A 221,880-nucleotide genomic window follows, 5' to 3' on the forward strand; every position below is an offset into this window, starting at 1 on the left:
ATCTGCACAAAATTTGACAGGGATGGTTTTCTAACTGATTTTCTGAAAGATTCCATCAAAATCTGTTCGGATTTAGATATAGCTCCCATATATATGTGTTGCCCAATTTGCACTTTAATGGCCGTAGTAATTACAATTTACAACCGATCAGCAGAAAATTTGGCACGCATTGTTTTATTACTGGTCTTAACATATCTGTAAGATTTCATTAAAATCGTTTCAGATTTGGATATAGCTCCCATATATATGTATTGCCCGATTTGCACTTTAATGGCACTTTAAATGTTACCAAGCACGTTTTTTATATAAATTAATTATTGTAATTTAGCATGTTTTATTTTTCTTTCTGAATTAGCAAATAACTCAAAATGAGTATGTAACATTTACCAGACGTCATGCTTTAAAAATTAAAGTTTCGATTTTTACGCAAAAATGTCTTTAAACTCTTAACAAGAAATCACAAATTCGACATCCTTTTTTTTAATAAATATCATTGCTTCAGTTAAGCAATTCACCACCACTTTGTGTTTTATGCATATTCAAAAATGTCCGTAAAACCTAGTTTGGAAAGTCCCAATGGATCATGACCCTATGTAGTTTAGTCGTTCAACTTTCACTGGTGTTAGTTTAGAGTTTTTTTTTCTTGAATCCTTTACCAGGAGGAAATCCTTTTGGCTTGTCCACTGCATATTTGTAGAGCGCATAGATGAATAAAGATACACTAAGCAATATCAAGGTGTTAGTTATCATTTTGTTCAATAGTTTCGAAGACCGAATGGGCGAACGTCTTATTTCAATGCACTGTTATCGCCACGACTTTCCATCACCGAATGAATTATGGCATATAAAATAATGAGGCTTTTGCTTTAACATATTATTGACGAACTCTAAATAATGTAATCGCCAATGCAGTGCACATGAATGTATGTAGGTGTAATGATGAAAAACGAATAAAAATTACATTAAATTCGGCTGGCCCGAAGTTCGTAAACTTCCTGCTAACCCTGAGCTTTGTGTATGGTAGTGGCCTCAAAACGATGCATTCTATATGAGATAATTACTTATTTGTTCGTTTTTGATCGGCTTATGGGCAACAAATGATACTTCCCCATTAAGACGTAGGGGATACAGTGACCAAATATTGATAAGAAACAAACGCAATTTCAACCAGTAAGGAAAGGCAAAAGTCGGGCGAAGACGACTTTATAATACCCTAAACCTACCCTACAATTATAAATACGGACAATAGATATATGCATATGGGGGTTATATCTAAATCTGAATTGACTTTCGTCGAACAGATTGTTTGAAAAAATTTGTTGCTACGACCACATAACCGCGAATCCGGCGATAAATATATATGGGAGCTATATCCAAAACTGAACCGATTTTTATGAAATCGTGCAGATAAGATCAGTAACAAAACAGTCCGTGCCACATTTTGTGCAGATCGGTTGAAAATTGCAGTTACTACGGCCATTTAAATGCAAATCGGGCGATACATATATATGGGAGCTACATCTAAATCTGAACCAATTTTTACCAAAATCAACAGCGTTCATCCTTGAACTAAAACTAGTGGCATATGCAAAATTTCGTGATGATTGGACAACAAATACGACCTGTACCTTGATTACAAGAATACATGGACTCACAGACGGACATGGCTAAATATACTTGTCAATGGCTCTAGCTCTTCTCCATCTTAGCGTTGCAAACAAATGCACAAACTTATAATATCTTGAGCCACGATGCAATGGTGGTGTAGGGTATAACAAGTAAAAAAGTGTTCAGTTCGGCCGTGCCGAACTTTGTATACCCACCACCATGGATAAATAAACCATCCTCTTTTATAACAACTCTATTACCATATCCATTGTTATATGCAAATTGGGGCTGGTCTGGATCATATTTGATGGAGGTCCCGAGAACTCTTATACAAGTCACTGTTTCAGTGAAATCGGGCAAAAATCCGTTTTTTATGAGATTAAGATCCTAAATTGACAAATATAACTAAATATAGTCTGATTTGGACAATGTGCTGGTCGGGTGACAGGAGGCTTAATACGAGTCACTATGTCAAATTCCAGCGTAATCGGGTTAGGTTAGATTGAAAAGTGGGTGCAGATATTAATCTGCCCCATGCCACTATAGACATACACCTAAAAACTAAAAAGTAACCTCGAAAAAGAAAATCTAAGTTAGGAATTCTGTGCTACTTACAAAATCCTTGTTTTCCTTACCACTCCCCTAAGTTGGTTCATGTCTGGTATCGTGTCCCCACCTAAGTACCGGTGTCTGTTAGCTGCGAAAGCCGGACAATGACAAAGGAAATGCTCCAATGTCCCATCATCTTACCCACATGCCTTATACATGCCATCGCTTGCCGCGCCGATTTTGTATAAGTGAGCTCGTAGTCCTATTTGTTCCGTTATGACACCAAAAGCTATACTGACCTCCTTCTTATTTCCTTTCAGAAATAGCCTCGTTTTCTTACGATCTGGATCCCTTCATAGGATTTTCGCCATCCTACCAACTGATTCGCTGTTTCACATCGTTTGTCGCCCATGCCCTTAAATTGGACGGCCGAAAGGCTTCGGGTTAAACAAGTTTATCGACAGCAGTTCTCTGGCCTTCACTGCCAACTCGTCTGCACTTTCATTCCCCCTTACTCCGTTATGGCCCGGCAACCAAACCATGTGGATTGTACCTTCCTCAGAGAAGGCGTTAATCTCCTTCTAACGCTCCAAGTAATATATGCGACTTTTATGGGTTTAAGACCCTTAATAGGCAGATCGGTCTCTATCTCTCATTTGAAATTTCCGCGAAATTGGGGAAAATTGCGGCTTTTATGGGCCTAGGACCCTAACTCTGTAGATCGTCCTCAACCATTTGGTGTAAAACAACGCACTATTTTAAAGTACAGCGAAATCGGATAATAATTGCGGCTTTTGTGGGCTTAAGACCCTTAGTCGGCAGATCGGTCTACATATCAGCTACATCTTTATATAGTCTGATCCGATCTTTGGTTCGGATGTTGGGAGACTTGGAGCAACTCCACATTTCAACTTTCAGCGAAATAGGGTGATAATTGCGGCTTTTATCGGCTTAAGACCCTAAATCGGCAAATCGGTCTATATGGCAGCTATATCCAAGTATAGTCCGATTTGGTCCATTGAAGAACTTAACCTGTGCAAAATTTCAGCTCATTATATCAATTTTCAAAGACTGTAGTGTGATTAAAATTGACGGACACACGGACGGACAGACAACAGGACGGACATCGTTAAATCGTCTTAGAATTTTATGACGATCAGAAATATATATACTTTGTAGGTTCGGAAATAGATACTTCGATTAATCTCCTTCTTACAGTGCAAGACTGTTCGTGACCTTACCGTCCTGGTTGTTATTGCCCTTATGGCAATTTTACTGTCGGTAAAGATGTTCACACTCGACGTCCTCGCGTTAGCACCACACCACTTCACGCATTCCGCGCTCGCCGTGATCTCCTCCTGCAGGACCGTATTATGGTCAGGCTGTCTAAAACAGATCTCAGTCCCTGGGTTGTCAATGTAAACCCCAGGCCCACTCTATCCTCTAGTTTTGATCCATCCGTGTAACATGATCTTCCAGATGGCAATACTAGGGTTCCGTCAATCCAAGACTATGCCGATGGCAGCAGTGCCTCCCACTCGACTTCAACGTTCATTTCAGGTATCCGAACAGAAACCTCTACCCTTCCTTACAGGTTTCCTATCGTCGCCTCGATTATACCGCGATGGTATAAGCTGCTCCCATCCTCAATCCATTCTCCCATCGCCTTAAGTCTCATAGCCGCTGTGGCTGCCTCACACTTAATCTGCATGTCAATGGGTCGGATATCTAGAATAGTCTCCAGTGCCCTAGTGGGCGTGGTCCTCATCGCTCCGCCTATGCCAAGACAACATGTTCTCTGAACCTGTTGTATGGTCCTTATGTTGCACTTTTTCTCCATAGCAGTCCACCAAACTACTTAGGCGCAAGTAAGTATTGGTCTAATCACGCATCTGTAAAGCCAGTGGACTATCCTAGGATTCAGGCCCCATTTCGAGCCTACGGCCCGTCTACATAGTATCCAACATCTGTGAGCCTTCTCAGTACGCTTCTGAATGTGACACTTCCAATTCAGTTTCCTGTCTAAGATCACACCTAAGTATTTGACCTTGTCAGATATCGAAATCATCTTATTGAGGAAACGTGGTGCGTTAAATTGCCCCACCTTCGTCTTCCTCGTGAATAGGCATATTTCAGTCTTCTCTGGGTTAACATTGAGACCTCTGTGTCTAGCTCAATCATATGCCATATGCAAGACCCTTTCGGCCCTTCTTCATAGCTCGTTCGGATCCTTACCCCTTAGAAGTATTATAACATTGCCTGTGTAGCAGACGGGTTCAAATCCCTCCTCAGTCAGCATTCGTAAAAGGTCATATATGGTGGTCACCCTCCCACTCCCAATCCCATTTGTTGCGACAGAATTCTTAAGGTAACCAAACAGTGCTTGGAAACTTTTTTCTAAGATTTTCTAACAGCGTTTCTATTTCTCTTAAGTTTTGTCACAAGGAACACATACCGTACTATTGAGACACCCCCCTGTTGTCCAGGAGTTTACATCGCCCACATCAGCCTTTTTACTTGCCATCAGTGTGTTTTTGTGCGGGAGTCAATGCGTTTTGTTCTCAACGTGACGGTTGAAAATAAGGCTTACGTTAGTTCAAATTGTGGTTTAGTATCTGTCGGAATATGAATTATTCCTTCCCGGGAGTGCCTTAGTTGACAAAAATTAAAAAAAAAATAAAATTGATACGTTTACGAAGTTTTGGTGTTAGAAAAAAAAGAAAAGTTATAAAATCATTAAAAGTTCCCTAGCATGTATATAGCATTGCCATCGAAACATTTGATAAAGCTTTTGTAAAAGGGACTCTAATCTGTAACAATATAGAAACATTCGGAAGTGATAGGGGTATACTAATTTCGTAATTTTGTTTGTAACACCTCAAAATATGCGTCTCAGATCCCATAAAGTAAATATAATCTTGATCGTCATGACATTTTAAGTTAAACTAGCCATGTCCGTCCGTCCGTCTGTCTGTCGAAAGCACGCTAAATTTCGAAGGAGTAGAGCTAGGCGCTTGAAATTTTTGCACAAATACTTTTTATTAGTGTAGGTCGGTTGAGATTGTAATGAGCCAAATCGGTCCATGTTTTGATATGGTTGCCTTATAAACCAATCTTGGGTCTTGACTTCTTGAGCCTTTAGAGGGGGCTTTTATCGCTTTGGAATTTGCATGTGGTGTTTTGGTATCACAGCCAATAACTGTGTTAAGTATGGTTTAAATCGGTTCATAACCTGATATAGCTGCCATACAAACCGATCTTGGGTCCTGATTTCTGCACGTGGTTTTTTGGTATTACTTCCAACAACTGTGCTTTACTTACTTTAATTGGCTGTAACAGAATATTTGTTCCACTAGCCGATGATCTTTCCATCGGGCTTTTGGACTTCCCGGTTTGCGTGTACCACCGTGTTTGCCTTCAAAAGACAACATAACCTAGCCAACGCAGCAACTGTGCTTAGTATGATTCAAACCGGTTCATAACCTGATATGCAAACGCAAATTTTGTCCATGAGTTTTGAATGAATTCCACTAAGGGAAAGGGGCAAACTTCTTATGCAGTCCGATTCAAATTTAAGCTCAATGATAAGGGGTCTCCTTTTTATAGCCAAATCCGAACGGCGTACCGCAGTGCGACACCTTTTTGAAGAGAAGTTTTACATGGCACAGTACCTCACAAATTTTGCCAGCATTAGGAGGGGAAAACCACCTCTGAAAATTTTTTCTGATGGTTTCGCCATGATTCGAACCCAGGCGTTCAGTGTCATAGGCGGACATGCTAACCTCTGCGCTAAGGTGGCCTCCGATATAGCTGGCTATAACCTGATATAGCTGCCATATAAACTGATCTTGGGTCTTGACTTCTTGAGCCTCTAGAGGGTGCAATTATCGTCCGTTTTGACTGAAATTTTGCACGTGTGTGTTTTGGTATCACTTCCAACAAATGTATGGTCGACATCGGTATACAACCTGGTATAGCTGCCATATAAACCGATCTTGGATCTTGACTTCTTGAGCCGCTAGAGGAAGCAATTCTTATCCGATTTGGCTAAAATTTTGCAAGAGGCGTTTTGTGTCCAACAACTGTGCTAAGTATGACGCAAATCGGTACATAACCTGATATAGCTGCCATATGAATCGATCTGGGTTTTTGACTTCTTGAGCCTCTAGAGGGCGTAATTCTCGTCCAATTTGGCACAAATTTTGTACCACGGCTTCTCCCATGACCTTCAACATACGTGTCCAATATGGTCTGAATCGATCTATAGCTTGATACAGCTCCCATATAAACCGATCCCTCGATTTTGCTTCTTGAGACCCGACAAATGCGATCACCCTTTTTTAATTGTAATTTAATTGAGAAACTTATTACTGTACAGTAATGCTTATTGCCCTGTATCATCATTAAGAAAATTATGTCGATAGGCTAGAAGGTGCGTGAAAGACTACCAAGCAGTGAGCAGAAAAGAACGAATAGGCGCAGCGCACCCGAACGACGACGCACGCTTAAAGCAATTTTCATTTTTGGTAGCATAACATAAACTAGATAATTACCTCAACTCCAACGTTGGTTGTCACAACAGCAAAGTTGCGGTTGGCAAAAAAATTGGTTGAGGCAACAAATCTGTTTTCTGGGTGCACCACTTGATCTTTCCATCGGGTTTTTGGTCGTCCCGGTTTGCGTGTATTACTGTGTTTGCCTTCAAAAAACTTCTTCGCTGAAACTTCTTCATCTATTCTGACAATATGACATAGCCAACCAAGCCGATGTATTTTGACACGTGTAACTATGCTATCATCGTCATACAGCTCATACAGTTCGTGGTTCATACGACACCGATGCAATTTGGTCCATAAATTTTATGAAGAATCTTTCTCTCAAATACCCCAAGAACTGCTTCGTCTGCCTTTACAAGTACCCATGCCCCGGAAACATATAATAACACGGGTAGTATCAGTGTCTTGTATGGTGTAATCTTCGTCTGTCGAGAGGTGACCTTGTTTCTAAACTGCTTACTCAATCCAAAGTAGCATCTGTTTGCCAGTATTATTCTTCGCTTTCAAAACTGGTATCATTCATTTCGTTAATGGCGATGCCGAGGTAGATAAAATTGCTGACTATTTCCCAACTTTCCCCATTTTTTTTTATCTGATTAGTAGTACAGGGCGTTTTTGGAGATGATACCATCCATTTCGTTTTATCTCGATTTACTGCCAGACCCTAAGGAGGCCATCGTAGCGCAAAGGTTAGCATGTCCGCCAATGACGCTGAACGCCTGGGTTCGAATCCTGGCGAGACTATCCGAAAAAATTTTCAGCGGTGATTTTCCCCTCCTAATGCTGGCAACATTTGTGAGGTACTATGCCATGTAAAACTTCTCTCCAATGAGGTGTCGCACTGCGGCACGCCGTTCGGACTGGGCTTTAAAAAGGAGGCCCCTTATCATTGAGCTTAAACTTGAATCGGACTGCACTCATTAATATGTGAGAAGTTTGCCCCTGTTCCTTAGTAAAATGTTCATGGGCAAAATTTGCAATTTTACTGCCAGACCCATTTTCACTGATTCACTTTCACTTTCGATTCTTTCAAAGCCTGCAGTTACTACTTCCGGTGACCGACCTATGATATCGATGTCGTCGGTATAGGCGAGTAGCATTTGTTGTTTGGTAAGTAGTGTGCCATATCTATTCACATCTGCATCTCGTATAATCTTCTGCAGCAGGATATTAAAGAGATCACACGATATGCAAGTTGTCTGCAACTGTCATCCTGCAGAGTCTTATTAATTTTGCAGGGATACCAAACACAGACATGGCTTGAAATACCTTTGAACGTAAAGGGGTATCGAAAGCGGCTTTGTAGTCAACAAATAGATGATGGGTGTTGATTTGTCCTTCTGGAGTCTTTTCCAGGATTTGGCGCAGTATGAATATCTGGTCTAGGGAGGATTTACCAGGTCCAATAGGGCCCAATTATCTCATTGACTTAAGGTTTTAATCTTACACACAGTACGCTCGAGAGTATCTTGTATGCGATGGGGAGGAGACTTATTCCTCTGTAGTTGGCACATTCCGTCTTACCTCCTTTTTTGTGTATGGGACATAGTATGCTGAGGTTTCAATCATCGGGTGTGCGTTCATCAAGCCAGATTGTGTAAAAAAGCTGATGCATACGCCTTATCAGAGTGTCGCCTCCGACCTTAAAAAGTTCAGCGGATAACCCGTTGGCTCTTGCTGCCTTGTTGTTCTTTAGTCGGGTCACTACTACTTGGACCTCATTCTGACTAGGAGGTAAACATTATATACCATCATCAGGGATTTGTTCTGCGGTTCCTCATTCGTCGGACATAGCATTTCGAAAAATATTCTTTCCATATCTTCAGCACGCTATCTGTGTTATTTACCAGATCTCCTTCTTTGTCTCTGCAGGAGGATGTGCCTGCATTAAAGGCATCGGTTTAATATTTAATTTTTTGGAATTTCGGGATTTCATTCTGACTTCTGTACATCTCAATGCGCTCACACTCACGTCTTTCGATTTCCTTTTTCTTTCTGTGGTATAGACGTTCCTCCTATCTTCCTTTTCTCTCGATACCTCTCTTTCATCTGGCGCGTTGTTACTAATTACAGGGTCGCTCTGTATGCTGCATTCTTGGCTTCAGTAGTATCGCCACACTCTTGGTCGTACCATTGGTGTCGTGAAGGACGCTTCCGGTACCTAAGTAGAGATTTCGCGGCATTTTCCATGGAGTGGGCAATGGTTTGCCACTGCGACATTATATCAACGGGACAAGGAGTGCTTCCACCAAGCAGTTGGGTTGATTGGAATATGCCGTAACCATCTGTCGTCTTTGCAGCTTTTCAATGTCTCTCTATGCTTAAACGGGTGCGAACTTTTGCTGCAACAAGGTAATAATCTGGATCTATATTCGCTCCACGGATCGAACGTACATCTTACACGCTGGATAAATGCCTTCCATGTGTCACAACGTGATCAATTTGTTTCCTCGTGTTTTGACCGGGTGACAACCATGTGGCTTTATGAATATTTTTATGTTTAAATCTGGTGCTGCTAACCAACATGTTTTTTCCGCGACGAAATCTATTAGCCTCAACCCATTATCGGGTGTTATCTCGTGGAGGCTGAACTTTCCGACTGTTGGACCAAAGATGTCTTCCTTCCCTATTTTCGCATTAATATCCCCCACAACGATTTTAAAACCATGGGCGAGGAAGCGGTTATATTCTCTTTTTAGGCGGTCGTCTGTCTTCCGTCGGAGCATGGGAACAAATAAGGCTGATATTGAAGAATTTGGCTTTTATGTAGATTTTGGCTAGCCTCTCATCCACCGGAGGAAAGCTTGAGACAAGGTGTTTCAGTCTCCGACTAACCATAAATTCGCAGCCAGCCAAATGTGACGCCATTCCCGGTCTATCGCACTTCTTGTAATATCTGTCTTGTACTTCTCCAATGCATCCGCCAACGCGTATACTGCAACTTCTCTGTAGAGAGTACGGACATTTCAGGTGCAGATCCATAAATCCTGGTTTCGTTTTTTCGTAAACGTAAGGTGGGTCCGTTTTTTACTATTCCTTTGTTTTTCAGAGTGATTCTCATAATTTCCGGGAGTGGGTTACTGGCTCATCGCCCCAACTGCATGAATTCTGTGGGACCGCACATATATCCCTCGTTGTCGCGACCCGCTTGCTCTAAGACTCGACACTCGCCTACAGCTGCCCCTAACCTGGGAACTCGCCTTGTCATCTCGAGTATTATTGGCACTCAATATTTAATTAAGAGACAGTGCCACCTGACCTGATTTGCAGCTTAGCTTTCAGCTAAGCTTCCAGTGATAACGATGGACACAATACAAGTCGGAGCGCAAAGTTCCAGCCCATGTGGTGCTCATAGTTATCCCGTGTCAGCCCTGTGTGAATGCAATATTATATTGTAAAAGCATGTGAAAGTGGGAGTAAGTGAAGAAACGATGTGTGTGTAAAGTCGTAAAGCTTCTTTCCAAAGAGGTGTCGCACTGCGGCACGCCGTTCGGACTCGGCTATAAAAAGTAGGCCCCTTATCATTGAGCTTAAACTTGAATCGGACTGCACTCATTGATATGTGAGAAGTTTGCCCTTGTTCCTTAGTGAAATGTTCATGGGCAAAAGTTGCATTTGATGTGTGTGAGAAAGTGTCACTATTTAAGAGAGGGTGTTTGTAGGTTCAGCCAATAGCTTAAGCTTGGCTGTGGCATGTGCGGCATTTTGCAATTTTGTTGTTGTTTGGATATATATTGCGAGCCTGCACAATAAGACCAGAGAAGATCTTATAATTACAGTATAGGTAGTAAGCAAAATTTAGTTGTTGGGTAATTGTCATCATTCTGCCAATAAAAGAAACAAATTGTTTGGCTGTACTATGCTCTCAATGAACGAAATATTTGATGGACAGTTTAGACAAGTTAGGGACAAGATGCAATTCTTTACATTATGAGATGGTCTCATATCTTTATCATGTAAAAAAATCAATTTCTTTTTGTTTGTAGTCCGTATAGACACAACAACAACGAAACCGATTTCCTTGAAATTTTCGGATTGAAAAACTAGGATATGTGGGAGGTCGCCCAAAGCGGACAAGTGGTATTTGGCGTTGTAAGCGGTAATGAGACGAAAAGCGTGATCATGGCAATATGGTGCTTCAAATGGAAGGTATAGCGTATCTGATATAGAAATATGACGTCAAGTGTCAAGTGCGTGGGGGTCATCCCAACCTCCTTAACACCCGACCTTATAAAGTGACACTCAAATGCTAAGGTTTTACAAGTAGAGTACCACCCTCATATCACAATTGGATTCAAGTTTCAGAGAGTCTTAATCTCAAAACGGCTTAGCTGAAAACAATCCAAATTATGTCATTATGGGGTCCAAAATCAAAATATTAGATAATAGAGAAAGAATATATTATTCAAATGTTGGGCCAAGTATCTCAAGGACCGCCAAACCTCCTCAAAGGGACATAGAGACTGTTTATGCTAATCTGGGTATCATATAAAAGGGTTTTAGGAGTAGGGTACGAACTCAAATTGAAGCATGAAACAAGATCACAAAAATTTCCTAACGGCTTCTTACTTTACACCAGAAATTGCCATAAAAAGTCAACTAATAAAGGGACCTATAATCCGATCATAACAATATTGGTCTTAAATTAAAGTCATTTAGAAGTAAGTGTATAAACATTTTGAGCTACGCCTACAAAAAAGAACATCTCAAGAGAATATGTAGCCTGATTAATTGAAACGTAGTTAATACCAGTAAGGAAGGGCCAAAGTCAGGCGGTGCCGACTGTATAATACCCTACACCTACCCTATAAATACAATGTGGGAGCTATATCCAATTCTGAACCATTTTTGATGGACCTCAGCGAGCAAGAATATTTTCAAACTGTAATAACTACGGTTGACAAATGACAACATTATTGCAAATTACCCAAAATCTGACAAACATATATATAGGAGCTATAAATAATACTGATCCGATTTCCATAAAATTGACCAGTAATGTCGAGAGTCATTAGATTAAATCCTTCCGGCAAAATTTCGAGAGAATCGGGCAACAAATGACCATTTTATTGCTGTATTACTGCAAATCGGACGAACATATGGGACATATGGGAGCTAATCTGAACCGATTTTTATGAAATTCACCTGTAATGTCGGAAGTCATAAGAAAATCGTTCCTGCAAAATTTTGAGAGAATCGGGCAACAAATGATAATTTTATTGCATTATTACTGCAAATCGGACGAACATATATATGGGAGCTATATCCAAATTGGAACCAATTTTTTTTCAATTTCAATAGGCTTCGTCTCTAGGCCGAAAGACATATTGCCCATACCAAGTTTGAAGACGATTGGATGCAAATTGCGGCATGTATTTTGTACCCAAATTAGCATGGACAGACGGACAGACGGACATAATCGACGGACTTAATCGAATCAGAAAGTGATTCTGTGTCGATCGGTATACTTATCAATGGGTCTTTCTCTCTTTCTTTTGGGTGTTACAAACTCATTCCCTAAGTTATAATACCCTGTACCACAGTAGTGGTGTAGGGTATAAATAGCATACAAATCTGGCATGGAAAGTGCCTGAGAGTATGAGATAATAGGACTATCGAGCGCAAATGCAAGGTATATGAGGATAGAGCGCGAATTCGTTAATTTACGATTTGCCATAAACAAATATAGGAATTTAGACCATGAAGAACTAATGAAGCCTTGAAAATATTTAGTCTTAAACCTAGCAGGAAAGAGTTTCAAGTTTTTAACTTTTACATAATATAATATCATTTCATTATATATATCTCTTTAAAAATTTAATAAAATTAAGTTCTGAAACTAAAAAAAAACAAGGGCCGAATCTTAGGAACCCACCATCATGAATTCTGCTAAAATGTATACAAAATAAATTTAGTTTTAGGGCATAATTTTATTCCACCTACAAAACTTCTGTCAAACCAGCAAAAATTAAAGCTTCTTGGAACCAAACAAGGATAATGGAGCGACCGCTTTATATGGGAGCTATATCAGGTTATAGACCATACTTGGCACAGTTGTTGGAAGTCATAACAGAACACTAGAAAATTTCAGTCAAACCGAACAAAAATTGCGGCTTATAAGAGTTTATGAAGTCAAATCGGGAGATCGGTTTATATGGGAGCTATTTTAGGTTATAGACCGATTCGGACCGTACTTGGCACAGTGTTGGAAGTCATAAAAAACCACTACATGCTCAATTTCAGCCAAATCGGACAAAAATTGTAAGGCTAAAGAATTCAAATTGGGAGATCGGTTTATGTGGGAGCTTTATCTTATAGACCGATTCGGACCGCATTTGGCACAGTTGTGGTCATAACGGAACACCACATGCATCCAAATCGAACAAAAATTGCGGCTTGTAAGGGCTCAAGTAGCCAAATCGGGAGATCGGTTTATATAGGAGCTATATCAGGTTATAGACAGATTTGGACCGCACTTGGCACAGTTATTGGAAGCCAGAACAGAACACTACGTACAAAATGTTAGCCAAATCGGACAAAAATTGCTGTTTATCGGGAGATCGGTTTATATGGGAGCTATATCAGGTTATGGACTGATTCGGACAGTACTTGGCACAGTTGTTGGAAGTCATAACGGAACACTATATGCTAAATTTCAGTCAAAATGGACTAAAATTGAGGCTTGTAAGGACTCAAGAAGTCAAATCGGGAGATCGGTTTATATGGGAGCTATATCAAGTTATAGACCAATTCAGACCGTACTTGGCACATGCAAAATTTCAGCCAAATCGAACAAAAATTGGGGGTTTTAAGGACTCAAGAAGTCAAATCGGGAGATCGGTTTATATGGGAGTTACATTAGGTTATCGACCGATTCGGACCGTACTTGGCACAGTTATTGAAAACCAGAACAGAACAAATCGGTCAGCCAAATCGGACAAAAATTGCGGTTTGTCGGGAGATCGGTTTATATGGGAGCTATATCATGTTAAAGACCGTACCTGGCACAGTTATTAGAAGCCATAACAGAACACAACATGCAAAATTCAGCCAAATCGAACAAAAATTGCGGCTTCCAGGGGCTTAAGAAGTCATATAGCTTTACGCGTTCGACAGCTATCGTGATTTCGACAGACGGACGGACACGGCAAGATCCACTCAGAACATCGAGACGATCAAGAATATATATAATTTATGGGCACTTAGACGAATATTTCGAAGCATTACAAACAGAATGACTAGATTAGTATACCCCAATCCTTTAGAAACAATTAGTTATATGAAAATGATTTCCTTTTATCCACTTTTTCCTTCTAAAACCACCAACAGTGAATTTAGTGCACCAGTAAGCGCTGAATGGCTTGAACTTTCTTTACAAAGCTGCTAAAAATTCAGCAAGATTTTTGCTGGGGAGTTAGATATAGCTCTCATATATGTGTATTGGTCGATTTTCACTTCAAGAGTCTTTCAAAATTGTTCACAGTTCTTCTTTTATCACTTGTATCACGTGTATGGGCTCAGATCCGATCTGATTTTGAATAATATTGCAATTATGTGGTCATTTTTTATGCAATCCCAAAGAAATTTGGCACATACTACTCTTTAATGGCTGATTCTATTGTTGCTAGTGTTTCTAGTTAAATTTATCACATGATTTGGCTAGACTTCCGATAAAGCATCAACAGTTTCTTTGTACATTTATTGGGCATGGGTGCGTATGTTAACTTTTCGGTAGTTATGCTATTGTCATACGTCATACGCCACCTTGTTCGTTTTTTTTAGATATACACAAATAATTTGCAAAAAAATTATTACTAATCAAATCGCTCTTTTTCTACTGGGCGATATTCCAGTATGGACATAACGCATTTCTGCCATATAAAATGAGGAACACATGGCGTGTCCTGATGAGGATTCTATTTTGAAACAATGCTAATTGCCATTTTAAAAAGTCCGAAATAGGTTCTAATATACATACATATGTATATTCAACATAAATATACCAAAAACTATTTTGGATCAAGCATACAGGCAACGCGAGCATTCCCTTTGGTGAGGTTGTCCAAAGTGCATGTGCAGGATCACCAAAAAAGTGATAACAAATTATAACCTTGGCTTACCAACCTTAAAATGAATTTCTTATCTCTTTTTCTCTTTGACATAAGACACGTTTTAAATGTTAAAGCTTCAATACGTATGTTTATTATTTTTTAATAATTCTAAATTGTACCATAGACAAAGAAAATCTAAAGACCCATAATACCATGTTCAAAAAAGCTCTAACAGATGGGAGAAATGACAATTTTTCAGTCGTTTATATGTGAGTGCGCAAGGATCTCAGGCGACATGGAAGGGAGAACTTTTGAGTTATTTTATGAACATTTGGGGTTTCAAACTCCATAGATTTCCTTTGTCTATGATTATACCTACAATAGTATCAAAGAGGGTATACATGACGCGTGTTTATACCCACCACAATAGGATACTAATCTAGACATTCCGTTTGTAACACCACCAAATATTGACGAAAGACCCTATAAAGTACATATATTCTTGATCGTCTCGACATTCTAAGTCGATCTAGACATGTCCGCCCGTCCATCTGTCCTAACTACGAAAGCGGTCGAACGGGTTAAGCTAACCGCTTGAAATTTTGCACAGATGCTCAATATTAATGTAGATCATTGGGGATTGAAAATGGTTCAGAGTTGGGTATAACTCCCATATAAAAATTTTAATACGATTTAGCTAAAAATTTGCACCTAATATTCTGTTATGACTTCCAATAACTGTGCCAAATATGGTCCAAATCGGTCTATAACCTGATAGAGCTCCCATATAAACCGATCTCCTGATTTGACACATTTACCCCTGGAAGCCGCAATTTTGGCCCGATTTAGCTAAAATTTTGCATATTTTGTTCTGTTATAACTTCCAATAACTGTGCTAAATACGGTCCAAATTGGTCTAAAACCTAATCGGTATAAAGCTCCCATATAAACCGATCTCCCAATTTGACATTTTTAGCGCCTGAAAGCCGTAATTTTTGTCCGATTAAGCTACAACTTTGCATATTGTGTTCTGTTATGACTTCCAACAACTATGCCAAAGACATTTTTAGCGCCTGAAAGCCGTAATTTTTGTCCGATTAAGCTAAAACTTTGCATATTGTGTTCTGTTATGACTTCCAACAACTATGCCAAGGACGGTCCAAATCGGTCTATAATCTTGTATAGCTCCCACATAAACCGATCTCCTGATTTAACTTCTTGAGCCCTTGCAAGTCGCAAATTTTCTCCGATTTGGCTTATATGTCGCTAGGGGCATACCCACAGATACCAGTATCCCTGGAATGTGTAGGTCTCGCAAGCTCATCCGCTTTACAATTTCCTGGGATATCTCCGTGGTCCGGCACCCAGAACAGGTGAATTTTGAACTGTTCAGCCATCTCGTTGAGAGATCTGCGACTTGCGAGTTGAGGGCGGTATTATATTGTAGGTCTGACAACTGCAGTATATACCCAATGCATGACACGCGGTCTAAACCCCTAACTTTTGCCAATGGCTCTCTTGCAGATGTAAAGTGCAAGAGTTGCCTTTCTTGGCCTTTCCAAAATGTTGGATTTGAAGTTCAATTTCTTGTCCAGCAAAACACCCAGGTATTTTGCGCTTTCTTCCTAAGGAGATAGGTTCCACTGTAGGCAACTTGTATCTCCTGCTGAAAAGAACTACTTCTGTCTTGCCAGGATTTATACCTAGACCACTTTCGGTAGCCCACTTCGGTGTTGCACGTAGAGCTTCCTGAAGTACATCTCTTAGAATGCTGGAAATATTTCCCCTAACCGTCATCAGCATACACGACCACTTTTACACCTTTTTCTTCCACAGACAATAATATATTGTTAATGGCTTTGTTTCAAAGTACAGGAGGCAGTACACCTCCTTGAGGTGTTCCTCTGTTGACCCATCTTTTTAGATCCACAGATCCCAAGCCTGCCGTAATGCATCTTTTGGTAAGTAAGTTATTAATAAACTTTCTTACCGTAGAGTTGACGCCTAGAAACTCCAACTCCTTCATGATTGACGTTGGTTTTACATTATTGAAAGCACCTTCAATGTCAATAAATGCTACCATTGATATTCCTTGACAGCGAGAGAACCCTCTATGTAGCCGACTAGGTCGTGAAGGGCTGTTTCAGTGATTTGCCTTTACTATATGCATGCTGCTGCCGCGACAGGCGATCTCCAGGGATCTTTGCCCTAAGATGTGTTTCTATCAATCTCTCAAGAGTCTTCAGCAAAAAAGACGGCAGACTAATAGGACGAAAATCTTTCGCCTTCGTTTGGTAGGGTTTTCCTACTATCGGAATGAAAATTACCTTCGTGTCCCTCCACCCCACAGATATATATGACATACTGATACAATCAGAGTATATCTCCCTAAGCTAGGGAACCAGTCTATCAGACACAGCTTGTAATTCAACCGGTGATACATCATCAGGGCCTGGAGACTTAAAGGAATCAAAACTTTTTATCGCCCAAAGGATTTTCGGTTTAGACACAATTTCCCTAATGGCCTCCGACGAATGCATACCAGTGATAACCTCTTCTGGCACCACGTTGTCCGTTGGGCAATTTCCCGGAAAATGTGTATCAACGAGTAGTTCTAGTGTTTCCTTACATGACTTTGACCATACATTCTCAGACTTCTGAATACACCCCACCGTAATAGGTCTGGAAGACAGAATCTTCCTTAGCCTAGAGGCCTCAGATGTATCCTCCACGAAGCTGCAGAATCCTACCCAGGATTTCTTCTGAGCCTTTCTCTGCTCGCCTTATATTTTCGTAGCTCAACCTTATAGATGTCCCAGTCGTGTAGTGCTCTTTAGCTCTGTTGAAGAGTTTTCTACAGTCCTTCCATAGACCAACCAGCTCTGGGGTCTACCATGGCGGTCGCTATTTGCCCTTTGGCTTGACACTATGACATGCTGACACAAGCGAGTCATTCAGGGCCTTTGTGATCCGCTTGACCATTATGTCTATATGCGCAGTTTCCACTTCCTTTTCTGGCCTAGAAGCGATAGACATGCAGAATTTGTGCTGAAATTTATCCCAATCCGACTTTCTTTTGTTTAGCTGAGGGACCACTTCTGCAGTATTTTCTCCACGGCTGTCAAATCACCCAACACTTCCCAGTCGCATATTCTTGTGTTTATACCTTCCGATACAAAGGTAATATCTAGTACCACCTGACTGTTCCTGTTAATAAAGATCGGTTTATCCCCTTTATTATATTCGATAAGCAACACACCCCTTTAGTTAACATCCAACCTTCCCCATATCTGGTGATGTGCATTGGCATCACTTCCTACAATGAGGCTCTTCTTCCCAACAGAAGCGGTTTCAACCAGCAACTTAGGGTGTGCAGCCGGCATCTCTGAATCGTGTGCCATATATGGGGGAGCCAACCAGTAATGAGACATGTTTATTTCAAGGCTGACTGCTACTTAATCTTCAGTGCTTAGCGACGGAAGAAGAAAAACATTTAGACAACTCTTTGCAAGAATACAGGCTTTGTGTCTCCCATTCCCCGTGTTCTTGAGTAGTTTAAATCCCGGTATTCTTAGTCAACAAACCATTCCTCCACACACTCATGGTCCCTGGATGAGAACCACGTCAAATCCCCCTGCTGTCAGAAGAACCTTTAGTGCCGCCGAAGCAGCCTTACAATGGTGGAGATTTATCTGTAATCAGTTTACATGGGGGCTATCTGAGCTTATAAACATATCGGAATCATATTTGGGACGGATATTGCAAGTCATAATACAAGTGTTTGTCCCAAATTTCAGCCAAATTTGGGTGAAAATTTAGCATACTAGGGCCATAAGAAGTCAAATCCGGAAGTTGATTGGGTTCCTACTGATTATTTATTTCCAAATTTCCTATCTCTAGAACTCATAAAAATCTAAAAGCTAGCCTGGAAGGAGATACCAACGCTGTAGTATCTTTGTTCATCCTAATCATCGAATTTTATTACTACCCTAAGTACACATACGCATACATGCAACACATTACGAGCACACATGCGATTTTATGCCATGATAAAAGGGATAGTCATACATATATCATACTCCACTATATAAAGGATCCTAAAAAAGTAAAAAGGCATTAAGTTCGGTCGGGCCGAACTTTGGATACCTACCACCTCGGGATTATATGTAAACCCCTTTTTGTGACAATACGGTGAAAATTGGATAACTTAAGCACCCAAATTCAGCATGGACATTGAGTGGTCTAATATATATAAGTCATTATTCAACTTTGTAGAGCAAAATATTGGTCTTTTTGGCAGCTAATATAAATCGATCTGAACTATATTAAGGTCGGATATCGGGAGGCTCAAAACAACTCACTGTATCAAATATCAGCGAAATCGGTTAATCAATAAAGCTTGTATGGGCTTCAGTCCCCTTATCGGATATATCTAAATATAGTCCGATCTGAACCATATTGAGGTGAGATGACGGGAGGCTAAAAATAACCCACTGTTTAAAATTTAAGCGAAATTGGGTAACAAATAAAGCTTTTATGGGCTTCAGACCCTTTATCGAGAGATCATTCTATATGGCAGCTATATCAAAATATAGTCCGATCTAAACTATATTCGGGTCAGATGTCGGGAGTCCTTAAACTACATATTTTTGACGGATGTCGGAAGACCTAAAACTACCCACTGTTTCAAATTTCAGTAAAATCGGATAAAAAATAAAGCTTTTATGGGCTTTATCGGCAGATCGGTCTATATAGCAGCTGTATCCAAATAAGGTCCGACTTGGCCCGTTGAAGATCATAACCAGCGTGCAACAGCGTGAGCCAAATTTCAGATCAATATCTCAATTTTTGCAGGCTGTAGAGTGATTACAACAGACGGACTGAGAGACACACATACATCGTTAAATCGTCTTAGAATTTTACGACGATGCGAAATATATATATACTTTGTAGGGTCGGAAATTGATATTTCGATGTGTTGCAAACGGAATGACTAAATTGATCCTACGGTGGTGGGTATAAAAATGTTTGGCCTGAGAACTTCAAACCCTTTTCGGGTTCTGCTCTAATGAGCTAATGTCGTCATTCTGACTTAGAAATCCTAACATATTTGGATATAACTGGACCTATGTATACCGATTTTCCGACCTTGGAATTTTATACCCTTCCTAATAAGTATTTTATTTTATTGTTTTAAGAATTTTACATCCCGCCTTAATCCCAGTAGTTAATCATTTAATTGTAAAGCACTACTTCATTTTAAGAAAGTTTTTCTTTCTAAGTTATTTAAACAGTAAGTAAGTATACCAAAGGGTGATTTTTTAGCTATTATCTTTTTGACAACACTGGTTTTGTTTCACTGTCAAACATCTTCAGTTTAGTCTAAAATTTAACCATGAATCGTCTTACAAACGAACAACACTTGCAAATTATTGAATTTTATTATCAAAATGCGTGCTCTGTTAATGTAAATGTCAATGTGTACGTAACTACGCAGATTTGTCGATTTTCGATCAGCCAGAAGCATTGCAAGAGCTACCAATGCATCCAGAAAAATTCACAGTTTGGTGCGGTTTATGGGCTGGTGGCATCATTGGACCGTACTTCTTCAAAGATTATGCGAATCGTAACGTAACTATGAATGTTGAGCGCTATCGTGAGATGATATCCAATTTTTTTTTGCCCATAATGCAAGAGCTTGACTTGCATGACATGTGGTTTCAACAAGACGGTGCCACATGCCACACAGCACGCTTAACTATGGACTTAAGCATGTTCGGTGAACATTTTATTTCACGATCGGGACCGGTCAATTGGTCGCCTATATTGTGCGATTTAACGCCTTTAGACTATTTTTTGGAGGGCTATGTTAAATCTCATGTCTATACAGACAAGCTTGCTTTAATTGACGCTTTGGAAGACAACATTGTAAGATTTATTCGGGAGATACCAGACGAAATCTTGGAAAGAGTATGCCAAAATTGGGCTCAGCGAATGGACCACATTTGCATGAAATAATCTTCAAACATTAAATTACACGGACCGTACTATCGATACAAATAAAGATTTCACGCATTTTTCAAGTTTTTTGTCTGTTAGGGCGAGATCATTAAATTTAAAATTTCTGTTTGTTTCTCTTTAGAGACGAACTCAATGTTCGGAGATGCAAATGGATTTCTCTAAATTTTATGTGTGTTTTTTTTTTGTAAAACTTCCCTATAGCTCTTAAAAAAACACCCTTTATTTGCGTTCTTTCATTCTTTCTTATCTTTTGTATGGTAAGTTACTAGTGCAAAAATAGTAAGTGATTAGTTTCAAGTGGAACTATCTCAATACCCTCTTTAGACTATTGCATTGAATTATTAGCATCTGAAGTATGTATAGGCTCTTCAATACAATGTTACTATGTATGTTTTGGCTGCCAACAATTTTCAAATTAAGTTTGAAATAAATAACAAAGAAACACTTTAAGATAAAACTTATTATAAAATCATTTCTTGATACTATGTATCAAGTGTCATGTTTTATGAATCTTAAAGTTTTAATTAAATTTTTTATAAAATTTAAATTTTGATCAAATTATAATTTTTTATGCCCTCCACCATAGGATGGGGGTATACTTGCAAATTATTGTCATTCCGTTTGTATATTAATCGGAAAGCAACACAATGTATATTCTTGATCCTTTTGACATTCTAAATCGATTTACCCATGCCCGTCCTTCTGCCGAAAACATGCTAGCTTTCGAAGGATTAAAGCTAGGCGCTTAAAATGTTTCAAAATTCTTCCCATTGGTGTAGGTCGTTTGGGATTGTGAATGGGCAACATCAGTCCATGTTTTCATATAGTCAACAGAATGCGTACTCTGTTAAGAAAGTTCATTCATACAAAATTGCCCCTCATATTTTATTATTGGCTTATATTGTTGCTGCTCATTTGTTTTATTTTGTTTTATTGACTCGGAATAAACACACATAATATTGGAAACATGCGTGGTGTTATGTTTCCAATATTAGCTGCATTTTCAACTTGTTCTGCAAGCATATTAAAAATATATTCGCTTATCTCTGCGAACAAGGCTCTTGGCCAGTGAGGCGGAGGCGCGATATTCAATTCTGGCCGCGATTTTTATAACACTTGATTTTGCCGTAGCAAAGCATTGCGTTGACGTTTCCGGTGTTTTATATCCTCTAAAGTTTCGTTGCTTATCCATGGTTTTTGGGATCGTCGAGCAATACCAATGATAGAGGTGGCCGCGCCGTACATGCTGCTACAATGTCGGCCCATGTATGGTTGTTATTTTGCAGCTTCTCCGTTAACGTTGCCTTGTTTCGGGGTCTTTTCGGTTTAAGAGGTTGAACTTTGTGCTTTTTGTCTGAGAGTGGCCAATTAGAGCATGTGGTCGCTATTGATGTCGGCTGCTCCACGTCTAGTTTTCACATCCATCAGCGAAGCCAGAAAGAGTTAGATGATCGATTTGATTACGGGTGTTTCCCAAGTATATTTATTATATATTTTTATGGGGAAATGTTGTGCCTCCAATAAAGAGCCGGTTTCTTGCGCAGAAATCAACCAATCTGTCGCTATTGTCATACCTGGTATCACCAGGTCCTTGCATTTCCATGATTGATTGTAGATTATTGTTGTTATTGCCCACCTTGGCATTTCAATCTTCCATAACAAGTTCAATGTCTTCTTTTGGTAGAGAGCGTGTCACTGAGTCGAGTTGAAAATAGAATTGATACTTTGTTTCGTCTTCATCGGGTTCGGTTGGCGTGTAGCATTGTACAATGGATATTTTACGGAATTTTCAATTTAATCTTGCCGTCATGATGCGTTCAGATATAATATTGTATGATAGAAGAGCTCGCTTTGCTTTCGGCGACAGTTAAAGACCGACCCCATTTATTCGGTGGAATTCATTGCCCGAAAAATGAAGTGGTAGCCACCTTGAAGATCCATAGTTTCGAATTTCGGTAAAGTCTCGATGCTTTTGAGAGAGAGATCTGACGTTCCATGTTCCAATCATAAAACGTGTTATGAATCCATAGGTCGTCATTGGAGGGTTGTCAGTTCCATTATTTCTTGTTGATTTTTCTGCAACATCGTGATCGGATTCGTATCCGTGCAAGCGGGAAACCACCTGCTGGTGCTAATTTTTTGGTTTCTGCGGTCATATCTGGTGAGTTTTCCTCAATCCGCCACCTGGGGAGGCGTCCGATGGGAGAAGGGTCATGGAACTCCGCACGGAGCTAATCACGATTAATTGGTTATTATTATATGTTATTGCATGATATAGATATGTTTAATCGAAACTCTTGAATGGAGCGAATATCAATAGTTTGCCAGATCTCCAGAGAAGACGATGTCCGCAATGACAGCACCTTGGTTCAAACGCAGCAACTCCATCTTAGTGACGTGTGGTCCTTGGTCACAATCGTGACATACATCTTGTACGTCTGCATCAATCCTTGTTCTGTAAGAATTGAGGCGGCTGCATCTTCTGGAACGTAATTGAGCCAGAACTACTCTGGTTTGTTGGGGGAGGTCAAATTCTTCATGTGTAACGGCAGGTAATCGTTCTCCAAGGACGACATACACCCGGTAGCTATTTACCGCATGATATACCGCTTGATCTAGAGGTTCTCTTGTGTAATGCCGAACCTCACGCTCTATATCATGTAGACCTATTTCAAGGCTTCTGGGCGGTGGATACCTATCCACAAGATGATGATTTGGATGATCTCTGCGATAACAGCCCAAATGGTATTGCTTAGACAGCATCTAGTTATGTCTTCGCACTGTCTCCTGGTGGAGTTACTCCACACGAGAACTGAGGAGACGGAAACTTACCACAGACTGGCGCTGCCTAATATACCACAGGTTTCTTTGTCTGCACCCCAAGAGCTGCCGGCAAGTGACTTGAGGACCTTTGTTTATTGAACAACCTGGCACATCTCTTCGGATCAGACGCGGTTATGTCGCCAAAAGTGACTGAGGTCTACTGGGGTTCGAGAGTGACATAACATTAGACCACAGATTGCCGAAACCGGTGGCTAAGTGACATTGCTCCAAGTGTTCCAGTCACAAATTCCGCTTATGTTATTGACTACCCTGTTTATATCCAGATTCAGCTCGCTGATTCTGGGGTTAGTGGGGTCCGTACAACGAATCCCCTCATGTTCGTCTTCAAGTACCACTGCCTGCACCGGGAAATTGGGCCGCACTTGGGAATATTTGACCGGCCGCTGCGTTAATGATGTCTAGGAATTTCCTCTCGGCATCCGTTCACTGAAGCGGCGATTGGTGTACTCTCTGAAGCCAGTCTAATCGGCTTTCTTCTGAATGATAAACGTCTTGCGCTCAGAGGTTATGAAGTCGGGTGGTCGGTGGATGGTGAGAATTATGGGGAGGTGGTCAGATTCCAAAGAAATGACGGCTTGCCAAGCTACGTCGCTCGGGAGATCAGTGGTGCAATGGTAATGTCTGGCGAGCTGCTACACCTCCTCGTAATCCTAGTAGGGGCATCCTCATTCACCGTGCAAAACGCGGAGCATTCAATCTGCTCTGCTAAATCTATGCCCCGCTGGTCGTTACCTATGGAAGAATGCCATGAAATGTGATGCGCATTAAAGTCCCCTAGAACCAGACGATCAATGCCAGATAGTAGCCCACTTATGACGGGCTTGTAAGCTTAGCCGTTAATTGGGACACAGCTACCAACAGGCGGTATGTACACGTTGTATAGCTCTATCTAGGCAGTACTGGACCTGACTGCTATCCGAATGCGCTCCATGTAGGTGTCACTAGCGCCAGGAGGAGGCAAGATGGGTTTATACCCATACTGCACGAAATGGTGTATCACGAAGGTCAATCCCCCACCTCCATTCCTTGAGCGATCCTTACGTAGCACATTGTATCCGTGACAACTGTGCAAGCTGCAGGTGTTGGTCAGCTTTGTCTCCTGCAACCAATATGTTCTTCCGACTCATAAAATCCACAATCTCGTTGATCTTGCCACAGAGAACGTTGCAATTCAATTGCAAAATTGATACACTTCCCAGCACTTGCAATATTGGGGCTGGGATGTTGAGCTCTTGCGTATGTTGCCGCACGAAAGAGGTTGGGGGTCACATAGTCCGACGACGACGACGCTTGTGACTCACTGCTGGCTATGTTCGCACAGCACCTTGCAACATATTCAGTGTAACCATACTCCCGTAGTGACGTAACGCCAGAGCAAGATCGGAAATGTAGCCACTCCATGCACCGATTACACCTCACCGACACCGACCGATAGTGGAGGCGGTTCTGGCAAAACAAACAGAACCAGGGTCCGGTGTTCTTTTCAATCCCGGCACGGACCAGAAGCTTGCGGAGAAGGCACTCCGGGACGTCCCTCTCCCATGACGAAAAAAGGACGAACACGCCGCTTGGGCGGCATCCCTTGCCAATGAATGATTCCATCGGATCAGTCCGGTGCATACAACCAACTGCCATGGGATTCCAATGTCTCGTCATCTCCCCCTAAGCACGATGTCACTTGACTGTCATACCTATTCTGTATAAGTTCCGCAGTCTGTAAAGGTACTAAAGACATACTGATATAGCCTCATCTTAACACGATGAGGATATTCTATAGAATTTTCGTTGTTCTGCAGACCGTTTCACAGTGCTCCATACGCGTTCTTTGCCCACGCTCTTAACTCGAACTGCATCGCCCCGAAAGGTTTCGAATTCGCCAAATTTTAAATTGTCCTATTTTTTCCATCTTTCTTGACCTTTTCTAGTGTTCAACATTTGAAATGAGGCCAAAAGTTGTTTTATGTCGCCAATTAAAATTATCTTTAAGTTTGAAACAAAAGGTGCCTGTTATCAGTCAAGATTTCTTAGCTCAGGAAACACTTCAGGCTGTTATTATATAATTCGGAATTTATTACTGCTATGTATTTGTATATGAGTTTCTGTACTTTTCAATGAATCTGTTAATCTTTCATCTTGAAAATAATTTTAACGGCTGTTGTTGAACTTTGTCCATTGTATTTATTTCTTTTCGCACAGATGTTTTAATTTACTTAAAACCTTTATCAATTTATGTCAAAAGGTTTCTTTTGACATGTGCAGACTTGAATTGTTGAGTGATAATACGTTATGTATTGTGGGCATTGGCTTTAGTATGGGGCGTTTAAAATGAATCAAACAAATATCACAGTCTAGGGACTAAATGTTATTTTTGAGCTTCTTTTTAGTGTGCATTCACCAAATGCTCTTTTTATAGGCTCAATACTCTACATCGGAAGATTGGTCTATATGGCAGCTATACCCAAATATAGTCCGATCTGGACGATATTCAACATAAAGGTTCAGAGGGGTACCGAAACTCGAAATAGGATGAAAAATGCTCCTTTTATAGGCTCATTACACAATATCGGTAGATAGGTATATATGGTAGCTATATCCAAATATAGTCCAATCTGTACCACATTTGACATGATTGGGTAGGAGTCTACTCGAACACATTGTGCCAAATTTCATAGAATTCGGGTAATAAATGGATTTTTTGTGGCCTTAGTACCCTATATCGGGAGATCGGGTGGTCGGTCTATGCGGCAGCTATATCCAAATATAGTCCGCTCTGAACCGCGCTTCACAGAAATGAATAGGGGTCTACCAGAACTTACTGTGTCAAATTTCATCGAAATCGGATGAAAAACTAAAGATTTTTGACTAAAGATCCAGCTTTTGGGTATAAATGGGTAAATACCCGGGTATTTACCCAATTTACCGGGTAAATAAATTTTGGGTATTTACCCATCGCCCATCTCCACTTATGGTGCTACCGAGATAGATAAAATTGCTGACTTTGGTAAAATTTTAGTTCTCCATTTTCGTTGCTGGTTCACGGGACGTTTTGAGCACGCATACCATAATTTTAATTTAATTTCCAGTTATTGTTTTCCATGAACGACCCGTAATATCGATGTTGCCGGTGCTCAATGGTGTGCTATGCCTATGCATACCTTTACTTTAATTGGCTATGACAGAATATTTGCCTACTAGCCGAACTTGGAAAAGATTTTCAAGCGCCTGGATTTTCTACATCCCATGTCCAATCTCTGACACCAAGTTTCGAGATGTGTTTCACCACTTGCCTTGCCATCATCCCGGTTTGCGTATACCACTGTGCTTGCCTTTAAGACTTCTTCGTTGGAGCTTCTTCATTCATTGTTACAACATGACCCAGCCAGTGCAACGTTTAACTATGCTAGCGTGGCGCAGAGGTTAGCATATCCGCCTATGACGCTAAACGCCTAGATTCAAATCCCAAGTGGTGTCATAGATGACACGCCGTTCGGACTCGGCATAAAAAAGGAGGCCCCTTAACATTGAGCTTCAACTTTAATCGGACTGCACTCATTGATATGAGAAAGTATCCCTTGTTCCTTTATGGAATGTTCATGGAAAATTTGGTATTGGTTAACTGTGCCAGCGCCGATATTCTTCAACAGGGCAAACTGGTCCACTGTTTGTCTTTCTGTCAAACACTCCAAACACTCCCTCGTCTGCTTTCACAAGTACTTATGCTTTAGAACCATATAACAACACGGGTAGTAACAGCGTATTGTATAATGTAATACTATTCTTGACTTTATTTCAAAACTGGTATCATTCATTTCGGTTACGATGGTGCGGAGATAGTTGTTGAATATCTCAAAGTTTTGGTTCCCCATTTTCTTTATCAAATGAATAGTGCCAACTCCCACATGATATCGATGTCGTCGACATAGACGAGTAACCTGTGTTTTCTTGTTAGTAGTGTGCCATACCATCTGCATCTCGTATAACTTTCTCCAGCAAGATATTAAGGAAATGACATAAAATGTCTAAAGCCTCTTCTGGTATTGCATGGTTCGGAAAGACTTTCCTATTCTTACAAAGGAACTTTCTCAATATTTTCCCAATGGTTTTGTAATACAAAGTCTATATCATATATTGAATCGTTTTTGTTGTCTATCACTTGTAAACTCTATCGATGGCTTCTTAAAATAGAGCTTAATTGTTCAAAAATCATTGCTTAATGCAATTACATTTGAAATATGTATATGAATAATAGTTTTTTTAGTCTTTTTTTATAACAGAAAACCACCTTCAGTTCATATTTTTCCCGCCTTGTTTTGACAAATTGCCAAACAGCGTTGCCAATTATTGTAGACAGATTGGCAACATTGCATGCAAATCTGGTAAATCTGGCAACTTTTTTGCTGGCAACAGCTGCGTTAGTAGCGAAGAAGAAGCAAATCTATCTGTTTTTGTGAATTGGCGCTGTAATTTTTGTATTTTTTTTTTGTTTCGAATGAATGTTTAAACAATTTATTTTATATCTTGGCAAGAACATGAGTACCACCAATAAGAAATCTAGAGAAACCTTGGCCAAGAAGTTAGCTGGGAAGAAAGTTCCTGTAAAACGAGAAGTAGTAAGTAGCTGAGGTCTCATATTATTGGCAAGAAGCATTTTACTTTCCAGGAGAGCTTAAAAGGAATACAACTGTTATTGCCTTCTAAGTGTCAAAAATAAAATCCAATGAGCAACAAAGTTGTTGTTGTAATAATGTGTTGTGCACTGAGGCAACAACCCTTGCCAATTAAGGACTTCATCGGGTCAATCCGGTACATACAACCAGCGGACATGGGATTGTTGTGCATTCACCCATCATAGGCACTCAGTATTTGTGCTAGAGCTGGTGCCGCACGGCCTCTTACTGAGACTTTCCGGACGGTACCGCTGATTGTCCGCGACAGCCTATGTAGCTACTCCGTATGGAGCATTTCACTATACGCAACATGTGGACGCGCCCGGCAGCTCGCAGCTAAGCTTCTCGTGACAGCAATGAATACCATACAGATCGGACCTTAATGTTTCAGCCGGTGTGAAGATTACAGCTATCCCGTCCTTGATGGACACCTATTGCAAATGATGAGAAAGGTTTGAATATAGTACCGGAGCTGTTCAACAGATACCAAGTAAATGCCATTCTTGGAGACCATGTCATAATTACATACACTATGACGGCTTTTTTGGGCTTTTGAGGGTTTTTGGAGCTATATATTCATTTGTAAAATTTTCTATATCCCATATTCTTTAAATATTTTAACTCACCTCATTTTTAAGTTTTGAATTTTATAAAATTATTTTATATTGTTTTTTAGGAACTTAAACCAGAACTCTTTTCTGAGGTAAAAAATAATAAGAAAACCAGACTAACAACTTCCGCTAAAAATACAGATCTCTCTGGAAAAGAAGATGTTGCCTTGAAGAAAGTTATAAAGAAATCAAAACGGGTGACCAAAACAACTGATATAGTAAATGATCTGAAAGAACCGCCTTTCGAAGTAGCATTAGATGCCAAAACTCTTTCAATCAAAACTGAAATTTCTGATACCGAACCATCGACTTCGTCTTCTATCAAACAAGAAAATAAAGCAACAAAAAAATCTAATAATACAAAAAAATTTATATCACAATACAACGACGACATCAAGAGCGAAGAAGTTAAACAGGAACCTGGAGAAGATAAATGGGAACCCCAAAATTGGAAACAAATATTAGAAAATATACGCATTATGCGATCGAAAGATAATGCACCTGTCGACACAATGGGCTGTCATAAATGTGCAGATGAAAATGCAGACGAAAAGGTGAGTTCGAGTAAATGGGTTAAATTGGGGCATCGTTATATATATTAAAAACATAGAATTGTGAGGTATATTGTTGAGCAAACAGTCTAGGTAGAAAAGTTTTACTTGGCCGGAAACTAAAAATTACTTTTTTCTATTTTTTTTTTCTCGTAGACCCAACGTTTCCATAAATTAGTTGCTCTTATGCTATCCAGCCAAACCAAAGATGAGACCACTTATCATGCAATGCTGCGTTTAAGAGAACATAGTCTAACGCCCAAGTCAATAAGCGAAATGAAATTAAATGTATTGGAAAATATACTGCATCCAGTGTCATTCTATAAGGTGAGACTAAAAAGAACTTAATTTCCAAAACATTTTCATATTTGCCTTTCATTTTCAGAATAAAGCCAAATACCTTCAACAAACTTCAAAAGTTCTAATTGATAAATACAATTCCGATATACCTGATAATATTAAGGAATTAGTTGCTTTGCCTGGAGTGGGACCAAAAATGGCTCATATTTGCATGGCCACAGCATGGCATCAAACCACTGGCATTGGTGTTGATGTTCATGTGCATCGCATTTGCAATCGTTTAAAATGGTTGCCACGTCCCACCAAAGAACCCGAACAAACTAGAGTTGCTTTGGAGCAATGGTTGTCTCGTGATCTCTGGAGAGAAGTTAATCATTTGTTAGTTGGTTTCGGTCAAACCACCTGTACACCTGTAAAACCTAAATGTTTAGAATGTTTAAATTGCAGCATTTGTCCAGAGGCACCAAAGGTAAACCCATCGAAGAAGTCCGAGAAGAAGACAGAAAATGTCCAAGTTTCGAGTCTCTGTGATAAGGCTACTTTCAAAAAGAAGAAAATGCATGTGTAGACTAAGGGTGATTGGAGGGATTACTAACTATATGTTCGATGAATTCGTTATTGTTTCGCACCATATATGTGATAAATAAAGATGTTATCTGTTTATCGTTGTAATTATATGAATGTACATGTTTAGCGACCGCAAAGTTTCTACCAAACAGTCTTGTGGGGAGTATAAAAGAATGGATCAGTAGGGCACCTATAGGCATATCATTTAAAACTGGCACCTTGAGTGAAATCGGGGAAAAAAACTCAAATGAGAATGGAGCAGGAACCCAAAAAGACATACTGGAGCCCCTACGACGAGCGTTGACAAAATAGATACGTACAATAAGCACCACATTTGATGGTAAGATGAGCTAGAATCGCCAGCGAACTTACTGGATGCAGCAGTTTTGCGAAAACTGCCAAGTACAAGAGCATGGTGAACTTGGCCAAGAAGTCATCATGGGTCGGTTGTGACGAGTTGATAGAGGGGGTGAACAAGTCTTGGCTTCTGACAGAATTTAGACCAGTTATAACTCTGAAACTCCCATGATTCAGACTTTGGTCCACTACTCTAGATGCTCAGACATGGCCAGCATTTCGATGTGTTTGGACGCGATCGATGTCTTCCAGATACAACACGGTGCTGTATCATCTACAAACGCTCTAGATCTACATGATCTAGAGCGTGAGGTTCAGCGCTACAAGAGAGAACCTCTAAATCAAGCGTTATATCAAGCAGGTCTAGACAACATTGATGCAGACACGGTAGCAGATGCCGTAAATGGCTACCGGGTGAATGAAGTCCTTGGAGAACGACCGCCTCCCATTGCACCTGAAGAAATTGACATCCCCCGGCATAAGATAAGCACCGTACTTGATGGTTAAATGGATCCTGTATCGTTAACGATCTTGCTGGCAAGAACTATGTTGAATAGTTTTAAGAAAACTGTCTTCTAACCTATTCAAGAGATATAAGCCAGTTTGGTGTAACGGAGAATTGAGGAGGGTTAGTTGGACTATACATAGTCCAACTAAGCCATAGTTGGGACCTGTATCATACAAAGTCCCTTAACAATTTCAAAGACAAGGTGAAATCCGCAAGAAGGCATCATGGGCCGGTTTTTACGTCGATAGATGGGGTAAACGAGTTCTAGGTTCCGAAGGGTGCCCTCGCCACTGCACACTATAGGAGAAGAGTGACTTTACTTGACATGGACATAGAGGGGGCTTGATGTTGTTATGGTAGCCACATATTTGCATGCGAAGGTGGCTATCTTCGATCGCGCCGGAACTCGACGGTTGTTGTTGTAGCAGCGTGTTTTACACTGAGGTGGCAACACTTGCCAATGAAGGACTCCATCAGGTCAATCCGGTACGTACAACAGCCTGCCATGGAATTGAACGGCGCCAATAACTCGTCTAGTCATATCGAGTATCGTATTAAAGCAACAGCCGATGCTACCCGACCTATCACTGAGACTCTCCACTAGATACCCCTAACTGCAGTAAAAGAAACCAACGGAGCATTCCCCTGCCCGCAACCGTGTTTGGTAGCTCCCAGCTGACTTTTCATGATAGCGATAAACGAAGCTCAAAGTTCCAACCTGAGTGGTCCTTATAGTTATCCCGTACCAGGATAGAATCGACTTCTAGTGTGGAACCAATATATCACACTCTGGTGGTTTTGGCCCATACGAAGCTGAACTCATCTCTAGTAGATTACTCAATTAGGAAAATTGCAACTAAGGGAAACCCGTAAGAAGGGATTTTATTATTTTCTAGAATGCTTGCAGTCTGCTAATGTCGACATCGTTCAGGCTGCTTTGAGAAGATGCTTAGTTGGGCGATGACCAATGGACCCATTCACTTGGATGGGGTGCAGCAGCCGCTCTTTTGAAACCCTGGAAAGGGAACTCCGAGAAGAAGAAGGAATGTCAAGAGAGTGCTGAATGATCTTTACTTCTTTGATAAAGGAAGTCATTTTTTCTCTGCTACTACATACCTCATTCAGGGTCCTTTGAAAAATATATATAGATGGCGGTCCTCAATAGGCTTTGCAAATCCTAGAAAGCCTGTGCTCTTTCTTTCTGAACTACCACTCTCTGGAGAAGCCAAGTACCTGGGCCTGAAGGAAAGAGGACCAAAAATGAACTGAATGTGCTCTACTCCTGTTGTACCACAATTGGAAAAAGCTGGGATATCTCTGTGGCCCGGCACCCAAAACGGGTGAGTTTTGAACTGTTCAACCATCTTGTTGAGAGATCTGCGACTGTCGAGAGCAGTTTTTGAATTCAGAAATATGTTCAGCAGAGATTAAATGGCTGCGTGGCTATTTGAGAAGATATGTATTCACCACTTTTTAATTGCGAGGATTTTCGATTGATACACAGTACAGTGATTGGGTAACTTTCTCGATATGGCCAGTTCTTGTTCTTCAGAATACACGCAAAGCCCACCAGGTCATCTAGTTTGGAATCTATTCCAATTGGTTCTATCAGGAATAGTGGTACGGTACTTTTTACCAAAAATCCACTCAGGCAATGTTAATCCACACTACCTGGAACATTGGGCATTGTATCAAGGATAACACAGTGTCCGTAGCCGTCGCATGACCAGAAAGAAAAATCCCTTAACCACACGGTATTGTTCACAGCAATTTTTCTAGCCTCAATACACTAAATTTGGTAGTAGGTGGACTTTTCAGTATACACCCAGTGCATCAATCCCATGGCAGCCGGTTGTACGTTACCGGATTGACCCGATAGAGTCCTTCATCGGCATGTGCTGCTACCTCTGTGTACAACACACCGTTACAACAGCAACACTAAATGCATGACACATGGTTTAAACCACCAACTCTTCCTGATGGCTCTCTTGAAGGTGTATAGGGCGTTGCCTCTTATTGCTGTCACGAGAAGCCTAGCTGCAAGCTACCGGGCGCGTCCACATGATGCGGATAGTGGAATCCTCCAAATAGTGGAATGGTCCATATGAAGTAGCTGCGACGGCAATCGCGGATAATCAGCGGTATCGAGCGGAGAGTCTCAGTGAGATGCGAGCGGCAACGGCTGAAAGGCGACAACAACAACAGGAGACTTCTCCGATTGGTTTTCCCTTCCCCTCTCTTTTGATTATACTGCCTTGCATTGCATTGTGGTGAAACTCTATCTGCCTTCTTCTTTCTAGTGTGACAAAAAGGTACCAAGGTCTACGAATAAAGCAGCTTGCGCCGGAAGTTCGTTTACGAGTGTGCTTTAACCTAACCTACAACAAACCAGAACAAATATCTTCTGTCGAATTTGGCGCAATTTCAGTCTGGTATTTACGATTGTCCACTTCATTCACTTAACTTATGGTATACATTTTAAGCATGAGTTTCCTATTTTCAAGAGGCCAACTGCCCACTTATATTAGGAGGGGTTTGTCAAAAACTAATATTCTGTATCCCTTTATTTTTTAGAGTCGAATAAATTTAAATTCTTGTTCAAAGTAACAAACCGTTGTCTTCGCAGTTACGTTACAATACGATAATGCCTATAACGACCCAAAAACCACAGTGTGAATCGCCTTCATACAATCAGCTGATCTTCATTTCGTTTTCTTGGTATTCGTTCATTGAGAAAAAGTAGCGACAAACAAAAATAAAATTTGCAAAGGGAACAACCCAAGTTTGTCTTCTTATACGTATAAAATGCCGCCTCCAGATCCTTTGCCAACTATGCCAGGTGAAAATTCCTTAAAAAGTTCTAGCTCAAATCAAGACAGTGAGAGTTATGTTAGGCGAACTCATGTTGCTGAAACAGCAACCAATGTATATGGCCCTAAAGTAGGCCGGTCTACACATTCCTATGATACTTCCTATCCAGAAACCTCAACATACGAAGGAAGAAGTGAATATCCCCATACATCATACAAATACAGATCATACAGCAGTCATTATTATTCGTATCCTCCACCGCCTTCAACTGCAGCCGCACCACCCCGTAGTTATAATTCATCCCAGGGTCATCGTTATCCTTCTTCTTCCAGAAATCGGGGTGACTACTATTCACGCAGCTCCTCATCTTCATATTCGACAGCAAGCCGCTACGATTCCCAAAGTCATTCCACAAGTGCTGCAACCGTTCCTCCCGGAATTGGTAAGGAGAAAAGGTCACGTTTACGCGATGAGCGTCCTCAAAAACCAGAGACTGAACGTGATCGTTTGCTAAGGATGTGGCGCTCAAACTATTGCGAGACCCCTGAAGAGATACAAAGAAAAATGGAGGAACTACTTGTATTGGATGAAAACAACCGTGAAGTGTGGATACGTTCATCTCCTGCTGATCCCTATTATCGTCGTACAAAACTTATACAAGAAGTTGAGAGCACTCCACGCCTCCAGATACTATGTCAGCTTTTCGAAGAGGAGTTATTGAAACGTTCCGATCGCATTAAGGAGAAATTGCCTCCGTACAAACCACCGCCGCGGCCAACTACTAGACGACGTGTTTGCAAACACAAGTCCGAGGGTTGTTCCTCCTCAGATTCCGACTCGTCCGATAATGAGGACTTCAAATTGGAGCAGGACAATTGTATGGAAGAACTGTCACGCAAGGTACAACATCCATATCGCATACATGCCGATTTGTGGCACAACGAAGCCGGAGAAATGAACGATGGTCCACTGTGTAGGTGTTCTCAGAAATCTCGAAGGGTTGGCATAAGACATGGCATTTATCCTGGTGAAAATTGCTACACCAAATGCGATCCCAATTCAAATAATGCCAGTAAATTGCATCATTATCGCATTACGATCTCGCCACCAACGAATTTTTTGACCAAAACTCCCACAATCATCAAACATGATGAACACGAGTTTCTGTTTGAAGGATTTTCGCTGTTCTCTCACTTTCCCTTGGGTGATTTGCCAACTTGCAAAGTTATACGTTTCAATATAGAATACACCATACTGTATGTGCCCGAAAAGATGCCGGAGAACTTTACAATCAGAGAATTGGATTTGTTTTGTAAGAAAATCATACATTGAAAATTATATGCCCCACTAATTGCCTTTATTGTCTTTTAGTTAAATACATGTTCCATGAACTGCTGGAGTTGGTGGACTTTTCCCTGTTGCCTAAATTGGATGAGTCGGGCGTTGAAAGCTGCCCGGCCTTTCACTTTCTACCACGATTTGTTCGGGACCTGCCCGACAATGGCAAAGAGGTCTTGGCTATGTGCGAGGTACTAAAATATCTACTCGACAATGCGGGACCGCTGGTGGACAAGCCACTTTTGAATAACTTGGAACGTACACCACAAACTGAGTGGCAAGATTATGTGGACAATTTCAAGGGAATGCTGGCTACTAAGCCGGGGTATAAGCCCAGCTCCATACGTGTAGACCAGCTGGATCGAAATGTTGCCGATTTGCCTGAATGCTATGACAAAGAGGATGGCCTATGTTATCCTGCCATCATACACTTTGGTATACGACCACCGCAGCTCAGCTATGCCGGGAATCCAGAATACCAAAAGGCCTGGAGGGAATATGTCAAATTTCGCCATTTAATGGCCAATATGTCAAAGCCATCGTTTAAGGATAAACGCAAATTGGAAGAAAAAGAGGCTCGATTGCAAGAAATGCGCACCCAGGGAAGAATGAAACGCAATGTTACAGTTGCTGTTAGCTCTAAGGGATATCACCGCACCGGAATAATGTGTGATATGGTACAGCATGGTATGCTGGTGCCCGTCTTAACAGGCCATCTAAGGTTTCACAGGTCGTTGGATCTTCTGCAGCAGAATATTGAATATAAATTTAAAAACAGGTCAGTAAAAGACTTTTTTATTTTCAAGCCTTTTTTGAAAACAATTTAAAAAATCTCCAGGTATTTGCTGCAATTGGCTTTGACTCATCCCTCCTATAAGGAAAACTATGGCACAAATCCTGATCACGCCCGAAATTCTCTTACCAACTGTGGCATACGCCAGCCTGAGTATGGTGATCGCAAAATCCATTATATGAACACCCGCAAAAGGGGCATCAATACTTTGATCAACATTATGTCCCGATTTGGCAAGGAGTACGAAACTATGTCCAATATAACGCATAACGAGCGTTTGGAATTCCTAGGCGATGCTGTGGTAGAGTTTCTTAGCTCCATACATTTGTTCTTCATGTTTCCCGAGCTGGAAGAAGGAGGATTGGCAACTTATCGCGCCGCCATTGTACAAAATCAGCATTTGGCTTTGCTTGCTAAAAAACTGCATCTGGAGGAATATATGCTCTATGCCCATGGTTCCGATTTGTGTCACGAACTTGAGCTAAAGCATGCTATGGCCAATTGTTTTGAAGCCCTTATGGGAGCTTTACTTTTGGATGGCGGCATCTCTGTGGCCGATGAAGTTTTTATGAATGCCTTGTTCATGGAGGACGACCAGCTTAGAGAAATTTGGAAAAAGTTACCAGGACATCCTTTGCAAGAGCAGGAACCCATGGGCGACAGAGATTGCATCTCATCGTATCCCATGCTGCAGGAACTGAATAAATTCGAGGACTCAATTGGCATTCAGTTCAAACACATAAGACTGTTGGCAAGAGCCTTTACTGATCGCTCCATTGGTTTTACCCATTTGACATTGGGCTCCAATCAACGTTTAGAATTCCTGGGAGATACTGTGCTTCAATTGATATGCTCAGAGTATTTGTATCGCCATTTCCCTGAGCATCATGAGGGACATTTGTCCTTGTTGCGTTCCTCTTTGGTTAACAATAGAACTCAAGCGGTGGTTTGTGATGATTTGGGCATGACGAAATATGCAATTTATTCAAATCCCAAGGCTGAATTGAAAACCAAAGATAGAGCAGATTTATTGGAAGCCTTTTTGGGAGCATTGTATGTCGACAAGGGTTTGCTGTATTGTGAACAATTCTGTCACGTTTGTCTATTTCCCCGTTTGCAAATGTTCATTATGAACCAGGATTGGAATGATCCAAAATCGAAATTACAACAATGCTGTCTCACATTACGTACAATGGACGGGGGAGAGCCCGACATTCCTCTTTACAAAGTAATTGAATCTTCGGGTCCCACCAACACCAGAGTCTATACTGTGGCGGTGTACTTTCGCAATAAGCGCTTAGCAACGGCCACTGGCTCATCTATACAACAGGCCGAAATGAATGCGGCCAAGCAAGCCTTGGAAAATTCCAGAGATCTGTTCCCCCAATTGGATCATCAAAAAAGAGTCATTGCGAAAAGCATTAAAAAACAGACGGGGCGTGAAATAAATCAAGATGCCGAACCTACGCCAAAGGAACAGAAGCAAAGGTATACCGATCTGATAGCAGATGAATCTCATTTACCAAAGCAGTATAGGGAGCGTGAAGATATTTCTAGCGATGAATTGCCAGAGGATGAAGATGATGAGCCTTCGCAAGAATTGCGAAGGAATATAAGCAAAACAAGCCAACTTTCAGGTAGGATATAAAATGGATTTGGTAATATTTTAATTCAAAAAAAAACTTTTTTTGTTCACAGATGATTCTGCAACTATGGACCGCGAGATGTCCATTGACATTACCCCGCCAAAACGATCCAGGCAGTCTCCTATAGACACAGTGGAAAGCAAAAAACCAAAAATATCTGAAACTCCTAAAGCAAATGTTAGCCTTCCTTGCGAAGATATCAGTAGCGACGAAGAAGATTTCCATAAATCGGATATTCAGGAAACGCCTCCCAAAGAAAATGAGGATAATTCAAAAAAACAAAGCGTTGTTGTCTTATCCGATCTTAAGGATTTAGTAGAAGATATATCATCTTCATCAGATTTAGAGCATGAACCTGGAGAAATATCCAATTAAATTGGGTACTTAACCATTGAACATTTACATTCTCTTAAGTATTTGTGAAATTTTCAAAATAAAATTTTATATGTTAACTATTTGTTAGACTTCTATAACAGTCCAGAATGGCGAGAAGGAAAATGCTCGAAAAGAATCCATGTACGGAAAGAAATGTTCACCCTCACCTACCGAAAGCTTTGCCCAGTCAGCCAATTTAGGCATCCAAATTCGTCCAGAATGACGCGAATTGAACTCAATTCAGACAAGAAAAATAAGTGTTCAACCATAATCCTGTGTCTTTTCTGTGCAATTGCGGAACAACGGTGCCGCCCGGCCTCTCACTGAGACTCTCTGCTCGATACCGTTGGCGACTGCCGTTGCAGCTACTCCGTATGGAGCATTCCACTATCCGCAACCTGTGGACGCGCCCGGTAGCTGCAGCTAAGCTTCTCGTCTTAGCAATAAACACCATACAAATTGTTCCAACCTGTGTGGTGCTCACAGCTATCCCGTACCGGTGTTCATCATAACGAAAGGCTCAGCTAGGAGCTACTAAGCGCGTCCGCAGGTTGCACCATTACAGGGTCTTGGTCACACATAAACTTCATGGCCTCATTCGCGCAGTTATTATAGAAAGCATGGTTTGGAATAAACATGGTAACTGTCTATTTTGCCACTTTTTTGCTTCGAAGAAACTAAAGTTATCCGCCATTAGCCCTTAAGGCACATTTTTCACCAAATGAACATCCTGGCACTGGATATGTATAAGCACCACATACGCTGGAATTTTGAGCTCCAATCCATGTGGTGTAGTATTGCGTATAGTTGAGTGCTCCGTTAATGGAATTGCTCTTATTTTCTAAAGATATCACAATTAGAAACAATAAAAACACTTACCATTGTCCAAATTTGTTTGATTTCCAAAACAACACTACACAAAGGACTAGATTTTTCTAATTTGAACGAATGCAACGATAGTTGCCATATTTGAAGTTTTTAGATGCTGCAACAGGTGCTATGACGATTATTTTTTGTAGACATTTTTATGTCGCTGCAACAACAATTTTATCTTCACAAATTTAATCTTTCGTTTTTCTTATATTTACAAACGAATTTGCTTTGTCGCTCCTTCTCTGATTAAATTTACCGTTAGTTTTTTTTTATAAAATCCTCCCCTTGGGTGAAGCCTCCATTAGTTATCGTTGAGTAAGTCAGACATATCTGAACGATTAATCTCAATGAGTTATCGTTGACTTATACACATATATCTGAACAATTAATCTCAATTTATAAACTTATGTTTGAAAGAGCTTCTGTTATCAACCGGTACAATTCGTAGTTCTTTCCGGCACGGAATAACATGGAGTACGCCAGAGAAACCTAATTATTTGAAAGGGCAATAAAAACAACCCGGACGGGATATCCAATCTTCATTCGCGGACAATCAGCGTTATCAAGTGGAGAGTCCGGGTGGCACCGGCTTTTACTTAAAATATTAATGCTTATGATGATCGATTTGACAAGGTTATTGGCGCCTTTAAATTACCAATGGCCATCATCACGCGGCGAACGGTCTTATTGGAAGGAGCTTGCTCACCTATAGGAGCTTGACGAGAATCGCCTCCTCCATGTGAAAATGTGGTTACAACAACAATAATAAAAACAAATGTTCCCCCAAATCCCAATTTTTGTTCATACAGTATACAGACCAGAGCATGAAGGCAACTGACTGGAGAGAAAAACAAACTTAAGGACTTCCCTCTCCAGATGCGTCACGTCTGGACCCTCCTCACCTCTCGGAAGTTTTTTCAAATAAATTAGTTTGTCTGGCGTACTCTGTAGGATCATAACACAGGTTTGAACTTTGAATATCTTTAAGTAACCAATGGTCATTATGTGCCCGAGTTTCTTTCGTTATTAAGAGGAAGGTATGAAGTTAAGAAAGAAAAATAGCATCAGCTAAATGGCCACTCCGAAAACCATAATAACATTTGTAGTTCTAAAACGTTCCCGAACTTCATAAATAAATTCAAAAATATTTGAATGTATAAGCTAAAAATGTCACCCTAATTTTAACTCCATAAACACGAATTTGAAGTCTTTTTTTATGGCAAGAGCTTGTTCACCTTCTAGAGGTTAATGCTCAGCATTAAGGGGAAGATCTTCCACCTAGCGAAAAGTAGTATTAAGTCTAGATTAGGCCAGATAGTCTTGCAATGCTCACAGCCCCCTCTTTGCAACCATCTATCATTCGCAGTCCTTCGGGCCTGGTCCTGAAAACTTAGCTTACATGTCGCTAGAGGCATACCCACTGATTCCAGTACCCCTGGAATGTGTAGGGTAGTTCCTAGTCTCGCAAGCGCGTACGCTATACAATTTCCTGGGATATCTTTGTGGCCCGGCACCCAGAATATGTGAATTTTTATGTGTTTTCTGTAAATGGAATATTCTCTCCTCCCAAAGAGACAGATGCCACTGTTGGCAACTTGTAACACCTGCTGAAAAGAACTACTTCTGTCGTGGTCGGATTAACACCCAGACCACTTTCGGCAGCCCACTTCGCTGTTGCACGTAGAGCTACCTGAAGTATATCTCTTAGAGTGCTGGGAAACTTTACCGCAATTGCCACGCCATCTGCATACGTGACCACCTTCCTCCAGAGACAATAATATATTGTTAATGGCTATATTCCAAAGTAGGGGGGACAGTACACCTTCTTGAGAAGTTCCTCTGCTGACCCATCTTTTTAGATCCACAGATCCCTAAACCCCGTTTACACTGCTCTTTAAATCTTGATTTAATGGCTCGATAATGTTTTTTCCCTTTATAAAATCAGCTGACGAGAGCCTTAAATCTGGATTTAACGAGCAGTATAAACCGGGTTCAAGCCTGTCGCAATGCATCTTTTAGTAAGTTTTTTATAAACTTTCTTACGGTGGAGGTGATGCCTAGAAATTCCAACTGCTTCATGATTGACGTCGGGTTTACATTATGGAAATCATCTTCAATATCAAGAAACGCTACTTATGTATATTCTTTGACAGTAAAAGAACCCTCTATAGAGCCGACTAGGTCGTGAAGGGCTGTTTCATACATACATATATTAATAGCTTAAATATATGCAAAAAATCAAGGCCAATACTCATATTATCTTGGCTGGCAAAACTTGATATCGATATGAACAAAGTCGAGATGTACTCTATTAAGTGCATTTTTGCCCAGTATTGAAATATTTTTTAAATTTTTTTTAATAAATTCCGCATCGAACTTTTGAACTACAAGTTGTAACGGTTCGTAAAAGAAGCTCCTGTGAATATAAGTTCACAAATTGAGATTTATCGTTCAGATATGTCTCACCCAGTTTTATATTGAACGAATGGAGGCTTCAGCCAAAGAGACTAGATAAGCGGACAAAAGACTAACGGCAAATTTCGTCAGACAAAAAGTAGCAAAAAACTAGGATTAAATTCGTTCAAATAAGAAAGATGGAAATAGGGAGAATATAATATTGTTTTGAAGCCCTATATTTGTATGTGAGGATTGCAATTATTGCCCCATGACTTTTTAACTAGCGACAAATGGCGTCTTGATCGGATAAATAAAAATCTGGCAACTTTGTTATTCATTCTAATAAGAAAAGTCGCGTCCTTTTGACTGCAGCAAAATATTTTTGCAAACAAAAAATTCGCAATTCTTGATAAATAAGTGTTCTATTGTCGCATTTCCAACAAATTCGGGCAATGGTAAGTGTTTAGAGTGCATAATTATAAAATATCTATGGAAATAAGAGCATTAAATAGTTGTGTATATAACAAATGTGAAATGTACCTCGTATGCATCTTGCTAAAATCATCATAAATGTGCAAAAATTATGAATTATACCTAAAGTTCATTCGATTAAAACCACTTGTTGCTATTGGTCCATATAAAAAATTGAAAGAGGCCACCTAAGTTGCAACATGAAACAGCCACCCAGCCAATAACCATAATAAGCAACTGTAGCGCATAGTTAAACAGGTGGGCGGCTGGGCTTAATCAGGCGTTGTTTATCTTCCCACTAAAGCTGGTGTTATTTGTGAAGCCTTTAATTAAGTAAAAATTCTCTACAAAGTAGAATTTTTCAGCGACTCGCTGATGGTACTCTATGACAAAAAAAGTTTTCTAATCTTTAAAAAAACTTAATTGAATCGGGCGGTATGAGAGAAGTCTTCCTGCTGTTTCGATGTCTATAGGATAACTATGAGCACCATTCAAGCAGGAACTTCGAGCTCCGGTATATGCGGTGATTATCGTTATCATAAGAAGCTTAACTGAAAGTCCACATATAGTGGATAGTGTTATGCTCCATATGGAGTAGTTGCAACTGCTGCTGCGGTCAATCAGCGGTATCGAGTGGAGCGTCTCAGTGATGGAGAGGGCGGCACAGACTCTTGCTTAAATAGTAAGTGCCTATGATACTCATTATGACAAGGCGTGCTATTGGTGTCTTTAAATAACTACTAGAGCGTGAACCAGTTGCGATCGAACCTATGAACAGGAACAACCTAGCCTATATCTATAGGAGCTTGATGAGGATCGCTAACTCCACATGGAATAATGTGGCTACTACAACAACACCATGAAAATGCAAGGTTACTAAAGATAAGGAATAACTATTTTCACTGGTTTCAACAAAGCAGGAGAAACACAATGGACATTTGATCCCTCAGTTGAACACTCTCACTAGCATTTGCCAGGCTACCTTCATTTGACTAACGTCGTGCTGATGATCGCGACACGGATGCATCCCTTAGCACCGATTTGTGTGCTATTCATTGTCGTCGCGAGAAACACATCTGAGAGCTACCACCACAAATTACGTAAACTGGAATGCTTCGTATACGTAGCAATGTATGTTGCAACTGCAATCGCGGACAATCAGCGATATCGAGAGGAGAGTGTAAGTGAGAGGGCAAGCGGCTCTTGCTTAAATACTGAGTGCCTGTGATACACGATATGACAAGGCGAGTTATTGGCGCCTTTAAAAAACCAATGGCAATCATGTTCCCTCGGCGATCAGTTGTATGGAGCTTGTTCACCTATAGGAGCTTGAAGAGGATCGCAAACTCAAAATACCAATCCGGCAATCCCATGGCAGCCGGTTGTATGTACCGGGTTGACCCGATGCAGTGCTTCATCGGCAAGGGCTGCCGCCACAGTGTACATTAGAATGCCACTACAACAACCAATGTGGTTACAACAATGACAAACAGCTTTGAACAGTTAATAAATTCCAAAAATTAAAGAAGCTCCAGGTTCATGTCTCCCTCAGTCTCAGGGGGATATTCAATGCGCCACGCATTGAATATAGGTGCGAATGCATGCGATCGAGTTTGGCTTTTAGCGCCTACTCTTAGCATTTAGAGCGCACAACACACTGGCCTAAGCCAGTGTTGTGCGCTCTAACTTTGGAACTGCCCTCCAACTTTGGAACTGCCTTCTTGCTCTCGAGATTACCACTGCCGCGATACCCTATAGCTTCTCCAACAATCTATGGAGGCCACAGCTGATCAGTTTCTAATGCCAGACCTGACATTCAAAGATGAGAATCCGCAAACTACCGCCGCATAACATTCAGTGTACTCCCCCCAGCCTAAGCCCAAAACTTTCAATCGTGGTGCAACAGGAGTAGATTGCAATTAGTCCACACTTGGTCCTCTTCTTGACATCTCATTTCTAACGTCTAAGGCAAGAATAAGGCTCAGTTACTTGGCTTTTCCGGAATGCGGCAACTTCACATCCAGGTGAATAGGACCAAATCAGTCTCTCTAGGGTTTGTCAAGTCCATTGGGAATCGCCATCTACTCATCTCTACGACTCCCCATTACTTGAAAAAGACCCGAGTAAGGGGGAGTCGTTCATACCGATCTCCCTTCTCTTACCAGTAGCCGAGACGCTTGAGAGACTACCCCCTCCGGGCCTCGTTGGAACATTTCCATTCGGCGAGGCATAAATTTCGAAGACTCCACAGCACAACAACAGTTTTGCATGCCATCATAGAACACATTTGTCGTGGCTTCATTGAGGCCAGGCCGTGTGATACGACAATTCTCATGGCAATAGACCTACCGAAAGCATTCGGCAAGGTGAGCCATACCAAAATATTTGAGGACATCGCCAACACGTCCCTCCAGCAAGGCCTGAAACGCTGGTCACGAATTATTTGTGGGGTCGCCAGTCGTTTTTGGAATTTTGAGTTAAGAAGGCAAAACCTCGTAGAGTGAAACAGGGAGTTCCCCAATGCAAAATTATAAATATCTCCGACGCTGTTTAACATCTACCTATCCTCCATTCCATCACCACCAGGCGGCATTGAGATCGTATCATATGCGGACGATTGTACGAGCATGGCATCAGGTCCCCCACGCATTGATGACATCTGCAATATGTTGAACATCTACCTTTAAGAACTTGCCTTTTATTCCGCTGCAAGAAATTTGGAGATATCTGCCACCAAATCTTCTTGGTGTGCTGACAAAGAAACCTTGTTGACAACGTACAAAGCAATTTGGCCGGTCTGTTTTAAGTTACGAAGCGCCAGTGTGGTTCCGCCAGCTTTGTGACACGCAGTGGATGATATACAGAAATGTCAGAATGCCGCCCTTTGAACTGCGACGGGCAGTTCTCATGTGGACCACCCCCATAAGGAGACAAAGATCCTAAACGAAGACATAACTACATGCAGCCCAAGCAATACCTTCTGGGCTGTTATCGCATCTTGTGGATAGGTATTTACCGCCCATAAGCCTTAAGGTAGATCTATATGATCTAAAGTGTGAGGTCCGGCGCAGGAAGAGAGAACCTCTAGATCAAGGGGCATATTCAGCAGGTCTAGACAACATTCACGCAGACACGGTAGCAGATGCGGTAAATAGCTTTTGGGTGACTGTAGTCCTTGAAGAACGACCGCCCCCATTGCACCTGAAGAAATTGACCTCCCCCGGCAAACATAGCTTTGTACGTGGTTAACAAAGTTTCTTTGTCAAGGCAAGTTTGTCGTCTTAGAGGTTCAACATATCAAAGATGTTACTAATAGGTGGTGGGCCCTATTCCTAAATCCCTTATCCCTAAATTTCACTAATGACTGGCGACCACACAGATAATTCGCGAATTAGCTTTTCAGGCCTGGCTGGAGGGATGTATTGGCGATGTCCACCAAATAGTTTGGCATGGCTGACCGAGACGAATGCCTTCGATAGGTCTAGCGCCACAAAGACGGCCCTATCACATGGCCTGGTCTGATTGACGCCAAGGCAAATGTGAGCGGTGATGGCATGCAAAGCAGTTGTTGTGCTATGCAGTCTTCGAAATCCATGTTGATGCTAGCGCGAATGGAAATGTTTCAACGAGGCTCGGGAGTAGTCCCTCAAGCGTCTTGGCTACTGGTGAGAATAGGGAGATCGGTCTGTACGACTCCCCCTTACTCGGATCCTCTCCATGTTTCGGTAGCGGGATCACTCTGCCAATCTGGCTTGGGTGACTTGACGCCACGGATGACGGACGGCTGCCGCGTTAATGATGTCTCGGAATTTCCTCTTGACAACTAGCACATCCAAGGGGGTGTCAGTTCACTGAAGCAGCGATTGGTGGTACTGTATGAAGCCGATCCAATCGGCCTTCTCCGGATTGATAAACGTTCGGCGCTAAGAGGTTATGAAGTAAGGTGGTCGGTCGATGGTGAGATGGTCCGACCACAAAGGGCTGACGGCTTGCCAGGATACGTCACTCAGGAGATCATGGGATGCAATGGAAATCTCTGGCAAGCTGCTGCACCTCCTCGTAGTCCTAGTTGGGACATCCTCATTCACCGTGCAAAACGTGGAGCCTTCAATCTGCTCTGTGAAAGCCATGCCACGCTGGTCGTTACCTAGGGGAGAATGCCCTGAAATGTCGTGCGCATCAAAGTCCCATAGAACCAGACGAATATGGCCAGATAGTAAACCATTTGTGTCGGGGTTTTAAGCTTGGCCATTAATTAGGACACAGTTACCAACCGGCGGTATATACACGTTGTATAGCTCTATCTCGGCAGTACCGGACCTTACTGCTATCCCCATGCACTCCATTTAGGGGTCACTACAGCCAGGCGCAAGCGAGAGGAGTCTATATTGCACGGAATGGTTCATCACGAATGTCAATCCCCCACCTCCATTCCTTGAGCGATCCTTAGAAGTCGAGTGGGTCACATAGTCCGACGACAAGGACGCAGAAGGCGGACCTGAATAAAATATGATCGAAACCAGCCCCTATTAAGATATAACTACATGTAAAATAGTGGAGTTGTAATAAAATAGGATGATTATTATATATCCTTGTTTAATTTGGTCCACATCGGTCAGATTCGGTTAAGGGTGCCATAAAGAAAGAACTTTCGATTTAAAGCCTTGGCCCTATAAAAATAGCATTTTTTATTCGATTTCGTTGAAATTTGACGCAGTGACTTTTGTTAGGCTTTTCGACATTAGAGTCCTTTATAGTTCAGATCGGTTTATATTTGGATACTTACTTTACTTACTTTAATTGGCTATGACAGAATATTTGTTCCACTAGCCGAACGTAGAATAGCGTTCCAAGCGCCTCGATCTTCTGCGCTCATTCTAAAATCTCTGACACCAAGTTTGGAGGTGTCTCCCACAACTTGATCTTTCCATCGTGCTTTTGTTCTTCCCGGTTTGCGTGTACCACAGTGTTTGCCTTCAAAAGACTTCTTTGCTGGAGCTTCTTTATCTATTCTGACAACATGACTTAGCCAACTCAGTCGTTGTATTTTGATGCGTGTAACTATGCTATCGTCGTCATACAGCTCGTGGTGCATACGTCGCCTATATTCTCCGTTAACGCAAACTTGTCCATATATTTTACGAAGAATCTTTCTCTCAAATACTCCAAGCACTGCCTCATCTGCTTTCACAAGTACCCATGCTTCAGAACCATATAACAGCACGCGTAGTATCAGTGTCTTGTAAAGCGTAGTCTTCGTCTGTCGAGAGGTGGCTTTGTTTCTAAACTGCTTACTTAGTCCAAAGTAGCATCTGTTTGCCAGTATTATTCTTCGCTTTATCTCAAAAATGGTGTCATTCGTTTCGGTTACGGCATTGCCGAGGTAGATAGAGTTACTGACTGTCTCAAAGTTGTGGTTCCCAACTTTCTCCATTTTCTTTAGTGCAAGGCTTTTTGGGAGTTGAAACCATCCATTTCGTCTTATCTCCATTTACTGCCAGACCCATTTTCACTGACTCTCTTTCGATTCTTTCAAAGGCTGCAGTTACTACTTCCGGTGACCGACCTATGATATCGATGTCGTCGGCATGGGCGAGTAGCATGTGTTCTCTTGTGGTCAGTGTGCCATATCTATTCACATCTGCATCTCGTATAATCTTCTCCAGGAGGATATTAAAGAAATCAAACGATAGGTTGTCTCCTTGTCTGAAGCCTCGTTTGGTATTAAATGGTTCGGAGAGATTATTTCCTATTCTTACTGAGGAACGCGTATCAGCAAGTGTCATCCTGCATAGTCTCCTTAATTTTGCAGGGATACCAAATTCAGACATGGCTTGAAATACCTTTGAACGTAAAGGAGTATCGATGTGGATATAGCAGCCAAAAAGACCAATATTTTGTTCTACAATATTGAACAGTGACTTATATGTATTAGACCATTCAATGTCCGTGCCGAATCCAATATTCACCGGATTGTGACGAAAGGAGGTTTACATATATACCCGAGGTGGTGGGTAACCAAAGTTCGGCCTGGCCGATCGTAATGCCTTTTTACTTGTTTCTTCTTTTTTGAAAATGAAAATATCTTTATTTAAATATATTTTGATTTTTGTTTTTATGAAATGGCACTTAAAAATATGATTAATACATGTTTAAATCAAAGTTTACATAAGGAGAATATAAAGAAATGATCATAATTAACAAACTAAACTATTTTAAATACAGTGTATAGTATATTGAATAAACCATACATATACATACATTTATATATCATATACATTTGTTTATTTATTTTCTTTGTATTCTGAACTCACACACTTCAACAAATTGCGTATAATAATATTCAGTAAAATTTGATTTTTTTTATGTACGAGTATGTATTGAATATACTATATGATAAAAATTGTTTAACTGCATTTTTTAAACACATTACTGCTATATTCGATATAACTAATTCTTTAAATATTATTGGGGATTATCGTTTCACTGTTACTGGCTTAGTAGTATGTATTTGCTTTATGTATATTTTAAAAATTTCTTCTTTGTTCATGCCATTTTTAATTCTTGGTTACTTTTGTATTGAAGAAATATATATATTTTTAATAATTTATAATAATATCAACTAATCTAATAATGTATTATAATACATTATGTTATATCTTGTAGTTACCAATTTGCAGTTAATGTTGTGCTATAGAAGAATATGGATTTTATTTGTAATCTTTTAAGAAATATCTAAAAGTTTGATTATGTTTGTTTCTTTATTAGGTTAGATTGTATTTTATTTAGTATTAATATGTTAGAAAGGTTTTTGAAGAAAGATAGTATATTTGAATAAAAAACAACAAAGATTATGTAAAGGTCAACAAACGTTAGTCTACTGTATAATTAGACGACTAATCAATGTTTTCAATTTTGTTTTTACTTTCAGTACATTTTTTGTTGTATAGAATGAAATTGGAAGAAGACATGAAGCCACGTTCAAATAATAATTTAAGAACTTAAGTTTGTTTTAAATTTCCAAGCGGATACGAATTCGATTTATATAAAACAAATTTGGGAAACTAACTCTTGTGAATTGAATATAACAAATATAAAAACAATCGTTTTGGAGAATTAAAAAATATTTTGGAATAACTGAAGTCCGTTTATGGGCCTATCGATATTGGTACGAATAATAAAAAAATTGTCATATGCAGAAACTATATTTGGTTAAGTGCAATGAAGTGGCGATCATGCTAATCGGTATTGTGTTATTAAAGAACTATGTATTTTGTTCACTAAACATTCTTCATCAGCGAATATTTCCTGTTCGGAGAATTCTCAAGAAATCTACGATTGGTATAAAATCGGTGCATGCGATATAAAATAACTATTTGTAGAACAATCTCTCGTTCGTTCGATACAATATTTTCGGTTAAGTGAAGTGAAGTCATCGGCTATCGGTATACGCACTATAAGCGAACTAATTAAGACATATAGTGGAACGCTCGTGTGATCGGAAAAATATGTTCGGTTATTCATCGGGTATCGGTATGCGCGCTATAAGCGAACTAGTTAAGACATATAGTGGAACGCTCGTGTGATCGGAAAAATATGTTCGGTTAAGTGAAATAAAGAGATTGTTTTTAAAGAGTATGTATTTTCTTCACTAAACAATATTCTTCAACGATGTATGTGCTATAAAAGAACTACAATATTTGTAGACCAAGCACTCGTTCGTTCGATACAATATTTTCGGTTAAGTGAAGTGAAGTCCTCGGATATCGCGAACTAACGGGTATAAGCGAACTAATTAGGACATATCTTCGAACGCTCGTGTGTTCGAAAAAATAAGTTCGGTTAAGTGAAGTAAAGAAATTGTTTCTAAAGAATATGCATTTTCTTCACTAAACAATATTCTTCATATATATATGTAAATCTACGATTGGTATAATATCAGTGTATGCGCTATAAAAGAACTATTTGTAGACTTAGCGCTCGTTCGTTCGGTACAATATTTTCGGTTAAGAGAAGTGAAGTCGTCGGGTATCGGTATACGCGTTGAAAGTCAGGACATAACGTAGAACGCTCGCGTGTTCGAAAAAATATGTTCGGTTAAGTGAAGTAAAGAAATTGTTTTTATCGGTATTTGTGTTATAAGCAAACTATTTCGGATATGAAACTTTCGGCGGTTCGGAAAAAGAATTTCGGTAAAGTAAAGTGAAATGGGCATTTCGGCAATTGCTTTATGAAAGAACACTATTTTAAATACATGAAACGTTCTTCCGTTACCAGAAACTTCTCAGAGATATATTTCATTGAAGCGTTAATTCGGAGTCTACATTTTAGGTAAGTGGAAATATTGTAATGATAAGATTAAAGATTTTTGTTGAATTTAAAAGGTTTTCAAAATGTATATGCAAGTATTTAAGGAGGTAATAACAAACGTTTCAACAGGGTGGTGGTAGTGATAACAAATTTCAAAGCAACCATGCTGGTTAAGCGATTCCAAATATAAGGCATTTACAATCTTTTATTCCTTTGTTATATTAATAGATTAAAATTATGGTGCTCAACAAACCGGCTTATTCATAAAACCGATTTTCGAGCTATTCGAAAAATGAGCTTCTTCAAAAAAACATTTTATGCTTTTGAGATTTTAGCAACTCCGGTTAAACTGGTTAATTCTTATGAAAGTAAAAACGATGGATGCAGTCAAAAGTCGACTAGCATATTCCCTTTTCAGTTTCTGAGACCAAATAGATTAAGGTCGAACAGATAAAATTTTAATGATATATTTTCTAAAGAAAACATGTAGCCAAAAGTTTCTGAAGAAAAAATTGTTTGTCTTCCAGAAAAAAAATTTTTTTCTGAAAAGACAAAATTTTGAATAATATTTTCTTCAATATAAAAATTGCAATCAACAATCTGCAATCTGGAGTTCGAGGCCAACAAAACAACTTCCAACAGATGCACAGAATCATGTGTACCATGGGAGTAGTGTAATTGTTGCAGAAAAATAAAATCTGCCATTACACGAAAGCACATGCATTGGGAAAAGTACAGGTAATAGACAGGTTTGTCGAGCGTGGCTAATGTGATGTTGCTAGCATAGAGCCGTTTCCCCAATATATACGATTCAAGTACAACGTACCAACGCGAAGCCATCTCACCTAATATGGTGGAATTGTCTTCTAACCAAAGACGCAACGCGTCCCATAGTCGTTGGAGTGCGTTGCTATCTCCGTCCTTCCTTTTCCATTTGCAAAGAAAATCTCCGATCATTGATCTCGTGTCTAAAGAGGAACAAACAACAACAACAACATAATTTAAAGGCAGAAACTGTTCTTCAGACAAATTAATGTGAACGTGTTCCAAAGAACTAATTTTTATATAATTTTCTCTAAAGAAAAAATTTGGTGGAAGAACCATTAATTGTTGGTCTTATTCAATGCAATTGAATTCGCTTAAGTGAAAAATTGCTTAACTGAAAATACCGCAGAACTGAAAAAGTTCTTACACCCCAAATTCCGTTTTTATATGAAACCGAAATCGCATAAGTGAAAAAGTTATTTCTATAGAAATCTATGAGCCTTTGGAAAAACGCATGTCATCAAGAAAATGTGCAAACATGTATTTTGATATATCGTCAATGATTGTCTCTGACTTTTAAACAGTTCTACTCAGCTTTGCTCTTTTTTAACTCAAGTTATTTCATACATGATTAGTACGTTGATAAGAAAATTCGCTTATACTTATGCTTATATCGCTTAACCGAAAACTAACTTCATTTATCCGAATTAGGCTAAACTGAAAATTACGGATAAGTGAAAACCAAGTGATGCATTTATCCGGTATCGACTGTATATAAATTCTTGACGAATCTACCTAAAAGACAGAATGTCTATATATTTTTTTCCACAAGAAAATATTTTAAAAAGAAAAAAATTCAATCAATTAAAAGTGATAATTATCACAAAATATGGATAAAAATGAACCATTAATAAGAAACCGGGTATTTTTTTTTCAAGAAACCGAAAACCCGATTTTCTAAACCGAACTGATCACTCTAATTAAAATATCTTGATTTCGATAGCAGAGAGCCAGCCTCACGGGAATTGGAACACAAATTTTTTAATTGATTCAATTAAAAAAAATTGTCCGTGTTTTTGAAATATCCAATTAATTTTTTAATTGGATCAATTAAAAATTTAAAATTAAATTTTTTGCGTAAAGCAACTTGGTTCACATATGTTAAGCTTTTGGAATACAAATTTGAGGTTTATATTTGGGTCCATTATCACGGTTGTCCGGTGAGAGTGAACCCATTTTGTTATGTCATTAATATATATATTTTGAGCATAAAGAATACCGAAAGAGGTGTTCACTTAAGTTTGTGCCAAATGTCATTATCTTTTCTATTTCTGTTTGCGCTGGATAAAAATTCTGCATTTAGACCATTTTGGTACGAATTCGTACCAGATTCTAAATTAAGCAGTTTAGGCTGATCAGAACATCAATCATTCCCCAGCGTGAAAAGGTGGCGACTTCGAGGTCTAATATCATTCCTAGTTTTACATCCGGAAGGCATGATCTCCTAATTCCATGTTTATATCTTTTTAACGTTGAGTGACATTGTTAGATTATTAATAAAAGATTCTAACTTAAGCAGTTTGGGCTGATCCGAACATTAATCAATTAATAATTATTGAAAAAGTGGCGACTTCGAGGCCTGATATCATTCCTTGTTTTGCATCCGGGAGGCCTGGTGTCCGAATTCCATGTTTATATTTTTTTTAACATTGAGTGAAATTGCCAGATTATTGCTTCCCTTTCTCCGTAGAAACATAGCCTTAAGAAGGACAGAATTAGTGCTTAATTATATCAGAAGCTCAATAGACACTCGCAGGTGCCATATATATTTTATGAGGTACTTCAGAAGGAATACCTAAAGAGGCATAAACTGTTAGAAGTTACAAGGTAGTCCTCTTGGAAGCTTCATTTAGTAGGTATATGGTCTTTCTATTAAAAGGCTTTGAAGCGCTGTTATCCTGCCTTATTTTAGCAGGCCCTACTAGTTTCCCCATTGGGTCACTACACCCCGCGTATCTCTTATACATAGAGATAACTGTTCAGAGTATTTAAGATTCCAAATTTTATTACTTTTGGCTAAAATATCAGACTGTAGAATCCAGCGCCACACTGATGCTTGTTAAACGTACCTTTGAAAAGAAACATAATGGTTGCAATCAAGTTGCATTTCATCAGCACATATAGTTTTGATTGTTATTTTTTTTTTCTAAGGGATGTGCGTTGCACAAATATGTCAAAATTGTAAGCACATTGGCTACCATAAAAAGTGATTGCAGAGACAATGATGATGTAAAATTAAGTGTAATATATAAACTTATAGCTCAAAAATGGTTTGGGTATCAATTTTTTTAACTAGAAAATCCTCAACCGGATACCGTGTACCTTTGAACGGAAAAGGTATGATTGAAAAGTCCTCTAACCAAAGACGAAACGCGTTCTATAGTGGTTGGTGTGTGTTGCGATCCCGGGCTTTCCTTTTCCATTTGCAAAGGAAATCTCCGATCATTGAGCTCGTCTCGAAGGATAAACAAACAAAAATTGTGAAATTTAATGATCTTTGCCCTAACAGGCAAAAAACTTGAAATGAGGAAGAGGTATTCGTTGGCGCTTCGTTCCTCACAGAGTTATGTAAACGTACCTAAATAATTTTAGAAGTAGTAGCAGAGACATTGATGATAAATGGCTCATAGTAAGTCTATTAATATCCATACAAAATTTCAAATGGATTTTGGGGGTTTGTTTAATTGTTGCACTGTGTTTTAACCTTAAACTGAATTCTTATCAGTTATGCATCATCATTGTCTCTGTAACAAATTTTAACATTAACAGAACACGAGTACTTAAACACTTAAAAGAATTAAGGCTCGTTTTTAAACACATGGACACTTGAATACAAAAGAAGATTTTTGCAAAATAGCGGGGAAATTTCTGCATCTGCTATACGCAAATCTTTTCAAAACTATCCCCAAGACGTTAATAGCAAAACTGAAGGTATTTTAAGTTGTTTCAAAAGTCTATTGCTGATATTTAAAGGGCGGTACTGGAATTATTGCATGTTGCTTAATGGTTGTGTAAGAATAAGGGCTTGTTGTTAACATTGATTAATCATTACTTTTACATTGTGAAATATTAGTTAAAATTTTCAGAGATAACAAAAACCTAGGAAATATAAGATAATACAAAACATCTGATAAACATGGGATACTGTAAGATGTAAGTAACACATCTTCAACTTCAAATTAAAAGGTTTTCTATACAATATCATTTGAATTCAAAATGAATTAAACAGGGTTTCAATCATAATATTATAATGTTACTGCAATTTTCTCTGTTTAGAAAGGACTTAAATCGTAAAAAAAACTATTTCACTATTGATCTTCAAAAGAATTGAATCCATTTATTGAAAAAGTATTCAAATGACAAATAGAAGATTTGTTAGATTCAGAAGATGTATTATCCAATATTTAAACTGATAAAACAAAAAACAAATACGCATAGACACCATTGTAGTAACAATAAGGTTCACTGATAACTACATACTTATTAATTGTTAATAACAATTGTGTTACAACACTTATATCTCACTTTCTTTAATACCATATACGAATAAAATATCCTTTCGTGTATTTGTTCGTTCGTTGCTTCGTTATTCATTTCACTAGAGATGAAGGGGGGGAAGTCCAAAAGAGAACCCATATCATCATTACCCAATTTAATCATTCCTTCAAAAATGTGATATTCGTATGCCAGGCTTTTTCTTGCGTGGCGGTTTCCTTATAGGAGTTCTGGGAGTTTCGAACTATAAATCCGTTATGGGTCCAGCAACACTCATTTTAACGGGTGAACTATGGGCCGTTGAGGATGCACTGTTTTGATGGTGCTGCTGCTGTTGATTTGTCCATTTATTTCTACCGGTAGCATGGGAGGATGTTGCTGTTGTTGTGCTACTTCCGGTACGTTTATTAGTTTTGTTAAGTCCACCACCACTGGTTACTCCACTAGTATGACTACTTTTGGTTCTACTATGAACGCCACCACCATCACCATTGGCCAAATGATGTTGTTGATGATGTGGTTTTCTATGTTGACTTTCTATATTGCTAGTAGTAGTGGTATTGGTGGAAGTTGAGGTGGTGGTGATATTGGTATTGGTGGTGGTAGCCATGGAGGATGGGGGATGAGTTGAATTTACTTGCAGAGTTTTAACCAATTTCTCAAGACTAAAATTGACAATAAAACAATACAAAACATATATTTTGTTGGTCAGTTAGAATAAGAAAACACGCACACATGTGGGGGAGATAGGGATAATACAATACGAGATATCATATTTCGATATGAGTATGGATATGTGTGGTATGAGCAACGTCCAGTTTTGGCATTAAAAAAAGTTGAAATTTTGATTTAGGAATTATACTGCCTAATGATGAATCTTTTTTAGTTTATAGACATTGAAAGAGTTATTATAGCCACAACTGGACTCTATTGATTTGGTAGTGGTGATGATGTATATGGTGGCGTTTGTAATTTGTAGTGGAGTGCATTGTGTTAAATTTGACAAGTGTAAGTAAGATTAATACTATTTTTAGTAGTTAAAAACAAAAATTGCGACACTAAACATAATACTAAATATCATATTTGAGTTCATATTGAAATGAGGTTCCAAAGACACTAATGATGCTGTAGGCATAACTCAGCTTTGAAAGTCTAAAATGTTTGAACTGAGTCAGCTGATATTAAAAGAATGTAATGGTTCTTACTTGAGCTATCGAAAGAGAATCATAGAAAATGGGTCTGGCAGTATATGGAGATAAAACAAAATGGATGGTATCAACTCCCAAAACGCCCTGTATAACCGATCAGACAAAGAAAATGGAGAAAGTTGGGAACCACAACTTTGAGATAGTCGGCAACTTTATGTACCTCGGCTACGAACAAATGTTCTGTCATAGCCATTAAGGTAAAGTAATGGTTCTAACTTGTTTGATAATTTGCCCAGAAGAAAGCTTTGTTTAGAGTGAAAGCCTCGGGCTATCTTTTGAGCACAGTTTGTTAAAATTTGACAGTCTAAGATGTTCCAACTGGGTCTGCTGGTTTTAACTAGTTTCATAATTTGTCTAGGAGAAAGCTTTGTTTAAGGTCAAAGCTTTGGACTATCTTCTGAGTACTACTACTACTAAATTTCCCATAAACATTCCACTAAGGAACAGGGATACTTCTCTCATTTCAATGAGTGCAGTCCGATTAAAGTTTAAGCTCAATGGTAAGGGGCCTCCTTTTTATGCTGAGTCCGAATGGAGCGCCGCATAGCGACACCACTTGGTAAGGAAGTTTTAACATGACAGGATACCTCACAAACGTAGCCAGCATTAGTAAGGGAAGCAAACATTTTTACGGAAAGTTATTTGTTTTTAGACACGGGTTGGTATTCTGTTCTGCTTATGGAATAGTCGATGAAATTTTTAATTGTTTCACGAGCGAAATTTGGTAGTAATAATGTTTTTTTAATTTCCATGCCAAAAGAAGTTTTTTTTTATCTGCACTTACTGTTTTATACCTCTTTCGCAAATAAAAAAAATAACAAAGAGAACAAGTAAAAGGGTGCTCCACCATGGATCTCATTTGTCTAATTCTTTCAATGACTTTCAAACATAAACGAGCTATATCAAGTTTTTTACCGATATGGATCGTACTTGTTATGGCTTTTAGAAATCATAGAAAAACCCCACCTCCAACATTTCAGACAAATCGAGTACTAATTGTGCCCTACAGAGGCGCAAAATTGGGAGATGGGTTTATATGGAAGCTATATCAGGTTAACAACCGTTCCAAGTATTGTCTAACCATACTTGGAAGTCATACCAAAATGACATATGCAAAATTTCAAACATATTGGATACGAGTTGGGCCCAAGAAGTCTAATCCGGAGATCCGTTTATATGGCGGCTATATCAGGTTATGACTGATTTAGACCATACTTGCACAGTTGTTGGAAGTCATACCAAAAAGATATGTGCAAAATTTCAGACAAATCGGATAATAATTGCACCTTCTTGAAGCTCAAGAAGTCCAGACGTAAGATCGGTTTATATGGAAACTATGTTAAAACATGGACCGATTTTGCCCAATCGTAACCGACCTTCACTAATAGAAAGTATTCGTGTGGACGGACATGGCTAGATCGATTGAAAATCGATCGAAAAAAAAACTAGTAAAATAATATGCTTTGATAATGAGTTAGAACTGAGATGTTATCGAGATCGTGTGCAAAATTGGAAGGCCCTAGGTTGTCCGGGCGCCCTTTGGTAGGCCCCTAAAGTTGGCTACCTCGGTATTTTGAAAAATTGTTCGGCTGCCAAATCTTAATTTATGGTCTGATTTTCAAACTTTTTTCACTGGATAGTGCCCTACAAAAAATCCGCTTGAGGTCTACAATATCTCGACTGGTTTCGGAGTTATACGACTTTAATTTTTTTGTGCAATTTTGACCGAGAACTGATTCGTATTTTGCAATTTGACATAAAATCAAACAGCTGCGATTTTATGTCAATGTCAAAATCCCATTTTCTTCGCTAAATGGTCATAAAATAATTAGAAAATGATTTTTTTGTTGTTGTAGAAACATAGTCGTATATTAAATTCATTTTTTTCTAATTTTTTTAAATATTAAAAAAAGAGACTAATGCATAAAAAAAGAATAATTTATTATAAATGCTCTTAATAATGAATATATGAAATTTCATTAAAATCGGACAAAGGTCGAGAATTAAAGGATTTAATTCGGTCGTTCCGAACATTGGATACCCACCACCATGAATATATTCATCATCCTATTTTATTACAACTGCACAACTATGTGCATAGTTATATCCAAATATGGGATGATCTGCATCATTTATGGTTCAGGTACCAATAAATCTCATAAAAGTCACGGTTTCAGCGAAATCGGGTTATAAATCCGTTTTTTATGTTAAACAGACCTTAAACTGGAAGAACGATCTATGTGGTAGCTATATCTAAATATGGTTCGATATGGATAAAATTTTACAACAACTCCCTGTTTAAAATTTCAGCGAAATCTGACAAAAAACGACTTTTAGCGGCTTCAAGACTCCAAATCACCAAATCGGTCTATATAGCAGCTATATCTAAAAATAGCTCGATCTGGACCATATTTGGATCGATCATTGGGAGTTTTAATACAATTCAGTATTAAAAATTTCATGGAAATCGGATTATAAATGCTCATTTTAGGGGATTTAGACCCCATGAAGCCACCGTAGCGCAGTGGTGAGTATTTCCGCTCATGACGCCGGATGCCAGGGTTCAAATCTCGGCGTGGACATCAGGAAATTTTTAGCGGTGGTTATCCCCGTATTAATGCTGCCTACATTTGTGAGGTTTTCTGCCATTTTTATATTTCTCTACCAACTGGTGTCGCTATGCGGCAAGCCGTTCAGATTCGGCATAAAAAAGGAGACCCCTTACCATTGAGCTTAAATTTTAATCGGACTGCACAAATTGATATGAGAAAAGTATCCCATGTTTCTTAATGTTATGTTCATGGGAAATTTCTAAATTTCAGCGAAATCTGGTAATAAATAAGGTTTCTATAGGCTTAAGACCCTTAATCGGCAGATCAGGCTATGTGACAGCTATATCAAAATATCGTCCGATCTGGAACATTTTCAGTTTGGGTGACGGGAGGCTTAATTTCGAAATCGGTTAATTAATGCAGCAGCTAAGAGCTTAAAACCCTAAAAGGACGGTCTATATGACAGCTATATCTAAATATGGTTCGATCTGTACCATAATCCTTTCGGATGACGGGAGGCGCAAAGTAATTCACTGTTTCAGATTTCAGTGAAATCGGGTAATTAATGCGGCTTTTATTGGCTCTCAAACTTAAATCGACAGATCTGTCTCTTTGGCAGCTATATCCAAATATGGTCCGATTAGGCCCGTTCAAAAACCTAACCTGTGTATTGAAGGTATACGGATCTGTGCAAAATTTGAGCTATATTTTATCTAAATTTTTGAAGGCTGTAGGGTGATTACAATTGACGGATGGCCAGCCGAAGTGAAAAAATCGAATATTAGGCGTGACGTTTATATTTTAGGGAAACTATTTTTTTTCTCAATTTTGATAATTTTTCACGAAAACGACTTGTCAGCATTGCATAGGCGATACTGACTGCTTTGAATAATGACCCAATATTTGAACTATTAATAGAACTTTCACCTGGACAAAATATCAAAAGGGTATTAAATGAATGGAAAAGTGTTGTAAAAATGATTACACTAATCAACATAACTGCAATAGGCTTTATTTAGTAAAACCACTCTCAAAAGAAACTTGATGGTATTTTTTTATGCAATTAAATTCGCTTAAGTGATATATCGCTTAACTGCAAATACTGCTTAACTGAAAATATGGTTTAAGTGAAATACCGCTTAGAGGAAAATATCCCTACATAGAAACGGTTTCTACATCCCAAATTTTTTTATATAAAACTAATTTTGCACAAGCGAAGAAGTTATCTACTTGGAAAACTATCTGATATTGAAAAAAATTCGCACCATAAATAAATTTTGCACAAACACATTTTTTCATTTCACTTATAGCAGTCTCTGATTTTTAAAGCGTGCCACTGAGCAATGCTTCCTATCAACTCAAGTACACAATTAATACGAAGACCTCAAAATGCACTTTCTTTAAGTCCTTTTCGCTTTACAGGGAATGAGTTTTGCTTATCCGAATTACGCTTAACTAAAAATTACGGATAAGTGAAACAAAATAAAAGCCCTTTTAGCGTTTCACTTATACGGTTTCGACTGTGACAGTTATCTGGAAGTACACAATCTTGTTTTTCTTAATGGGCAACACATTTTTTTGGCCAATTTAGTGAAATATATTTAAGGATATAATATTTCCTTCCTTTAGGAGTATCAAATTTTTCTGTTAATTATATTTTCTACATGTTTCTTTAATTTTTTGCTCAAACCTCATTGCATATGAACTCAAATAGATAATTAATTGTGCCCATACATCTACAGCTAAGCAATAAAACCAATTAAAATTTGTGCAACAAAACATTTTCCATTTGTGATGACTAAAAGCTAAGCCAATAATTATCTAAAAACTCAAGACTAGCTAACACATTGTCTTTGTATTCATTTGAAAGTGTTTGTGAAATGAGAAAAATGAAAACAAATCAAAAAACCTAAATGATAACTTAAAGACAAAAGTTTAGACCCACGCTATAATACGATCGTCCGCATCTTGGCGGGCAGCCACAGCGTCGTTTAACTCGCGTCGTAGATCATGTGAAGTGACATTGGTTATTACCGGCAACTCCGAAACTGCTGCATCATTTTCATCCGATGACAATTTCTTTGTGGTCTTTTCTTTTTTGCGTTTTGCTGCCGCCTCATCAGAAGCAGAGGAAATCAATGCAAAATTGGGCGGAGACATAATGGGCCCGGAAATTTTTCCTGAAGTTGTGGTAGTGGCACCATTTATGCTGCCACCATCCGAGCTAGAAAAGGAATGCCGCATATCCGGAGGCCTTTGATTGTTTATGTGGGCAATGTCCGCCGTCGATGTGGTGGAGGGTGTTTCTACAATGTGCAAAGGTTCCTCCTCTTGCTCGTCTAGTGACGAAGTGGCCTGCGTCTGATGATGCACAGTGCCGTAGTGTAAGTTTAAAGTAGGTTGATTACGACGTGAATGATGCCCAAAAGATTTTCGAGGGCGTAAAGTTTCGTTTTCATAAATGATATCGGGGACAGCATTGCGATTGTGATATAGAGCAGCCAACATTTGGCGCATGTATTTATTCTCAGCCTCCAAATGGTTAAGACGTTTATTGGTTTCCTTGCGATCAGAGCGCAAATGATGAACTTGTGACTGCAGAGGAAAATAAAGTGACACATTAACCATGTTGCTTTTTTTTTGTTAAGATTAAAATGGCTTACCTTTAATTCCTCAATATCTCTCATCATGCGTAAGTTTGATTCATTCATGGACCATTGACGTTCTTCGACCAAAGCCTTAACACGATTCAAAAGAGCATCCTCGCGTACTCTTGCCGCCTCTTTCACTTCTCTTACCACATCGGTCATAATGCCTGGCGTATAAGCACCTGCAAAATAAAGCACCCCCAAAGGATTTTCCATTATTATAAGACTCTTTGCTATCAAACAATTGAATATCCTTTTGGTCTCCTCCTGCTCTTACACAATCCAGTTTGAGTTAGAACACGCACCTGAATGATATGATGGCGCAGGACTTTGTGTTCCAAATGCACTGCCAAACACCATCGGCTGACTATGGGTACTTAATCCACTTATGCTATCTCTACGGTGCCTCATACCCAAATTGGGAGCGTGCTTTAAAACTTCAATACAAACTAAAAAAGTTGACGTCACACCAACAAAATTAAATGTACAGGAAGTAGAAGTATTTGATTCATGAAAACGCAAAAACAAAACATAAGGAAGAGAAAGACAAAAATTAAAAAAATAAACAACATTAATTTTCAACAAAGGACAACATATAAGGATACAAGTAAATACATAGATGAGAGGAAATAGCTCACGAAAGAGATAGAGAAATAGTGATGAAAAAAAATGTTATGTGTATGTACAAAAAATAAGATAAGAAATGGTAAGATCATTTAAATGTGATGAGCAAATACAAAAACAGAAAAACAAAATTTATTAATTGGAAAACTATGGCAAAACGTTCAGATTCTGCAAAAAATCCCAAACGTTCAAAAATCATAGCCCATAAAAAATGAGTATTGAATAGGACGGCGCTATTTTTCTTTTTTGTTGTAGTCATAGAGTGATCTCAATTTTTGCAAATTTAAAGCGATAAAGCCCTTTTAAGCTTTATTTTTTATAACACTTCGAGCGACACAAACATTTTAAGTTATAGAAATTTGAATAATATTTAAGAAGACACAAACATTTTAAGTAATCTTTGAAAACCTATTTTTATACGTCCTTGGGAAAAGATTGACAATTATAACTAAGGTTCCAAGTATCCTGTTCAGAGCTCAGGGGTCCAACCATAGGTCAGATCTGTGGAACATCAGCTGCCAAACATCCTTAGGCAGAAGAGACCTCTTCGTAGGCTACGCAGACAACATTGCGGCAGTCATATCGGTGAAAAACGCAGAAGAGGCACAGCTTAAGCAAACGCAAGTCATGATCCGCTGGATGAACTGGCTACACCAACGCGGACTTTATTTGGCCACACACAAGACTAGTTCTGCTAACTAGAAGGCGAATTCCCCTGGAAATAGACATGCGAGTCGACAGACAACGCATCATGACAAGGATGGCGGTAAATTATCTGCGAATTCTACTTGATTCCAAACAGATGTTCGGTCCGCGGCTAAAATTCTCTGCTCTAAAAGCGATTGGAATCACGGCCAAACAAAGCAGACTTATGGCGAGCAAATGAGCGCCACTACCCAAAAAGAGAAACTTTTAATGAAGGCTTGTAACCACATCCTCTTATACAGTTGCGAAATCTGGGTAGATAGCCTTATGTCAGCCTGATTAGAGTTCAGCGAACCGCCGCATTAAGAGTGGCACCAGCATATCGAACCGTTTCGGCAGCTTTGTTGCAGATAATGGGAGGAATGGTGAGAGTGAACAAAGGTGAACCTACCCAAGATTACAGAAAAGAAAAAAGAGGTGAGACCACAAGAAATTGGCAAATATGGTGGAAGAACGAATTATACGGGAGATGGAACACGAAACTAGTTCCAGATATCAAATACTTTGGATAAAGGGGACTTAGGGATGTTAACAAATACATAACGCAAATGCTCTCCGGACAGGGATATTTATGGAAATATTTCAAAATGGGAAAGTGCATCGCTCCTTTTTGGCTCTACACAGATGAAGAACACCTGGATGACGCTTAATATACTTTCTTCCACTGCACACAATCCGAAGAACCATGCGCGTCTCTTGAAGGACAGATAGGGCCAATAACTGCAGAAAATTTTGTAGACAAAATGATCGGAAGTATTGACAACGGAACCACAGTAGCAAGGTATGCGAAGACTTCCTAAGACGAAAGAAAATTGATTTTGACGAGAGCATAAGTTATCTCAATGATTGGAGCTTGCAAGCGAAAGAACGGACGAAATGTAAAGACCGATTTGAGAACCGCCTCGAAGCAATGAAAAAGCGGTGCCGAGCTGGATTTGACTCCCGGCGCTGATATGATAGGATTTCAGTGAGTAGGGTAGACTGTAAGCCCAACATAACACATAAGTGACCACTTATGTGCAGGCAGCAAGGCATTCTCCAATCGTTAACCAAACAAAAAAATTGCTGCACATACTTTTAGGATAGCTTTATATGAAATCTGAAGCAATAAATATTGAAACTATAATATCCACGCCAAGGGTCATCTTGTTATTTAATAGTCGTAAAAACCAACTCCTGAATTGAAGACAACACATAAGATTACTGGAAGATCCGTGTCTAGATGCAAAGTTGAGAAGTTAAAGACATTTTAAGTTATATTTTTATACCCTCCACCGAAGGACGGGAGATTCATTTTGGGAAATTCATTTGTAAAACATCAAAATACCGATTTACGTCCCTATAAAATTTATAAATTCTTAATCCTCGTCTATGTAAAGATAAGCTCGGGCAAAGAATTTTTTTCAATATCCAATGAAATTAAAAAACATACAAAAACTTTTACTCAAGTATAGGGAAAGCTCGAAGCTTCTAATAAGGAATGGTCCACTTCTATTTTTTGCCCAAGTAAGAGGAAATTATTTGCAGAATCTAAAATTTTTGATTTTGAAAATACGAAAAGGTCTTTCTTTTTTCAATGTATGTTTACAATGAAGCATGTCTATGGAATGAATCTCTGATTCTCAAAGTAAAACTATTTCTTACCTTTTGCCTCATGTAAATCGCGACATATTTTTGTGTTGGTCTCATGCAATAGTTGTATCTGTTCCATGAGAACATTGAAGAATTTATTATTTTGATCCATATCATTGGGTAGATTATTGCGACGATCGGGAGTATTTTGGCCACTAACTTTTGAATCATTATCCGAAGGATTCAATAAACATGGATCGCTAAATCTAAAACTAAATATTTTAATGTCAAAAAATACTGTAACACAATTTAAGCATTTGATTTCTTGAATACTTACCCTCGACTTATGTTAGGATTACTGGCACTGCCATCTAAAACATCTGTGGAATTATTTTCATGTTCGGAAGAATTGCCACCACTTCCTCCCATTATATTAACCATGGGTGGTAGGCTGGCAAAATCTTGGGAGCCATCGTTTTGTGGATAATAGCCGCCACCGTTACCACCAGTGCCAATGGAAGGAAACATCATGGAATAACGATTACTAAATGAACTTGCAGAGGAGGGCTTCATAAAGTTTGGCATAGGCTAGAAGAGAAAAATAGCTGTTAGTGAACTTAAGCAGAAGGAAGATTCAGTAGGAAGAAAATGTTGTTGGAATCAAATGGCTCCATTTTGCTAACTTAGGTTCCATGTTATTTAATATGAACAACTATCTTTGCCATTCCATAAGTTGGCGTAGCATAGATGTTAGCATGTCCGCGTATGAAGCTGAACGCATGGGTTCGAATCCTAAAAAGACCATCAAAAAGATTTTTTTTCAGCAATGGTTTTCCCCTCCTTATGCTGGCAACATTTGTGAAATCTCTCCAAAGAGGTGTCGCATCGCGGCACGCCGTTCGGACTCGGCTATAAAAAGGAGGCCCCTTATCGTTGAGCTTGAACTTGGACTACACTCATTGATATGTGAGAAGTTTGCCCCTGTTCCTTAGTGGAATGTTCATGGGCAAGATTTGCATATTCCATAGGTTGAGTGCATTCAAGCTTATTAAGATATATGAAAAACATTGTGAAAACAAGAGAAGGTTGATCTCATTATTGTCTCTAACTTTGAAACAACTAAATCGATTAAATAGCCTAGTTTGTAGTTGCAATGTCAACGAAAGGAAAGTGATGGTCTTATCTATACTCTACACCATAGTATGAGATATGTACTACTTTCGTCATTCTACTTTTTAATCAAATACTATTACGTATATAAATTCTTGATTGCCATGACATTCTGAGATCAGATCATGTCCGTCCGTCTGTTTTGCGTACTTTTTTCTCAAAACCATAAGGCCTATAGTTGACCCCATGAGTAGGAGTCACAGTCTTCCATGAAGACTCAGAGGCCGTGCGCGCTTCCTGTTTCGACATTGACTCCCTTCGCTGTCTTCTTCCCAGAGTACTTTCTTTCTCTTTTTATTCTCCAGGGTTGCGGGAGGGCTGGCCTGGTCTTCCCAGAGTACTTGAAAGAGGCGAACTCTTGTTTTTCTTCAGAGTTTTAGCAGTGTTATGCTCTTCGGGAGATCTGATTCTCTTTCCAGTGCTTGGAATGACAGTTCAATCTCTTCCAGCATCCTGCATTTTCGCTCGATTGCGCTGCCGGTGCATATTCCTCTGTCTCCTTCGACGCGTCCCGTATTGCTTTCTTGGTCCTCTTGCTAGAGCAAAGCCCTCACTAACTACTGCCGTCATCCCGCTATCCTCATCTCCCGATTCGGTTGACTGTTTCATTGACACTGTCACTGTCTGAATCTGACTCGGAAACAACTCCTTTACATAAAGGCTGGGGACGAGCTGCGCATCTCTCTGGTTTATCCGTCTCTTCCTCATTAATTGGTCTGACGACTGGTTGTGCGCTTGAAGCATTACTCTCGACTATAGGTGCCAAGGCACCTACACCTGTAGAAGGGTGATGCCACCACCGCAGCTGTTTGGTCTTTGAGGCTCCAAAAGGCTTTAAAAAAATTCTTTTTTTTGTTATAGGTAGTACCTATTCCAAAATATGGATATTTTTCTTTGATGAGAGAAATGAGATATAGCTGCCATATAGACCGATCCGCCGATTTAAGGTCTTGGTCTCAAAAAAGACGCATTTATTGTCCGATTTCGCCAAAAGTTGTTACAGTGAGTTGTGTTAGGCCCCTTGACATCTTTCTGCAATTTGGCACAGATCGGTTCAGATTTGGATATAGCTGCCATATAGACCGATCTCTCGATTTATGGTTTTGGGCCCATTAAAGGCGCATTCGGTTCAGATTTGAATATAGCTGCCATATAGACCGATCTCTCAATTTAAGGTTTTGTTCCAATAAAAGACGCATTTATTGTCCGATTTCACCTAAATTTAGGAGAGTGACTTGTGTTAGGCTCTTTGACATATTGCTGCAATGTTGCCCAGATCTGTTCAGATTTGGATATAGCTGCCATACAAACCGATCTCTCGATTTATGGTTTTGAGCCCATAAAATGTGCACTTATTGTCCGATGTCACCAAAATTTGGGACAGTGAGTTGTGTTGGGGCCTTCGACATCCTTCTTCAATTTGGGCCAGATCGGCCCAGTTTTGAATATAGCTGCCAAATAGACCGATCTCTCGATTCGTCTTCCGCCTATAAAAGGCGCCATTTCGCCGAAATTTTGGGACAGTGAGTTGCGTTAGGCTTTTCGACATCCGTGTCGTATATGGTTCAGATCGGTCTATATTTGGATATAGCTACCAAAAAGACCAATATGGGAGCATAAGTTATGCCATTTTTCAACGAATTATGACGAAAGGTGGTTTACATATACACCCGAGGTGGTGGGTATACAAAGTTCGGCGCGGCCGATGTTAACGTCGTTTTACTTTTTTTTTTATTTCACTTAATGGTCACCTAATCTAAAAAAATATAATTTTTGAATGAACTGTGTTGGGGAACTTTATGCACTAATGTATTAGACCTTCGTGAGAAGATTGCAAAGCAAACGGGACAATACGGAAATCTAATTGAAATTAGAAGGATATTTAAAATTAGACATCGGAATTTTGATCAAATAGTCTGGAAACCTCCCTCTACCCTGAAAAAAAACTCAATCGTATGTATAGGCCTATCGGGACAACAGACCGATATTATATAAAGTGCGACCCAGCTAACTTATCAAATATTTTCTTATTTTTATAACAATTTTTTCTTTAAATTTTGTTTTTAAATTTCAAATTTTTGTTTCGTTACATCTACTTACTCTTTGATAACCTTGACTAAAGGGGAAATTAAAACTACTATTGCTATTTGGCAGACTGCTGCTGTTCATGGGATTTGTTGTTCGCATGGCAAATTGCTGCTGTTGATTATTCAGCGATTGCTGTTGTTGTTGTTGTTGACTCATATTGGCCATATTGAAGACGGATTGCTGCTGCTGCATTTGCGGCAACGAGAAGAGATTCTTCTGATTTAAATTATTGGCTGACATGGATGTTGAAGTTGTTACCGTTGCTGTGTTTGTAGGATTATAATCTAAAAATTCTGATGATGAAGATAACTGGGTGGCCGAGGCATCTTTCAGGCAAGTCTCCAGCCAGGCATCCAAATGATCCTTGGAGTAACCGCCACCTCCACCACCGATGCCGCTATTCAAAATAGATGCTGGCAATGTTGTGGCTGGACTATTGCGAGATTTCAGTTTTTTACGTTTGCCCATTTCACTGAGGGTAGCTGTAACGAAAAAATAGAAAAAAAACCAAACAAACATGGAAATTAGATAAAATTGCGTTTTTAATGCATTGTAATCAACTAATTATGGGTGTTATTTGTTTAGCTAGCAAGTTGGCAGAGGTGGCCTTGATCACAGTCCCTGTCATGGTTGGTTGTATGATACATATCTCAATGAATGCTCGTATTCGCTCTACTTGTAGTCATTCATTGATTGGTTATGGCAATTGTGGCTTAAACACTCGTTGCCAAATACGGAAATTTGTTTGTTTTTTTTTCTCTTTCTATATTGAAACTAAAATTTTTTTGAATTCTTTTGATGTGGGATTTGTTTGATACACCCTCATCTATAGCCTATCCCCATCGTATTTCAATGTCTTGTTGTGCGGAATACAATGTCTTTTGTATAGACTTCCGTTTTTCGATACGAATTGAATTCTCTCAACTATGAATTTAATTTAAAAATAAATTCAATAGACGTGAGAACCGATTTGAGACAGGTAGTATTGAAAATTGGGTTTATGTTCTTTTTAATTAATTTAATTAGTTTTTAGAGGTAAGTTTTAATTAATTTTCTGAAAAATTATGTCACTATCAGAATTGGTGTTTTCAATCCTATACTTACAAAATGTCTACTACAATAGAACCTTAATTCATGGATTATGGATCCCAATGCTTGATTTGTGTTTGCAATCCTATACTAAACAAAAGTCTATTAGAAACTTAATTAATGGATTATGCGCCACGTTGTATTATCCTTAATTTATTTTTTAGATATTTTACTTGAATTATACTAAACGGATGTAATTTCTTTTGAAAAGAGACTTTCTTTAATTACTTTGATGATACGCACACATATCTCAATACATATCATTTGGGCGCCACTTTCGGAAATTTGCGATTTAATTCCTAAATCACCGGAAGTCTTCTTCGTCGAGATGTGATATTTGTGTCACATGTCTTATTTTTCAATTAAAACGAGTCGTTTCTTCTTTTTATATGGGGCTTTTTTTATCGTGTCATCATGCCGATCAATCTTGAAATGAACAAAGAAACTTCTTCAACATGAATGAATGTATTTTCATTTTCATTTCCATTTGCTATTCCAGTTTCATATCCCACTCATGGCCATGTTGGCTGTAAACACCATCTCCCCACTATTTGTCCCTCCATTTGCCGTTACAAAGTGATATAAATTGAGACGAGATGAGATGAGATACATGCTTGCAAGATACAAACAAGTACATATTCGTTCACATTTCAGAATTTTGCCGCCAAACTTATTTTTGAAAAAAAAAAATCATTGAGGGTGGAATATTCTTTACAACCTTATAATATGTTCTTTAACAACACCAAGGGCTTTTTAAGGCACATATTGAGGCGAACCGTAAATGCCACTCGTAAACATAGTGGGAATGCACAATGGAAAAGTTCCTAAAAAAGTGATATTTGTAGAAAATTTAGTTGAATTTGTTTTCTCGAGCAGTACATAAACATTAGAAAAATTGAGCCAAATTGAAATATCGTACAATTTTTCTTGTATGTATAATTTTTCTATTAGATTTCGTTAAAAACTTTGAAAAAATGATTTCTATAGAATGCTTGCCTTGGTGACACTCTAAAATGGTTTTTTGTTAAATATTTTGAAGCTTGGGACCAGAGAATCAAAGCATTTATGGTCATTGATCTTTATATCCTATGCCACTACTGTGGTACAGGGTATTATAACTTAGTGCATTTGTTCGTAACACCCAAAAGAAAGAGAGGTTGACCCATTGATAAGTATACCGACCGACTAAGAATCACTTTCTGATCCTGAAAAAATATCAGTATCGTGCTCTTCTCTCAAATATAATTTTTTTTAAATCAGGATGAGCCGTCCCCCAAACACGTGGTCACAAGATTGGTTATCCAATTCGTTTTCTAATATCAAATACCTTTCATTTCAGCCACAAATTGGCATGGTCGAAAATTTTTTACCCTTTGGGAGGTGTTTTGGAGAAGGAATGATGCCTAAAATACATGGACCTACATTTTGATATCAAATTCGTATTCTACTCCCAAATACCTTTGAGCCCCATATTGCGATGGTTAGTAAAAAATTGCTGTTTGTGCTCTATTCTCATGTAATTGAACCCTATATTGCCATTGGCCTCCAAATTGAATATCAAATTCGTTTTCTATTCTCAAATACCATACACTTAAACCCAATGAATATCGAGCTCCACTGTCTTGAAGACCTAAATTGTGTTGGTGAGCAAATACGTCCTACTTTGGGGTTGTTATGGTGGTGGGACGTCCCATAGACAGTTGGTCCCGAATGTTGATGTCAGATTCTTGGCCTACTCCCAAATATCCTTCATTTGAGCTGCATTTTTCCATAGTCGGCAAACATGACCGGGTGGGGCGGCCACTAAGTGACTTGGCTTTGAAAATATCAGATTCGTGTTCTACTCTAAAATACGTCTTATTTGAACCTCATATTGCAATGGTCGGCAAATACTTCCTACTTGGGTGGTGTTATGGGGGTGGGGTGGCCCCATATACACTTTTTCCCGAACATTGATATCAGATTCGTGTTTTACTTCCGAGGACATTTCATTTGAGTCCCATATTGCTATGGTCGTAAATTTGTCTTCTTTGTGGTATGTTCTCGGGTTCCCCCAAACACTTGGTCCCACATTTAAATATCAAATACCTTTTATTTAAGCCGTCGCACCTTTCATTTGAGTCCCATATTGCCATGGCCTGTAAATATGTCCCTTTGGGGGTGGGACGTTCCCCAGGTTATTATACCCCAATCTTTTTTTATTTCGTGTTATTGGGCTACCATAAGATTGCAATCAAAAACGCACCTGAAGTTCATGCTCCCGGAGGTAAACATCTGTGTAGCAAATATTACAATAACTATTTGAAATGATCAAAAATTTCAATCTTTTTTAATTGAATGAATTAAAAAAATAATTGAAAATTTCGAAAAAGAGATTCAATAATTTTTTAATCGGACTGTACTCATTGATATGTGAGAAGTTTGCCCCTGTTTCTTAGTGGAATGTTCATGGGCAATATTTGTTTTGTTTGTTGTATGCATTTTTTGTAATTGAATGTTTTTTCTATGACTTTTTCAAAAACGGTGATAGATATTACAATCTTCGTGATTGAATCAATTTCAATTAAAAGTTAATTGAATCAATTAATTTCGTGATTGAAACCGATTTTTATTTTTTCTATGTTGGGTGCATGCATCTTCATAAAAACCCCCAAAAGGGTATATAGACCGATCGTGACAATATGGGACTAAAATGAAAGGTTTTTGGAAGTAGAGTACTCATCTAATATAAAAATCTGGCACCATTGCTCAAATTGGTATAATTGGGGTATGTGATTTGCCACTTTGCCACTTATACATATGTCATGAGACCCACAATTTATCCACCTATTCCTTGGCTTGTAGTTTATCCATTGCCTTAGGTTTGGGTCCACTCAGTACAAGTCTAAGGATTGGCTGAGTATGTCGGTCCTCACATTGTTAAAACCCCTTCGATGTCAATACATACCGCCAATGTGTACATCCTGAAGTATTCTTCTATTTAATACACAATCTTGTGCCGGACCTTCTCATGACGTAGATATGCTGTTTGTATCTGAGCAATCCGATGGATTTAGTAGTACTTTTTATCATGGTATGACTTTTCATATATAAAGATTTTATCAAAGGTCGACTTTCTTGGAAAATCTCTAAGATTTTGATTGAAGAGATATTTCATTTCATTCTCAAGAAAAAGTCGCGAGAAATTTGCATACAAAATCTTGTCAGTGGTTGAAATAAACCAATTTAGAAATGGTCATCTATTTTTTTGCCTCCCACCACCCCAATGTGCACAACAAGCATTAATCTTGAATGAAATCAAATGAAACCAAAGGGAATAGATGAAAGTATGAGAATAGTAAATGCATTTATGCGTTATAATCCTCCCTCTCGACAATCTCGTCAATGTAATTCTATTAATAAACAAAGTGCCAACAGCTTCTCGATGCTACCTCTCTCCATCATCCGTCTGGGTGTCTGCTCATAGGCGCTTGTCTTCCTCAGCTGAATCGACACATGTTTTGCGTGAGTAACGATAATGATTTCATTTGTTGTACCCGTTTAAATCTTTAATCTGTAGCCGGTCGAGTGTAAAGACGCTATGTTTCTTGTGTTTTTGCGTCGTTAAACAAGACAACAGAATGTTGGAGGTCATGTGGCCTACCATACCGTTTTGGATCAGATGTATCTCTTCTCTTCAACCCATCGAAGTGGTGCAGTGAAAAACCGTTTGTTACTGGACATATATTTTTTTGTTTTAAATAGTTTTGAAAATAAACGCCACTAGAAGCATGACCACCATATGAGTCAATTCAGTTGAAGGGTCACTGAACTGTTTCCAAAGCATCGAATCAGATGCTATAATCATGTGGGCTATTTAGTATGACATTTGGATAATGAAGGTATTTTTTGTAATTTATTTTCGAGTTTGTGCCTTAGAATTGGTTCATCATTTGCAGCTCCATTGCAAATAAAGCCGCTGGAATCTTTTAAGAATAAACAGTTTGTATTTTGAGACAATTTAACAAAAAATTTTTTGTTTTCAAGTTTTTTGCCTGATCATTTTATGTCCCAATTTTTTGTTTATTTCTCCTTCGAGACGAGCTTAATGATCGAAAATTTTTTGCAATGGAAAAGGAAAGACAGATCTCTTCGATCATTAAAATAATCTCGAAAGAGAAACAAACAAAAAATTTTGAAACTAGGGGCTTAAAATTTTGCACAATTTCTTCCTAGGTCGGCTGGGATTGTAAATAGGCCATATCGGGTTATGTTTTGATATAGCTGCCATATAAAGTTTGCCCTAGTTCCTTAATGGAATGTTCATAGGCAAGTTTGCAGTTTTGCCATATAAACCGATTTTGGATCTTGACATCAAAATCCTCTTGGGGGTGAATTTGGCTGAATTTTTTTTATAAGGTATTCTGTTTTGACTTACAATAACTGCGCCAAGAATGGTCCAGATCGGTTCATAACCAGATATAGCTGCCTTACAAACCGATGTTGGATCTTAACTTCTTAGGCCTCTAGAGGGTGCAATTCTTATCAGATTAGGCTGAAATTTCGCATTTGGTGTTCTGTTTTGACTTTTAATAACTATACGAAAAATGCTCCAAATCGATTCATAAACTGATATAGCTGCCTTATAAACCGATCTTGGATTTTGATTTCTTGAGCCTCGCATGATATGTTCTGTTTTAACTTTCAACAACTGTGCTAAGCATGGTCCAAATCGGTTCATAACTTGATATAGCTGCCATATAAACCGATCATCAGATTTGAATTCTTGGGTCTCTAGAAGGCGGAATTATCACCGGATTGACTGAAAATTTTCACGTTAAATTTAGCTATGGGTTCTAGAAGCCGTGGCAAGTAGAGTCTAAATAGGAGTACAACCTAATACAGCTGCGATTTGAACCGATCACTGGAGTTATTGAGCCTCTAGGCGGTGGAATTATATGGCTGAAATTTTATAGTGGTATTTTTATGATTTCTAACAGTCATGACAAGTACGGTCTATCTGAATCTGCAGATCTATCTCCAATATATTTGAAATAGCCATTCAAAGGACGTGTCAAAAGCGATCCATGGTGGACGGTATATAAGATTCGGCCCGGCCGAACTTTAGGCGCTTTTACTTGTTTCTGATGTTCTCGCCAAGATTCGAACTCAGACATTGAGTGTCATAGGCTCAATGATAAGGGACCTCCTTTTTATAACCGAGTCCGAACGGCGTGCCGCAGAGCGACACCTCTTTGGGGAGATGTTTTTACATGGCAAAGTACCTCACAAATGTCGCCATTAGGAGTGGATAACCACCGCTGATGTTCCTGCCAGGATTCGAACTCAGGCGTTCAGCGTAACAGGCGGACATGTTAACCTCAGCGCTACGATGGCCTCCGGTGGTGAAAATAGTTTATTTTATTGCTTTGATATCTGAATGGAAGGCCTTAATTTTCAACAACGCCAGATCTCGGCGATGGGTTGAACGATTCAAGCGAAATTTTGCTTACGACCTTATAGTAACCGAAAGACAAACCTTTGGGGTGGGTCACCTAGGGGGAATGCCCCAACCTCAAAATCCGCCAAAGCGATATACTACAGACCAATCATGACAATATGGTACTCAAATGAAAAGTATTTGAGAGATAAAAACGAATCTGATATTCAAATTTGGGCCAATTATTTGTAAACACCCCTCCTCCAACACTTTCAACAAACCGAACATATTCAGCGACCATAACAATATGTAAGTCGAATGAAAGGTATTTGGAGTAGAGCGTGGAATTTATATCCACTTTCGGGACTAAGTATTTGGTCTCATCATCACCATTCCCAAAATCAACAATGTAGCCAAGAAGGAAGGGAGGGCTATCGGTCCCGAGACACCCCCCACTAAATTCCTCTTTTTCAAATGTATGAGTGTATACGCACTTATAATAGTTATGTAGTTCGAATATGTTCCCCCTCTCATCTCCTTCGGCTACATCCCTACCCAAAATACCCCCAAATCTCAACAAAATTTTCTATAAAAATCGTATTTCGGCAAAATTTTCTATGAAATCAAACGTCAAAATTTTTATATGAAAATCATAGTCATAGAAATTGTCTGAAAAAATTTAATTCTGACGAAATTTCCTATAAAAAACCAAATCAAATTACTGTTTGTTTCTCTTACGAGACCAGTTCAATAAGCGGAGATTTTCTTTGCATGTAAAGGGAAGCCAGAGATCGCAACACACCAACCACTATGGGACGCGTTTCGTCTTTGGATAGAAGACTGAGGTGTGATGGCTTCAAGGGCCGTGCGTTGGTATGTTGTATTTTAATCGTATTTATTGGGAAAACGCCTCTATAATACCAATACCACATTAACCACGCTCGACACCCTGTCTATTAGCTGAAATTTTCCCAATGCATGTGTTTTCGTGTAATGACAGATTTTTTTTCTGCGACTATTACACTACTTCCATGGAACCCATGATCTGTGCATTTGTTGGAAGTTGTATTGGTGGCTCCGAACGCTAGACAACGGCAACGGCTCTCACTGTTGCTTTGCGTGGCCAGGTTCAAATCCCGTCAAAAATTGTCGAAGAAAATCAAAATTTGCTACAAAATTCAAAGTCTGACAAAGTCAAATATTGATGAAATTTTCTTTTGAAATCATATTTCGACTTAAATTATTATGAAAATCAAATTTTGCAAAAATTATAATGTATAGGGTTTTTCAATAAGAGCTCTACAAAAGTTTTTTTTTTAAATAAAACAAAAACGTTTTTTTAATATCAATGAAATTCTTCATTCCTGGGGAAGTACGTTCAATGTATGGAACTCGATTTCTTTTGCATGGCCACCACGGTCACGCTTGCAGAAGTCCAGACGCAGATAAACAAGCCGATACTGCTGAAATTTCACGTTCGATATTCGTACGAAGTTTATCAATCGTAGCTGGCTTTTTGGCATAGACCATAGACCTGACGTAGCCCCACAGGAAATAGTCTAACGGCATCAAATCGCACGGTCGAGGCGGCCAATCAATTGGACCATTTCGTGAAATAAAACCTTCTCAAAACTTGGTTTCCAATAAATTGATTATGATTGTGACGCCGTTCTGTTGGAACCACATGCCCTCCAAGTGCATATCATCCAATTGCACTTGGAGGAATTGTTATCATTGAATGGTTGGGATTCCCATACACAGTATCGTGGCGGTCTTGATTATCACGGAAGAAGTACGGCCCAATGACTTCGACGGCCCATAAACCGCACCAAACCGTTTTCGGGATGTAATGATGACTCGTGGAGTACGTATGGATTGTTGTTTGACTAATAACGCATCTTTTGCTTATTGACACAACCATTCAGCCAAAAATGAGCCTTGGGCGTAGCGCTCTTAACGTTGAGGCCACTCACTCCGAATTTCTGTAGTAAATTTTAGTAATTTTGACTCGTTGTCGACTCCTACATCTTTCCATCATGAAATGGCAAACCTTACTGAAGACAAATGTCCAAAGAGTGGCAAAAAATATAGCGTCGTTTGCTGGCCCTTTTGTATCGTCCCGTCTGAAAACCCCTTTATATTGAATTCTGTTGAATTTAGCTGCTCTTTATCTTTTAATCAGTACTCACTTTTAATATGTTATGTTTTATTATGATGCTCGACAAACTTTTTTTATTCTCTCCCGTGTGAATTCAAAGGTAAAACTTCAAAATTTCCTTAAGCTACACACTTTTCTTTATGTTGAAGAAAAATTGCTGTATTGCTTTTTCACACATTCCCCTGTGGGAACTAAATGTCATATTATCTGGCGTTGTAAATATCCATTTTGGCATTTTTTCTGTTTGTGTGAAGGCAAATTTTGAAAGCTAATTGAGCAGAAAATTACACATTTCCACCTATAATCAAATTACAAAGCAGTCGATTGTAATGTTTTGAATTTTTTTCGTTCCCTCATAGTTGCATGTGCTGGTATATCTGGTAGTTACAGTGTTAAGTGACGTTATGGCTACGAAGTGGGTTTTATAGGATTTACAAAGAGAGTGAATACAAAGTTTTTTTTTCGTTGAAAATAAATAAAATGGCATGATTTATTGCTATAAATAGTTTAGTAAAAGAATTGAGTGTGGTGAAATGTGTAATCACTCCCACGAGTGTTCAAGTTTTGGGTTATGATATAAAAAATCTATATTTTTTTAATTCCAAAAACAAGTAAAAGCATGCTAAATTTGGTCGGGCCGATTTTTACATACCCTCCTACATATAGGCTAAAAAAGGATATTGGATTAGAATTGCTGTGCTATGCTATACCATAGTTGGTTCGGAAGTTGGAGGTCATCGCGCCCTATAGGGGCTCAAGAAGTAAAATCGGAAGATCGTTTATATGGGAGCTATATCAGGTTATGAACCGGATCAAACCCTACTTTGAACGTATGTTGGAGGTCTTAGGAGAAATCGTTGTGCGAAGTTTCAGCCAAATCAGAGAAGAACTGCGCCCTCTAGTTGCTCGAAAATAAAAATCGAAAGATCGGTTTTATGGGAGCTATATCACGTTTTAGACCGATTCGAACCATACTTGGTACATCACTTGAATATCATCAAAAATGCCATGTTGCAAAATTTCAGTCAAATCGGTTAAGGATTGTGCCCTCTAGAGGCTCAAGAAGTGAAATCGGGAGATCTATTTATATGGGAGCTATATCAGATTTTGGATCGATTTACACTATACTAAAAACATCTGTTGTATGTCATAGAAAAAGTCATAATGCAAAATTTCAGTCAAATCCGATGAGAATTGCGCTCTCTAGAGGCTTAATAAGTATAATCTGGAGATCGTTTTATGAGGGAGCTATATCGGAACATGGGCCGATTTGGCCCATTTACAATCCAAACCGACTTACTCTAGTAGGAAGTATTTGTGGAAAATTTCAGGCGCCTGGCTTTGTTCATTCGGAAGTTTAGCGTACTTCTGAGAGATGGACGGGCATGGCTAGATCGACGAAAAATGTCATGACGATCCAGAGTATAGGGTAAAGTGTAGGGTACGAGGGTTGCCTTTTACATTCAGGGATAAGAGAACAAGAAACACATACTAATCATCCAAAAATCTCTTTTATGTTTTTCAAAATATTCCCTATTAAGATCTATACACTTTGCATGCGTTTGAACCAATTGTCGAAGCTCTTTTGTCACTCTGATTGAGGTATCTCCAAAACTTGCATTCTGAACGTATCAACCGCTCTTCAGGTGTCGAAAACATCTTTCATTTTATTTTTTACGTGCGGGAATAAAAATCAGTCATTCGGTATCAAGTCAGGATTATACGGCTGAAGAAGAACAAATCGATGTTTTAAGTGCTCAAAATGCAGTTGTTCGAGCCGATGTGTGAGAGCTCGCATTGTCGTGGTGAAGAGTGATCCTCTTCGGCGGTTGGTTTTACTGATTTCTTGGAAGCCAACTGGCAAACAAATGGTTGCGTACCACTTAGAATTGACTAATCTGCGTTGTTCTAGTGGAACGCCTGTGACATGTCCAGTTTTTCCGAAAAAACAAGCAATCATTTGCTTCGTGCAACTTTTGTTGGATTTGGCTCATCTTGAAACACCCATACAGTCGACTGTTGTTTACTTTCGGACTCATACGCGTAAATCCACGACTCATCACCTGTCACGATGTCACAGACGTTTTCCGTCTTCCTTGGAGCATTTGTTTCGACCAATCGACACGAGCCTTCTTTTGAGCGATTGACAATTTGTATGGGATCCAACGCGAACAAATTTATTGACGGTCAAATGTTCATGCAATATTGAATGTATGCTGGTCCCACTAATGCCTAAGGTTGTCTCAATCTCACGATAGGTCACATAACGATCTTGCAATATCAGTTCGAGCACAACATCAATGGTTTTTGGAGCCACCACTGATTTTGGACGACCTTAACGAAATTCGTCTTGGAGTAAACTACGACCACGGTTGAATTCACGATACTATGGATAAACACTGGCCCTTGATGGAGCTTCTTCGCCAAAAATTTAATTAAGTTCATCGATGTACTTTATTTGTGTTAATCCACGTCGAAAGTTGTAAAAATAATCGCACGAAAATGTTCACGATTTAATTCCATTTTTTGGGCGACACCAATCTTTGACTGTAAACAACACAAATAGCGCTCGTATGTCAAAACGTTCTGAGTACGTATAATCTCAAAAATGTGAAGCATTACGAAAGAGTTGTCAGTTAACAGATTGCAACACAAGAGTTGTCCTATCCCGAAATATAAAATGCAACCCTCGTACCATATGGTATAAAAAACTGAATTTTATCGCTAAAAAGCTCGTTTTTGAATTTAGACTAATATGGGTCTTCTTATACCCACCACCATAGGATGGGGATATACTAATTTAGTCATTCCGTTTGTAATGCAAATGCAAATTTCCCCATGAACATTCCATTAAGGAACTGGGGCAAACTTCTCACAAATCAATGAGTGCTGTTCGATTCAATTTTAAGGGGCCTCCTTTTTATATCCGAGTCCGAACGGCGTGCCGCAGTGCGACACCTCTTTGGAGAGAAGTTTTACATGGCATAGTATGTTGCCAGCATTAAGGGGGAAAACCAATGCTGAACATTTCGCCAGGATTCGAACCCAGGCGTTCAGCGTCATAGGTGGACATGCTAACTTCGCGCTACGGTGTAAACAGATACAGCCCCTATAAAAACCGATCCCCGGATTTTAGTTCTTGTGCCATTAGATACCTCAATTTACATCCTATTTGGCTGAAATTTGAAACAGAGCCTTGAATTATGACTTTCAACGTCCATGCCAAGTATGATCCTGACAGTCTGAATTTTTCTGATAGTCTTGCCGATTCGAACCCAGGCGTTCAGGATCATGGGCGGACATGCTAACCTATAAGCTACGGTGGCCTCCATTTGTAACACCTTGAAATAATGATCTGCGATCTGTAACACCTCGAAATAATGATCTGGATCGTTTCGACATTCTGAGTCGATCTAGCCGTTTCCGTCCGTCTGTCGAAGTCACGATAGCGGTCGAATGCGTAAAGCTAGCCGCTTGAAATTATGCACAAAGGATTCCTATTGATGTAGGTAGTTTGGGATTTCAAATGGACCATATCGGTTCAGTTTTGGGTATAGCCCCCATATGAATTCAAGCTAGCCACTTGAAATTATGCGCAGAGAATTCCTATTGATGTAGGTAGTTGGGGATTTCAAATAGACCATATCAGTTCAGCTTTGGGTATAGCCCCCATATGAATCGATACCCCGATTTGACTGGTTGAGCCCCTAGAGGACTCAATTTTCATCCGATTTGGCTGAAATTTGAAACAAAGACTTGAATTATGACTTTCAACGTCCATGCCATGTATGATCCCAATCGATAGGTGAACAGATATAGCCCCCATATAAACCGATTCCCGGATTTGACTTCTTGAGCCCTTAGAAACCACAATTTTCATCTGATTTGGCTTAATTTGTGAACAAACACTTATGTTATGACTTTCAACGTCCATGCCAAGTATGATTCCAATTGGTTTATTAACAAATATAGCCTCCATATAAACCGATCCCCGGATTTAACTTTTTGATCCCTTAAAAGCCTCAATTTTTATCTGATTTGGCTGAAATTGTGAAAAAAACTCATGTCTTTTAATATTTTAACATCCACGACAAGTATGTCACATTTTCACGTGATTTGTCTTAAATTTGGCCCAAAAACCTATCTTATGACTTACAACATCAGTGCTAAGTTTTCTGCGAATCGGTCAATATAGTGATATAGGCCCCCCAAAGTACCAATATTCCGATATGACTTCTTGAGACTAAAATAATTCAAATGCAAACTCAGTTAATAAGGGTACATTTTTAGCCCCGGCCGAACTTAGCACGCTTTTACTTGTTCTTAAAAAACCGGTAGCAGACCAACTCGTGTATGATTCTTACACAACTTTGCAAGCTGCAGATGTCGGTCAGCTTTGTCTCCTCGATCGCAGCGACCATAATGTTTCAACGACTTATGAATCTATGATATCGTCGTGTTTTCAGGCATTGTCGCATCAACATTTGCAGTTAGGTGCTGCTGATGCATATATTGGACCGCGGAAGTTGTTCGAGGGGTCACATAGTCCGACGTTTTATGTTGTATGTAGCTGATACTGGTAAGATTAGAGTTTGCGTTATGGATGAGAAGAATTTAAATACATTAATGCCATTTAAATTCGTCGACATGAATAAGGGCTTATTAAATTGTTATTCCCCAGAAAATAACATGATTCTTATTTCCCATATCACTCCAATTTAAGGCACCTTTCAACTTAATTGCCACCCAATGTATTGGCATTTCGTTAAATAACATATATGAGAAATATCAATTTCGCATGACTGATATCAATCCTCTCATATCACATTAACCATTGTTTATACAAACGATTGGTTTTAGGGGTTTTCTTTTCCACAATTGTTTTGAATAATAATCGCAATTCATCACTCTTCGACGAATTGGCAAGAAAAATGCCATAATAAAAGGAAGCCCAAAAATATATCGAAATCGAAACAAAATCAATGCGTATAAAGAAGCGGCAGTTGTAAACAAATAATCAATACGCTCATATTATTTGAAAAAGATGACTCAAACCCAAAATACTTTTGCACTGGCAGTTATTTAGATATGCAAACTTTTGTTGTTGTGGTCAAGCAAGAGAAATGCCTTCGTTTCTGCTCGAGCTTACCTGCTAATTATTTTAATTAGTGACTATTTGCTAGAGCAACTAAAGGAGGTGGAGAAACTGGGTCTTAATGATGTCAATCTGGTGGTCTCAAAGTCTCAGCGGTGCCATGTGTACAGATAAGCAGGTAGCTTTTGTGAACTTTCAAGGCTTAACGAGCTTCAGGTATCACTGGGTGACGTGACATATTAACTGTTTGTGGTCTTAATATTCCTGTTTACTTGATATTCAAATTCATTATTCATGATTCACAGCAAGAGGGAGACATTTTTTAAAATTAAATACCAATGTGTGGAATTTTATTAAATTCAACAACAATACAAGTGTGTTGATTTTTGTTTTTCTTTATTAACTCTAAATTTTGATTTCCAGTTTAAAATTTTAGAATAAGTTCCTTAATTGTGAAATATTAATTTAAATTAAATTTTAATTTAATTACGCATTAACATTATTGTACACCATTATAATAGTGTGCGAGTATTATTTCAATACCGTAGAAAATTGATGTTATTTTAAATATGAATTAAACATGTACAGAATGGTAACATATTGTGAAATGAAAGCCTTCTTAGCTATTATTATAACCGCCCTAGTAGTTGGGTTGGTAGAGTGCTTAGATTGTCAATACGGAGGACGTGGTTATGATTCCCACCAAAGATTTTTCTGTCGTAATGGCCAAAAATTGGGAAAGCGAGCTCGGATTACAAGTGCAGGGGTAGTGGTTTCGATTCGTACCAATGATTTTATATAAGGTAGTCTGACTGCAGACTGCATTGTCTAACCTATGCATAAGTGTAACAAGCATCCAAAATGTGCTCCCTGTGAAACTGATGGATAATACCCTGTTTAACTTTGCATTGGCTCTAACCTTGTACAATGATTGCAGTTTATTTGGCATTATGAGCAATACTAAATCGTTGTGTAAGTTTCGTAATTGTCTTCTTGCATAGCCTCCACATTTGGGACTTTCTTTGCGTTCTGTATCATCAGTGTCTCTGCGACAACTTTGGATCGAACGTACTCTCTTAAGGGGTGCGATACTTTAATAGCGAGGAATAAATGGAAAATAAATCTTAGATAAGGTTATGTTTAAGTGGCAGTCTGCCATCAGACTCATTTAGACGTTTTCGTCCATTGTGATACCACAGGAACAGAAGAAGGAATATGGTTTCTAGTTCCTACCGTTGAACCATCCAGATCGTTCTAAAAAACTCAACAACTTGCGAATGTTTACATCCGCTAAATCAGACAGGTTCTCAAAGAAATGAGAACAAAAATTGGAACTCCTTCTGATTGCTAGTGCGGGACACACACGCAGAAGATGTTCTATAGTCTCTTCTTCTCCGATGTCCTCACAGCTTCTGCAAAAGTTGTTGCTGGCAAACCTTCAGTCTGTCAGCATGTTTTTCGATTAGACAGTGACCTGTAATGACTGAGACGTCTGTTTTAGCCAATGACAGCAAAGTTTATGAATGCTCACAAACCCCTCTTTGTGACCATCTATCATTCGTTGTCTTTTGGGCCTGGTCCTGAAAACTTTGCTTACATGTCGCTTGAGGCCTACCCACAGATTCCAGTTTCCCTGGAATGTGTAAGGTTGTTCCTAGTCTCGCAAGCTCGTCCGCGTTACAACTCCCTGGGATATCTCTGTGGCCCGGAACCCAGAATAGGTGAATTTTGACTGTTCAGCCATCTCGTTGAGAGATCTGCGAAAGTCGAGGGTGGTTTTTGTGTCCAGAAATACGTTCTCCAGGGATTTAATGGCTGCCTGGCTGTCTGGCTGTCTGAGAAGACATTTATGTTGAAGCCATTCCAACACTTCCTTAATTGCAAGGATCTCCGCTTGAGTCACACTGCAGTGGTCGCGTAACCTTTTCGATATGACCAGTTCTAAATAGATCTTTAGAGTACACCCCAAAGCCCACCCGATCGTCTAGTTTGGAACCATCAGTATAGAAGTCTATGTAACTTCTATAACTAGGGATATTGTAGTTCCAATCGGTTCTATCAGGAATAGTGGAAAAGTATTTTTTATCAAAAAGCGGCTCACTGCCTGGAACATCGGCTATTTTATCAAGGAAACACGGTGTCCGTAGCCGCCACATGTCCAAACAGAAAGCCCACTTAGCTTCAAGGCAGCGGTCGGAGCAATTTGTCTAGCCGCAATGTCCAGAGGCATTAGATGCAGCATTAAATTCAGTGCATTAGAAGGTGTCGTCCTCAGTGGGGCTCTGATGCACAAACAAGCCATACTTTGGATCCAGTTGAGTATTGAACAGTAGGTCGACTTTTATAGCGCCGTCCACCAGACCACAACACCATTTAGTATTATAGATTTGACAACTGCAGTATATACTTAATGCATGACGCGCGGTCTAAACCCCAACCTTATGCCAATGGTTTTCTTGGTGGTGTATAGGGCAAGGTTTGCGTTTCTTGCTCTTTCCAAAATGTTGGATTTAAAGTTTAATTTCCTGTCCCGCAAAACACCCAAGTATTTTGCGATTTCTATAAATGGAACATTCTCTCCTCCCAAGGAGACAGGTGCCCTGTAGGCAACTTGTATCTCCTGCTGAAAAGAACTACTTCTGTCTTTCGGTAACCACTTTGCTGTTGCACGTAGAGATTCCTGAAGTATATCTCTTAGAGTGCTGGGAACCTTTCCCCTTATCCCAATTGCCACGTCATCAGCATACGCGACCACTTTTACGCATTTTTCTTCCAGAGACAATACACATTTTTCTTCCAGAGACAATAATATATTGATAATGGCTTTATTCTATAGTAGAGGAGACAGTACACCTCCTTGAGGTGTTCCTCTGCTGACCCACCTTTTTAGATCCACAGATCCCTAGCCTGCCGTATTGCATCTTTTAGTAAGTAAGTTATTAATAAATTTTCTTACGGTAGAGTTGATGTCTAGAAACTCCAACTCTTTCATGACTGAAGTTGGTTTTACATTATTGAAAGCACCTTCAATGTCAAGAAATGCTACCATTGCATATTCGTTGACGAGCGAGCTATGTAGCCGACTAGGTCGTGAAGGGTTGGTTCAGTGGATTTGCCATTACTATATGCATGCTGCCGCGACAGGCGATCTCCAGGGATCTTTGCCCTAAGATATGTTTCTCCTCTTAAGAGTCTTCAGCATAAAGGATGACAGACTAATAGGACGAAAACCTTTTGCCTTCGTGTGGTAAGGTTTTCCTGCTTTCGGAATGAAAATGACCTCCGTGTCCCTCCATACCACAGGTATTTATGAATAATTGCTTGTAATTAATATTAACCTCCGACGAATGCATACCAGTGACAACCTCTTCTAGCGCCACGTTGTAGAATTCCCCGGGAAATGTGTTTCAACGAATAGTTCTAGTGTTTCCTCACTAGACATTATCCATACTGAAAAATTTCACCCAGTATTTGTTCTGAGCCTTTTTCAGCTCGCCCTTAAATTTTCTTAGCTTAGCCTTATAGATGTCCCAATCGTGTGGCTTTTGCTCTGTTGGAGAGTTTTCTGCAGTTCTTCCTTAGACTCACCAGCTATGGGGTCCACCATGGCGGTCGCTGTTTGCCCCTTGTCTTGGCACTAGGGCATGCTGACATAAGTGAGTCATTCAGGGCCTTCGTGATCCGCTTGACCACTATGTCTATATCCTCCGTAGATTCCACTGCTTTTTCTGGTCTAAAAGGGATAGACGTACAAAATTTGTGCCGAAATTTATCCCAATCCGCCTTTCTTCTGTTTAGCTGAGGGACAACTTCTGCAGTATTCGCATATTTCTTGCGCTCATATCTTCCGATAAAAATGGAATATCTAGTACCTCCTGCTTGTTCTTGGTAATAGAGGTCAGTTTATCTCCTTTATTACAAATCGCCAGATTGCAACTTAAGGTTTTAAGGCGGCATCTTTGAATAGTGTTCCGTATATAAGGAATCCAGCCAGTAATGAGAACTTTTTCAAGGCTGGCTACAGAAGAAGAAAAACATTTAGACAAGTATACAGGCTCTGTGTCTCCCATTCCTCGTACCCTTGAGTAGTTTAAATCCCGGAATTCTTAGTCCACGAACCATTCCTCCACACATTAATGGTTCCTGGATAATAACCACGTCAAATCCTCTTGAATTTTATGAAGTCAAGATTTCTTATCGGGAGATCAGTGCTATATGAATATATAGTCCATCTTTGAACTTAAGGCTGTAGATTTCAGCAAACAGACAGACGGACATGTCTAGATTGTCTATGAGTATAATGACGATCCAGTATGTATACTGCTTTGTAGGGTTGGACATCTATAGTTTGTTGTGTTCCAAATAGAATAGCAAAATAACCATCTTCTTGTTGGTTTGGTAGGATTTTACCTAAATTTTGATAGGAAATAATTTTCTTGAGCATCAACCCTGCCTATCATATTTTCCACAAAATTTTAATCGGACAGCACTCATTGATATGTGAAAAGTTTGCGGTTGTTCCATAAACGAATGTTCATGGGCAAATATGCAATATCGGTATAGGTGATAACCTCTCTTCGATCAAGGTTATACTGAAATAATTTGGCCTGCGAACTCCAAAGCCTTTTGAGATTTAGTTCTACTGACCTTGTATCGTCTGACTCGGATATTGCAAATTTTGCCCATGAACATTTCACTAAGGAAAAGGGTCCGAGTCCGAATGGCGTGCCGGAGTGCGACTCCTCTTTGAAGAGAAGTTTTTACATGGCATAGTACCTCACAAATGTTGCCAGCATTAGGAGGGTAAACCAGTGATGACAATTATTTCTGATGGTCTCGCCAGGATTCGAACCCAGGCGTTCAGCGTCATAGGCGGACATGCTAACATTTGCGCTACGGTGGCTTCCATGGCTATTGGCTCATTAAATAAGACGAGGATTAATGTTACTGAATAAAAAGTTTAGCTTAGTTTGACTTGACGTATTGCCGTTATTGCTGGTTTTTTATCCAAATCCAATTACATTTTTCATCCTCAGCAATTTCTTTTCAATTCAACTTAATTTTTCATCTATAGAAATGATGAAAATGCCTTTTCTCTACAGTTTAAAATGCTTTCGGTGAAAATGTCTCCTCATTGTGTTTTATGTGCATTGTTAATAATTTCAAATAGTTTCAGTGAAATTAAAATGTTACGGACTTCATTTGGGCATAATAAAAATAAAAGTGCAGTATCTATCTTATATGTTTGTAATTGTAATGAATTCGTATCTAAGTATTTAATTATCATTGTTTCTCTTTTTGCCTCTTCAAATGTCTCAGCAAATAAATTCACTTTAATGATAGCTGCAAATGAAATTGCCAGTAATTATATATTTTAATTGATAGTTTTGAAATTTTATATCTTACAATTGCACATTTCTTGTCATACTACACTGCGAGCATGTGTTTAAGTTTTAAGTAATCGTTGACTTTATCTGGAATTGATTGTTTAAGCCGTATCAGCCAGTATTTGACTCTTATGCATGATGTTATTGTTTGTAATAAAAACTACAAGAATTTTTATGGAAAAATCGCTTTAGCTCTATAACAATAAATTATTGGTAATTTTACACAATATCAGTTATTATCAGCAGATATCATAAATTATATGTAAAGCAATTATTGGAAATAAGTTCATCGTTATGGTTTTAATTTCAATTACCGCAAATACTTCTGAGTTACGAAAGATCGCTCTCTATAGCCCCATCAAGTGTTTAGATTAAATTATTGTTTAACCCTACACTTGTTTGTTTGAAATTAACATTAATTGGAAGTCAACACTTGTTTAGAATTTTTTTTACCCCCACTATAGGATGATGGTATACTAATTTCGCCATTATATTTGTAACAAGTCGAATTATTTATCTGAGACCCAACAAAGTATATTCTAATCGTCTTGACATTCTATGCCGATTTGGTAATTTCCCTCCCTATGTCCGTCGGTCTGTCGAAATCACGCTATTTCGAAAAATCACGTAAATTGCGCTTGCAATTTTGCATAAATACTTCCTTTTAGTATAAGTCGGTTGGGATTGTGAATGTGAAAAACGTTGGATATTTTGATATAGCTGCCATAAAAACCCGATCTCAAATCATGACTTCTTGAGCCTCTAGAGTGCGGCGTTATTATCCGATGAAATTTTGCATGAAGTGTTTTGTTTCGACTACCAACAACAATGCCAAGTATGGTCTAAATCGATACATAACACTGTGGGCGAGAAAAATCAAAAATCTTTTGTGACAAATTACATTATAAAGTCAACAAATCTTCTCAAAACAAATCTAATTTATGCCCACCACCATAGGACGGGGGTATACTAATCTAGTCATTCCGTTTGTAACACCTCAAAATATTCGTCTAAGACTCCATAAAGTATATATATTCTTGATTGTCTCGACGTTCGGAGCTGATCTACCCATGTCCGTCCGTCCGTCCGTCCGTTCGTCTGACGAAATCACGATAGCGATCGAACGCGTGAAGTTAGCCGCTAGAAATTTTGCACAGATACTTACTATTGATGTAGATCGTTGGGGATTACAAATGTGCCATATCGGTCTGATTTGGCTGAAATTTTGCACATAGTATTCTGTTATGGCTTCCAAAGGCTGTGCCAAGTACAGTCCAAATTGGTCTAAAACCTGATATAGGTCCCATATAAATCGATCTCCCGATTTGACTTCTAATGTTCTCTTCTTCTTTGACATATAATGTTCTCTTGTGACGTTCAACAACTGTGCCAAGTACAGTCCAAATCGTTCTATAACCTGATGTAGCTCCTATATAAACCGATATCCCCATTTGATTTCTTGAGCCCCTGGAAGCCACAATTTTTGTCCGATCTGGCTTAAATTTTGCATGTAATGTTCTCTTGTGATGTTCAACAACTGTGCCAAGTACAGTCCAAATCGTTCTATAACCTCATATAGCTCCTATATAAACCGATGTCCCGATTTGACTTCTTGAGCCCCTGGAAGGCGCAATTTCGATTTGGCTAAAATTTTTCACATAGTATTCTGTTATGATTTCCTACAGCTGTGCCAAGTACAGTCCAAATTGGACTAAAACCTGATACAGCTCACATATAAACCGATCTCCCACTTTGACTTCTAGAGCCTCTGGAAGGTGCAATTTTCGTCCGATTTGGCTAAAATTTTCAAAATCTGTACCAGTTAGTTTTTTATCGGACCATTTTTGTGTATAGCCCCCATATAGACCGATCTTCCGCACATGTTTTACTCTCTAAAAAGCCAAAATGCCGAACTACAGCGATATTTGTTGAAATATACGACCAAAAGGTAAAAAAATAGCTGAAATCGGGCGGCTATAGCTAAACATGGACCAATGTTCACGATTTTTTTGTAACAGTGTTTTTTACTCACCTTCCCATACAAGTAAGACAGTTGCGCATAACCTGAATGAGCTCCCTTATGAACCGATCTCCTGATCTTATTTCTTGAACCGCTATAGGGCGCAATTCTTATCCGATTTTGCACAATGACTTCTACCATGGTTTCCAACATCAAAACCAAGTATGGTCCGAATCGGTCCATAGACTGTTATAGCTTCAATAGCATGGTCATTTTTGTACCCTTCACCATATGATTACAAACGGACTTGTAAAACATCAAAATATTGATCTAAGACCCAACAAAATATATATATTGTTGAGCGCCTTGATATTCTAAGTCTATTTAGCCGTGTCCGTCTCTCCGTTTGTCTGTCTGTCGAAAGCACGCTAACTTAAGAAGGAGTAAGGCTAGGCAGTTGAAAATTTCCACTAATGCTTCCTATTAGCGAATGGGATTGTAAATGGATAGAAATGGGATAATACCGGGTAAATTCCCAATGCGTGGGTATTTATAATTTTTTAGATATTTTGGTTACTGAAAAAAATTTGTATAATTTTTTTTTATAATTTCTTATTCGTTGTTTATAATCCTGACTTTCGGATCTCATTAAATCGGACTAAAGTTTTATATAGTCCCTATATAGACCGATCTCTCGACTTAAAGTCTTGAGGCAATAAATTTCGCCTTTTTCATCCGGTTTTGATGAAATTTTTCACAGTGAATTCTTGTAGACTCCTACCCATTCCTGTGAAATCTGGTTCAGATCATACCATATTTGGATTAGCTGCCATATAGACCGACTGCCCGATCATCCGATTTCGATGAAATTTGGCACAGTGAGTTTTGGTAGAGCCCCTACCATTCCTGTTAGATGTTGTTCAGATCGGACTATATTTAGATATAGCTGAAATTTGGATCTCTTCACCTTTTTGTTGAACTTTTCTGGGGGGTGCTTAGTCCACCGTCAGAGGCCTTTCTACGCTTATGCCTATGACCTTCAATAAATATGCCAAGTATGGTCTGAATTGGTACAAAACCTCATATAGCTCCCATATAAACCTTATCTAATTTGGCTGAAATTTTGCACAGCGACTTCTCATATAACCTTCAACTCTTATCCATTATTCTTTTCTTATCTTTTAAGAGATACCGTGCAAAGAATTCGACAATTGCAATTAATGGTGGAGGGTATATAAGATTCGGCTCGGCCGAACTTAGCACGCTTTTACGAAATTTGTTAGTAAAACCTCAAAAATGTTTGCTGTTACAGCAGAAGGTCTGCTGAAAATAGACATCAGTAATTTGTTGCTAAAACAGCAAAAACTTTCTGCTGTTTTCAAATTCTAAAAAGTTAAAAAAAGCTTAAAAATGTCATAAATACTTCAATAATTCTTATATTTCATTTTTACATGCACAGAATTTAATTTTTTTTTTTAATTTTCATCTAATTTTTAACAAATTTGTTTAGAAGTTAAAAAATTTTGTATGGATTTATTCAAAAGTTCAAAATTTTCAATTTAATGCTAGCAGACAGTGTTTGCTGGTATCAGCAGTCTTTTCGACAAGTTAACTTCTTTTATGGAAAACATTGGGACTTTGTTTGCGATAAAATTGCAAGAATTCGTGACGAATGCAAAGAATGCATATTTGTTTATGGCGCAAAATATTCCCAAAAAACCTATGTATGTGCTGTAGAAATTCTTGTTGCTCCAGTCTGACGCCTTTTGGTGCGAGGTTTTTTGTTTGTGGTATTGTAAATACAAGCATTTTCCTACCTAAAGTAAAATTTTCTTTATCCGAGCTTATGTATATCCGATTACCATAGCGATTTTACCAATATTGACTGCTGGCTGGCTGTGCTTGACAGACTCAATGAAAAAAACAAAAAATTAGTCATTTTTTGAGCTACATTTTCTGCCAAATGGAAGAGACACAAGATAATAAAAACCCCAAACGAATCGTCTATTCGTGTAATAAATATATAAATAAATATTTTGCTGTAAACAAAACATTTTTGGCTGAAAAGAAGTTTTGAAATTTTGCGTAAGTGCAATTTTTTTACCGCAGAGGATGTTCAAAAAGTGATTTTAAATCAAAATATGGCAAAATAACGACAAACGTTCAAAAGTTGAGTGAAATGTTGCGCAGTTACCATAAAAATACATTTGTTTGTCTCAAAGATAGTTTTAGTTTTTTCCGTGTAAAAGTCTATAGAATTCCTTTATATTCTCACAAAATCCCTTGAATCATTGAGTAATTTAAAAGCGTAGATGCAGAAGAAAGCTAATATGGTTGGGGTGTAAAAGATCCACATTCACGATAAAGATATTTTGATTTTTAAACCAGTAGCAAAGGTTTATAAAACATCAATTGAATGATACTATGTAACTAAATTACTTAAGCTATGAGTCCACTTCCACTCACACTTGCTCAAGGTGTCATCTATGTCTTAACTGCACTTATTCTGCAGAAATTCAAAAATTTTCCGTTGCAGATCACGCAAATCTTGCACCTTAAAATATTTTTCGAGGGTCATCAACTTGAGATTGTACCGTTTTCACATGTTTTTCTTTGGTGATCATTTTAGAAGCACTTTAACTCAAGAGCTTTTATACAAATAAGGGGTTATCAATTGTTTAGTAAGGATAGTGTTACGTTTTATTTTCGCCATGATGGCATAAAATAATTTACAATATCATATAATATGCCACTTAACTATTTCAGCAATTCGGTATCTTAAAGTGTGCTTGATTGGATCGTTTAACAATATCAACAATACATGGAATATTTGAATGAATGAATGTCTAACTGAATGCATGCAGAAGCGAGTAAATGAATGAAATGGTCTTCGTTTTGGTTTGCTTTCATTCGTTTACTTTCAATTGCATTGCAAGTGTTGACGCTTATATAGAGGCGCCATTTAAAACTCCTCCATGGCCAATAATCAACTGGTGCTGATTTTTTATACACACTAACAGCGACAATGTCTTAAAACAGTAGGGGAAAGAAACTTAATTATACCCTACACCACTACTGTGGTACAGGGTATTATAACTTAGTGCATTTGTTTGTAACACCCAAAAGGAAGAGTAGACCCATCGTATACGGATCGACTCAAGTATACGGATCGACTCAGAATAACTTTCTGATACGATTTAGTTATGTCCGTCCGTCCATGTTAATTTGTGTACAAACTACAGGTCGCAATTTTCATCGGATCGTCTTCAAATTTGGTATGAGCATGTTTTTCGGCCTTGAGACGAAGCCTATTGAAATTGGAAAAAATCGGTTCAGAGTTGGATATAGCTTCCATATATCGTTCGTCCGATTTGCAGTAACAATGCAATAAAATGGTCATTTGTTAACTGATTCTCTCGAAATTTGGCAGGAAGGATTTTCTTATGACTCGATATTAATGGTGAATATCATAGGTATCGGTTCAGATTTGGATATAGCTCCCATAAATATATTCGTTCGATTTTCAGTAATACAGCAATAAAATGGTAATTTGTGTCCCGATTCTCTTGAAATTTGGCTGGAAGGATTTTCATATGACTCTCTATATAACTAGTGAATTTCATAGAAATCGGTTCAGATTTGGTTGTAGGTCCCATATATCTGTTCGTCCGACTTGCAGTAATAATGCAATAAAATGGTCATTTGTTAACCGATTCACTTGAAATTTGACAGGAAGAATTTTTTTATGACTCTCGATATTAATGGTGAATACCATAGGAATCAGATTTGGATATTGCTCCCAAATATATATTCGTTAGATTTGCAGTAATACAGCAATAAAATGGTCACTTGTTACCCGATTCACTCGAAATTTGTCAAGAATGATTTTCTTATGACTCTCAATATAACTAGTGAATTTCATAGAAATCGATTAAGATTTGGATATAGCTCCCATATATATGTTCGTCCGATTTGCATTAATATAGCAATTAAATTGTCATCTGTTAACTGATTCTCTCGAAATTTGGCAGGAAGGATTTATCTTATGACTCACGATATTACTGATGAATTTCATAGAAATCGGTTCCGATTTAGATATAACTCTCATATATATATCGCCCGATTTTCACTCCTAGACCCACTGCAAGCGCATTTATTGACCAATCTTCCCCATATTTTGTATAACGCTTTCCTCCACGAATTCCATTATTTTCATAAAGTTTGGTCGAAATCGGTTCATATTTAGATATAGCTCCCATGTATATATTCGTCAGATTTTGGGTAATTTATCATTTGACAACCGTAGTTATTACATTTTGAACATATTTACTTTGCTCGAAATTTGATACAGGAATTTTAATAATCTATCTGGATACATCCGCCGAGGTCCATCAAAATTGGTTTAGAATTAGATGTAGCCCCCCTTTTGTATTTACAGGGTAGGTGTAGGGTAATATAAAGTCAGCACGGCCCGGCTTTTGCCTTTCCTTACTGGTTTTTGAACACTTTAGTTTTTTTCGTTGTCTTGTTTTATTGGTGAATGAACTCTAGCGTTTGCGCCGCTGGAAAGGGGTAAGGTTAAATCTACTGGACATGCATAAGAGTTACGTCGAGTAGTAGCAGTTCGTTACAGTTGATTAGTTGGTTGCCTGATGGTTGTACATGAGAATGTGGATATGTGGGCGTCTGTCCAAAAACAAATCCATGGTGAAGCGTTGCGTTGCGACGGTTTTTGTTGTTTAATTTACAAAAAGAAAAATGTGAACACCCTTTTGTTATCTATTTAAATGAATGTTGCAAACCAAAAATGTTGTCTCTAAAACTCCCCCTGGGGAAGCAATTTTTGTTATTTGATTTATGCTGATTGATATTCAATTAAATATGACAATTGAATGAATGTAAAATTGAAAGTATCAACAGTGTTATGGATAACTTATCTCTTCCATAAAAGTAGTACCATTATGCTACTGGCAAAATAATATAACAAACAATTATGTTTGCTATTATGCATAACTATGTCAACATGATTTACAAATTAAAATAAGAACAATAATAACGAGGGTTGCCTTCTATATTTCGGGATTAGAGAACACAGAAACAAATATTAACCATCGAAAATCGCTTTATTGTTTTTCAAAATACTCCCCACATTAAGATCTATACACTTTTGCATGCGTTTGAATCAATTGACGACGCGATTTTAATCCACTCTGATTGAGGTATCTCAAAAACATGCATTCTGAACTCATCAACCGCTTCTTCAGGTGTCGAAAAACGTTGACCTCTCGTTTTATTTTTAACGTACCGGAATAAAGAGAAGTTATTCGGTGCCAAGTCAGGACTATACGGCGGATGACTCATCAAAGCGTAGTTTTGAGTGGCATAAATGGCAATCCTCGTATATATTAGGACAGATAAGATGTAAGTTAGGTTAGGTTAAAAAGAGGGCGAGGATGTTAATGCACCCCATGCCACTATGGACATACACCTAAGCCAGTAATCTGCTTGTTGTGCGCTCTAAATACACAAATAAAAGTAACCTCGAAAAAGAAAAACTAAGTTAGGAATTCCGTGCTGCTTACAAAATCCTTAATTGTTTTCCATGCTCCTAAGTTGGATCATGCCTGATATTGTGTCCCCGCCTAAGTGCCGGTATGTGTTAGACGCGAAAGACGGGCAATGACAAAGGAAACGCTCAAACGTCTCAACAACTTCCCCGCATGCCCCACACATACTATCACTTGCCGCACCGATTTTACATAAGTGAGCTCGTAGTCCTATGTGTCTCATTATGGTAGCAATAGCTATACTGACCCCCTTCTTTCTGCCTTTCAGTATTAGCCTCTACTTCTCACGACCTGGATCCCCCATGGGATTTTCGCCGTTTTACCGACCGATTCGCTGTTCCACAGGGTTGCATGCACATTCGTCACCCACGCGCTTAACTCGGACTGCGTCGACCCGAAAGGCTTCGGGTTAACCAAGTTTATTGACGGCAGTCCTCTGGCCTTCACCGTCAAATTGTCTGCCTTTTAATTCCTTCTTACTCCGTTATGGCCCGGCACATCCTCAGAGAAGGAGGATGTGCCGGGCCATACGGCCCGGCACTGCCTTACACTGCGCGACTGTTCGTGACCTTATCGTCCTGGTTGTTATTGCCCTTATGGCAATTTTACAGTCCGTAAAGATGTTCAAGCTCGACGTCCACGCGTTAGCACCAAACCACCTAACGCATACCGTGATCGCCCGGACTTTTAAAATCGGCTATTTTCAATGAACTGACTAACGAATAGATTGATAAAAAGGAAAAAATTTAGAGGTTTACGTCGTTATTGCTTAGTTGAAAATGACAAAAATTACAATCACAAACGTAATTGAAAAAAAAGTTCAGATTGAATTAAAAAAATTATTGAATCTATTATTTTTTTGTTTGAAAATTTCGTTAATTCAATCATGATGGTAATTGAAAAAAAAACGGATTCAATTAATTTTAATTGAAAAATATTTGTGATATTTTTTCTGCGTACTCGTACATTTGAGGGTGTAGGTGACTTACTATTGTACGTTGACGATTGCATTCTCGAAATGGATTCCAATTGGCTTACTTCTGGTAAATAAACGTTCGGCGATCCACAAAGAAATCACATGGTCGGCCAATGGATACAATTTAGATAAGGTTTTTATACCCACCGAAATCACAGCCCACATGGAAACGTTAGTCGACACCGTCAAAAATATATGAAAAACGCATAATTCTTGCATTGGCATCCTTAGTTGGAAGTTTAATACATCCCCTATACTTTCTATCTTCAAACTTATTTATGATTCCTTCATCCTATTTATCCTCTCAACATTTAAAACACCAATTTATGCCTTTCCAAGTTTTTGTAAATTGTCTGGTATTTGGTTTCAAACATCAAACGCCAAATGGCGTTGACATTCCTCGTAAATAATCTGAGCAATAATCAGTTTCTTCTTGTGATTGAAATAGAAAACTTATGAGAACACTTCAAGCCAAAATTATTCCAATTTTTCAAATAAGAAAAATCAAAATGGATGACATTCATCGATGTCTGAGTCACTGTTATGATGTTGTCCATGGAGTGGCAATAGTGTCGACAACTGTGTATCTCAGTATCTTGCCACGCGGCATTTTTTTGGTTATTGCCAATAAACACGCAGAGGGACCCAAGAGTTTGCCCATCGTTTGCAGGCGAAAGTGTCACCTTAAGTTTTGGATTTCAGCTGTTGCCGCGGCTGCCTATGTTAGGTTGGTGTGGTGTGGTGTGGTTTGGTGACACTCCCAAATAAACTCCTTTACTCCAACATTTGTTTATCCATTCCATGCCATGGACGCACTCACACACACCTTTATTCCTCTTAGTCTAGGAAAAATGTCGTTTTGGATTTTATTTCAATATATCTTATCCAAACGCAATTGCAGGGGGTGGTTATAAATTCATGCCCAAGGAGAGTGTTGAATGTACATTGGAGTTGTCTAGCCAGAGCGCATGGAATTTTGTTTATATTTAAGAACATTTTTTTCCATGGAGTTTTCATTACAGCTTGCCTAGCTGGCAAGCATTAGAAATGCATAACACGCCGACTTGCATAGCAAAGCATGTGAGACAATGATTATTGTGCAGTGCTGATAATGGCTATGACTATGACGACGACAGCCGATGCCGATCAAAGATCCCCTGGGGGCCAATTCCATTTCCATTCAAGATATATGGCTGTCATGTTATACACTGTGAATATTAAGTGGTTACCACCACCACTACTAGCACCAGCACTTAAATGCTCGAAATGAGATCTAAACATTTCTGCGATTAAATATCGTGGTATGTGTGCATGTGCGTGTGTGTGGGTAATGACCGTCCGTCCATCTAGCTGCATGGTTGTTGTTATGCATATGTTTTATGTTAAATACATAATAATAATTGACAATATTATTTATTGTCAACGTTGTTAAGGTAAACAAACTAGAAAATTACGATTTAAAGACTGACATTTTGGACTATTGCCACTATTAGGGCGTATAGGGAAAGACTACGAGTGGGAATTGTGGCGGCTAAGTGAGTACTGTTTGCCCAAAAAGGTAAAGTTCGCAAAGAAGTTATACTTGAAATGTTGGCATCCACCCACTTGTGTAGATAGGGGGAGTGGGCGAACTGTTTTTCGTTCATTTCCCATGGGCCTTATTGATCAGTTCGAACTGAGTTATGGGCTTGCTTCCATTAACTGAAGCAATCATAAGCCATTATTATAGTTTTTATTGATTTTTATGTATGCACATAACCAGATTTTAGGACACTTTACCCACTCCAATTAAAACACATCTAAAACATGTTATTTGAATGACTAGCCAGTGACTGTGGTCATCGATAAACGTTGAACATCTTTTTTTCTTTTTTGTTTGAGGAAATAAGGGATGCAATATGATCAATATCCTCTTATGGGCTTCCTTTATTTCGTCAAACCCTGTTAACAAACTTGCGCATTATTCATAAATAAGATCCTGCATTCCGCTAAAGTCACTTTGGCCACATGACCTGCTATACAAAAACAAGTAAAAACGTGCTAATCTTATGTACCCTCCACCGGGGATCGTATTTGTCAAGTTCTTTGCCCGGTATCTCTTTAAAGGCTAACAAAGGATAATTGGTAATAGTAACTGTGCTATTGTAGCGATATGAAGTTATGGTAGATACCATAGTAGAAGTCATTGTGCGAAATTTCGTTATAGTGGCTCAAGAACTAAAATCGGGAGTGTAATGGTCCATGTTTTTATCTTCATTGCTCACCAAATAATTTTTTTTCTACGAATGTGAAAAAAATGGATTAATGTGCCATCACTGACATTGATAGATTGATAGAGCTTCTGGTGATGACTTTATTCGTTCTCTTTAATATTTGTCATGGTTGAGCTCTTGGGACAAAAGTAGAGAAATCAGTTATCTTTTTCTTTCTTCTTGTTGTAAGATTTTTTTATACTGTCTTCACGTCAAGCCGAGCCTTATTGATAATCAACGTTTGCATAGCAAGTTCTTTTTATTGGAATCCTCCGCAGCAAGATCGTTGAAGTGAAAAAATAAGTGCAAGAATAAAAGACCTTACAAGAGTACAGCCAGTAAAGTGTATTTTTATACCCACCAACGTAGGATAGGGGATATATTCATTTAGTCATTCCGTTTGCAACACATCGAAATATCAATTTCCGAGCCTAAAAAGTATATATATTTCGGATCGTCGTAAAATTCTAAGACGATTAAACGATGTCCGTGTGTCTGTCCGTCCGTTTGTCGTAATCACTCTACAGCCTTCAAAATTTGAGATATTGAGTTGAAATTTGGCACAAATACTTCTTTTTGATGCACTCTGGTTAAGTTCTTGAACGGGCCAAATCGGACCATATTTGGATATAGCTGCTATATAGACCGATCTTCCGATAAACGGTCTAATGCCCATAAATGCTTTATTTTTTTCCGATTTCGCTGAAATTTGAAAGAGTGAAAAGTTTAAGGCCTCCCGATATCTGAACCAAATATGGTCGAGATCGGACTATATTTAGATATAGCTGCCATATAGACCCATCTCCCGATAAAGGGCCTGAAGCCCACAAAAGCATAATTTTTTAATCGATTTCGCTGAAATTTGAAACAGTGAGTAGCTTTACGCCTCCCAACATAGGGCTCAAATATGGCTGATGTTTGGGTTTTTCCGAGGAAGAGTATTCCAAAGACGTATGGTACTCGAATAAAATTGCCATTTAGATACTAGGCTCCTTCTTCTAAAAGGATAAGTTTCCTACCTCTTCTAGATCGGACAAATATTAATTTGTCATTGAGGTATTTAGGTGTAAGCTTCCAAATGATTTTATGTAAGAATAGTAGAGATCTAGTTCTAAGTAGATTGTCGAAGCTACAGCCATAAAGGGAAGTAGCCAAGTGAGAAACAGGTTGAGTCCTTCCATATACCATAGACATACCTAATAATGATGTTGAATACTTCATTTAATTTTCGTTGGCTTATTGAATCGCAGTTTGAAAAAAGTTCACAACCATAGATCAGACCAGGAATTAGAAATGTCTTTGCTAAATGAATTCGAATTTCGATTAGTGTATGCAACGTATTCACTAATATTATTAACAGAACCGCTAAGCAATAACTGAACGTCATCAGCATACATAAGGATTCGGCTACGGACCAGCTGGGTAGGAAGATCAGATCGTTTGCGTAGAGCGAAAAAAGGAGCGGAACAATTATTGAGCCTTGTGGCTCTAGAATTGGCTCAGATATTAAATCACTTACGTACACTGGCTGTTGCCGATTACTATGATATGATTGAACTAATTTGATAGAAGTATCGCTGAAATTGAATCTTCTGAGCTTCATACATAAGTTATGATGATCACCCGAATCGAAAGCCTTTGAATGATGTAGTAGGACGAGAAAACTAACATTGCCATCATCAATTTCACTTCTAATTGATTCCGAAACTTTAACTAATGCACTAATGCAACTATAATGGGCAAGAAACCCGGATTGTCTATCGGACAACAAAGATTCATTATGAAGATATTAGGACATTTATTTAAGCAAAATACTCTCGAAAACTTTGGAGAGGTAACATAATATAGAATATAGAAATCGTACGGAAATCACTATTCGATTTAGGGATTTAGAGTATCTTTGATCTTCTCCAAATAGTTGGATATTCACGGGAGATTAGAATTGAATTAAAAGGATGAGTAAAATAATGTAGAAGGTAAGGAACTAATATCCTAATGAATATTAAGTCAATGTTATCAAGACCAATGGCATTTGACTTGACTGATCTAAGACTATGTAAAATTTCGTCGTGCGATACACATATAAAATCAAAACTGCAATCAACATTTGTGCTTTCCGGAAGCCTATTAGTGTCTTGGTAAAAAGTCAAGTCTTTATCTAAGGTTGGAATATAAACAAAAGTTTCATTCAATTCATTTATATTACCATGGTAATTAGAAATTGCCTCGGATTTTCCAATTCCGATATCGTTTATAACCCTTAACTTGCCTTTCATGTCTGACGCCGAATAATATTTGGACGAATAATATCGTAATTTTGCATTACTAATGAGTGCATTAACTTTATTTCCACCTGGAGTAGGCTAGGTCCCTGCAGTGTCATCGATATACAAAGCTTAGTACGTGACAAAAGAAAAGCGAAAATTTATAGACTTTGCCATTCTACTAGTTAAAGCAGTGTTGTTGAAGGTACTGAAACGGTTATTTGCAATTACAAATAAGTATATCTACTACTGTTCCCTAGTGTAATTGGTGGCAGTTAACGCTCATGTGATTTCAAAATGAATTAATTTCTTACACCTGATTGTTATTCCCCACATCAGTAGTTATTATAGTTTATATATATTAAATAATAATGGTAAAACAAAACATTATCGTATATATTGACTAACATTTATAACTAAAAGACCTCGTATTAGTTTATATCCGGAGCGAACTTTTTTTTTTTTTTTTTCCTGGAGCCTTATGTTGGATATATCATTATGGTTAAATAGTAGTTGTTGGAGACTAAAGAAACACCGTTTATGAGGTTTCGGTCGCATGCGAACCATTAAATTTATACTTTGTTTCGCAACTCCTCGCTTATGGATGCTTGCTCATTTACCACTACCACCCCCTTTCAAGTTTTACTATTGCAATGTCTAGATTTTCTAGTGTTTGATTTTTGATGGTCATGCAATAAACATGCAAACGCAATTTTTCGCTAAAATGCGAAAAGGCCAATTTGAGGTTTCTTTTTGTTGTTCATCAATTCGTGTTCAAAAGTATTTAGCGTAAACAAATGTTTATGTTTCTGTCGAAGTCTCGAAATAATGAAGACGAAACAAAAGAAAAACAAAAATGTTGCTCTTCATGTAAATACTTGAATAGAAAATGAATTTCTGTTGAAATGTTAATAAATTATTAAGTTTATTGCGGTTAGTTATGTTTGAAAATATATTTAAACGATTTTTAAGAAGAATAATAACTTGTAGGTCTTGGCTGATTGTAAACATCATTAAAAAGAGAAGACAAATAATCTGATTACATTTTGTTTCGTTTCGTTCTAGTGAAATACTTGTACCGTATAATAATATTACCTTCATGTTTTTACTATTATTAAAAATATTCCCTTGTGCTAAGTACCTCATTAGTCATCATTTTTTATTGAACATCAAATATTAATGCCATTCGGTTTCTTTTTCATCATTGAATATGTGTGGTGTATTCTTTCGATTCTACTCAAACCTCATATCGCTTTACGGCCTTAAATGGTTAAACAATTATTGTTGCTCAAAATTTTAAAATAGAATCAAAGGCAACATGTCTTTAATTCTTTTTGATGGAAAACTATTTTTCATGTATACAGTCAAAGACCATATACGTTTAAAAAAGAGTAGTATTACTGACTGATATTCGCACAGAAGAATTGTCTGAGCTTACAAATTCGAAATTTTGCATAAAGGTCACTCTTGGTAAGGAGATGCGAGATAAGGCTGGATTTTTCAAAATTCGAACTAGAACATACTAAAACTGAATCTTTAGTAGACGACATGGGAGTGAGAGCAGATACAATGGCGGCTTTTGATGAAAAACCCATTTTCCACAGGATTCGACGGTACTCACGGAGACACCGAAATCTTGGAATGATGATGTTGATTGAAGGTTTTTAATTACGGAATTAATGGTGAAGGAATTCTTGAGGAGCTTCAAACCATTTATGTCACCCGGACCTGATGGAATATTTCCGGCGTTACTACAGAAGGTGCCAGACTATTTGGCGCCCCATCTGGCCAATATTTTCACAGCGTGACTGGAACTTGCATATACTCCGAAAGTCTGGCAGGTGGCAAGGGGTGGTATTTATACCCAAGCTCGGCAAGGCAAGTTAAGCGGCATCAAAGGCCTATAAGCATGATAAAGAGTAGGACATCCAGCGAACTGATCAAATACAAACAGCATGCCTATGCCAAGGGAAGGTCGGTAAAGACTGTCATGCACGATGTTGTGCCAAAACGTACACACTGGCGGCATGCACTGACATCGAGAGGGCTTTTAACAATATGGGGACTGATCCATTCCTTAGACCACTACCGAGTCCTTTAAGACTGGATAAACCATATGCTAAAGAACAGGTGGATAACTTGTGTGTTCCATGACATAAATATAAGGGAGAAAGTGGTACAAGGCACGCCACAAGGGGGCCGTTTTATCGCCACTCCTATGGGTGACTACCATAAATGACCTATTACGGATGTTGACTGAAGAGGGATTTGAACCAGTCTGCTACGCAGACGATGTTACAATATTCTGAAGGATAAGGATCCGAACCAGTTATGAAGAAGGGCCGAAGGGGTTGCATATGGCATATGACTGGGTTAGACCCAGAGGTATCAATGTTAACCCAGCGAAGACTGAGATATGTCTGTCCACGAGGAAGATTAGACGATTTCGATATCTGACAAGGTCAAATACTTAGGTGGGATTTTGGACGGGAAACTGAATTGGAAGTGTCACATTCAGGAGCGTACTGAGAAGGCTCACAGGTGTTGGGCACTATGTAGACGGGCCGTAAGCGCGAAATGGTGCCTGAATCCGGGGATAGTCCACTGGCTCAACAGGAGCGTGATTAGACCAATACTTACTTACGCCTCAGTAGTTTTGTGGACTGCCATGGAGAAAAAGTTTAACATAAGGACTTTAGATCAGCTTCAGAGAACATGTTGTCTTGACATAGGTGGAGAGATGAGGACCACGCCCACTAGGGCACTGGAGACTATTCTAGATAGCCTCTCCCATTGACATACAGAAGAAGTGTGAGACAGCCACTACGGTTATGAGATTAAAGGCGATGGGAGAATGGATTGAGGATAGGGGCAGCTCATATCATCACGGTATAATCAAGGCGACGATAGGAAACCTGGAAGGAAGGGAAGAGGTTTCCGATCGGATACCTGAGACAACACTTGAAGTCGAGTGTGAAGCACTGCTGCCAGCGGCACAATCTTGGACTGACGGAACCGTAGTATTGTCATTTGGAAGATCGTACTACACTGATGAATAAAAACTAGAGGACCTAGTGGGTCTGGAGGTTTACATCGAGTACCTAGGGACTGAGATCTGTTTTAGACTGCCTGACCATAATAAGGTCCTGCAGACGGAGATCCGGCGATCACGGAATGCGAGTGTGAACATCTTTACGGACGGTAAAATGGTCATAAGAGCAATAACAACCGGAGGTAAGGTCACGAACAGTCTTGCAGTGTAAGGAGATTAACGCCTTCTCTGGGCTATAATGGAGTTAGGGAAATGAAAGGGCAAACGATTTGGCGGTGAAGGCCAGAGGAATGCCGTCAATAAATTTGGGTAACCTGAAGCCTTTCGAGTCTACTCAATCCGAGTTAAGGGCGTGGGAGACGAATGCGCATGCAACCCTGTAGAACAGCGAAACGGTCCGTAGGACGGGGAAAATGTTATGGGGGATCCAGATCGTGAGAAGATATGAATGAAGGTTATTACTGAAAGGAAGTAAGATGGAGGTCAGTATAGCTATTGTTTTAACATGGCATCATGGCATGGTACCTCACAAACATTGTTGCCGTTTTTGATAACAACATTGTTGCCGTTTTCGCTTGGTAGGTTGGTAGGCTGACTTCAATTTTTGATAGGTTTTTCCAACATATAAATACCAAGTTAATTACTGAAAAATCGATGGAGATAACTAAAAATTATTTCACATCTTGTCGTTTTTGTGTATTTGGAGAATACAATCATGGATGTCGAGGAGCCGCATACTGTTACAAGGGGATTAACTGCTTTAAATTTCAGCAAGAAGGGCGTAACTTCTGATGTTGACTGTAACTGGTACGAGTGTTAAAGGATCTCTTCAAAATTTGGTAAATTCAGGGTAAGAAATGCAGATTTGGGCGTTCAATGCCTTCAATCGGAAAACGGGTCATCTGCAGCTGCATACAAATATGGCCAGATCACGACGAATTGGTAGTAAACGAGTTTTTCTTGTCTTTCAAACTTTTATATTGGCAGATTGCCTTATCCAAACTCGGCACAGTTATACCTTGATATGAGGGCAAAAATACAGTTTTTCTCATGGGTACATCGGTGTAAAGGGTGCTATAACAAAATATAGGCCATTTTTGAACTTTAGGCTGTAGACTGATTTCAACAAACAGGCGGACAGACATGTCTAGATCGTATGCGACTGTAACGACAATCTAGTATGTATATTGACAATCTAGTATGTATACTTTATAGAATCGAAAATGTATAATTTGATGATGGTGAAAATGGCCAACTCTTCGGTGATAAAACGGGTATAAAATAACATTTTTGGCTTGTAGAACATTTGGTAGGTTTTAGTTGGGTTTGGTAGGAATTTTCTTAAATTTTGGTAGGAAATAATTTTCTTGAGTGGCAACACTGCCCAGAAATGGCGCCAGCATTAGGAAGGGATTGGGGCCCAGGCGTCCAACGTCACATGGACATGCTAACATCTGCACTACGGTGGACACCGAGCCAGGTAGTATGTATTAAATACGTCTTATATTTGTAGTGGGGTATCTGCTCCACCGCAAGCTAAGGTAATATATTAAACTTTAACTTTCTAAATCGAATATTGTTGCATATTTTTTTGTATATCTACCTACGTCTAATATATTTTGTGATATTGTGTTTCAACAGTACCATTCACTATGAAAGTTTTCACTTGTGTTTTACAAAAAGAAGAATATTTTAATGTATAACAATAAAACAGTTCTGTATATATGCGCTAACTGCTATAAAAAACTAACTTCTGACTTGTATTTAACAAAAAAAAATGCAAAATTATATTAATGTATAACAGTTTTCGTATGTTTGCGTTAACTGTTATAAATTAACAAATAATTGACTGAGTCTTCAATTTCTTAAATTTGCACCCATATAAGCATTTTTATTAATTATAAGTTTTCATAAATTCACACACTTTTGTTGTAGTATAACAGAATAACACTTTGAGTGGCCTTGAAAAGACTCTTAAATAACTCTATTTTATGAGTCATAGTAAACTTCAATATTTCTAACCTATTTTCATTATATCTGCTTAATTATTTATTTTGCTTAGGTCAATAAACTCAATAAACTATTAAGGTTTGATTTTGTCATATAAAAATTCGAGTTCCACTTAAAACAAAATCCCATTATTGGCGTTTTGCAATTGTCAGTTGTTTATTATTTTTCAAAGAAGACCAAAAAATAAAACTTACCATTGTTGCCCATGTTCGAGCCATTGTTATTGTTCACAGATTTGTTGGAAGTGCCGCCAGTACCAACTAAACCGCCGCCACCACCACCTCCCACATTGTCCACACAGTTCATGCCGCCGCCGTTATTGGCTGTGGCAGTAGTCGTTGAACTATTTGAGTTTGTGTTTATGTCCGCTTGTGAGGTTGTCATATTTGTCCTTGTTGTTGTTGTGGCTGTTCTGTTGTTATTTTAGGTGCCTCTTGGGAAGTCACTTTGTGACCGTCTGTGCCTTTATTTATGCCGCTTCGCTGTTCACGTTTTTGGCGAACTTGGAAGTTTCTTCTTTTTTGTTATTTTCTTGTTTTTCGCCTTTTTCCCTTTTGTGTGGTCTCACAGAATTTTGTGCTTAACTTGGCTTAAGGAGAGAAACAAGAAACAAGTTCTGCAATATGTATAGCCGGTCCAGAAGCGCAAAAGAAAAATGAAAATAAAATGTTAACATTAACGTTAACTAGGGGTTCCGAAATGCGGCTATGGCTAACGGCCGGCTGTAGGAATGTTTGAGCTCTGTGTAGTTTACTTATCGCGAGGCAGCTGTTACTTGGCTTAGATGTAATTTTGCATACTTTTGTGGTAGGTTGCTGTTGTTCGGCCACTTGGCCTGGGCTTCAAACTGCTGCTGAGTTTAATTCTTTTGTTGTGCTTCGTTATTTTTTGTTTTTGCTTTCTAAGCCATTACTTAGCCATTGGGGGAGAATTTGCATTCGAAGAAATTCGCTGCAAAGAAAAAATGAGAAAAATTATTTAGATAAATAATTTATTTTTGAAATTTTTTGTAAAAAATTTAATAAGAAAAATGCAAAATCAAGAAGGCATCTTACTTCTCCTGATCCTGTGCTATCACAATGAAGATAACGTCTACACTGATGACTGTACTTTGCCAATACCGCCTGGTAGTATTTTCGTCGTTGGCAAAGATTTTTAATACCATTTGGTATCAATTCAATGCCATACAAAGGAGGCTATTAGGAATTGACAGCGTCACATTTGTATTCTTGTCATCGCGCCAGGAGTGTTGTTGAGCTTTGTACATAAAATATTTGCTAACAAATAAACAAAATGTTCAAATACTCGAAAGCAGTGAAAATTGAAATTGTACAAATCTTAAGGACATTCTACATCACAAACATGACAGTCCATTGTGTGCAAAACGATGCTATGTTGGTGTGTTTATATGAAAACCACTTTTGGGAATCAATGGATATGAATACAAGGAATTGAGGTTGGTCACGGTGTAACATTACTTTTTGTAATTATTAACATCAATAATCGAAATAAAATTAGATTCAAATTATTTTTAATTGTTGTTTTTTTTTATTCATTAGCGGGTAGAATAACCAATAACGGTATGATACCAAAAAAACAATAACAGATTGGTATTAAAAACAATACCAGTTCGGTAATAAGGCTAATACCAAGTAGTATGTTTCATCCATGCCATCCGGTATTGTTTTTGTACCATACGGTGTTGCTTTACTATCAATACCGTATTGTACCGAAATGAGCACATTTGGTATCAACTTTTCTCTGGGTGTAAAAATTTCTGCTTTCAGGGGCTCAAGAAGTAAAGTCGGGAGATCGGTTTATATGGGAGCTACTTGGCTACTACTACTTGGCACAGTTGTTGAAAGTCGTAACAGAATACTACATGCAAAGTTTCAGTGAAATCGGACAAAAATTGCGGCTTCTTGGAATTCAAGAAATCAAATCGGGAGATCGGTGTATATGGGAACTGTATCTAACTCTGAACCGATATGGCCCATTTGCAATTCCCAACGATCTACATCAATGTTAAGTATATGTTTAGCATTTCAAGCAGCTAGCTTTACGCGTTCGACCGCTATCATGATTTCGACGGACGGACTGATATGGCTAGTTCGACCAAGAACGTCGAAGCGATCAGAATATATATATACTTTATGGGGTCTAAGACGAATATGTCGAAGTGTTATTAACGGAATGGCTAGATTAGTATACCCCCATCCTATGGTGGAAGGTATAAAAATTAATAAACAATTTTTTTGTCTTTTTTTTATGCGATCCCTTTCTCATTCATAATGTTAAAATCATTTCTATTCCATATTTTCCCAAGATAGTCATGATGAGATATCGAGCACGATTTACATAGTAAATTAAAATAAGCTTAAAAGTTCATGTTATGATACCAAGTCTAGAGAAAGTGTTAAAATACAGTTGCCTACATTCATAATTAGTGCTATGCATATTTTCATAATTACAAAGATGCTTTCAGAAAAAATTTTTAAAGTCTACTAATTAAAAAGGCATAAATTAACCTTTGAATGTAAATCAAAACAACTTGAGTTGCATATGCATTTAGATTTCAAACAGCAAAGTTATTGTTATTTATAATTATGATGAACCTATCATTTTGAAAGGTGCACTGAAAAATTTTGTATGTGAAATTAAATTAAGGAATTTGAACATTATCACTAATACGCATGATTGAAAATATTGAGTAAATTATTATGGATGTGAATATTGAAAAGCATTTTCGGTGGGACCACATTTTGTCCAGGGCGTGTCAAGAGCAACACTCAGAGAAATTTGTCAGAAAAATAGTCAAAATATTTTCTGTAACAACAAAAAGTTTGTCGAAAATGGGGCAGCAATAATTGTTGGATGTTCAAACTTTTTTAATTTGTTTCCTTGTAAAGTTAAACTTTTTAATTTAAAATCAGTAGACAGTATTTGCTGAAGTCCTACAAATTGGATACATATGTTATTGATCGTGACATTCTGCACGCCAACTTCGAAAGAGTCAAACAAGCCACTTGAATGCAGGTACTTTAACGCAAAATAATAAAACGTTTGCATTATCTTTGAGACCAACAAATCTGTTTTATTGGGGAAGTAATACTTTTATGGTGGCTGTATAGTATGTCCCTCCAAGGTTGAATGTTAGTTGTGAATTTTTCACTTTTCGTTTATGGAAAAACCTTTAGGAACTTTGTCTGTGCTAAAGGAAGGCTCTTTTATACATAAATTCTTTTAAGCCAAAAATGTTTTCTTTACAGCAAAAGATGGACGAAATATGAATTCGTTTACTTTATTATGTCCGGGAGGGATGCGATGTACCCATTTTTTGCAAAGGAAGCTCTTGATGTCTACAATCTAAACGAACAAGCAGAATATTCAAAAACAACAGTATTTGAGATAATTGGCATTTAGAGTTAAATTTAGAATTAACAGAATAACCCACCTAATTATATCCACCACCATAGGATGGGGGTATACAAGTCTAGTCATTCCGTTTGTAACACCTTGAAATATTGATCTGCGACCCCATAAGGTATATATATTCTGGATCCTCTCGACATTCTGATTCCATCTAGCCATGTACGTACTTTCGTCTGTCGAAATCACGATAGCGGTCGAACGCGTCAAGCTACTTGCTTGAAATTTTGCATAGATACTTAATATTGATGTAGGTCGATGGGGATTGTAAATGGGCCATATCGGTTGAGCTTTGGATATAACTCCCATAAGAACCAATCTCCCGATTTGACTTCTTGAGCCCCTTCAATTTTTGTCCTAATTGGCTGAAATTTTACATGTAGTGTTCTGTTATGACTTCCAACTGCTGTGCCTAGTACCGTCCAAATCGGTCAAGAATCTGATATAGCTACCATATAAACTGATCACCCGATTTGACTTCTTGACCCCCTGGAAGCCGCAATTTTTGCCAAGTTTGGCTGAAATTTTGCAACTAGTGTTCTGCTATGACTTCCATCAGCTGTACCAAGCATAGTTTAAATCGGTATATATCCTGATATATCTTCCATATAAACCAATCTCTTGATTTGACTTCTTAAGCCCCTGGAATCCGCAATTTTCCGATTTGGCTGAAATTCTGCACATAGTGTTCCGTTATGAGTCTCAAAAGCTGTGCCAAGTACGGTCCAAATCGGTCTATAACCTTATATAGCTCCCATATAAACCGATCTCCCTATTTAATTTCTTGACCCCTTTGGTCGATTTGGCTGAGATGACTTTCAACAACTGTGTCCAGTACGGTCCAAATGGATCTGTACCTGATATAGCTCTCATATCAGCAAACCGATTTCCTGATTTGACTTCTTGAGTCCTTACAAGCCCCAATTTTTGTCCGATTTGGCTGAAATTTTGCATGCGGTGTTTTGTTACGACTTCCAACAACTGTGCCAAATACGGTCCAAATCAGTCTGTAACCTGATATAGCTCCCATGTAAACTGGTCATCTTTGTTCGGTTCCTAGAACTTTAATTTTTTCTGGTTTGACAGAAGTTTTTTATGTAGAATAAAATTATGCCCTTCAACTAAATTTATTTTGCATAAATTTAAATGAAGGGCATAGTGGTGGGTTCCCAAGATTCGCCCCGACCGAAATTAGCACGCTTATAGATCTTTTCTGTTCGATGATCAGCATAGCTCTGATAAGCTCGTAACAGAGCGCTACAAAGTTAACTTTATCTTCAAGTTAACTTTATCTTCTCGGACATGAAAACAACTCAAGTAGTGAACCGTTAGGAGCTACACATCCTATACCACCATCAAGGATTTGTTCTACATTTTCTTTCCATATCCTATGCACACTATCTGCATCTTTTATCAGATTACTTTCTTTGTCTCTGGAAGACGAACTATTAGTTTGATGTTGAATTCTTCGATATAATATTCGAATTTCATTCCGACATCTGTATGTTTCGACTTGCTTTCACTTTCTTATTGCCTTCGATCTCAAAGAGCTCAGTTGGTAACCCATCAGCTCCTACTGTCTTGTTGTTATTCAGAAATCCAACCACACTTAATATATCTGCTACTAGATTTCCTTCTTCTTCATCATGCAATTGTACCAAAGCCATCGGTTGGATGTTTAATTTCATGGTACCATTTTTGGGCTTCATTCTGAACACCTCGATTTGCTGGCAAAGTGTGGTCTTCGATCTTTAAAACTTCATCTGGCAACCCATCGACCCCTGCCACCGTGTTGCTCTTCAATTGGTTCACTACTACGTATATATCATTAAAGCGACATACTGTCTTCAGCGATTGGTTGTTGGATACCTTCCTCGCAGCAAACAACGAATACTAGCAGTAAGAACAAGTAAAAGCGTGCTAAGTTCGGCCGGGCCGAATCTTATATACCCTCCACCATGGATCGCATTTGTCGACTTCTTTTCCCGGCATCTCTTCTTAGGCAAAAAAGGATATAAGAAAAGAGTTGCTCTGCTATTAAAACGATATCAAGATATGGTCCGGTTCGGACCACAATTAAATTATATGTTGGAGACCTGTGTAAAATTTCAGCCAATTCGTATAAGAATTGCGCCCATTGGGGCTCACGAAATAAAATAGAGAGAACGATTTATATGGGATCTGTATCGGGCTATAGACCGATTCAGACCATAATAAACACGTACAAAATTTCAGGCATATCGGATAATAATTGCGACTTCTAGGGGTCAAGAAGTCAAGATCCCAGATCGGTTTATATGGCAGCTATATCAGGTTATGAACCGATTTGAACCTTATTTGACACAGTTGTTGAAAGTAAAAATAAAATACGTCATGCAAAATTTCAGCCAAATCGGATAGGAATTGCGCCCTCTAGAAGTTCAAGAAGTCAAATCCTCAGATCTGTTTATATGACAGCTATATCAGGTTATGGACCGATACCATACTTGGCACAGTTGTTGGATATCATAACCAAATACTTCGTGCAAAAATTCATTCAAATCGGATAAGAATTGTGCCCTCTAGAGGCTCAAGAAGTCAAGACCCAAGATCGGTTTATATGGCAGCTATATCAGGTTATGGACCGATTTAAACCATACTTGGCACAGTTGTTGGGTATCATAACAAAACACGCTGTGCGAAATTCCTTTCCAATCGGATAAGAATTGCGCCCTCTAGAGGCTCAAGAAGTCAAGAGCCAAGATCGGTTTATATGGCAGCTATATCAAAACATGGACCGATTTGGCCCATTTACAATACCAACCGACCTACACTAATAAGAAGTATTTGTGCAAAATTTCAAGCGGCTAGCTTTACTCCTTCGGAAGTTAGCGTGCTTTCGACAGACAGACGGACGGACGGACGGACATGGCTAGATCGACATAAAATGTCACGACGATCAAGAATATATATACTTTATGGGGTCTCAGACGAATATTTCGAGTAGTTACAAACAGAATGACGAAATTAGTATACTCCCCATCTTATGGTGGAGGGTATAAAAATAACCATATCGTCGAGACAAAGATTGCTTTCTAAAAGCAATTAGTTCAGACGAAAGTCAATATGCCGTTGCCATTTGTTGCATTTGAAGTAGAGCTGGCAAACTATCGGTAATCGCAACGTTCGATATTTTCGATTGTTTTAATAATAGTATCGATACTATGGTTGATTTTCCATCACATATAACTCTAACTAGAAGGAGCAGTAAAAATCAGGAGATCGATCTCCTATCGTTCTCATATATTGTAGAAGCATTTCCAATGCTTCCAAGTCTATGTTGGCTCCTTGGATCAAACGGACGTACGATCAAATACGATTTTTTCTTTCACACCACAAGCAATAATTTTTTAATCTTTTGTCGTACGAATCGAATAGAGGAGCGAACATCGATTATCTTTTTGCAGCAAAAAGACGCACCCGTTTAAGAGTAACAAGAAATTACAATCAAGACATCGAAAATATTAAAAAGTTACATATGGTGATCTGGATGGTTCAACGGTAGGAACTAGAAGGCATCTTCCTTCTCCTGTTCCTGTGATATCACAATGGACGAAAAAGTCTTAAGTGTGGAAAAAAAAACGATTTTCTCTGCGCTTGTCAGAGTGAAGATGGCGTATCTAAAGTGTGATTTTTTAAGAGCTAAAGGAAAGTTTTTCAAAGAAAAAATACTCGTATAATTCAGAAAAGATCATGAAATCTTTATTTGAACCGAAAATACGTTCCATACAATTTAATGTTTGAAGATTATTTTATCCAAATGTTGACCGTGATTGCGCCTCAAATGGTCCATCGGCTTAGTCCAATTTTGGCATACTCTTTCCAACATTACGGCCGGTATCTCACGAATAAACGCTTCAATGTAGTCTTCCAATGCGCCAATTGAAGCGGGCTTGTCTGTATAGACGTGAGCTATAACATAGCTCCACAAAAAATAGCCTAAAGGCGTTAAATCGCACGATCTAGACGGCCAATTGCAGGTATCGAACCTGAAATAAAATGTTCACTGAACTCGCCTCTCAATAAGTCCATTGTTACGCGTGCTGCGTGGCATGTGGCACCGTCTTGTTGAAACCACGTGTCATGCAAGTCAAGCTCTTGCATTTTGGGCAAAAAAAGTTGGATATCATCTCACGGTATCGCTTACCATTCTCAGTTACGTTACGATTCGCATCATCTTTGAAGAAGTACGGTCCAATGATGCCATCAGGCATCAGCTATCAATTGGTAGCTCATGCAATGTTTCTGGTGATCTTCACTCCAAAATCGACAATTCCGCTTATTTACGTACCCATTGGGCCAAAAATGAGCTTGGTCAATAGAATGAAATAAGCGCGCGATGATCTTTCCTAATTTTGATAACAAAAAAAAATTATAATTTGCAAGCGTTGTTCGTTTGTAAGACCCTTCATGGTTAAATTGTAGTCCAAACGGAAAATGATTGACAGGGAAACAAAAAACGAAACGTGAGAGAGCAGTTTAAACCAGTGTTTCCAAAAAGATAAAAGGTAAAAAATTACCCTTTATAATCCGGCTGAAGAACAACTGGGCAGAAAAAGCCGATGGGTTTCCAGGAAAACTGTTAGGACAAAATATGACTCGCTAATAGGACGTATGCGGCAGCGCATCTACGCCATTTGGCTAGCATACGTGATATAGTATGCTAGCCAAATTGCGTTCAAGAAAAGAAAACAAGACATCAAAACGTTCTGGGTATGATTATGCTAGAAAAGGTCAAGCTTTCTAGTGGAAATGGGGGACAGCATTATGACGTTGTAAATATAACGATGTTGAATTGTAAAGGTTGAAGTTTCCAAATGATGGATCAAAGATATTCTCCCTTCTTATTCCCGGATTGAAATCTTGGACTATTGCGGTCATATCTTCTTTTGGCCCTGGTAGAATATATCCTTGGTTTGTTAGTCATTTTCTGGTATAGGGGCATGAGTACACATACTAGATCCCTAATCAAAGACGCCTGAAGGAGTCCTTAACATTTTTGGTGAAATTTTCTATCTTTTCGTATTTTTTTATTGTAAACAGGCATAAAGCTTCGCTATAAGTGTGAACTTTGGAATAGTAGATCCATGTGGTGTACCCTTTCTGCTCTATCCCATATTTTAAGTAATTTATTGGTGTACAACACTTACGTTTGACTTGTTGCTATGAATAGTACATTTGAAAGAAAAATTCAAATTATTACAATTATTGAAAATTGCTGCTTATTTGAGTTGCTTAGCTGTAATTTCTTATTTGGCCTCTACATTTGAATGCATGCTTCGAAGAACTTGGTGAATGACATCTTAGACGAGGGCACTTAAGGTTTAGTATGACCGAACATAACGTCCATTTGTTGATTTGTAGTCTTGTGAGAATTTAAATTTATTTTTCTTTTTATCAAACCTAATTAAAAAAACGACAGCCAGACCGTTTTCAGTTACACAAATTCCCATCGCACTTCACAAATTTGAAAGCAAGTTAATTAAACAAATTTATTGCTGACAAGTGACAAAGCCTCAGTCAGTGGGCTTTTTAATGAGCATCATTAAGGTCGTAGTGTATTTTTTGAATTTTTTCATGTAAAGTTTTTTCTACATCAGCACAAATTAAGCCCAAAAGCCCTTGTCCTACTTACGGCAACTTTATAAAGAATCCAAACAAAAGTCTTGCAAAAGTATATACCATTAATTTTGGGTTCATTTTGCATAATAATAAACTTCAATTGCAGACCGACAGATAAACAAATGCAAAAGTAAACAAAAGCCAGTAAGTCTAATCTGCAGGTTTTTTTTTTCTTCTTCTTAAACCAATACAAATAATCTTAAGAAATGTTAAGTGTCTACTTTTACAAACAAATAATAATAAACACTTTGCAAAGCAAAGTCCAAATTAAAAAAAATCATTGCTTGTTGTTTCAGTTTAATGACAGGAAAAAAATCAAATGTAGACTTTATGTTCAATATCACGTTTTTTTTAATTAAAACATTTGCGTAATTCTATGCCAGAGAATGTTGCCTTAAATGCTGTATTCCGTATAGTCATATCTTGTTTAACTTTTTGCCCAAAGATAAGATTGCAATCGTAATGTTAAGAAACGCAAAATAAAAACACAATGGAATGACAATGGAATGTTAGAAACTTGTTCTAATTTAGTATACGTCACCACATTCTTGAGGTGTTTTGTTTTTGGAGTTTTAAAATTTGATGGCACCTTGGATAGGCAGTTTATTTGCGAATAATCTTTATAATTAATTCGAAACGATACAATAGAATATGGTTCAAGTGCTTTTAAGTGGACATTAAACACACTTAGGTGTTAACACTTTCTCATACAACACTGCGTAATAAAGCGATTGCGTAAGACACCGAGAACGTCTTATAGATATTTTGTAAAACGGCTTTTACGGATATCATGCACATGTACACAGGAAAAAATAAAAATCAATTTCAATCACGAAATTGATTGATCCAATTAATTTTTAAATTAAAACTTCTCCAATCAAGACAATGATAATATCAATCACCGTTTTTGAAAGAGTGATTAAAAAAATTTGCAATTAAAAAATATTAAATTAAAAAATGATTAAAATTTTTGAAATTTTCGATAAATTTTTTGTTGGATCCAATTAAAAAATAATTAAAAATTTTTCGAAATTTCCAATTAATTTTTTAGTTGATTCAGTCAAAACAATGATTAAAATTTTGCAACTTTTTTTGAAATCCGATTCGTAGAACCACATGCTATTGGATTGCTATAAATTTACCGAAATGTTATTTGAAACTTCTTCAATCACGACAATGATAATGTCAATCACTGTTTTTGAAAGAGGGATTCAAAAAAATTGCAATTAAAAAATATGCATATTCAAATAAAAAATGATTGAAATTTTTGAAATTTTCAATTATTTTTTGTTTGATCCAATTAAAAAATAATAAAAAAATTTTAGAAATGTTCAATTAATTTTTTAGTTGATCCAGTCAAAACAATGATTAAATTTCGTGCAACTTTTTTTGAAAACCGGTTCGTAGAACCATCTGCTATTGGATTGCTATAAAGTTACCGAAATGTTAATTGAAACTTCTTCAATCACGACAGTGATAATAGCAATCACCGTTTTTGAAAGAGGGATTCAAAAAAATTGCAATTAAAAAATATGCATATTCAATTAAAAAAATTATTGAAATTTTTGAAATTTTCGATTAAATTTTTGTTGGATCCAATTAGAAAATAATTAAAAATTTTTCGAAATTTTCAATTAATTTTTTAGTTGATCCAGTCAAAACAATGATTAAAGTTTTTGCTATAAAGTTACCGAAATGCGGGACGTATGGGTGTTTGAAATTGCCTTCCAGTTATATTGTAGGGGACGATATGTAATATGGTGCTTCAGTAAAATCAATCAAAGGCTACAGTGCATTTCACATTCAATTAAAACAAGTAAAAGCGTGCCGTGCCTATCATAGATCGCATTTATCGAGTTCTTTTCTCGATATCTCTTTTCTTGGCAAACAAAGGATAAAAGAAAAGAATTGCTAAAATATTAGAGCTATATCACGTCTTGGTCCTATTCGGACCATAATTGAATTTAATGTTGGAGACCATAGTAGAAGTTATTGTGTAAAATTTCAGCCAATTCGGGTAAGAATTGTGCCCTTTAGGGGCTGAAGAAGTAAAATTGAGAGACCGGTTTATATTGGAGCTGTATACGGCTACAGAGCGATTCGGACCATTTTTGACACGTCTGTTGGAGGTCATGGGAGAAGCTGTTGTGCAAAAATTTCAACCAAATCGGATAATAATTACGCCCTCTGTAGGATCAAGAAGTCAAGATCCCAGATCGATTTATATGGCAGCTTTATCAGTTTATAGATCGATTTGAACCATACTTAGCACAGTTGTTAGAAGTCATAACAAAACACGTCATGCAAAAATCGGTTAAGAAATCCGCCCTCTAGTGGCTCAAGAAGTCAAGATCCAAGATCGGTTTATATGGCGACTTCATCAACCAACCAACCTACACTAATAAGATGTATTCGTGTAAAATTTCAAGCGGCTAGCTTTATTCCTTCGAAAGTTAGCGTGCTTTCAACAGACAGACGGACGGGCATGGCTAGATCGACATAAAATGTCATGACGATCAAAAATACATATTCTCTATAAGGTCTTAGACGAATATTTCGAAGAGTTACAAATAGAATGACGAAATTAGTATACCCCCATCCTATGATGGAGTTATGAGATACCTGCCACTGCACGGCATGATGTTTCAGTACGATTTCTGCCTATACTAGTCTTCTCAATCTTGAAAAAGACAGCTTTGCTCTTAGCCAAACTTTTCATGGAGACTTGGTCAATGCCAACCACAAAAAGAGTTCCTTCCTCTTTACTGCCCCATCCCTTGATGTAGACCGCAGCCTTTGTGAGCTGGGGGATATCCATCTTTCTCACCAGGTCGAGCTTTGCGCCCTCCCAGGCAGCGTGAATACCTCTGACGAGCTGTTTGACGGTGTCAATACATTCCGCCGACGCAAAACGCAGCGTAAAGATGTCCTCTCTAAACTCGCAGCTCATCATTTGTATGGGTGGACCCTCTACAGAGTTCCACACATGTTCAAAAATCCGATCGACCATCTTCCCTTTCCGTGATCGCTGTGGGCTCCTATTGGAAGTCACAGTCCTCCATAAAGACTCAGCGGCCGTACGCGCTTCCTTCGTTCCTGTTCCGACTTTGTCTGCCTCCGCAGGACACCTATCTGGAGTCTCCATTGCGGGATGGCTGACTTGGTTTTACCAGAGTACTTGAGGCCACCGTAGCGCAGAGGTTAGTATGTCCGCCTATGACGCTGAACGCCTGGGTTCGAATCCTGGCGAGACCATCAGAAAAAGTCTTCAGTGGTGGTTTTCTCCTCCTAATGCTGGCAACATTTGTGAGGTACTATGCCATGTAAAACTTCTCTCCAAAGTGATGTCTCACTGCGGCACGCCGTTCGGACTCGGCTATAAAAGGGAGGCCCCTTATCATTGAGCTTAAACTTGAATCGGACTACAAGCATTGATATGTGAGAAGTTTGCCCCTGTTCCTTAGTTGAATGTTCATGGGCAAAATTTGCAATTTACCTGAAAGCGGGGAGTTATTTTTCTTCTTCAGTATTTTAGCAGTGTTATGCTTCGATGAGTTACAAACGGAAGGACGATGTTAGTATTACTTTGAAGGGGACAAGATAGTTATTGATAAATACTTTTTGAAAAATTTTCAAATAACGTTTATTTTTTGATCGGACCTCGCAAGTAATTGTATGGGTCGCTTACATTCAGAAAACTAATTTGCGCATAAAGAAGAAGCACTCATGTGTATAAGTTTTAATATTTAAAAATTTCTTCTAACAATCCACTCATAAATAAAGCAGCAGACATTTTAAGCAAACAACAGACTATACAGCAGTCAGTCCGCTATTCAAAAATTGTAAAATTCTGTTGTTTTTTTTTTTGCGATTTCTGGCTTGGACACCTCAACAGTTCGACCCTGTTTAAACTCAGCCTCCCAATATTTTATAGTTGTAAACAAAGGCTCATACTCCTCCAAAGAATAATCCAGCTTGGTTTTTATATCGGTTGGACGGAGATTTTTCAATATTTAAAAATTTCTTCTAATCCACTCATGAATGAGGCAGCAGTCATTTTAAGCAAACAACAGACCAAGCAGCAGTCAGTCAGCTATTCAAATATTGTAAAAATGCTGTTATGGTTTTTTTTTTGCGATTTCTGGCTTGGACACCTCAACAGTTCTACCCTGTTTAAACTCAGTCCCCCAGTATTTACAGTTGTAAACAAAGGCTCAGACTTCTCCAATGTATAATCCAGCTTGGTTTTTATATCGGTTGGACTGAGACCTTTCAATATTTCAAAATTTCTTCTAACAATCCACTCATATATGAAGCAGCAGACATTTTAAGCAAACAACAGACTATGCAGCAGTTAGTCCGCTATTCAAAAATTGTAAAATTCTGTTATGTTTTTTTTTTGCGATTTCTGGCTTAAACACCTCAACAGTTCTACCCTGTTTAAACTCAGCCCCCCAGTATTTACAGTTGTAAACAAAGGCTCAGACTTCTCCAATGTATAATCCAGCTTGGTTTTTATATCGGTTGGACTGAGACCTTTCAATATTTCAAAATTTCTTCTAACAATCCACTCATATATGAAGCAGCGGACATTTTAAGCAAACAACAAACTATGCAGCAGTCAGTCCGCTACTCAAAAATTGCAAAATTCTGTTATGTTCTTTTTTTTTACGAATTCTGGCTTGGAGACCTCAACAGTTCGACCTTGTTTAAACTCAGCCCCCCAATATTTTACAGTTGTTAACAAATGCCCCCAAGGTATAATCCAGCTCGGTCTTTATATTGGTTGGACCGACATTTTTTAAATTATATACATAGCGGTTACCATATTTTTTCATGTTTACAAATTCGCTGAGATCATTTACTTTTGAGTGGTAGTAGTTAAGTTTATAATAGATGTCAGTAACATTTTAAAAATGGCAATGAATATCTCAGTGTTGTGTTTCTGAGGAATTCAAACATCCACTGAGGGTTTGCGGTGTGTCAATGATTTGACACTAGGGTAATTTCCAAAAACAACTCAAGATTTCCAAGAATATCAGCAAAGCGTAGAAGTATTAAAGGTGGCGTTTAAACGCTTTGAAATGATGGCAATGTGTGTCAGTTCTGACCATTTTTCCGTCTTTCCATTGGAATCCGCTAAGGTGTTCGCCAAATGAAAGTACGAGTATGAGCACATTTATTTTTAGATCCACTTCAATGTGTGGTGACCAGTTTTAAAAAGATATTTAAACAATTTGAAATACAAAACAAGTTTTGGAATATTTTATTTTTGTTTTCATTTTATTTTTGTATTGTAGTTTGTCGTTGTTGCTGCATTTAACAGACAAATGTGTCCGTCCGTACGTATGTCAGCCGCTACGTTATAGGGACTGAATTTGAAATTCATGTACAATGCCAAGTTTGTGCAAAAACTTATTTTTTTCTCTCTCACTAGTTGTGCCCGCAAAAACTGAGATACTCAACACCATGTTTGTTGGCTGATACAACTGATACATTAAGCATTTTAAACAGAAAAAGTAGATTGTCAAACAAAAACACAAATTAAAAAAAAAAAAACTAAACTAAAACATATCAGAGGAATAAATAGATAACTAAATACACTGAAAAACTAAAATTTAACTTTAAGTTTTAACAAGTTACTTTAACTTTAATGGGTAAAAATTCTGTAATTAATTCTGTAAATTCTAAGTCAGTGTATTAGTTGTCGAGGAAGGTTAGGTTAGGTTTAAGTGGCAGTCTGCCATCAGACTCACTTAGACGTTTTCGTCCATTGTGATAACACAGGAACAGAAGAAGCATGATGGCTTCCAGTTCCTACCGTTGAACCATCCAGATCGCTTTAAAAAGCCCAAAAACTTGCGAATGTTCACATCCTCTAAAGCAGACAGGTTCCCAAAGAAATGAGAACCTAAAGTGGAACTCCTTCTGACTGCTAGTGCGGGACACACATACAGAAGGTGTTCTATTGGCTCTTTTTCCCTCGACGTATTCATAACTTCGGCAAAAGTGGTTAAAGGCAACCTTCAGTCTGTCAGTATGTTTTCTGATTAGACAGTGACCTGTCATGACGGACACAATGACTGAGACACGTCTGTTCTAGGCAGTGACAAAGCGGTAGACCTCTTCAATTCTAGATTAGGTCAAATAGTTTTGGAATGCTCTCAGCCCCCTTCTTTGTGACCATCTATCATTTGCTGCCCTTTGGGCCTGATTCTGAAAACTTAGCCTACATGTCGCTAGAAGCATACCCACAGATTCCAGTTTCTCTGGAATGTGTAGGGAAGTTGCTTTTCTCGCAAGCTCGTTCGCTTTACAATTCCCTGGGATATCTCTGTGGTCCGGCACCCAGCACAGTAGAATTTTGAACTGTTCAGCCATAGCGTTGAGAGATCTGCGACAGTCGAAGGCGGTTTTTGTGTTCAGAAATACGTTTAGCTTTTAATTCAACCTGTGCTACATCATAAGGGCCTGGCGACTTAAAGGAGCCGAAACTTCCGATCGCCCAGAGAATTTTCGGCTCAGGCACAATTTCCCTAATAATCTCCGACTTATGTATACCAGTGACAACCTTTTCTGGCGCCACATTGTCCGTTGGAGAATTTCCAGAAATATGTGAAGTGTTTTCTCACTAGACATTGTCCATACATTCTCTGCTTTTGAATATACCCCACCGTCATAGGTCTTGAGGGCAAAATCTTCCATAGCTGTATCCTCCACGGAGCTGCGGAATTCTACCCAGGATATGTTTTGAGCCTTTCTCATCTCGCCCTTATATTTTCCTAGCTCAGCCTTACAGATGTCCAAACGTGTGGTGCTCTTGTGGCTTTCGCTCTGTTGAAGAGTTTTCTGTAGTCTTTGCTTAGACCAACCAGCTCGTAGGTCCACCATCGCGGTGGCTGTTTGCCCCTTGGCTTGGCACATGCTAACACAATCGAGTCATTCGTGATCCGCCTGACCCTTATGTCTATATCCTGTGCAGTTGCCACTTCCTTTTCTGGTCTAAAAGGAAGTGGCAACTGCGTCTTCTGTTCAGTGGCTCATGAAATAAAATCGGGAGATCTGTTTATATGACGCAATGGTTAATGGTCGAACCACAACATTTCATGCACAACTGCATTCAAATAATAATAATAATAGCGCCCTCCAGAGGACGCAGTTGTTAGAAGTTAAAACAAAACATTTTGTGCACAATTTCAGCCAAATTTGATTATAATTGTGCCCTCTATCGGCTCAAGAAGTCAAGATCAGAGATCGGATTATATGGGAGCTATATCAGGTTATGAACCAATTTGAACCATACTTTGCTGAGTTGTTGATGGTCAAACCAAAACACTTCATGCTAAATTTTAGCCAAATTGGATAAAAATTGCGCCCTCTGGCGACTCAAGATCCGAGATCGGTTTATATGGGAGTTTTTTATGGTTATAAACGGATTTGGATCATACTTGGCAAAGTTGATGAAAGTAACAATTAACTACTTGGTGGAAAATTTCAACCGAATCGGATGAAAATTGCGACCTCTAGAGGCTGAAGAAGTCAAGATTCGATATCGGTTTAAATAAGATGGACATGGACTGATTTGGCCAATTTACAATCCCAAGCGAACTACACTAATAAAAAGTATTTGTGTTAAACTTCAGGCACATAACTACAATTAAGCCTCATAGGCGGACATGCTAACCTCCGCGCTTCGGTGGCCTCCACCACTTAAATGTACACTTTATAGAAACTTGTTATAAATTGGACCTTCCTATTTCGCAAGGGCTATAAAACTATGGATCGGTCATGATTATTGGGGTTATTGATTTCAATTTCTTTCGGTGTACAAGGCTTTGGCGAAACAAAAATGCTAAAACCCCATTAATGTGATACGGGTACTCAAATGTTTGATGGCGGTTGGCTGACTGCTCCTATCAGACAACTATCTCCTCTGAGAGCGTGTGAATGGATTGTATTAATTTTTTTTCGTTTTGGTTTTTTTGTTGCCATTTCCCAAATGGTGGAATACTTTTCATTTTTGGCGGTTTCAGTTGATGCCACTGAAAGTGAATTTTATTGTTTGTCCTCGTTGTCTCTTTTGGTGTTTTTGTTTTGAGTGTCGTTTTTTCTTTTTGTGTGCAATGCGAAAAACGAGTTGCATTACAGAGGGGGAAACAAATGCTAGCGAACGCAACCATATGATGAGTGCATCAAAGCACAATTTTAAGAAACCACCAAGTTGAAAGTGCTCAATGAAATGCATTTACAAAAAAAAAAAAAAAAAACAAAAAAAATAATAGATAATCGTCTGTAAGCCATATACCTTGCACTAAAGGTATATGACTATGGGGCGCCAGAGACGAATTAATCTATTGGACATAAAGTGACCATAAAAAATTAAGAATGTGTTTTTTTTACTAATCTATGTATTCCTCCATTTAACTCGTAACACATTGAAATATTGATCAAAAAACTAACAGGGTAGCTGACACAAAGTGTTACCAATTCAAAGAACAAATATTTTTTTGCGGGAAAATAATTTTTATTGTTTCAAATGACAGTAATGTGTGGAGGTAATCTCCATTTCACTATCCATTCAATTTTGCTCTATATGACGGTATTGATCCAAGTCAGTAAAAAAAGGTGGAGACTTATTCCTATGTAGTTGGCACATTTCGTTTTGAATCCTTTCTTGTGCAGGACATAATATGCTGAGGTTCCATTCATCGGGTATGCGCTCTTCTAGCCGCACAACGCAGTCGGGCTGATGCATACACCTTATCAGCGTGTCGACTTCGGTCTTAAAAAGTTCAACGGGCAACCCATCGGCTCCTGCTGCCTTGTTGTTTTTAGTCGCTACTTCTACTTGAATCTCAGATTCCCTTCTTTGTCTGTGCAGGAGGATCTGCATGCATCAAAGCCATCGGTTTGATGTTTGATTCTCTGAGCCCTGTACATCGCAATTCGCCCGCACTCACGTCGTTCCATTTCCTTTTTCTTTCTGCAGAATAGTTGTTTCTCCTCAGTCCTTGTCTCCCCTTCAACTGGTGCTTTGTTACTGATTTCTCTCTATATCGCATTCTTGGCTTCAGTAGGATTTCGACATTCTTGGTCGTACCATGGGTTTCTTGGGGGAGTCTTATGGTACCCAAATGCGGATTTCGCTGCATTTTTCGTGCAGTAGGCAATGCGCCATTATATCATGGGGACAAGGGTGCAGTCGAGTGGAGAATGCCGTTGCCATCTGTTGTGTTTGCAGCTTGTCAATGACCAGCTTAAACGGCCATGCTGAAACGGGTACCAACCTTTGCTGCAGCAAGGTAATGATCCGAATCTATGTTCGCTCCTATGATCGATCCTACATTAAACACCCTTGACATATACCTTGCATCTACCACTTCTAGATCTGGACACAACCATGTGGTTTGAGAGCTTTTTTATGTTAAAATCTGGTGCTGCCAGCTACCACGTTTTTTTACCGCGACAAATTTTTTTAGCCTCTCACTATTATCGGACTTTATCATGTGAGGCTAATTTTTCCGATTGGTGAACCAAACACATTTTCCTTCCCAATCTTCGCTTTCCCTCCAACCAATAAATAAACCACCGTAGCGCAGAGGTTAGCATGACCGCCAATGACGCTGAACGCCTGGGTTCGAATCCTGGCAGAAACATCAGAAATTTTTTTTCAGCGGTGGTTATCCCCACCTAATTCTGGCGACATTTGTGAGGTACTACGCCATGTAAAAACTTCTCCCCAATGAGGTGTCGCTTTGCGGCACGCAGAGAAAACTATTGGAGAAAAACAGTTTTTTTTTCAATTTTGTTGGTTTGTTTGTTAGGTCGGCTACTCGCAACGCTCTTACTTACTAACTTTTGGTAATAATAAAATATCATGAATATTGTTTTATTTCTTTAACCAAAGTAATAATTATTTTTTGTTTATTTTTTCCAAATTTTTGTTTGTTTTGTTTTTCAAAAAATTCCAAAACCAGTCCACTACATAATCATTTCCATTTTCCACATCCATTCCAGCAATTAACTTCATTATTACTTTGATTATTTGGAGTTTTTTCGCTTCCATGTTTATGCTACAATGATTTTTAACCTACTGTGTTAAAGGCTAAAGCCCAAAACTGGGTTAACAACTTTTGGTAAACATTCAATCATATCTAATCAATGGAGGAATGACAATGACTGTGACAAAACACATGTCGTGAAAAACAAAATCAAATAAAAAGGTCTTTAACAATTTTCAATAACAATTAGCACGGATTATTAATATTAAATTACACTAATATTTGACAAGGTGTTTTTGGGTCTACATTGTAGACCTTTTCAAAGATATGAATTTTTGATTGTCTTTTATTCGGATTTTAAACAATAGACTTTTTGGTGGTTGAGTGATGGTTTTTTTTTCTACAAATTGTGAGTTTTTCAATGGGGGATTATTAGGACTATTATAATTGATTGGTACTTCAAACAATGTGTATAAGGCCGTAAGGTCTTTTCTAATTTCTCATAGTGAGATTTCAATAATAAGTATTGGATGCATTAATGGGTTTGAAAGGGTTTGAAAGCCTACCATTTTTTTTGTTTTTTTTTTCGTAAAGTTTTCCAATACACATTTTTTGGGAACTTGCATAACGCTCTGTGTTTTAGAAACAAAATTCATTGGCTGAAAGTCCTCCCTAAAAAGCTTTTAGTGAAATACCATGCTACGAAAATAATATATGTATACCGCAAAAGTATAACAATATATTGGGTTGCCCAAAAAGTAATTGCGGATTTTTAAAAGAAAGTAAATGCATTTTTAATAAAACTTAGAATGAACTTTAATCAAATATACTTTTTTTACACTTTTTTTCTAAAGCAATCTAAAAGTAACAGCTGATAACTGACAGAAGAAAGAATGCAATTACAGAGTCACAAGCTGTAAAAAAATTTGTCAACGCCGACTATATGAAAAATCCGCAATTACTTTTTGGGCAACCCAATAGATGCCTTTATCTGAACACCATATGATTTTTATTGGTCTATGAATTCGCTCAAACTGTTTAGGGTCATCAACGTTTGGGTGTTAGATATACTCCATTATTGAAAGTCTTTATTTTAACTCGAACTTGTCATGATGGCCGATTTAGAGGTGCTTTCGGGGGTGAGGTGGTCCCTTTTACACTTGGCCCTGAAAAAAATATCAGCATCGTGCTCTACTCTCAAATATCATTTATTTGAACCATATATTGCTATTGGCCTCAAAATTGGATACCAAATTCGTTTTCTAATCTCAAACACCTTTCATTTAAACCCCTTATTGTAAAAGTCAGCAAATATGTCCGGTTTGGCGTATGGGCCCTAAAATCTATCAATATCGAGATCCACTCCCTTTAAGACCCAAAATTGTCATGGTGTGCAAATACGTCCTATGTGAGCGTTTTTATGGGGGCGGGACGTCCCCTAGGCAGTTGGTCCCGAATATTAATATCAGATTCGTGGTCTACTCCCAAATACCTTTCATTTGAGCCCCATATTTCCATAGTCGGCAAACATGACCGGTTTATGGGTCGTTTTGAGGGATAGGACGGCCGTTCAGTGACTTGGCCCTGAAAATATATATCATATTCGTGTTCTACTTTAAAATACTTCTTATTACAGCCCCATACTGCAATGGTCAGCAAATACGTCTTATATGGGTAGTGGTTTGGGGATGGGGTGGCCGTAAAAACACTTTTTTGCGAATATTGATATCAGACTCCCAAAGGCCTTTCATTTGAGCTCCATATGGCTATTGTAGTAAATTTGTTCTCTATGGGGGTTGTTTTTGGAAGAAGACTTGGTCCCAAATTTGGATATCACATTCGTATTCTTCACTTAAATACCTTTTATTTGAGCCCCATATTGCCATGATCTTAATCTTAAATCGCACCACCCATCACCGAGATCTGGTGTTTCTGAAAATTAGGGTAAGGGGAGGGTCCGCCCTCCCCTTCAGATATCACAAAATGTAGTACCCTATTTTCACCAGGATATCATTTGGGAAATTTTCAAGAAAATGCCGTTTTTGAGTCTATAAGGAATACACAAACAAACAAAGGCGAAGGGTTTTATAAAGACGATTTTGTAGTACATATTATGGCCAAACGGCAGAATGGATTTTAATGAAATTGGCATCAATCGATAAATATTTTTCCAGAGAAGCGATGAATTTACATGAAAAGTATTTTTTCGAAAGAAAAGTCATGAAAATGAGGAATTCATGTTCAATAAAAGAAACAGAAGCATAAACATGGCAAATTGTTTTTGATGTTTTTCTAAAGCATTGGTTATGGGTGTGAGTGCAAAGCTGTGAGTATTAGTGGTGAGAGTAAGAGAAACAAATGATACGAGAGAAAGTGTATATATAAATACTTGAGTGTCATGTGCGTGGCCCTGTAAATTAGCCAAGTGCTTAAGGCTCGGCTTTGGTGTGCGAGGCATTTGTATTTTTGTTGTGTTGTTTATAACAACTCTGGTTTAAACGGCTCACGTACGTTTCGTGTTTTGTTTCACTGTCAAACATCTTCAATTTGGTCTATAATTTAACATGAATCGTCTTACAAACGAACAACGGTTAAAATTTTATTATCAAAATGCGTGTTCTGTTAAGAAAGTTTATCGCGCGCTTTTGCTCAATGGGTGTGTAAATAAGCAGAATTGTCGATTTGGGAGGGACGATCAGCCAGAAGCATTGCAAGAGCTACCAATGCATCCAGAAAAAGTCACAGTTTGGTGCAGTTTATGGACTAGTGGCATCGTTGGGCCATACTTCTTCAACGATGAGGCGAATCGTAACGTAACTGTGAATGATGAGCGGTACCATGAGATGATATCCAACTTTTTTTTGCCTAAAACGTAAGAGCTTAACTTGCTTGACATGTGGTTTTAACAAGACGGTGCCACATGCCACACAGCACGCGTAAAAATGGAGTTATTGAGAGGCGATTTCGGTGAACATTTTATTTCACATTCGGGACTGGTCAATTGGTCGCCTAAATCGTGCGGTTTGACGCATTTAGACTATTTGTGTGGGGCTTTGTTAAAGCTCATGTCTATACAAACAAGCCCGCTTCAATTGACGCATTGGACATTTTATTTCACATTCCGGACTGGTCAATTGGCCGCCTAGATCGTGCGATTTAACGCCTTTAGACTATTTTTGTGGGGCTATGTTAAAGATCATGTCTATACAGACAAGCCCGCTTCAATTGACGCATTGGAAGTCAACATTGAAGCATTTATTCGTGAGATATCGGCCAAAATGTTGGAAAGAGCATGCCAAAATTTAATTAAGCGGATGGACCAGGCGCAGTCACGCAGTCAACATGGATAAAATAATCGTCAAACATTAAATTATATAGACCGAAATGGAAATTATATTTCCATTATCTCTTGAAGAATCGCCCTTTATATGTTTTACGAGGTTGCACAACAATACAAAAAATTTTATAACTACAGGTCATGCGGGTGTATGAGGTGTGATGAGTGTGGCCCTACTTAATGTTCTTTGGCATGAAGGTCAGTCAGTCAGCTTAAGTTGCGACTATGGAAAATGACGTTTGCGGTTTAATAGGTTGGTAACGGTTAAATACAACTTTGGCAACGCACCTATTTAAACATTGAAGGACACTTTAAAAGGAGTCAAAGTAACTAATTGTGCGGCCACACTTGGCATTAGTGAATGAAGCAGTTGACAGAGAGTTAAAACAAGTAAAGGAAAGAGGGTGCAGTATTTTTGCTTACATATTGTGATGGGTACCATATGTTTTAAGGTAACAATCAATATCTTTTTGTATGTTTCTACGTATAGATTTAGATTTATTTGCAATATTCAGATAGTTTAAAATGATCTTGTGAAGGGATTGCCCTGCCACTGAACAATCCAAAGCACCATGTAGCGATATCGGGTAATATGGGGTCTCGAATGGAAGGCAGAATGAATCTGACATAAAAATATTAAGCCAAGTGTTTGGGGGTCATCCTTTTTCCTTAAACCACCTATCATGACAATGTGGGTTTCACAAGTAGAGCAAGAACCTTACTTTAAAATATGGATTCAACTCTCTGAGAGTTTTACCCCAAAAAGCACCAACGGACATGTAGCCTTACTATGTGAACATGGGACTCAAATTCAAGGTATTTGAGAATGGAGTAGGAATCTGACTTCCAAATTTTGGGCCAACTGTTTAAATGTTTAAAAAAAAATCGGGGTGTAAGTGAAAGGGGTTTAGGAGTAGAGTGAACGTAACATTCAAACATTTAACAAGCGGCTGGGAGTCCGACTTATAACTTAGTTGACATGTTGTCCAATAATGCCAATATGATATTCAATGAAGTATATGTGGGAGTAGGGTAAACATTTGTTCCTTCCACATATAAAAACACTTAACAGTAAGTATGGCAAGCACCTGAAATTCTTATATAAAGTCAAGTTTCTAGCGCTCGCCCCTCCTTAAACACCAAACAGACATATAACCCAAATAATAATAATACGGGGTATTAATTTTAGGAAGAGGGGTACGAATCCTACCTATAATAAATGGAAATGAAAAAAAAAAACATTTTGGGCTAAGTGCATGTTCGACTGCAAAACCTTAACTTTATGAAATATGCACTGCATTCAACCGAAAGTTATTGGCAAGATTTGTATGTCACCAATGTTGAGTATATTTGAAGTCAAGATACACCCATGAGACCTAGAAGTTTGGATTATAAATATGAATAAAATATTTTTGTGGAAGAAGGCCACCGTAGCGCAGAGGTTAGCATGTCCTCCTATGACGCTAAACGCCTGGGTTCGAATCCTGGCGAGACTATCACAAACAATTTTCAACGATGATTTTTTCCTCCTAATGCTGGCAACATTTGTGAGTTACTATGCCATGTAAAACTTCTCTCCAAAGAGGTGTCGCACTGCGGCACGCCGTTCGGATACGGCTATAAAAATGAGATCCCTTATCATTGAGCTTAAACTTGAATCGGACTGCATGTGAGAAGTTTGCCCCTGTTTCATAGTGGAATATTCATGGGCAAAATTTGCATTGGTATTATAGAAGGCACAGCGTGCATGGGTCGGCTATACTCGGAGAAAATTATTAGTAAAAACTGCAAAAATGTTTGTTGTAGTAGCAGAAAGTCTGCTAAAAATGTAAATAGCAAACATTTTCTGCTGATTTAAATTTTTAAAAAGTTCGAAAACGCTCAAAAATGTCGTAAATATTTCAAAATTTTTTATATTTCATCATAACTCTCAATATTGCAAGCATAGTGTAAATGTTTTTTTTTTTAATTTTCTACAATTTGCTAAATAACAGTAAATTAAATTTAAATTAACGAATATAATTGAAAGTTTTTTTATTAATATGACTTAATAGTTGTTAGGAAGTTCAACAATATCTAATGGATTCATTCAGAAGTTTAAAATTTTTAATTTAATGTCAGCATTCAGTGTTTGCTGATATCAGCAGACTAATTTTTCTGGGTGTAGTATTAATGAAATATGTCCGAATCAAGGTTAAAGCCCAATGATAAGGGACCTCCTTTTTTACAGCCGGAAGTCTTGCCGATCAAAGAAACCTTTTAGTAGAGGTGTTTTAAATGGCTGAATACTTCACAAATGTTGTCAGCATAAGTGAGGGGCAACCACCACTGAAAATTTGTCTGCTGTTTTCGCCACGATTCGAACCCATATGTTAAGCTTTATAGACGGACATACCAATATCTTCACCATACATACATATACCACTAATTAGTGATAAAGGAACTGTGAGTCGACCAGGCGGGCGATTAATAATCACCATGGTACTGATGAAAAGCTGTCACCTTATAGAAATGCATCTTCCAATGTTTTTGTCCGATTGCCTGTTAAATGACCATTGTTCGGACAATTTAATTTCAAAAACTCATGAATAATAATCTCTCCTTTCTAAAAGCTTCGATCGATCCACTTATGGGGTTATTAACATAAAACAATATTTGGTTTATGTCACCTTTCTTAGCAATTTAAAACGCCATCATGTCTGCCCTACCTTTTCAATATTTTCCACCACTTTTATAGTTATTTTCTGTTGCTGATTTTGGGGTAATAAAATCATGATAAGTGAAGTGCAGTGCCATAAAAAAATTGGAAAATTGTCAGCTTAAAGGCAAACAAACAATTTGGCACATAAAACGTAGCCATTCTTATCGTTTTCTACTTTACTGTACACAAGTAAACATAAAATTTGGCCAGCACAAAAATTATAGCCAACTAATTTCCTTCATTATAAAACACACATTAAAATTGGCTTTTCTTAGAGCCAATAAAAAGTTGCTGCTTGTCCGGAAGACATTTACCACACCCTAGTGTTAAAAATGTTGGCAAACATTTACTGACAGATTTGTACGATATTGAAGAGCAACAATTGTTTAAAGGAAAATATTTTTCAATAGAGAGCATACATTTTAATTTAAGCTTAAATTTAGAAATGTAAAATATAAAAGTTTTAAATAGTTAAAAAAAAATTCAGGTCGGGACGATAATGAACTCTTTATAGAGTCTTTAACCAATATTTTGAGTAGGGATGTGTACGTGAGTTTTCATGTCACGCGTGAATCACGTGATTCGTGAGGGAGAACCAAATCCAACCACGTGATCGTGGGTGACCGTGATTGAATTAAAATTCTTTGTGTGTGAGCGTGAGTGAGTGAAATCATGCTCACGATGCTAATCACTTTTCACGAGACACTCACGACTCACTAGACGCACACGAATCACGAGACACACACGAGAAAATCACGTCTAAAGTTAAGGAAAATAACGAAAAACAAAATTTTTTGCACGCTCTCAAATCATACGGTATTTTAAGGTACGAATCTGTTGAAGATTCATAAAAATTTAAAGATCAAATAAATGGATAAAGAGGGCTGATGCATATAATACTTATTGTATATTCATTTTCGTACGTTCAAATGCTGTATGACTTGAGACGCATGAAAAAAATTCTTACTTCATAAAAAAACATTTGTTTAATCTTGTGAGCGTGAGTCGTGTGTGAATAAAATTTTCGTCTCGTGAGTGTGCGTGAACGTGAGTTGACATACAAAAGTTGTGCGTGCGTAAATTTTTTTCTCGCGAGTGTAAGTGGATAATCACTCACGCGCACATCTCTAATTATGAGCACCTACAAATGGAATGACTAGGGTTAGGATATGATGGAGGGTATAAAAAAAACGTATTTCAAACATGTAGGATATTTTTATAGCTCTTGAGTTAAAATTTTCTTTCCTCGTTCTGACCCAACTTATTCACTAATGTCAACAACAAAAAACGCAAAAAATCTGTTTGGGATCCCATGCAGGTTATTTGCCTAGCTTTTGACCATTAAGTTAAATGCTTTTATTTTATTTTAAAAAAATCTAAAAATTCTATTGTTTTAAAAATACATCGCAACCATTCCCAATTTCAGATACATGCTAACAAAAAGCAGAGCCATCTACCGGATAATAGTGGTGAGTATTCACAAACATACTTCATGGGGTCCAGATTGATTTTTAGATTTTAGTTTAATACCACTTAACGGCGAATTTCTGTGCAAAGATTTATTTGAAAAACTGTTCTTCTGCATTCAATTTGTCTTCGCCCCTAGAGAGCGCACTTATCGGATTTAGCAAAAGCCAAAAATTTTTTAAATTGTAATGAAATTTTGCATGTGGTAATTTGTTGTGTCATCTAATGGTCTGAATCTGAATGAATCACCCATATAAAAGGGTCTCTGGATTTGAATTTTTGATCATAAGATGTTCCTGCCAACACACTGTTGAGTATATCTGACCGCTAACTATATAGGGCTGCTGCCACATCAAATGTCGCAGCAATTTGTCTAGCCATAATGCCCAAAAACGTAGCAAGTGCTCCACTAACAAGCCATCCTTAAGATCCTTCTGAACTGTTGACAGTAGGTGGATTTTTAAGGCGTGGTCCACCAGACCACCACAACAATCCCATGACAGCCGGTTGTTTGCACCGGATTGAGCCGATGGAACCCTCATCGGCAAGGGCTGCCACCCCAGTGTACATGTTCGTCTTTTTTCGTCATGAGAAAGCCACATACCGGAGTGCCTTCTCCGCACGCTTCTGGTCCATGCCGGGATTGAAAAGAACCCCGGTCCCTGGTTCTGTTCGGTTTGCCAGAACCGGCTCCATCATCGGTCGGTGAGGTGTAACCGGTGTATGGAGTGGATACATTTCCGATCTTGCTTTGGCCTCACTTCACTACGGGAGTATAGTCATACTGGTTATGTCGCAAGGTGCTGCGCGAACGTAGCCAGCAGTGGGTCACAAGCGTCGCCGTCGTAGCCTTCTGCGTCCTCGTCGTCGAGCTATGTGACCCCCACCCCCCGACCTCTCCTATACGGTAATAGACTCAACGGCAGCATCCCAGCCCAAATATTGCCAGGCCAGTGCCAGGAAGTGTATCGTTTTTGCAGCTAAACTGCAACGGACTCCGTGGCAAGATCGATGAGATTATGGATTTCATGAGTCGGAAGGATATATCGGTCGCGATCCAGGAGACAAAGCTGACCATCAACTGCAGCTTGCACAGTTGTCACGGATACAATGTGCTACGTAAGGATCGCTCAAGGAATGGAGGTGGGGGATTGGCCTTCGTGATACACCATTCCGTGCAATATAGACCCATCTCGCCTGCGCCTGCCGCTAGTGACCCCTACATGGAGTGCATGGGGGTAGCAGTCTTTTCCGGTACTGCCGAGATAGAGGTATACAACGTGTACATACCGCCGGTTGGTAGCTGTGTCCTTATTCATGGTCAAGCTTACAACCCCGACTTAAGTCGGTTACTATCTGGCCGTAATCGTCTGGTTCTAGGGGACTTTAATGCGCATCACACTTCAGGGCATTCTCCCCTAGGTAACTACCAGCGTGGCAAGGCTTTGACAGAACAGATTGAAAGGTCCACGTTTCGCACGGTGAATGAGGATGCCTCCACTAGGATTACGAGAAGGTGCAGCAGCTCGCCAGACATCCCCATTGCATCCCCTGATCTCCTGAGTGACGTATCCTGGCAAGCCGTCATCTCTTTGAAGTCAGACCACCTCCTCATAATTCTCACCATCGACTGACCACCCGACTTCATAACCTCTGAGCGCCGGACGTTTATCAATCATAAGACGGCCGATTGGGCTGGCTTCAGAGAATATACCAATCGCCGCTTCAGTGAACTGTCACCCCCCTCGGATGTGCTATTGACCGAGAGGAAATTCCGAGACATCATTAACGAAGCAGCTGCTCGCTTTATACCAGCCGGTCGAATAACCCAAGTGCGACCCAATTTCCCGGCGCAAGCAGTGGTACTCGCAGAAGAGCGTGAAGGGTTTCGTGGTATGGACCCATCTAACCCCAGAATCAGCGAGCTGAATCTGGAAATAATCAGGGTAGTCAACATACATAGGCGGAATTTGCGGCTGGAACTTTTGGAGCAATGTAACTTAGGCTCCGGTTTAGGCAAACTGTTGTCTACTGTTAAGTCACTCTCTAAGCCAGGTAGACGGGATGACAGGACCTCAGTCACTTTTGGCGAAATAACCGTGACTGATCCGAAGAGATGCGCCAGGTTGTTCAACCGTCAATTTATTGCGCATCCCGAAAGTGACGGGGCAAGGAGGAGAGCCATTCGCCGTATTCGTGGTCTCCAAGCCGAATGACAGCCATCACAATTTACCGTGGGCGAAGTTAAAATGTCATCCGTGACCCCAAATCATCTAAGGCGTAGGCATTCCCCGACGGAATCTCTACATTGATGTTGAAGATTCTGAATTTACCAGAAGTTAAGTACCTTACTATTGTCCTCAACCCGTCTTTGAACACTCTTATAGTTCACTATGTCTGGAAAATGGTCAGAGTGATCCCGCTACTGAAGCCTGGAAAGGACCCGAGTTTGGAAGAGTCGTACAGACCGATCTCCCTTCTCTCACCAGTGGCAAAGACGTTTGAGACATTACTCCTCCCAAGCCTCGTAGGAGAATTTCCATTCGCCGAGCATCAACATGGATTTCAAAGACTGCATAGCACAACAACAGCTTTGCATGCCATCACCGCACACATTTGCCGTGGCTTCAAGGTCATGTGATAGGACGATCCTCGTGGCCCTGGACTTTTCGAAAGCATTCGACACGGCCATCCATGCCAGCAGACAGCCCGTCACAGTTCGAAGGGCGGCATTCTGACATAACTGAATATTATTCCACTGCGTGTCACAAAGCTTACGAGACCACACTGCCGCTGCATAACTTACCACAGACCGGCCAATTGCTTTATACGTGGTCAACAAAGTTTCTTTGTCTGCAATCCACATCCATCAGGAGACAAAGATCCTACCAGTGCGAAGACATAACTACATGCTGTCTAAGCAAAACCTTTTGGGCTATTATCGCAGAGACCATCCAAGTCATCATCTTGTGGATAGATATCCACCGCCCAGAAGCCTTAAGGTAGATCTACATGACCTAGAGCGTGAGGTTCAGCGCTACAAGAGAGAAACTCTAGATCATGCAGCATATCAAGCAGGCCTAGACAACATTCATGCAGACACGGTAGCAGATGCGGTAAATGGCTACCGGGTAAATGTATTCCTGGGAGAACGACCGCCTCCCATTGCATCTGAAGAAATTGATCTCCCCCGGCAAACCAGAGTAGTTCTGGCTCAATTACGTTCCGGCAGATGCAGCCGCTTCAACTCCTACAGAACAAGGATTGATGCCGACGTGCAAGATGTATGTCCCGATTGTAACCAGGGACTGCACGATACACTTCACCTGTTTAACTGCCCGGCCACACCCACTGGACTCAGATCCCTGTGGACGCACCCCATCTTAGTCGCAGAGTTTCGAGGTCTAGACATTTAACAGAATCAAGCAGACGATAGATAGAACGCAGTAAACTGCTACAACTACAACAACCATATAGCCTCACAGCTTCTTTTGCCGCGAGTATTGTAGTATCTATGGGGCCTTTTTTCGTCTGGAACACTTTTCTTTTTCTATCCCAACTAGGAGATCTTTTGGGAGTTTGCAATGAACATATTCTCCCTGTTACTCCATTTGTTAACTCCATTTTCTCTTCAAGTCAGTATTGCAATTTTTCCATGTGACGATATTCGACCTTATCAGAAAATATTTTACATAAGCCTTGGATTCAGCTTGAACGTTGTCGCTACAACCAAATATTGTTTTATAAATTCCTAAGCCCACAGTTGGAGTGTGTCATTCATTATTAACAGCTTAATGCAATGCAAAAAACAATCAAACGTTTACTTTCATCTGGCCAATGGGAAAAACTTGCCCACTAATCAACACCTCATTCCATGTTTGATGGACATGTGGAGACGATGTGAAAACATTTTAACAATTTTCCCAACAAGTGCACAATGACACTGCCATCCATCAGCTACTTCTTGATGTGAGTACAATGTTAAGTTAAAACAGGTACATATCTACCTTCAATCTAAATTGGAAATGGAGGGGGGTTTGCCTACTACTGTTGCAGCAGCAGCAGTAACAGCTGCTTGTAAGGAGATTAGTAGTAGATATTCCCATACCCATTACCTGTAATGGAACTTGTTGCAGTGTTTACAATTTCTCAAATACCTGCTAAAACTAAACCCACAAAAATGAAAGAAATTTCACTCGTTTTTTTATTATTGGAAATCATTATGGAAAAGTTAGATATCTTGACAGCGTTTTTTATTTAATCTCATTGCCGTTTCAATGCCATTTGTTGAGTGTGGTGTTTCCAAGGCACCAACAAGTCTTTCACTTTAACTGTCATTATGCTCTTTCTCTAAGTTTGGCTTAAATTCTAGTCGGTCTATTTTTTTCGAAATTAAGAAAACTAGTTTGGTTTTCGAGTTCCAAATGAATTTCTTCTTGCGACGTTGGCTTCTTAAAACAAAATATATGTGAATGGAAAGTCACTTTGTCATATGATTGACAGACAGTTATTGAGCTTAAAGATGAAGCTTGCAGAGGAGTGTTTTACTCAAATATAGGTGCTCAAAGCTGATTTTTGTTAACATAAAAGAGAAGAGAATTATTCAAAAATTCAAAAGAAGAAGATGGGCAATATTCTACCATTATGAATGAAATTTATATATAGTATGCTAATTTTGACCTAGTCTTTTAACACAAGCCTTGGTTGATTCATGTGATGGCTACAACCCATTCTTGTCTCAATTAGTACGTTAAAATGCCGTTTTAAAATGATGGCAGTTATGTCGTTGTACTTGAAATGGGTTCATATCCATCCCGAAAGTTTGAGAAATTTTACAAATCTGCCTCTCATAACATCCAATGCGACGTCAAAGACCTGACGTTGCAATGATCAGTCAGGCTCCTATCAAGTCATACTTTCTCCGCGAAATACTCGGCCACATCACCTTTGGTATCTAGCAATCTACAGCACCAGCCCACAATTGTTCACGCTTTCATCGTAGAATGCGTCCACCCTTCGAAGAAGCACGCACAGTGGAGGGCTCACTGTCTCCGCAGCACAATCTGCAGCAATCAGGACTCCATTCGTGGCTAGCTCATCGGCTGCTTCTTTCCCCGTGACACATTGATGACCCGGGACCCAACAGCCTTGCCAATGTTTCGTAGGAGGTCTTTGCAAATTGCAATTTTGCCCATGAACATTCCACTAAGGAATAGGGGCAAACTTCTCACATATCAAGTTTAAGCTCAATGATAAGAGCCCTCCTTTGTGACACCACTTTGGAGAGAAGTTTTACATGGCATAGCACCTCACAAATGTTGCCAGCATTACGAGGGGAAAACCACCGCTGAAAATTTTTTCTGATGGTCTCGCCGGGATTCAAACCCAGGCGTTCAGCATCATAGGCTAACCTCTGCATTACAGTGGCCTCCTAGAAGCTCTTTGCATGTTCCAAAACGTTTCGACCTCACATTCCCCGACGACTGGCGCGCACACTACATACAGGTGCACAGGAATAAGATTGAAAATGGTATATAGCTCCTCTCCCACCTCCCACCCATAGTAATAAAGTAGATAAAACTCTTGCTGGAACTCCTAAACCAGCCACATCCGTCTCGAAATCGACTTGGAAAGGGTAAGAAAATCTGCAGGTGGCCCAAAATCTGCTCTGCCAGGACGAAGGAGACTTCTATTTCAGCATGTAGGAGAACCCTGGCACTATTCGAGGGATCGTTTATTTCGCGGCAGGTTATTTTGCTGTAAACAGTAACAAATCAGCCCAGGAGGCTCAGCCTGCGGGGAAAGAAACGAAATGGAGTCCATTACACAGTTACAGGGATTGCTTCGTTTATCCCGCGACAACCACAAGGGCCGAGTATTGCAGGTGGCAACATTACCTTTTGAAATGAGGCCACGAGCAAGAAACCCAAGCCATTAGTGTTTCTGGATTGCGCAACAAGCGAACTAGAAAAGGCTTGATCCTTGGAACCAGAGGGTGGCCATGGTGGACAGTGCAGTAGCAGATGGTAAAGTCAGCCAAGGGCATTGAAAAATATTGGCACAATGGACATTTTTTTCCAAAAAAAAAAAACTAATGAATGAGACAGTAACGATGAGATGAGCAACTCATTGCAACTCTGAGCTTGTTATATGCAGTAATTTAGTTGCACTTCAACTCCTAGATGACACTGAGCAGTTTATTTTGCTGTTCAAGCACAGAAGATGATTCAACTGGGACCTTAAAAGACTTTCTTCAAATATTTCTTCGTTATCAACTAGAGGGCATAACTCTGATAATTTGGCTAGAATTTTGCCATCTTAATTTCTGCATACTGAACTAGTACGTTAACTTAGTTCATTAGGTAAATCGTTCAGTGAGCGGTTTAGAGAAGAGTCGAACTAGTGAAGCAAATTCAATGAAACAAACACTGGACTGAATTAAACGGAATGAGTTTGTGAACGAAAAGGCTCGTCTGATTCCTAACTACCAAAGTGCATACCAAGAAATATCGGGTAATGTCGTTAATTTGGGCGACCCTCAATTCAGCTCACTGAACTAGTTCGATTGTTTAGTTCCATGTACTAAACAAACGAACTATGCTGGTAGCTACAATGTAAAAATGCCAATGCTTCCCCCCTTTCACTCACAACTATGGGCACTAAGCTAGTTCGTTTGAGCTGTGAGCTGTTTTATCTCTTACTAGTGGCTACAATCATTTAGCAACCATGGACCCAGCTGATTAATACAAAAAAAAAGCGTGAAAAAAAAACAAATTACCTAATTTGCCTTCGTAAGCACTGGTTGACATAATTCTCTTACCTCAGACTGAGGGAGTCAAGATCATGGCGCTCTTTAGATTCCGCGCATTCGTTCATTATGCGTAAGGCCACTGGCGAAGGACGACTACGTGACATTGGCGAGGTGGCGGACTATCAGCCGGGCGGATCCTTCTTTGATGGTGACCTGTAGGTGGTGTTCCCGGGGAGGGAGCCTTGGTCAGGGGGCGTTCCGCCACAAAAAAAATTCTAAAGGCACTAAATCGAACGATCTAGACGGTCAATTGACCTTCCCGAATGTGAAATAAAATGATCACCAAACTCGCCTTTCAAAGATTCTATTATTACGCGTGCTGTGTGGCATGTGGCACCGTCTTGTTGAGACCACAGAGAGCGCAATTCTCGTCCGATTTGACTGAAATTTTGCACGTAGTGTTTTGATATCACTTCCAATAACTGTGCGAAGTAAGGTCCAGATCGGTCCATAACCTGATATAGTTGCCATATAAACCGATCTTGGATCCTAACTTATTGAGCCAGTAGAGGGCGCAATTCTCATCCGATTTGGCTAAAATTTTGTATGAGGTGTTTTGATATGACTTCAAAAAACTGTGATGAGTGCGGCGCAAATAGGTACATAACCAGATATAACTGCCATTTAAACTGATCTGGGATCTTGACTTCTTGAGCCTCTAGAGAGCGCAATTCTCATTCGATTTGGCTAAAATTTTGTATGAGGTGTTTTGATATGACTTCCAAAAACTGTAATGAGTATGGCGTAAATAGGCACATAACTTGATATAGCTGCAATATAAGCTGATCTGGGATCTTGACTTCTTGAGCCTCTAGAGAGCGCAATTCTCGTCCGATTTGCCACAAATTTTGTACAACGGCTTCTCCCTTGGCCTTCGACGTACGTGTACAATATGGGTTGAATCGATCTATAGCTTGACACAGCTCACATATAAACCGATCTCCCGATTTTGCTTTTTGAGCCCCGAATCGGACTATAACTTGGTATAGCTCCTCCTTCTTCTCCTTCTCTTCCGTCCTTATTCATTATTCTTTGTTTGCCTAAAAAGAGATACTGCGCAAAGAACTCTACAGATACGATCCATGAGGGGAATTGGGGGAGGGTATAAAAGATTCGGCCCGGCCGAACTTAACACTTCTCATATTCATTTTGAATATAGGTGGTAGGAAATTAACGATAGTATCGATACTTAGTATTAGAAATATCGAATGCTGCGAATGTCGATGGTTTGCCAGCTCTAACCAGTGGTCTCCGTTTCAAGCGGTTGGTAACTGTGAATTAAATAAAATTGTGCTTGCGGATTTCTTGGTTTAAGGATCCAACATCAAGCATAATTTCAATGAATTTATATAGAAAGAATAATCCAGAGAAGAAATCCTCCGCCAAACCCAATGAGCCCATGATTAAGACAATTTCGATATTTACAAATTTTTTCGCTTCTATTTTTATACTTCTCTTTCATTTTCATATCAACTTTTAAAGATTCAAACGATACGATTGCATACCATTTGGTTCTGAATGCTAAATTTGCATTCCAGATCTGATAAGTCTATAGTGCAGTTATTTGCATTACACTGGAACGCAAGAGATTCTTGTAAATATGGTAAAAAAAAATAACTAAAAATGCTTTTCGTTGAAAAATGCATTAATAAAAGCGAATCCCATTATTGTTATCACAATCAAGGTTTTAGTAATGAATGTTTGTTTTATTTTCCATCTTCTTCTTCCTCGCCTATGGCTATGAAGGGAACATTGAGGGTTTTATTACCATCAAATGCATGTTCAAGATGAGATGGAGATGGTTCATGGCACAATACAAAGGGGATGTGCAGACACAATTGGAAAACCCCCCTTTTTATGGAACAAACCATGCAGTCAGTCATTCAGTTACATGGCATGGCCTTTCTAAGACCACTGAATGGATCTTGAGTTTCCCAACTGTAAAATTGTAATTAAAAAAATTGAGATGTTTTCCTTTCCTTTGCATTCTTTTCATTTTCATGTTTTTGTTGAGGGAAAAATTTTCCCCATTTACATTTGAAAGTAGAAAATGAAAAAGCAAAAACAACAACAACAACAACAAAAGAAATGTGAACCAGTATAAATGGTTTGTTCACACCATAAATCGTGTATTGTTTGAAATTCTCAAGGTTTCCTTGAACTGACAGACGTATGGACGGACATTCTATGGTTAGTAGGCTGCCAGCAACAACCGTCTATTCCAATGGCTAAGTGGCCTACAGTGCAAGCAACATCAACGCCTCACCACCACCACCTTCTCATTACATGGTCTGAATGTCTGACTAACAGGCTGGTTGCTGTGCTTGGTTGGTTGGCACCATTGTTCATCATTTTGTACCTGCTCATTTTCTGATGTTTTCCCTTCGTTGGTGCTCTGTGATTGTGCGGCATATAACTTCTGTGCTACGCAAGGCATTTTAATTTAGAAGTAGACTACAAGTAGTTACAAATTTAGGGGCTTACAAAAAAAAAGTGTCTCAAAGCAAACAAATTAAAATATGAGCGAAATTTGTTTGCCTTAAAATAAGCACTTCACTTTATGTATATTTTAAGGTACAAAAATCCATTTTTATCCATCTTTGCATATGGTGGATGAGAAAAGCACACAAATCGCTCTTGAGATGAATTCTCCAACACATTTTAAGGGTCTACAATTGAGGGTAAAAGGCAAATTGCTAGCGAAGACACTGGCAATAAATATTAAAAAAATTATTAAAAAAATTTATTTTTAACGAAATTTTTTTGAAATAAATTAATAAAGTATATTATATTGCTGTAGAAAAGTTTAAAATCATTCAACAAATTTGTTTAGAAATTTTTTTGGCAAAATTAATTTTTACACAAAATTTTATAAAATTTTTTCTTTTAAATTTTTTTGGAAATTTTTTCCAAAAAAAAATTTATGAAAATTTTTCAACCAAATAGTTTTATTCTTTAGAAAACTAACTGAACCGGGCCCGCTCCGATGCACGTTCTTTTACTTTATATGGAACCAAATTATCCTCTGAACATTAATTAACTAAAGACCTTTCAGTGAAATGCCATGCTACGGAAACAGTATATGTACATATATCTCTTGACTAACAGTAAAACAATATAAATGTATTGGAATCCCATATGATCTTCATTGGTCTATGAATTTGCTCGGAGGGTTTAGGGTCATTTAAGTTTGGGTGTTAGATTAACTCCATTCTTATTTGAGCCCTATATTCTCATTGGGATGTTGGAAGTGGGAGGTGTGGACCCCCAGAAACGTGGTCCCGAAATTGGGTATGAAATTCGTGCTCTATCCCAAAATACCTTTCATTTGAACCCCATATTGGCATGATCGGTAAATATGCATATCCGATTTATAGGGTGTTTTTGGGTGTGAGTTGGTCCCCCAGATACTTGTCGCTTAAAAAAATATCAGCTTCGTGCTCAAATATCATTTATTTGAACCACATGTTGCCATAGGCCTCAAAATTGGATAACAAATTCGTTTTCTAATCTCAAATACCTTTCATTTAAACCGCTTATTGCAAACGACAGCAAATATGTTCGGTTTGGGCCCTATAAACTATCAATATCGAGCTCCACTCTCTTTAAGAACTAAATTGTCATGGTGAGAAAATACGCCCTATTTGGGTTGTTATGGGAGTGGGACGTCCCCTAGGCAGTTGGTCCCGAATGTTGATATCAGATTCGTGATCTACTCCCCAATACCATTCATGTGAGCCCCATACTCCCATAGTCAGCTAACATGTCCGGTTTGGGGAATGGGCCGGCCTGTCAGTGACTTGCTCTTGAAAATATATACAGCGGTCAAAAAAAGTATTCATCATTAGCAAAATTGATAATAAATTCACTTATTTTGGGTAATTGAAGAAAATTTAAAGTAAACAAATAATGCAGTTTTATGCAATAGTTTATTTTTCGTAATATGTTTTAAAATAAATTCAAAAAATAAATTTAATTAGCGCAAAAAATGCAATTTTATATAATAACACCAAAAACAGAACAAAAAAAGTATTCATCATTGATGTGCTATCATCAAAGTCAAATTCAAATATTATTTGGGAATCCCCCTTTTCTGTTTTATTTAGTAAAGGAGGCTTTGCCCTTGACAGCAAATATTTAATTTCATTGAAAATATAGTTTTTGTCAAAATGGGTCGTAAGCAAAACGAGGTTTCTGATGAGGTAAAAGTTTTGATAATAAAACACCACAGGAATGGTTTAACTCAAAAAACTATCAGTGAAATATTAAATAGACCACGATCTACTATACAATCCATCATCAGAAAGTGGACAGGAACGAAAACTGTTGACAATAAACCAAGATCTGGTCGACCAAAAGCACTTTCAGTTGGAGATGTGCGTTGGCTAGTGCGGCAAGTTCAGAAAACTCCGAAGACAAATGCGACCATTCTTCGTAAAAACACTATGGAATATTTAGGGAAGGAAGTTACTACACAAACAATTCGAAATACACTCAAAAGGCATAGTTACAGAGGAAGAACTGCACGTAAGAAGCCCTTTATAAATAAAATAAACCGAGTGAAAAGGCTAAACTTCGCAAAAATGTATGTAAAACAGCCCGAATCATTTTGGAAAACAGTCATTTTTGCAGACAAGAGCAAGTTTAATCTTTTTGGGTGCGATGGAAAGGTCATAGTGTACAGAAAACCAAATACAGAGCTTGAAGAACGAAACACAGTTGCTACTGTAAAACATGGTGGAGGTGGTTTAATGGTTTGGGGGTGTATGGCGGCTTCAGGAGCGGGAAATCTTGAAATTATTAATGGAGTAATGGATCATAAGTATTACATTGACATTTTAAAGAGGAATTTAAAAGATAGTGCTGTAAAACTTGGGCTTGGTAATAACTTTCAATATTATCAAGATAATGACCCCAAACATTCTGCTTTAAATACCAAGATGTGGATGCTGTATAACTGCCCCAAAGTCATTAAAACTCCTCCTCAAAGTCCCGACTTGAACCCAATTGAACATCTTTGGGAACATCTCGAACGCAAATTGAGAACGCGCAATTTTTCGAGCAAGAGTCAAATGCAACAGGTGATAATGGAGGAATGGGCTAATATAGACCAAAATATAACCGCTAAATTAGTCCAATCGATGTCAAACCGTTTAAAAGAAGTTATAAGACGCGGTGGTCGAATAACAAAGTATTAATTTTTTTAAATTATGTTATTTATTTTTTTGTTTTTTTGCAATGATGAATACTTTTTTTGTTTAATTTTTTGTGTTCAGCTGTAAAATGGCCCTTTTTGTTCCAATAAATACTATTTTTTTCTTTAAAAACAATGAAATTGTGTACATATATATCACACAAGCACTACTGCATCATTAGTTTAATATGTTTTTATTCCAATTGTCTTTTGTAGACTTATTAAAAAAAAAACATTGAATGATGAACACTTTTTTTGACCGCTGTATCCGATTCGTGTTATACTTTAAAATACCTTTGAGCCCTATATTATAATGGTCAGCAAATACGTCCTACTGGGGTGGTATGATGGGGGTGGGGTGGCCCCACACACCCTTTTTTCCGAATATTGATATCAGATTCATGCTTTACTCCCAAAGACCTTTCATTTGAGCTCCATATTTCTATGGTCGTAAATTAGTCCTCTTTGGGGTGGCCCCACAAAAACTTGGTCCCACATTTGGATATCAGATTTGTATTCTACACTCAAATACCCTTTACTGGAGCCCCATATTGCCATTGTCATTAAATAAGTCCAGTTTGGGGGTGTTTTGAGGAAGGGGTGGACCCCCAGAAACTTGGTCCCACATTTGGATATCAGATTCGTATTCTACTCACAAATACCTTTCATTTGAGTATTGCCCATATTGCCATGGTCGGTAAATATGTCCGATTTAGGGGTGTTTTGGGGTTTGGGGTGGTCTCCCAAACACTTGGTCCGACAATTGGATATCAGATACGTTTTCTTATCTTAAATACCATTCATTTGAGTCCCATATTGTCGTGATTAGTCCATATATATATTTGGTAGGTTTTGGGAGTGGGAGGGCCTCTTAGGTACCCCATCCCAAATTTGGATACCAAATTTTTGTTGTCTAGGTAGCTATAAGAATTTCGCTTATATCACACTTCCCGTCTCCGAGATCTAGCTTTCATTCATCCGTGTAAAATGCTCTTCTAGATGACAATACTAGGGTTACGTCAGTTCACAAATGTGCCGTGGCAGCGGTGCCTCGCTTTCGACCTCTCATGTATCCGATCGGAAACCTCTTCCTTTCCTTATAGGTTACCTATCGTCGCCTCGATTATACCACGATGGAATGAGCTGCTCCCATACTTAATCCATTCTCCCATCGCCTTAAGTCTCATAGCAGCAGTGGCTGCCTCACACTTAATCTGTATGTCAATGAGTCGGATATCAAGAATCTTGTGCCCTAGTGTGCCTGGTCCTCATCTCTCGCCTATGCCAAGACAACATGTTCTCTAAACCGGTTGTATGGTCCCTATGTTACACTTTTTCTCCATAGCAGTCCACCAAACCACTGAGCCGTAAGTAAGTATTGGTCTAATCACGCTCCTGTAGAGCCAGTTGCCCATACTCGGATTTAGACCTCATTTCGAGCCTACGACCCGTGTACTTAGTGCTCAGCTTCTGTGAGACTTCTCAATACGCTCCTGAATGTGACACTTCCAATTAAGATTTCTATCCAAGATCACTCGTAAGCAATTGGCCTTGTCAGATCGAAATAAAAGATATCGGAGGCCACCGTGGCGCAGAGGTTAGCATGTCCGCCAACGACGCTGAACGCCTGGGTTCGAATCCTGGCGAGAACATCATACAAATTTTCAGCGGTGGTTTTCCCCTCCTAATGCTGGCGAAATCGTTTTATTGAGGAAACGTGGTGAGTCAAATTCGTCTCTGTGAACAGGCATATTTCAGTATTCTCTGGGTTAACATTGAGACCCCTGGGGCTAGTCCAGTCTTATGCCATTTGGAAGACCCTTTCGGCCCTTCTACATAGCTAGTTCGTATGCAGAGGGGTTAAAATCCCTCCTGTCAGAATCCGTAATAGGTTATATATGGTGATCACCCAAAGGAGTAGCGATAAAATGCCCCCTGGTGGTATGCCATGTTCCACTTTCTCCCTTATATTTATCTCATGGGACCCGCAATTTATTCACCATTTTCTTAGTATTTGGTTTATCCAGTCTCTAAGGACCCGGTCCACCCGGAGTGTGTACGTTTTGGCTTCGAAGGATTCTTCTATTTTATGCACAACCTCGTGCAGGGCAGTCTCCACCGAACTTCCCTTGACATAGGTATGCTGTTTGTATTTGAGCAGTTCGCTGAATGTCCTACTCTTTATCATAGTATCTACAATACGTTCCATGGTTTTGACCTTGGGTGTCGCATAAATTGCCTTGCAGGGCTTAGGTATAAACACCACACTTGCCTCCACTCTTTTCCTCCTTTCGGAATATATGCAAGTCCTGGGTACGCTGTGAAAATAGTGGTCAGTTGAGGTTCCAGATAGTCGGCCTCCTTTTGTAATAACGCCGGAAATATTCCAACTGGTCCGGGTGACTTAAATGTTTTAAAACTCCTCAAGGATTCCTTCACCATAAATTCCGTTATGATAAACCATAGATCAACGGCATTATTCCAAGATTCCGGTGTCTCCGTAAGTCCCGCCGTATTCTGTGGAAAATAGTTTTCATCAAAAGCCTCAGCATGTACTCCGTTGTCTCCGTCCTCATTCCCATGTCGTTTGCTAACGTTTCAGTTTGGACAAAGGTTTTAGAGAGATTATTTTCATCTTGGCGGCGTCATTAACGCTATCTGCCTGGTCGCAGAAAAGCTTACATGAGTCAATTTTGACGCTCTGGTTATCTTATTGTATTCCTTGAGCAGTGTGTAAAACACATCTCAATTAAATTTAATTTTTAAAATATTTTTGGTGTAATCAGATGAACAAAAATTTGCACGAATTGTTATTTTCGCAATTTGTCTTTTTGAGCTATTAAAAAACTTAAACCTTCTTCTTTTCTTATTCAACCAATATAACTTTATAAACGCGACCACTGTGTTATGTCCTTCAAGTCATCGTACGAATAGGCTTTTGTGTGTCATCCTCTTTGTAGGTTGGTCGATTGGGCATCTAATTGTATATGCATCACAATTTTGGTCTCAATTGACTCATTTTGTGATTCATTTTAATTACCAACGATTTCTTTTATTTGGCATTCGCAGTAGCAGCTATTATTGAGGCCTCTCTAAAGCTCTTAGAAATTGAGTTTATACCACACACACGCGTACAGCGTATTCAATCTTAATCTTTAGCATGAGAATGAACTTTCTTTCTATAATTGGCAAACAAGAATTTTGCTGCAGTTTTAGGCCATCGTTTTTAATATGATTGGCCTCGGCCACATTTGAACATTCGTAGCTAGTTTTGTATGTGAATATGGCAAGATCAAGCGGCATATCAAGTAAGCTTAGACAACATTCATGCAGGCACGGTAGCAGATGCGGTGAATAGCTACCGGGTGAATGTGATTTTTGGAGAACCATCGCCTCCCATTGTACCTGAAGAAATTAACCTCCCCCAGCAAACCTGAGTAGTTCTGGCTCAATTACGCTTTGGCAGATGCCGCCCCCTCAACTCCTACAGAGCAAGGATTGAGGCCAAAGTGCAATATGTGTGCTTCGATTGTGACCTGGCATCACAACACACACGTCACCTGTTTAACTCCCCAGCCAGACCCACTCGTCTCAGATCCAGATCCCTCTGGACGCACCCCACCTTAGCCGCCGTCTCAACTCCTACGGAGCAGGTATTGATGCCAACGTGCAATATGTGTGTCCTGGGTGTCCTCTGGGTCTGAGACCCTCCCTACCTTAATCGCAGAGTTCCTGAATTTAGATATTTAACAGAACCAAGCGGACGAAATATAAAGAACAACACACAGTTACAACAACAAAAACCCCGAGATATGACTATGAGCATCACACGGGCTGGAACTCGGAGCTCCGATTTGTGTGGTGTTCATCGTAATCACGAGAAGCTCAGTTGAGAACTGCTTACACAGGTTGCGGATAGTGGAATGCTTGGTATACGGAGTAGCTGCAATTGCAGTACATATTTGGCATCCACAATCGGGACTAAGTGTGGTGGATCGCCCCACACCCCAACAAACAGATAACCGATTGAGACAATATGTGACTCAAATGAAAGATGATTCAATAAGAGTACGAATATGGTAGTAATTAAGAGTGATTTTTTAGCTATTATTTTTTTTTTGGCAACACTGGTTTAAACAACTCACGCACGTTTCGTCAAACATCTTCAGTTTGGTCTATAATTTAATCTTAAATCGTTTTCCAAATGAACAACGCTTCCAATTTATTGAATATAAGTATCAAAATGCGTGCTCTAGTAAGAAAGTTCATCGCGCGTAATTTGTATTTAGCGACGAAGCTCATTTTTGCCTCAATGAGTACGTAAATAAGCAGAATTTTAGATTATGGAGTGAAGATCAGCCAGAAGCATTGCAAGATGTACCAATGCACCCAGAAAAGGTCACTGTGTGGTGCGGTTTATGGGCTGTTGGCATCATTGGATCGTACTTCTTCAAAGATGATGGGAATCATAACGTAACTATGAATGGTGGAGCGCTATCGTGAGATGATATCCAACTTTTTTGTGCCCAAAATGCAAGAGCTTGACTTGCAAGACATGTGGTTTCAACAAGACGGAGTCACATGCAACACATCAAGTGTAATAATGGAACCGGAGAGGCGAGTTCGGTGAACATTTTATTTCACCTTCGGGACAGGTCACTAGGCCGCCTAGATCGCGCGATTTAATGCGTTGAGGTTATTATTTTTTTTGGGCTTTGTTAAAGCTCATCCCTATAGCATGACATAATTACCAGGTAGTATACCGTAAACAGCTGCATACAAATGTTTCTCTCGTTGTACACTATCTGTCAACGAGTTTTGGTTGTGTGTGTGTATTATAGCTAAAAACAATGCCAACCACAAACAACGAAAAATGCCGCGAACAAGTAACGTACACAAAATCAGAGTTGCACTAATCACTGATTTTGAAAGATAGTGCACTCAATATTTTGTTGTTGGGCAACTGCCACTCACTACCTGTACATGAATATATATTGTGTCTATACAGATAAGCCTTCTTCAATTGACGCCTTTTAAGACAACATTGAATCATACATTTATTCGAAAAGTTGGAAAAAGTATGCCAAAATTGGACTAAGCGGAAGGACCATTTGAGGCGCAGTCACGGTCAACATTTGCATGAAATAATCTAATCTTCAAACATTATATTATATGGCCCGTACTATCTATTCAAATAGAGATTTCATGAATTTTTACTGTACCCAAACACCCATTCCCAGCACAAACTTAGTAAGTACATGTCATTATTTTTGGCATGTAAAATAATGGATAACTCATTATCCTTAGATTTACTAGCTGCTTAAATATAACGAATTATCAATAGGAATACCATCTGTGTTACCGGTAGTACAAATGTCATTACATACAACATTCGATGGAGCTCAAGAATAAGCACTTATTTATAATAATAGAAAAAAAAATCATTATTATAACCTTGGTATTCATCTGATACTCATGAGTACTGCCCATTACAAGGTTAAGCTCAATGATAAGGGACCTCCATTTTGTTGGCGAGTCCGAATAGTTTGCCGCAAAGCGACACCACTTATTAGTACTAGGAGGGAAATATTGTGGCGTTATTAATATAAAAAATATTTTTAATGTTGCCTACCTCCCCACAATGCCGTTGATTATTGCGCATGCTGTGGACGTAATTTTAAGGAAATAAAAAGTTTTAAACATCATTTTACTGGTCCGAGTCTCGAACTCGAGATCTTTGTATTGCAAATCTTCTGATGTACGCTCTGTGCCACAAAACTACTAAAATCACTCCCATGTGTTAGATATTGTGTCTATAAATAGAATATGTCAAACATAAACACAAAGGCATGGCCTTTTTTTGATGGAATAGAATTAAAGTTTGCTTTTGTCTTGTTAGCTATTATTAAAAGGAGAAAATAGTGTATTACTTAAACAATAGAAATGAAGATGAATGCGTAGAGCATCTGCTTTGAAGGGAAGGTTCTTGGTTCAACTCTCGTCTGCTATGAAGCTAAAATTTTAATTTCATTTACAATTTGAATTATTCATATAAATTTTGTCTTCTTCAAAGAAACTGAGCATTGAGAAGATGGTGGTGGGGAAAGGCGCGAACATGTTTGAGCCCAAGTAGTTATTTTTTAACAACATTCAACTATGATAATATGTCATTATTTTTTGACAACTTGTATGCTTAGGCATAAGTACTTATTTTTGAACTATTGATATGCTTGTGCGGAAGGACTTTCCTGCTAGGACATCTTCATGTAAAAGTAATTAGAAACGATGCCTAAAAATAAGTAGTTATTAGTTTTTGAATGAGCTTAACCTTCTGGTTATTTGCTAATGACGGTTTTTGTTGGGTTGTGTTTCAGTAAGGCAACGCTCAGTTGTATCGACTTAAAAAAGGTCATAAAGTGAAATTTATTAATAAAAATGTACACAGCAAAGCAAAGTAATGTGAACTGTTACCGATATACGCTTGCCAATTATCAATTTTTGCAAGATTATTTTTAAAGACCAATTTTTATGAGAATCAATTATACGACCTAAACAATCGACTAGTTCTTAGAAAAAGTCACCACCTCTCACCTTTCAGAAAGCTTTTGCTTTGCCATATGGCAACACCAGGGCGACCAATAGCCCAGAATGTCTTGCTCAGATTTGAACCAGCTTTAAGATATTTAAAGAACAATCAACTTTCATCAAGGCACTGCATTTCTAGTGCAAAACACTACTTTTTACCATAATGAATGAATTTATGAATAAAATGTTGCTTCTTCGATTACGAGCTCATTTGAACATGTTGAATACATTGTCATTAAACCATAGGTCAACATGAACTTTTGACCTCTCTGTCTCTCTCTCTCTTCTTTTAACTGTCAAGAGAAAGCCTCTATAAGCCAAATTTTTGGCCCAGGAAATGAAGATAAACAAAAACATACAATACTAACCTTTTGTGTGTGTGTGTGCATATATCCGCTATGAACATAGGTAATTTTATGCCATTCAAACAAGTTATTAATGATTTATTCTTTTTGACTTTCCATTATTCCGTTGTTTTCGATTTACACAAATTCACTCAAACTATTGAAAATAAAAATATCGCATTAATGATTTTTTGCTTTACACAATATGCAAATAAGGATGATGACTATTATTTTTTCTTTTGCTTTTTTCTTAACTCATTTCCTTTATTGTTGCAGATGTATTTTTTTTGTTTTGTTTTTTTCGCTTTTCTCTCGACTATTTTCTATACTTCATTAATTAATTGAATTGAATTAAATTTGTTATTGTTGTTAGCTACATTTTAAGGTTTTCGTTGTGTGTTTTGCAGTTCTGTGTTTGCTCTCTCTCACAAGCCAGCCAGTGCCCCCTGGGATGGCCTTAGCATCTTTTGTTGTTTGTTTTGAACATTTTGCACTTAATTAACATAGATTTCCTAGGTCTGTTTGCGACTATTTTTTGTTTTTGTATTCGTTTTCACAAATTAAAATAATTTTTCACCTGATTCTATTCGACTATTTGAATGAACACTGAATACCGACTGACTGCTAGCTATTTTGTTTTATTAACATTGGTTGTTGTTGTTATTATTTGTTTTCGCATTACTTTCGCCGTAGGTAGTATTCTCAACAGCAGTGTTTTTAACATACGCTCACATACTCAAACAACAACAAAAACTTCATCGGCATACGGGCAAATTCTTGAATTCTCGATGTTGTTGTTCTTATTTTATTAGATTTTGTTGATGATGTACATTTTTCAGTTTTCGTTTATTACCATCTTATACGGGTGGTTGTGCTGTTTTGTTGTTTTGCCCATTGACAATTTTTTTCGGTTTGATTTATCTATAGGTCAGATCGAATGCGTACAAGGAGGAAAGGAGGCATGTTCAATATGAGTGAACAATAGAAATGTTAAAGGCAAATAATACACAACGAAATTAAAGAAATCGAACCCCGTGCACTCTAATCTAAAAATTAAAGAAGAAACGCGCGCGCACTCACGAATTTTCGAATTTTGCTCATCAACGGCCAGCGGGAGACTGAATTAGTTCTTACCCATTGCTAGTCAGTTGTTTGCTTAATTCGCCGTTAATCTTAGGGGTAATGATAGAGAGAGAGAGAAAGAGAGAGGGAATGAAAGAGTATTATTTGAGTATTATTTTATAGCAGATGTCAAACAGCAAAAGTTCAGTGTTGTATAATTTAGTAGTTGCAGTTAGTTTAAGCAACTGATAATATTTCGTTGTACAAAGCCGTTAATTTAAATGAAAAAAAAAAATATTTTCATGAAAAAACTAATGGGAAACAAGTAAAAAATGCTAAGTTTGGCCGGGCCAACTTTCTGGAACCCATCACTATTGATTCTGCTTAAAAATTGGAGCTATATCTGGTTGTAGACTGATTTGGACCATACTTGGCATAGTTGTGCACTTTGTGCAAAATTTCAGCCAAATCGGATAAAAATTGTGGCTTCCAGCTGCTTAAAAAGTCAAATCGGCAGAGCGGTTTATATGGGAGCTATATCATGTTATAGACCGTACTTGGCACAGTTTTTGGAAGACAACAGAACACTATGTGCAAAATTTCATCCAAATCGGATATAAATTGAGGGTTGTAAGGGCTCAAGAAGTCAAATCGGGAGATCAGTTTATATGGGAGTTATATCAGGTTATACACCGATTTGAACCGTACTAAGCACAGTTGTTAAAAGTCATAACGGAACACTGCAAAATTTCAGCCAATTCAGCCAAAAATTGCGGCTTCCAGGGGCTTAAGAAGTCAAATCGGGAGGTCGGTTTATATGGGAGCTATATCAGGTGATAAACCGATTTAAACCTTACTTAGCGCAGTTGTTGGAAGTCACAAGAGAATGCTATGAGCAAAATTTCAACCAATTCAGTTGTCCAAATCCAAAACCAACGTATATCCAAATCTGAACCGATGTGGCCCATTTGCAATCCCCAACGACCTACATCAATATTCAGTATCTGTGCAAAATTTCAAGCGGCTAGCTTTACGCGATCGAACGCTATCGTGATTTCGACAGACGGACATAGCTAGATCGACTCAGAATGTCGAGACAATCATGAATATATACATTTTTTTGGTCCTAGATTAATATTTCGAGGTGTTACAAACGGAATGATTAGTATACTATGGTGGTGGGTATAAAAACTAAATCACTATTCCTGGGACCTTAACAACAATAAAGGTTATGTTAGGTTTAGATGACAGTCTGCCATCAGACTCACTTAGACGTTATCGTCCATCGTGATGCCACAGGAACAGGAGAACTAAGATGCCTTCTAGTGCCTACCTTTGAATCATCCAGATCGCTTTAAAAAGCTTAACAACTTGCGAACGTTCACATGCGCTAAATCAGACAGGTTCTCAAAGAAATGTGAACCTAAAATGTGAACACACAGAAGATGGCCTATAGTCTCTTCTTCTTCGATGTCCCCACAGCTTCTGCAAAAGTCGTTGCTGGTAACCTGCAGTCTGTCAGCATGTTTTCCGATTAGACAGTGATCTGTCATGACTGTTCTAGCCAATGACAGCAACGCGGTAGACCTCTTCAAGTCTAGATTAGGCCACATGGTTTTGGAATGCTCACAGTCCCGGTTCGGCCTTGGTCCTGAAAACTTAGCAAACATGTCGCTAGAGGCATACCCACAGATTCCAGTATACCTGGAATGTGTAGGGTAGTTCATAGTCTCGCAAGCTTGTCCTCTTTACAATTACCTGGGATATCTCTATGGTCCGGCGCCCAGAACAGGTGAATTTTGAACTGTTCAGTCGGTGTTCAGGGCGGTTTTTGTGATCTCTTAGCCATTCCACCACTTCCCTAATTGCAAGAATCTCCGCTTGATGCACACTGCAGTGGTCGGGTAACCTTTACGATATGACCAGTTCTAGACTTTAGAGTACACCCCAAAGCCCGTCTGGTTTAATTTGGAACCATCCGTATAGAAATCTATGTAACTTCCGTTACCAGGGCTATCGTAGTTCCAATCGGTTCTATCAGGAATAGTGGTACAGTACTTTTTATCCGTAATAGGTTATTTATGGTGGTCACCCATAGGAGTGGCGATAAAATGCGCCTCCTGTGGCGTGCCTTGTGCCACCTTCTCTCTTATTTTCATGTTATGAGACCCACAACTTACCCACCCGTTCCTTTGCATATGGCTTATCCAATCTCTAAGGAACTGGTCCGCCCGGTACTGGTCTAAGGTTTGGATTAATGTGTCGGTCTGCACATTGTTAAAACCCCCCTTAATGCCAATGCATACCACCAGTGTCTACGTTATGGCATCGAAGAATTCTTCTATTTTATGCATAACCTCGTGTAGTTCTGTCTCCAATGACCTTCCCTTGACATTGGCATGCTGTGTGTGTTTGAGCAGTTCGCTAGATATCCTAATCTTTATCATGGTAGCCACAATACGTTTCATGGTTTTGAGTAGAAAGGGCGTAAGGCTTTCGGAGTATACGCAAGTCCTAGGTACTCTGTGAAAATAGCTGCCAGATAGTAACGCCGGAAATATTCCATCACGTCCGGAGGACTTAAATGGCTGGAAGCTCCTGAAGGATTCCTTTACCATAACTTTTGCAATGGTAAGCCTTCGATCATCCTGATTATTCTATGTTTCAGGTGTCTCCGTGAGTCCCGGCGTATCATTTGGAAAATGCATTTTTATTGAAAACTTCAACATGTCCTCCGTTGTCTCTGTTGTCACTACCATGACGTATGACGTCTACTAAAGTTTTAGTTTGGACATGGGTTTTTGAGAGAAACTTTTTCATCTTGGCGGAGTTATTAACGCTTTCGACCTGTTCGCAAAAAAGCTTGCAGGTGGCAACTTTTTCCGTTCTTATCATCTGTATTCCTTGAGCTGTATGTAATACACATCCCAATTAACTCCAGCTTTTTTACGACATGCTTTGTTATAAAGTCTGCCGACTTCTTTCCAAGGTTGCGAATTTCCTCGGTCATCTAGGGTTTTTCTTTGGCTTATTTTCCTTCCTTTCTCGAAGAGGACATCTGTCTTCGAAAGGCCCCCCCATATTGCAGTCTTAAACCAGTTGACATTGTCGTCAAGGTTAACTCGTCCACAATTTCAAATGTTGATGTATCCTTCATTTGATAAACTTACACATACTCTTAAATATTTGATACACGATTGGATTGGGGCATTTTATATAGTCGGGCTCAGATCGGCCCAGGTTAGGATATAGCTGCCATATAGACCGATCAGCCGATTTAGGGTCTTTGGCCCTTAAAGGCCACATTTATTATCCGATTTTGCTGAAATTTGGGACAGTGAGTTGTGTTAGGCCTTTCGACATCCTTCGTCAATTTGGCCTAGATCGGTCCAGATTTGGTTATAGCTGCCATATAGACCGATTTGCCGATTTAAGATCCTTGGCCCTTAAAAGCCACATTTATTATTCGATTTTGCTGAAATTTGGGACAGTGAGTTGTGTTAGGCCCTTCGACATCCTTTAATTTGGTTCAGATCGGCCCAGGTTAGGATAAAGCTGCGATATAGACCGATCATCCGATTTAGGGTCTTAGGACCATAAAAGCCACATTTATTATCCGATTTTGCTGAAATTTGGGACAGTGAGTTGAGTTAGGCCCTCCGACATCCTTCTTCAATTTGGTTCAGATCGGCCCAGATTAGGATATAGCTGCTATATAGACCGATCCGCCGATTTAAGGTCTTTGGCCCCCAAAAGCCACATTTATTATCCGATTTTGCTGAAGTTTGGGACAGTGAGTTGTGTTAGGCCCTTCGACATCTTTCGTTAATTTGGCCTAGATCGGTCCAGATTAGGATATAGCTGCCATATAGACTGGTCTCTCGACTTAAGGTTTTGGGCCATAAAAAGCGTATTTATTGTCTGATGCCGCCGAAATTGTGGGACAGTGAGTTGTGTTAGGTCAGTCGACAACCTTCTTCAATTTGACCCAGATCGGTCCAGATTTGGATATAGGTTTATTTAAGGTTTTGGGTCCATAAAAGGCGCATTTATTGGCCGATGTCGCCGAAAATTGGTACAGTGAGTTGTGTTAGGCCCTTCGACATCCTTCTTTAATTTGGCCCAGATCGGTCCAGATTTGCATACAGCTGCCATATAGACCGTTCTTCCAATTTAAGGTCTTGCGCCCCTATATGACGCATTTATTATCCTCTGTCGCTGAAATTTGGGACTGTGCGTTAAGTTAGGCCCCTCGACATTTTTCTGCAATATGTCCCAGATCGGTTCAGATTTGGATATAGCTGCCATATAGACCGATCTCGCGATTTAAGGTTTTGGGACCATAAAAGGTGCATTTATTGTCCGACTTCGCCGAAATTTGGATTGGTTCAGATTTGGATATAACTGTCATATAAACCGATCACTCGATTTAAAGTCTTTAGGCACTGATATAATCCGATTTCGCTGAAATTTGACACAGTGAATTATGTTAGGCTTTTCGACATCCGTTTCGTATATGATTTAGATCGGTATATATTTGGATATGGCTACCAAAAAAACAATATTTTGTTCTACAAAATTTAATAATGTTTTGTACTTATAAGACCACTCAATGTCCGTGTCAAATTTGGGCCAAATCCGTCCAAAATTCGATATAGCTGCTATAGGGACATAAATTATGCATTTTTCACCGGATTATGACGAAAGTTGATTTACACATATACCCGAGGAGGTGCGTATCGAAAGTTCGGTATTGAAAGTAACGCCTTTTTACTTGTTAAAAATATAATCCCAAAGAACTTGTAAATAAATGTTGAATAATCGATTTTGTTTTATAATATTCAATTCGGTAATATATATTTTGTTTGTTTGTTTTGTGGTTGTTGCGGTTTTTTAAAATTTCACTTCATTAAATTGGCATTACATGTAATTATTGTCTCGGAAGACCATATAGAAAATAAATTCCATGTTTATAACTCTATTTCGCTTAACAATTAAAAATATATGTATATATAAAAAAAAATAATATAATAATAATAAAAAATATATTATTCAAAAGTAAAGATATAAGAGGAACATTTCTAAACAACTATACACATGGTGATAACTTATAACTATGGTTGTTGGTATATTCACAATTTTAATACACACGTTTTTGTGTTTTTTTATATAACAATTGTAATAAAATTCCGCTTCTCCAACATCTCAACTATTCCATATATAAACAGTAAAACATGACAAAGAAAAAAAATACATATTTTTGGAGAAACCCTCCCTTGTGGTTATTGCACATATAATAACAAAAATAACTTCAATTGGAATGATTTTGTCGGACTGTTGTGGGGTGGTTAGTCTTCCAGTCTTCTCCATTTGTTTATTTGTCATATGATGAAATTGACGCTGATATCTCCGATACATCCTTGGATTCTTCTTCTTCGCGTGCTCTCTTCTTGGCAGCCCATTCCACAATGCAAAAGCATGCTGTTCCAATTGTGCCGAATATCACTAAGATTGCCAGTTGTGACCTTAAACCCAAATGTGAAGAATAGAAGAAACTGATAGCAGCGGCGACGGACTGTAAAACGTTAAAAGAGAGGATAACATTAAATTTTATTACTAAAAAAGTGTTATTTTATTAATTTTGGGTTCTTCTTTTTATTATTTACTTTGATATTTTTGAGAGCCACCGTAGCCCCCATGGTTATACCTCCCGCCTACATTGTGAGTATATATTTTTATTCAGACTGGTTTGTCATTTGAGCATTAATTGTTTTGCTAACAGCGTGTTGAAAAATTCATTTCGGCCAAATAATGCAATTATGGTGGAGGCCATCCTAGCGCGGAGGTTATCATGTCCGCCTATGACGCTTAACGCCTAGATTCGAATCCTGACGAGAACATCATAAAACATTTTCAACGATGGGTATCCCCCCCTAATGCTCTTGACATTTGTCAGGTATCATGACATCAGGAGGTGTCGCACTGCGGAACGCCATTCGGACTCGGCTAAAAAATGAGGCCCCTTATCATAAAGCTTCAACTTTAATCGGACAGCACTCCCCTGTTCCATAATGGAATGTTCATGGGCCAAATTGCAATTGCAATTATGGTTTCCTCTTCTTTGACGACCACACAGCTTCTGCAAAAGTCGTTTCTAGCTACCTTCAGCATGTTTTACGATGATGATGGACACAACGACTGAGACATCAGTTCTAGCTAGCGACAGCAAAGCGGTAGACGTCTTCAAGCCTAGATTAGACAACATAATTTAAGAGTGTTCAGAATCTTCCTTTGTGACCATCTGTCGTCTGTTGCCCTTCGGCTAACATGTCCCTAGAAACCTAACCATAGATTTCAGTTCCACTGGAATGCATTAGGCAAATCCTAGTCTCGTCTGCTCTACTATTCCCTGGAATATCTCTGTTGAACTGTTCAGTCATCTCGTTGAGAGAGCTGCGACAGGCCAGGGCGGTTTTTGAATTCAAAAATATGTTTCCCAAAGATTTAATGGCTGCCTGGCTGTCTAAGAAGATATGTATGCTAATCGTCGCTATGACATTATGTCTTAGCCATTCCACCACTTCTTTAATTTCAAGGATCTCCGCTTGATACAAACTACAGTGGTCGGGTAACCTTCTCGATATGACCAGTCCTAGTTCTTCAGAATACACCCCAAAGTCCACTTGGTTGGCAAGTTTGGAACCATCCCTATAGAATTCTATGGGTTCTATCGGGAATGGTGATGCTGTACTTTTTATCGAAAAACAGCTCAGGCAATGTACATTATATACTGTCTGGAACATCTGGCATTGCCTCAAGAATAACACAGTGTCCGTAGCCGCCGCATTATCAAAGAAAAAGCTCCCTTAGCCTCACAGCATTGGTCGCAGCAATTTTTCTAGCCACAATGTCCAGAGGGATTAGGTGTAACATTAAATTCAGTCCTCAGTGCAGCTGTGCTGCACAAACAATGGATCTGGCTGACTATTGAACAGTAGGTGGATTTTTGAAGTGTCGTCCACCAGACCATATAGAATTAGAGGTTTGACATCTGCAGTATATACCCATTGCATGACACACAGTTCAAACCCCCAACTTTTGCCAATGGCTCTCCCTCAGATGTCGAAGTCGAAATGCTTTTTGAGTTCAGTCCTTCCCTGCAGGCGCACATCTTGAGCCTAATCAAACTATTTCAATTTCTTATCTCTAAATTCCAGAAACGACTGGCGACCACTCCGACAATTCGCAACCCAGGTTTCTGGCCTGGCTGGATGTCCTCAAATAGTTTGGCATTAGCAGACCGTGCCGAATGCTTTCGATAGGTCCAGGGCCACAAGGAGCGTCCTTTGACATGGCCTGGACTAATTGAAGTTACGGAAGATGTGTGCGGTGATGGCATGCAAATCAGTTGTCGTGCAGTCTGGGAAATCCATACTAAAGCTTGGCAAATGGAAATTCTCCAATGCGGCTAGGAAGGAGTAGTCCCTCAAGCGTTTTGACTACTGGTGAGAGTAGGTTGATCGTTCTACGTACGACTCTCCCTTGCTCGGGACCTCGGGAGATCACTCTGCCCATCTTCCAGACATCAGGTAGTATAAGGGTGTTCAAAGACAGCTTGAGGACAGTTGTAAGGTACTCGACTTCTGATAGATTCAGATTCTTCAGCATCAGTGTAGAGATTCCGTCGGGGCCCGACGCCTTAGATAACTTGATGCCATGGATGACATTCGCAACTTCGCCCACGTTAAATTTGCTCGGAGTGCACGGCGTGACTAGCGTCCTGCCATCCCTTCTTCCGGGGTTCGATAGGGTCTTAACAGTAGATCACTGTTTGCCTAAACCAGGACTGCGGAGTCTAGCGACTCCGACCCCTAGTGGGTGGTTCGAAGTCGGGGCAAGCGTGCTCAACTCCAAACCAAACTCTGACTCCGACTCAATAGCCCGACTCCGACTTCGACTCTGGCCTCAAAAACTCGACTCCGCAGTCCTGGTCTAAACCGATACCTAAGTTAAAGTGCTTCGAGTGTTCCAGCCATATACTCCGCTTATGTTCGTTGACTTCCCTGTTTATTTCACAATTCAGCTGATTCTGGGGTTAGTGGTATTGTGTCTGGTGGATGGTGATTTAAAAGCCCACCTACTTTTCAAAACTCAGCCGAATCCAATGGGTGGCTTGTTGTTGTTGTAGCCACATCCTCGATCCTCGTCAAGCTGTTATAAGCGAGCAAGCTCGTTCCGGTCTTTACGATCCATCGTCGCGGAAACAATATGGGCATTGGTTATTTAAAGGCGCCAATTCCTCGTCTTGTCGTGTAGAGCATCATAAGCACTCAGTGTTTAAGCAATACCCGGTGCCGACCGGCCTCTCACCGAGACTCCACTCGATATCGCTGATAGTCCGCGACTGCAATTGCAGCTACTTCGTATGGAGCATTCCACTATCCGCAACCTGTGGTCGCGCACGATAGCTTCTAGCCAAGCTTCTTGTGATAAAGAAGAACTCCAGAATGGAGCTCAAAGTTTCAGCCTGTGTAATGCTCATAGTTATCCCGTGCCTTGTTTGTACATCACAGCCGCACTGAGGACGACACCATCTATAAATCGATCGAAATTTTTACTCAAACCAAATGTGGAAAACTCTGATATATGTAGGAGAACCGTGCCAAACTCAATCAAATCCCTTAGAGGTATTCAGTGCTACGACCTTACTCTTACAAAATTGGTGGATTCAGTGGAGTGATTTCTGCTGAATCCACACTTTTGATCACTAAGAAGACTATTGGACTCTAAGTGTCTAACAAGATATTGGTTAACCATTCTCTCGATAGTCTTGGAAAGCGCGAAGCATATTGCTATAGCTCGATAATTCTTTAGATTGTTTGTCTAACCTATTCAAAGGCATTGAAAATACACCTCTTCTGGTTCGTTAGAATCTTAGTCTAGCGTGTCATTTATGTGGACGATTTTCGACTATTTTTCGATACTATTTTAATCTTTTTGTTGGGTAATGAATTGTTTCGAGTTTCTGTATTCGAAGCATACTTAAGCATTTTTAGGTTTTATAAAGAATTAATTAAGGATATACAAACATTTTAAGTTAAAACAAACAAAAATAGGGATTTACGAGCATTTTAAGTTAAAATCAGATTTTTTTTTTTGGATTTTCAATTAAATTTAGATTTTTAGTGAGTTTTTAATGAAAAATCAAATTTTCGGTGTTATAACGAATAATCGTTTATTTGTCCTTACCTGTGTAAATTTGAACAAGGCAAAAGCTCCCACTGAATTCTTGACAAAAACACCACCCAACATGGAATAGATTTGAGTATTAAAGCAGGCATCGCCCAAACCCAAAAGGAAGGCGCACAGCAGAGCAATCCAAGTGCGTGGTGGATCAAAGAACGATATATCATCAGTATCATTGAACGGCGCACTGTCGGGCAAATTGAAGAATATCAGCAAGAAAGCAATCATATGAATGACATAACCGGAAATGACAATGGGATCGCGGCCATAACGTGTTGTTCTGGAAGCCAGTATGCCAAAAAGACTGCCACCGAATACTTCACCAATGCCAATGCAAATGCCAGCCAAGCCCATGATTTCCTTGGGAGTTTCGGAGATTTTTTTCGTAAAACCAATGGAGGGTCCATAAACACCACTAAAGAAGGATAATTCAAACCCTAGACAAGAAAAGTAAAAATAAATAAAAATATCGAAAATAAGTATTAAGTTGGCTTCTTCCTACCTGTATACAGGAAAGCCATGCTTAACAGCGCCATATCTCTGGTCATAAATAGCTGAGCGGCAGAATTGAATGCTACCCGCGCACTATCCCAAGGTGTTTGTGGTTGCTGCAGCTCAGTATCTACAGTTGAATTGTCCGGTACATGTCGTAGGGTGGCCAAAAATATTACTCCCAGTACAGCAACTCCAATCAAAACACCAATGACCAATGATCGCGTCTGAACATCAATCGTATCCTTGTTTTGGAATTGATAGTAGACAAACAAATTACCAAAGAACATGCTGCACTGCAGCAAGGCCCAAAAGATGCCGGAGTTTCGTGAAATATTTCCTGAATCACTGCAACGAGCCAAGAAACTACCCTGCCCTGTCCAGGTTATGGCTGCACCAGCACCCAACAAAGCACTAGCCACATATAGCAACCAGGTTCGAGGGAACAAGAAAGTTACCATAAAAAATCTGAAACGATATGAAAATATTAAACATCACCATTTGTCTTTTTTCCAAGCGAACAAAACAAAAAAAAAACTTACGTGTAGGTCAAGGCTCCCACTACCATGGCGGTGCGTGGTCCAGTAAAGGCTATAAAGGATGGGGCCAACCAATTAAACAAAGCAAATGTGGCATAAATAACTGCCAAACTTGTATAGCCATCACCATTGAAACTTGGATCATCATCGTGAATGCTAACCAGCAGGGTTTTCTGTAAAGAACAAGACAAAAAAACATAAAGCATACATTTAGGCATGTCTTAAATAGATTATGTTTAGTGCTTAATGTGTTATACGATTGCTAATTGGCTTTGTTGTATGGCTTTTTAATTTTATTTATTTTGTATATGTAAGCAATTTACTAAATTTTATTTTCGTGTTAATGACCAATTCATTAAGTAAAAAAAGATAAATGGCTAAAATTTTTTTTCACGTGTTTTGTTTGTGGTCTTTTACTTCCTAAGCCTGTTTTGGAAGTCAACAATTTTATGGGGTTCCGCAATGCTCGCCACAATTTTAAACTAAAGCGGTTATTAACCTTATAACAAAATCCAGGCAAAGAAAACAATTTAAGAGGGAGTTTCGGAGAATAATGGAATAAAATCATCATTTTCATTAAATATCACCTTAGGAATTAGTAGAAATTTTTGCTGTATAAACCATATGACTAATGACTTATGGCTGGAACTATGTTCGTTTCTCAACGTTGAAAAGCCATGTTTTTCGTTATTACGTTTTTGAAACACTTCACAAATAGCAAAGATAAAATAACAATTTTGTTAAAATTTTATTTAAGTAATAAGGGAATATCGTACTAAATGAAATGATGCAAGTTTTTTGCCAAAAATCTATTAACTAAAAAAGTAACCGGCGAGAAATAGAACGAAAAGCGAATATAGTACCAGCCTTTGGAGGTAAGGTATAGGGTAGCGCAGATCATTAAAAGGGATTTTGTTTTTCCGCCACTCCAGTAGATAACCACTATTTGTAGTAGAACTGAGGTTTCTTACCTAAAATGGTTTGATTCCTTCCAAGAAATCCCAAGACATCTGCAAAGAATTCATAACTCGCAATAGGGAGTTTGGCCAAAGGATATTTCTGCTTGACTGATTTGGAGAAAAGTTCAATATAAGCATATTGCAGCATGTCCGACAGACGTACTGTCTTGGAACAAGTATGTCTGTAAGAGTCACGACTGCAAGGACACTGGGCTTATACACATGGTTAGGTTAGGTTTAAGTGGCAGTCTACCATCAGACACACTTAGAAGTTTTCGTTCATTGTGATTCCACAGGATCAGAAGAAGGAAGATGCCTTTTAGTTCCAACCGTTGAACTATCCAGATCGCTTTAAAAAGCCCAACAACTTGCGAATGTTCACATCCGCTAAATCAGACAGGTTCACAAAGAAATGAGAACCTAAAGTGGAACTCCTTCTGACTACTATTGCGGGACACACACACAGAAGGTGTTCTATAGTCTCTTCTTCTTCGATTTCCTCACAGCTTCTACAAAAGTCGTTGCTAGCAACCTTCAGTCTGTCAGCATGTTTTCCGATTATACAGTGACATGTCATGACGGACACAATGGCTAAGACGTCTGTTCCAAGCCAATGACAGCATAATCACATAGTTTTGGAATGCTCACACCCCCTCTTTGTAAACATCTATCATTCGTTGTCCTTCGGGCCTGGTCTTGAAAACTTGTCGCTAGAAGCGTTCCCACAGATTGCAGTATCTCTCTCTTCCCCAGGACACTGGACGCTTGTGGTGTGGACGATTCCTCCTTAGATGCTTCACTAGCTGCTACTGTCGAAGTATTTTTTGAGTCTCGTGCTTCCCCGCTGGCGCACACCTTGAGCACAGTCCAAGCGGATGACCCACCCACACAGGGCTTGTCGGGTCCCGTTTCCATGCCATCCCCTCCTGTCTCGATTGTGGCAAGGGGATTTTAAGTCTCTGCAATTCGCCAGACTTTAGCGATGTGGTCGATAGTTACCCGTGCAAGTGTTCAGCAATAACTGCTGAGTCGTCTCCTGATTCCTCAACCCCTCCGCTTCTATAGACCTTCAGTTTCAACTTGTTGAATCCATAGGACACAACCCCTTCAGTCTTGTTGAGGTTTGCGAGACAACCGGAGTTTAGTATGAATACTGCATTTCTACGGTCACCATCAGCCTCATCCAATCTTCTAGTCGGTGGTTGAAAGATTGGGATTATATTCCCTTAGTCTTCCAAGCATCGATTCAGGATCTGAGGAAATCCTTGGTATTCAATCATGCGCCATTGGCCGAGAAGCAATATCTTCATTCTTGACTAAATCTAGTGCTGCACCTGGCCAGATCTCACCAATCTTTTTTAGCGCACAACGATACATTTCAATTGAGCGTTGATCCCCTAAGACAATTAGTGTGTATCGGCCCCGATACCAGCCTGCATCGTCTCAAACTGAAGGAGACTCAGGAAATTCCACAAGGACATCGGAGTAACCTGATGACAGTCCATTGACTATCCCACTCCAATTATTCCTAGGTATGCAGCCCCGTTCTTCTCCCTTGTCTACAACTGCCATCACCAAACTGTTTCTAGCGACATTAGCAAAGGTTCTTGAAGCCATCTTACTATTGTTCGCTCTAGTCTAGGCATGGGATTCCCTCCAGGTGACCGCAGCCTTTTGGCTGACTGCGGTGCAGTTTCCGAATCTAGACGTGTAGTCTTTGGGGTAGCCTATGCACCAAATTCCCGAGCCCAATTTAGGGAGTCTCTCTCCCTATTAGTGAGAGTCTTAGGGTCATTCGCACCAAGCCTCTTAATGAACCTGAGCATCGTCTTTTACTATTCCAACCTCTTAAAGAGCGTGTTGGTTTGCCAGGTAAGTCCGATAGCCTAGCCAAATTATAGGCATGCGAAAAAAAATAGGTTCGGCCTTGTCCTTAAGACTCGAACCAGGTGTCTTCTTCAAAAGCCCCTGCTGACCAGTCGTCTGTCGGCTAGTAGAGCCTGGAGCAGCCGCTCTACCAGTCGAGGTTACAGTAGCGGACAACATGTTGAGGCCTCATACCACCACCACAGCTATTGGGTCTTTGGAGTCCAACGTTTCAATTGTGGTTAAAATGCCTAAAGAATGGTAATATGTTGAAAAAGAGCAAATAGCAGCACCATGCTGCATTAAAAAAAATAATGCTAATAAAACATCAAACAAGTAAAAAGGAAATTTTCTCTAAAGAAAACATTTCAGTAAAATTTTCTCTAAAGACAAAATTTCAGCGAAATTTTCTCTAAAAACAAAATTTCAGTAAAATTTTCTTTACAGATAAAAATTTCAGTAAAATTTTCTTCACAAACAAAATTTCAGTGAAATTTTCTCTAAAGACAAAATTTCAGTGAAATTTTCTCTAAATACAAAATTTCAGTGAAATTTTCTCTAAAGACAAAATTTCAGCGAAATTTTCTCTAAAGACAAAATTTCAGTGAAATTTTCTCTAAAGACAAAATTTCAGTGAAATTTTCTCTAAAGACAAAATTCAGTGAAATTTTCTCTAAAGACAAAATTCAGTGAAATTTTCTCTAAAGACAAAATTTAGTAAAATTTTCTCTAAAGACAAAATGCAGTGAAATTTTCTCTAAAGACAAAATTTCGGTGAAATTTTCTCTAAAGACAAAATTTCAGTGAAATTTTCTCTAAAGACAAAATTTCAGTGAAATTTTCTCTAAAGACAAAATTTCAGTGAAATTTTCTCTAAAGACAAAATTTCAGTGAAATTTTCTCTAAAGACAAAATTTCAGTGAAATTTTCTCTAAAGACAAAATTTCAGTGAAATTTTCTCTAAAGACAAAATTTTGGTGAAATTTTCTCTAAAGACAAAATTTCAGTGAAATTTTCTCTAAAGATAAAATTTCAGTAAAATCTTCTCTAAAGATGAAATTTCAGTAAAATTTTCTCTAAAGATAAAATTTCAGTGAAATTTTCTATAAAGACAAAATTTCAGTGAAATTTTCTCTAAAGACAAAATTTCAGTGAAATTTTCTCTAAAGACAAAATTTCAGTGAAATTTTATCTAAAGACAAAATTTCAGTGAAATTTTCTCTAAAGACAAAATTTCAGTGAAATTTTCTCTAAAGACAAAATTTCAGTGAAATTTTCTCTAAAGACAAAATTTCAGTGAAATTTTCTCTAAAGATAAAATTTCAGTGAAATTTTCTCTAAAGACAGAATTTCTGTGAAATTTTCTTTAGCCGGAAAATCCCGTCGGGACCTGTCACATAGCTTTGACAATCCGAGCTGGCACTTGCAATCACCTCTGGTACAGTGTTGTCCGTGAAGTGGAAGTGCCTTTTATTTATTACAAAAATGTATTCCCCTTGCATCTTCTGTAAAGTTTAACACATCAGATGAAGTCATATTTTGTTAATTGTTATGTAATTATGTTTGCTCTAAATTAATCACCTTTGTCATTGATTATCAATGGACAAGCTTGCACAAATTAATTTCCTTCCATGACAAATTTATTGAAACATTGTAGTTCAAAAGATAATTGTTCATTAATTTGTTTTCAATTCTTCTATCAATTGTTGACGCTCTTACAATGAATGTCATAATATCACAGTTAAAGAAAGCAATGAAAGTGACTATGATTTGTGTAAACATAAATTGTGAGTCAACACTTCATTCTTTGATAACCATGGTATGTAGTTGCATTGCTATGCGAGATAGGGTTTTAAGCATAGAGGGAAGGTATTCGAGAAAATTGAGAAGACAACAGGCAATAATATGCACTTGAAAGACAAATAGTTGAACAATTGACTTAAGGCAATCACGTAATTATAAAAATTGCTTAACTATATAAAAATAATTTCTGAAAGGATATTTGAGATATCAGATTTACTTAAGTAATCGCCTTAACAAGGCCCATAACGTGCGAGTGTTCACATCCGTTTACTTAGAGCACTTCTAGCAGGGGATGCACACTCAGCAAGTGTAACTTATATGTCAACGGTTTTCAGACCTCCTTTTAATTGATGCCGGGATTATCTTATTGAAGCACCCCGATGTCAAGAAATGATAACAATGTTTAATCCTTGATAGCAAGACGGCATTCTATGTCGACGGGAAGGTCGTGAAGGTCTTTGTAAGTGGTGTTTCTAAAGGGTGATTTTTTAGCTATTATCTTTTTGGCAACACTGTTTTAAAGGGCTCACGCACGTTTCGTGTTTTGCTTCACTGTCGAACCTCTTCATTTTGGTGTATAATTTAACCCTGAATCGTCTTACCAAAGAACAACGCTTCCAAATTATTGAATTTTATTATCAAAATGCGTGCTCTGTTAAGAAAGTTCATTGCGCACATCTTCCACTTTATGGATGAAGCTCAAACGTAATTAAGCAGGATCATTTTGGAGTGAAGATCAGCCAGATTCATTGCAAGAGCTACCAATGCATACAGAAAAAGTCACAGTTTGGTGCGGTTTATGGGCTGGTGGAATCAATGGACCGTACGTCTTCAAAGATGATGCGAATTGTAAGGTAACTGTGAATGGTGAGCGCTACTGTGAGATGATATCCAACTTTGCCAGTGCCACATGCCACACAGCACGCGCAAAAATGGACTTATTGAGAGGCGAGTTCGGTGAATATTTTATTTCACCTTCGGGACCGGTCAATTGGCCACCTAGATCGTGCGATTTAACGCCTTTAGACAATTTTTTGTGTGGCTATGTTAAAGCTCATGTCTATACAGACAGACCCGCTTCAATTGACGCATTGGAAGATAATATTGAAGCTTTTATTCGTGAGATACCGGCTGAAATGTTGGAAAGTAAATGCCAAAATTGGACTAAGCGGATGGTACCTAATTGCGCTGAAATTTGAAATAGTGAGTTGTATTAGGACGCCCGACATCAGATCCAAATACGGTCCACATCCGAAAATCGTTTGGGCGATAAGAAGTTTCAACTTCTTTAAGTCGCCATATCCTGATGATGTATCACGGGTTGGGAGATAAACTCTGCTTGTATCAGCATGTCATATATATCTGTGGGATGGGGGGACACGAATGTCATTTGCATTTCGAAAGCAGGAAAACCTTGCCACACGAAGACGAAAGATTTTCGTCCTATTAATCTGTCATCTTTTATGCTGAAGACTCTTGAGAAGTTGATGGAAACATATCTTAGGGCAAATATCCCTGGAGATCGCCTGTCGCGCCAGCAGTATGCATATAGTAAAGGCAAGTTCACTGAAAACAGCCCTACAAAGAGAATTCGCTCGCTGTCAATGAATATATTGGGTTGCCCAAAAAGTAATTGCGGATTTTTCATATAGTCGGCGTTGACAAATTTTTTCACAGCTTGTGACTCTGTAATTGCATTCTTTCTTCTGTCAGTTATCAGCTGTTACTTTTAGCTTGCTTAAGAAAAAAAGTGTAAAAAAAGTATATTTGATTAAAGTTCATTCTAAGTTTAATTAAAAAAGCATTTACTTTCTTTTAAAAAATCCGCAATTACTTTTTGGGCAACCCAATACAATGGTAACATTTCTTGACATTGAAGGTGCTTTCAATAATGTAAAACCGACGTCAATCATGATGGAGTTGGAGTTTCTAGGCATCAACTCTACCGTAAGAAAATTTATTAAGAACTTACTTACTAAAAGATGGTGATATGTGGCTACCCAAATTGCAGTGACCACTGCCATGAGGTTAAGGGAGCTTTCTCATTGGTTATGTGGCGGCAACGGACACTGTGTTATCCTTAATACAATATCCGATGTTCCAGGCAGTGTGGATTACACCTTACCTGAGTTGCTTTCTGATAAAAAGTAGTGTACCACTATTCCTGATAAAACCGATTGGAACTACGATATCTAAACGGATAGTTCCAAACTAGACGATCAGGTGCGCTTTGGGGTGTACTCTACTGTTCTAAACTGGTCATATCGAAAAGGTTACCCGACCACTGCAGTGTGGTATCAAGCGGAGATCCTTGCAATTAAGAAAGTGGTAGAATGGCTAAGATATAATATCTTAACGACGATTGGAATAAATATTTTCTCAGACAGCCAGGCATCCATTAAATCCCGGGGGAACGTATTCTAAACACAAAAAACCGCCCTCGACTGTCGCAGATCTCTAAATAGTTCAAAATGCACCTGTTCTTGCGAGACTAGGAACTATTCTACTCATTCCAGGGATACTGGTATCGCTGGGTATGAGCCTAGCAACATGTAAGCTAAGTTTTCAGGACCAGCCCCGAAGGACACCGAATGATAAATGGTCAAAAAGAGGCGAAGAGCATTCCAAAACTATGTGGCCTAATCTGGACTTAAAGAGGTCTACCGGTTTGCTGTCATTGGCTTGACATAACAGGTCACTGTCGAATTAGAAAACATGCTGACAGACTGAAGGTTGCCAGCAACGACTTTTGAAGAATCTGTGAGGACATCGAAGAAGAAGAGACTATAGAACACCTTCTGTGTGTGTGTCTCACACTAGCAGTCAGAAGGAGTTCCACTTTAGGTTCTCATTTCTTTGAGAACCTGTCTGATTTAGCGGATGTAAATATTCGCAAGTTGTTGGGCTTTTGAAGTGATCTGGATGGTTCAACAGTAGGAGCTAGAATGCCTCTTCCTTCTTCTATTTCTGTGGTATCACAATGGACGAAATCGTCTAAGTGAGTCTGATGGAAGACTGCCACTTAAACCTAACCTAACCATGATGCATGTGGGACTATATTTAGATATAGCTCCTATATAGATTTAGGGTCTAAAGGTCACAAAATCTGCCTTTATTACACGATTCCGCTGTTATTGAAAACAATGAGTGGTGTTGTGCCTTCCGTTATCCAACCCGAATATGGTCCAGATCAAATTTTATTGAGATTTACTGCCATATAAATCTAGCTTCCAATTTGGGGTCTTAATCCCCTGAAAAGCGGAGTTATATTGAAATCGTATTTTGTATAAGAGTTCTTGGGACCATTTTTGGACGTAACTAGGGATATGGTTGTGGAGTTATATTAAAATAGGATGATTTATATATCCATGGTGGTGAGTGTTCAAAGTTTTGCACGACCTAACTTATATTTTATTTAATTTAATTTTTTTTTAATATTTTATTTAATTTAATTTTTTTAATATTGTTTTTTTTTTAATTTTTATTATTTTTTTCTTATTTTTAGTTTTAATTGTTATTATTTTTTTTTTTAATTTAATTTTTTACGTCTTAAGTTATTTCTCTGTTAATTAAACTTCTGGTGCTTACCATCTACCTCATGTTCTGCCACTTGTAATCAAAGTGTTTATGGTTATTTCTATTCAATCATTTTTCGATAACATGCAATTAAATTATCTGTTCATACAGGGCCAATAAACTGATAAGGCGTGAGTGGGCCTTTGCGGAGGAGCAGTTGTCGTCATCAATTCGCTATCATATTGAATTTTGTTATTTGCTTATTGCATTGGGGAGGGATTGTTGTTTTATGATCGACTATCACTTGTCATTGAATGGCCGTGGCAATTAAGTGGGTCGGTCTCCTTAGAATTATTTAATAGATTAATTAATTAATTAATCAAATACTTATCATTGGCCCATATTAATAAAATTAAACGTTTTCGTTTGTTGTTCTTACAGAATATAATGAAATTACTAAAAATAATGGGTGTTGGAATTACTAAAAATGAGTGTAGCGCGTAGACCAAGTGTATCATGGCACAAATTTGTTTACGCATTTTATCAATGAAATCAGCCTTATTTTCAAGTGATTTAAATAATACAAGTCTAACAAGTCTACTATGAGGATTATATTGAACTCATGATTATCAGCATCGAATTAGGTAAGTGAGTTTGCATCATTTTAAGAAATTTTTCAGTTTTTTTTAATTTTATACAATTTATTGGATTTATTTAAATAAATAAGTAAGGACACAACACCATTTTATTGAATCTAATAGTAAAGCATGTCTGCCTCCATAAAGGCAATTGGGTCTCGATTTTTGTAAAAGCTTGCCCCAGATGCATATTCAGATTTTCAATGCAAGTTCATCTGCTCCAAAGCTTGTTTATCATTGGATTTTATTTAATTTTTTTTTTGTATTTAAACTTATATTTAAATATTAATTCCATAACCTCCATTGAAAAAAAATGTTCCCCCTCACAATTTGTTTACAATCTCCTCTTGTAATTAAGCCTTTATACAACAAATAATGAGATAACAAAAACTGGCCTAGTCTTGAGCTGAGGCGGCTATACGCCATCAAGTGAATGTTGCCACTGCACCAAACTGTAACTTCAAGCTTTTTTGTTTTGTACAGTCGCACAACATTCCATTCCTTGGTCCATTTAGATAAATATTTCCATTCTCGCCCGCCTAAGGAGAGAGACAAAGTGGCAAACCAAACGACATTTCAAACAAAGAAACCAAAAATGGAGAAATAATAGTTCATAGTTACTCAAAGAGAAATACTATGAAGAATTATTTAAATACGCAAAAATAAATAAAAACTAAAACTAGTTTTGGGATTTTTCTTTGCGCTGGGCCATCTCAAAAGACTTGATGTATGAGCTATGGTCTTACATCCATTCAGTTCTCTGTCTTATGTCAATGCTTCTTAACTTGGCTAAAAATCATAAACTAGTTCTTCACTAGTTTGGCTTTAGGCAAGGCACACTTGTTTGCATTTACAACCAAAACCAAAACCGCCTAAGCAGAACGAGAAATGTGGGCTCGTCGTCGTTGATGGTGACGTTTTGTGTTTAATGTGCTTAAATTGGCACGATTGGCATAGTCGATATGCACTGGTAAAAATTTTTCGGTGGCAAATCTGTTAGCTTAGAAATGTTTTATATTTTTAACTTACTGACCAAAAATTGTTCACAGTGAAAATTTACACACGAAAATTGTTCACAGTGAAAATTTACTATGGAAAATAGTTCACAGTAAAAATTTACTAAGATTCTTGTTTGTAACGTTGGAGCGGAGCGGACGTTTTGCTATTTTGCTCGGCAAGATCATTTTGCAGTCTATTATGAGATGTTCAGAAAAAAACCAGTAAGGAAGGGCAAAAGTCGGGCGGTGCCAACTGTATAATACCCAAGACCTACCCTATAAGTACAATGTGGGAACTATATTCAATTCTGAACCAATTTAGATCCACCTCGGCGAGCAAGTGTGTTCAAACAGTCATAACTACGATTGACAAATGACAACATTATTGGAAATTGCCCAAAATCTGATAAACATATATGCAGGAGCTATATGTAATTCTGAACCGATTTCAAGCAAACTCCTCAGATAATGTGGTAGTCGTTGGGTAAGGTGTTGTACAAAATTTTGGAAAGATTGGTCAATAAATGCGCTCGCAATTTCTCTTTGAGTGAAAATCGGGCTATATATATAAGAGCTATATCTAAATCTGAACCGATTTCTATGAAATTCATTGTGGTATTACAATGGACACACAACTTCTAAGTGAGTCTGCTAACAGACTGCTTCACAAACGTAAGCTAACCTAAAATTTACTAAAGAAATTTTTCTAAGTATAAATGAACTGAAGAAATTGTTCCATAAAATTTTGTTAAGTGCAATACTAAACCAGGCTGTTCCAATGATTATCTTCTTTCCTGTATCACAAATCAATGATTTTGTTTGTAAACAACCTGTTCGATTTAACTAATTTTGATACCATATACGAGTATAACAACCCATTAATATTTGGTATTCGCTTAATCCCAAACAGTCCTTACAGTATTGGCTTTTTATGGAAGTTTATTGCTTTTTTTATTTTGCCGGCTTTTTGTATTTTTTTCCAACTATTTGCCTAATTGCGGAGTGCGTTAGACTTTTACATGTGTGTGCTATGCCTAGACTTCGACGTCATCACTAGACACGAGTACGAATTTCTTAAACTCATGGCTATGATGACCTTAACGCCGGGGGATGGCCATGAAACATGCCATACCCACCACAGCAAACTTGTACATTTGTCCGTCCATCCTCCAACTTAACTTTGCGAAATAGCTGTTTTGTGTTTCATTTTTTTTTTATTTTTTGTATTTTGCGTTAGCATGTCTCCTAAACTTGTTCATGTTCAGTATTAGAGGACCGTAAATTAATTTAGTTTTATGGTTTTGAGAGTGGTTTTATGTTTGTGGCGAGCGAGGCACTATGACGTTTGTATAATGTTTTCTTTTCGTGTTGTATAACTGTCCCACTAACTGCAGACTATCAATTCATGCCATTTTTCGATTATGAATGACCGTTACCTAATAGTATATGATTTGAAAACAAATGTTTCAAATGATTTATGCAAGGTCAGCTATTCAGTCGTGTGGTGAAGTTATTTGCATGCCCTCAAAAACGTGCTACGCTACTCCTAAATAAAAAATAAAATTTGGACTTTTCGAATTTATGATGTTTCTTTCAAATGAAGGCATTTCGAAATTTCAAAGTATTGAATTATGGATTTTTTGGGCGAATAAATTGGAGTTGAATGGAAATTAAGGTGGAAGTAATGAATAGGTTAGGTCTAGGTGGCAGTCTGCAACCAGACTCATTTAGATATTCAAGTCCATTGTGATTCCACAGGAACAGAAGAATAAAGATCCCAATTAACCAAATTTCGGATGTTAGATATTTCTGTATAAATTGCGAACTCTTCCAACAAGATCTTAACGAAATCGTTCCGAATTCTGTTTGATTTTCCGAGGAATTTTTTTCCGACAGTTTTGAAAGAGTTCTAAACGTTTTGTCGTAGGAGTTTTATTGAATTTTTCCTTCGACAGTTCGAAATGAAATCTAAACGATTTCTGGAATGCATGTTTGTAGGAATTTTTTCCGATAGTATTGAAAGAATTCTGAACAATATCGTCTTGTCGTAATTTTTTTATACCCACCACCATAAAATGAGGGTATACTTATCTAGTCATTCCTTTGGTAACACCACGAAATATTGATCTAGGACCCCATAAAGTATATATATTCTAGATCGTCTCAAAATTCTGATTCGAACTAGCCATGTCAGTCCGTCCGTCTGTCGAAATCCCTATGGCGGTCGAACGCGTAGAGCTAGCCGCTTGAAATTTTGCACAAAAACTTTATACTGAAGTTGGTCGTTGGGACCATATCAGTTCAGATTTGGATATGGGTAGGGTAAGAGGTTGAAAAGAGGGTGCATATATTAATCCGCCCCATGCCTCTATGGACATTCACCTAAACCAGTAATCGGCTTGTTTTGCGCTCTAAAAACTATAAAGTAACCTCTAAAAAGAAAATTTTAAGTTAGGAATTCCTTGCTACTTAAAAAATCCTTAATTGTTTTCAATACCACTCCCCTAAGTTGGTTCATGTCTGGTATTGTGTCAAAACCTTAGTGCCAGTATTTTTTAGACGCTAAAGCCGGACAATGACAAAGGAAATGCGTCTCATCATCTTCCCCGCATGCCCTACACATGCTATCTCTTGCCGCACCGATTTGACATAAGTGAGCTCGTAGTCCTATGTGTCCCGTTATGACACCAAAAGCTATACTGACCTCCTTCTTACTTCCCTTTAGTAATAGCCTCGTCTTCTCAGGATCTGGATCCCCCCATAGAACTTTCGCCATCCTACTGACCGTTTTTCTGTTCCACAATGTTTCAAGCTTATTCGTCGCCCATTCCCTTAACTCGGACTGGTTAACCAAGTTTATTGACGGCAGTCCCCTGGCCTTCACCGCCAAATCGTCTGCCCTGTCATGTTCCCTTACTCCGTTATGGCCGATGGGGGATTTTGCCATCCTCAGAGAAGGCGTTAATCTCCTTCTTACACTGCAAGTCTGTTCGTGACCTTACCGTCCTAGTTGTTACTGCCCTTATAGCAATTTTACTGTCCGTAAAGATGTTCACTCTCGACGTTCTCGCGTTAGCACCACACCTCTTCACGCATTCCGTGATCGCCCGGATCTTCGCCTGCAGGACCGTATTAAGATCAGGCAGTGTAAAACAGATCTCAGCCCTGGATTCTCAATGTAGACCCCCAGGCGCACACTGTCCTCTAGCCTCGATAGGAAACCTGGAAGGAAGGGAGGGAGTTTCCAATCGGATACCACAGATGAACCTTGATCCGGTATCCGATCGGATATAGCTCCGATATAAACCGATCTCCCGATTTAACTTCTTGAGCCCATGGAAGCCACATTTTTTGTCCGATTTAGCTGAAATTTTGCACATAGTGTTCTATTGTGACTTTCAACAACTGTGCCTAGTATGGTCTAAATCGGTCAAAAACAAGCTGCTATTTTTATCCGGTCCAATTCGGTCTATAACTGGATATAGCTCCCATATTTTAGCAGAATCCATGGTGGAGGGTTCCCAAGATTCGGCCCGGCCGAACTTAATACGCTTTTACTTGTTTTAATTTTTTTTTTGCGACACATCAGAATTCCCTCTGAACGATTTCTGGACTGTTTTTCTGCAGCAATCTTTGTTCCGATAGTTCTGAAAGAATGCTGAACTCTGTGTCGTATGTTTTTGTCTTTTTGTGCTGGCTTTTTGCTAAGAAAGTTCTGATGGAATTCGGAACGAACTATGAACTCTTTGTCGGATTTTTATTTTTGTGCTTGTTTTTGTGTGGATAATTTCTTTTTACCGGTAGAAATTCTTTCCAACAGTTCGGAAGGAATCCTGAATGATGTCTGAATTCGTTGTCGAATGTTTTTTGCGTTTGATTGTTTGCATATTTTTGTTTGTGCACTGTTGGATGCCACCGTAGCACAGAGGTTAGTATGCTCGCCTATGACGCTAAGTGCCTGGGTTCGAATTCTGGCGAGAATATCAGAAAAAATTCTCAGTCGTGGTTATTCCATATTGGTGACATTTGTGAGGTACTATGACATATTAAAGCTTCTCCCGTTCCGACTCGGCGATAAAAAGTAGATTCTAAGGAAATGTTCAAGAGGAAATTTGTAATTTGATTCGAATTCTGTAAGAATTCTTTCAGAATTCGATAAGACAAATCGGAAAGTACATCCGAACTTTACAAGTTTTTATTCCAGAATTCGGTCCGAAATCGATGCGACAAGTCGGGAAAAACATTCGAATTCTTAAAGAATTCCAATATATTTTCCGTCAGAAATCAATAAGTCGGAAAACACATCCGTATTCATTAAGACTCAACATCAGAATTTGATCAAAAGTCTTAACAACAACTCTAAATTTCCTTCTGAATTTCCCATAATTTTGGTTCAGAATTCGGTGCGAAGTGTCGGTAAAAACATCAGATTTCGCTCCAAAATTTTGTTCGTAAGTCGTGTCAACCACTCCATATGTTGCGCCCTACAGAAGCTCTAGAAGTCTAACCGAGAGATCGGTTTATATGGCGGCTATATCAGGTTATGGACTGATGTAGATCATACTTAATAAAGTTGTTGGAAGTCATTCCTCAACGTTACGTTTAAAAAACGGATTAGAATTGCGCCCTCTAGAAGCTCATGAAGTCAATACCCATGATCGGTTTATATGGCTTCTATATCAGGTTATAAACCGATTTGAACCATACTTAGCACAGTTGTTGGAAGTGATACCAAAACACCACATTCAAAATTTAGCCATATTGGATTAGAATTGCGCCCTCTAGATGCTCAAGAAGTCAAGACCCAAGATCGGTTTATAGCAGCTATATCGAAACATGGACCGATATGGCCCATTTACAATCCCGACCGACCTACACTGATAAGCGTCTAGTTTTCCTCTGAAAGTTAGCGGGTTTTTTTAGACAGACGGACGGGCGGACGGACATGGCTAGATCGACTTAAAATGTCATGACGATCAAGATCATATGTGCCTTATGGGGTCTTAGACATATATTTTGAGGTGTTACAAACGCAATGACATAATTAGTATACCACCCTATGGTAAAGGGGTATAAAAAAGGTAATGAGAGATCATAACAAGAAATCCGCTTTGGATTTGTTATATGCTTGAATAAGAACTGCGCCCTGCAGAGGCTCAAGCAGTATTTTTAGGATATCTGTTTATATGGAAGCAATATCAAGTTTTGCACCAATTCGGACCATACTTGGCACATCTATCGGGATTCATAGGAAAATTCATCGTGCATAATTTAAGCCAAATCGGATAAAAATTGCGCCTTTTTGGAAGTCATGAAGTATATTTGAAAGATCGGTTCAAAAGGGAGCTATATCAGGTTATAGATCGATTAAAAACATAATTGGTACATAGGAGATGGTCATAAGGGAAGTCAGTGTGCTGCCAGCGGCACAATCTTGGATTCAAGGACCCCTTGTATTGCCATCTGGAAGATCATGTTACACGAATGGATCAAAGCTAGAGGACAGAGTGGGCCTAGGGGTCTACATTGAGAACCCAGGGACTGAGATCTGTTTTAGACTGCCTGATCATAATACAGTCCTGCAGGCAGAGATCCGGGCGATCACGGAATGCGTGAGGTGGTGTGATGCTAACGCAAGGACGTCGAGTGTGAACATAATTAGAGACAGTAAAATTGCCATAAGGGCAGTAACAACCAGGACGGTAAGGACACGAACAGTCTTGGAATATAAAAAGGAGGTTTATGCCTTCTTTGCGGATGGCAACATCCGCATCGTTTGGTTGCCAAGCCATAACAGAGTTAGGGAAAATGAAAGGGCAGACGATTTGATGGTGAAGGCCAGAGGACTGCAGTCAATAAACTTGGTTAACCCGAAGCCTTTCGGGTCAACGCAGCCCGAGTTAAGGGCGTGGGCGTCGAATGCGCATGCAACCCTGTGGAACAGCGAAACGGTCGGTAGGACGGCGAAAATCCTATAGAGGGATCCAGATCGTGAGAAGACGAGGCTAATACAGAATGGAAATAAGAAGGAGGTCTGTATAGTTTTTGGTATCACAACACATAGGACTACGAGCTCACTTATGCAAAATCGGTGCGGCAAGTGATAGCATGTGTAGGGCATGCGGGGAAAATGATGCGACGTTGGAGCATTTCCTTTGTCATTGCCCGGCTTTCGCATCCAACAGATACCGGCACTTAGGTGGAGACACTGTACCAGACATAGACCAACTTAGTGGAGTGGCATGGAAAACAAATAAGGATTTTGTAAGTATCACGAAATTCCTAACTTAGATTCCTTTTTCGAGATAACTTTTTTTTTGTATTTATAGTGCACAACAAGTCGATTACTTGTTTAGGTGTATGTCCATATTGGCATGGGGCGGATTAATATATGCACCCTCTTTTCAACCTAACCTAACCTTACCTAATGGTGATTTCAATTGTGTTAAAAGAGTATAGGACTACGCAATGCAATCAAGATTTTGTGTTGGTATGTAGAATGTAATCCTACTGCAGGATGAAGTGTTCGTTTGTAATGGTGTTGCCTAGGCTGTAGAATGTCGCACTTTAAATTAGATTCAAAGGCACCTGCACCAAAATAATGGCGTTCACTGATTATTATAGAAGGCAACATTTGTTAAATGTGACAAAATATAAAAAAAATATAGAAATGGATAAAGTGAACGCGTTTTATTTAGCTAACGGCATATTAGATGCATTACCAGAAAGTTCTTCATTCGAAGCCGAGGATGCGATTTTTACCGTATACAACATATGGATATAAAAACATGTTCGACTGAAAATGCAAAAAGAGTAACACTATAAGAGGGTTGGGGCAACATCAGCAAAATGTTGTCCTATTTAAGACATTAACATTTTTTTCAGAATTGAAATCACTATAAGATATCTGCGCAAAAATATCTAATCGGCAAGCAATACAAAAAAAATTGCAATATTTTTATCCATTTCACAGTTACAGAGGAATTTTGAGATTTTTCGATTTCGAACCACAGTGAGATGGGCATAGAACCGCATTTTATGGTGGAGGGTATAAAAATTATCAGCTAGGTATTTACCATAGGTAATCAGCCCTGTGAAATTCTCTACTAAGTGGTGTTGTTCGGACTTCGAACTATAAAAAGGAGATCCCTTATTATGGTTAACTAAGATGTAGCCCGCGAAAATTTGAAATTGAAATTTAATACTAAAAGGTGTACATTACCTATTCAAGAGAAATAAATCATGAAACATACCTGAAAGTAAATAAAAAAATTACAATAAATTAATATATATTTTAAATGTGTTTTCTTATGTTTAGCAATTCGAAATATTTAGTTTGGAGTGAGTTTAATTTTTACAAAATAAATATTTATTTTTAATATCAATGTATTTTATACCAATAGTTGTTATAAACATAGCACATCTCCTGTCTCTAGCTAACTTCTCTCAGGGTAATTCAATGACCTCTTGCTGTGGGTACCACACTCAAGTGAAAGGTATTTACCCCACACATACATACCCACCGCCAGACAATCTTTGTAAATGTTTTTTGTATCAAGCTTTCGAGTCTTTTATCGTTCGCACATGAAGGTAGTTCAAGGTTATTGATTTTTTTGCACTTCCATTCCCCCCGATATTCGAAACTGCTTGGGCGACTTTGATATCCACCCATTCCCATTTGATTACGATTTTTTTAAAATTATATTTGCTCGCATCACTGATCAATTAGCTAGTAGTCTGTTTTCGCATACTAAATGTATTAATTGTTTTTGAACGAATTTAAATACAAAATCGGCTTATACACACTTTTTGTTTCATTTTTAGGAACAAAAAATAATATAACAATGAGTGAGTGAGTGATTGATTAAACTATGCCACAAAGAATTTTGCCGAGGCTAATCTTTGAATAATTCCTGGTTATTAACTGGGTTCTATTTCATAAATTTTACAGTACAACGTAGTATAGGAACAGTTTATTTTATTATTATCAGAAAAGTTATTACTATTTAAAATGCGCTATTGTGATGAGCTTATATTAAGCAAAATGGGCAGCATTTGTTTGCGATTGAGTTTCCCTCAGTTGTTTTTATACCATACAAGCTGACCCGGGCCCGCTCTTCTTTTACTTTATATGTAACAAAAGTTTCCTTGGAATATTTATTTTCGACAATTAAAGATATTTTAGTGAAATACCATGCTAGCTTGACTAACAGTATAGCAATACAAGTGCCTTTATCTGAATCCCATATGATCTTTATTGGTCTACGAATTTAAGTTTGGATGTAAGGTGTACTCTATTCTTAAAATACTTCATTTCAGCCCGATATTCTCATGATATCTGATTTAGGGGGAGGTTGTCCTCCAGATACTTGGCCCTGAAAAAATATCAGCATCGTGCTCTTCTCTCAAATACCATTTATTTAAACCCCATATTGTCATTGGCTTAAGAGGAGTTTACAGGATGAGGCGTCCCCCAAACACATGGCCCCAAAATAGGTTATCAAATTCGTTTTATAATCTCATTTCGTTTGAGCCACATATTGGCATGGTCGAAAAATTTTTTCCTTTGGGGGTGTTTTGGTAAAGGAGTGATGCCCTAAATACATGGTCCTTCATTTGGATATCAATTCGTATTCTACTCCCAAATACCTTTATTTGAGCCCCATATTGCGATGGTCACAAAAAAATTGCTGTTTGTGGGGTATTTTGGGAAAGGAGTAGACCCCCAGATATGGGGCTTAAATAAAAGGTTCCGAAAATGGGTATCAATTCTTCCTCTACCCATCAATACCTTTCATTTAAGCTCCACGTTGACATGGTCGGTAAAAATGCCCGATTTAGGGTTGTTTTGGGGATTGGGGTGGTCCCCCAAACACTAAGCCCGGAAAATATATCAGCAACGTGGTCTATTCTCGTATAACTATATATCATTTATTTGAACCCCATTTTGCCATTGCCCTCAAAATTGGATATCAAATTCATTTTCTAATCTCATTTAAACTTCTTATTGCAAAAGTCATCAAATATGTCCGGTTTGGAGTATTAACCCTAAAAACTATGAATATTTAGTTCCACTCTCTTTAAGACCCAAATGGTCTTTGTGAGCAAATACGTTTTATTTGGGGGTTGTTATGGTGGTGGGACGTCCGCTAGGTAGTTGGCCCCTAATGTTGATATCAGATATGTGGTCTACTCCCACATACCTTTAATTTGAGCCCCATATTTCCATAGTTGGCAAACATGACCGGCTTGGGGATGTTTTGGGGGATGGGCGGCCACTCAGTGAGTTGGCCTTGAAAATATATATCAGATTCGTGTTCTTCTCTAAAATATCTCTTATTTGAGCCTCATATTGCAATGGTCAGAAAATAGTTACTATTTGGGTGGTATTGTGGGGGTGTCATGGTCCCATAGACACTTTTACCGAATATTGATATCAAATTCGTGCTTTACTCCCAAAGACCTTTTATTTGAGCCCCATATTGCTATGGTCGTAAATTTGTCCCCTTTGGGAGATGTTTTTGGGGAGGGGCGGCCCCCCAAAAACTTGGTCCTACATTTGGATATCAGATTGGTATTCTACACTCAAATACCTTTTATTTAAGCCCCATATTGACATGATCAGTAAATAAGTTCGTTTTGGGGAGGGTGTTGGGCATGGGGTGGACCCCCAAAAACATGGTTCCACTTTTGGATATCAGATTTGTATTCTACTAGCAAATACCTTTCATTTGAGTCCCATATTGCAATGATCGGTAAATATGTCCGATTTAGGGGTGTTTTGGAGGTTGGGTAGAGTTGTGGGGGTGGGGTGGCCCCATAGACACTTTTCCCGAATATCGATATCAAATTCGTGCTTCACTCCCAAAGACCTTTCATTTGAGCCCCATGTGGCTATGGTCGTAAATGTGTTCCCTTTGGGGGAGGTTTTTGGGGAGAGGCGGCCCCCCAAACACTTGGTCTCATATCTGGATATCAGATTCTAATTCTACACTCAAATACCTTTTATTTAAGCCCCATATTCCCATGGTCAGTAAATAAGTCCAGTTTGGTGGGTGTTTTGGGGAAGGGGTGAACCCCCAGAAACGTGGTCCCACATTTGGATATCAGATTCGTATTTAACTTGCAAATACCTTTCATTTGAGTCCCATATTGCCTTAGTCGGTAAATATGTCCGATTTAGGGGTGTTTTTGGGCTTGGGGTGGTCCGCCTAGCACTTGGTCCGACAATTGGATATCAGATACGTTTTCTTATCCTAAATACCTTTCATTTGAGTCCCATATTGTCGTGATTGGTCAAAATATATGTTTGGTTTTAGGGTGGGGCAGCCATAGTACCCCTAGGCACCCCATCCGAAATCTGAATACCAAATTTTTTTTTTAGGTTACTATATAAGAGCACACAAAATTTCGCTTAAATCGCACCACCCATCTCCGAGATCTGGCGTTACTGGAAATTAGGGTAAGGGGGAGGGTCCGCCCCCCTTCAGATATCAAAAAATGTAGTACCCTATTTTCACCACGGGGTCATTATGCACCATCTGTGAAAATTTCAAGAAAATCGGTTCAGCCGTTTCTGAGTCTATAAGGAACACACAAACATAAAAACAAACAAACAAACCTACAAACAAACACAAATTAATTTGTATATATAAGAAGATTGACAATGCATCTTCACCCTTGCCTTCGTTTCTTAATTCTTATGGATTGAATTTCAAGCATTCTTAAAGAATATGGGAAAGCATAATTTGAAGATGAATAGATGGCCATGTTATTGTTGTAGCCACATTTTCATGTAGAGCGATCCTCTACATGAGGATCGCCGCGGGAGCAGGGTGGCCAGTAGTTATTTAAAGGCGCGAATAGTAGCTAATTGCTCACTTTCTTTTTTTTAATCTTATATTAACTATAAGTTAGTTATTAAATACAAAATAAATAATAATTTGAAGATCGTTTCCACATATATGTATTCTAAGAACAATCTAAGTAATATTAATGGGGGCAGTCTGCAATTAGACTCACATAGACATTTTACTCTATTTTGATACCGTAAGAGCATTACATTAAGGAACGGGGCAAATTTCTCACAAGATCAATGACACGACTAAAAACAACAAGGCAGCAGAAGCAGATGGAATGCTGGCTGAACAATGTAAGACCGGAAGCGACATGGTTCTGATGCATACGCGATAAGGCGTATGCGGATCATGGCATCAATTATTGCCCATTATTGGCATCTGTGGTAGGTTAAACGTCTAACGATCTTGCCTCTTATTTCGCTGCAAGATATTTGAAGATATCTGCCACCAAATCTTCACCTACATTGTTCACTTCATAGGCGCATGAGATAGGTTAGAAACTAGAGCGAGAGGTTCAGCGCCACAAAAGAGAACCTCTAGATGAAGTCGCATATTAAGCGGATATCGGCTCCATACAAGAGGACACGGTAGCAAATGTGGTGAATAGCTACCTAGTGAATGTGGTCCTTGGAAAACGACCGCCACCCAACGCACCTGTAGAAATTGGTTACTCAACAGAACCAAGCAGTCGAAAGTTAGAACAAACTGCTAAAACAATAACCAAGACTCCGATGAAAAGATCAAGTGGTGAAAGACATCTCGAAACGAAGTATCAGCATTTGGAGAAGGAGAGAAGAAGATCAGAGTGCTGGGAAACCTATTCTGCGTTCGGCTAATGGGTTAAACATTCTGCCAAAGGCAATTAGAATAATGATTAGATTAGATTTTATTATGATAGGCAAATTTGCACAGATGGCTAGGAAGTGGTACGTGTTTTCCGGATGATGTAAGTTGCATATTGTACAAATGCCGTCTGTATTGTTTCTAAATGCTCTTGCGTTAATATTGAGTAGATCACCTCTGGCTCGAAATATCAAACTCATCATCTTGTATGATCCTTTTTTATATCCTCAAAATGTGATAGAATGTTATATTGGAGATTTGGATAGAGTGATACCGCAGCCCTCTGCGCCCATAATGAACATTCACGTAAAATTAAACTCTTTAATATGGACTTATGCTATGCAGCTAGCTCGCGGCCCCTTAGGCTGCAGTCCATAACAATTCCTAGATCCGAAAATAAATCCCTAAGTTTTTTTATCCATAAGGTGCCGGTATTACCTTCTCGGCCACTATTCGGGGGAGCCTATCGGGAGTATTTTCACCATGTAATTGAAGTGCTTTTTAAGTGTTTCAGTATACATACTGGGGAGACCAGTATAAAGATGAACCATATAATTTGGGATATTATTAGATATAAATAGAATCTTCTTAATGAACAGATTCTATTTATCTATTCATAAAATTCGAATCCTCAGACCTGAGCACCGTGGAATAAAATCGACTTTGCTGCCGTATCGACAATTTTCTCCTTTTTCGAAAGTTGAATAAATATCGTACCCACGTGGCATTTATTCCCATTTTAGATGCCTCTTATTATCAAGATGTTTTTTGAATGACATGAGGTTAATCCCAAGATATTTATATTCCTTAAGTAACTCTATGGGTTAAGATCCATATGACCATTGCTGATTCCTGTCGGTTTGGGTGTCCCTCCTTAAAACCATATCCTTATATTTAAATTCGGAGAGTCTCTATCATGTTCTGCAGCTGTATAGGAGAGTCGGTTAAGCGGACTCTATCGTCTGCGTTTATAAGCAGCTTGACTTCCATATCCTCAAAACTAAACCCGATGTCAATTCATCGTGCTTGTTATTCAAAAAATAGTAAGAACAGCAGGAGGCTCAACAGAAATCCCTGTCTGACTCTCTTAGTCATTACTACACTATCCGATAATAGACTACCGTCCCACGCCTTACTAATATTGTCTTAATAAATCAGTTGAAGTATCCTAACAATTTTTTTCGACAGGCCCATAGTAGATAGCTTGTAGAATAAAGAGTTACGCGGAATCCTATTGAATACGGCCGTAAAATCGACAAAAAATTAATACATTATTCTTCCAATGTCGAAATTGATGCGTATTAGCTTCGTTAAAGTAAAAATATTATCCATGGTCGAGTAACCGTGAAATACGGAATACGAAATACGGCCTGGAACTTGTTTATCACACCTTTATGGCTTACACAACTATCAATTGCACTTAGTAGATTACTCGCAAACAATTTATACAGAATGTCCAAAAGCGATAGACCCCTGTAATTAGACACATCATTAACGTCACCATTCTTGTGCAGTAATAGATCCCCTTAAAAAAATAAATTGAAAAGTTTAAGAACCTTTTGAAGAATTATATCCGGCGCATATTTGTAAAACTCGAGAGGAATCCGGTCGAAACTTGGAGCGTTGTTAAGTTTCACGTATCTCAACACCAATAGCATTTCTCATTTCAAAAGGAGAGTCTAAGAAAGGTTCAATAAAGTTAGGCGTTGCCCAGAAAACAGTAGCCTCTGATACATCCTCAGCCAAGGGGGTACAAAAATTGTCCCAAAAGGATCATGCGCCCAAATTACTACCAATTCCAATGGGTTTGTTCCTCAAAACATTCGCTAGTCTCCACCAGTCAATTGAATTTTCCATTTCATTCAATCTATCAATGGCCGAATTTACCAAAGATAGTTTCTGCCGGCTACCGTTGCGCAGGGGTTAGCATGAGCGCCTATGAGGCCAAACGCATGGTATCAAATCCCGGCGTGAACATCAGAAAAATTTGAATACTGGTTCTAATGCTGGCTACATTTGTAAGGTATCCCGCCATTTTAAAAACTTCTCTACCAAGTTTTGTCGTTATACGGCACGCCATTCCGACTGGGCAAAAAAAGGAGGCCTCATATCATTGAGCACTAATTGATATGAGAGAAGTATTCCACTTCCTTAACAGGATGTTCATGGAATATTTAATAATAGTAAGTAATTAGTTTCACAATCAGAATCACAATTAAAGTAATGTAAAGTAAATCATTAATATGAGAGAAAGGGGATATTTCCTTAATGGAATATTCATGGAAAATTTAACAAAGTAAGGAACAAAACCTAAATTGGAGATGCCTTAATAGCTAAAAACAGGCAAATAATAATGCGAATTTTCACATCCGCTAATTCAGAATAGTTTTCAAAGTTATAAAAGTGCAAAGCGAATGTCGGATTTGAGATACGTCTGAAAAAATTCTAAACTCTTCAGTAAAGAGTGACCGAGCTCGTGCCGATCTATATCTCCAATTTATTTTGCCTTTTACGGTGAAGAGGCAATGGACGAACAATTTTGGAAGACTCATGTCTTCCAAAATTGTTCGTCCATTTCTCTTGCAAGATGAGCTTAATGATCAAAAAGTTTTTGCAAAGGAAACGGAAAGCCAGAGATCACGCGAAAACATGTTAACGATATGAGTACGACACCAACCAAGTTCGACACCTTGAGTGAGTTTTCGTTGTAATGATGGATTTCTTGTCAGTACAACTACAATTGCTTCCAAGGTATACAAATATCATCTTTTGGAAGTTGTATTGATGGCTTCGAATGCTAGACAACGGCTCTCGTTGTTACTCCGATTATGCAGGTTCTTAATTTTTTCTTTATCAGCAAGGGACTGTTTTAGAGGCCATCGTAGCGCAGAGGTTAGCATGTCCGCCTATGACGCTGAACTCCTGGGTTCGACCATCAGACCATCAGAATTTTTCAGTGGTGGTTTTCCCCTCCTAATGCTGGCAACATTTGTGAGGTACTATGCCATGTAAAACTTCTCTTCAAAGAGGTGTCGCACTGCGGCACGCCGTTCGGACTCGGCTATAAAAACGAGGCCCCTTATCATTGAGCTTAAACTTGAATCGGACTGCACACATAGATATGTGAGAAGTTTGTCCCTGTTCCTTAATGGAATGTTCATGGGCAAAATATGCATTTGCATTTTGCAGTAAGGGACTATTTTTTTTCTGTAAAGATCTAAATTTGAGCAACAAAGCCACATTATAATAATACTTCTATTCATTATTTTTTAATTTGTTTCCGAGTGTGGTTGACAACGGAAGTAGAATTGTAGACGTTTAAGTTAGCTAAGTCTGTTTATGGGATGGGCTAGGCTTAAACTTAAATGTTTTTTGAAATTAGTTTATGACTAGTTCTCAATGTTGTCAATCTAAAGAAGCACCTGATTTAGGAAATAGAAATTAGTATTCAAATTGTGTTATTTTAATAGACGTTCAGATTATAATAAATAATACCATTTAGTATTTATTAGACTGCATTTGAGAAAATACTCATAAATCCAACCTTGCCTTATAAATGCTGCTATTGAAAAATAAACTGACTTCATGATAACATTTCAATGCAAAATGTGATTTAAAGGATTTTGATAAAAGTTCATTTTGTTCTCACAACAAAACAAGTTTTAAAACTAAATATTAAATGCGCATCACATAAAATTGTGTTAAAAATCAAAAAGTTCCGGATTTTCCCATAAAAGTACATTAAGATGCCGGGGAAGTCTTTTTTCTTATCAATGATATGCGTCCTCCTCTCTATGGTTTATTTCGAACCATTTCTAATGTAGAGAAGTTTTGCAAGCTTGAAATATATATTAATAGCGCCTGCTTTGAAGGTGATGATTAACTGCATTGCGCTTATGGTCCACAAGGCCACCTATCCTCCAGCTCTTGTGGTTATTGATCCACTCTACTACAACTTATTTAAAATTTCTAATACATCTTTTTGCTGGAGATCATTTCAAGTTTTATTTTATCATTTGTTTTGTTGCCCAACAGAATCACATAATAATTTGCATTTTTTTTTTTTAATTTGATAGCCATAAAAAAATAAAGCAATATTTTAAACCTTGTTTTATAAAGATAAAAAATTATTTTTAAAGAAATCACGATAGCTTTAAATTCCATATTAAATGAGTTCAAATATCAGATTGCCTTGTTTACCATAAGTTGTTGAAACGCAATTTGGTGATCCACATTCCTTTGTATTGTATATGCAGACTTACTTGTCCGGTCATTAATTCTTGAGATATAATGTAGACGAATAGAGCGCATATAATTTCATTGATAATTATAGGCCAACAGAAACTGGCACTTAGGTGGAGACACAATGCCAGATATGAACCTACTTAGGGGCGTGGCATGAAAAACAATAAGGATTTTTTAAGTTGAACGGAATTTGTATCTCAGATTTACTTTTTCGAGGTACTTTTTAATATTTAGAGCGCACAACAAGCCGATTACTGGCTTAGATGTTTGTCCACAGTGGCATGGGCGGATAAATTTCCGCACGCTCTTTTTAACCTAACCTATTTACAGTGTTTGATAGAGCTCGTCTTTTAGTATTTGGTTGGGTTCAGCTAAGGGTTTTGAACAATTAGATTGGGTGTAGTGAGGTTTAAGTGGCAGTTTGCTGTCAGACTCACTTAGAGATATTCGTCCCTTATCATTCCACAGAACAGAAGAAGGAAAATGCCATCTAGTTCATGAAAAACACAGTGACTGAGACGTCTGTTCTAGCCAGCGACAGCAAAACGGAACACCTCTTCAAGTCTAGATTATACCACATTATTTTGGAATGTTCACAACTTCCCCTTGTGGCCATCTATCATGCGTTGCCGTTCGGGCCTAATCCTGAAGATATAGGTTACATGTGCATGAAGCATACCCACATATTCCAGTTCTCTTTGAATCTGTTAGGTAGTTTCCAGTTTCGCCAGTTCATCTGCTATACAATTTCCTGGGATATCTCTGTGGCCCAGCACCCTGTTCAGCCATCTCGTTGAGAGATCTGCTACAGTCGGTTTTTGAATTCAGAAATACGTTATCCAGGGATTTAATGACTGCCTTGCTATCTGAGAAAATACAACTTTTCATCTTAGCCATTCCACCACTTCTTTAATTGTAAGAATTTCCGCTTGACATACTACAGTGGTTGGGTACCCTTCTCCAAATGACCAATCTAAGTTCTCTGGAGTACATCCCAAAGCCCACCTGGTCGTCTAGTTTAGAACCTACTATATCAACGTTTACATAACTCCTATAACCCGGGATATTGTAGTTCCAATGGGTTCTATCCGGAATAGTGGTACAGTTCTCTGTAGCAAATAGCGGCTAAGGCAATATGTAATCCACACTCCCTGGAACATCGGACATTGTGCAAGTATAACACAGAGGCCACCGTAGCGCACATGCCCACCTATGAAGCTGAACGCCTGGGATCGAATCATGGTAACAACATCATAAACAAAATTTTCCGCGTGGTTATCCCCTCCTAATGCTGGCGACATTTGTCATACCAGCGCCAACATGGAAATCACGAATGACAGAATACAACCACAAAAGCAAGAATGGGCAAACGCCGCAGCATCAACATGGACTAGGCAGGTGTTAGGCCATGTCATGCGCAGCTCAAAATCACTCGGTCGTACGAGTACAGAAACACCTCGTTGTGGATACCTTTTGCTAAAAAGAACAAATGCCGTCTTAGACGGATTTACGCCTAGACCACTTTCGCTATCCCACTTCACCATCGAACGTAGACCTTTTTGTAGTATATCTCTATATCCTTTAATCGCAACCCCCTTGCCTCTACCTACCCATTTTTGTAGATCTACTAATGGCAAGCCTGCCGTAATGCATCTTTTAGTAAGTAAATTATTAATAAATTTTTATTGATGCTTAGAAACTCCAACTCCCTCATCATTAACGCCGGTTTTACATTGTTGAAAGCCCCCTCAATGTCAAGAAATGCTACCATTACATTTTCCTTGATAGCGAGAGAACCCTTTATGTAGTCGACTAGGTCGTGAAGGGCTGTGCCCATACTATCTTTGGCCTAAGATATGTTTCTATCAACCTCTCTAGAGTCTTATAGCATAAAGGATAACTGACCAATAGGACGAAAATCTTTGGCCTCCGCCTAGTAAAGTTATTCTGCTTTTGAAATTGAAATGACCTTTATGTCCCTCCATTCCACAGGTATATGCGACATGCTGATACAAACAGATTTATCTCTCTTAATCATGGAGCCATTCTATCGGACACATCTTGTAATTCAACCGGTGATACATCATGAGGGCCTGATGACTTAAAGGAGTCGAAAGTCTTGTCGCTCAAAGGATTTTCGACTCAGACACAATTTCCCCAATAACCTCCGACGAATGCATATCAGTAACAATCTCTTCTGGCGCCACGTTATCCGTTGAAGAGTTTTCCGGGAAATGTGTATCAACGAGTAGTTCCAGTGTTTCTTCATTAGACATTGTCCCACATATCCCACCGCAATAGGTTTCGTGGATAGGATATTCCTTAGACTAGGGGCCTCAGATGTATCTTCCATGGATTTGTTCTATGTCTTTCTCAGCTTGCCCTTGTATTTTCCCAGCTCTTCCTTGTATTCGTCCCAGTTGTTTGATGCCCTTGTGGTTGAAGAGCTTTCTGCAGCCCTTCCTTAGACCAACCAGTTCTGAAGTCCACCAAGCGGTCGCTGTTTGCCTCTTGGTATGGCACTAGCACATGTTGACACAAGCGAGACTTCCAAGGCCTTTGTGATCCGCCTGGCCATTGGGTCAATATCCTTCTTTTGTTCTTTTTTCCGTCTGCTTGATTCTGTTGAGTATCTAGATGCAGGAACTCTGCAACTAAGATGGGGTGCGTCCTGACGGATCTGGGTCTGACTCGAGTGGGTCTGGCTGGGCAGTTAAACAGGTGACCTGTGTCGTGTGGTCCCTGGTCACAATCGGGACATACATTCTGCACGTGGACATCAATCCTTGCTCTGTAGTAGTTGGGGCGGCTGCATCTACCGTATCGTTATTGAGCCAGAACTATTCTGGTTTTCCGTTGAAGGTCAATTTCTTCAGGTCCAATGGAAGGCGGTCGTTCTCCAATGACCACATTCAACCGGTAGCTATTCGCCGCTACTGCTACCGTGTCTGCATGAATGTTGTTTAGACCCGCTTGATATGCCGCTTGATCTAGAGGTTCTCTCTTGTAGCGCTGAACCTTACGCTCACGTGGTCATTTGCCGGCATCACGCCATATGATACGATCTCTGTGCCATCTGGAGAGTGTGAAATGGAGCGTAGGTAGAGGTTAAACCAGTGCCGGATATATCACCCAGCCTTGGGGAACTCCCTGTTTCAGTCTATGGAGCTTCGACTTTTTATCCCCAAATGACTGGCGACCACACAGATAACTCGCGACCCATCGATTCCGGCCATGCTGGAGGGAAGTATCGCCTCAAATAGTTTTGCATGGCTAACCGTATCGAATGCCTTTAAAAGGTCCAGTGTCACTAGGACCACATGACCTGGGATGATTGAAGCCACGTCCATGTGTGCGGTTATGGCATGCAAAATATTTGTTGTGCTATGCAGTCTTAGAAATCCGTGCTGATGCTCGGCGAATGGAAATTCTCCAACGAGTCTCGGGTGAAGGGACATCGGTCTGTATGACTACCCCATACTAGGGATCACTCTGACCATCTTCCAGACATCGGGAACTATAAGAGTGTTCAAAGACAAGTTGAGGACAGTTTTAAAGTAGTCGACTCCAGGTTGATCCAGATTCTTCAGCGTCAGTGTAGAGATTTCGTCGGGCCCCAACGCCACGGATGACATTCGTAACTTCGTCGACGGTAAATTGTGATGGCTGTTCTTCGGCTCGCAGACCACGGATACGACGAATGGCTCTCCTCCGCCCTGTCACTTTCGGGATGCACAATAAATTGACAGTTGAATAACTTGACGCACCTCTTCGGATCAGTCACGGTTACGCCGCCAAAAGTGACTGAGCTCCTGTCGTCCCGTCTACCGAGGTTTGAGAGTGACTCAACTGTAGACCACAACTTGCCTAAACAGGTACCTTAGTAATATTGCTCCAAGTGTTCCAGCATATTCCGCTTATGTTCGTTGCCTACCCTGTTTATGTCCAGATTCAGCTCGTTGATTCTGGGTTTAGTGGGGCCCGTGCAACGAATCCCATCGCGCTCGCTGCGAGTACCACTGCCTGTGCCGGGAAATCGGGCCGCCCTTTTTATACTTGACCGGGTGGTATAAAGCGAGCGGCTGGTGCGTTAATGATGTCTCGGAATTGCGTACAACCAGCTGTTATGGACCTACCAATATCTGATGATGTGCTTTAGCATCGCTTTCCACAATAGGGTTCTTCTTTCCAGCAAAAGCGGCTTAACTAACAACTTAAGGCTTGAAGACGACATCTCTGAATCATGTGTCGTATTTAGGGAAGCCAGTCAGTAATGAACTTTAAGAACTGGCGAGTTATCTTAACACATAGGTGCAAACCAAACCAATTTCTTGAATGGACTTCTTCAAGCTCAGAAAAAAATCATTCTTCATTCGATTTACATCAAACTCTATTTGCTTCTCTAATATTTAGGTTAAATATGATTCACATATCTACCAACCCACCAATTTTACATCAACATTAGGGTCGCAAAACAACACAAGTGGTGCGTAGGTATGCAAAACCTTGTGCCCTGCCGTTGTTACTTTGTTTTGTTAAAAGAATATTATACAATATTGTTATACAATCACTTTGTTTCTCCTTAATATAAAAAATGTGAACCAAATTACTGCGGTAACAATAATTGCTCTTTATCTATAGGTTTGGTATTTCCTTTAGCCATACACAAGTGAATGGTGTCTTTGGATCAGCCAAAAATTCCATTCAGCCAACAAAAAAAACTTAAAAGTGCATTTATTACCCCGCGAAGCAGACTAGACTGGCGTGCATTGAACTGAGCTAGAAAACAAAACAAGGCTAAGTTATAGATTTGTAAGGTGGTTTATTATTGCACAAATTTAAAGCATTCGATAGACGACTCGCAACTATTTATTAAAGTGCAATTAGATCTTTCGCTTAACCACAACAAAGAAACATAATACACGCCCTGATTGCAATCGACAGTAAATTGGAAAGAAAGAAACCATGAATCGTTGGTGTAGCAAATCAATTTTGTAAGATAAGAGTTACACGAAATATTAGAAGGAATTTAGGATAAAGATCATGTTAAGAGCCTTTCGGGGGTTCGTATTTTAGAAGCGATGTTGAATTTTAAAGTTTGTGCTGAAAACTTTTTTAAAATATTCATGTATGGGTACAGAAAGATTCATTGTAACATTTTCTTTAAATATGTTTTACTACAAAAATATTTTTTTATACCCTCCACCATACGATGGGGGTATACTAATTTCGTCATTCTGTTTGTAACACCTCGAAATATGCGTCTGAGACCCCATACTTTTACTTTACTTTAATTGGCTATGACAGAATATTTCTTCCACTAGCCGAACGTAGAATAGCGTTCCAAGCGCCTCGATCTTCTGCGCTCATTTTAAAATCTCTGACACCAAGTTTCGATGTGTCTCCCACAACTTGATCTTTCCATCGGGCTTTTGGTCTTCCCGGTTTGCGTGTACCACCGTGTTAGCCTTCAAAAGAATTCTTTGCTGGAGCTTCTTCATCCATTCTGACAACATGACCTAGCCAACGCAGCCGTTGTATTTTGATGCGTGTAACTATGCTATCGTCGTCATACAGCTCGAGGTTCATACGTCGCCTATATTCTCCGTTCACGCAAACTGGTCCATATATTTTACGAAGAATCTTTCTCTCAAATACTCCAAGCACTGCACCAAAGTAGTATGCACCAAAGTAGCATCTGTTCGCTAGTATTATTCTTCGCTTTATCTGAAAACTGGTGTCATTTGTTTCGGTTACGGCGGTGCCGAGGTAGATAAAGTTACTGACTATCTCAAAGTTGTGGTTCCCAACTTTCTCCATGTTCTTTATCTGCTCCGTTGTGCAAGGCTTTTTGGGAGTTGAAACCATTCATTTCATCTTATCTCCATTTACTGCCAGACCCATTTTCTGAGACCCCATAAAGTATATATATTCTTGATCGTCATGTCATTTTAAGTCGATCTATCCATGTCCGTCCGTCTGTCTGTCGAAAGCACGCTAACTTTTGAAGGAGTAAAGCTAGCCACACAAATACTTTTTATTAGTGTAGGTCGGTTGGGATTGTAAATGGGCCAAATCAGTCCATGTTTTGATATAGATGCCACATAAACCGATCTTGGGTCTTGACTTCTTGAACCTCTAGAGGGCGAAATTCTCGTCCGGTTTGACTGAAATTTTGCACGTGGTGTATTAGTACACTATCATCACTATCATCACTATCATATCATCATCACTATCATATCACTATGTATCACTTCTAACAACTGCACTAAGTATATTTCAAATCGATCCATGTTCTGATATAGCTGCCATATAAACCGATCTTGGGTCTTTTCTTCTTGAGCCAATAGAGCGCGCAATTCTCCAAAATCCGATTTGGCTGAAATTTAGCATGAGGTGTTTTGTTAAGACTTCCAATAACTGTGCTAAGTATGGCGCAAATCGGAACATAATCTGATAGAGCTGCCATATAAACCGATCTGGGATCTCGAATTCTTGAGCCTCTAGAGGGCGCAATTATCATCCGATTTGGCAGATTTTGTACAACGGCTTCTCTCATGACCTTCAACACACGTGTCTAATATGGTCTGAATCGATCAATAGCTTGATACAGCTGCCATATAAATTTCAATTCATTTATGGTCCGAATCGGACTAAAACTTGACTTAGCTCCAATAGTATAACGCAAAGAACTCGTATATATATCGCCCGATTTTCACAACTGGAGCCACTGCAAGCGCATTTATTGACCAATCTTCCAAAAACTTCTTACAACGCTTTCCTTGAAGATTTCCATAATGTCTATAAAATTTGGTCGAAATCGGTTCAGATTTAGATATAACTCCCATATATATGTTCGTCCGATTTACAGTAATATTGCTATATAACGGTCATTTGTTAACCGATTCTCTCGAAATTTGGTAGGAAGGATTTTCTTTTGGCTCTCGACATTACTGATGAATTTCATGGAAATCGGTTCGGATTTAGATATAGCTCTCATATATAAATTCGTCCGATTTGCAGTAATATTGCAATAAAATGGTCATTAGTTAACCGATTCTCCTGAAATTTTACTGATGAATTTCATGGAAATCGGTTCGGATTTAGATATAGCTCTCATATATAAATTCGTCCAATTTGCAGTAATATTGCAATAAAGTGGTCATTAGTTAACCGATTCTCTTGAAATTTGGCAGAAAGGATTTTCTGTTGACTCTCGACATTACTGATGAATTTCAGGGAAATCAGTTCAGATTGAAATAGAGCTCTCATATATATATATCGCCCGATTTTAACTTCTAGAGCCACTGCAAGCGCATTGTTTGAACAGCGTTTTGTACAACGCTTTCCTTGAAATCGGTTTAGAATTAGATATAGCTCCCATATATATGTTCGTCAGATTTTGGGTAATTTGCAATAATGTTGTCAATTGTCAACCGTAGTTATTACAGTTTGAACATATTTCCACGAAATTTGATACGGATTGTTTAATAACGCATTTGAGGACATCCGCCGAGTTCCATCAAAATTGGTTCAGAATTGGATATAGCTCCCACATTGTACTTATAGGGTAGTTGTAGGGTATTATAAAGTCGGCACCGCACGACTTTTGCCCTTTCCTACTGGTTTTTTAATCCGAAAGTTACCCATATTTAAGATGGTGTTAAACTTTTAAACCCAACACTCTTTATTCAATTTTTCTTAAAAAAAAAAAAAAACAAGTCAACAACCCCTTTAGATCCACATACTGTAATCCGGTTATACAAGGGATATACATATAAGTTTATGAAACTATAATAGCCCTTCAAAATCAGATATTTAGAGACGTAGTTGATAAAGGTAGATTCTTTTCATTATTGCTCATTACAAGGCAAGATTTTTTAATTCCCTCTAATTTCATTTCAATTTCATGTAATTTTTCTTTTGCTTCAATAAATCACGCACAATATGTTTAATGTCTCGAAAAGCAATTTTCTATTTCGGTGATTTGTTTTTTCGCCTTTATTTTTAGTACATACCCCCATGGCTAATACCATTTTCTTTGGCTAAAAGACAAGTTTGTTGACGTCAAATGAAGGCGACGTCATTGTATGTTACATTTGCTGTAACTTAATAAAACCGGTGGCATGTAACTGGTGTAGCTAAAGACATTTCATGTGATCACAAAACATTCATTAGACAATATTTATTAAACTCAAAAGCGAGGTGAGGTTTAAAAGTATTTGAAGAGAAAAGTAAAACGATTTTTATTACAATGACAGCTTTGGTGGGAGGAATATTAAAAATGTTTACCCTGGCAATACCTTTCATTCTTGATATATAGAACATGTTACTGAGGTTTCAACTAGTTTTTCGTTATTTACAAATTTATTTAACGTCAAAACTTTAAAATTAATAGTGCATATTGAAAAGGATGCCAAGTTCAATTAAATGTTGTAACATAGTTCAAACTCAACTTTTAACGAATCAAAAGCAGATCTCAGTTGGTAATTGAAAATTCTTTCAGAATATAGCATTTACTTCGATGTTATGATAGACAATTGTATAAAAAACCTTCCATTTTCGCACAACTCCATTATGGTTTTTTATTATGATCTGCTGTATCTGTTATGCTATAAATAAAACAAAAAAATACTTATGTGAGTTATTGTTTTCGCACATTTAAATAAATATCTCCTTTGGATGAATATTTCTTGAATGCGTTAATATTAGCAAACACATAAAAATTCTTAATGTGTTTTCCTGTACCTGGCATCAATTGTCTATTGCTCTAATGAGTTTTGTCATTGGACAACCAGCATTTTGGTACATTTTTAATTTGTCTTAGACATTCTTGTTGTGTTTTCTTGTGACTGGCAGCCGAATCTTCACATCTAAACATTAAACTCTGGTAATATAGAGCTGTGCCTTTTGGTCCCACTCTCGTTAACCTTCAGTGTCGCTGTCATTCCTTGTTTTATTTTTCTTTATTATTGCAATCACGCTTAATAGAGTTTTCAATAGTTCAGTTAAAAAGATTACAAGTTTTCTTTTCTGTTTGGTTGACTGCAAAGTAAAAGTTGTTATTATTTCTCCTCATTATAATGTGGATGCAGTTTAGAGGTATCAAAGATGTTGCAGACCTACAATTGCAATCCAAAAATTACCCTATAAGAATGTTCTTCTATAAATAACAAAACAAAGTTTAATGTCAATAGCCAGCAAAAATGTGCTGTATATAGCAAAGCAATAGCAAAAAAACGTTTTCTAACTTTTTAATATTATAACGACGTTTGGCATAAATATTTTCTCAGGTGGCTATTAAATCTCTGGGGAACATATTCAAATTTCATCTTTTCTGGGTGCCGGGTTATAAAGATAGCGAAACTTTAGCTAAAGTTTTTTTTTATCAGATTCGCATTCTACTCTTAAATGCCTTTAATGTATGTCCCATTTGAGTTGGTCTATATACCCTTATGGGTTTATTTTAATGTGGGGCATTTAACTGGGTACCTGAACCCTAATATAAATATTTGATTTAATTTTTTGGGTTTCTGTTGTGTTGCTCTGTGTCTAACAAACAAAAATACGCATAAATCGGTCCACGCATCTCTGATATATCTGGTATGAATCCCAATGTATGTTGGTTCCTCGCCTTCGGTAAAGGTTTCTGGTCTTTTATAAAATAGACTCAAAAATCGGATCGGTATACTTAACCCATACACAGATAAAAATAATTTTGAAAAACAACAACTTTGGTCGAAGAAACGACTAAGAAATTTGTTAATTTTCCTGCAACAATTTATTTTGAATCTCAACGACCCAAAGTACAAATTTGTTGTTGAAAGGCACGCTTTGCAAGCCAACATATAACAACAACAACAATATATCAAGCAAAGCAAAAAACCATCTAACCAGCCTACACATGTGCTTTGCTTCGGGTGGTGGTGTTTTTGTTTTGTTTGTTCGGCTCGCGCTGCTTTGTCTCGTTCGTTTTACTGCTGCTCTTGGGTTTCCCTCTGTCGCTCTCTACTATTGCTCTTAAAATGGTGAGTTCAACTAACTCTTAGTAGTTCTTAGTTCAACTAATAGTTAGTTCAACTAATAGTCTTGCACGCATCCTCTGGCCTACCGACATCATCTTTATGATAAACTAAATCAATCAGTACTGCTGCACAGTAATAAGTGTCTCAATTAATTTAATTAATAAAAGGTTAAAACCATTCAAATTTTGTTTCTGAATATGAAATTCATATTTTTAATGCTGATTTTTTTAAAATAAGTTTAATGAAAAAAATAAATTTTTTTTGGCCGTCCGGGGGACTCCAACCTGGGTTTGCAAGTCATGAATGGCAAGGGAGTTTTGTGCTCGACATGGTAATGCGCCTATTTCTACAACTACCTCAACAAAAGAATTTGTTGAACAAGAAAAAAATTCAATTTTGTCTGTCAAGTGTCTTATAGAGACTTACTTATGTACTTCAACAAAGAATGTCTTCGATTCAATGCTAAAATTCGTTGAGAATTTAAAGTAACAAATTTGGTAGTTGGTTTTTTCTAAGAGTTATTTTTTCTGTGTACTTTTCAATTGAGGCCAACATTGCCCTAATCGGTCCACATATCGGTCTACTACATGGTGGTTGAAAGGTGGGGTGTTCCCAGCGCCGCCGCTCTAGCCTGCACAGGGGTCCAGGGGTCACACTAGGCGAATAATATCCTATACGGCGGGGTTATCAAAGCATACTTTGTAGATGGCATAGTTAGAAAAAAGGTGACTCTGAATCAAGGAGATCCAAAAAATGTTGTTCTATCTAATTCGCTGGAACTTCGTGTTAAAAAAGTCATATGAATCTCATAGGAATTATACAAAATTTTCGTTCCGTTCTGCATACTACAGAATCATAGGGAAAGATGGGGGCTTCTTGGGACCGAGACCAATTCGAGATATAATCTTCAGGATTCATTTGCCGAGAGAGAAAATTGAACGGAGGTACATTGTTCGAAGAACTACCATGTTCTACCCTGCCCGGTATTCACAATTGGCTCCAAAACGGCTACAGAATTGGATTCGAGCATCTGCTCCGACAAACTTGATATGATTATGACATTTGAAATATCGAACGAGTGGACGGTCAGAGACCTGTGGCATAACGATAACCACAATTGAAATAGAGTTGAATTTGAGTTGGCAGCCTACTATGGTCGACATAGGTAATTTTGCCACTCAGACTGTGCTTAGGATGCTAGCGGAAGAAGCTTACAGCCACGGTTCCATTGTCTATACTATAGATGCCGGACACTCGGACCAAATTTTTTTTCATTTATTCATACTCTACTCCCAAAAATATTATCCCAACACGGTAAACATTTCTTTGTGGGATAGTTTTAAGACGGGGCGTTCCCCCAGATGTATATAGGAGGATTCGTACTAGGGAAATCGAGAAGGTTCAAAGACCAATCTGCATAAGAATCACCACCAAATACATCCCAGGTATATTTGAGGTCGTAGCCTATTGAAGGCAATATTTGAAACCATGCCTTTAAGTCCGCTAAAAAAGGGGGGTATGGCTATAGTTCAGTTCTCCATACTACAGTAACCTAGGGAAAAGTTAGGACTACCTGGCACCGAGACCAATTCGAGAAATGATCTTCAGGGTTCACTTGCCGAGAGGGATAATTGAACGACATCATGGCTCCAAGATGTCGACGGAATTGAAATTGAGAGCCTGCTCCGCCGCATTTGATATGATTATGTCATTTAATCTGTAGGACGAGTGGACGGTCTTTCAGAGACAGAGATCTGTGCCATCAAGATAACCACAATTGAAATCAGACATGCCATATGAGTTGTCACTTTCTGTATTCATAAAGCCGCTATTACACGGCATTTTGCCTCGTCTTCTCACGATCTGGATCGATCCATAGGATTTTCACAGTCTTACCGACTGTTTCGCTGTTCCACGGTGTTACATGCGCATCCGTCTTCTAACTTTGATCTATCCGTGTAATATAATCTTGCAGATGGCAATACTAGGATTTCGACAATCCAATGGTGTGCCTTGCACTCGACCTCAAGGTTCATCTCAGGTACCCAATCGGAAATCTCTTCCCTTTCTTCCAGGTTTAATTTCGTCGCCTCGATTATACCGCATTGCGTACGTTTTGGCATCGAAGGATTCTTCTATTTTATGCACAACTTCGTCTCCACAGATCTTCCCTTGACATAGGCATGTTGTATGCCAGAACTCTCTGGCATACTGTCGAAAGAAGAAAAACGTACGACTTTTTTGCTTTTGCAAAGAGGTAACTGAGCACTATGACAGGAGTCATATCTGCGCATTTAGGCGATGAGCAAAAGCATTACGCATAATGATTACTGTAGGAACTGTCTTGATGAGGATAAAGAGGAGATGATTTAGTCTGTTATTGTCTGGGTTTTCAATGACAGGCCTCCCAGTTTGGTGTGGCGGTTCTTCTCCGAACTACTATTTGGTATTAATTTTTCACCCTAGGTTGCATTGCTAAGCTTACATTTACAGAGGTATGAATTTATTATACTCCCATTCTATGATGATGGGGATAAAAATGATTGAATAAGTTATTTTTCCCTGTGTATTAGTTCTTGTACCGAACTTGGTTTATTCTTTCTTCTTAAAATTCCTTTTCTAAGCAGATTTTATAAAAGATTTCCTCACATAAATCCGTTAATTATTTGCATAACCAACACAGATTATTTCAATTATAACTGTTATAGTTTTCTCTCCCAACACTTTCTTTCGTTTCAAGTGTAATTTCAGCCAAGGATATTCCCTCAAGATATGCACTTGACATGTTTTCAAATTATGAATATTTTCCGCTTCTTGACTCGTTTAATTAAAGGACATAACTCATCGAGTGGGACGATAATTTATTTAAAAACTTTCCCGTTGACTGCACATAAATTCGTTTAAGATCCATATGAGATTTCTTAGTAAATGAAGGAAGATTTCCAAGAAATAGAGAGAAAAGAATTACCATTACCATCAGGACAACAAAGCAACCTCATAGGCATTGATTTAAATGGACTGAACAAAGCCCCAAAGGGACACCTACATACAATGTGGTGGTGTATGGTAGTTAGAAATGGTAGTATTGGAAAAGCATTTCCTGAGAAAAATAAGTCTTGAGAGGGGATTGTGGGAAGGTACATAACGCCTGACCAGGCTGTGTTGGTTTGTATTGTACATAGGTTTACAGCTTTGTAGGAAATAGTCTATTATGTCTCAATGTGGCATTATGGGTGTTGTTGTTAAACTGCGGTTGTCGAGTTGTGTTTGTTTGCCTTGGCTACCTATCAAGGACATCAATATTGTTACAACACTTGCGACCGCATTTACCACTACACAAAAAGTAAAAAACAGAATGGGGGAAAATGAAAGTAAAAACATACTACGACAATGAATAGAATTATCTTGTGCATGTATTTACAATGTAAACATAATGGGGCGAATAGGATACCAAACTTATTTATGGCCGTATGTGCAGATGTATTAAGCGGCAAATCTCAGGTACGGATATCTCCTTCTTTGAGGCCTTATAAGACAAATGCAAACTTGCCCATGAACATTCCATTAAGGAACAGGGGAAAACTTCTTGATAAGGGGTCTCCTTCTTATAGCCGAAGTGCGACACATCTTTGCGGAGAAGTTTCTACATGACAAAGTATCTCACAAAGGTTGCCAGCATTAGGAGGGCATAAACACAGCTGAAAAATTTCTTCTGATATTCTCGCCAAGATTCGAACCCAGGCGTTCAGCGTCACAGGCGGACTTGCTAACCTCTGTGCAAAAGTGGCCCTATAAGGCATCACATTTAAAACTTGCGAATCGATTTTTTCTTTTTTCGCTAATATAGGGGTCAGGATCGAGACCCTCCACTCTCGCTTCCTTCGCAGTTTGTTAAGTTTTTCTTTCAAATATTGTAGTAGCTTTATTCTTTTAATTGCTTTTGGTTAACCCAAAGCCTTTCGGGTCGACGCAGTCCGAGTTAAAGGCGTAGGCGACGAATGCGCATGAAACACTGTGGAACAGCGAAAAAGTCGGTAGGACGGCGAAAATCCTATGAGGTGATTCGAATTGTGAAAGGACGAGGTTATTACTGAAAGGAAGTACGAAGGAGGTCAGTATAGCTTTCGGTATCATAACGGGACGCATACGACTACGGTGCGGCAAGTGATGGCATGTGGGGAAGATGAGACTTTGGAGCATTTCCTATGTCATTGCCCGGCTTTCACGGCTAAAAGACTCCGGTACTCAGGTGGGGATACAATACCAGACATGAACCAACTTAGGAACACAATTAAGGGTTTTGTAAGTAGCACCAAATTTCTAACTTAAATTTTCTTCTTCGAGGTTACTTTTTTTTAGTATTTAGAGCGCACAACAAAGCAATTACTGATATAGGTGTATCCCCATAGTGGCATGGGTCGGATTAAAATCCGCACCCTCTTTTACACCTAACCTAAATGCTTTATTGGAAGTACAATGTTCTGTAGATTTATTGAAGCTGGTGACCAAAGTATCAAAATTATCAGTGCTATGTGTCCTTCTCATGTCATGAGGGTGCCAAGTTCTTGCTGGGCCCAAATTACCCAAAATTTAATACAGGATTTGTTCTCTTTTTCCCAAGAACTTTCGGAGTCTTATTTTGTTCCAATAGGCCACATGTGCTTTTAAGCGATATTTTGGTAGTTCGGCGTTCCTAATTTAAATATCAGAGCAGTACTTTACTCCCATAGACCTTTCATTTGAGAATCATTTTGTCCAATAGGCCTACAGGTTGGGTGTCCATTTTTTTACGGATCAAGATGGGAAAGTTGTTTTAAGCATGTGACGAGTACATCTCTCACCTTATGCCGGACTCCGTTGTTTCCATGGTACCGGTTAAAAACCAGGGCTGCGGAGTCTAGTCCTCGACTCCTACTTCGGGTCGGGTCTAAGTCGGAGTCTGAGAGCTGTTCAGAGTCGGGACAAGCGTGCTCAACTCCGAACCAAATTCCAATTCCGGTTAAATATTCCGACACCGGCCTAAAATACCCGACTCCGGTGAACCCCGTAGCCCTGTTAAAAACCCATTTTGTGGAAACCCTGGGTATTAAATCCACCTCAGAACATCGAAGTAGACCTCATATCTAGTGGTTATCCATATCATCTTTATTATTACAGAGGCGTTAGTACTTACTAACGGTCTAATCACGCTCCTGTAGGGCTAGTGGACTATACTCGGATTCAGGCCCCATTTCGTGTCTACGGCCCGTCCACACAGTGCCCAACATCTGTGAGCCTTCTCAGTACGCTCCGATGTATACTTTACATTCTACACTAATATCAGATTCTTCCAATCGCACACGTCAGCATGTCCGCATATGACGCTAAACGCCTGGGTTCGAATCCTGGCGAGAACATCACAAAAATTTTCAGCAATGATTATCGCCTGCTAATGCTGGCAACATTTGTAAGGTACTTTGCAATGTAAAAACTTCTCTCCAAAGAAGTGTCGCACTGCGGCACTCCGTTCGGACTCGGAAATTTGCATTTCCACAATTTTATTTCATTGCTTTTTAAAGGCCTTATGTTGACAGGCCGCTTAAATTCAAGCCCCCAAAAATTATTGCTAGGGCAATAGTAACAATAAGTGTGTTTTCTAAGGTTTAAAGTTCTATGTCGAGGACATTCTCAAGAGAATGTTTTGTCGCCTTAGGAAAACTCAATAAATATTTGATCTTGAAAATGAGGATATGTCGGTTTTGTGGTTGTACACGCATTTTCAAGGATATTATTTCAATGACGTATGAGAAATTTTCGGGTAAAAAAGTTTTTGGAAACACACACACAGTTCATTGTTTACATCAAACACAATTTTCTTTCATTTTTGTTTACTTGTAAGTGGTTACACAAAAACCTAGTCATTAGTTGTCATACAGCATTGGGAAGGACAATAGATGAAACAACTTCAAAGGAAGTCATTGTGACAGTAAATTGCCTGAGTCGAAACCTAAACTTTTTGATATAAATTTAGGTTGTTAGTCAAACTATCTAATCTAAGTCACATTAACTAAAATTTTCATATGTTAGCTCATTTTTTCCCCATACAGCAATATTAAAATTCAATTATATGATGTTGTAAGATTTATTCAATTATTGCCAAGAGGTGGAAAATCAAAATTATAAAAATCGTATAAAAAATGTTCATTCCCATGGTGAAACCTCAACAAAGGCCTCGAAAATTACGTCAAAGCTCAGTGAACTTTTAAAAGGAGCGTGTTTTGGTCAGCACGTTTCAGAGTACTGCTTAGTGGTTTATATTGTATCAAAGTTTCCTCAATTGAAGATATAAAAACAAAAATGTAGTCATACTTTTAATCAGGAATAAATGCAATAACAATAAAAAGTTGCACGGCACGTATTTCATTTTAACCTTATTTATTGTTTTTCAAATTCTTCCGCTTATTTAACGAATTGATGTAAAATATTTTTCTTTCAGAATAATTTTACTACTGTGGGGTATGTCATTAGGATTTTGTCCAATTATTTGCAACGCAAGCCAAAAACAAGAAGAGCTAGACCCATAGTAAAATAAACCGATCTGCTGAGAATAGGTTAGGTAAGGTTAGGTTGAACAAGTTAAAAGGCATTAAGTTTGGCCGGCCGAACTTTGGATAACCACCATCTTGTATACATTTGTTAACCACCTTTCATCATAATCCCGTGAACACTCCATCATTTTTTAAACCCATTAGGGCTATATCGAAATATGGTCCGATTTTGATCAAACTCGGCACGGATGTCGAGTGATCTAATTATTACAATTCACTATTCAAGTTGGTAAAACAGTATATTGGTCTATATGGCAGCTACATCTAAAGATAGACAGATCTGAACCATATAAGGCACGCATGTCGAAAAGCGTAACAAAAGCCACTATGCCAGATTTAAGCGAAATCGGATAATAAATTTATCTTTTATAGGCACAAGGCAACTACATATATCCAAAAATATGTAGATCGGGGCCATATTGAACACTGATATCGTGAAATTTCAGCGAAATCGGGTAATAAATGCGACGTCCACTAAGGCACTGGAGACTATTCTAGATATTCGACCCATTGACATACAGATTAAGTGTGAGGCAGCCACTGCGGCTATGAGACTTAAGGCGATGGGAGAATGGATTGAGGATGGGAGCAGCTCATACCATCGCGGTATAATCGAAATGACGATAGGAAACCTGGAAGGAAAGGAAGAGGTTTCCGATCCTATACCTGAGATGAACCTTGAGGCACTGCAGCCATCGGCACAGTCTTGGATTGACGAAACCCTAGTATTGCCATCTGGAAGATTATGTTACACGGATGGATCAAAGCTAGAGGACAGAGTGGACCTGGGGTTTACATTGAGAACCCGGGGACTGATATCTGTTTTAGACTGCCTGACCGTAATACGGTCCTGCAGGCGGAGATCCGGGCGATCACGGAATGTGTGAAGTGGTGTGGTGCTAACGCGAGGACGACGAGTGTGAACAGATACTACCGACAGTAAAAATGCCATAAGGGCGGCAATTTTGCGACTTTTATGGGACCAAGACATTAATTCAGGAAATCGGTATATATGGCCGTTATATCCAAATATAGACCGATCTGAACTATATTGAGCACCCATGTCTAAAAACTTAAATAGTGGGCCTTTTATGGGCCCGAGACCTTAAATCGGGATATCGGTCTATATTAGAGCTAGAAAACTATCAATAATAGCAATATTCATTATTTCCGCTATTTTTATGCCCACCACCATAGGATGGGGGTATACTAATCTAGTCATTCCGTTTGTAACACCTCGAAATTTTCGTCTGAGACCCCATAAGGTATATATATTCTTGATCGTCTCGAGATTCTGAGTTGATCTAGCTATGTCCGTCCGTCCGTCTGTCGAAATCACGATAGCGGTCTAACGATTAAAGCTAACCGCTTAAAATTTTGCACAGATACTATGTATCGATTTAGATCGTTGGAGATTGCAAATGGGCCATATCGGTTCAGATTTAGATATAGCTCCCATATAAACCGATCTCTAGATTTGAAGCCGCAAGTTTTGTCCGATTTGACTGAAACTTTGCATGCAGTGTTCCGTTATAACTTGCAATAACTGTGCCAAGTATGGTCCAATTCGGTCTATAACCTGATATAGGTCCCATATAAACCGATTTCCCATATAAACCCGATTTGACTTCTTGAGTCCTTACAAGCCTCAATTTTTGTCCGATTTGGCTGAAATTTTGCAAGTAGTGTTCCGTTAGGACTTTCAACAACTGTGCCAAGTACGGTTCAAATCGGTCTATAACCACATATAGCTCCCATATAAACTGATCTCCCGATTTGACTTGTGCCCCTAGAAGCCGCAATTTTGTTCGATATGGCTGAAACTTTGCACTTCGTGTTCTCTTATGGCTTCCAACAACTGTGCCAAGTAAGATCCAAATCAGTATAAAACCTGATATAGCTCCCATATATATCGATCTCCCGATTTGACTTATTGAGCCCCTGGAAGCTGCAATTTTTGTCCGACTTCCAACAACTGTAATGCGTACGGTCCAAATCGGTATATAACCTGATATAGCTGCCACATAAACCAATTTCCTGATTTGACTTCTTGAAGACTTACAAGCCGCAATTTTTGTCCGATTTGGCTTAAATCGAAAACTCGAAAACATTTATGTCAGGAATTTTATAATACTAACAAAATCCTTTATTGTTCTCCATACCAAGCCCCTAAGTTGGTTCATGTCGGGTATAGTGTCCCCGCCAAAGTGCCGGTATCTGTTAGCCGTAAAAGCCAGACAATGACAAAGGGAATGCTCCAACCTCTCGTCATCTTCCCCACATGCTATTACCGCACCTATTCTCTGCTTAAGTGAGCTCGTAGTCCTATGTGTCCCGTTATGATGCCGACATCTATACGGATCTCCTTCCTACCTTCTTTAAGTAATATCCTCGTCTTTTCACGATCCGAATCTCTCCATAGGATTTTCGAGGTCCTATATATACGTCTGATTCCCCATAAAGTACATATATTCTTGATCGCCATGTCATTTTAAGTCGATCTAGCCATGGCCGTCCGTCTGTCTGTCGAAAGCACACTAACTTTCGAAGGAGTACAGCTAGGCGCTTGAAATTTTGCACAAATACTTTTTATTAGTGTAGGACGGTTGGGATTGTAAATGGGCCAAATCGGTCCATGTTTTGATATAGCTTCCATATAAACCGATCTCGGCTCTTGATTTCTTGAGCCGCTAGAGGATGCAATTCTCGTCCGACTTGATTCAAATCGGTTCATAATCTGGTATAGCTGTCATATAAACCTATCTTGGATCTTGACTTCTTGAGCGTCTAGAAGGCGCAATTCTCATTTAATTTGGCTAAAATTTTCCATGAGGTGTTTTGTTATGACTTCCAATAACTGTGCTAAGTATGGCGCAAATCGCTATATAACCTGATATAGCTTCCATATAAACCGATCGTGGGTCTTTACTTCTTGAGCCTCTAGGGAGCGTAATTCTCGTCCGATTTGACTGAAATTTTGCACCTGGTGTTTTGGTAACACTTCCACTATCTGTTCTAAGTATGGTTTAAATCAGTTCATAACCTGATATAGCTGCCATATTAACCGATCTTGGGTCTTCAGTTTTTAATGGGCGCAATCCTTTTCCGATTTGGCTAAAATTTCGCACGTGGCGTTTTGGTGTCACTTTCAACAACTGTGCTAAGTATGACTCAAATCGGTTCATAATCTGGTATAGCTGTCATATAAACCGATCTGGGATCTTGACTTCTTGAGGCTCTAGAGGGCCCAATTCTCATCCGATTTGGCAGAAATTTTTTACAACGGCTTCTCTCATGACCTTCAACATACGTGGCTAATATGGTCTAAATCTATCAATAGCTTGATGCAGCACCCATATAAACCGATCTCCCGATTTGCCTCTACAAGGCGCAATTCTTATCCGAATGGACTGAAATATTATTACACAATAACTTCTACAATGTTTAGCATTCAATTCATTTATGGTCCGAATCGGACTATAACTTGATATAGCTCCAATAGCATAACAGTTCTTATTCAATACTCTTTGTTTGCCTAAAAAGAGATACCGCCCAAAGAACTCGACAAATGCGTTCCATGGTGAAGGGTATATAAGATTCGGCCCGGCCGAACTAAGCACGCTTTTACTTGTTTTAATTGTGGTTTTACTCTATAATATAAACGTTTTTTAAATAAGAATATTGAGTGGATTGATATTTTGCCATTTCTACTCCGTAGGCCTTTGATGTCGCATTACTTGCCTTGCCTTCTGGCGAGAACATCAGAAAAAATTTTCAGCGAAGGTCATCCCCTCCTAATGCTGTTAAAACTTCTCCCCAAAGAGGAGCTCATTGCGGCATGCCGTTCGGATCATTATCATAAAGCTTAAACTTGAGTCGGACAGCACTCAGTCATGTGTGAGAAATTTTGGCCCTGTTTCTTTTTGGGCAAATTTGCATTAGCATGTACTTTTGGCCAATGAATATGATTCTGTACCACTGTCGCTCGGTCTTAGCTTTAAAAAAAACACTTCCCGAATTATTGAACCAAAAATTTCAACTGAATGCACGTTTTGATTTGTATTCCTTAATTGAATACTCGTGGGAATGGCTTGTGAACGTACGATTGGCTTTTTCCCACTTTACTGCACACATACATACAGACATTACAGACTCTCATAGTGTGAACAACCCCTTGAAAAATGTTTTTTCTATGCACAAAAATGAAGTGATTTTGTTAACGATATATCCTCAATTGGGCTATTGGATCAAATAATCAATGTTGCAATTATCGAGTTATCGGTATTTATCGCCATCATAAATTATAACTGTAAATTCACGAATCTTTTGCAAGCATTTTAGCTGATTTTATATTCTCTCATTTTTAAGAGGGATGAACACCACAACGATAGAGAGAGGTTGGGGCAAAGATAATTTGAGAAACTTACCTCAATGTTACCCATCGTTTGGAACGATGTAAACACAAACATAAATCCAAAGCCCAAAATGAGCACATTGACGAATTTAATATCCATGTTGACGTTCTATGCTTGAGTTGAGGTGATGGGTGAAATGGGGGAGATTAGTTAGATTTGTTGATGCACTTTTACGCCGCCTTCTCTTCTATCTGTCTACTCTGCAGCCGGTGGGTGGTATTTAATCTAGCGTTGACTTTTTATCGTTTAAATACCTTATAAAAATACTTTATCTAAAACGCAAAACGTATGGCGTATAAAAAATTTCTCCTTAAAAATTTGTTTAAAATATTTTTTTTTTACATTAATTCACTGATATCAATTTGTTGTTGTTTTTGTTTTATATTTAACTGCTCCACATCCGCATAGAATTTGTGATTATTTTATTATGAGGCGTTGCGGCGCATACAAACAAATTGGTGAGCTTGAGAAGAATTTATATGCGGTTTAACATTTTTCTATTGTTACTTTCTTTTTTTTTTTTTTTGGTTTTGACGAAATTCTTTGTTGTAACTTGTATAGTTGTAGATATTTATTTTATAACAAAAACAAAATCAACAACTTTTTCCTATTTCTGAAAGCCGCGGCGAGACAGCAATGAAGGCGACTCCACCCGTATGAATGTGTGTGTGATTTACTCTACAAAGAAGCACACATCTGTTTTATGTTATGGGAATTTGTTAAAAATTTGTGCTAAAATTCAAGTGAGATTTTTTGTTATTTCGTTTTTTTATTTTAATTAGACTTCGCAGTAAAATGCAGCACTGAATAAGCACAGAGCAAATAAATCACTAAAGACAAAAAAACAGATTGAGCGAACGATGACAACGAACGACGAAGCGCTAAATAACAATACACACGACAGACACGTTGAAGCATTCAAAGCTAAATGAGACAACGGTGAGCAAAAGCAAACCCAAGTTAAGGAATCCACATTCAACTATCGACTCTATTCACTTGCAATGAAATGGCGTTGGCGTTTGCTCCAACCACCCGCCCTTACCAATGCGCTCACAGCATAACTGATTAAAATGTCATGCAGCATTGTTCCCCCCGAAACTAAAAGTAGAAGAGAGAAACAAAACAAACCACAGAAAACACATATCCAACAAGACAATAGCAATAAACTCTGCTGATTGACTGACTGCAATAGTTTTTGATTCCCTCATTTCGCTTTTGTTATTCAATTAAAGCTACTTCGGCTTGTTCCCCATTCATATAAATAGTAGAGAGATATTTCTCATTTAGTTACTCTCCCAAACACACATAAAGCCAACTGCAAACATTGTCAAATGCGCGCACGTCTGTATCCCCAGCGTAGAGGGGCAACAAAACTGAGTATCAAAACAAAACTGGAAAAACAAAAAGTCTCAACGCCCTATTGCCACCCTCTGTTATTGGAAATGAATAAAAACTTAATTTAAAAGTTTAAGTAACGCAATAGTAACTTTATGTAATTAATTTGCTCAAACTATTCCATTCTCAATTCCTCTTTTATACGTATTTTTATTTATTGTAGGCAGTTTAGTTTTTATTAGAAATATTTTTTATGGCTTCTCTTGGCAAACGTTTCATGGTGTTAATATGTACCGCTATTTCTAGTGTAGTTAATCTCACGCTAGCAAGTTTATTGCTTTCTGATCACTTCCCAAATTAAGATAATCAGTGTTGGTAAGTTCATTACTCAGTGTGTTTGTCCCTGTAAGCACAACACGTTAAAGTTCCTTTAGTATTTTTCTATTGAAACCTTTTGGATATATTGCGTGTTTTTTAGACGTGTGAAAGAACAATAAAACGCATATAGGCCTGCTCCGATAAACGCAATCGCAAGAATTTTTACGAATTAAACTTTAATTTATGTTCAGGTAATCGAAAATCGCAAAAATGTTCCGGTTTTAATTCGGTCAGACTTGCTTTTTGCGCAGAATAAATGCACTGATTTCATTTTAATTATGAAATCTTTTGTTTTCATTGCTGCACATCTAAAGAATTAAATCACATCTTAATAATACATTTATATGCATTTTTTTACAAAGAACACTACTCCAAAATCACCGCTGTCGCTGTTGGTTTATTTTGCTAATTCATTGCAAAACACTGAAAAATAAACAGATGATAACATTTTCCTACAAAATATTGCAAAATATACCAGTAAAATGGAAAAATATAAACGATTATTATATTGTATTAAGGACTTATTTTAGCTTTCATACAAATGCTTTTGTGTCTTTGCAAGACGTTTTCTGTTAAATTAAGCAAATTTTGGTCTGTGACTGGGTTCTTGACATTTTTTACAGCTATTAAAAATGAACAGGCACCGAATTGTGCCTGTCCGCCAGCGGTTAGTATTCGGAATTTTACGATCGTATGAGGATGTTAACTCGGAAAGTGATAATTTTTCAAATTTTTTGTTTAGGTCAGAGTTCACTAAAGATGGAATTGTCCAGTTCCCGAGTTGTATCCAAATCCCATTTAGAACGTCAAATGTTTGGTTTGGATATTAATTTTTTTTTACATTTTGTTTCTTTTTTCACATTTTAATTGTTTTATTTTGTAGTTTACACGTTTATAATCATAAATCTTTTGGCTGCTACACATGATTATGCAAATAAAACTAAAGTATCAATTAGGAAGTGTCCAGAAATGTGACAGCCTTGTAGGATTTTGTGCCACAATCGCACCCAGGGTATATCATTGTTGTTGGGTACGTGACAAGAATTTCTACTGACAATATTTTGCGCCATAAACCTATATTCATCCTTTTTATTCATCATAAATTCTAGAAATTTTATCGTAAACAAAGTCCCAATATAAAAGAAGTTTACTCGTCGAAAATTTCGTTTATATTTGAATCTGTATGCTACGTAAACGACCTTATAATACTTCTAAGAAGTAGGAATCAGCTATGCAGAAAGGGGTTTGGAGATAGTATACGACTGGGCTAAACCTAGAGGTCTGAACGATAATAAGGAGAGGAAAATCCTGAGACCCTTAAGTGAAACTTCTTCTGACTGTGTCTTCTCTTCTTCCTTGACGTTCTCACAGCTTCTGCATAAGTTGTTGCTGTTCTAGCCAGCGACAGCAAAGCGGTAGACCTCTTCAAGTCTGGATGGGGCACATAATTTTAGAAATTTCACAACCATCTGCCATTCGTTGTCCTTTCGTCGTGATCGTGAAGACTTAACTTACATGTTGCTAGAAGCAACAATGCAATTCCCTGGGATATCTCTGCGGCCCGGCACCCAGAACAGGTGAATTTTGAACTGTTCAGCCATCTCGTTGAGACAGTCGAGGGCGGCTTTTAAATTCAGACATATGTTCCCCAGAGATTTAATGGCTGCCTGACTCTGAGAATATATTTTTTGACGTTATATCTTAGCCATTCCACAACTTCTTTAATTGCAAGGATCTCCGCTTGATACACACTACAAGTGTCAGGTAACTTTCTCCATATAGCAAGTCCAAGTTCTTCAGAGTACACCCAAAACCCACCTGGACGTCTAGTTTGGATCCAATCCGTATTGAAGTCTATGTAACTTCATCGTAGTGTTACTTTTTTTATCAAAAAGCGGCTCAGGCACTAATGCACATCGGGCGTCGTATCAAGGATAACCGAGTGTCCGTAGCCGCAGCCTGATAGGTCTGACAACTGCAGTACATATGGCTCTCTTGCAAGTGTATAGGTCAAGAGTTGTCTTTCTTGCCCTTTCAATAAATGACACATTCTCTCCGAGGATGTTCCACTGGCTCTATAGGAGCGTCTCTTATTGGCAGGGCGATGAGATCCATACCTACCAGACCACGGGAGACAATTCCAAATTTCCACTGCAGCTGTAAGTCTTGTGAGAATAGAAGAGTGGATGGCAAATAAGATCAGCTCATACCGTGCGATTATATGAATTATTTCAAGACCGATTAAATTTAGCGCAAAACGTGTGCATGAACGGATCTTCACACTGCACTGCAAAAAGTGCAATCCACAATTGTTCAGAGTAGCAGTTGGGCAAGTGTGTTTTGTTGTAATAGTTAGATCTCTTTATTTGGTAGAAATATATGTAGTGGAGAAATTTTCTTTCTTGCTGCACTATAAAAGGAGACATATTGTATGTTTTTGACAAACCCACTGATGAGTTTGGTGGTACCAAACGAAATCGCGATCTAAAAAGCAAGCAAATGCTATTACAAAACAAAACCATATTTTCTGTCTAACTTTAAAAAATGGGTTTTTGTTCTTATATTTGTAATAGAAGCGGATACGGTCTGCAGCCGTATCCCATTGTATAAATTATTCGATTAGACTGAAATTTCCAACATCCGTGGGAAGTTTTCTTCAAATTGGCCTATAACCTGATTTAGCCCTTATATAAACCGATATCCTGATAAGTCTTTTACGGCCCCAACAAGCTTGAAATTTTCCCTGATTTGGCAGAAATTTTGCACGTAAATAACACATATGCCCTTCATTCATATACTTTCATTAGTGTAAATTGTTTTTCACACGTTTTGCGCTAAGTTTATTTGGTCTTAAAATAATTCTTCCCGACAATATCCGATTGTAATTTTTTTTTCATTAATCTCCCAAAGAGGAGATATACATGTTGTTTGGCCACGAGCATGAATATCTCTTGAATGAAAGATTTTTATTGATTACAGAGAAAAAATCCACATTTTAGTAGATTCAATAGTGGTGGATTCCTAAGATTTGGCCCGTCCAAACTTATCACATTTTTATTTGTTTAATTTGAATAAATTAAACTTAATTTCTTTAAAATTGTTGTTTAAACTTAAACTTCATTTCAATGTCATGGTGTCGCATTTTGCTTTAACGGCTATGTAATATCCGTTTCCTTTTGCAACACTCAAACCCCTTACAACATATTTTCAACGTTGACCAACACTGTTTGTAAGAGCCCAAAAGTAGGCAACAAGAAAAACAGGCACTCATATAGAGCACACAGGTTGAATAAACATACATATCAACATCATTTCTGGCAGAGCATCAACTGCGGCAACAACGAAACTGAAAAAGTTCTTCACATTCAATAAACAAAAGCCAAATGCGAACTTTTATTCAGTGCAAGTAAATTTTCCAGCCAAAGAAAGTGTATTTTAAATTTATTCCTCCCCTCAAAAAAGAAAACGAAATAAACCACACAGGTAAGTAAATTTATTAACACATCCAGTGAGAAGTGTCTTAACATAATTTAATTAATAACAATTAATATGTGAATATTGTTTTGCAAAAAAACAACAACAAAAACATATATCGACCACACGCACACCCTCAATCGTTGCTGACTGACTGCTCAACAGCTAGCAGCTTACCATACAACAAGGTCATCATCCATAACCAACCAAAAAACACCGCAATGAGTGACGCTGGTGGCAATCGAAACTTAATAAGAAGCCTCATCAACGCTGCAGAAAAAGCAGCCAACATTGCCCGTATATGCCGTTCCAATAAGGCATTACTATCACTTTTGGTCCAGGAAAAGAAGGGAGACGATGCAAATGCCAGATTCGAACATGATTTCAAAACTTTGGCTGATGTTCTCATCCAGGAGACCATAAAATACGATGTGGGTGCTGAGGTAGGTGTAAATTGTAGTTGTGTTTTAGCTGTGCTTACGCTAAAAATAATATTTGCTATAGATACATTGCTACAGTTTTTTTTTCTCCCTTATATAGTTTCCTGAAATGAAAGATAACATACGGGGTGAGGAATCGCCAAATTTTACAAATGCCAATGGAGAATCTATTGCTATTGCAGTTGGTCCCGGCGCTAGTGAAACCGAGTCGTGTTTGTTGGCCATTCTGCATAATGGTCATGAAGAAGCTGCCCGCATTTTAGCAACTGAAGTTCATCGTGAGATTGCTTTTGATCAAGAACAACCAGAGGAAATTCCCGAATTGCCAAATGATGCAGTGGACTATACAAATTTGGGAGTTTGGATAGATCCAATTGGTGAGATATATAAGACTTAATAGGATAGAAAGGGATATTGTTGAGTTTACAAAAGGCTTTAGTTAGTTCTTATTATCTCTGGGGGGTAATACATAGCTTTCAGAAAGGGATCTCTAGAAAGGAGCTTTTGTTGGCACCTGAGCCATTCAGCTATGTGGGGGAACGAAGCAACTGACGAGCTGGCTAGGAATGGATTGTTGAATGGCGCAGATCATTCAACGGAGTCGGTGGTGGGTGGGTGGACGCTTTTTAAGATGTCGCACGAACGAGGCGTGGGCTGATGCTGTAGGTTGCAGGGTGGCAAATGCCCCGTGGCCAAGTATATCGCGGAACAAAACGTTGCTTATCCTGAAACTGAGGTGGCTTGATTTCAGACTGCTGATAAGAATCCAGTTGTTGTTGTAGCAATGTGTTGTACATTGAGGCAGCAGACCTTGCCGATGAAGCACTTCATCGGGTCAATACTGTACGTACAACCGGCGGATATGGGATTAATAAGAATCCTGACTAATCACTGCTACTTTAGGTCCTTGGCGTCACGCTGGACGCTGGGAGAGGCAGACTTTTACAGGGTGGGCGATGTTGTTGTTATAGCCACATTTCCTTATGTAAAGTCGCCAATAACTCACCTTGTCATATCAATTATCATAGGTTCTCAGTTTTTTGGCAAGAGCCAGTGCCACCAGACTTTTTTACACCCTCCACCATAGGATGGGAGTATACTAATTTCGCAATTTTGTTTGTAATACCTCGAAATATTCGTCGAAGACCCCATAATCGTCATAATATTTTAAGTCGAACTAGCCATGTCCGTCCGTCTGTCTGTCGAAATCATGCTAACTTTCGAAGGAGTTAAGCTACGCGCTTGAAATTTTGCACAAATACTTTCTATTATTGTAGGTCAGTTGGAATTGTCAATGGGCCAAATCGGTCCATATTCTGATATAGCTGCCATATAAACCGATCTTGGGTCTTGACTTCTTTAGCCTAAGCAATTATTGTCCGATTTGACTGAAATTTTGCACGTGGTGTTTTGGTATCACTTTCAACAACTGTGCTGAGTATGGTCCATAACCTGATATTGGTGCCATGTAAACCGATCTTGGGGCTTGATTTCTTGAGCTTTTAGAGGGAGCAATTATTATCCGATTTGGCTGAAATTTTGCACATAGTGTTTCGGTATCACTTCCAACAACTGTGCTACATATGGTCGAAATCGGTCTACAACCTGGCATAGCTGCCATATAAACCGATCTGGATCTTGTCTTCTTGTTTTGGTATCACTTTCAACAACTGTGCTGAGTATGGTCCATAACCTGATATTGGTGCCATGTAAACCGATATTGGGTCTTGATTTCTTGAGCTTTTAGAGGGAGCAATTATTATCCGATTTGGCTGAAATTTTGCACATAGTGTTTCGGTATCACTTCCAAAAACTATGCTACATATGGTCGAAATCGGTCTACAACCTGGCATAGCTGCCATATAAACCGATCTGGATCTTGACTTCTTGAGCCACTAGAGGACGCAATTCTTATTCAATTTGGCTAAAATTTTGCACGAGGTGTTTTGTTATGACTTCCACCAACTGTGCTGAGTATGGCACAAATCGGTTCATAACCTGATATAGCTGCCATATAAACCGATTTGGACCTTGACTTCTTGAGCCTCCTTGCCAAGATCGGTGTCGCCCGCCCTCTAACTGAGACTCGGGGCCTTTGCGTTGGCTTCACAGGAACAGGAAAAGGACGATGACTTCCAGCACCTACCATTAAACCATCCAGATCGCTTTAGACACACATCAGATTTTCCATAGCTTCCTCTTTCCCGGGATCGCCATGGCAAAAATCGTTGCATTTTGCATTTTTCAATGCATAGCTCCTCAACGCGATCAGTCTGTTAGGCCTTTAGTCTATCACCATGCATCCAACCAAAAAGTAATCTGTAATGGCGGACACAATGAATAAGATATCTGTTCTAGCCAACGACAATAAATCGATGGAACAATTTTAGATTGGACCGCATGGCGTTCAAAGCCCCTAATTTATCATTTCAGTTCCCTTGGTAGGAAGGATATTCTTATGACTCTCGACTTTACTAGTGAATATCATTGAAATCGGCTCAGATCCAGTTGCGACAGGCATCCGATCCGAAACCTCTTCCAATCCATCCAGTTTTCCTATCGCCGCCTCAATTATACAACGAGGCTATGACTTGCTCCCATCTACTATGTATTCTCCCATCGCCTTAAGTCGTCTAATAGCCGCAGTGTCTGCCTCATAGCTAATCAGTTTGTCTTTGGCTCAGACACCTAAAACTGTTTGCGGTGCCCTAGTTGCCGTGGTTCTCATCACCCCAAGCAACCTGTTTAAATGTTCTTTTCCTTCCACCTACTAGCCTTCCATCAAACTAGCGAGGCTTAAATTAGTCTTGATCTAATTACGCTTCTATTGAGCTAGTGGGAGACAAGGACAACAACTTTAATCTCCCTTTTTTATTTATTTCAGATGCCACTGCCGAATACATTTCTGGCGATACAATGTTCACAAATTTTCCCGGCATTACATCCACCGGTTTAGATTGTGTCACTGTTCTTATAGGAGTTTACGACTTGACTTCCGGCATACCTCTGATTGGTGTTGTATGTCAACCCTTTCGCAATAAGATCGATGACAATGTCTACACATCATCCATGTATTGGGGCATAGCTTTGGATAATTTTCAAGCTCATAGTAAAAATTTAAATAATTCCCCCAAAAGAAGCGGTGGTCTTTTAGGTATATTCTCTAGCTCCGAACGTGCTGAATTACTACAGCAAATGTTGGAAATTGGTTACGAATTTGCATTTTCAGCCGGTGCAGGACATAAAGCCCTTAAGGTGATAACCAATGAAGTAGACATTTATGTATTGAGTAAGGGCTCCACTTTTAAGTGGGATACATGTGGTCCTCAGGCCATTCTACGTTCCTTAAATGGAGATATTGTGGAATTTCAAACAAGTATTAAGGAAGGCAAACCAGTGCCATTGAAATATATTGAAGTGGTGGACAATGAAGAGGATGGCAGTATTGCCGACTGGAAATGCAATAGCCAGGGTCTAATAGCTGTAAGAGATATGAAATTGTTTGAAGACTTGCTGGTGAAATTGGCGGAAAGTTAAGTGCATGCTTAAACTACAGTTGAAGATACTCATATGAGCTGCATGTTAGAAATGTTAATATTCCATTATTATTATTTTTTTTTTGTTGAATTGGTCCAGATATTCCTAAATATTTTTGATGATGTGTATTTAAAAAAAATATATATTTATAAAAAAAACTAATAATTTATATACAATAAATACATGTATACACATATGACAAAGTTATTTTAAAATTGGTTTTCATATTTGAAAAATACATTTTTCTTTGCATTTATTATCTCAGAAGGTCGCATGTGATTCACGGGCTGATGAGATGACCTATAAAACTAATCATTAAACGCGCCCACCAGTCATGTGATATCTGGTTGACTGTTTTGTAATTTTTTTTATTTAATCTCAAAACAATCTCTCTTTTCTAATAGCACTCTTGCTGGGGTTGCAAGAAATAGGATTTCAAATTAGTCCCCATCTAGAACTTTCTCTGGGTGATCTATAGCCAGACGGAATGGCTCTGGTAGAATTCCAGGAAAAAAGTAGAATTAGGTTCTAAAAAAGTACCAAAAAGGTACGAAATGAGTGAACTTGGTACAGGGCGGAGGGATGGAGTTAGAATTTCGAAATTTGACTTAAAATATATCTGGTGCCAGAGGATGAGGGTGAAAAGAAAATAAAATTGAAAAATAGCACTGGCAACGGGAGAAACGTACGTTTAGTATTGCCATGGTACCATTGGTACCATTTGGTACTTTCTTTACAGATGGAGGTAGAGGTCTGAAATTTGGCACGTAGGTACAACTAGGAAATATATGATGGGTGACTTAATGTTTTATTAAAAAAAAAATAAAAATAAATGGGTGACTAAACGTTCCATTAAAAATTCGTGCGTTTTGGTACCAAAACTGGTACCATTTGTTACTTTCATTACAAATAGAGCCAGAGGTCTGAAATTTGGCATTCAGGTACAACTAGGAAAAAAAGATGGGTGACTGTCATCTTTTTACATCTCGTACCAATTTTGGTACTTTCTGTGCAGATTGAGCTAGAAACTTGAAATTTGGCATGCTGGTAAAACTTAGAAATATTGGGTTGCTCAAAAAGTATAGTCGGCGTTGACAAATTTTTTCACAGCTTGTGACTCTGTAATTGCATTCTTTCTTCTGTCAGTTATCAGCTGTTACTTTTAGCTTGCTTTAGCAAAAAAGTGTAAAAAAAGTATATTTGATTAAAGTTCATTCTAAGTTTTATTAAAAATGCATTTACTTTCTTGTAAAAAATCCGCAATTACTTTTTGGGCAACCCAATATATTATGGGCGACTAAATGATTCTGCACAATTCGAACATTTTGGTACAAAAATTGGTACTTTCTTTATACATGGAGCTAAAGGTACCAAATTTGGCATGTGGGTACAACTATGAAATAAATGATGGATGACTGAATGATCTATTCAAAATTCGTAAATTTTGGTGTCATTTTGTACTTTCTGTTCAGATAGAGCTTGAGATCTGAAATTTGACATGTAGTCAAAACTAAGAAATATATGATGGGTGGCTAAAATATCTATTCATTATACGCACATTTAGCTACCAAAATTGGTACGTTTTGGAACTTTCTTAACAAATGGAGCTAGAGGTCTGAAATTAAGCATGCAGGTACAACTAGCAAAAATATGATGTAGGTGCAAGAAGATGATGAATAATGGGTGACCAAATGATCCATTCAAAATTCGTATATTTTGGTACAAAAAAGTGCAAAATAGTACGAAATAGCTTATCTTCGCTTACAGCATACGAGGACTGCTAAAATTTAGCAATTTGACAAACCTTTTCGCAGTCTTGACACAAATACGAGCATTTGGAAGAAAACATATTAATTGTGGAGTAATTGGTACATTGAAAGAATATTTTGGGCAACCATGTGCCAAATTTCGGACCTCTAGCTCCATCTATAAAGAAAGTACCAAATAGTACCAATTTTGGTACCAAAATGTTCGAATTGTGAAAAAATCATTTAGTCGCCCATAATATATTTCTAAGTTTTACCTACATGCCAAATTTTAGACCTCTAGCTCCATCTAAAAGAAAGTACCAAATAGTACCAATTTTGGTACCAAAATGTTCGAATTGTGAAAAAATCATTAAGTCGCCCATAATATATTTCTAAGTATTGCCAAATTTCAGGCCTCTACCTCAATCTGCACAGAAAGTACCAAAATTGGTACATGTACGAATTGTTGTTGTTGTTGTTGTAGCAGTTTATTGTGTACTATCTTTCGTCTGCTTGATTCTGTTGAGTGTCAAGACCCAGGAATTCCGCGACTAAGATGGGGTGCGTCCACAGGGATCTGGGTCTGAGTCGAGTGGGTCTGGCCGGGCAGTTAAACAGGTGACGTGTATCGTGCGGTCCCTGGTTACAGTCGGGACATACATCTTGCACGTCGGCATCAATCCTAGCTCTGTGGGAATTGAGGCGGCTGCATCTGCCGGAACGTAATTGAGCCAGAATCACTCTGGTTTGCCGGGGGAGGTCGATTTCTTCGGGTGCAATGGGTGGCGGTCGTACTCCAAGGACTACATTCACCCGGTAGCCAGTTAACGCGTCTGCTACCGTGTCTGCATGAATGTTGTTCAGACCCGCTTGATATGCCGCTTGATCTAGAGGTTCTCTCTTATAGCGCTGGACCTCACGCTCTAGATCATGTAGATCTACCTTAAGGCTTCTGGGCGGTGGGTATCTATCCACAAGATGATGATTTGGATGATTTCTGCGATAACAGCCCAAAAGGTATTGCTTAGACAGCATGTAGTTATGTCTTCGCACTGGTAGGATCTTTGTCTCCTGGTGGAGGTGGTCCACATGAGAACTAAGGAGGCAGCCCGTCGCAGTTCGGAGGGCGGCATTCTGACAGATCTGAATATTATTCCACTGCGTGTCACAAAGCTGACGTGACCACACTGGCGCTGCATAACTTACCACAGACCGGCCAATTGCTTTGTACGTGGTCAACAAGGTTTCTTTGCCTGCACCCCAAGTGCTGCCAGCGAGTGACTTGAGGACCTTGTTTCTACTTTTGACTTTATTGCAGATTGCTGTGGCATGTGGGGAGAAAGTGTAGGAGCTGTCAAATGTGACGCCAAGTATTTTGGGACACTTGATGGTCGGAATCAATTCTCCATCGACCATCACAGTCAGCTCAGAATTCACCTCACGCGTATTTGTAGTGAACAGTGTGGCTGAAGATTTGGTGGCGGATATCTTCAGATTTCTTGCAGCGAAATATGAGGCAAGCTCGTTGAGGTAGACGTTCAACCTATCGCAGATGTCATCAATGGGTGGGGGGCCTGATGCCAAGATCGTACAGTCGTCCGCATATGATACGATCTCTATGCCGTCTGGAGGAGGTGGGATGGAGGAAAGGTAGAGGTTAAACAGAGCCGGAGATATCACCCCGCCTTGGGGAACTCCCTGTTTCACTCTACGGTGTTTTGACTTCTTATCCCTAAATTCCACAAATGACTGGCGGCCACACAGATAATTCGCGACCCAACGTTTAAGGCCTGGCTGGAGGGACGTGTTGGCGATGTCCTCAAATAATTTGGCATGGCTGACCGTGTCGAATGCCTTCGATAGGTCCAATGCCACGAGGACCGTCCTATCACATGGCCTGGGTTGATTGAAGCCACGGCAAATGTGTGTGGTGATGGCATGCAAAGCTGTTGTTGTGCTGTGCAGTCTCCGAAATCCGTGTTGATGCTCGGCGAATGGAAATTCTCCTACGAGGCTCGGGAGGAGTAATGCCTCAAGCGTCTTAGCCACTGGTGAGAGAAGGGAGATCGGTCTGTACGACTCCCCCAAACTCGGGTCTTTACCAGGCTTCAGTAGCGGGATCACTCTGCCCATTTTCCAGACATCGGGAACTATAAGAGTGTTCAATGACAGGTTAAGGACAGTGGTAAGGTACTCAACTCCAGGTAAATCCAGATTCTTCAGCATCAATGTAGAGATTCCGTCGGGGCCCAACGCCTTGTACGAATTGTAAAAACGATTAGTTTATTTAGGTACTCAAACGTACAAAATGGTACTTTCTTAACGGAGTGAGCTCAAGCTCGCAAAATTGGGATACAGGTACACCTTTACAGTATGTATTGGACGAACAGAAGATTTATTCAAAATCGTAAAATTAGGTAATAAACTGTTAAAATGGTACATTCTTTATGTATTAAGCTAAAGCATTCAAAATTAGGACACGGATTTATCTCGACAGTAAATATCGTCTAGAAGAATCCGACACATACAACCGGCTGCCATGGTTGTTGTAGCAGTTTACTGTGTTCTATCTTTCGTCTGCTTGATTCTGTTGAATGTCAAAACCCAGGAACTCCGCGAGTAAGATGGGGTGCGTCCACAGGGATCTTGGTCTGAGTCGAGAGGTTCTGGCCGGTCAGTTAAACAGGTGACGTGTATCGTGCGGTCTCTGGTTACAATCGGGACATACATCTTGCACGTCGGCATCAATCCTTGCTCTGTAGAAGTTGAGCCGGCTGCATCTGCCGGAACGTAATTGATCCAGAACTACTCTGGGGAGGTCAATTTGTTCAGGTGCAATGGGAGGCAGTCGTTCTCCAAGGACTACAATCACTCGTTAGCTTTTTACCGCATCTGCTACCATGTCTACATGAATGTTGTTTAGACCTGCTTGATATGCCACTTGATCTAGAGGTTCTCTCTTGTATCGCTGAACCTCAAGCTCTAAAGGCTTCTGGGCGGTGGTTACCTATCCACAAGATGATAA

The 221,880-nt window shown here is 38.7% G+C and overlaps 6 protein-coding genes across 8 annotated transcripts in view; 3 read left to right on the forward strand and 3 right to left on the reverse strand.

The window, feature by feature from the left end:
• The window catches only part of LOC106083394 (probable cytochrome P450 304a1), an 11,907-nt gene extending 11,091 nt beyond the window's left edge, over nucleotides 1–816 (reverse strand). The window contains exon 1 of the mRNA XM_013246349.2: nucleotides 657–816. Coding sequence (XP_013101803.1) covers nucleotides 657–750 — 94 coding nt within the window. The 5' untranslated portion in view covers nucleotides 751–816. The remainder of the gene's footprint in view (nucleotides 1–656) is intronic.
• A 27,237-nt stretch (nucleotides 817–28,053) lies between these two features.
• On the forward strand, nucleotides 28,054–30,430 carry LOC106083395 (endonuclease III-like protein 1). Of its 2 annotated transcripts, XM_013246351.2 has the most exons (5): nucleotides 28,054–28,239; nucleotides 28,973–29,461; nucleotides 29,615–29,785; nucleotides 29,844–30,136; nucleotides 30,206–30,430. In XM_013246351.2, the coding sequence occupies exons 1-5, from the start codon at nucleotides 28,123–28,125 to the stop codon at nucleotides 30,324–30,326; spliced, it is 1,191 nt and encodes a 396-aa protein (XP_013101805.2). In that variant the 5' UTR covers nucleotides 28,054–28,122; the 3' UTR covers nucleotides 30,327–30,430. The 2 variants fall into 2 exon arrangements, with proteins under 2 accessions (XP_013101805.2, XP_013101804.2); XM_013246350.2 differs by having other exon boundaries at nucleotides 29,844–30,430.
• Nucleotides 30,431–33,896: 3,466 nt separating this feature from the next.
• Nucleotides 33,897–38,233, forward strand: LOC106083393 (ribonuclease 3). The gene is made up of 4 exons (XM_013246348.2): nucleotides 33,897–35,313; nucleotides 35,373–36,117; nucleotides 36,178–37,769; nucleotides 37,831–38,233. The coding sequence occupies exons 1-4, from the start codon at nucleotides 33,996–33,998 to the stop codon at nucleotides 38,151–38,153; spliced, it is 3,978 nt and encodes a 1,325-aa protein (XP_013101802.2). The 5' UTR covers nucleotides 33,897–33,995; the 3' UTR covers nucleotides 38,154–38,233.
• Nucleotides 38,234–53,963: 15,730 nt separating this feature from the next.
• Nucleotides 53,964–150,964, reverse strand: LOC106083380 (myb-like protein AA). 2 transcript variants are annotated; one of them, XM_013246325.2, is made up of 10 exons: nucleotides 150,704–150,964; nucleotides 149,875–150,007; nucleotides 104,515–105,271; nucleotides 67,104–67,573; nucleotides 64,171–64,421; nucleotides 63,906–64,105; nucleotides 61,238–61,381; nucleotides 60,948–61,114; nucleotides 60,230–60,879; nucleotides 53,964–55,189 (listed from the first exon to the last, which is right to left on the reverse strand). In XM_013246325.2, exons 3-10 carry the CDS (start codon nucleotides 104,702–104,704, stop codon nucleotides 54,769–54,771), a joined length of 2,493 nt encoding a protein of 830 aa, XP_013101779.2. In that variant the 5' UTR covers nucleotides 104,705–105,271; nucleotides 149,875–150,007; nucleotides 150,704–150,964; the 3' UTR covers nucleotides 53,964–54,768. The 2 variants fall into 2 exon arrangements, with proteins under 2 accessions (XP_013101779.2, XP_013101781.2); XM_013246327.2 differs by lacking the exon at nucleotides 61,238–61,381 and having other exon boundaries at nucleotides 149,875–150,964.
• A 4,773-nt stretch (nucleotides 150,965–155,737) lies between these two features.
• On the reverse strand, nucleotides 155,738–208,906 carry LOC106083382 (UNC93-like protein MFSD11). Its single transcript, XM_013246329.2, has 5 exons — nucleotides 207,956–208,906; nucleotides 161,193–161,362; nucleotides 160,661–161,118; nucleotides 160,162–160,595; nucleotides 155,738–156,487 (listed from the first exon to the last, which is right to left on the reverse strand). Exons 1-5 carry the CDS (start codon nucleotides 208,040–208,042, stop codon nucleotides 156,287–156,289), a joined length of 1,350 nt encoding a protein of 449 aa, XP_013101783.1. The 5' UTR covers nucleotides 208,043–208,906; the 3' UTR covers nucleotides 155,738–156,286.
• A 4,017-nt stretch (nucleotides 208,907–212,923) lies between these two features.
• LOC106083385 (inositol polyphosphate 1-phosphatase) lies at nucleotides 212,924–217,314 on the forward strand. Its single transcript, XM_013246332.2, has 4 exons — nucleotides 212,924–213,139; nucleotides 213,296–213,573; nucleotides 213,671–213,947; nucleotides 216,455–217,314. Exons 2-4 carry the CDS (start codon nucleotides 213,352–213,354, stop codon nucleotides 217,105–217,107), a joined length of 1,152 nt encoding a protein of 383 aa, XP_013101786.2. The 5' UTR covers nucleotides 212,924–213,139; nucleotides 213,296–213,351; the 3' UTR covers nucleotides 217,108–217,314.
• The last annotated feature ends 4,566 nt before the right edge of the window (nucleotides 217,315–221,880 follow it).

This window comes from Stomoxys calcitrans, chromosome 2 (genome assembly GCF_963082655.1).
Source record: "Stomoxys calcitrans chromosome 2, idStoCalc2.1, whole genome shotgun sequence".
In the NCBI taxonomy this organism is placed as follows: Eukaryota; Metazoa; Arthropoda; class Insecta; order Diptera; family Muscidae; genus Stomoxys; species Stomoxys calcitrans.

Excerpts from the sequence above, each read along its gene's own strand:
- LOC106083395 (XM_013246350.2), top strand. The coding sequence starts at position 28,123 with ATGTTTAAACAATTTATTTTATATCTTGGCAAGAACATGAGTACCACC. Across the intron at positions 29,462-29,614 it reads ATGAAAATGCAGACGAAAAG|ACCCAACGTTTCCATAAATT; the intron begins GTGAGTTCGAGT and ends TTTTTCTCGTAG. Across the intron at positions 29,786-29,843 it reads ATCCAGTGTCATTCTATAAG|AATAAAGCCAAATACCTTCA; the intron begins GTGAGACTAAAA and ends TTTCATTTTCAG.
- LOC106083393 (XM_013246348.2), top strand. The coding sequence starts at position 33,996 with ATGCCGCCTCCAGATCCTTTGCCAACTATGCCAGGTGAAAATTCCTTA. Across the intron at positions 35,314-35,372 it reads CAGAGAATTGGATTTGTTTT|TTAAATACATGTTCCATGAA; the intron begins GTAAGAAAATCA and ends ATTGTCTTTTAG. Across the intron at positions 37,770-37,830 it reads CAAAACAAGCCAACTTTCAG|ATGATTCTGCAACTATGGAC; the intron begins GTAGGATATAAA and ends TTTTGTTCACAG.
- LOC106083380 (XM_013246325.2), bottom strand. The coding sequence starts at position 104,704 with ATGACAACCTCACAAGCGGACATAAACACAAACTCAAATAGTTCAACG. Across the intron at positions 67,574-104,514 it reads CTCGAACATGGGCAACAATG|CTACCCTCAGTGAAATGGGC; the intron begins GTAAGTTTTATT and ends TTTTCGTTACAG. Across the intron at positions 60,880-60,947 it reads GAGATATTGAGGAATTAAAG|TCACAAGTTCATCATTTGCG; the intron begins GTAAGCCATTTT and ends TTTCCTCTGCAG.
- LOC106083382 (XM_013246329.2), bottom strand. The coding sequence starts at position 208,042 with ATGGATATTAAATTCGTCAATGTGCTCATTTTGGGCTTTGGATTTATG. Across the intron at positions 161,363-207,955 it reads AAACGATGGGTAACATTGAG|AAAACCCTGCTGGTTAGCAT; the intron begins GTAAGTTTCTCA and ends TGTTCTTTACAG. Across the intron at positions 160,596-160,660 it reads CATGGCTTTCCTGTATACAG|GGTTTGAATTATCCTTCTTT; the intron begins GTAGGAAGAAGC and ends TTTCTTGTCTAG.
- LOC106083385 (XM_013246332.2), top strand. The coding sequence starts at position 213,352 with ATGAGTGACGCTGGTGGCAATCGAAACTTAATAAGAAGCCTCATCAAC. Across the intron at positions 213,574-213,670 it reads AATACGATGTGGGTGCTGAG|TTTCCTGAAATGAAAGATAA; the intron begins GTAGGTGTAAAT and ends TCCCTTATATAG. Across the intron at positions 213,948-216,454 it reads AGTTTGGATAGATCCAATTG|ATGCCACTGCCGAATACATT; the intron begins GTGAGATATATA and ends TATTTATTTCAG.